Source organism: Bombyx mori, chromosome 21 (genome assembly GCF_030269925.1).
Source record: "Bombyx mori chromosome 21, ASM3026992v2".
NCBI classification, from domain to species: domain Eukaryota; kingdom Metazoa; phylum Arthropoda; class Insecta; order Lepidoptera; family Bombycidae; genus Bombyx; species Bombyx mori.
The window spans coordinates 6,398,397-6,654,887 of record NC_085127.1 but is presented as its reverse complement, the minus strand read 5'-3'; the positions used below and the strand labels follow the sequence as shown (position 1 = coordinate 6,654,887).

At 38.8% G+C, this 256,491-nt stretch overlaps 2 protein-coding genes and 1 non-coding gene across 6 annotated transcripts; 1 reads left to right on the top strand and 2 right to left on the bottom strand.

Annotated features, from left to right (window-relative positions):
* Positions 1 to 27,562: 27,562 nt before the first annotated feature.
* Positions 27,563 to 80,380, bottom strand: LOC101740152 (putative odorant receptor 19b). 3 transcript variants are annotated; one of them, XM_062674698.1, is made up of 9 exons: positions 65,603 to 65,853; positions 46,299 to 46,510; positions 45,279 to 45,394; positions 44,492 to 44,567; positions 42,722 to 42,866; positions 41,567 to 41,666; positions 39,370 to 39,483; positions 35,419 to 35,574; positions 27,563 to 27,708 (listed from the first exon to the last, which is right to left on the bottom strand). In XM_062674698.1, the coding sequence occupies exons 2-9, from the start codon at positions 46,507 to 46,509 to the stop codon at positions 27,655 to 27,657; spliced, it is 972 nt and encodes a 323-aa protein (XP_062530682.1). In that variant the 5' UTR covers position 46,510; positions 65,603 to 65,853; the 3' UTR covers positions 27,563 to 27,654. The 3 variants fall into 3 exon arrangements, with proteins under 3 accessions (XP_062530682.1, XP_062530683.1, XP_012548773.3); XM_062674699.1 differs by lacking the exons at positions 46,299 to 46,510; positions 65,603 to 65,853 and adding an exon at positions 80,308 to 80,380; XM_012693319.4 differs by lacking the exon at positions 65,603 to 65,853 and having other exon boundaries at positions 46,299 to 46,839.
* On the bottom strand, positions 31,270 to 31,343 carry Mir2816-2 (microRNA mir-2816-2). The gene has a single exon (NR_107413.1). It is a non-coding gene; the product is annotated as a microRNA mir-2816-2 (primary transcript).
* LOC101740017 (hemicentin-2) lies at positions 52,572 to 181,082 on the top strand. 2 transcript variants are annotated; one of them, XM_038018495.2, is made up of 7 exons: positions 52,572 to 53,549; positions 74,057 to 74,233; positions 111,435 to 111,631; positions 155,880 to 156,090; positions 157,443 to 157,542; positions 176,507 to 176,664; positions 179,283 to 181,082. In XM_038018495.2, the coding sequence occupies exons 2-7, from the start codon at positions 74,194 to 74,196 to the stop codon at positions 179,513 to 179,515; spliced, it is 939 nt and encodes a 312-aa protein (XP_037874423.1). In that variant the 5' UTR covers positions 52,572 to 53,549; positions 74,057 to 74,193; the 3' UTR covers positions 179,516 to 181,082. The 2 variants fall into 2 exon arrangements, with proteins under 2 accessions (XP_037874423.1, XP_037874424.1); XM_038018496.2 differs by having other exon boundaries at positions 53,227 to 53,549; positions 111,438 to 111,631.
* Positions 181,083 to 256,491: the final 75,409 nt, after the last annotated feature.

Genomic DNA, 256,491 nt, shown 5'->3' with positions numbered 1-256,491 from the left:
CATAAACCAACAAGTCCGGTAGAATCAAATCTCGTAAATAAAGTTTGTATGTTTATTTGATGAACCTATCTTTTACTTGACAATCACTCAGTTTTTACAGTCTGATGTTCGAAATCTATGGTCAGGAGAAAACAATACTATTATAGATTTTTGTAAAGGTTTTATTTTTTTCATCTTTAATGTCTCACTACGCTGCTATTTTAGCTCTTACTAAGTATTCTGAACTTAGTAACCCCTAAATTTGGTGACACGCTAATGTAAGTAGATTATGCACAGAAAATACTTGATATTTACAAAAAGGTCCCAAAACTAGCTATGCTTCATTGAAATGCTTAATGCAACTACTTTTTATAACTTAATTAGCATTTTCTTCTCGTAAATTTTATATACGAAAACACGGCCTCCATTTGTCCGTTTAAACAATGCAATGAAAATAACATTATTGATGTTACCACAAGCAGTGTTATATTCAAATAACTAAATGGATCGTTAAGGTAAGCAAAGTTCATTTTGGAAGTAGGTCATTCACCCCATTGACCTCTATAGCATGCATAATATCATTCATCATTTTGTATAATATATAATAATACAATAAATGATGGCTTGTTCATAGAGGGCCTCGTTGTACAAGGAAGGGTGGATGGTACAAAGCCGCGTGGGTCACCAATGTGGTGGGTGACCAATGCGGTGGATTACAGTGGGAGGTCCCCTAAATCAGTCCGGTAGAATAGAATGAAATCCTTTCCTGGGAAAGATGGCGGGACATCGTGAGACGCATCAAGTCTGCGCCCTCCAACACTACATGACGATCACGACCACTCTGTCACGATTGAGAAGAAAAAAAAACAATTCATTTTTTTACAATGATTTAACACTGAACCACTTTTTTTTATTGCTTAGATAGGTGGACGAGCTCACAGCCCACCTGGTGTTAAGTGGTTACTGGAGCCCATAGACATCCACAACGTAAATGCGCCACCCACTTTGAGATATAAGTTCTAAGGTCTCAGTATAGTTACGACGGCTGCCCCACCCTTCAAGCCCAAACGCATTACTGCTTCACGGCAGAAATAGGCAGGGCGGTGGTACCCACCCGCGCGGACTCACAAGAGGTCCTACCACCAGTAATTACGCAAATTATAATTTTGCGGGTTTCATTTTTATTACACGATGTTATTCCTTCACCGTGAAAGTCAATCGTGAACATTTGTTGAGTACGTATTTCATTAGAAAAACTACCATTAAACTTGGTACAGTAAATTCAGTATATATAATTTTTATTTAATTTTTGTATTCTATGTTAATAAATCTAATATGGATGCAAAATCTGAAGTAATGAAATAAATAAATAGGTTTGGTCCCGAAGTTGAAAATAGGAACAGATGTCCTGACAAAGGTAAGCAACAAATATTTGTCGTACAAACTCATATTTCGCGAATAGCCAATTTCAAAGAAATGCGACTCATAACTATGAATATTGACAGTCAACTTTTATACTCTTCAGTAAAATTTAGAGGCATCTGCTGAAAAGAATGGTATTAAAGAGACATTGTACAACAGTTCTAAATGAGACTATGTATTTATTTATTTGGCCAGTTTCGTACGCCATATACCTAGCTCATAGAAAATCACAAAGCGGTCTAGATTTAGAGACATGTTTCAAATGGAAATGCCATTGCTTTCAATTTTTTTTAAATGAAGTGTTTGATTAAAACATTAATTTATTTATTAGTTTTAACACGCAAACTAGGTATCGAATAGCCCGATGATAAGGTTATAGAGGTTATAGATGTTACAACGTTAATCTTGTCCAACACTTTAAGAGGTAAGGGTTAGGTAAGAAAGTAGGTAAGAAAGATTTGCTAGAAAAAACACATAAAAAATATACTGTTTTAATAATTCTTCATAGACAAAATTTTATATTCCATTAAGGACTTAAGTCACGGGCTTTGTTTGCGTTGCAAATATAGGACCGGACTTGTCGCTTCCGACCGTCGTGGCTACGATGCTCGGCAGCGACGAGTCCTGGCAGGCGATGCTCGACTTCTGCGAGTCCACCATCTCGCAGAAGGAGGCGGCGGAACGGGAGAGGGAGAGCTCTTCTTCCCTCTCGGCGCCGTGCCGCCGCCGTCGGGCCGGGCGTCTTCGGGGTGGCGCCGCGTGTCTGGTTGTAGTGTTGACCGCGGGAACCCCCCTACTCTGAACGGGTTCTGACCCCGGACGGAGATCGGACGTCGGGTGTAAGAGTGCAGGGGAGTCGTTTAGTGGGTGGGCCCTAAAATCCTTGGGCCCGCGATCTGCTCTCAACACCTGCAGATCGTTGAGTCTCACATACCCCGCGCGCCCCCTAGGCGCGGGGACCTCGTAGGAGGTTCGGCCCCCGGCCCGAGAAAAAAAAAAAAAAAAAAAAACGGGCTTTGTTTGCGCACATTTTAGTCATGGCTTTGCCCCTGTATTATTAGGCACGTTAGAAGAAGTCACCAACATTTATAACTCCAACAAGACTCGTTATCGACTGTCTCTAAGTCATTCTCCATCTACTGGTTCTTAGCTCTGCTGATGGCAAGCTGCAGCGCTTTTTGTTCTGAATTTCGTTATTAAGCCTCATCTGCAGACGTTGCCGGATCACTGCGATAGGAACAATACACCAATATCGGTAAGATAGGTATTCGTCGAATAAATTCGATCCTTATTCAGCGTGAATTTGTTGTGTTATTTTCATTTTCGAATTTAATTCAAAATACCTTTCTTTTGTGAGAAACTGAAGTTCAGATATTAAACGAGGGGACAGCGTTATTGGATTACAGGAATTGTTTCAAGATTTTTCAAGTGAAATGGTTCGGATTTTTTGTTGTTTTCTTCTTATATATATAGATTCTTAAGTCCGTCTCGTTACATCTCTATGAAATGTAAAACTTTAATTTTGATAAATTTAAAATTTAACTTTCAAGAAAAGCACTATTTAGAAAATCGAAACAGAAGTACAATAAGAGTGGAATATTTCTAACTGTAGTTTGATTCTTGTTAAAGGACTCAAATTTGTGAAAACTGTTTTTTTAGCATTACTGGTAATGGGGAAAACGAACAAAATCTGCTGGCGTATAGAAGAATGGCTGCATTGCTACATGGCTAAAAATCATATATTATAAGCTCTGATTAACAACATTGAAACTGTCGGTTCTTTATGGTCAGAATTACCTACAATAACTACGACCATCAAAAAATAACATTATCCGACAAAATGATCTTGTGTTTCAAATTAAAGAGTAAATTTATTTTAATAATATTAAATTCTAAACAAAAATAAATTTAAATATTTGGCATTTAATAATTTTTTTAACTAGCTTTCCTTTGAGAATTTCATTGCACTTACAATCATAATTTCGATCCAGTTTGTATTGAATTCACTTCCAAAATAAATATTTTGTTTTTAGCCTTCAATTTGTTTTGGTTGATGAACGCTCTTCGTGACTGAAACACATTTCAGTTATCAGCTTTAAATTTAAATTAGGATTTTCAGTAAAATAAACGAGTGAGATTTTAATCTTCGTTAAAATTAGCCTTTGTAACGAATATCAAATAATTAAAATTAACACGATATAATATCACCAAAACAGGTGATATTATAAGTACAGTTCAGAACATATGTGTTATTAATACTTAATAAATATAAAACTTTTAATTTAATAACAATAAATAATAACGCACCTGAGTCCATCAACAAGCGCCAAGCATCAATTTCGTTATGATAAAAGCTCTCCTGTTTTTGAAAATGGAACACACGATTGTTCCAAAGCAGAATGTGGCATTTTAGTTATGGAATGTTAGCGGTTGACCCACAGTTCTCGCCTCCTAACCGAGACGCGTGGCTGAGCTTGAAAGCTCAGCCGGACTGAGGGACTTATTAATAACTGTCTTCGTTGTCTAACATCTTAAGGGCAGATGCTTTGCGAGCTTATTTACCATAGGATCGAAATCGGGCTCCACTGAAAAGATCTGGCCATAAATAAGCGGATGATATGTGTATTTACGTCGCAGTCTGGGATGAGTATGATATTTTGGCTGCTGCTTCCCAAATACTAGTAGCGATTAACAATACTGAGAGTGGATCAGTAGAAACCGTTAGGGATAGGCTGTCAAAGGTTGGCTACAGCGTGAGTTGGGTAAGCAGTGTAGTTGGAGGCGGCCACAATAAGTTATCGCACCACTTACGTGAAATAGCGCTCTGATGATGTCTTTATATACTTAGAGAGCGGTTTGAAGCCCACCTCATCGTGAAGATGTTTCAGGACTGTTTCAATATGATCACAGTTGAGGATCAAATGTGTCTTGTGACATTTGTATTTCTGCAAAATTCGTTTATTTGAACACATGCGAAATACGTATTTATTTATAAATGATAATTTCTTTAGAATTGGAGTGCAAATAAGCTCACGGCCTACGGATATTTACCAGCTACTTCTTTTTTTAGGTAATCGTACATAAATAATGTAAAAAATTATCATAGCTACAAGATACTCTGTGCATAATTGATAAGGACGTGCCAATGACCAGGTGTAGTTCATACATTCAAGTTTGTTGTTATTCAAAGATCCGTTGCCCCCGGTTTCTGGAAGCTGTGTTTGAATTAATTTCGGAACTGAATTTCAATAAGGTTTGATTCATTTCGAACTTTATTCATTACGCGTAAGGGTCGAGATTGTGTACACAATGCTGTTTGAACAAAACGCTTGTTTCGAAATTTCACTACGCTCCTGATGATGTTTGATCTTTTACAAACAATAGAATTGGGAAGCAACAAGATGTTTCATTCATGAAATTCTAGTGAACGTTATTGTTTAGAATTTTATAGGAAAATGAACATTTACGTTTGGTTCAAAATAAACCCATCGGGCTTGAAAACACCATAATTTGTTTTTCCGAAAGCATCACAGTACTACGGAAGCCAGGCCACGCTTTGCACCACAAAAAAGGACATATCGTTCGGAATGTACATGTGTACTTTTATTCTCTTTATGTTTTCCACTATATACTCTATGTGGAGTGCACTGAGAGATTATTTGAGACGATTCCATTATTTATTTTTAGCATAGCAACATCTACCAGTAACAAAGTTCATAACTACTAGAGCTACTGAGTTTTTTCATAGAAATTTTGTTATGAAATGAATTATTCTTCATCGTTGAGATGATTTCATTATTTATTTTTAGCATAGCAACATCCACCAGTAACAGAGTTCATAACTACTAGAGCTACTGAGTTTTTTCATAGAAATGCGGTTAAGAAATGAATTATTCTTCATCGCGCTTACTTATTTGTCTTCATACGAAATTTAAAAGGAGTGTTGAGGGGCGGATAATGCCTTCTTTATGCTACTGGCGTTACTGGTAGTAACATCAAGACAGCTGAATACTCGATTGCATTCGAATATAGTTAGTCCTTAATTACGATGTTTTGTTTTAGACTGGCGAACGCTGTAAACACTTTTCCCAATGCCCTACAGCTGTTTGTGTTCATAACACATGATCGCACTTCCCTGGTGGTAGGACGTCTTGTGAGTCCGCAGGGGTAGGTATCACCGCCCTGCCTATTTCTGCCGTGAAGCAGTAATGCGTTTCGGTTTGAAGGGTAGGGTAGCCGTTGTAACTATACTGATATCTTAGAACTTATATCTCGAGGTGTGTGGCGCATTTACGTTGTAGATGTCTATGAATAATAAAAAATAAAAAAAAGCGTAAATAAATGTGAAATTCTTTTTGGTTGGAACTTTTCGCGCATTAACCGAGAATCTTAAATTTTAAATTTAGTAACAAACGACTGGCTGGCGACACGACTTTAATGAAACATAATGCTGTCGCACTCTGCAAGGGCTGCCGCTCCATAATTGCATAGCGAACTAAATTGCTACGTAATTACGTAAATGTGACTGTAATCTGGGTATTTGTTTAAAAATAATAGTTTAAAAAAAAACAAAAAAAAACACGCTTTATATAAAATTGATTGTGGGGTGCTTTTTAAGATATTATTGAAATAATAATTCTTCTACTCATATCTGTCAGAAAAATATTTATAACTAATAACACCATGCACCCCACGCTTTTTTTACAATAAAATGTATTTTACACTATTTTCAATTTAAATTGATTAAAATTTATTTTCTCTATTTTTGAATTGAATTTTATATAAAGCGTGTTTTTTAGTTTTTTAAACTATTAGTTATTTTTAATTTTTTAGTTAAATTTTCTATAACTTGATAAACTTGAGCGGCTACAAAACTTCTGCATAAGATTCATATTTGGGTTACGGAAATATGATCATATATCTGAATTTCGCACTAAGCTCAAGTGGTTACCAATTCGCCTTCGCCGCAATACTCATGTCCTTTCATTACTATACTGTACTCTCTTTAACCCCCATACCCCTACATATCTCAAAGAACGTTTCGAGTTCCTAGGTGATACGCATAATTTTTCTCTGAGATCATCAGATAACCTGAGACTGAAAATGCCGGTGCATTCATCATCATTCTTTGACAATTCATTCACCGTCCAGGCGGTTCGATTGTGGAATGCTCTGCCGGATGCAGTGAGAAGTGCTCCAACTTTAAACTGTTTTAAAAGAATGGTGAAGGAACACTACTTATCTGCTTAGTGCTGTTTGTTGCATCATTATCATTTATAATTTCCATACTGTTGATTTATTATGTGTGTGTAAGTATATTAGTATGTATTGTATGTAAGTATGTATATTGGTATATATTATATTATGTAAACGGTATATATCTGTTTATTATATGTATATATTTTCTATAATAATGTATTGTATATGGTACACCGCACCTGCTATATTTTTTATATTTTACAGAATTTCTGTAAATTAAATGGTTGTCTGGAAGAGATCGCTTTTAGCGATAAGACCGCCTATTGTACATATTTGCTTTTTGACTGTTTGTTTTTTTTTAAATGTAAATTGTGTTGGTGTGCAATAAAGTGTATTCTCTCTCTCTCTCTCTCTCTATAAAAGCGTATTTTTAAAACTATTAAGTACTTTTTTTTTTTTTTTATGTGCCTATCTGCGATCAGTCCTGGACTATGAGCAGATCCGTTGCGTGTGCCATCGCGTCGAAGAGGCTCCTCACCAGGAGACTCCTCATTAATCACTATCTGTCACCAACTCCCTGTATATCATGACGTTTCAGTCGTTTAATGTAACTGACTTTTGTCAACTCATTAGCTAGGGTATTTGGGTGGTTTTCCAGCCGAGTTCTGTACTTAGTCCCTGTCAACCTTATCTCTTCCTTAACAGTTCTCATGTTCATGGCTTCATGGATCTCAGTGTTTGTCACAAACCATGGTACGTTTGCTATGGTTCTTAAGATGCCATTCTGCATTCTTTGCATGATATTTAAACTGGAGTCGCATGCACTTCCCCACAGTTGCAATCCATACGTCCATATTGGCTTCAGGATCATTTTGTAGATTAGGAGCTTATTGTCAGTGGAAAGCTTCGAGTTACGTGCCATCAGCCAGTAAATGTTTTTGAACCGCATGTTTAGCTCATCTCGTTTTGATTGGATGTGTTTTTTCCATGTCAGTCTTTTGTCCAGGTGCATACCGAGGTATCTGACTGTATCACATTGTGGCAGGGTGATATCGCACATTTTTACCGATGCGCAGCTTCCTTTCCTAAGCGTAAATGTTATGTGGACGGATTTTGTAGTATTAGCCTTTATTCGCCATTTCTGGAGCCATTCAGTCACTTTGTCAAGGTTGTTCTGCAAGGTAGCAGAGGCAACAGCTGGGTCCGTGCTGCTTGCAAGTAGTGCTGTGTCGTCCGCAAATGTAGCTGTGGTAACGCCTTGTGTTTCAGGAAGGTCAGCAGTATATATGGTGTACAAGACGGGTCCCAGAACAGTACCCTGTGGGACTCCCGCCATTATATCGTGAATATTTGATAGCTCTCCGTCTTCTCTCACCTGGAAAATTCTATCTATCAGGTATGATTTCATCAGTGGATAGTAACTATGGGGTAAGAATGCCTTTATTTTGTATAGTAGGCCTTTATGCCACACCTTATCGAACGCAGCCTGGATGTCCAGAAACACGGCAGAGCAGTATTCTTTGTTTTCAAGGGATGATCGAATTTTTTCACAGACCCTATGCACTTGTTCTATGGTAGAGTGCTGTTGTCGAAAACCGAATTGATGTCTGGGTACAATTTTGTTTTCATTGAGTATGGGTAATATTCTACTCAAGAGAATCCTCTCAAACATCTTGGACAGCACAGGCAACAGGCTTATGGGTCTGTATGATGTGGGTTCTTCCGGGGGCTTTCCAGGCTTGTGAACCATTGTCACTATGGATACTTTCCATAATCTGGGAAAATGTTGCACTCTAAGCACACTATTGAAGAGAGTAACCAGGAAGACCAATGCCTTTTTGGGAAGCTCTGTGACAATTTCTTTGGTGATGAGGTCGAATCCAGGGGCTTTTTTATTTTCTAATTTAATTATGGTCCTTTTCAGCTCCTGTATCGTAACTGGCCTTGGTGGGGTGGAGAGTTGCAGGTCTTGCTGCAGTGTACTTTCAACTGCATTTTCAAACTCCACATTATTGCTATCATTCGGCTTGAAGATGTTGGCTAGATGTTCTCCAAACATGTTCGCTTTCTCTGTACTTGTCCTAGTCCATCCAGAAACAGTTTTAATGGGACATTTGTATTGTTGTGGTCTGACCAGTGCCTTTGTAAATTTCCAGAGTGAATGGTCCGTTGATTTTGTGGCCGTTAGGTTTTCCAGATTATTTTGTAGCGTGGCATTATTCACATTGTCTATTAGGTTTTTCAGTTCTCTAATAGCTCTGTTAAGTGCAGTCTTATCGCTTTTGTTTCTAGTTTGATGCCATATTCTACGCAGCTTTCTTTTTTCTAAAATTTTGTGTTTTACTTCGAGAGGTACATTTCCAACCACTTGAGAATTTTTCCTTGGAATGGGTGTATTAGTCCAGCAAGCCTTTTGGATGAGGTTAGTAATATATTGAGTTGCTTCATCTATTTCATCAGGTGTCTTCAACGATACTTTCAATTCGATATTGTTTTCAATATAATCTTTGAAGCCTTCCCAATCAGTGTGGTTGTTGTAGAGGGTATCAGGCTTGTCATAATGAATAATCGTCGTACTAATAGTTAAGAGAACAGGTGTGTGGTCAGAATTACTGTCTAGACAAGTCTCTGCCTTGAGATAATTTCTCGAGAGTCCCTTTACTATGAAGAAGTCTAATAAATCTGGTTTTTTATTTGTATCCGTAGGCCAGTAAGTTGGTTCTCCAGACGAGACAGTGCTGAGGCCGTTTTCTTCGAGACTTAGCTTTAGTTGTCTGCCTCTAGTTGTTGTTAGCCTTGAGCCCCAATATGTATTTTTGGCGTTCCAGTCTCCACCAGCCACAAATTTCCTCCCCAGTGTAGCGAAGTAATCTGTAAACTTTGTTGCGCTAATTGTATGTCTCGGTGGGCAGTATACCGCTGACAAATTCAATTGTCCACAGCGGGTTTCGACTGCAACCGTGGTAGCTTGGATATGGTTTGTCCTAAATTCTGGCAGCAGTTGATGTTTAATTGATTTTCTTATCACAACGGCTGTTCCCGCGTGGCCAGTTCCATCAGGATGATTAGTCACATAGATGTGGCATCCTTTGATGCTAATTTTGCTTTTACTTGTACAGTGAGCTTCAGAGACAAGTACAACATCAAGCTGGTTATTGTTCATCAACAGTTCCAACTCAGTCTTGCTCGAAGGAAGACCATTAATATTCCAGGTACCCACCCTCAGTGCGGTCATTTTGATATTCTTTCGACTAGAGTAGCTATGAGACTCATGAGAGTGCTCATCTGTTGTAGGATTAATTCGAATTTCTCCGATTGTTTGATGAGTAATTCTTCTAATTTGTTATTCACGCTAATTGTAGTAGTTGGCTGGGTTTCTTCCTTTTTAAGTACATCCGAGTAGAGAAGTTTTTCTTGTGTTTTTTCGAGAGGTTGTGGTCGAAAGTCTATTGGGACAGTCCTGCTTGTCACTTGTGTTTTAGTTCTGAAGGTTAGATTCCTAGCCATACGTCTGTTTAGAATTTCTTTGTAAACTTCACAACCTTTATAATTAGCCGGATGTGCGCCTTGGCAAAGGGCGCATTTTGCTGGTGTATTGCGGTCCTTCTTTGGGCAATCCGCGGTTTTATGCCCTTGGCCACACTTCACGCATCGGTATGGTCTCATGCAATAATTTTTAGAGTGACCATATTGCTGGCACCTTTGACATTGTGGCAACGTGGTTCTTTTTTTTGGATCTTCGATTATAACTGACTGATGGTATATATATTTAATGTCTTTCACTGCGGCGTTGTTCGCTCCTGGTTCGATATTAATAAAGAATGTGGAAGTTGGTTTTTTGTCTGGTCCAAACTTAGAGTTTATAATTTCACCTTGGACTTTGTTTCCCGTCTTTTCGATTTCTTCTTTGATTGCACTGTGTGGAGTTGTATGGTGCAGGTGTTTGATGACTATTCTATAGCAGCGTTGGTCTTTTAAGTTGAAAGTATGCCCTATAAGGCCTTTTTTTCGAACTAAGGTGATGACGTTTTTGTATATTTCTGTGTCCACGCAGACTACTCTCAGTTGATTTCTATTGACAATCTTTATTGTAAAACAGTCTTTGTCTACTGTAGACTCCAGCAGCTCCACGAGTTTGTTGACATCTTCAACTCCATATAATATTATAGGAAGTGGCTTACTAGGTCGTTTTTCCATTGGCTCCTTCGTGGGTTCTTTAGAATCAAGTGATAATTTGCTAAATCTATTGCTAGTTGTGATTTTTTCTGGTGAGGGTGACTGTAGTTTTTGTCTTTTTCTCTTTTGGTTTCTAATTCCAGGGATCCTTTGCCAGTCTGGTGGTTTTGGTACAAAAGTATCAGAACTACTGTCTTCTAATGCTGTGGTAGTTTCTAGCGGGGGAGTATTTCCCAGTGACGAGCATCTAGTTCTTGTGAACAGACTAGGATGAAAGGTCTGTTGAATATATCGTTTTCCAGTAGCATTCACTGGTACGGGAGCCTGGTTACCCACTCCTGCACAGTTTTCGGTAGCAGATTTCACACCATAAGGCCCGGGTACCTCATGGCGCCGGGGGTTAGCCGGATCGCATGACAAATCACATATTTCTTTTTCCATTATTCCATTAAAAAAGGGTGGGAGAATAGTAGCAGGTGTTCCCCATGTATCTGCCCTCGGTTTTTTTGAGGGTATTTAGTCACTCATGGCCTCCGATGGCCACATTGATGGGTTAATTGACCGCCGCCCATTACTCGGCGTTGATAAGTTTTATGGCCGACCTATTTAGATGTCCTGCATGTTTCGTCGTTTACGGCCAACCCTCCTCTTTTCTCATCCGGGCTTGGGACCGGCAATGGCAGAGTTATTAAGTACTTTAACATCAATTCCTGCCTTATCGACTATAAATAAAAATTATATAAATTGGCAAAAATTTTATTTTGCAAATTGAGTAATGGAATAATCTTATCAAATTAGTATATTGTCATCGGTCCTCGATAAATCTACAAAGTTTGAATGGAATCTGGTCGTTTAAATTGGGTCAAAATCGCGTCTAAAGGAGTCAGTTACAAACATACATACAAGTGAAGCTAATATAAAGCATGTAAAAACTAGCAGTGCAGTTGTGATTTTTAGTGCGAATATGTGTTATGCATTTATTTGTTGTGAATTGTATAAATAAACTTATAAGTAAGCAAGAAACAGGTGATTGTTTATCATAAAATATCAGAGTGAAAAACCGGTGTTTTCATTACTTGTAATGCATTCAGGAGTCACAATATAATTTTATCTAACACACTACTTAAGCATCTTACAACTTCATGTTTTGTTGCTGTAAACATTCCCATAACAGTAAAATAAAATATAAGGGGTAACCACACGTAATCGAGGTGACGAGACCAAATGACGTCATGAACAGTGTTTTTACTGCAAATTGGATGCATTCGCACGTTGCATAAAGAGAATGCGTAGCTGTGGCCATCGGGAAAATACAGTTAAACGTTAATGATGTATAAATAATGCACCAGACTATGTATATTATGTACAAATTGAAAACCAACAGATATCTAAATGTTTTCAACGTATCTGTAATAAAAATGTTACTACCGTGAGGACTTATACAGTATAGTTTAGTGTAGTGTAGTGTAGTGTAGTGTAGTAGTGTAGTGTAGTGTTGTAGTGTAGTGTAGTGTAGTGTAGTGCAGTGCAGTGCAGTGCACTACACTACACTATATATAGTATAATTTTTAAAGCAAAATGCAAGGTAGTTTAATAACCTAAAAATACATATTATTATCTTCAATTCCTCAGATTATAGAAACAGAATTATCAGCAACATTCTTCGTCAAAATTTTTTTTCAAAGTTTTAAAGCTGTTTCTTCATTTAGCTTCTATCTATTCTAAATTACTTATTAAATTTAGTTTTCCTATTTTCCCATTTCGTACAAAATCACGCAAAGAACTATTTTGCTGAAACTATCAGTATGTACCCAGTGACTATGCTTTTTGCTCGTGTGTATGCAAAACGAGAAACTGTATGGTTGACTGAAATTGAAAAGGGTCAGGTTGACAAGGGATTTGATGGTGAGCAATAAAGATAACTTCAAAGGTAATTTTGTTGGATGACATGAACATGATACTAATATAATAAATTATACTGAAAGGGAAATATAAGATCGACCCGCCATAATCAATTATTTGAAATTTTGGACGATATTATAAGCTCCTTTTTAAGCTTTAATCTATTGTACAAGAAAAACAACTTGTAATGCGATTAGCGGATTATCTCTTATTCTGTATTCCCTGAAAAATAAAGTAAGCCATTATTTTATTTGCACACCCACGACGATAAAAAAGTTGACGTATATTTACAATACTTGATTGTTAATTATTACTCATAGAGTAATCATCAGTATTCATAGAGTCTATATAATCCAGCATAGATTTTATTATTTGTTACATAGAACTATCTCCACTCAAATTTACAACAAGGTTATCCCAAACGGTAAACTCCGTTGATGTGTGAGAATATAACTATTTAACTACTGTTCGAGATTGTACTAGAGTTTCGGTCAAACATTTGAGTAGTCGTATTATTTATATGTATATACATAATTCTGTCGCAACGAAGTGGGAAAATGTTTGTCATTGTGAACGACGAATAATTTACGTGAACAGTCTAGCATATCTAACGTGCGTATTATTTATTGCATGGTAAATTTACATTTTGCGTGCAACACAAATAAGGCCCTGAGGATCGAGCCAGATGTGAACTTGAGGGTTTATACGTAGAACGAAAGTTTGAAGTGAAATTAAAACTGTTTGGTAACTTTTTTTTAATTGCTTCTGGTATTAAGGGATTATCGAAGACCATAGATAGCTATGAACAACGTAAATGCCACCACCCACTTTGGGTTTTAAGTTTCAGCTTTTTTAATGATTGTCTGTGATGATTGATTTTTATGATTGTTTTTTATGATTTTGTTTTTTTATGGCTGTCCACCTTCAAACCGAAATGCATTATTGCTTCACAGCAGCATTATATACGACATACAATATATATTTTTTATTTATTAAAAAAACTAAGTTGAGTGTATTTTCATTCGAGAACTCTCTCGATTGACTGTGATACTGCTTGCATACTTTAAGGTAAACAAAAGCCAAACAAGTTTCTACCATCAACACAACACTTGAGTAGATACTGAATAAAAATAACGGAAATTAATCCCTATGTATCTATGGTTTTTTTTTTTTTTATTGCCCTTGTAGGCAGACGAGCGTACGGCCCACCTGATGGTGAGTGGTTACCGTCGCCCATGGACTTCAGCAATGCCAGGGGCAGAGCCAAGCCGCTGTCTACCGCTTAATACTCTCCACAAGCCTCGTTTGAAGAAGGACATGTCATAGCGCTCGGGAAACACCGTGGAGGGGAGCTCATTCCATAGCCGGATGGTACGTGGCAAAAAAGATCTCTGGAAACGCACTGTGGATGACCGCAGAGGCTCCAGGTAGTATGTATGAACTCTACTCCGGTGGCGGGCGGTGCGATGGTAAAAACGAGATGCCGGTATCATTCCTCTGAGCACTCCCCATGGAACATACGGTGCAAAATACAGAGGGAACCGAAGTCCCTCCGCAGACCCAGAGGTTCCAAAATGTATCGTAGAGCTAAATATTACGTATTATATTTAATATTATCGAAGTCCTGGGGCTTCCTTGTTATTGCAAAGTTATACTGTGCTCGATTAAATATGTTCACGTAACGATTAAACTAGTGACCTCGTAACAATAATAATTATCGAACAATGCTACGGCTAACAACGAAGCGCTACGGACCGTAGCTAATTGCATCTACGGTTGCTACGAAACTAAGCAGCTACAATAATATGGATTTCATTTTACCGAATAATTTTACAGTGTTACTGGTGTTACTTTGTTTTCGTGGAAATTTACTGGAAACTTATTGATTAAGAATAGTGAAAAAAAAAAGTGTGTGTGTCCGCTCCGACGCACGACTGGAGTTTACTGGATATAAAAAATTAAACGAAACAATACGAGAAATAGTTCTATATTACGACAACACGATACACTACAGATTATTAACAAATTAACGAGACACAAAACAAACGACTAACAAATATATGAAAATACAATAATGAGAGAAACGCGCGATCAGTACGCGGCTTTGTGGCGGACTGCCGGCGCAGCAGCCCGGCGTCACCTGCGATAACGCATTTCGTGTGACATGCGCAATCAGGCGCATAACGCATTTCGTGTGACATGCTAGTACGATTTTGGTCCCCATAATTTTCATACCCCGGGCCTATATATGTAAATCGATTCTAAAGGAGTAAACTCCAAAAAAGTAGTATTTACTTACAGTTTAGATGAAAAACATTAAATATAGAAAAACTACGGGAAAACACGCTAGTACTGTAATAATACAGTATTAGCGTGTTTTCCCGAAGTTTTTCTCGTGTGAAGTGTGTTAATAACAAATAATAAAAGACGTTTTATTTCCCGAAATAAAAAGCTTAGAAAGTAATTCACGTTTTCGGTTACGTGGTGTTAGGACTAGAATAATAATATTTGGGTGGGTGTCACAAAACGCGATTAATGATAACTACTCGAACTAATTGATAAATCGTATGCTTCGAATAAGCATCTACCATTTACGCAATAAATAAATAAAAATATTATAATTTTCTTTATGCAATAAAAATCCCTTATATAAACCAAAGGCCCTTTATACACTGGACAAGCCATTTATAATGTTAGAATCATAATATTTTAGAACTATAATTACATTAAGAAATATGATAAAGAACTCGATTTACTTGAAATATATTTCTTGAGCGTGTCCAAATGCGACTCTGCCCTACGAATAGGGTCTTATCAGATTTGCTTCGGTTAATAGCAGGTTACGGATACAATGCGACGAAAGTTACTTTTATTACTATAATTTATCGTGAACGAGTGAGTACAAACTGACGTTTTAGTGAAAATCGACTCTCGTATTAATTGAACACAACATTTTTTAAATCGTTTTTTTTTTTGCTACGATATGTGGGCGAATTCGCAGCCTACCTGGTGTTAAGTGGTTACTGGAGCCCATAGACTTCCACAACGTAAATGCACCACCCACCCTGAGATATAAGTTCTAAGGTTTCAGTATAGTTACAACGGCTGCCCCGACCTTCAAACCGAAACGCATTACTGCTTCACGGCAGAAATAGGCAGGGTGGTGGTACCTACCCGTGCAGACTCACAAGAGATCCTACCAACAGTAAATAAAGTAACCACTAGTAAAAATCAGTAAAGTAAATGTACCACAGTAATAGTATTGTCACTAACTACACCAGGTAAGTAAAATTTAGTTTTTTTGACACTAAAACGACCGTGGCGCTTATAAGGAGCTCTTCACTGCTATGAAAATATTATTGCAGGTAAATGGATTTTAGTCGAGACTCAAGAGACCTCAGCAGAAGGCAGCGGCTTATTTATGCTCCTGCCACTGCTGAGATTCCTGAGTTACTGTCACTATTAATAGGTGGGTCGTATGCTCATCAGTTAGCAACAGCAAATTTTGTTTAAAGACCCAACAGAAATCCATTCTCTACTAAAACACTGTGTACGCAGTTATCACTCATTCAAAATGTATAGACGGTATTCACATATTTAGATCCACCTAATCCACTCTCAGTGTTATTAGACGCTACTAATTATAAGGTTAGTCGCAACCAAAACACGCCGGATTTTATTGGTTAGATGTGTGGACGAGCTCACAGCCCATCTGGTGTTAAGTGGTTACTGGAACCCACAGACATCTACAACGTAAATGCGCCACCCAGCTTGAAATATGTTCTAAGGTCCCAAGTACAGCTACAGTATAGTTATAGCCTATAAAATCAGCCCATTTTGTTTCTTGTTGAACCTTCTCAGCCGGTGGCAATTCGGGTCCCATAGATGCCCTTATGAAGAAATAGTTGCCCTTGGGCTCTTAGGCCCTTTTAGCTTCGAAAATTTCTTAACAATAAACGAAGTACCATTTATAAAATCTCCAAACGTCTAGAAAATTCCAAATAAACCTTGAAATCGTAATAGTAGTCACGAGGCCCGCTACCCATCGAAACAAACGAAGGACAGTAAATCCAAATTCCAGAACGTTCAACCGAATACTTTAATTCAGCGAGCCGAAACAATCCCCGTAGCGTCCCTTTGCAATTCCACTGAACAAGCGTCGCACTCCGATACTTTTTTCGGGAGCCTCTCATGTGGAACTGCGAAAGATATTTACTAACAAAACGCAGGGAGACCGACACTAGATTGCTATACTGAATTTGCACCTATCGATTTTTTACTTAATTTAAGCGTAAGATTCTTATTTGAATCCGGTCACTGTCCTCGTCGAACCCGTCGTTTGCGACGAAGGGCTCAACGAATAAATTAACCCATAGACACAGCCCACTGAGTTTCTCGCCGGATCTTCTCAGTGGGTCGCGTTTCCGATTCGATTGTAGATTCTGCGAAGCACTGCTCTTGCTAGGGCCAGTGTAAGCAACTCTCCCGGTTTGAGCCCCGTGAGCTCACCTACATGTTAGGGTGAAGCTGAAATAGCCTCTCAAGGCTATCAGCATAGGTAAAAATAATAATATTTAAATTAGTTGAATCGCTTCACTATAATTAGTTAACGTACGAGCTTAAATGAGAGCAGACATGAGATCCTATGGAAGTGCAATCTCTAATAGCATAGACGCAAGGAATTGGTTTAATCCTTTAATTACTTTAGTATTGGGTAGTAAACTTTTATTAGTTATGATATCTTTGGGTAATCAATTAACACGAATTGGACTGTGGGGTGATTTACCCGTCTAATAATGAAAATGCAGTGATGGGTCTGGTATATATTAAACCATATCTATTATTGGCACCATAAGTAACTTGGCCAATCATACCGTAAGTCCCATCCTATTTATAAATGGTCCATGGTGCACAGTAGTTGACTTTCTCTTGTATGCAATTATTGTTAGTTTCTGACTAATCAGCAAAAGTCTGCTGACTTAAGGGAAGGCAGTAATTAAATTCTTAGGCTCATAATTATCTTTCAAATAAGCGTTGTAATATAAAAGAAAAATTACCTTTCGCAAGTATTATTACCTGAACCTCATCGTTCAAAGGAGAAACCCCATTTTGGGCCTAAGCGTTACACGAATGGGATATGTACCAAAAAATTCGTCTATTTTGCTTGATTAACCTATTGAAATCTTAGCTTCATTGACAATGGCCAAGTGTAGAAAATAAGTTGAATTCAATTTTTTGTTTTAAACAATCTTTGTAAACATCTGCAACACTTATTTCAATATACATACGTAACTAGCTCCACAAACGTGCGGATTAGAATTAGAGCATCCATAAAATAGGATCGATTTAGTGGAAATCGAGTGTAAAAAATAATTAATACTCTTTTGCTTTAGGATAAATGACTGTTTTTATAGGTATTTTAATCAATGTAAATAGAGTATGGCCATCGAATCGTGACACAACTACTTACAATGGCGGCAATTCAAAATATCTACAACTGACAACATTAAATATAGCATGAAAGGATAGTTTTGCATTTTTATATTAATGTGACTATGCCCTAGAAAAATACAAATGTATCAAATCGTGTTAAGTTATCTGTAATGTTGCCAACTGAAGATATTTTGGATTGCCGCTATTTAGTTGTGCCATGATTCGCCGGCCTGACTATAAACTTAATCTCATTGAATAACGTAACGTAAAGCACCAAAATCTACTAACAAAAATCATTAAAAGAAATAAATAACTGTGCCATTTAGTTATGACACGAAATCATGTCGATTCAAAATATTTTCAACTGGCAATCTTAAATATAACATGAAAAAGTCGATTTGGTACTTTGAGTTTTTCTATGGTGTAGTTACATTAATAACTTTACTGGTGGTAGAATCTCTTGTGCGTCCGCGCCTCCCGCCCGCCTATTTTTGCCGTAAAGCAGTAATGCGTTTCGGTTTGAAGGGCGGGGCAGCCGTTGTAACTATACTGAGACCTTAGAACTTATATCTCAAGGTGGGTGGCGCATTTACGTCGTAGATGATTATGGGCTCCAGTAACCACTTAACATCAGGTGGGCTGTGAGCTCGTCGATGGGTATCTAAGCAATAAAAAATAAAAATAAAAAAGGCATGAAATAAAATGAAATGAAATGTGATGAGATAATATGGGAGCACGTAATGATTTATATTTTATATAAAAAAGTTATCATATAAATATAGTTTTTCATATAAAAAAGTTTTCATAAAAATTAAAATAAGACTGACCTAAAGGTCTTAGTTACCAGGTCATAAAACCCCTTAAAAAAATCATTTCGTGCGCAGCGCGTTTCGCATTACGTTGTTTTTAATTTTTGGCTTTCGTTCGTTTTCGTAAACAACCTAACACGCGATTTCTCGTAACAGGTTCCATTTTTATTTTAAAGCAACCTGTTGTTGCAACAGCTTTCGTAAAAAATTACTCATCTTTAGTAGGAAACAGCCTCAAAAATATCGTTTTTATTAAAATATCTCGAACAATAAACATAACCTAAAATGTAAACATTGTCTGATTTTACCAATTTGGCCATTGCTGGGAGACCTGAAAATTGGGCTCATGAAGCCTTCTTAGGTATTGTAACTTATGCCCAAATTCTAGCACTGTAACGCCAGGCCCAAGTTTGTATGGATTTCGGGTTTGTCCTTTCACGTGTGGTCGCCACTGTGGACCTTGGCTACGTAATTACAGTGCTAGAAGTTAGTGGTGAACAAAAACTCAAATATATACCGATGTTTAGTTTTCTTTCAAATATTGGAGTTCAGGGCTGTAAATAATGAAGTCGCATACAAAAGTCATGTTTGTATGTTTAAAAATGTACGCATTCCCGTGCGCCATTTGTTTTCCAAAAACTAAGAAACATAACATTAGAGTGACAAATGGAAGATGAAGCATATTAAAATTCGTAGCCCGTTTCGTACCGAGTTTGATCACTGTGGAGACAGACATTAGAATATAATGTGAAAATCTAGAATGCTTACTAAAAAAAATTGTCATCATAAGTATATTTTGTACGTTCACATATTTTTTATTAAAAATACATCCGACTCTTAAAAAAATGCTTGATCAACAATTTCCTTTGATTGCTACTTACCCTTTGATTTTGATTCATTTTAGTTCTATTTTTTCTTGTAAATTTATACTACTAAATATGCAATAGTCACGAAACAACAACAAATAAATAACAAAAAATAACAAAAATAATCATCTAAAAGATAGGTACATTATAAAAAATTAAACAATTTTTTTTCTTGTCTATTTTAATATTACCGATTCATCGCATACTTAAAGTAAAAATCGGTTAGAATATATTATTCTAGCCTCGTTAAAGTTTTGACATCACCTCCGTCTTCCCACATTGTCCAAATATTTCATTCGGTAGAGTGTGTGGATGCAAGAACATTGATAAATCTCCTCGACTCAAAACTTGGCACGTTTAAAGCTAGTAAAATTTTCCGCAAGTTCAGCCTTAAATCAAGCCTGAAAAATTAGCTTTTCATCATTATATCTATCTTTTAATCATTGTACATCCTATCAACTTTACAATAAAGATAGTTACATACTTTAAAAACTAGTTTTGTTGTTTTGACAAGTACTCGAATCAAAAGAGAAACGAAACTGCCAAAAATGTTTATTTTTATATTCTTATCAATAGATTTGTTTAAGTATTAACCTATTGTATTTGATTTTGAAAGACGCAAGTTTCTCTACACGAAGATAAATGTGTCTGTAATATTAAAGTATCATAATATGAAAATGTGGGTATAGTTTTGTTCTGTAACTTGGTCTTCACCCGCGGTAGTGTAATACATGCAACTTACACGTGTTTATTTCTGTTCAAAAATAAGCAGGAAGTTAGTGAAGGGAATGTTGTGAATCCACCTGAGTAAGTACTATCATCTTGCTTTTTTCTAGTACGAAGCTAGCGTGCCTTCAGTTTCCAAGAATGGGACAATAGATATGACACTTTTAATTTTATCCTTGTTCACTAATAGTTTAAAGGGTTATTTCAGGTAAGCCCGGACGGATAGGTGAGCTCAGGCTCAAATTGAGATAATTTGTCAACACTAGCTCTAGCAAGAGTTGTGCTTCGTAGAATCTACATCGGATCGGAATCGCGACGCACTGAGAAAATTCATTAAGAAACTCAGTGGCATGAGATGGTAGCCACATTCTTAGCCGACAGGTCAGATTATGATATCATATCTCATATCATAATCTGGCTTGTCGGCACACTGTTGTGCAAAAATGGGGCTAAGCTGGCTTGTTGTCAATGCGTAGCCCAATACCCAGAGCAATGGTGAAAACTGTTAAAGCTCACTGCCCCACCCGAGGGCCTTTGGACCTTAAACAACAACAGCCTCATGTCTCAGGTGGGTCACGAAATTATAGTTGTGATCCTTTGTTTCTCTTTTGTCCCAGGGAACAACAAGTAGGAGGATAGGTTCGTTCACTAGTACAACAAAAATCGCGGCCAATAGTCCGATATTACAAAAAACAATATCTGTTTCTTCTATATATTATCAATTTAACCCTATCAATTATCTACTCCTTTTTTTTCTCTCTGGCTTGCGGCCGAACTTCCAGAGGCGCGCGCGGTATGTGGGACTTGACGATCTGCAGATGTTGGGAGCAGATCGCGGGACAAGGATGTTTTTGGAGCCTTATCACACTAAGCGACTCCCCTGCACTCTTATTATACCCGACGTCTGATCTCCGTCCAGGTTCAAAACCCGATCGTCTATTTACTCCTGCTGTTAGGCCGTAAGCGAAGAGTGGGGAAACCATCATCTAATACAAATAAGAATTTGGTCTCAAAATCGATAGTCGCATCAGGCTTTTATTGATGGACCAAATACTAGATAGGCCATTATTTCATCTGTCAACGTAGACCGTATCTGATTCCTTAATAATCGAAAGACATCTATCGGGCCAATTATTTTATGGTCGGCGAATTCGAAGTATCGAACATTTGCAATAGTTTGCGTGAGATGTAAATATTAGATCCAATATTGCGTGCGTTAAACTTTACCTTATCTCTGACATGTTCAAGGAAATGCTGGGCAAATAGATAATTCATTTTGTTTACGACAATGTGTATATAATGCGTATAGGGGATTTTTTTTATTTTAATACTAAGTTGTGTAAGAATAAAATTGACATATTCCTTAGCTTTTATGTTTATGGGAGCTCTATGGATTGATAGTATTGTCTTAGTATATTTCTGCCGAGAAGCAGAACTGAACTCTGGTCGTATAGTGGCTTTACCAAATTAATGAAGACTTAGATCTTATTTCTTAAAGAGATTATAGCATTTACTACACGGTATCTATTAGGACTTCCTTTTTGTAGCGCCTTCCTCAATCCACAATCGACACTACTTGTTTAAGCACCATGCATAAAAAGTGGTGGTTTCAAGAGTTTGAAAAAATAATAATCATCTAGCTTCGGAATGAGTCACAGCTTATACATTATCTAGTCTGAACAATAAATAAATACACATCAATAACAAGATAAAAACAATAAGAGTATGTATATGACGGCGTTAACGATATCTATGTTATATAGCACGTGCAATAGGAGTGACTCACACAAGCCAGGCGCGCCGGCCGTGTCGTTCCACTCGTAAACAACAGCTGCAACAGAAGTGACTCATAAGCCAGCTGCGCCGGCTAGTATAAAAAGGCGGAACGTGCCTTGAAATGAACATTCGTTGTACTGCGCTTGCCTGGTGCACTTACTATATCCTTGTTACGTTGTGTGATTCAGTGACTGTTGGACGTACTGGTTAAAGTTGGACAAGTGTTAAAGTGAATTGTTAAGATAACATATTATTGATTAAATCAGGAATCAAAAAGTGACATCGTTTTACTTGGTGTTCAACAAGATAATGTCTACCCTCAAGCTTACATATATATTGATTAACAATAGCGGAAATTTTACGTTTACGCATCTTCTAAAAATTATGACATGGTTCTTACATTACATACGTGCAGATGATACAATAAGTAATATTAGTGATAAAGTTGTCATCGATTAAAAATATAGGTTAATTTTTAAGAGAATTTTTATTGCGTTCGCTTGTTTGAATTATTTACCAAATCAACATTATCGAGAATAATTTAAAAATAAAAATTGCTTCAAATCTTGATAAATAATCTTCAGAAATAAGTAAATAATGTGCTAAATCGTCGCGCAACTTCGTCACTGGCTAAAAATACACTATTATATTTTTCACCTCAAGAAGTAAACACGTACACATTCACATCTTATGTAACGTAAAGAAGTAAGCCTTATACAATTCACTTATTTATTTTTGTATGAAAGCCACCCACAGTGTGACTAGAACTATAAATAAATTGCTGGATTCAAAATAACACTTGTAGAAACGGAATATAAGCTATTAATACATAATAATATATCTCGCAATTAACACATGATACGTGACGCAAGCGCCGTCTGTCGGCGTTCGATGGAGCCAACAACTCACTTATCGTTTGGCAGTCGGCTATAGCGGTTGATATTGACCACCGCGTGTTCCTACATACGTACCTACCTAAAAGTTGTATAACATGCCTTGTGGAATCATTAGACATTATAATCTGACTGAGTAAGCTGTGTATTTTGTTTCGTTTCTCCGACATTACAAAACGACGCCCACTGAAAGAAAACTAAGCATCATGGACCCCTTTTTTTTTTTCGTGCTGGGTGCCAAACCTCCTACGAGGTCCCCACGCCTAGGGTGTGCGCGGGGTATGTGGGACTGGTCTGCGACTGCGAAACCGTGGGCCCAGGGAATTTTAGGGCCCTAGACATCATGGAGCCTGCCCTGCTAACGTTCTCTCTCTCTTCCCAGCTATTTATCCCACATGGTGGTGGGGTCAGCTTTCCTGACTTTACTCCTCCACTTCGCTCTGTCTTCGACATCCTCGTCAGCAACATTGCATTCTCTCTTGTCCTTCAGCACTACGTCTCTCCACCTTGTCTTGGGTCTGCCTCTAGGTCTCCGACCGGGAAGGTCGAGCAGTAGCGCCAAATTTCCGACGTAGTCAGGTGGCTTCCTTTTCACGTGACCATACCATCTCAGCCTACTCTTCTGCATCTTGTCGGCGATGTCCCGTACACCTAGACTTCCACGCACGTACTCGTTGCGGATTTTATCGAGCCTAGTCACGCCGCACATCCACCTCAGCATTTTCATTTCAGCAACTTGAATGGTATGTACGTTCCTTTTGGTGGCCGCCCATGTTTCGCTGCCATACATAAGAACAGGCCTTATTATAGTCTTATAGATCATACCCTTGAGCTTAACGGGCATCCTCCTATCGCAGGTGACACCACTTACTTCTCGCCATTTTAGCCACGCTGCGGCTATTCGGTGTTGAATGTTGCATTTTAAATTTCCAGATCTGTGCATCATAGTACCCAGATACTTGTATTGATCGCACATGTTTACAAGTTGACCGTCAATGGAAATCGGACTGTTGTCACCTGGATCTGGGTCATTAAAAGACATGTAATGTGTCTTCGCAACACTCAATATTAGGCCACCGGCTTGTAACTGCTGTTTCCACAACAGGAGTGCCTCTCGTAGCTCTGTGCGGCTCTCGGTGCAGATAGCAACGTCGTCTGCATAGATGAAAGTCCACGAGGCTGAGGACTGCGCCACCTCAGTGAGTGAGTCTATAACCATGCCGAACAGAAAGGGACTCAGTACTGAACCTTGGTGCAGACCTTCTGCAACTGCTAACGTTATACACATATATTATAAACACATGCTCAAAATCTTGTGAGCACGTTATGGTTTGAAGGGTTGAGTAGCCGCTCTACTACATATAAGACCAAGACTAAGAAATAATGTCGCAAGGTGGCTGGTGGCATTTGCGTTGTTGATGTCTATGGGATCTGGTAACTACTTAGTTCCAGGAGGACCGGGGTTCGCCAGTTAAAACAATTTTGAAATAAGGTTAAAATACAATGTAAATAGACGTATGAAAATATATATGGACCACCAAATGTTTAGTCATTACCGGACCTTACAGAAATCACAAAATGAATATCCCTATCCACATGAATATTCATAGCGGCAGTCCTAACCATTAAGCCAAAATACATGATTGCTTCACAGCAGAAGTGAACAGGATTGTTATACCTCTTCGTGGAGACAATACCCTACCACCTACGATAAATATAGGTTGGTAATTGCAGTATGATGGTTATCACCATATATACTTAGAAAATGCTACGGTTCTTTCTCAACTGCCTCCCTTAGTTGCCTTTTACGACACCCTAGTGAAGATTTTGCTTAGAATCTTCACAAATATCCCACCAGTGACGATCATGTGTTTTATAACTACTACGGTGATAAAATTAATTGACCATTCGAACACGAACTGGTCAATGATTCTGTTTAATAGATTTCTCGGCTCTGTCAAAGCAATAGCCAGTTTGTTCTGGGCGTGTAGCCAGTATTTGTGTTTGGCGGAGCACCGCAAATTGAATTGTAGGAAGCTTTGCACGGTGTGAAGCGACCAGCGCGCTGGCTTTTCTATTCCTTTTGATTAGTATTGAACTAATGTAATCGATCCGGTTCCAAGCGATATACTAGGTATTTCACGACGAAATCTTGCGGCAAAATACTTAACGTATCTGTTTAAAAAGTCCTTTCCAATATCAAAGCTAATCGGTAGTAAGCGAGCTTAAAAAGAAATTTCAAAAAAGGAATGAAATAAATTAGGTAAAAACAAAGTTTACTTGACACCTAGATGCATATTAAAATTCCACAAATTACACGCTATAAAAAAAAAAGTTTAATCAAAACGCTTTCTTTTATCAAACCTTAATCAAAGCGCTCACTTTGAGTCTGACTTAAATTTTTCAATAAATTGAACGAGGTGGTATATTGATTGAATCCTTTCTGCTTAACCACGTTTATATATTGGCAGTAATAGTACAAGACTAAAATTCTGAACATAGATTCTCGCAACCAAAGAGGCGACACAGAAACTATAAACAGCCTCAATGGCAAAATTACGGTGCCATTCAAATGTATTTCCTCGTTGTATTGTTGCCAATAGTGCAGACAGTGTAAGTGGTTTTTTATTGGTGATAGGACCTCTTGTGAGTCCGCGCGGGTAGGTACCACAACCCTGCTTATTTCTGCCGTGAAGCAGTAATGCGTTTCGGTTTGAAAGGTGGGGCAGCCGTTGTAACTATACTTGAGACCTTCGAACTTATATCTCAAGATGGGTGGCGTATTTACGTTGTAGATGTCTATGGGCTCCAGTAACCACTTAACACCAGGTGGGCTGTGAGCTCGTCTACCCAACTAAGCAATAAAAAAAAATTCTGGCAACCAAAGAGGCGACACAGAAACTATAAACAGCCTCAATGGCAAAATTACGTAGCCATTCAAATGTATTTCCTCGTTGTATTGTTGCCAATAGTGCAGACAGTGTAAGTGGGTATACGTGTTGATTAATTGCAGTTTCCGACCGCGTTGCCGGTCTGATTGCAGCAAACATTTGTCACTAATGGATGAATCGCTTATGCCTCATAATTCGACGATAGTATCGATCATTAAGCAGTTCCGGCCATACGTTATCTCATTAGCTCAGCTTAATATTGTTTACTCTATTTAATGATATACGGGACGAACAAAATCGAGTCGTGACATAGATCAAGATATTTTATTTACTTTGTCAGTTAATAAACGATTCATTGTTTTGCGTCCAAGCTTTATTATTTACTAGCTGACCCGGCGAACTTTGTTCCGCCTTAGAGGCAATAAATGAGCAGACTTTTGATTTTATCAAGGCCAATTTTTTATTTGGATAATTAATATAAATTAAAAAGCAAGTATTTTAATGATACTTTATTAGCTATGTATTTTAGTTGTTATTATTATATTTTCTTGTTATTCTTCAGTCCTTCACTCGCAATGTTTCGAACCCTAGTTGCATTACGGCTTCGGGAAAGATTTGATCGTGTTGATCACGGCATGGCTTTCTTAATGTTTACCTATCTCGGCACAATAATCTAATAGAAACTCGAAACTAACACATCAACCGGTCAACTTCAAAACTCTACTTTAATTAACCATACACTACATTAGGTTTATCTGTCAGTTGCGTTTTGTTATTCCATATCAGTTGCGTTTTGTTATACCACATTTTATATCACGTCCCCCGGGGACCTGATAAAAAGTATTGTATGTCCTTCTCCTGGTTCTAAGCTACCTCCTCACCAATTTTCAGCCAAATCAGTTCAGCCGTTCTAGAGTTATAAATAGTGTAACTAACACGACTTTCTTTTATATATATAGATAATATCAGATATTATTATTAATATCAGAAAAGGAAGTTCCTTTACTTATATTGTTTATGTTATCAGATGTTTTATTATTTTGTTTTGTTTGTTATCAATTTTTTTTAATCAGTCGATAAAAAATTGAGTTTATTTTAGGTCTGGATTAACTATAGTGATTAACCACGTTTGATGGCTCGAGTTTAAGGGCATCCTCTAAAATCACAACACATTACACGAGAACGGATTTCCGAAACACCTCAGTTCAATATTGAAAGGTCTTCACCCTGGAAAACTGTCGTAAAAAGCTGAGACGGACATAAAAACGCGAACAATGTCACACAACGGTGAGTTGTGAATAAATAGGCGGTTTCCCTTTTCTCCCTGCCTATTTAATATTCCACCCATATCACCAGAGGCGCGGAATACTTTCCTTTATTGAGAGAGGCTTTAGATCTTTTGCCGGGATTAATTTGTTCTTTTATTTTCTTTGAGATGTATCGTTTGCACCTCGGTTCTTTGTAAGTACCTCCGGAAAAGAAAGAACAAAGCTGTGCAACGTATTTTATTAACTAAAGTCGAATGCTTCTATAAGTTAAATCTGTGATCTTCTAAGTAATTTGGATGTGATCAAATAAATTTTCATTTTTTCATCTGATTCATTAGAGCGAAGCCTTTGTAAGTCCAGTTCATTACCTGTAAAAGAAAAGGGAAAAAGATGTTAATGAAACCATGTTACATTTCCTAATGAGAAGAAGGCGACTAAGTACATTTTATGTGATATTTAATTACATGGTAAGTTTTTTGTGTCTTAAGTCACGATTGTATTTGGTAATAATATCGATGTTAATACAAATTTCTCGATTAAAATGATGTTATCGTATTCACATCGTATCTAAAAACAAATTCTGTGAAAAATAAAATTTCAAAAACCCCCAGGTATGAATTAAAATTATATATTTTCCAATAACTTTTATAAACTTCAAAAAAATCAAAATCTCAATACTGGATAATATAGTGTTGAATTTTATTGATTTATTAACATTACAGGCAAAGAAAAAAGTTATTTAGAAAAAAATTTAAGTGGCAGAATATATTTAAATTGCAATTATAAAATCATGTATCCGTAATCCATATCATAAAGTCATGTACCAAATAATCATTAGGTTTGCTTTTAAAAAAATCGATAGAAAGGTAATAATCATTTCAAAACAGCTAATGAAGCTTCTTAGAACCAATTTTTATACATCTCTACGACGAGGCCCAACCCGAAACATTTTCTTATCTCATTAGGAAAGAGTTATGCAATACCAAACTTGTTCATTGAATAAAGAAATAAATTGAAGCTTTCAGCTAAGTGCCAAAAGTTTTAAGACGTCAGATTGACCCTGGCCTACTTCCACGCGAATTCATCTGATCACAATAGAATTTGATGTTGAATTTTCCGCAAGAGAAAAATCCAACGTTAGCCTACTGTACATTTTGTTATTCAGTGAAATGAGATTTATTAGACGAAAAAGAAATCGATTTTACTCATCTCTAAATCTTGGGGCAACGCTTAAGCTGAACAAAATTACAAAGCTTAACTTTTACTTAAAAGCGCTAATTACGAAAGATAAACGGTATTGTATTGTATTATATTAATTCCGTATGACTAGTTTTTAATTATGCAATGAGCCCGCGTTTGTCTCCGACCGACCTGTTTCTGGTATGAATCATTCATACCTTCGGATAATCGAGCATCGCCTTTCTGGTAGTCGGCTGCTACCCAGTATTAGATGGTAATTCATTAGCCGTATGCTCCATATGCAATAACAGTTTAAAAAAAGATGTGTGGTGTCGTGGGACACCGGATAGGAACGAAGTTCCTTATTATAAAAATAGGTATTAATTTTAAGTTCTATTCGAGTTATGAAGAAAATAAAACTGGAGGTTTCGCAACAACCTACTGTCATTCAGTAACGTGCGAACTTATTGTGGTACACTTCATTCACGGTTGTTTGCATAAGAGTTAGTGTATTGCGCAAACGAACGCTCTGAGATCGTGGTCAATGAAAGATAAAAAAATATGTTATTTTTTGTACGTTATTACCAAGTTAAGTCGTACACTGTGTTCATTACTAATTTGTACGTAATTCAAAGTTAAGTCGTACACTGTGTGCATTACTAATAAAAATCTTACGTTACGGACGTTTTTTCCCGGTTAGGGTACCCCTCCGAATCGTCCCATAAGGAACTTCGTTCCAAAAAAATTGATCTTAATTGTGTCGCGCAGTCATGGTAGTCCTACTTTACGAAATAAAAGGCACTGCATTGCATTTTTAACCTAAAAGAAGAGTTAAATGTCATATTTGTATGGATTTACTTGTAACAACAGGAAACGTGTTGATAATGCTGTTTATGGTAGCCGTTGGCGTTGTAAGTTAATTGACAAAGATTAAACAGTAGACGGCGCGTCCCAGCGGAGGCCGCCAGTCCAGAGCCACGGGCTCTGATGAATAATTCATCAACCTTCGCATTTTAATACCTGACTAAAGCTTTGTAAGCAACCATCAATGATTTTGCTTAAAGGTAAATTCCCTTTTGAACTATCGTAGTGCCAAATATCTTTTGGACTCAGTCGATGCAAGTGTTTAATTTAAAAAAAATAACTTGTCTTGTTTTTAAATTGTTTTGTTATTTTTATTCCGTTTTCTTCTACACTTTTCGATAATTGATTAACTTACGTTATTAATAGACATGAGTCTGTTGGAATTAAAACCCATAAATAAAGCTCCTCTTTAAGATATGCCCTTTTCTTTAAATGCATGTTTCCAACGAAAAATAAACGACAAACCTAAATAAATAATAAAATATGTGTATTTCATTTTTTTTCACAATGATTCTTACATTCTGATTAGATTCTTTATCTAATTTTGAGTTAAAGTTTTTTTCAACAAATGTTGTAAATGTTGCTATCGCGGTAATTACTAAAATAAATATTTAAATTCAACAGGTACACTATCGCACATTAATTTGCATTGGTTACACTTAAAATTTGTTACACATCTACGAATTTAATTACAATGGAAAATTTCCACAAAATGAAGCACCCTGAATCCTACTTAGCTAGCATAATATGTCTAAAAGTCCCGCGAATTTCAACTGGAACGATGCAGTGAATCCGCAACAAATTTAATCCTATTCCGACCTTTTGTGCTCGAGCACTCACTATTAATCTGTCGACTTAGTTTCACAGTGAGGCAGGTAGTACTTTATTTACGACATGAAATAGACAAATGGTAATGGAATCAGGTTTTTTCGGTTTAAATAAACATTTCTGTGGATTATTTTTTCGAACACTTCACTGTGTCAAATGTCAAAATTGACAAATTTAAGTGAATTTTTTTCTTGCTTAGTGAGTGGACGAGCTCATAGCCCACCTGGTGTTAAGTGGTTACAGGAGCCCGTAGACATCAACAACGTAAATACCTCCACTAGCCTTGAGACGAGACATGAGATCTAACCCCCGTATCTTTAGTCGTTCACACGACCTTAACTCGACTCGACTCAGCCTGCAACGCGCCTTTTGGTATGCTTAGTCGTAAAAATAAACTCCACTCAAACGTCCTTGGAAAATTTTTCTAACCGGAGTGGAGTAAACGAACTGTCAAGTCAAGGTACGTCGCGACGTACGTAACGTTCCTCAAGGCTGGTTTTCTATCAATGCCCAATTAGTATGTGGACCGCAAATGGAAATATATGATATTGTTGTGCAATGGCCTGGATCTGTGCATGATTCGTGCATATTTTGATAATTTAATTTTGATAATTTTTATTAATAAAGTAAATAGTTCGAGGTTAGACTCTTGCTTAGACTCGTTGTCAGACATTTGAAACTTCTTATTTTATTTACCTACATAAGAGTCATATTTTGCTTACTACTTATAAATAAAGTCAAAGCGATTATAAGTTTTATTTATATAATAATAAACTGGTGGTTGTAGAAAAGCACTTCAACAACACGATGCACTCAAAATCACACAAAAGCGGCGAATAAAAATACAAAACCGGGTTCGAAATCTAAAATAATAATGGGTTAGAAAATAAATAATACACTTTCAAATTTACCGCACGCACACATATTTACGAATAACTCAGCAACTAAAACATCAAACAAGTTCAATGCTTCTAGTGTCAAACAGACAGCGACAGCTTGACTTTGACATTAAGCAATGACCATAGACTGCAGAACTCTATGGGTTTGATACTAGCTTGATCAAATTTTCCTCAAACTGATGTTGTCGTGGTGACGCAATAACACGACTCTACCTCACTCGAGGACAGTTGAGGAATATTGTAATGGTCGACTAAAAATACCAAACTCGAGTAAGTTTGGGAGGAATGCTCGAGCATCATCGGATAAGTTAAGAGTGGAGGACTATTTGACGAAATGTCTAAAGATACGGGCATTAGTCTTAGTGTGACAGGACAAAGGCTGTCCCATCCTTTAAGCCGAAATACATTACTACTTCAAGGCAGATAGTATAAGCGGTGGTGGTACCTACCCGTGCGGACTCACAAGACGCCCTACCATTGATTTAAAAGATTTCATGAAAATAATACCACTTAATAATAACATTATTTATTATATATTGTTTAATTAAATTATATATTAATATAACTAACTACATAAGCGTATACAGCTAAAAATTTCATTACTTTATTTTAATTGCGAATTACATAAAATTTTCGTCTCAATTTTGATAATTAATGACGTCAAAAAATTTGAACCCAACCACGGATTACACGATTTCACCTTGTTTCCTTAAATTTAATTAAATGTAAACTCTTCTCAAACAATTCTATTTAGCTCGGCAAAATGGAAATCTCAGTTATCGCAGTATTGTAAAAAGAACCTAAAGGGTATCGTTGGAAACGTGTGAATTGTTTACATATGGACGACTATGAGATTTCTTTGCAAATATAATCAATATTAGGAGTGGAAGGCACAGGAGTGCAAGATCGAAAAAGATATAGAGGGTCCATTCTCTGCTTATTTCATTTCAAAGCACAGGTAAAAAGGAATGCGTTATATGAATTACATTTAACATCCATTTTTCGCTTACTGCTTTCCCGAATGTGTAAAGTTCTTATGACACTAAGAATATCGTCCTTGTCCATCGCTGTTAGACCTTGTCATCTAGCTCAATATCAATGTTGAGTTCTAATTATTTCTCTCTTCGTCCCCGTCCAATTTTGGTCAATAATACTCGTGATAGCAAGATTGGTAATTTCTGCAGCGAATGAATCATGCGTTTCAACTTAAAGGATGAAATGTTCGCTTTATATTTTGCAACTAAGATTCGAATTCATAGCTAAAAATTGCCGGCGACATCCAACGTTATGTCTGTGGAACACATAGGTGAACAGACTTAATCCAAGATGGACCGAAGGATTTATAACATATATCCTCCTCCTTCTTGCGGCGTATCCTTCAATGCTGAGGGTAGTGACCACCTTTCTGTATTACTTTCTCATGCACGATCTTCCTTCATTTGTTTCTGTCACTGGCGGTGTGGAGGGCGTTGTGAAATGTGAAATCACGAGCGGTGCGGATCCGGTTGCCCCAACGTATATAAGCAATATATAAGTATATATAAACAATTAAAAAAATGAAGTTGTTGCGGTGCGTCATTTTCTAAGTAGGGCTTTAAATCTAATAAGCCTTATTAACATTGTGTCCTGATAGCAACCAGTAACCGGTCAGAGTACAATCGTATTAAATTGACGTATAAATGATATTTTGACAAAATCAAAGTTATATCTTTTCGTTATAACAAAACGTCGATCGACTATTTTAATAATCATGACACGGCCAAGATGTCAAAGTTTTGACACAATCATTACAAAGTTCGGTATTTCTATTTGCGGTAAATCCACAACTTGCCACACAAATACAATACCTGACAGAATCCGAAGATAATTTCTGTTTGTACAGATATTTGTTGTGGACAAATTTGGAAGTTTCTAGAGTTTAGCACGATAAAATCTTTCACGAACGTTTCGGGTAATGGTGATAAATTATGCGTTCGTCGTTTTAATCTATTTTATAGATACAAAAGGGACTATCTGTATTAAAACATTTATTCGGGTCATTGAAAGAGATTGGCATTGAAGCAACAGTGAGATAAGATTAGATGAGAATAAAAACAAAATTCAAAGGTTGCTTGTCATTACTTTTAATAAACTTAATCTTTTGACTCGAGATTTATTTTATCTCTATTATTCAACGTTTTTCACACTTTTCCTTTTCTTTACAGTTCATATTGTAGCATTATTTATGGATATCTGATAACAAATTATAAAGCATGCAGAGTAAAACCGAAGAAATTTCTACTCATGTATAACCTTTTGTATAGTTATTAAGTGGTAAATGAACTGCCGAAGTATCCTAAATTTAATATATATAATGTATTATTTTATTCACATAAAAATAAAGTTTAGCGTAGTAAAACTATAGCACAAACTGAGTTGTTCTATAAAGAGAAACAACATTTAAAGCTATTGCTTCACCAGTTTTTATGTTTTTTATATTTTACAATTCAAAAATGTTTTTTTATTCAAATTAACATTTATGTCACCTCTATAACATATTAACCTCTTTATGTCATCATAAATCATATTATGGAGGTTACATATATTTCATTTCTATTAATGTGTGTGTTATATAGCTAGCATGTATTTATTCTCTTATGTTACTGTTACGGCTAAAATTTCGCGTTTTTTATTTTCAGTACCGAATTAATAATAAAATGAAAATAATAAACTATTTATCAAACCATGAATCCATTTTATTATTTCTGAACAAATTGTAATTCAATGATGTCCACGTTTTTTCATTAGAGAAAAAAAACTGTACAGTGTTTATAAATTACACTACTGCATTCTATTGTAGGCACTACTAACCCCTCGCAAGATTGAGAAACACCCGCCCTGACTGTTTCTATTAGCCATGCATTCCGGCTCGAAAGATGAACCGTTCGTATTATCATTTTCGCTGTTATATATATATATAAATGAATTGCTGTTCATTAGTCTCGATAAAACTCGAGAACGGCTGGGCCGATCTGGCTAATTTTGATCTTGAATTATTCGTGGAAGTCCAGAGAAGGTTTAAAAGGTAGATAAATATGAAAATGCTCGGAATTATATAAAAACAAACAATTTCGTTTTTCCTTTGACGTGTCCTCCGTCGGACGGATTCCTTTTGTTTTTTTAAATTTATTTTATACAAAAGCTTAGATCTTTTATTTATCAATTGAGGCACTAACAGTCTGCCGGGTCAGCTAGTTATAAATAAATTCATTTCATGATACGACTATTTAAATACGCTCTCTCTCTCTACAACATTAAATGGGCTGTTCTAAGCTTTCGCAGCTACTTACATTATAAAGACAATTTTTGGACGTTTTTTTTTATTAATTTTTTTGTTAGATGGGTGGACGAGCTCACGGCCCACCTGGTGTTGAGTGGTTACCTGAGCCCATAAACATCTACAAATAAATGTCGCCACGCACCTTGAGACATGAGTTGTAATGTCTCACGTTTAACAGTACAGTACAACAGCTGCCCCGCCCTTCAAACCGAAACGCATTACTGCTTCACGGCAGAAATGGGCAGGGTGGTGGTACCTACCCGTGCGGATTCACAAGACGTCTTACTACCAGTAAATTTTCTTACCACGATTTTCGCATATAATGAATAATAGTGTTAAATATTAATGTTTATAATTAGATGGGCTTAGATCAGTCTTTCGCAAGGTGGGCGATAACGCCCCCTTGTAGGCACTTCAAGTCTAAAGGGGGGCAGTAAGAGACCTAGAAAAAAAAAAATGTGTGCGTGTACTAGTGTACACACGTAAGAAGTGAAACTTGTTTATGGCCTTATTTTTCGAAAAATGATCTACATGCAACTTTCTAGAAATTGGTTAAATAAAGTTAAATTAGATAAAGTTTAAACAAAAGGATTTTATTATCATAGACATGAATACAAAAAAGTTAAATTAGATAAAGTTTAAACAAAAGGATTTTATTATCATAGACATGAATACAAAACAGATGGCGCGTAACGGAAAAAAGTGACGCGTAACCGAAAAGTGTGACGGTAAATTTTTTTCCAACGCCGATAAGGAAGTTTCACTTCAATATGGAGGCGTTGTGTAGAAACTTGGGAGGCGACTTGTAATTTCATCTAGGGGGACTCTTAGACACCGACTGAGCTCTCGCCATAGTGGTTTTTAGGTAGGTGAAAAACAGGGGGCGCTACAAAAGAATTTATTCTCAAAGGGGGCAGTAAACTAAATAACTTTGGGAGCCCCTGGTTTAGATAGTTTATTTGCTAATCAAAGCATTTCGAAACACTTACCTGAGTGAATGTAGTGAGTGAAACAGGAACTAGCTTCGCCGCTATCAGCTGGACGGGTTGTTGGGTTTTCGCCATGAAGAGTAGAGTGCTTACTTGAATATTCTTTGGCTGATCCAACCACGGAATTGAGAATACTGCCGTCGGTAAATACGCACACTGGAAGTAGTATTATCCAAATTTGTTACTCAAGCTTTTACGAGTTCTTAGTAGTATTACCCAAACTTGTTACTTTAGCTGTTAGTTCTTTATGCGTGCATAAGAAGATAAACTTCATAAATAGAATTTCATAATGAAAGATAATGGTTAGGGTATTGATAACTTTCAAGGACAAAAGTGCACAGTATTCGTAGTATATAAACTTTACATAGCTTTTAATAATGTAACCCGAAATAAAGAAAAATAAACTCGAATAGAGTCCTGATGGTTAGTGTGATGATAATTTTTCAAAGCAAAAGTTGAGCTCAGAACTATAAAATATTCGTAATATCGAAAATTACAAAGATTTTAATAATGTAACCCGAAATAATGAACAATAAACTTGCGTAGAGTCTTCATCGGTAGGTAGCGAATTGGCTGTGCCCCATTACTGACGTCCATTAGCAATGGTAACCACTAACCGTATGCTCGGTGGGCCATATCCTCGTGTACCTACTGTTACGCCGGTAAGAATAACGCCATCTATCGCCGAATAGTCGAACGAATATCGAAGGATCTAGTAGCACCTAGAACGTTCGAGGAGTACAATGCCATCTATTGTCAGACAGCAGAAACACAATACTCGAAATGTGTGGAGCATTCTCGATAATTCTAGATATATGGTATCGGCTATAAAAGCGTTGCAGAAATGGCACGCAGTCAGTCAGTAATCTGAATTACTCGAAGCGAAACAGCGAACGGATCACCTGAAGCGAAGCGGTAGAAGCGAATTGAGAGTTTTAAAGTGTTTGTTGAGTGTTTACGTGTTCTAAGTGCTAATACAGTGTTAACTTGTAATTAGGTAGAATTTATCCCGCACCCCAACGCGTAACACTACAAAGGAAATAAAATAAAAAAATAACAAAAATCAAATCTAAATAAAAGGAAAATTTGTCACTAGTTGTAAACCAGCGCGAGTTATATAACCTCCTTTGAGTCTAATTTATATCAAAACAGATTTGCGTTCCACTTTGAAAGTTGATATAGCCGTAATGCTTAATAAATCATTTTTACCGCCTATATTAAGTCTAATTGGATCACTTAGTGTTACGTGGATATCATAGCCCAAAGATGTGATTTTTTCCTCCTATCTATGCTGATAGTCTTGAGAGGCTATTTTAGCTTCTCTTTGGCGTGTAGGTGAGCTCACGAGGCCGGGAGTGTTGCTAACACTGGCCCTAGCAAGAGCAATTCTTCGCAGAATCTACCACCGGATCGGAAACGCGACCCACTGAGAAGATCCGGCGAGAAACTCAGTGGGCTGTGTCTATGGGTTAATTTACTCGTCGAGCCCTTCGTCGCAAGCGAATATCAAGCAAGATGTGATATCTTTAACGTGAATACAATTGAGTCTTAAGGCAGGTCACGCGGTCCTATGTATGGACTCCAATAATAATTTAACAACAGGTAGGCCCCGAGCTGGTTCATCCCTCTATGCAATAAAAGAATCAGCCCGCACGGGCAGGTGCCAACACCCTGCCTATATAATATGTCGGGAAGCAGTAATGCGATTAGGCTTGAAGCGCGGGACAGCTGCTTTGCTGTAACATTGAGACTTAGTGGGTGGCGGCGCTTACGTCTTGATGTCTATGGGATCCGGTAATCATTTAACATTGGGTGGGTCGTGAGCTCGTCCACTTATCTAAACAATTAAAAAATAAATTTCAACAGTATCGCTCAATATTGGGAATAAAGTTTATATATAATATAATTTTTTGATAATATTTTGTATCTCTTTATATCGTTAAATACAAAATGGTTTGCTTATCTACCGGTATTTTCTTCGATTTTCGCGAGCCGCAGACATAATGAAAACTACGGTTTACGATTAAATCCCACATTTTAATTGCAAAAAAAACGCAAAATTAAACTATAATAAAATAATTTTTAATTGTATTAATAGAAAAAACGCTTTTTGTTATAAAAAAAAATCGATGGTCAATCCCGAAAGTTTAATTACAGCGTGAACCATATGTGAACAGTAATTACAATGTGAATTTAAAATGTTCATTCTGTATAAAATACATTTTCGCGTTGCAATCACTAGCAATAATGAATTGACTGCATGCTTGTTATTGTGGCTTTATTAATAATTTCAAACTCATCATTGTCGCTCCGTTTACACGCGTCGGGAACAATGTAGAATAACTTAATTATTACCTCGGAAATTATGTTCAGAGTACGCCAACTGCGATGAGTACAATGTTTACTTCCGAAAGCCTATACGCGGGAGATTAATTGGTGTCACCTTAATTTACCATTAAGGCGAAGAATTCAACAAAGTTTAAACTTCGGTAAAGTTGTGTTTATGTAGAAATAATGTTTACAACTTGTTTCTTTGATTGTATCTATCTATGCGTACCGGAATTATTTATATGACTGACTAGCTGAGTCCCGCGATGCTACCCGCGGCTATGTTAAGGCGGGTGACGCCGTGGGGCGAAGGTAGTCTATAAAAAGTAGCCTAAGTTACTCCTTATATTATCATCAGCTACGTATCAGTGAAAGTCCCGTCGAAATCACTCCAGTCGTTCTAGAGATTAACCGGAAGAAACAGACAGACACAGACACAGACACAGACAGACAGGCAGACACAGATACAGTCACAGACACAAACAGGCAGACACAACAGACAGACAAAAAAAATTGTATATACATACTTACGCATTTAGTAAAAAGTGGTTATTTTATTCTTACAAACGACTCTCCAATTTTATTTATTTGTATAGATGAGAGACGTTGTACAGTTATTATTGGCATTTTAGGGAGGATTGTAGATGTTTGGGTGTCTTTCGTATTAACTTGATTCAAACCTAAATATGGCCGGGTCAAGCGTCAACTTTTTCTATTTTAAAAACCAAACCCGCAAAATTATAATTTGCGTAATTACTGGTGGTAGGACCTCTTGGGAGTCCGCACGGGTAGGTACCACCACCCCGCCTATTTCCGCCGTGAAGCAGTAATGCGTTTCGGTTCGAAGGGTGGGATAGCCGTTGTAACAATACTGAGACCGTAGAACTTATATCTCGAGGTGGGTGGCGCATTTATGTTGTAGATCTCTATGGGCTCCAGTAACAACTTAACACCAGATGGGCTGTGAGCTCGTCCATCCATCTAAGCAATAAATAAAAAAAACCTAATTAGACAAACGAGCCCTACTTAATGGTAAGACGTATTATAGCGGTCGGTAAACACTGTTAAAGGGATATCATTTCAGGGCTTCATACTACACAATTGAGGCTAGACCTCATGAGTCAATATGGTGGGGGCATTCACTTTTTGATTTCTTTGGGTAATCACTTAACACCAGGTGGGTCGAGAGTTCGTTCACTGTCTGTGCGATAAATTCTAAAATTGCGAAAAAATCCGGATGGTGCGCACCAAATCCATAACAATATCTGGAAACGAACTGTTGTATAGTTATCTAAAGTTAGGACACATAATATCTCATTCTAATTTTATTTAAATACTGTTAACTTCTAAAATGAATTTAAAATTAAATGTAAATTTATTTATTCAAATAAATCTATTTAGAGAACTGAGCTTTTATTTCGATTATGTTGGATTGGAACAGCATCATTACTTATACGTTGGAAATATTTGAAGAACAAACTACGTAACTATTATATCATTTGTGTTTTAGTAAAAAAAATCGATTGGATACCGAAATAAAATTAATCGAAAAAGTACTTTTTTAAATTTGATTTTAGTTATCAAGGCTTTCTTGTAATATTGTTTATAAATTGACATACATACCTTAACCGTTATGGTATTTCCAAAATAGCAATCCACGAACAGTATAAGAATACAAAGAGACAGATATACCAATATCCAGCCGACGGTTGTCAAATTATCTAAAGGAGACTCGATCTGCAAATAAAACTATGACTTATCACATTACTCATTTAGAAATACCTAGTCAGGTCATAAATTCTGTCACATGTTAAATGTAAAATAATTGAAACAAGTTTATTCATTATGTAACCATTCATATACCAAAATGAACTTAACAAAACATAGATTCTTATGACACTAAAGTTTATTCAAAATGACCTCCGTGATTTTGAATACAGGCCTTCAATCTGCGCGGCCAGTCGTCTATCGCAGCACGAACGAGGTCCATGTCAATATCGGCGGCTGCCTTAATCAAGGATGTCTTGAGTGACTCCAAATTGGGATGAGGCTTTGAGCACGCCTTTTCCTCCAAGTGTTGCCATATCTTGTAATCTAACGGATTCAAGTCTGGACTGGAGGAGGGCCAGTCTTCGTGCCGGATGAAGTAGATTTCACGCGCCGCCAGCCAGTCTTGTGTGCTCTTCGCTCTATGAGCTGGCGCCGAATCTTGTTGGAATACCCAGTGACTGTTATTGAACATGGTATGAGAAACCGGTTCCACAAGGTTCGTCAGGACTGTATTTTGATACACAACTGCATTCGTTTTTACACCTTTCTCACAAAAATGTACCTCTGTTAAGCCCCAATAAGAAACTCCCAAACATACCATGAGCGAGGATGGAAAATGACCTCGTTGGACACGCGGAATACGGTTGCTCGCTTCTTCACTACTGTGTGCGTACACCTTATCATTTTGTTTGATGTAGCTCTCTTCTACGGTAAAAATTTTTTCATCCGAAAAAAGAATTTCCCGATATTTTTTTCCCGCGTACCGCTTCAACAAAGCGCGGCATCTCTTCAGTCTCAGGTCCATTAGACGAGCATTCAAACGATGTCCTGTTTTTCTTCGATATGTCCGAAGCCCTAAGTCTTCATTTAACACCCTTTTCACCGTGGTTCTGCTTAACCCCATCTGAAGGGCCAACAGTTTCTGCTTACGTTTGGGATTTCTTTGAATTCGCGCCTTCACAGCTTTTATCACTGCTGGAGTCCTAACAGACCGAGGGCGACCACTTCTTGACCTGTCATCTACACTAGAGTCTTCATTGTATCGTTTGATGGTACGATAAACGAATCTTTTGGTTATATTCAAATTTTTCAGTATGTTAAAAATTTGAATTGGCGCGTAACCGCAACGATGCAACGCAATAACTGCAACACGGTCTTCTTTAAGCGTCCACTCCATATTTAAAAATGAGTAAAATTCTAAAAGTATACATTTTTATTTTCATGAACAATTTGAAATTCGAATTCAATAAACTTTTTTGTGGCCAGCATTCTAAAAGAAAAGTTTTTACTGTGTGACAATACTTATGACCTGACTAGGTACAATTGCCAAACTTTAAAAATTCACTGAGCATGAAACTTCAATTCAAAGTGTTAAATACAAACGTATATCCGTATGTAAGTATTTATATGCGCATATACGGTAGATAATGCCTTAGGCATTAAGTCCGCCAATGTAAATTTTTCATGAAGTGTAATAAATAAATATGTATAATCGCATGTCACTAAGCCCGTAACTCACTGAAATGGCGGATGAAAGGCGATTACATGCAGCAGAGATGCTAATGTTGCGATGGATGTGTGAAGTAACGAGAATGGATTGAGGAATGAATATGTTAGAGGAAGTCTGAAAGTGGCACCTGTGACAGAGAAGTTGAGAAGTGCGCGTTTGGGATGGTATGGGCATGTGTTGAGACGAAATGAAAATGAAGTTGGTAAGAGAGTGTTAACTATGAATGTGAAAGGATATAGAAGAAGAAGAACCAAGAAGAAATGGATGGATTGCGTGAAAGACAATATGTGTAAGAAGGGAGTGAGCGAAGAAATAGTATATGATAGAGGAGTATGGAAGGAGAAAATAATAATATGTTGCATCGACCTCAGATGACCGGAACAAGGGCAGGAAAATGATGATGACATGTTAAATCGCATGCAAATAGAACCTACATAATACAACTGAGACTTCAACTCTCCCCCCTCTGACTAATGAAATTTTTAAGGTACATGCAATGACTTGAAATGTTTGATGTTTATTTTTAAAAAATACACTTACAGCTAAGATCTGGACAGCAGTTGAACAAATAATACAAGCGCTAATAAACAGCATCGATGACAGTTGCCCCCCAAAAGTGACCTGTATTGTTTCAATGAACCTGAAGTATAAAGTAAGTGAAGCATAAACATATTATTGTTACCGTTGTAGACGACCACATGGTACATGGTCTGCAAGGCTTAGGGCCAAGACACTGTTTACCTTTGAGTTCTCACCATAAGGGACGTCAAAGAACGAAATGTCAAAGCACCCAGGGAGCACCATGTAAGGAAGTTCATCGCAAGTTCTATATATGCATATATTTTAAGTAAAATATTCATTACTGTTCTAAAACAGTATTCAATATTAACATTAATCATACCAACACTGACTAGTACCTATTTCTACCATAGCGGGTCGATGACGGTATACGACAAGTATTACTAAAAATAAAGAAAACTATACAAAAAAAAAGTATTATAATAACTGTAGATTATATTGGTAAGAAAAGTCATGAAGTCAAATGTACAAAATCAGTAAGATGATAACGTGCATTTTCAATGGAAAAGATCAAAATGGGTCATTTGACGCCTTATGGTATATTTAGTGTTAAAAAATAGATACTAAGCATTCTGCGGTGGATCGATCAAATTAAAACTACAGTGGAGGTCCCCTAAATTAGTGCAGTAGGATAGTCTCGAGGAGGGAGAGACGGCGGGACATCGTGAGATGCGTCAAGTTTGCCGTCTCCAACCCTATGATCACGACAACTCACCACTGACCACTTTGGAGGTTTTTTTAATTGCTTAGATGGGTGGACGAGCTCATAGCCCACCTGGTGTTATGTGGTTACTAGAGCCCATAGACATCTTCGACGTAAATGCGTCACCCACCTTGAGATATAAGTTCTAAGGTCTCAAGTATAGTTACAACGGCTGCCCCACCCTTCAAACCGAAACGCATTACTGCTTTACGGCAGAAATAGGCAGAGTGGTGGTACCTACCCGTGCGGACTCACAAGAGGTCTTACCACCAGTAAAAAGAGCAAAACGATTGAGAAAAAGAAGAAGAGACACAAAACACCTTTTTTCACCTTCAATTAATTTACTTGCATTAAAAGGCACTACCGGTATTTGAAATGTATCTAGAAAATAATTTAAATTAAATCAAACTTACCTCATAATACAGCTATGATGAAAGACGTATTCTCTGAATAGCTCCTTAAATGCTTCATTTCCATCGCAGCCCCTTTCAGTAGCAGTCGCTTTAACAAACTCTTTCATATTTTCCATGTTATAAATTAAAACGTTCAATTGACTGACTGGAAAGTAAATGAAAAAAAAAACAGATTGACTTTGGTTCTAAGTTAGCTATTTGTGACTATTTTTGATTCAATTAAAGCTTTTGACTTGATTGCCCAATGAGATTTCGATGCGATAAATAGGTGGACGAAGTGACGACCCTGCTGGCGAAATATAATCAGGTTGGGCAGTCTGACGATTATTGTTCATTCGATTATTGTTAAATCTCTTCTCGTATCTTATTTCATTTAATAAGTTTTTTTCACGACTATCGGCTCTAACATAATTACATTAACATTTATTAATAGACAAACTCATGGCTCTCTTTGTCCTTGTATTGTGACCTGTCTTAGATGGTATCCAAAAATTGTTTGTGTGTTTTTTCAATGATCTAATTTCGATAGCTCATTTGTCTAGTGGCTAGTCATTGTGGCTATTATAATGATGCTACAGCACGGAATCTCCATCAGCATCAGATTCTTTGTTGAGGACATTGGTATGTGTTTGACATCGTAATCTGAGACAAAATACTCGTTTAGGAGTATCAGACGATCCAATTTAATTTGAAAACCATCGAAAAACCCCAAAGACGTTTATCGTATAGATCACAAAACGCACCTTCTTCAGACAAATAACAAAAGGATCGTGCATCATTAACAAGCGTACGGGAACAAAGAAAAATCGTCACAAAATAAATTCGCGACGCAGATTTTTCGCGGAATCAACGTCCTTTGAAAGTTGTTCGGTTGGCGGAGACGGGAAGTAGATTTCGTTGTCTTTGCGTCGTCACTGCATTTTCTTTATGCCCCGAGGCACAGAGGTTTCGTTCTACGAGAATTTTCTCAGCTCATTTCGCAATAACACTTTCGTTTGGATGAAAATTCTTATTTATTGCGTCAAAATGGAGGACCGTTTTGATGTGAAATACTGACTTTTGTAATAAAATTTTCTTTGTGAAAATCTTATGATTCTAAACGTCCTAAACAAATCGAGTGCATTATGAATTTCAGAAAATATACTGCCTTGTTTAAGATAAAAAGATAAAAGTGACTATGAGTACTATAAAATCGTGTACGTACTGAATATATTTTATGTGGAATCCGCATTTGGATTGGCCGTTCTAATTTCAATGATGGTTCAAACGTTAAACAAATGGGTAATGAATTTACAAATCCACTTAACATTGGACGGGACTTGCTCTTTTTGCATGCTATTTTTAAGTCCAAACTTATACTCTGAACGGTCTTATAAACATTCGTCGAACAACAACAACATAAACTGAAGTCGTCGTGGCCTAAAGGATAAGACGTCCGACAACGACTTCCTCTCAGGTTGAGCCCGTGAGCACACCTAACTGCACGTGTGAAGCTGTAATAGCCAGTGAATAGATAGGGGAAAAAATATATACAGTAAAAAAGTGTAGAGATTTTCCGACTTTGCTAAATAAGAAAAAAAACTAAAATGATCAACAAAAAAAAAGAAAATGTACTACATAAAATGAATCTTGAAATATCTATGATTACGGTCGGAGTTCGAGTAAAGTCAAAATTTATCGATATTCAAGATCGATCCCACTTAGCGTAAAACTAAAAGTGCCATTTTTATTTAATAATGGTAAATGACAGTTTTTGTTAAAACCACTTACTAGTAAAGGACATGGCAGACCACGGCAACGTCTGCATCACCGAGAAGGTAACCAACATTAACGGCTTGTAAATAATCTAAAATCGAGAAATCAATCTTAATCTTTAAGAAATTAGGTTTTTTTTTTAATGAATGGTTTTAGATTGTAATGTGTTAAAAATTAAACTGGCTTTCAAAGTTTGTTTGCTTTAAAAATAAATGCGAAACTAACCAAAACACTATAAACGATTGCAAGGATAACCAATTCTATAAAGAGAAAAGCTACATAATCATTTTTATTTATTCATATAATTTTCATATTTGAAAATAGAATATCACTATTGTAACACAATACCTTCGTTAATTTGATTATTTTAATTGTAATTATACTTTTTACAACTTTGTTTAAATAGCGCTGACTTGCTCTTGACTAAGGAATTTGCTCAGTAATATTTCAGATTTAAATTACGAATTCGTAATTTGAATTACAATTATTATAAGCGATTTTTTACATACAATATTCACACAATTTATTACCTTAGAACCCAATAGCCGAAATCATTGCTCGCCATGAGTAAATTAGTTAGTGGATGTCTCAATTGTATTAAGACATTCACTGTCATACAGGTTGAACCAAACACATGACTGCCCCACGATTGAAACACATTATTACTATTCGGACTCACCAAACGCCTATCTAATGCAAATTTATTATTTCTATAGAATTGGTTGTTACCACACAGAATTATTTCGATGTTGGAATTTTTTTTTGGAAAAAAACTAGACAGTCACAGATTTGTTGTACTCACTTGAAATATATATATGTACGTGAAATAGCTCCTGTCGTTCGTATCAAAGAATATGAAGTCCATCTTCAAAGGAAGCGTATCAAACTTACGTAGACCCGGTACCAATATCACGTGTACTATAAAAAAAAAACATATTTACTCATGTTTATATGAAATAAGAAATTATTTTGAGTGGTTTATCTATTGTAACTACTAAATTTGTGGTCTGAATTGAAACTATTGAATTCAGCCAACATTACATGGTACGTAACGCGACAGTAGACAATAATCTAAGGAGATGGCATCTTAAAAATATTTGGATGGACTGAAGAGTGTGAGTGCAGCGATGACATAGTATGTATGATAGGGGTGAATTGAAAAATAGTACATATAGCGCCAACCCTACCATCCCAATAGTGGGATAAGGGCGAGAAAAAGAAGATTCCAGGAAACACATTCTTGTAATTTTCGTTGTGTATGAAATACACTAAATTCACTTATGGAGAGTATATGTGAGCCTGCATGGGTAGGTACCGCTTTTCTGCCTTTTTTCCTTACCTATTCGCTATTCCCGCTACGCCCGGATGGGTAGGTAAGCTCACAGGCTCAACCTGAGAGAATTTGCTAACATTAGCCCCAACAAGAGCAGTGCGTCGCAGAATCTACCATCGGATCGGTATCGCGACTCACTGAGAAGATCTGGCGAGAAATTCAGTGGGCTGTGTCTATGGGTTACTTCGCTCATCAAACTCTTCATCATAATCGACGCGTTCAACGACTACAGTGACTAGGGTTATGGCTATTTTTACCTCGAAGCAAGAATGCATTCCAAATGGAAGGAGACAGCCATTTTATAACACAATTGAGGGTTTATTCATACGACATTCAAGTTGCGTTATCTCTGTTTGATAACGGTCCGATAATCACTTTAAACTAGGTACAATCACACAAAAGTTACATTAAAAAATAACTAAGAAGTGACTATGGTAGAAAATAAATTAAACAAGTATCATCTAACATTCAAATTGAGAATGTTCTCACCGATAACATCGCAGGAAATGCTCAGTAGTAGACCACAGTACAGACACCTCGAAAGTTTAACCGCTTTTGCCAGAATCGCACTGTGAGTCTTCTTATAGCGCACGAACTCAGTGCTAAGAAGCTGATCTAGGAGCTTATGAAATGAGTCACGACGTACATACAAATCAAGCAGTTTACACGAACCCAATAATTCCGTTAACATTAAGTTCATTCTGAAAGGAAAAGATGCAATTTTTTACGAATAAAAAAACCCTGCTGAATAAGTCAATAAATAAAAATGTTTTCTAATTTTTTGTAATGTAATACATAATAAAAACTACTTTCATACGTACGACTGAAATCACAAACACTGTCAAACATTCGAAATATCGAAAGCAATACATTAAGAATAAAAAATTGCAAAATTAAACCGAAAAAAAGTTTCAATAGTGTCTTTGTCTTGCGAAAACCGAAAATAGCATTTATAATTTACTTACTACGGAATAACGCATCTCGTTTGCAAATTTACTCTCAAAGTTCATTGGCATTTAACATGTCGCAGACCGCGTCCTGATTTCGGGACACAAACAAAATAAGAACAGACATGATCACCGAAAAGCTGTCGTATCCTAAGGTTCATGATCTCATTAATGTACAAACGATTTTCATAAATAATTGAGCTTAACCCAGAAAAGTAATTGAGTCGTTTCTCTTTCTCAAAAAGTAAACGATACAATGATCAAATTCGATGTTACTGGGTTCAAATGGATCATATTATTAACTTGTAATTTGAGATCGGATCAGGGGCTGATAAACGGATAATATCCACTGTACTTAAATTTCTAGATCGGATCACTTTAAGAAGTATTTTGATTACGATTTCTATTATTTTCTATTGTGTTAATGAGTGAATAAACTTGCGGATCATCTGGTGTTAAGTTATATCATGAATACCGCTGATCTTGAAACATGAGGCCAAAATCCAAGTTTTGCTCACTTACAAATATAGTCACACCATCACAAATCAAACCGAAATATCTGCTTCGCGATAAAATAATGGCACCCACTATTATGAGTTCACAATACGTCCTATGACCAACAAGTATTCTCTAAAAAAGACTATCCTACTCATAAAGTGTATAGTAAAATAATAGTACTAATGGACTGACTAATAACACATTGTTACCTTTGTGACTATTGTTCAAAATATCATCTAGCGAAAGAGTTCTTCAGGGATTTAACCCTACGCTTATATTTACCTACCCTTGTGAATTACATAACTAACGTTTGTCTTCGATTTAAGGAGCACTAGGCTTCAATAATAAAAAAAAAACTGATGTATAATTTAGAATATTGTTTTTTTTTTCAAATTTTAATTATCGTTCAAAGAGTCGCCTCGGAAAAGTCGGAATTAAATGTGGAACAACAACGGATGTGACGATAAATACGCAATAGTAAATACCAATCAAATTGAAGACTAATCTGTTCGTATTGTTACATTGAATGCGGAAAACATTTCAAGTGCCACGAATATATCAATAGCGACAGCGATAAGCGTCGTTAAGTACAAAATAAAATCGCGTACAACGTGTAAAACCCATTCCGTTGTATCCGTAAACGAGATTCGCTGAGCGATAAAAGAAATCATTTTTCGCGAACGTCACTTACATTCCGGCAATTTCCTGAATCTCCGCTCCCCCAGAAATTACCAGTCGGATCAGATATATGATTTGTGCGCATGTTGGTATACAGAAGACTGAAATGCCGAGTAACGTCTTCGTCAGGACGGCGCACCAAAAATGGTACGGTCGCGCGGAATGAGGTGTGAAAAGCCACATTCTAAAGAACTTTAACGAAGCCACTTGCAAGGAGAAGTGTTTCGAGAAATCCACGTCCGATGATCCCATTGTAAGACGACAAAATGACATATTCAGATAATTACGAACCTAGGTTGTTTGAAAGCAGGTGTGTATTTTCTTAACAGGACGAAGAATTCCGTATATTATTAACTAGCGACCCGCCTTCGCTTCGCTTTGGAAACTCTAATCTATTATTGATTTCTCCACTATTTAATGGATGTTATTATACATATAAACCTTCCTCTTTAATCACTCTATCTATTAAAATAAACCGCATCAAAATCAGTTGCGTACATTTAAAGATTTAAGCATACATAGGGACAGACAGATATAGGGACAGAGAAAGCGACTTTGTTTTATACTATGTAGTGAAGAAGCGTAGTTTTTATTTATTTATTTATTCCAATAACGTGAGTGAGGTGTGACCCGTTTCCACTAACGCATTGCAGTTCTTTATATTTTGTATAGGTACTCTGTTTGTGGACCACCCGAAGTATATATTATGTTTTTCTCGACCGCCATTTATCGTGTTTCTATGCATATTATTTACGAAGCAACTTGAACCGGATATTTTTTATTATAAGTTCAAAGTTATGTTGCGATTGTAAAATATAAGTTATTATTTTTATTGCTAAGTTCGATCGACGAAGCTCACGGCCCATCTGCTGTTAAGGGGTTACTGGAGCCCACAGACATCTACAACATAAATACCGTTACTCACCTCGAGACATGAGTTCTAAGGTCTCAGTTTTTACAGCACATGGCTGCCTCATGCATCAACCGAAATGCATTACTTCTTCACGGCACAAATAGGCAGGGCGGTGGTACCTACCAGTGCGGATTCACAAGACGTCCTACCGATAGTAAATGTTAAAGTTATGTTTGTGTTAAGTTAATTAAGCAAATAAAACGTTCTTCGACCTCATGTCAAAGGTGAACAGCTGTATTTACGTTGTAATGAAACTCTGGCTTCAAGTTAATTGGATATGACGGAGTTCATGTAAAAAAATATATGTATATATCTTTTTGTTACTGCGTAGACGGGTGAATGAGCTCCTCTCGACTGGTATTAAGTGGTTACTGGAGCATATAGACATCATAACATAACCCCTCCCACCCATCTTGAGTTTTGAGAATCGTGTATTATTTGTATAGGATAAGAAATAGCCAAAAAAATTTTTGTTTTTTTTATTGGATTTTATTTATTCCTTCGCGGTCGACGTCATAATACCTGCCTGCGGGATTTAAACTTTGAGTGAACCAGGTGTCCTTATTCCTTAAATCACAAAGGCTTTTCTTAAAAACAAAACACTCAAAATAAAATAATAATATGTAAAGGATTTTACTGTTTTTTTACTGGTGGTAGGACCTCTTGTGAGTCCGCACGGGTGGGTACCACCACCCTGCCTATTTCTGCCGTGAAGCAGTAATGCGTTTCGGTTTGAAGGGTGAGGCAGCCGTTGTAACTATACTTGAGACCTTAGAACTTGTATCTCAAGGTGGGTGGCGCATTTACGTTGTGAATGTCTATGGGCTTCAGTAACCACTTAACACCAGGTGGGCTGTGAGCTCGTCCACTCACCTAAGTTATAAAAAAAAAGAAAAAAAGAAAAAGGTTTCACACTGCTTAAAATCGATCTCTGTAATCTATTTAATTATGTTATTATCAATCTTATTAAGTACAATTGAATACGTATTTAGAGCGATTTCATTAAACGCTGACAATTACAGAAATTAATTTAACTGTCAAGCATTTTCTTTGTTTTAGCACTAGCTTCACCCGCGGCTTCGCCTGCAACCAAATGCATTTTCATAAGTAACTAGGTAAGGTGAACACACATACATTATCCTTTATACAAATAGATAATAAGAGATAGTAAGAGTATAGATAAATTAAGAGATGATAATTTACGTTGTAGATGTCTATGGGCACCAGTAACCACTTAACACCACGTGGGCTGTGAGCTCGTCCACCCATCTAAGCAATAAATAAATAAATAAACATGAATATCTCCTCATCTCGTAGCATGTCCATAACACAACGACCTTCCACTTTTAATTTTGTAATTTTGTCTGAGCGTCCGTCACTGGCTTGACTTTCAGACTTATTTATGGTTTATAAGTTTACAGTCAAACCGCCCCTTAATGTCAATATACAGTAGAATCCGGTGTGTCTGTACGTTGAAGATAAACAATAAAAGAAAATGGAGGTAATTAAGAAGAGTAGTAAGTAGGACATAAAACATGGATTTTCTGAATTGCTTTATGTCTTCCTGTCGGTTTGTTTGCGCACGTCTCCGGAACTATGGAACGATTTTTTATGTAGTTTTTTTTCTGACAGACAGATTAAGTTCGAGTAGAGTATTAAATTTATTTTATTAAATAAATCTATACTAATATTATAAAGCTGAAGAGTTTGTTTGCTTGAACACGCTAATCTCAGGAACTACTGGTCCGATTTGAAGAATTCTTTCAGTGTTAGATAGCCCATTTATCGAGGAAGGCTATCGGCTATATAACATCACGCTAAGATTAGTGCAAGCGGAGCACCAATAAATAATGTTTCAAAATCGGAGTTTTTTCCCGTTTTGAGAGCTTCCGCTGCGTGCGCTGCAGAAAAGGTTAAAGTTTCGCTAAAATAATGTACAGAATTGTTCCCATTTAAAAGATCTAAAAAAAGTCCGTAGCAGCGCCTAGTCCTGTGTATGTATAAGCCCTAATAGTACATATGGATTCTGAAACAGTTTAGCGACTTCGATGAAATTTTCAGGGAATCTTCAGATTGGCCTAGCCGGCGATTTTCTATTCTTTGGTAGCAATCGAATTAAAGTCTAATCAAGAATCGGCCAGCAAAGCGGACTGGTTACGGCTAGTTATTAATACAAAAGAAATCCTATCTGCTTAAGCCACTGTCACTGTCACTGTTTATGACGAAATTCGCTTTATGAATAGTTCGAACTTTTAATCTACCTTTAGCCCAGCTCTCCCCCAAGCGATACAAAATATTTTCCACGCAGACGAACGAAGCTGTGGACGGAAAACTAGTCGACAGTAAATAAATAATCCTCACTTTATTTTCTTATGAATCTTTTAAGATCAATGTATAGATAAATAAGAAAAATAGCTGTCGCATCCAGATCAGGAGAAAAAATTGTTCAACGAGACACAAATGTTGTAATCGTATGTGAGGTATCATAAAATAAAAATGGCAAACATGTAGGATATTTGACATGACTGTATTTGGTTCTATTCATGTATAGATCTTACTTAGCATACGAACTGTGTTGTCTGTCATGATGGAATTGTAAACTCAAATCATCGGAATACGGGGTTTAAATCTCTTCCACTGCAACGTCTGAAACTTTTTGCATTGATGGGTGGAAAAGCTTACCGCCCACCTGGTGTTAAGTGGTTACCGGAGCCCATAGACATCTACAACGTAAATGCTGCCACCCAAATTGAAATATGTGTTCTAAGGTCTCAGAATAGTTTCAACTGTTGCCCCATTCCTCAAACCGAAACACATTACTGCTTCACGGTAGAAATATAATTTTATCTACCCGTGCGCACTCACAAGACATCCTACCACCAGCTAACTATCCTTCCCAAAAAAGTATCAAAATTCTGGAAATTTCCACCATTAAGATATTATGCTCATGACTCGGTTTGAAGGGGAACAGCGTATTTAATGACAATGTTGACTCTTAGACCGTACATTCCATGATTGGCACTGACGTTCAGGATGATGGTATCTACGGGCTCCTAAAACATAGGATAGGTGGGGTATAATTATCTTTTTACATATTCATAACTAATAAAAAGAGAATTAAAACAGTTTTATGGCTTAATTTCGCTATTAGTTATTTATTTTACAATAACCGAGGCCACGGATTTTACAGTTTTCTTGATCACGAAATCTGAGGATAATAAACCTTGAAAACTATGAAATAAAATAAGTACGAGATTATAAAAAGAAACTGTGTTTATACAGTTTGACGTACCATAAAATATGTTTTGACTTACTCTTCAGGAACCGATAAAAGAATAACATTCTGTTGTCAAGTTCAGACATCTTAGTCATTAAATATATATTGACGTTTTCGTGGATTCAATATCTTGAAGACCCGATTCGGTGATTGTTGTTCTACTACTCCATTTAAGTTAAAATTTTCTGTTACTTTCTTCTATGTACTGCCTGTTTTAATTGTACGTATGGATTATATAATAACCAATATCATTGGGTACATTAATGTAAAAAATAAAAACAGTAGAAGCTGCTTAAATTTAAATAGAAAATTTTAAGTTAAATCCAAAGACATTAGGAGAACCGGAAAAGTCGTGATTTATCGACATCTAATGTTTAAATTCAATGCCATTTCGTTTGGCACGACAAAAGATTTAACTTCAATAAAAATCGTTGCACGACCTCTGAGGTGCTTATTCTCAGTATGTCTGCTATCTATGGAGGTTCGTTGGCAAATTCCAAAAGATCCCTAACTTACGTCTCATGCAATATCAGCTGGAGGTCATTACAAAGATGGTGTGAAATTTGAGGTTTATTTCGGTAGTACCAAAGCAAATGATCCCCGACAAAAATGTATGTTGGTTTTGGTTTTTATGGCGTGCCGGGTTATATCGGCTGAATCGGACTGGAATGAAGCTAGGATCTCGGGAACATTGCCAAAAACGATTGCACCGTTCCACCGTTTTATTTGTAGTCGGCTTACTGAGCGACTATCTCACTGCGCTCGCACTTACTTCAATACATTTGGATAATAGCTTTTGAATGAAATTGAAAACGCAGCTTAGCGGAACATACTTGTTTAATCAAATGCTTATCAACATCTAAAAACATGAATCTTCGAAGATGTGCGTATTAATTTAAGGACACAAACTCAGGAAAACAATTCACGTACACACTACAATGATCCTAATAGAAACGGCGAGACTAATTCGAGTTTCGGTTGGCCACAAAAAAAAAATCTACGACCCGTGTTGTAATATCCCACAGAAGCGCACGAATAAGTAAATAAAATTGAATAATTTACGAGTAGGTTTTACCACGGAATGTCACAAGGGCGGTGATGTGAGATATCAAATTATAAGTGGTTCTGTGCACATGCGCGTTTTAGTCCGCCGGCCGCCGGTTTCAGTCTGTTCGAAGCTTGCCTAGCCTACGAACGAATTCTCGATTGTATTTCGAATTCTCTAACTCGTTCGATCGAATTGAAATAAAAATTCCCAGTTAAGTGCCCGATTTTAATTTGGTTGTTAATGCATACGTTAAAATACGTGTTTCTGTGACTGTGTGTAAAAATACAAGTTTCAGTTTTGATTTCTTTCGCTTAGTTTTTATTAAGTTGCAGTGTTTGTGGTGACGTGTTTACGGATTGTTTCGTGCTTAAAGTTTTTGGTAAGTTCATAACATAACTTTGTAGTACTAATTAACGAAATGTTTTATAAATTTAACTTAAACATAAATTAAAAGTCAAGATTTTTAATATTCGTTTTGAGGCTTACAAAACTTTGAACCTGTCCTCTGTGTATTGTTCTTAAGTACAGGTACAAAACAACTTATACGAGGGCAGGTTTATGAATTTTTTAAGCGTGCAGTACTTATGTTGTGTTGAATGATTTTAATAATGATATTGTATTTAATGACGTTTTATTTAAGGTCATTATTGAAATTATTCAAGACAATAATTACGATAGGGCGTCTTGTGAACTTCCATGGATAAGTACCATTATCCGGGTTCTGGCTTTAAAGGTATGATAGCTAATATACCACACATTATTTTCTTGCCTTTGTATGCAGACGAGCATATGGATCACCTGATGGATGATGGTAAGTAGATGGTAAGTGGTTACCGTCACTCATGGACGTCAGCAATGCCAGGGGCACAGCCAAGTCGCTGCCTACCAACTGAGATTTAGGATTGACTTACACTGTCAAAGTAAATGGAGCTATTCACGATGTCAATCATATCTATGAGCTCTGGTTACCACTTTACATTTAGTAGACAGTGAATTCGTACACATGTTTGTGCAATAAATAAATAATGTACATCAATTTCTAATTTCGTTTGTTTTTTTATTATTATTGAATCAATCAGTTGTTGTTACATCGTCAACCGGCCTTTGTGTTCAATAAACCCCAATTCGTTTGATTAGAAATCGCATTTTTATCTTCCGTTCCGGGAAAATTATGAGGGCCGGATAATCCTTTGAGACCACAAAAAACCTACTCCCGTTAGGATGACATATATTAATGTACTTTTAACATAATGGGATATTTTTTTTAGACAATGTGAGATAGGCAATTCTTTGCATAGTCTGGTGAGTGTAGTTTTTTTGCTTAGGTGGGTGGGAGAGCTCACGGCCCCCCAGTTGTTAGGTGGTTACCGGAGCTTATCAGATATCACTAATGTGAATGACGCCACCCAACTTGAGAAATGAGTTCTGTATCTCACTTTTATGGTACAAGGGCTACCTCACCCTTCAAACCGAAATGCATTACTTCTTGAGAGCAGAATTAGGCAGGGTGGTGGTACCTACCCATGCAGACTCACAGGGCAACCTACCATCAGTGTATTTCAAAATTAATGATTTTTTAAAATAAAAAAATATGCTTAGTTTTTGATCAGAAGGGAATATGATACTTTTTTCTTCTCATCTGTAATAGTGGTACTCAAATGGTCTGCTGGGGAATTGGCGTCAAATTTTAGAAATGATTATAGTACAAATTTTTTTTTTTTTCCGAGTAGTTTTAAAAGTACTTCTACTTTTTCGTGAATATGTTAACATATTAAATAATATAATTTAAAAGAATATGTACTTATTATTTTCTCCGGAATCGTTATTTAAATCCAACTATTTTTTCTTTGTGAGCTGACAAATTTGGACATCGTTAAAACTGTATCGTGACCAAAAAGTTTGAGAAACACTGATCTAGAGTATAGGCTTAGTTTATTAATAGGTGTTGTAGGTGAAACAGGATGGCTGGTACATGCGTTTGTTATCTGACGCTGCGCTTTCGGGGTAAATTTTGCTTTTGATGTACTTGTATTCAATATATTCACGACTATTATACTGTAAGAAATCGATGTAGAACACAACTGTGACTTTATATAAGCCTTTCGTAATAGTGAATAAATGTAAAAAATAAAACAATAACACCACCACATCTCTTTCTCCCGTTGGTTTGGTAAAAGGCGACTAAGGGTCTTACCGGATTATGGGGCAGCTCTGAGTATTATACCAGCTTAAGGTGATTGCCAATCGACACTTACTTGTAGTGACACTTACTAGTTAAAGACAGTGCTAATATACACAGACCAGAGTGTAACTATACCGGTGGTTGATTCAGGGGTATAAGATATAATAAATCTAATAGTTTTATAATATTAGGGGTTAAAGTATGAACTTGCCGATTTGTACTGAAAATTTGAAATTCGGTTTTTTTTTCCATTTAATTATATTTATTTAATCAAAATATCTACCATTATTATCCATACTTTGCTGCCATCTAACATGAAGGTCATTTATTTCTTGCGATAGAACTCTGGTGATCTAGATACTGCAAACTGTGTGAAAGCCCCTTGTAATTGTGTACTGCCCCCTGGTAAGTAAACTTTTTATCACGTAGAAAATTGTCCAAATTACGAAAAATATGGTAGTCCGTTGGAGCAAGATCTGGCGAATACGGAGGTTGACGAATGGTTTTTAATTGCAGTTCCTGTAGAGTTAAAACGGTTTCTCATGCTGTATGAGGTCTCGCGTTATTATGGAGCAATAATAGTGAAGATCGATTCATGAGTCGGGGCTGTTTCACTGCAAGTTTTGCTATCATTGATCGGAGTTCGGTACAGTAGATATCTGCCGTTATTACTTGACCAGATCGGAGAAAGCTATAGTGAATAACACCATGCTGAGACCACCAAACAGTTACCATTACCCTTTTATTGGTAATCTTTGCTTTAGGACACTGTTGCGGCGCTTGACCTGGGGTCAGCCATTGCATTTTTCGCTTACGTTCACAACTCGGTTCAATATTCCTTCATTTCTGTATCGATTAAACAAGGCAACTCAAGTTTCAACTCAAGTTTTTGCGCTAACAGGGTTCCGTCTTCATGGAAGACTGCCCACGTCCACCCTATCCCCAAGAAGGGTGACCGGTCAGACCCATCGAGCTCTATAGCTCGCGTTAGGCCGCAGTATAACTTCCTTGCTTTCCAAGGTGATGGAGCGAATAATAAATATACAACTCCTGAAGTATCTTGAAGATCGCCAGCTGATCAGTGACCGACAGTACGGTTTCCGTCACGGTCGCTCAGCTGGCGATCTTCTTGTATAGCTTACTCACATTGCCTTGGAAAGCAAGGGCGAGGCTCTTGCTGTGAGCCTTGATATCGCGAAGGCCTTCGACAGGGTCTGGCATAGGGCACTTCTGTCGAAGCTACCATCTTACGGAATCCCCGAGGGTCTCTGCAAGTGGATCGCTAGCTTTTTGGATAGGAGGAACATCACGGTCGTTGTAGACGGTGACTGTTCTGATACCATGACCATTAACGCTGGCGTTCCACAAGGTTCGGTGCTCTCCCCCACGCTTTTCATTCTGTATATCAATGACATGCTGTCTATTGATGGCATGCATTGCTATACAGATGACAGCACGGGGGATGTGCGATATATCGGCCATCAGAGTCTCTCTCGGAGCGTGGTGCAAGAGAGACGATCAAAACTTGTGTCTGAAGTGGAGAACTCTCTGGGGCGAGTCTCCCCAGAGAGTTAAAGACACAAGTTTGCGCGTTCACTGCGAAGAAGGACCCCTTTGTCATGGCGCCGCAATTCCAAGGAGTATCCCTGCAACCTTCCGAGAGTATTGGGATACTTTGGGTCGACATTTCGAGCGATGTCCAGTTTCGGAGTCATCTGGAAGGCAAAGCCAAGTTGGCGTCCAAAATGCTGGGAGTCCTCAACAGAGCGAAGCGGTACTTCACGCCTGGACAAAGGCTTTTGTTTTATAAAGCACAAGTCCGGCCTCGCGTGGAGTACTGCTCCCATCTCTGGGCCGGGGCTCCCAAATACCAGCTTCTTCCATTTGACTCCATACAGAGGAGGGCCGTTCGGATTGTCGATAGTCCCATTCTCATGGATCGTTTGGAGCCTCTGGGTCTGCGGAGGGACTTCGGTATTTTGTACCGTATGTTCCATGGGGAGTGCTCTGAGGAATTGTTCGAGATGATACCGGCATCTCGTTTTTACCATTGCACCGCCCGCCACCGGAGTAGAGTTCATCCATACTACCTGGAGCCACTGCGGTCAAACTTGCGTCAACAGTGCGTTTTCAGAGGTCTTTTTTGCCACGTAGCATCCGGCTATGGAATGAGCTCCCCTCCACGGTGTTTCCCGAGCGCTATGACATGTCCTTCTTCAAGCGAGGCTTGTGGAGAGTATTAAACGGTAGGCAGCGGCTTGGCTCTACCCCTGGCATTGGTGAAGTCCATGGGCGACGGTAACCACTCACCATCAGGTGGGCCGTATGCTCGTCTGCCTACAAGGGCAATAAAAAAAAAGTTTCAACGCGCGTTTCTTTCTGCAGTTCACTCAAATCATGAGGCACCCATTTTGCCTCTTTTTTTATTTTATTGATTTGACGCAAATGAGTCAATATTGTAGGTAAGGTAACGTTAAACCATGCCGCTAATGCCTGGGTGGTTTGGCTCGGACCACCTTCCGCCATCTCTTTCAATTCAATGTTATTCACATGTGTGAGCGGTCTTCCACGTGGTTCGTTCTTCAAAGCACAATTTCCATCACGAAAGCGTTTAAACCAAAATCGCACGGTGCGTTCATTAGTAGTCCCCTCTCCAAACGCAACATTGATATCGCGAGCTGTTTCTGCACCGTTCGCTCCGCGTCGGAACTCGTATTCAAAAATCACTCGAATTTTCGAAATATCCATCTTTCTTGTCTAAGCTGAATAAAAAAACCAACTGAAAGTTAATAGGTAATCGAATGTTGCACATTTTTTAAAAGAAGAACCTCATAGGTACCATTTGAAAAAAGTTTCACTCAAAAATCTCAAACTATGTTTCTATGTCAGTTCGAAGTACCTATTACAATAGAACGGCAATTTCATACTTTAACCCCTATTATTTATTCGTCCTACTTAAATTATTTAATTAAAAAAACACTATAAGATGACTGAATTTAAAGCTTTCGAAAAATTTCGCCCTTTATTTGTACATCGTATAAAATTTATAAAAAAAAACCAGACGAAATACGATTTAGATTTTACTTTCAAATATATGCGTAGTCTTTTAAAGTTTCGTTTTAATTTCGTGGTCAACTTGTTTTTGATTCTCCAATTAATTGTCGACGTTAGGCTAGATGACCTTCAAATATCTCTGAGTGAATGCGCGTTAAACAAGTTTAACAAGATATTTAATGTTGGTACCAAAAAATCATAAAACATTTAGCCTGTGCAGTTGACAACATGTTATATATTTTAATATTAATATTAATATTTTCTTAATTATAAAAAAAAGAAAACGTGATAAATATTGTATGAAGAATAATAATAAGGTTTTAGTTACGATAACTATTTATTGCTTTAGATGGGTACAGCTACATGACTCAAGAGTTTTCAATAGCAGTCGAAAATCAGCACTAATTTTGAGATACGAAAAAAATAAGATTGAAGTACATTGCATTTTAAATAATTTTTCGCTAAATAACACTATAATTTCAGCTTGCACTAAGCTTCACTTTACTACATTGTGGCATTGCTCACGAAATAATGGGCGCTAAGGAAACTCTACTCATTTAATTCATATCTACCTACACTTTTATTTTAGTACACGACTATAACGTACTTATATCCAATCCAACCAATACCCTTGTATTGATTCTATAATAATAACTTAAAACATCTGGTCGGCTATTTGGTATCTAATTATTTTAATTATGTTTCGGTGTCCGTAACAGAAATTTCAGAATTAAAATTTCAGAAATTTATCTATTCTTTTGCAAAGTTAATTTAATGTCAATATTTATTACACAAATCATGTATCACGATAGAGAAATTGAACTTAAAATCTATTCATTTTCTATGTCTCTTTGTTTCATTGTTGTTTCTCTAAAATAGCTGGATTTTAGTTTTTTAACTAGCAACAAATCTGAGCACGCTGTTTTTCATATCTACAACGTTCAATATCATAATCGCGCACTTAGATTTTCGAATACAAACCTAATCGCGCTAATCTAAGACTTCAATTCCACTTGACTTGATTTTTTTTTTCGATACTACATCGCGTTTCCATAAAGTTGAAACTCGAGTTTCTTGAAGAACTCTCTACTTAATATTATATAAGATCAAAGGGTGACCCTTTCGAAGACACGATAGACAAACTTCGGTCGTTAGTCTTCAAGTCTATTCCACTTAATGCAGCTTATAAGTTGGTGATCGTTTATCAATAGTTTTAGATATTTTTACACTTCAACTATATTGGGTATTAAAATGAACGCAAAAAGTTGAAATTGTTCAATTGCGATAAATGGATGCACAATCGCACAGTTTATCTGGCGGTGCATAGTTACCGAATCCTATTGACATCAGAATGTGAAGATACGTTTTGAGATATTAGGTCAACATCTTAATCGTATAGGTTGCGATACTCACGCAGTCTGGTTCCGGGTCTTCACTGCGAAGAAGGATCCTTTTGTCATGGCGCCGAAATTTCAAGGAGTATCCCTGCAGCTTTCTGCGAGTATAGGGATTTTGGGGGTCGATATTTCGAGCAATGTCCAAATTTCGGAGTCATTTGGAAGGTAAAACCATATTGGCCTCTAAAATGCTGGAAGTCCACAACAGAGCGAAGCGGTACTTCACGCTTGGGCAGAGACTTACGCTTTATAAAGCGCAGGTTCGGCCTCGCATGGAGTACTGCTCTCACCTCTAGGCCGGGGCTCCCAAATACCAGCTACTTCTATTTGACTCCATACAGAAACGGGCTGTTCGGATGGTCGATAGTCCCGCTCTCACGGATCGCTTGGAACCTCTGGGTCTACGGAGGGACTTCGGTTCTCTCTGTGTTTTATACCGTATGTTCCATGGGGAATGCTCTGAGGAATTATTCGAGATGATACCGCCATCTCGTTTTTACCATCGCATCGCCCGCCACCAGAGTAGGATTCATCCATACTACCTGGAGCCACAGCGGTCATCCACAGTGCATTTCCAGAGGTATTTTTTGCCACGTACCACCCGGCTTTGGAATGAACTCCCCTCCACGGTATTTTCCGAGCGCTATGACATGTCCTTCTTCAAACGAGGCTTGCGGAGAGTACTTAATGGTAGGCAGCGGCTTGGCTCTGTCCCAGCGACTACTTACCATCAGGTGGACCATATGCTCGTCTGCCTACAAAGACAATAAAAAAAAAGATATGCCCTACAATTAATGTATAGTACCGTTCTACCATTTTACTTTCTATTTGTTTATGGGCATCCATAAACTGAAAGAGCCTACGGCACTCCTGGTTTATAAAAGTTATCTAAGCCCGTTAACGCCTAAGAGTGAGGCTTATCTTAAGGCATAGAATTCACCTGATAGCTACAAGTATACTTTGAAACATATATCTACTATTTTCGGCCCAATTTTTACCGTATTTCGCTATCGAGAGCCGCATACGCGCTCGTTCCTCTAGGCATGGGAGCCTCGTAGGAGATTGGAGGTCTCCCAGTCCAAAGAAAGGGATATGATTTCTTAGAAAAAAATCACAAAGTTTTTGGATCAGCTAATAATCATAAGTCGCAACACTGGATCCGACATAACAGGAATGATCTGATATTGGCATTAGTAATTTTTATAAAAGTTGTTTAATTAATTGAATCCATGTGTAATCATACTTATATTTTATTTATTTTACAGTTTGTTACATTACAAATACGTTATTTTTGTGGTCATAAACAAGTAAGGTTTTATTTGTTAAACTTTAATAATTGAACCCAGTATAACACTCGTATATAGTGGTATAACATATAATGGAATCGAGAAACCTATGGTCCCGTCTACTTTTCGCAAATTTCCGTATGTATTGTGTAGTTGAATTGTTCTGTTCTTGGCTAAATAATCATTTAGATATCTAAAATTAAATATAATATGAAACCAACCAAGGAGCCAATGAAATTTTGATGCTTTATTATCCACAGCACAGTGATGACATAACATTCTTTACCTAAGCAAAATTTTGTTGAAGGACCATTGACATGATAAATGAAAAATTTCTGCTTTTGATGTGTTCGCTCAGTTGTTGTCACCTTAATTGTAATTATATATTAAAGTTGTGTTAAAATTAAACAAATACGCTCAGCAACATAAGTACCTAAGCGAAGATAATTATACTTTTGAAATAAAATCTTTTTTATTTCGTTAGCGTGGTATGGACATGTGATGCGTAGAGAGAAGATGCATGTGACTAGGACATGTGTGAAAATGGTAGTGCAAGGTAGAGGGGGAAGAGGTCGACCAAAGAAGACATGGATGGAGTGTGTGAATGACGATATGAGCGAGAAAGAGAGTGTTGAGATGACGGCTGATAGAAGAGAATGGAAGAGAAAAATTCCACCTAGTGTGGGATAAGGTGGATAAAAAGAGAATAAAGATTTCGTTTGATATACAGATTTATCAATATGAAAAGGAAGTCTTGTTTGTGAGGAGACCATTAAATTCCACGAACTTAATAGCGTGCAATTATTCCAGTGTAGCGAGTTTCATATTAGGAAATGACGAAAAGCCCGCTTAGTTGGTTGAATCGAATCCAAAAAGCTATTGCTGCGGAAGGGATCGACCCTATATTTATAGTGCTGATGCCGATCTGAAACTAATAGTCTCTGTTATACTAGTAACTTTCTGCGAGTATTAACGATTAACAGTCTTGTGAACGATATTCAATATCGATAGATTAAATTAAATAGTGAGGAATAAATGAATAGCAAAAAAGTCTTGAATTAAAAGAAAAATTGATGAAAAAGTAAATGACAGTACCGTTTTAATTAAAACCTTTATTCAGAAATTCAATTCAATTATTTTCAAGTTTCTTATTTTATTTAGACGAATATTCCACAGTCCAATATAAACGTCTTTATTTTGATAGAATTATTTGGATTAGGTACTTTATTCTATTGAAGTCATAAACGTTAATCTCAGAGCGGTATAAATAAAAAAAAGAGGTGTGGTGGCGTATTATAAAAATATTAATTTTAAGTTCTATTCGAGGTATAAAGAAAATAAAACTGGAGGTTTCGCAACAACCCACGGTCATTCGGTAACGTGCGAACTTATTGTGGTACACTTCATTCACGGTTGTTTGCATAAGAGTTAGGGTATTGCGCAAACGAACGCTTTGAGATCATGGTCAATGCATGATAAAAATATGTTATTTTTTGCACGTCATTACAAAGTTAAGTCGTACACTGTGTGCATTATTAATAAAAATCTTACGTTACGGACGCTTTTTCCCGGTCAGGGTATCCCTCCGCATCGTCCCATAAGGAACTTCGTTCCAAAACTATGTCAGGTGAAACTTTATATTTGTTTGATAAACACATTGAAAAACCACAACCTACAAAGCGTTGCATTGAATTGGAACGTGTAGTAGGAGAGCGGGACTCATTGTATCAAAAAGTTATGTTTGTTTTTGAAAGAGCTTTATGTTTTTCACCACCGGGCTTCCTTCTGCTGTTAATACTCGACGAATACTTTGTGGCAAATAACAAACTAGTAACACAGAAGTACATTAATATAATCTATACTAATATTATAAAGCTGAAGAGTTTGTTTGTTTGAACGCGCTAATCTCACGAACTACTGGTCTGATTTGAAAAATTCTCTCAGTGTTAGATAGCCCATTTATTGAGGAAGACTATAGGCTAATAACTCGGTGACTTATTGCAAAATATTTGAATTAAGCCTACGATGTTTTTATATTTAATCATATTTATTTTAATAAGTATTAGAAAAACTTCAATTACTTGAAAGTACTTGTATCATACCCATCGTACATTGATTGTAGGATAGGTGATCCTATTATATAATATTTTAATGTATAAGCTATTTATTATATTGCGAAAATTCATCAAACTCCTTTCAGTAAATGTAAAGAGTATCAAATATCTATGCATTCTCTTAAACTTCCTCATTTTGAATACCAGTATGCTCTATGTATTAATAATTCTGTGTATAATAAAGGACAAAAAAGATCTCTATCTTCATTTTAATCCTACACAAATATTAATATTATTTTCAGTTCTTAACAGATGTTGTCTATATTTAGCACGTAAACATGGATACATTGTAAAGGTCTTTCAACTATTTCAATAGAGGCCAACGGAGCTGTATCTTTGCGTTCACGCGTGGTTTCCTCCTGTATGCGTGGAATTTTCATAGAACCTTCGAGAATTTATTATAAGATCTTGCGAACGAAATGGGTTTTTGATCAGAACGAGGGTCGCGCAAGTGTGTCAAAGTGCAAAACAATGTTCCACTGAAATAAATGACTAGTGTATTTATTGCTTGTTAAAATCCCTTACAATCCCTGTAAGCGTGTTTGAAAGTAAACAAATTTAACTTCATTTTCTTATTTTCATTACAATGTTTTCATAATTTGCAGTTTTCGTTGTCACGGACTACTAAAGTGCCATTTGTCGATATTTGAATGTTGTTCTATTGTATACGGCACAATGATAATGAAACTAAAAAAGAAACCTAGAATAAATCACGCTTTAGCTTCAGCTTTAGTTTTTGTATAAAATTTCGAAACCAAATTTAGGTCAGCGAAAACAATGATAAATTATTTTTATCAGTGTCAGTATTTGTCGAAAAAAGCGTTACTCAAATCATGTATCTAGACTCCCTGGTGTAATTCTGACAGGTCGAAATGTTTTTTTATTTTTCCGCTGTCTAGAGCGAGCATTTAACGCGACGAGGCTCAGATCCTAGCACAATCCTCACTGATTGCAGAGAAGCGGTTTTATCCGGAGTGTAAAATTTTACTGCCGAGCGCCACGATTATCTTGACCGGGCGCTATTTTTTTTTTCACACGAAACCCTCCGAGTTTGCTCTCGATTTTATCCGTTCCCGTCTTCGATCCCAGACGCGCCATCAGAAGCAATTAAGCGTGTTTTATGTCTTTTTATATTTCGACTCTGCGTCGTAAAATAATAACGCCTTCGCGAGATAATATTTCATGAAAATGTTACGCAGTTAAAAGACAATTACTTGTGCTACGTACCAAACGTACGTACCAAACGTTTCTGATGTTTTTACTAATAAATTAATTAGGTCTCGTGTCCTATGACGACATAAAATTTATGATTCCTTGACTTCATAAATTATTTGTTGATCTTTTATTTATTAATAAAATAGCTGACCCGGCAGATTTCGTAGTGCCTCAATCGATAAATAAAAGACACATCAAGGGGACACATCTAAGGAAAAACAATATTGTTTTTTTTATATAATACCGAGCTTTTTTATATTTTCTCACCTTTTAAACCTTCCCTGGACTTCCACGAATAATTCAAGACCAAAATTAGCCAAATCGGTCCAGCCGTTCTCGAGTTTTAGCGAGACTAACGAACAGCAATTCATTTTTATATATACTTATATAGATATATCCAAACATTATGTACGTAGAAAATATTTTAATGTTAGTTTCTTTTCGTTGAAACCTTAGGCTATTGAGTGTCGACATTTCCCTCGGGACGATGATTGCACAAACGCGTATGGAATAGCTTTAGTCTGGTATTCTGATCAAAGGCCGTAAGCCTGCGTGAATATTTTAATGCCTTCTTTGAGGCCGGAATCATAATTCGAGGCTTTACTGCTGTTTCCGTAAGCTCTGTCACGAACTGAATAAAATCGTATTTTTTTTACCCGTAAAATAGGGTTGCCAGGGCTCATTATAATTCCCATAAATAAGATTCATTACCGAAAAATATTACTTAAGTTTCTTAAATGCTTTGCATTTTGTTTAATGGTCCACTCGCGTAATTTTGAATGTAAATAATCTTGGAAGAATATTATACTTAAGAAGCTTCAATTTAGATACTAATTAATTGTGTAAAAAGTAAGGAACTTTAGTATTTTCTTCGGTTTTTATGAGTTAAAGACATAATTAAAACTAATTTTACGGTTTTATCTCGCGTTTTTTAATTATCATTATATTATTTAAAATGTTTCGAATACTTTAGAGTTTTCGTGGTCACAGACGATATTACAGATACCTCGGTTGTAGGTAAAAACTTGGTATTACTGATCTCAATGTGTAACCAATAAAAACTATACTTTCAGTGAACTGTGAACGCAAACAAACAAACTTTCCACAGTCAACTGTTGTGTCCTTAGAATACTTTACTATCTTGTGGTTGCCAAACAACCAAATATCTTTCACCAAGTTCATACATATGTTGTCACACGTCAGGGATGGCTGAGCGGTAGTTTCCGTCATCACTCGTATTCGATTGAACTCAGTTTATAAAAAGTCAATAAAACCTTTTGAATAATATTATTGAAACTCAACACACACAACTTTCACAATGACAGGATAAACCGACAGTTTCGTTGTCCATACCGACAGACCGACTGACTGATTGACTGACTGTCAGAGACTCACTGACTGAGACGGACGGAATGACTGTCTGACACGGAATGCCACGACTCTGTCCACGTACTGCCATTTTATACTGTGGCGTTACGGAGTCTACCCTTCATTTTGTGATATTTATCAAAACAACATTTCATCATTTAAAATTATAATCAAAACCACCGTCTTAATATTACTAAAAGTCGTTATCCACGACATATATAATATTATTTATAACCAATCTTCAGATTGCTTTGTTATTCGAGTCTAGTTGCTTATTGAGACTTCAACTCGACGCCTCAAGGTGGGTTGCGGACCAGACAGTAGCAGAGACATTTCAGTTACCCGGCTACTTGCAATGTGTCTGCATTCTGAATTGAATATTTAATGTGAGTTAAACCGCAAGGGAACTCCAATCTAATAAAACATTACCACTGAACTCTTACGTAACGCATTTAAATCTTAAATTATTTCACTGTCACATAAACGTTGAAGCATCGTGAATTGAAATCATCGTGGCCTAAAAGATAAGACGCCTAGTGTATTCCTATCGAGCGATCTGACTATGCCAGTGTTCGAATCCTGCAGGCAGGTAATACTTTTGTTTGTCACTGCAGACCCTTACTCATATTATGATATCCATAGGCTCCACTTATCACTTATTGACTTAAAAGTGGCGAAATTGTCTGCCCGTCAATCATAAAAGCACACATATATTTCTGTTACGATAGTTAATTCTTATATTAATATACATAATAGAGTCAAAATCTGTTATAACGACATCGAAAGGACTGCTCATATTCAGTCGTAAAAACCGATAGTCGTAACAACCGGTGATGTTTAATGTGTATCGTGCAAGTACAATCGATAGAGAATTATTGGAAAAATATATTTAATCAACTATGTACATTTTGTTTATTACACATAAGTACAATGCAAATTATTTTTCTGTGAGCATAAAATCTGTGATTTTGGTCTGTTTGGAACACTTCTGTTGTGCATAGATATTTTGTAATTCACGTTGGATTTTAATTAACGTATCGTCATCGCTCTTTCCAAATGGTTGAAATTGTCGAATGTGATACACCATATTCCTTTGGTAAGTCTTTGTTTGAAATTCCCCTCTCTAGCTTGGATATAATACGCGAGTTTTCTTCAATATTAATTTGTTTTCTTTTTCTTTGCGACATTTTGAAAGTTTCACGAATAACTCCACAAAGTTTTGGTGCGTTTTGTGTATAGATAAGTAACAAACTAATTGAAGAGATATGAAGAAGCGGGCTTTGAATTAGAAAATACCCTACACTAAACTAAATCCTATTGTTTTCTTTCCTGATTTTAATAGCCATTGACGACAAATGTACAAACAAATCGATAGGGAAATATTGGAAAAATATATTTACATAATACGCGATTTTTCTTCAATATTAATTTGTTTTCTTTTTCTTTGCGACATTTTGAAGGTTTAACGAATAACTCCACAAAACTTTGGTACGTCTTGTGTATAGATAAGTAATAAATAAACTAAAGAAATATGAAGAAGCGGGCTTTGACACTACCGCATGCACGTGTTTTGTTTCTAAGAATTAGAAAAGACCCTAGACTAAACTAAATCCTATTGTTTTCTTTCCTGATTTTAATAGCCATTGAAGACAAATGTGGATACCTATTCAAATTTTTTACAATACAACTTAGCCGGTCGTTCTAACAGATCTAATTCTCCGAAATATTAGTTAAATGTGGTCGTTTTATGAGGTATGTCGTTATTAGCAATGTTGTATTGAGCAATGTTTTTAATAAGGCGGTCATATAGCATTCAGCCGGGACCTTTGTTCTAGGTTATTATAACCGGCATGTTGTTCTAAACGATGTCGCAGTAAACGCTTTTGACCGTATATGTATTATTGGTATATTTATTTGCGTGAAAGACGATATGCGTAAGAGGGGAGTGAGCGAAGAAATGGTATATGATAGAGGAATATGGAAGGAGAAAATATGCTACGCCGACCCCATATGACTGGAAGAAGGGCAGGAGAATGATGATATATTACTGGTTTATTTACATGTTTCATATACGAGCTTGATTGGACAAACAATTCTCTCTGATTTAAACTTTGATGTCTAAATTCTAAAACATTAATTAGTGTGCGGGTAATTGGGTTTAGGTAGGATGATTGATGTTATTTGAGACAATAATTAATTATTGCGTTGGTACGTATAGGTATTCTCAAACTGTCGCGGTTTCCGGTTCGAGATAATATTATTTGTTACTAGCAATTATGAATAACGTAAAATATATTGAGGGATGAAAGACTATTTGGTTTAAGCGACATTTCGCTTAGTACGCGACATTTATCTTTGTGAAGGTCCGTTTTATTTGATACTAGCCGTACTCGCCCGCTTCGCTGGGCATTTAAAATTAACATTAATTATTTATTGTCATTACTATTAGGGAGTTCAACACTCATATAAATATTAGCCTATCCATTAACTACATGTATTTTCTACATGGATACCAAGTTTCAAGTCAATCGGATGCATGGTTCAGTAGTTATAACGGAACATCCGTAAAAACCACTGTAGATTTATATATTAGTATAGATTAGAATTAAGAATTCGATGTTTTTGATCGAGCTTCAATTATGTTTACACCTTTTTTTTGTCAGGAGGAAATCGCCGGACTTCCGCCCTCCACTGGGGATGGAGGGCGGGGCATGTCAGAGTCGAACTGACTAAAACCTCCTGTCGCTCAACAACCAACGTCCAAACCTCGCATGAGACAGAACTCATGAAGAGGCAGAGGGGGGAAAGTGAAGCGTTTAGTGCGGAGCACATCTCTAACATCACCCTCCCCCTCGGGACGCCGGACCGGCGGTCGTCGGCGCCACGACCACCAGCCCTCTCGGTCGGCAGGCTATCCGAAGCCCGCCTAGATGGCGCCGGTTAGAGTGAGCTATCCTACGGAATACCCCGCTGGACCAGAACCAGCGTGAGTCGAGGATAGCCGGCCTTCCATCACCCGGATGCTCTTGCGTAAAACGCGTGCAGAGCAGCTTGCACGTCGTCTTCTTAGGCCCCCCTCGCCGGTCCCCAGACCGACATGTGAGGGGGACCCGAAACACTTAGAGGGCCAGGGTTTGGGCGAGATCCGCCTCCCTGGCCCCCGCTCGACGGCGGCGGGATTGTGCGTCTCTCACGCGCCCCGCCGCCTCCTTCTGCGAGATGGTGCACTCGCAGAAGTCGAGCATCGCCTTCCACGACTCGTCGTCGCCGAGCATCGATGCCACGACACTCGGCAACGACAAGTCGTTTCCTGTTTTTGCGACGAGGACACGGCGCCACCCCTCCCATGCGGGGCAGGCAACGAGCGTGTGCTCCGCCGTGTCCAAGTCGCAACCACAATGGTGGCACTCTGCCGTCGGCTCGGTTCCGATCCGGTGCAGGAACTCACCGAAGCAACCATGCCCAGTGAGCACCTGCGTGAGCCGGAAAGTGAGGCGTCCTCTGTCACGATTCACCCAATCCACAAGGACCGGGCGAATCGCCTCGACGGTCCTACGACCGGCCGAAGGATCAGCCAGCCGTCTGGACCATGACTCCAGCACGGACCGCCGAGATTGGGCCCTCCGCGCTCTGACCACACAGGGGCTGGGACGCGCCACGCCCCGGGCACGAAGGTCAGCCCGCCACTGATAGTCAGCAGCGAGCGCCTCCGCTTCCAGAATCCAAGGCGGCGTCCCAGCCAGTACACACGCCGCCTCAAAGGAGATGGTGCGATAACCACGGATGACCCTGACCGCGATGGTGCGTTGCGGCCGTTGCAGCAGCTTCGCCACCCCCGCGGCCAGGGACTGGCCCCACACAGGTGCCCCGTATAGGGCCATTGATCGCACCACCCCCGTATAGAGACGGCGCGTCACCTGGTCAGGCCCCCCGACGTTGGGCAGAAGCCGGCTTAACGCGCCGGCCACCCCCAACAAACGAGGGACCAGGTGCTGAAAGTGAGCACGGAAGGTCCAACGACTGTCCAGGATGAGGCCGAGGTACTTCAACTGCACCCCGACCCCAATACGGACGCCTCCAACCACGATATGGGCATCGACAGGTGGCACTCTCCGGGGCCTGTGGAACCACATGGCCTCGGATTTACTGGGCGCCACGTCGAGGCCCAATCTCCTGATTTTGCCGACGACATGCGCCACCCCAGCGGTAGCAAGACGGGCAGACTCAGCAAAACTCCCCCCCCGGGCCACGACTAACGTGTCGTCCGCGTAACAGATTACGCTCAGGCCCGGGAGGAGGGCACCCCTTAGCACCCAGTCATACCCGATATTCCACAAAAGAGGGCCGAGCACCGACCCCTGTGGAACACCGCGCACGACCGGGAACCGGTGCAGGATCCCACCGTGTCCGGTACACGTGACCGATCTGTCCTCCAAGTAGGAACCCACCAGCCGGCGGAGGTAGGGAGGCACTCCATGTCGTTCCAGCGCCCTCCCTATCACGGACCAGGGCAGGATGTTAAACGCATTGGCGATGTCGAGCGACACCGCCAAAGCCACCCCACCCCTGGAGACGGCCTCCTCCGAGAGGGCCCGCACACGAAGGATCGCGTCTACTGTTGAGCGGCCCTCTCGGAAGCCATACTGCTCCGCCATGTTTACACCATACAAATAGCTGAAAAAGCTTTCCTTTCATGATTTTTTTACAAACTTTAACCTTTAAATGGGTCTCCTAAAAAGTTTAAAAAATTTGGCTTAAATTAAATAGCCTTTTAACCGTCGATATGGTTGTGCTTTTCCTGGTTGATTTGTTCACTTAAAAGCTCAGATAGGCTCAGATCGTATATGCTATACTTTAAGCGGTTATTGGACCCCACAGATATCAAAACGTGAATATCTTCTCCTTATGAGACTTGAGGGCTAAGTTTCAATTCGATTTTATTAGTGAGCAAGCGACAGAAATAAACTTAAGTTTGACAAAATGAGTAGTGCGGTTTCCTTAACCACACATAACACAAGCTTGTTCATTGCGATTTTTCCTCTCTAGATTGATAGGCAATTACGTTTAATGCTACGAGCTTATCAGAGTCCGTGGACATCACTGGGGTAATTGTTGAGTAATGCCGCTACCTCTCAAGTTTTAAAGTAGGCGAACTTCGTATTGTGCTGTTCATGGGATTGAGCAAAAACGTGCCATGAAACTAGTTAAGAATAAATTTGCGCGGCCTAGATCAACGTAAAATATTTTATGAAGTCAAATGATGAATTTTACGAAGCTTCACTTCAATGATTTTGTTATGAGTGTATTCATCTTTTTTACTTTTTTGTTTTTACATTCAAACGGATTTTGGTACAACTTATCGCTTTAATACATAAAAAATAAAGGTACCTTTTTAACACATTTCGTAATAATAAAGCCTTGGCATTTACTTAAACTATTTAGAATTTATTTCGGGTTTCGTGACTTTTAAAAATAATTTAAACTATACTTATACGGTTATATACTTTTACGGTTTAATCTAACGTTTGTTATTTATATTTTTTTAAATAATTTCCGATATTTAGTATACTTCACGTGGTTAGGCCTCCCAGAAGATGGACCGACGAGCTATTTTTTTACTGGTGGCTGGACGTCTTGTGAGTCCGCACGGGTAGGTACCACCACCCTGCCTATTTCTGGCGTGAAGCGGTAATGCGTTTCGGTTTGAAGCGTGGGGCAGCCGTTGTAACTATACTGGTACCTTAGAACTTATGTATCAAGGTGGGCGTCATTTACGTTGTAGATGTCTATGGGCCCCAGTAACCACTTAACACCAGGTGGGCTGTGAGCTCATCCACCCATCTAAGCAATAAAAAAAAGGCACGAGTAATGTGACCACAAAATGTGAACTCACTCAACCGTGTCGCCGGTAACTAATGCTTAGGTGTACGACTGTGACTTCAGGTAATTAGTGGTTACCTAGCTAGGTCGTGTTATTTTTATGTTTTATTTTTCGACATACAAATAAATTGTTAGCTACCGCCGAACATAAAACTAAATATTATATCTTAGCATTAAGGTTTCTTTTCACACAGAAACAGATCCTTATAATCGCAGCATTTTTGCTAGTTTCTGGTCGCTTTCTTTAAATTATCAAGAATAAAAATTTCCATGGCGATGTACGTATATTGTCGTATATTCGACCGTTAATTAAAAATTGAGAAATATCTTTTTTAATAAACCTGTTTGACGTTAAACTGGTACAAAGGTTTATTGCCATTGTAGACAGACGAGCGTATGATCCATCTTATGCTAAGTGGATACCGTAGCTCGTCGAAGTCAGTAAAGCCAGGGGTACAGCCAAACGTAAATGGATTCCCCAGCGTTAAAAAAATAGGGGCACCGCCAAGCCTAATTAGAATATTAAGGTAATTTAAACATTTTAAGCATTATTAACGACTTTTATAATTTTTATTATCATTATGTTATTATCTCCGAAATTTCGACTATTTAACAGTTTTCGTGATCATTGGTTGACTGTTGTTGTCAGTAGTGATAGTAGTCAAAAATAGTCTTAATTATGACTAGCGAAAACTAAAAACAAAATCTATTGTAGTCATTAAAATACCAGCCGAATAATTAAAAGCTATATTGTAAATTAATTTATAAAAATACACAAAGATTTTCAAAGTGCTGGCAAATCATTTTGTGGGGCTTGAGAATATTCGCAGTAAAATTAATGTAGACACAAACTGCGTTACACCTCAAGATTACTGACGACTGTCGTCAGTAATGATAGTAGACAAAAATAGTCTTAATTATGACTAGCGAAAACTAAAAACAAAATCTATTGTAGTCATTAAAATACCAGCCGAATAATTAAAAGCTATAACTATTGTAAATTAATTTATAAAAATACACAAAGATTTTCAAAGTGCTGGCAAATCATTTTGTGGGGCTTGAGAATATTCGCAGTAAAATTAATGTAGACACAAACTGCGTTACACCTCAAGATTACTGACGACTGTCGTCAGTAATGATAGTAGACAAAAATAGTCTTAATTATGACTAGCGAAAACTAAAAACAAAATCTATTGTAGTCATTAAAATACCAGCCGAATAATTAAAAGCTATAACTATTGTAAATTAATTTATAAAAATACACAAAGATTTTCAAAGTGCTGGCAAACCATTTTGTGGGGCTTGAGAATATTCGCAGTAAAATTAATGTAGACACAAACTGCGTTACACCTCAAGATATTTTCAGAGAATTTGCGCTATTTCGTCGTGTATATTTTACAAGACAGCTTTAGAAGTTACAATGCTAATAAGAAATTCATTAAGGCATTACTTTGATTCGCAAATTTCGTTTACTGAAAATGTTTCAGTGTTTCATTTTAATTGTTGTTTTTTTTTTGTTTCTACAAGCTTAGGCAAAGACATCACCTGCCTAAGTTTTTAAGAGAGCCGAAAAGCAATATCCTAGTTTGGTATCCTTATTTACATTTCTGATGACAATATGACAATGGTATCGCCGAACAGGTCTGGTGATAAATTTTCAACATGAACCCTGAACATTAAGTGTCCGTGGTCTATTGGATTAGATACTCGATACTTTGATACTGGTTAGTGACCGCCACGATTCCATTAGAAATCAGTGACTAGAGGGATTAATTTTTGTCGAATCACTATATAGTATGAAACAAAGTCGCTTTCTCTATCCCTATATCCCTATGTATGCTTAAATCTTTAAAACTACGCAACGGATTTTAATGCGATTTTTTTTAAGTAGATAGAGTGATTGAAGAGGAAGGCTAATATGTATAATAACATCCATTAAATAGTGGAGAAATCCATAATAAATTACAGTTTCCGAAGCGAAGCGAGGGCGGGTCGCTAGCCGATAACAATTCTTGGAGATGTTTGTACCGTATCTGCGGATACATTGCTAAATTTTATGCATACGCTACTATATGTAATTGAATATACAATTTCGAAAAGGGTACATCTCTGAAAATGTAAAATGTTCAGGAAATGAAAAAAATAACTGATTATTTTCTAAGCAGGGTAAAATTTAAAATGTTAACTTTTGAGGATATATTTTAGTGTTAATTACCAATTGAAAATTACTGGAATTATTATAAAATGGATGTAGGTAAGCCTGAAAACTACATATATATGAAAAAACGTATTTGACAAAACATGCGACATGTGCCCTTTTCGAAATTGCATATTCAATTATAACAAACTTATTTTCATTCGAAAACTAATACAAACTTTTTCTTCGACAGGAACGCCCATTAGAATCATTAAATTCATTCGTTAAATGAAGCGAGACTGAAAAAGGTTTACCGAAGTCTAACTCTCTAGTGAATGTGGCGCTAAAAGGCCGTGCTCTCACTAATGATGTGAAAAAGACAATACAGTGATGTGGCTTGCGGCGTTGGTGTGTCTACTCTGTCAGTCTGGTAAGTGATTCCATTTCATAAAAAAAAAACATATTGAATTGAAAATTAATTAAGAAACTTCTCTTTCTATATCAAAATTAAATGAATTCGAATATCGTAAAAGCTTCGACGGCGATGCCAAGAAATTCTAAGCCCGTAAAAAAGGGAGCGGTTTTAAGAAATAACTAAAAATACTATAATAACTATTAAAATACTAATTAATAATAGCTATATACTAACTATTCCTTAAAATCGCATATAAAACATTTTTTTTAATTACTACACTTTATATACGTGTGTATATACTACGTATTAAAGTTTATGAATTTAGAATTCTTTCAAGAAGACTTCGTAGACTCTTGTTTCACAATTATCGATTTGTTTTCTAATTAGTTATCGATAAATCCAATTTATCGGGAAAAAAAGTGTGCAATTCACATAAAAAGCATTCAAACACATATTTTGTCGTTTGTTAAAGTACCTATAATTCGCCTTGGGCTGTTGAATTTTTTAGATGAGAAATTGTTCTTTCTTCCGAGGGGACTGTGTTGTGTTACACGGAGTATAAATTGCTTTCTTTTGCTTGCTTTTGCGTTATATTCGTAAATTCCTAGTTTAATGAGCGCATTAGTGGCTACACTGTTGTATTTTCATACATTTTTTATTTATTTAAATGTTTAAAAATATTTTAACTTTTTTTATTTGTATTCCTTAAGTTTGTCGAGTCTTAAAAAAATATTAAAACAACTTTTACATTTCGTATACTTGACAGTTTTCGTGATAACTGGCGACCGATCACCTGATGTTAAGTGGTTACTGGAGTCCATATACATCTTCAACATAAATGCTGCCACCCACGTTGTGACATGAGTTATAAGGTCTCACTTTTAACTACGGCTACCCCGCCCTTCAAACCGAAACGCATTACTGCTTCACGGCAGAAGTAGGCGGGGTGGTGGTACCTACCTGTGCAAACGCAATCGCAAGACGTCCTACCACCAGAAAAAAGAGAAAGAGAGAGAGAGAGACAGAAGAACTTTCGAATCATTATTATTTCTAACAAAATTTTCAACTTGATTACGTCAATAAGATACTGAAAATTTAGTACACTTTACATGACAAACGTAAATTAAGGTGATATGAAGTTAGAAATTAAGCGAAATTCATTGTCGCCAACAAAACCGTATCAGTCAAAATGCCCGTATATCTCCTGGGTGATACAAATTTATTGTGTAATTTATTAGTCAGTCGGTCTAATTTGGATTACCTTAGTCCATTTGTTTGGCTGTCGCCGCGATGAACCCGCAAAAAGACCGGAATTAATGTTCAGATCAATGTCTATGTTCTAATTAAATTATTCACAGTGGACTTAGTGATATCTTTTTATTTTCTATTGGTTGGAATATTATGTGTCCTTATCTATAAAAATTATGAAACCGTTAGGTACTTTGAGCTCACATGACAAATCAGAAATAAATGTAGACTGCTATTTATTCTTATATTAATAATTGAAGGTTTGGGCCTTTTTGAATCTAATTAAGGAAGTGGAAGGGAAGAGGCCAACGAGGCGTAGTCCCATACGCTGGACTTATCAAATTAAAACGACATTGGACTCCATTATCAATGTCGTTATCCACTGCGCAGAGGACCGGAAAGAATGGAGGAACACAGTCCGAACAAAAGTGTTCCGTAAAGGTTACGACCTTCGGGTCGGTCACTGAGGCACACTATGCAAGGAGGAGGAGGAATCTAATTAAATTCAGCACAAACCGGACAAATCTCTGACGCTAATGCAATAGCGGCATTGACCTAACAATATTGGCTGTATGAGCTAAATTCCTTTTGCTTAATTAATGAGACAAAAATATCAAAACATTGTGCTGATTATTTTTACTTCTAGCACCGAGACACACCGCTTATCGAATCACGACCTTTTTGCTGTTTGTCCACAAGCTAACGTTTTCTACGAATAACCTTCCAGATTTCACTCGCTCAGCTTAGAGCACTGCCTTTCTAATCTCAGCCGCAACGCGGCTATTTTGCATCACGCAGCGAGAACCATCTTGTTTCCGTTCTTGTTTGAAGCATAGATCAGCTTCTATCAATGTGATAGATTTTTTTTGAAGGATTTTATGACCTGGTAACTAAGACGTTTAGATCAAGTCTTATTTTAATTTTAATTATAACTTTTTTTATATGAAAAATTATATTATGAAACGTAATGAAGTTGATTATTATGAAACATGGCATGAAATGTAATGAAAACGAAATGAAATGAAATGAGATGAGATGATGTGGGATGAAGTATAATCTCAGCAAAATCGTGGTCTTTACTGAGACTTCTTCAGTGGAATTTTTGGAAGATCCCGAGAAGTTACGTTCAGCGGCTTTGTTTCATTTTCCCACATTTGTGCACTTTCACAGATACTAAACAGTTAATAAACCACCGTTATTACACATTTAAACCTGAAGAAACACTAAATAGAGAAAATAAAACAAATCACATCACTTCACTCCTCGCGTTCCCGCCAAAAAGACCCAATGTGATAGAGATTTAATGTTAAGTGAAGATCGGTGACCAGAAAGACAGTGCGCTCTTTAATGTTGGTTACAATGCTTCTTTGATGGAAATCATAGTGTGATTTTTTTCTAAGAAAGATACTCAAAGTCCGAAGTATTACTTAGTTCATGTTAGATGAATTAATTAGGTACCTATGTACCTAATTAATTTTATTCGTTAGAAATATTATTTCTCAATATAAAAAACAAATTATTTCTCATTTAATATCGGATTAGCTAGATAAAATCATAATTTAATACAAAAACATGTACGTCATACTTATTATCATAGCTAAGAATTAACTATTCAAACCCTATTTCGTAACACCTATTTAGGCTACATATTCAATACGATATTCCATTAATTAGACATGTATTGTGACAAATAGGGTTTCTCATTGTTTGATAACAATAACTAAATCTATTGTTTATTCTATTATATAATTATATTATTGTTAAACAAATACATACGTGAGAAATACATGCTAGATGCAAACAACTGATTGTATTATTAGTAAATATGTCGAATTATTAATGACTATTAGCAAAAACGTAACCATAATAAAAGCTGTGAGGCATAATAAGGATATGCATAGAAATATCGATGTTTTTTAGATTTTAATGTGACCATTGAACTTCATTTGACACAGCCTCAATGTGACGTTAAGTTCAAGGACTCGATCGCCGTGGCGATCAGGTTACTATTTCACACCGTAAAGGACAGTGGTTTACTAGAAGACCACAAATCATATGCTACGTCAGATTACCGGTTGAGAACCAGCGTAAGTCGAGAAGTGTGGCCTTTCATCTCAAACACTTGCCTTTACATAATGCTCAAAAAGCTGGAGCGTCATTTTCTTGGACACCATTATCGGTTCTTAAGCCATCTTTACCTTTCAAGATCGATTTCTTTTTACAAAAACCTTTACTGAATAACTAAAATTATTTTACTTTAATTGCAGCTTCATTATTGCAAGAAAGAGATAGAGAATGTTCGCCGTTTTATACTAAAATATTCATAAATATTGAACTCATCATTGTTACTAAAAATATATTTGATTAATATCAAAATACTTCAATCGTAATAATTATCAAGACTAAAACGTGGCTTCAATCGCTTTCAATAACATATTAACAAATACTAGTGAATTAGTAAACTAATAGTCTGGAAACGTTCAATATTAATGTCAACACCAGGTAGGTAATTACTAGTTGACAGGCAATAACTTTGTAGAGGTTTGTAATAATGATTTAACCGGTGCTAACTACGAATACGCGTTGTGAACTATGTAATAAACCATTGCAGCAGGTCGTTTCGCCAACACGTGTAATTCAGTAAAATAAAGCTTCTTTTACAGTTTAATCTCATCAATTGTCGTCATATTATTTTCGACGTTTCTAATTCTTTACAATTTTCATGGTCACGGACGACTATTATTCGTCGATAGTTTTTTTAAGGGATTTTAAGACCTGATAACTAAGGCCTTGAGGTCGTGACTTATTTTAATTTCTATTCTTATTTTTTTGAAAAATGATAATATTATAGAGTGAAATGAAATGAAGATGACTAATTTGAGACATTAATCAACTGGGATGAAATTTAATGAAATGATATGGGATGAAATAATAATATAATCACAGCAAAATTGTGGTCATTTATTGAGATTTTTTCAGTGTACTTTTTGGAGGATCCCGAGAAGTTACGTTCAGCGGGTTTGTTTCATTTTCCCATATTTGTGCACTTTTACAGATATTAAACAGTAGATAAACCACCGTTATTACATATTTAAACCTGAACAAACACCAAATATACAAAATAAAACAAATCACACAACTTCACTCCTCGCGTTCCCGCCAAAAAGTCCTCGTCGATAATTAAATATTTTATCTAACTACCCTCAATTCTTTTTTTAATATTTTTAGATTTTTACGTTTCATTCGGCAGAGGAGATGAAGACTATGTGTTTAAATCTAGAGGCAAAGCTATCGCGATGGTGAAATAATGCCGAAGTCTGCCTCACTTAGGCACTTTAAACAACATTTCATTTAACTAAATAATACAATAACAATATAAAAATGCGGTATTAACACGTCAAACTATTTTTAATTTATGTCTACGACTCGCGACAATCTAAGAAAATACTTTATTGAGTAAACTTCTGCAGTAAAGCATTTGATATTAATTAATGTTTTTTTATTGCTTTGGAACAAAATGGCACATACACGTTTATTGTGACGTGATTTTCCATGCACATAATACATTTGGTAGGACGCGGACGTATTTCGTGTAGCAGCCGTTAAACAATACAATTCAGAATTCAACCTCATGTCAGGTGGCGTTGTTCACGTTGTAATGTCTGTGAACTCGACTTTTGGCGGGAATGCGAGCTGTTAAATTGTGTTAATTGTTTTATTTTCATAATTTAGGGCTTATTCGGGTTTCAAAATGTAGTAGTGGTGACATATTTAACGTTTACCATCCGTGAAGGTGTACAAGTGTGAAAAAATGAAACGAAATCGTGATTAGACATGCTTCTCGGTTTCATCCACAGAATCTATTGAATCCTCAGTAAATTCTTACGCTTTTTCTGAGAGTTGATTTGATTTCCTCTTATTAAACGAACACCTACCCTATTATTACCCTAAATTACTGTAGTTTCATATAATTTTTACTTGAATTTGGTCTTTATTAAAAACACATTTGGCTGTTTGGGCTAACGTTCTTTTGCCTGCAACATGAATAAAATGACTAAAAATAATAAATGGACCGTGAATATGTTAATGTGTCAACCAAATTAAAGTAATAAAAATGGCAATAGATAGTAACTGGATACCGGAACTTATATACACATATAAAATGAATCCTACTTTGAATAATAATACGGAATTCTCTATAGTTTTGAAAAATAGATTAAAATACATTCAATTTTGAAAAAAAAAATTATTGACTGAATCCCAATTTTATTTTCATTTTCCTTCGAAGGAACATCCGTAATCTAGTCAAGCCGGTGCTTACCTACGTAATAAATGAAATTTTGAAGGAAATGAATTTCAAGTGAAATACAGTTTATATAATATAACACTACAAAACCGCCATTTTTAATTATACTAACATAATATTGAAACTGCAAAGCGGAACCAACCCGAATTCGAATAATTTAACACGGTAAATATTGTACTGTTTGAACATTCTCCGACACTTACATTTCTCGTTGTTATTATACATAATTCAAAAACGGTATTGACCTTCTGTGTTAACTAATTTAAAAATAAATACTAACCATCTTCGAATGATGCTACTGCAAGATGTAACGTAATAAGTTTTAGAAGGTTCGAGAGAGCATTAATATTATGAATTTTCTAATAAGTTTTAGAATTCCTAATTTAAAATTCAAAATATCCTTACACCGTAAATTCAGATCTTTTGTTATGCCAGTGCGAGTAGCGCCATCTATTATCAAATAGAAAAAAAGCGGATGTCGAAACAACTTGAATATCTCTTGCTTATTCTGCAACTTAACCCAAACACAACTCACCGAGTTTCTCGGATCTTCTCAATGGGTTGCGATTCCTATCCGGACCTAGAGCTAGAGTGAAGCACTGATCTTGTTAAAGCAAATGTTAGCAACTACTCCCACGCTCACCACCCACGGCAAAGTCAAAATTGTCCCTCAAGGCTACTGACGATTAGCTAAGCATAAAAAAAATGTAACTATACTGAGACCTTAGAACTTATATATCGAGGTGGGTGGCGCATTTACGTTGTAGATGTCTATGGGCTCCAGTAACCACTTAACACCAGGTGGGCTGTGAGCTCGTCCATCTATCTAAGCAATAAAAAAAAAAACCGGACCATTGTTGACATAGTCGAAGCGACTGTAATAACGTAGGCATTGGCGACAGTTCTATTCAGAGCGAAGCGATTTAAGAAAGCAAATTATGATGACGAAGATGAGTTTTAATTAGTATTTCATTGGGAGTTTTATTTATGCTGAGCCATAGCTCGTATCATTATTTTGTAAGTCTATTTTTAAAAAACAATGCGATAAGTTTCGTTCTACTAGATGGGTTACATGGAATTAATTTATAACAAAACGCCATACGACTAATAACATGTAATAAAATGATACTAGGAATTTGTTTGTTTTACTTAAGTCAACATTCACCTATCATAGTAAACAAAAGTGGGACGTGAGGAATTCCAAGAATTGAGCGTAATGGGTGCTAAATACAAATATTTATTTATTTATTTAATAAGTTGCACCAACAAAGTGATCATCAATACAAAACATTGACAAATTGACAAAAGTTCATGGCAGATGTCACCTCAATTATAGGTGCAATCGACATTGCATTAACATCAAAAGTCAAAATAAAATATACAGCTAAGATTTGGATACATTTCATTCATTGCTTAAGATTAATTTAATTGGGAGATGATCCGCGACAGATTTTTCCTGTAAGTAGTGAGACAATTTGAAAAAACATCTATTTCACTTAAAATAAGTTCAGCGCAATCGGACAACTCCGAAGGAACATTGACGGAGACCGCGCTACCGTGGACATTATTGTAGTCCCAAAGGATTCTGTTTATATTAAATATGAGTAGATAGTCAAAACGAAGCTAGACCGTGATTCAATTACAATATTTTCTATTTTAATATGGAACAAGGACATGAAATCCCGAATAAATAACTCAAAGTCGAATAAAAATAAGATGTATTTTTGTAACAGAGTGCACCTTTTTCGTCGTTGGTCGCAATCCAAAGCTATTTTATTTTAAGCAGAGGTCAAGTGGGTGTTGGGGTGAGAGTTCGCGCATGAAAACGGGTTGCGTTAGTAGGCAATAAGTAATTTCCTACCTATCCACTTTACTCTCAACTTAAACCCTTCGCGAAGAGTTTTGATTAATATTTTATAGGTCCACTTGAGATACTAAGTTTTACCCAAGAAATTTTCAATTTGGTTTCAGGAAATTTGATTGGAGCTCCATCAAATTGTTAATATAAATCAAATTAAACGATTTCCGATTGATGATAATTGGGTTTTAAGAAATACAAAAGTACAGAGTCACTGTAAACAAAAAAGGGAAGAAAAAACTATTTTGTCTTGCTGTAGACACAGACTTGCTGAAGACACTTGGTTTAAAATGATTAGCGAAGTTGATAAGTATCTCGATAACAATATAAATACCCGATAGTATTTATTGTTAAAGTAAAATAACTGTGAGAATACTCATTACAACAATACTCAGAGTTGTGTTAAACAACCTACATAGCACACGGGCAATAATATTTTCCACGAAAGAACTGTAATATAGGAGGCATCCTTTACGAATCTATATGGATCTATCATTTAAGTAGCTTTTTGATTTATTAATTTATAAGCAGCTCGCCCCGGCTTCGCTCGGGTAGCAGCGCACGCGATGTAAAGAATATAAGCTCAGTAGGCTATGTCTTCTATGGGTTAATTTACTCGTCGAGCCCTTCGTCGCAAGTTCGGTGAGGACGGTGACCGGTGCTTGAAGTACCTAAAAGCACCGTTAATTGATCGGAAGGATCCGTAATGACGTGTTTAGGGCGACGTCGACTGTTTACAATTCGGTCCACAGGATCGGGGATGGTGAGTTTGCGAGTTGACGTGCGTTTATTTAGCGAGTTCGAATTTAGTTTGGCGCTAAAATAAACTAAAATTAAAATAATTATGCTATACTAAAATAAATAGTAAGCTGGTGTCAGAATGGTATCAGAATGAATCACTGGATTTCCACCAATCACCGTGTAACATGAAGTTAGTCATAATTTGTATTTCTCAATTGATGGACATCCCTTCATACTGGAGTGCATGACCTAACGCCACTTAGCGGCAGTAATAGACAGTATTGTAGTACTCACTCGTGCAGGCTTATAAGACGCCTTTTCTGTTCCTTTTTTGGTAGCAATCTTTACCTACCTTTAAATATCTAATATTTCGGCATTACTGTACGAATCATAGAATTTAATTTGAGACAGAAATAAAGTCGAAAGCTTATGTTCTAATAAAAAATATATATTAAAGAAGTAATCTACGAAATGAAAAAGCAACAAGAAATATATTATTCAGCGTAGGCGTTTCTACGTGACATTGAATTTGAATGGTTGAGATTACTCTGTTATTTTATTTTCTCACTTATACAGGCTTGGAGAAAATCCGCGAAGTTTCCGAGTAGCTAACAATGTTTCAGAGATTTAACGGCTTAGCGTTAACGTTGAGAAACTATAGAAAAACAATGTGTTTTAAAATCCGTCGTTCTGCACAATGGAAAGTTTCTCAAGAACGAGATAGACTTATTTTAACTGATTGTGGCTGTGTGGTTTCGGAGCACAGACTCTAAAAAAGCCACTAAGAGATTGACCCCAGAATTGGCAATAGCTTTCTGTGAGATTTTTAGCACTGAGAAAAAATGATCGGGCGATTACTGGGGGTATGGTTTATTTTAAGTCTGTATGGGTAGGTATTACCATACGGCCTTCTCCGCCTTGAAGCAGTTATGCGTTCCGGCTTGAGGGATAGAAGTGCCGTTTTTATGTACAATATAAACTTCGATCATAGTGTCATTGACCTGGATCATCATATATTTTAATGTATGAGCCCTGTTGCCACTAAACGCCGAATGGGCCGTGAATTCGTAGGTTACCCACCTTCGCTAGTACACAAAATATTGTTTGCGTATCTACTCCGCGCTACCAGCGTATTGACAGAGAAGTTACAATCTTTCGCATAGCATAGCATAGCATAAGCATAAATATGAACAGGAGCGCCTCGCCTATTTTAAATATCGATAGCTTTCTTTGAATAAATAATTGGTTATAAAAATTCCATTCAGCAATTGTGCGGTAATATCACTATATCGTATGAGGTCATATTGACCTATGCAAAGCTTCTACGCTTCGCATTTAGTGCTAAATCATCAGATGCGTAAAAATAGATTTTCTAATTATCTCTTAAAATTAAACATACTTCAACAAGGGCTACACATGTTTACCGTTAAGAAGTACTTTGAGTTCCCCTGTCCTGGTGAAACTGGAAAGGCCTCCGGGCCACCAGTAATCCTTCAATCATAAAAAAAAACTTTGAGTTCAGAGAGTACTGTGGCTAATTTGATCGGATAACGTATTGGATGATAGTACCATGACAAAGCTCCCGTTGCAATGTTTAACACAAACAATCAACTTTATTACCATCCATAAAACCATTCATGCATGTTAAAGCATATTTTAAAGGAACTATAACAACATGAGCTAAGACCCTTAAGTAAGACCCTTCGTTTTTAGCGCCTGACAAAATACAGGGGTGAGTGTGGATACATATTTGATGAGAATCACCATAATATGATTGGATCTACCGCGTGTAACATCGCATTATAAAAAAAAACCTTCTTATTTTAAAGGCATTCGTCACCGAATCTCTGAGGGATCGTAATGGGGCATGGTGACAGTAATAGCAATAAGAGCAAATGGATGTAGGGTGGTGCAAAGTACGAGTGTGAGCGGTAAAGATGACGGTCTTTGTTAGGGAAACGTCGCACTAAAGACTGCAGGCTTGTGGGAAAATATTTGATGACTCAAATGGTACGGGGAATTACGTTTTGCAGACGTCGCAGGATTATAGCATTTAATGTTAGGAGGAGAATTTCTTTGGGATTTAAAGGGCTTTCAAGGAATTTACATTGATTTATTTTAAGTTGGCGAAATAGGTAGGCGTTTGATTTATTATGCCTCATTTTCTTATCGCACTGATGGTTGAACGAACCCAAGACTTGTTTGGTGTTAATTTGTCACAGGAACCCAGAGATTTCACAATGTGAATTTCGCCAGCCATATTGATACATGAGTTTGAAGACGGAATTGTATTGTACTAAGGCTATCCTAGCCATCAAATTGGAACGAAAGATCTTACTAAGTCCTTATCACATTTTCTTATTGAAACGAAGTTCCTTATGGCAGGCTTGGAGGAGATAGGGATTTTGCTGCGCGACCGAACTGAAAATGTGATAGTAAAACCGTACGAAAAAGTCCGTGGAATAAAACCGTTAAATGAGACGTGCGCAGGCGCGACAGTCGTATACACAAGTGAGTAGTGTATAATACCTTTCTCTTTCTACTTTTTTCTTTTCGTTCTCTCATCCCTTCTCTCTATATTTTGTAATTATTTCTATTTCTTTGTAATTTTATGTTGTCACACAAAAATAAAGAGACATATTTTGTTATTTTAATTGATAATTTGAATTACGTTTTTTTTTTATTTTACGTAATTTATTATTTCCTAAAATACTGAATTTCCTAAATACTTTCCTGTACTTAAATAAAAAACTAATCAGCAAAATTTAAGAGAAAAATCAAGAAAACCTACATAAAATTGAGCACGATTTTTTTTTTGCAAATTGTGTCAATTCTACATTAGCCGAAGGAACTTCGTTCCTACCTGGTGTCCCACGACACAACATCTTTCATTTTTTTACGAATATAATCTTCATAAATTCACGTTTACAAGTGGGACAGGATGCTAAGCTTGTTCTTCTTAAGGGACAGCAACGCACCCTCCTTATGAGGCAATGGTGATTTGTTTTCGGTGTGATCCCCCTATTGATGGGACTGGTCCCTTGTGATACCGAACTCCCGTCATAAAACGAGACTTAAGTCGAGGAAGCTATTCATAATTGCATTTCATTTGCGTTGTTGGGTCACTTAGGTAATGTCACAGCAGCGTTTTGAAGATGGAGATTTACATTAGCCTCTATTACGTTATTATGTACTTTTTTGTTGTTGCGCATAACACAATTTACCTCGTGAAGCATTTTTGGAGTAGAAGCGGCTTGGTTATGCCCCTGGTATTGCTGATGTTTATGAACGACAGTGATTACTTGCCATAAGGTGGACTGTCTTCTCGTCTATCTACAAGAGCAATAAATATTGTCTACAAGAGCAATAGTTACTAGTAGTAGGACCTCTTGAGAGTCCGCGCGGGTAGGTACCACCACCCTGCTTATTTCTGCCGTGAAGCAGTAATGCGTTTCGATTTGAAGGGTGGGGCAGCCGTTGTAACTATACCTGAGACCTTAGAACTTATGTCTCAAGGTGGGTGGCGCATTTACGTTGGTGATGTCTATGGGCTCCACTAACTACTTAACACCAGGTGGGCTGTGAGCTCGTCCACCCATCTAAGCAATAAAAAAATTAATAAAAAAGTAATAATATGTGTTCCAACTTGCATTGTGGGCAATCGTAATTATATTATCGACGCTATGACTGTCATTAATGTTTAATTTTCTATCACTACTACACCGAGGTGGTTAGTCAATCTGTCAACCTGCAGCACTAAAACAGCCTTTTTTACAAGAGCTGTACTGCGCCAACATCTTCCTTCTGATGGCTGACACGGATCGGATGTAGAGTCCGTGGTGTATCAGCAGATGCTTGGGCTAACGTTTAGTTCGTATATAATTAGTATGACTAAAAACAATCACTAATGAAGCTGACCGCAATTATTCAAGTTTTGTTCTTTACTGATTTTATATAATTTAATGTATTAATTAAACTCCAAAAAAAAGACAAAACTTTTATGTATCGTTTTGTCCTTATTTTGTCAACGGTCTTTCTTTTTTGTTTGCCTGACATATATCGACTATCAATATAAAAGAAAACAAAAGACAAATTCTGAAACGTATTCGAAACTAAACCTTAATGTGTCTGTGATTATGGTCGTTTTTCGATTGTTTATTTATTACTAGGAGTGGTCGCCCAGTAGGCCGAATACAAATTAGATTTCTTATTATAGTTTTGACGGTAAACAAACTTTAATTATAACGCTTTTTATTAATATACAAGCTGACCCGGCAGACTTCGTAGTGCCTCAATCGATAAATAAAAGACCTAAACTTTTTTATAAAATAAACTTAAAACAAACAAAAGTAATCCGTCCGACGGGTGTTCCCCGTCAAAGGAAAAACAAAATTGTTATTTTTATTTAAATCCGAGCATATTCATATTTATCTACCTTTTAAACCTTCTATGGACTTCCACAAATAATTCAAGACCAAAATTTGCCAAATCGGTCCAGCCGTTCTCGAGTTTTAGCGAGACTAACGAATAGCAATTAATTTTTATATAAATAGATTTTTAATACGAATATGTTAATTAATATTTTAATTTTTGTGTACCGTTTGAAATTTAACTAAATCAAAACTCACATACTCTGCGCGCAATATACTCCAAAAAAAAAACCACATATTTTTAATTAACGTTGTAATATATAGATTCAATACGTAATTTGGAACTAACCGAAGATATAAAAAAAAATCGATATTTTTTTTCTCTCTAAAAACTCATAGGTATTTTGTCATACAGTTGATTGAAAAGCAAACCGTTACGGTGTCAAAGGAAATTTCATTCAATTTAATACAATTTTTTTTTTTTCGTTTCGAGCATCCTTCATTAAAGTCACAACACAAGTAAATGAGCAGCCTTTCCTGGAAGAAATATGAAAGAGAAACGTTGTTTATTCAAATAATATCTTCAAAATGTATCATTTTATTTATTTACTAGCTGTGCCCGCGACTCCGTCTGCGTGGAATAGCGACGCAGGGCAGCAGTTTTAGGACATCTATAATAATTTAAAGTAATGCTTCTCTATACACGACATTACACGTATAGCCATCGGGGATCAAAGCATACAGGTTGCTAAGATTGCTAACATGTGACATAGCCGTGTGACCGAGTTGGCTGTGTGAAAAGCAGTTAACACTAAGATCTACATCTTTACTACTCTACTTTTAGCATCTGACCTTGGGCTTTATTTATTATCATCACGAAACATAGGCTCACTGGAAACGCGATCGGCAGTGAGTCGTGTTTCCCAATCTTCTAGTGTCTCCTGAGACCGAGCATTTGCTGTCCGAACCCTCTGAGAGCTCAGATGGATTTCCTTATCAGTAAAGGTCTCAGACTCAAACGATAGTGCATGAGCCTCGCGATCGGCAGTGAGACGTGCTTCTCGTACTTCAAGTGTCTCTTGAGCCCGCGCATTTGCTGTCCGAACCCTCCGAGAGCTCAGACGGATTTTCCTATCAGTAAAGGTCTCAGACTAAAGTGCATGAGATTCCCGATCGATGGACAAACCTGAGTCTTGCCTCATGATTTCCTTCAGATTCCTGTGATTGAACTAATCTCATCCTTTTAGCATTTCTGCTGCACTGGGAGAGGTTGGATCTTTTTCGAGGCATTCTTACAATAAGTAGTACCTACTAACACAACCTTGTTTGCTAAACACGTACTTATTATAAAACATAACTTATCATAAAGCTTACGACAATAAATTAATGAAAACCACATTTAAATCGGCAGAGCTGTTTCAGAGATTAGCGTGCACAAACGCACAGACAAACAGACAAAAATTCAAAAAAATTATAATTTTTGGGTTCTATTGCGTTCATAAAGCCCCCTATAACATTTTCCCTGAGTTATCTTCCATGTACAGACAGCGATCAGTTACGATTTTATTATAGATATTGATTAATGAGCATTGTTGTTGCGAAAAATTGTTTACAGTTGTCGATCACAATATGCTATTACCCATTGTCTAAAGAGCCCTTTAATTGTCTTTTACGACACTGAAAAATATCGAATTGTTCTATTCCAGGCCGAAACCATAGAATCAATTTCTTTGAGTCTATAAACTCATGTTTCAAGGTAGGTGGCGGCCATTCCCGTTTTGATGTACAAGTATTCGAGTTACAACATAACACGGAATGGTTTTTAAGCTCGTTTACTGATTTTAGAAACCAAAAATAGTTGTATATTATTTTGTTTGATCACATTTATTTTACTTAAAATACAATCTTCTTCATCGTTCCCTCACTTTTGAGGATCGCGACCACATCTGACTTTTCTCCACAATGTTCGATTATGGGTGGCATGGATCTCATGTTATAGATTAGCCTAAATATAGTAGATCTACTTTATTCACTGTCGTATAAGTATGAAATTAAAACGTAAGCTATTTATACAAAACTGATAAGCTGATATTAAAGTAGATTAGGAATCTCAATCTTTTTAACCATGCAAAACGTGTGACGTCATATGTAGGTAATCGTTGTGGCTTAGTACATGTACCTATATCCCATGTTCAGTTATGCATCAGTAAATATCACTAAAAAAAACAAAGATTTTGCTATTGCAGAAAGCTGTATTTGATTCCCCACCATCAGAATTCTATGGCCTCAAGATGTTCGTAATTCTTTGTCCCGAATAACTTCAGTCGTAATGAAGTTTCATTTGACCGTGTTTAGTCAAGTTCGTACGTCAATTTTATATAGATAAATAAAACTTCAACAACAATTTTCATAATATTCAATAATTTTGATAATAAATGGGAAACTCCCGGTTCCCCGTTTTAAAACTAATATTGACGTAAAATAGTCACGGATGCCATTTCATATCCGAATCGTAAAAAGGACCATTAATCGAAATTTCATGTAATTATTTTTATCAGAAATTTTGCTCTGCTATAAAATTTAATCGTAATAATAAAAGTCTCCGTCCGTCAGAGTCCGTCATACAAAGATAAGAAGCATAACCAAAACAATGGACGCTCTCAAATATGCTCAAAGATTGAAGTTTAAGTGGGCTAGCCACGTAGCCCGACTTAGGGATGGGAGATGGACATCTAAAGTAACTGCATGAGACGGTCCACAGGGCAAGCGGCGCATCGGTAGACCGTACACGCGTTGGGAGGATGATATTAAAAAATTTGCTGGACCACACTGGATTTATTGCGTAATTACTGGTGGAAGGACCTCTTGTGAGTCCGCGCGGGTAGGTGCCACCGCCCCGCCTATTTCTGCCGTGAAGCATTGATGCGTTTCGGTGTGAAGGGTAGGGCAGCCGTTGTAACTATGCTGAGACCTTGGAACTTGTATCTCGGGATGGGTGGCGCATTTACGTTGTAGATGTCTGTGGACTCCAGTAACGACTTAATATCAGGTGGGCTATGAGCTCGTCCACCCATCTAAGCAATAAAAAAAAGAGACAAAACAAAATGGAAATCTTTGGAGGAGGCCTTTACCTGAGAGGGGCCCATACATACAATATACCTAGTCAGGTCATAAATTCTGTCACATGTTTAATGTAAAATAATTGAAACAAGTTTATTCATTATGTAACCATTCATATACCAAAATGAACTTAGCAAAACATAGATTTTTATGACACTAAAGTTTATTCAAAATGACCTCCGTGATTTTGAATACAGGCCTTCAATCTGCGCGGCCAGTCGTCTATCGCAGCACGAACAAGGTCCATGTCAATATCGGCGGCTGCCTTAATCAAGGATGTCTTGAGTGACTCCAAATTGGGATGAGGTTTTGAGCACGCCTTTTCCTCCAAGTGTTGCTATATCTTGTAATCTAACGGATTCAAATCTGGACTGGAGGAGGGCCAGTCTTCGTGCCGGATGAAGTCGATTTCACGCGCCGCCAGCCAGTCTTGTATGCTCTTCGCTCTATGAGCTGGCGCCGGATCTTGTTGGAATACCCAGTGCCTGTTATTGAACATGGTATGAGAAACAGGTTCCACAAGGTTCGTCAGGACTGTATTTTGTACACAACTGCATTCGTTTTTACACCTTTCTCACAAAAATATACCTCTGTTAAGCCCCAATAAGAAACTCCCAACCATACCATGAGCGAGGATGGAAAATGACCTCATTGGACACGCGGAATACGGTTGCTCGCTTCTTCACTACTGTGTGCGTACACCTTATCATTTTGTTTGTTGTAGCTCTCTTCTACGGTAAAAATTTTTTCATCCGAAAAAAGAATTTCCCGATATTTTTTTCCCGCGTACCGCTTCAACAAAGCGCGGCATCTCTTCAGTCTCAGGTCCATTAGACGAGCATTCAAACGATGTCCTGTTTTTCTTCGATATGCCCGAAGCCCTAAGTCTACATTTAACACCCTTTTCACCGTGGTTCTGCTTAACTCCATCCGAAGGGCCTGCTTACGTTTGGGATTTCTTTGAATTCGCGCCTTCACAGCTTTTATCACTGCTGGAGTCCTAACAGACCGAGGGCGACCACTTCTTGACCTGTCATCTACACTAGAGTCTTCATTGTATCGTTTGATGGTACGATAAACGAATCTTTTGGTTATATGTATTCAAATTTTTCAGTATGTTAAAAATTTGACGCGTGATTGGCGCGTAACCGCAACGATGCAACGCAATAACTGCAACACGGTCTTCTTTAAGCGTCCACTCCATATTTAAAAATGAGTAAAATTCTAAAAGTATATATTTTTATTTTTCATGAACAATTCGAAATTCGAATTCAATAAACTTTTTTGTGGCCAGCATTCTAAAAGAAAAGTTTTTACTGTGTGACAATATACTTATGATACTTATGACCTGACTAGTTATATACAAAAAATAAAAAATAAAATGTAATTGCATGGAATAAAGGGCTTTTTTATTTTTATTTTATTTTATTATAATAAAAGTCTGTACGAGCTCCATGTACTATATTTTTCATTGGTAAATCATTTTTGTGACTTTGCTTTTATCCGTTAATTTGTTATTGCAGTTTAGGTATTGTAGGATTATTCTGTGCATTGGAATACTTTTAATGAAGTTTCATAGCTACATATTTCAACGGCGGCTTGTTTTTGTGGTGGGTTAGACATGAGCAACTCTAATCACCCACTGTCGGGTCGGCCGTAGGCTTATCTGTGTTTAGTGCCAAGAAAAACAAAAGTATTTTTTGTAAGGTTTGTCTATCCGTAGACATAATTACAATTATTTTTACGATGTCATCTCCTTTTTTTATCAAAATAATTATTTTGTTTTTGATGTTTCGAACGTGTTACAGTTTTCGTGATTGCCGACGACCACGGGCTGCGACACGACTGGCGGTTAGTGACAATAAAAAACGCGAGATTAAACTGTAAAAGTGAATTTAATGAAATTCGTCAAAGCTTGAGAGCATCTATAGTTTTTTGAACCTATCTATATCAAAACAAAGTTTTATTTGCTCGATTTCGTTTTGTTGTAGTTTTTTCAGTCTGTTCCGAATCCAATAATGGACCCCTTTTGATAAAGTAAACAAGGACGTATTTTGAAACACAACTGCATGTTTGTTCAGGCCTCTTCACAAATCACAAGGGAATCCCTGTGCGAACATTTTGTTTTTCAACAAGTTTCTATTTTTGTTTTCGTAAAATAACTTGTGTGTACTATAAGGTATATTTGCGGACAATGTAGATAATGGTAAACGAGTATGTAGTATAGATTTTAGATGTCCAAAATTAAATTATACTTTCACTTTAATAGTCTGATGCATTTTTCTATATAGTTCTAAATAAGCCAAGCAATACACGAACAAAATTTAAGAAAAGCTCGTAGCTCAAGAATAAGTCTCTCGGTGTATTCGTATCGATGGAGCGACTTTGCCGGTGTGAAATTTTCTCTAAGGAAATACAGACGACTTCTTCGTCGAAGGAATAAACATCAACAGTCACCATCGTTGCGAAGCGAGCGTACGAGGGGCAAAATAGCTGCTATGCAACACAATTGAGACTGAGATCTTATGGTAGGTGCAGACACATCAGGGATGTCTATGAGCCAGCAACTACTTGATACCAAGTGAGCAGAAGCTGTTTAACTAACTAGAATAAAAAAATATAACTAAGCACTTAGGGTTGATACGTTTTTGTTTTGGTAGTGGACATTACTATTTTTTAAGAAAATGATAAAAATTGACAGAATCACTTGAATGTGAATTTAGTACATTGTTTGTCCAACGGGTGATATACTAAAACTTTAAGCACACTTCTTTTTTGAATTGACTTATAAATTTATATCTTCACACAAACGTTACACAGAATCTCATCCGATATGTCTCTCACGGTTATTTTCGTTTTGATAAATTGAAGTGATTAGATAAGTAAATCAATTAAGCCGGAGCTACAAATTATATTCATATGGAGGGTAGGCTGAAATTGCTCGTATCAGGAGGTGTGCAGCTAATCCAATTTCCGTTTGTAGATGTGATCGATCACACGTTACAGAGTTCCTAGTTTACGTGTGATGTCATAATATGTGATTTATGGCGATCTTATTTATACCGACCGTGCTTTGAAATATATTGTTTTGATTGAAGAAGATGGACCTTTAATGTGTATTATCTGAAATATTTTCTTTTAATAAATATATGATCATCTGGTTCTAAACTAGGATACCCTGTATTAAGGGAAAAAATATTAAAACGTATACTTTTAAGCATTTAGATTAGCTATTTAATACTCAGACGGAGAACGAATTACACGAATTTTTGCTTGATATGAAGAATTGACCCACAACTTTGGTCCAGTAGTCAGAGACGCTAACTATAGTACCACCGAGTCAGTCAGAATCATTGAGCAAAACATTTTTTCTTACAACTCTATCTCAGAGTTTATATTATGAGGTTTTCCACATTTAAACCTGTAAACTTGAAAACCTGTAAAATAGACAAGAAGTACATAATAATATAGTGTACAACGGGCAAACTTAGAACGCATAAAATAACTTATCAACCTAGATTAATCGCTTAGCTGCGAATATGAAGTCGTGGCCTAAAGGATAAGACGTCCGGTATATTCGTGTTGAGCGATGCACCGGTGCTTAAATAAATCTCAGGCGGGTACCAATTTTTCTAATAAAATACGTACTCAACAAATGTTCACGATTGACTTCCACGGTGAAGGAATAACATCGTATAATAAAAATCAAACCCGCAAAATTATAATTTGCGTAATTACTGGTGGTAGGACCTCTTGTGAGACCGCACGGGTAGGTACCACCGCCCTGCCTATTTCTGCCGTGAAGCAGTAATGCGTTTCGGTTTGAAGGGTGGGGCAGCCGTTGTAACTATACTGAGACCTTAGAACTCATATCTCAAGGTGGGTGGCGCATTTACGTTGTAGATGTCTATGGGCTCCAGTAACCACTTAACACCAAGTGGGCTGTGAGCTCGTCCAACCATCTAAACAATAAAAAAAAAATATTTTTTTTTTAATCGTAGTCAATGTCTCCGAAAGTTAAATTCATCAGTTTCTTTTAAAATTGTACAAATTAATAAATACGTTTTTTTTTTTTATTTTTTATTGCTGAGATGTGTGGACTAGCTCACAGCCCACCTGGTGTTAAGTGGTTACTGGAGCCCATAGACATCTATAACGTAAATGCGCCACACACCTTGAAATATAGTTCTAAGGTCTCAGTATAGTCACAACGGCTGCCCCACCCTTCAAACCGAAACGCATTACTGCTTCACGGCAGAAATAGGCGGGGCGGTGGTACCTACCCGTGCGGACTCACAAGAGGTCCTATCACCAGTAAAGCATTTAAAAACCAATTCAAGCAGACAAAATCAATTAAATTACCAAATAAAATAATAAAGATCAATCCTGTACAGTTACAAAACAAACACGTCGGGAATAGTTGATTAAATACGATATCCAAACCGATTCAGTTTTTCGGTTTTATTTATTCAAATCACTGTCCTGTTTTTGGACAGCGCTTTCAATATGCGTAATATTTGATGAGTCTCTGGTGGAAAACATTCAACTACGTTGCAACATTTGAATAGAAAATCCCCTTATGGTGGAAATGTTCATGGAAATTTCCAATGCTGCTTTTTTTTCTTTGTATATTTTTGCACAATGAATATGACACTCGTGGACAATTTTTATGGCGACGGAAGCCAGTTTTATTAATTCCTAGAAATATAATTTACGTCCGTACTTTTAGAAATCGAAAATCGGAATAGTTTAGCATATTGTTCAAGAGATATTCTAGAAGTAGACCTTCCAATTTAATCAAGGACACCTCTATAATTAATTAAGTCTTAGTTGCGTTTTATTATTAAAATTCCAAAAATATATTTCTAGTTCTTTATTATTTAACAACAACTAGATTATGGCCGAGCTTTGCTCGTTTTTTTTTATAACGCCGTCTTGTTGTGTCTTTAAAGCCCTTAGTTGCCCTCAATTAAGAAAAATAGTATTATTATTCGACAATAGATATCGGGAAGAGTTGATGATTGAAAACACGAATAAAACAACATTTTCTGAAAATAAATCGTAGCTAGATCGATTTATCGCCCCCGAAATCCCCTGTATACTAAATTTTATGAAAATCGTTGGAGCCGTTTCCGAGATTCAAATTATATATATATATATATCAACATATATTATACAAGAATTACTCGTTTAAAGGTATAAGATTAAGACGGAATTAGACTTTTTTTATTTTTTTTATTGCTTAGATGGATGGACGAGCTCACAGCCCACCTGGTGTTAAGTGGTTACTGGAGCCCATAGACATCTACAACGTAAATGCGCCACCCACCTCGAGATATAAGTTCTAAAGTCTCAGTATAGTTACAACGGCTGCCCCACCCTTCGAACCGAAACGCATTACTGCTTCACGGCGGAAATAGGTGGGGGGGTGGTACCTACCCGTGCGGACTCACAAGAGATCCTACCACCAGTGATTACGCAAATTACAATTTTGCGGGTTTGGTTTTTATTACACGATGTTATTCCTTCACCGCGGAAGTCAATCGTGAACATTTGTTGAGTACGTATTTCATTAGAAAAATTGGTACCCGCCTGCGGGATTCGAACACCGGTGCATCACTACATACGAATGCACCGGACGTCTTATCCTTTAGGCCACGACGACTTTTCTTGAATTGTCTTTTGTCTTCTAAGACATGTGGGTGTTTATTGTAATGGTCTTTCGTTTATTTAAGTTAACCTATTTACCAAAATAACGAACTTAGATGTTAATTTTAGAGCTTCTTCTTACCTAAAGCTTAATATAGTTTATTGATCTAGAAGTGACGGGAAAATAAAAATTAATTAACACAAGTGAAATGTGTTTTTTTTTTAAATAATAATTAACAAACATTCTTAGTATTAAGATACTAGTTTTATTGTGCAAGAAAATGAAAAGAAGATATGCAACAATATGCAACGATATACTATCATTTAATTTTATTAGTGCTCGCGAATTTTGAGCTATATCTCATTGAGATAGAGATCAAGATCAAGATATCCTGATATAAATTAATAGTCTCCCGTATTCATACTGTTGATTAGAAAGCTGTATCAAATGCTGACGTCTCATATGAATATAATATGCCATCCCACAACTAATGATTCTAATCACTCACGTATGCCTTATACAGCTTTACGCTATTTCCGTAACACCAACGTGATTTTGATTTCAGATATATCGAAATTAATAGTTTCTTTGATTTTTGCCAGCCGTAAATTAAATATACCATTAAATTTCGCGTTTATTAAATTAATTATACTATTCTAACATAGTGAATAGGTAGTTGAAGTTTTGTTGTAGTATTTAAGAAAATTATTAAAATATTGTAATTTGAAAAATCGCGCTGAGATTTTTTTATGATGGCAAGTACAGAATAAATTTGCTAGTTTTACTTTTTTTTTTTAAGTTTTTTTTTTATATTCAGTAATATAATTATAACTTAAACTAATATCTTCGCATCGCGCATCTTCAAATTTGTGATTTTGCCTGTAAGATGTGCCTATAATCAATCTGAAATCCTGATATTATTATTGGTTGATTGATAATTTTATTATTTTGAATCCCTGAATCATTGAAAAACTATATTCGGAATTCAAACGTAACCTATTTATAGCAGTAATAAATCTTCAATACAATGAACGTTTAGTTAGGCTTCTAATTGCTATTGTCTTTTGCGACCCTTGGCTTTTAGTTCGCAATTAGAATTCCAACCACGATTGTGAGTGTGAGCTACAATGAAGATCCCGGTTTCGAATACAATAACAAAATTATCGGCACAATTTAAACGTAATATACGGGCTAGATGAAATAATACCAATGCCATTTTTTTATGGTTTAGATACTTATATACCACTATGTACTGGAGAATATTTTTTCCAAGCCTATTTCTTCGGATTCTTTGAACTACAGTAATTATTCTTCGTGTTGATATTCTTTTCAAACTCTGAAGATATTGTTAGGATATCGATTGCGCCTCTAAGCACAGATTGAGTACATTTAAAGACGACGAATTGGGCTTGTAATCATAATATTGTCTCAAAATTATACCTTCTTTTCTACACATATTTAGTTTAGAATAGGTTACATTTTATGGTTTAGGGATAGGATAGAGAATTTGTTACACAATTTTTTCTCTGCTTAGGACGACGGACACCTTGGATGCAGACACACCACTAAAATATGTGGTCGAAGTATCTATTGTATAAATTTTAAACTGTCCTGTTCTATAAAATGGAATGCATTACGCGAGATGACACCAATCCACGTGGGCTTCCAGTACACCCTACGAGTAACATTCAGTCCACATTGTACGAAGCATAATAATAAGTGTGAGGTATAGCCGGTTTTCCCAAATTTATTTTCGTATATTTGCTATTGAAAATAATCTTAAGTGACCTGATCGCATGTTTGAGTACTACCCATCTGTGGAGGTAGTGGTTCTTTGAGGCTTCTTGGCCACAATAAGAAGCTAATTCTTATCTATACAAAGACTATACAAAAATCATGCAAATACTTTTAATTGGACATAGTTCGTCAATCGCGATAAATTGGTTTTATCGTGGTCATTATTTGTGGAAAAACATATTTTTATTATGGTCGGTTTTATGGCATTGTAAATAACGATGCGTTTATGGAATGTTTTTGTGTTTAATTTGACTTCAAAAAATTAATGGGAATAATCGCCTTAATTTAGAAATAATTAAGTTAGAATTTTGATGGTAAGATATAGGAGTTGAGTGACGTCGTGTAACCATTCAAAATCATTTTATTAAATAAAATTTTGGCAACATTTTGAATGTTTCGATTTTTAAATCTGTCCTATTAGATCTCCAAATTAAGACGGAATGAATATTAGAAATTATCGCGATGTTAATAAAATTTGTTGTGCAAAATTCCACTATGGACCAACTAAGCTCTCTAAACCCTATATTAGAATTAGAAACAGTGACAGAATCTGTAGTTGAAGCTTAATTTAAAATAAAACGTGATCAAACAAAAAACTGTTTCATTACGTGTGTTGACGTTGAAGTAAATTGAAATTTCTTTGATCAAATATCTAGGCTTTAATTTATTCTGTAAAGTAATCTATATTACTTTATTATTGTTAAAGTTGAAAGTAAAAATTGAAAACTACGAATAATATTAGACTGTATTCCTAAATAAAATGAATTTATTATTCAAAATATAAAATGCCGGCTCTTATGTCGTCAGCAATAAAAACAATAGTAATTAAATGGGTAAAACAAGCACAAATTAAATTCAAACATTCTAAGCATCTTGTACAATATCATTTATCTACAAGATATTCTCTTTGTTTATTAAAATTAATCTGTGTTAGTTCATGATTCACACACAGTCATCTACATCCTTCGCGTATCGGCGAAAGGATAGGGGTCTAACCGCAAAACCCTTTCATAGACCTTGTACAAGTAGTTCAAATAGAAAATCCTTCCCACATGTTCTACATATTTTCCTTCGCACATAATATAAGCTCCAGACGCCTCTGCCCTTAATTACTTGCAACGAATTAAAGCTGTATTATAACTACACATAAAATTCTTTCAATTTCTTGTTAACACAAGCTATTTTGTTTTTTTTGAAAATAGTAATTGTTAATTAAAATGTACTATTGTTGTTTGTCACTGAACGAAATTCACTGACAAGAACCAAAATTCAAGAAACATTTGTTTGTTGTATACTTATTATAATTTCTATTTTGTTTTGTTGGGTTCACTCACTATTCTTGTAAGATGGTGATAGCTGTTTTTAACTAAAACGCCCTAGTTCAGTATTTTTGTTTAAACAAACCCAAAGGAAGAAATAGTAATAAAATTATAAATAAACGAATAACCAAATCATAAATCAAAAAAGAAAAAGCTGAAGAAGCATATATATATCAATATTAGATTTTGATATGATATCTTTGCATTTTCGTAAAACCATTTTGGATTTATTTACACGTCCTCACAATATACTTTTACGGCTTCTAAATGACCAGATAGCTGTGTGGAGAGAATAGTGTCTGATTTATGAAGATCGGATTAACCGTACGCCGCAAGGCTGTAATGGCAAAATGAGTAGCTACTTATCACAATCTATGAAAGAATGCACGATAACGATGGCTTTTACGGTCTTTTTATGACGATATTCACCGAAATTATCATCATTTGTAGGGTTGTGATTCTATTAGACGCCAACATGAAGTACTGAGTTCTCGAGATAATATTTATTGGGATATTAACATTAGTAAAATCTGCGGATTAATTTCGCACAGCGAAACAAAAAAACAAAACATTAGATTTTTATTAGCCAAGATGATTTTTGCATAGTTCATACCCGAAATTCCCGTAGTGCTAATTTGAAACGAATATCTAGCCAAAAAATAACTAGAAAACAAATGTAACTAAACAATTACCTTAGAACTTAAAATTAATATTTTTATAATAAGGAACTTCGTTCCTATCCGGTGTTCCACGACAATTATTATTACAAAGGTTATTACAAAGTTAAGTCGTACACTGTGTGCATTACTAATAAAAAATCTTACGTTACGGACGTATTTTCCCGGTTAGGGTACCCCTCCGCATCGTCCCATAAGGAACTTCGTTCAAAAAACTTTATAAATTAATTGAAATAATCAGAGGTATAGCATGTGAAATATTCGAATAACTTCTCTTTGAATATAACTTTTCTTTGAATATAATTTTAAAGATAGACATAGTATATATACATTGAAACATATCGTGTATTTACATGGCGTATAGATTTAATATTTGAATCTCTTGTGTAGCGGATATCATTAGGATGAGGTCTCGACAGAAATATTTTGAATTGTATTTAAAAAAATTCAAAAGAGCCTGCACGCGGCTGAATGTATTAATAAAACTCTAAGAAAATATAAATGGATTGCGTGAGAGTTGATAACGATTCTTTCGACGTTTGATAAAGATGAATGGAAATATAAAAGAAAGCTTTCATGCTTTTTATTAGTTGCGATGTAAAAGCAAAACTTACAGTAACGTATAGAAGATGGTGCAGAAGCAAAACCAACAAATGCTGTCTTAAGCTTGGTCAATTTCATTTTAATTACAAGAATTATAAACTTTTCAATTTTAAACATTTACAAAGATACCCAAACTAGGAAAAGCCTATGTCGGTTCTTTTATTGTATTCATACCGTACACGTTATTAATGTTGTGAGCCATTTGTATGGCATTGCTACTACCACGGAACATTTATTCCCTAATTATTTATATTTTTATCGTTTTATAAAAAAGTACGGTGATCGTTCATTTCATATAGTACCCACGTATCTATTTTTTAAATGACCAGTTTGAGGCAAATGGTCCAATATTGTTTTGATGCTAACGTTAAAAGCTACTGCTAAATCAGCAGGAGATTGAGTATCGTCAGCTTTCTCTATCGCCTTTAATTCGTCGTTCTTGACTTAAAATTTCGGGCGACCCCGAGGTCCATTTTTAAACTAATATACCATGCCGGAAGCGTTCAAATCAATATCCAGTCGTGTGTTCTTATGTAGTGTTTATTCCGTACACTTTATTAATGTTGTGAGCCGTTTAGACGGTTTGCTACTGCGACGGAACTTGTAGGTATTCCATAATTATCCGTATTCTTATCGTGTCCATTTTGATGAAAAAGATTAAAACCAAACAAATTTAGTGAAAGCAAAACACTAATCAATAAACAAATAACTGAAATTTAAAATATAATTCCTAATATATTTTTTTTAATAAAATTTATTTGTACTTATGATACACTGCCAGCTATAAGTTACATTTCAACTGACCAGTATTGCAAAACGGTAAATTCATACGTAAATGCCTATTATATAAACTGGACGTATAAAATAATGAACGTCAAGTAATATTTTATAATAGATACAAAGAAATTTATTTGTTTGTCAACTGTTAGAAGCCTGATTTTCAAAGAAGTCTCTAATTAATCAACCAACTGTGGGTACTTTGTGAAACTTGCTTCTGAAACAATGAAGCTGGATATTTAATTAATTGCTCGCGTCTGATTTTTTTGTTTTGATTTGAAAATTTACAGAAATGTTACTGACACTTCAGGCAAAATTTATCGTCCAGTACTAGAGTGTATCTGTGCCTGCCTAACGTGTGTGTTCCAATTCAGCAAATCTTGAACATGTCCTCACGTCGAATCAATACTGAAGGTCACGCGGCGTCCATCGTCTCCATACCTATATATTATATTGAAAATTGTAAAATAAATTACAATAATATCTATTTGCGTTGGACAGTGAGAATCTTGCACCGGCTGCATCAAGTCTTTATCTATTCCCGCAATCAACAGTATCATTGACGTACAACAAAGCGAAAAATTGCCCAAATATTGTCTACGGTGGAACCGAAATGTTATTTATAAAAATATCAGTAAACTGCATCACTGAGTTCCTAGAATATAGCTACGCTAAAAGTGATCGTTTGAAGTTATAATAGCTTCAATCATTTTGATAAACTATTTAGGTAGGTACTTTAACTCTTTGGAATATTCATCTGCACTTAAGTATTTCCAGGAATATCAATGTAACAATTTGATGATTAATGTTACGGCTTAAACGAGCTATACATTTTAAAATGTCTAGATTCTAGGTGTTATTTTCATTTGCACAAACCCGTGTTATGCTCTATGCTTAAAAATTTTCTATCATTTCACTAATACTAGTGGTCACGCAGTAGTCGAAGTTCAACTATAATTATTTGAAATTATACGTTTGAACATTATTATCGTTCTATTGTCAAAGACAATTATTCTTCTATTAAACTTCTATTATTATTATTATTTATTATTACTCGTATAATCAAAGATTTCGCCAAGACTACATTCTCAATCTGACCATAGACTGAGAGCAAGAACAAAAGTTTGACAATATACAAAGAGTATATAATAATATATGTGTGTGTGTGTGTGTCAAATACATGGTAGAGTGTGTAATCTTTTTTATTGATTTAATGTATTTTAATGGATAATTTGAAAAAAAATGCATTCTGCACTCCTTCACTATATTCTCTATAAGTGTTGGAAATTTCATATTCCTCCGTACGCCCAATTTTCGTAAAAAGGGTACAAAGTTTTTGCTTCACGTATTAATTTATATGTACTTAGATTAAATTTTCTTTTAGTCTTCCTTTAGTTTGATTGTTACACATGACACAAATATACAATACACAATATACAAATATGCTGCACATAGAGAACACCCCATTTCTCTATATTTGAAGTCGGTTAAAATTCTTAACAAAAATAGAAAATTAAATGAAGCTATTTGATTTTTAAGTCAGACTGCCAAGGAATAGCCGAAGTGCCTACTACAGTATAGATTTTAACTATTTAAAGTTGTAGAAATCGTATTTTAGATAAAAATAATACGTATAAGCGAAAAGTTAATATTTATAGCAGTTCCTGAGCTTTATTCAAATATCTTAATACTAAAATAATTCACAGTGATCGTTCAATCAATTCTCCCTGTCTACAGTCCCCGACATTGACCGTGTCTATTGAAAGCCCTGGAGGCAACCAAGGAACGTTTCAAAGCTAACATAGACATCGTCAATCATCTTGACAGCTGCCAATAACAGTAACCTTTCCTTTTTTCTGACGTTCGAAATTACAATACGATGACTCGAAGATCAATCGTTGTTTGAGAAGGTGTTTTTACAAAGTTGTGTTATAATCTTTCTTTGTATAATTTGACGATTCAAATCATGAGAATGTTTCGTATTTACTAGATCAAGTTTTGTTTGAATTTGGTGTTCACTGCGGGCGTTTTCATTTTATTTATATTACTTTGCTGTATAAAATTTGTTTAAGTTTTTGTCTTTTGGGGATTTAAATGAGCATACAAGAATATTCAAAGTCGATCCCGCTTGGTTTCTTTTAGATAGAGTATCTTATTAGGACCTTAATTTGCCCGTAGTAGTGAAAATGATTAAGCAGAAGGTACACTTTCTCCCTCTCAAATCCTTCCTGCCCGCAATTCCCACCCTAAATTTATTAGTAAGGGGAATGTTTCTTTTTATTTATTTACTTACTGACCCGGCTGACTTCGTAGTGCCTCAATAGATAATGTATAAAATAAACTTAAAACAAACAAAAGAAATCCATCCGACGGGGGAGATATCAAAGGAAAAACAAAATTATTATTTGTATTTAATTCCGAGCATTTTCATATTTATCTACTTTTTAAACCTTCCCTGGTCTTGCACAAATAATTCAAGACGAAAATTAGCCAAATCGGTCCAGCCGTTCTCGAGTTTTAGCGAGACTAACGAACAGCAATTCATTTCTTTATATATAGATAGAAGATTACTGAAACGGGTGTACGAGGTCACGACAGACCTGATGTTAGGTGGTTACTGGAGCCCATAGACGTCTACAACGTAAATACCGCCACTCACCTTGAGACATGACTTCCAACTCTCAGTTCTAAATTACAACGACGCCTCGTCCTTCAAACTAATAGGCATTGCTGTTTTACGATAGAAACAAACTGAGTAGGTCCAGCAATTTTTTTTTTTTTTTTTTCGCGAAGGATTCCTTCCATTTGAACAGCACAACAACCGATGTTATTAGTTATTACTCAATAATTGGATATTCGTTTTTGTGTCCAAGGTGAGTGAATTAATATTATGATGCTTACGATCTCCACATACATTTAATATTAATAAACAATGTTCCTAATACTGGTGTATTAGGCTCGACTGTATTATTAGGCATTCTCTACTCCATTATTGGACATTAATTGAAGCACTTAGTTCTTGGACCGCTTGGCGATACAGTGAATTTGGTCAAATAGATATATGTAGAGTTAACTAGAATTGAATATTATTTGAATTTTATAATGGAATAAAATTGATGTTCAAAACAGACTGTTCAAAAGCTTTTTATGATCACTCATATAAATATGATCACACATTCACGTGAGTGAGCGAACTCACAGCGCACAAAGCGAATGCCGTCATCCAGATTAAGACATAAATCTGGTAACGACTGAACACAAGGTGACACGTGAGTTAGTTTATTCACCGAAGAAGTGAAATGAATTAAAAATATATTAGATGGATTTCTTTCGAGCAAAATTCGCACGAAGTCAATATTTACGAGAAAAAAAGAAGCTTTGATTCTGTTTTTTTTTCCCTCCCTTCTTATTATTAATTTACCCACACCACTTCCGAGTACTTGAAGATGAGATTTTATTTAAGAAACAAATTTAACCTTTCGACGACTGTTAGGTGGTTTTCTTTTTACATAAAATGTTTTACATAAAATTGTTACATAAAATTAGTTATTGCTTATCACGAATGACAAGTGAAAAGATTTCACGCTCTCCGCCTAACGCTATATAACATACACCGAATTATTGAAAACACGTAACCACCTTCGGCTGGTCCGGTTGATAGTACCATTTAGTTAACAGAAACCTCTCCTAGAATAGCAATCATAAGATGGTTCAGTAATCTATATATATAAAAGAAAGTCGTGTTAGTTACACTATTTATAACTCAAGAACGGCTGAACTGATTTGGCTGAAAATTGGTGGGGAGGTAGCTTAGAACCAGGAGAAGGACATAGGATACTCTTTATCATGCTCCCGTGGGACGCGACATAAAACGTGGTATAAAAAAACGCAACTGATATGGAATTACAAAATGCAACTGACAGCTAAACGTAATGTAGTCTATGGCAAATTATAGTAGAATTTTGAAGTTGACCGGTTGATGTGTTTGTTTCGAATTTCTATTTATTGTGTCGAGATAGGTAATCATTAAGAAAGCCTTGCCGCGACCAGCAGTATCAAATCTTTCCCGACGAAACCGTAATGTAACTAGGATTCGAAACATTGCGAGTGAAAGGACTGAAGAAGAACAAGAAAATACAATAATAATAATACCAGCTAAAATACATGGCCAATAAAGTATCATTAAAATACTTGCTATTTTAATTTATATTAATTATCCAAATAATAAATTGACCATGATAAAATCAAAAGTCTGCTCATCTATTGCCTCTAAGGCGGAACAAAGTTTGCCGGGTCACCTAGTTGCTTATAGAATAAATACACAAACATTATTTTTTCTTTCATAATATACATGTAAGATGACTTTCCGTTTATTATAATATCTATAGACTTGTAGCTCATTCTAAACTATTTAAATATCTTGAGGTCATCTTATTTAATTAGTCATGGAACTCTGCATAAATGCAGTAAATAGCCTGGAAAAAATGGCTCAATGAAAAACTTTGATATTGCTGACATCCCCGAGCGACGCTAATCACTCAGTATCAAGTGAGCTGTATACTAGAACGGCAATAAAAAAGTAGAGTTTTTTCTAAGTTAATACCAACCTGTTCTTTTAATCTGCCTAAGTCACTCGTTTGTCATACATTTGGGATCGAAGAATCAGACGGTCGTCTCTAAAGACTCAAGATTGTTGTTGTTTATAAATACGTTTTTTTTTTCTACCTAGCTGAGAGCTTTGAGAGGCTATTTCAGTGCAACCTTAACTAGTAGGTGAGCTCACGGGGCTCAAACCTGACGACGTTGCTAACACGAACCCTAGCAAGAGCCGTGCTTCGCAGAATCTACCACCGGACATACATACCCACATACATTACATAACCAGGCTTTATTTTTCACTTGTAATTCGTGTTTTCTGTATCTCTTAGTCACATGAATTGTCGAAGAGAATAAGATATGGGTTGCAGTTTAAGGGTAGGTTACATTGATATTTTATATTATTATTTTTTTTTTTTTTTTTTTATTGCTTGTATGTGTGGACGAGCTCACAGCCCACCTGGTGTTAAGTGGTTACTGGAGCCCATAGACATCTACAACGTAAATGCGCCACACACCTTGAGATATAGTTCTAAGGTCTCAGTATAGTCACAACGGCTGCCCCACCCTTCAAACCGAAACGCATTACTGCTTCACGGCAGAAATAGGCGGGGCGGTGGTACCCACCCGTGCGGACTCACAAGAGGTCCTACCACCAGTAATTACGCAAATTATAATTTTGCGGGTTTGATTTTTATTGCACGATGTTATTCCTTCACCGTTGAAGTCAATCGTGAACATTTATTGAGTACGTATTTCATTAGAAAAATTGGTACCCGCCAGCGAGATTCGAACACCAGTGCATCGCTCGATACGAATGCACCGGACGTCTTATCCTTTAGGCCACGACGACTTCGATTTATAATTTATAATAGGCAAGCAATTTTCCCATTCTAGCTAATAAACTGAGTAACATTCTTTCCTTAAGAGTAAAAATTTAAGGACAAAGAATTCACATAAACAATTACTAGATGATGACCGATCTTTGCTCGGCTTTTTTTATTATAACGCCATCTTGTTTTGTCTTTAAAGCAGTAAAAATAGTGTTATTATTCGCCAATAGATGTCGGGAAGAGTCATAAAGTTGAATATCGATAAAGTTGATTATTGAAAACACGAATAAAACAACATTTTCTGAAAATAAATCGTAGCTAAATCGATTTGTCGCCCCCGAAATCCCCTATATACTAAAATCTATGAAAATCGTTGGAGCCGTTTCCGAGATTCAGATTATAATAATATATATACAAGAATTGCTCGTTTAAAGGTATAAGATATCACCTTGATAACTGTTTCGTGAAGACCCGAAAGCTATGACCAGAACAATGCTTGTTTTACAAATGAAAGCAGATGCTGATGAGTGGTGCTGAAACGTGGACGTTTCTAAGAATATTTAATTTTGTAGTGAGCTTGGCAGGGTGGGGCGTGAAGTATTCGGTCTGAAAATTCTCGTTGAGCAATCTAATAAAACGAATTGCTTTCTTTACCGAGAAGTTTCGAGAAGTGTAGCGAAATTTTCAATATCTTTTTTCCGTCTGAACAGCCTATTCCGCCACTTTAGGCTTTTGTAGGATTGCCAAGTTTTAAATATATACACTGTCCTAAGAAATCTTAAAAAAGTATATAATATTTTAAGCAGCATTAAGGCTTATTGTTTGTTGTGAAGGCCAGATAAACGAAGCGGTCGCTGGTTTTCATTTTCAATAGTAAAGTACCGATTTTAGATTTCAAAATTGGTAGTCGTTGTGGCCTAAAAGATAAAACATACGGCGCATTCGTATCTAGCGATGCAACGGTGTTCGGATCCCGTAGGCTAGTACAAATTTTTCTAATGAAATACGTACTTAACAAATGTTCACGATCGACTTCCACGGTGAAGGAATAACATCGTGTAATAAAAATCAAACCCGCAAAATTATAATTTGTGACCGCATACAACACAACAGATGGTCTCCAAGCTACAAGAGTTTAGGTTGGAAGTTTACGTTCACGATGCTCAGCAAATTTTGCGCTGACAGACTTCTACTTTTTCTAAAGTTTGGATAACTTCTTGCCAGGGAAAAATTCGATATCCGATAGGCAGTTCAAAATCCCTTTGAAGAGATTTTTGACACCTGACTTCTTCAACAAGGCCAATAAAAAAAAAGCCGCCACTGCCACTGCGCTGTCAGAGATACATCGATACCATGAAAACATATTTTTAATGATAGAAATAAAAAAGTATTCATAGACTTTCATTTTCTGTATATTAAATAGCAGATTTCGTGTGTTAAGATCTAATATTTTAAAATATCTGGAATATTTAGTAAAGTGAAGATTTCGAATCGAAATATCGTTTTGTTTAAGATTGATTTATTAAAAATACCAGTCACGGTTTTGAAACTTTATTTCTAAAGCATCATCTGAATCTTTGTTTATTTAGCTGTTTCTTTGAATTTAGAACTTTCCTTATACAAAGATTTTCGTAATCAATGTAAAATTCAGATTTTGAACATTAAATTGTTAAGCCGTAACAAATGTACGCCGTACCAATTACTTTTAAGGTTTTTGTCTTGCTAATTAGAGTGTTTTAATATAGCCTCTCGTATCGCACATTATATTTAAGCTATAAAATGTATGTTTAGGCTTATTATGAACCTATATATCAAGCATTCTGTAACGGCTTCGTTAGACGTTTTCTTAGACGCTGATCATTCATATACAAAGACAAGCAATACCTTTTGTCAACTGATTTCTTTGTGTTGTAACGATTGACGTGGTCTATCAATAGGAAATAGAAGAAACAGTTTTTTTAGCTATTATTCGAAACAGTTTCTATAGCAAAACAAACGATAAAGTAATCATATTAAATAACCATATCGGTATTCCGTGATCACAAAAAATGTAGAGTATTCGATTCGATAATAAACGCGAGATTAGACCGTGAAAATAGTTTTACCTAAATATATTATTATTTAAATCTTGAGATGCCAGTGATTATAATCGTACTTCGACCATTAGATAATATGTTGTATATCACCAGCCTAAATATTGGGTGTCAACATTTTAATGAAAACACTCAACTATCCAATTTTGTATTCGATATTGTGGCTCTTTCACCATTCTTTCGGTACAACGGAAATGCTCCCGTATTGTATCGTCATGGCCGCTTTCAGTTTTATTTCCCTGCCTATTCGTTGGTAGTCTAAGGGGCTATTTCAGCTACGCAGTGGCGGGTGGGTTAGCCCATGGGGCTCAACTTGACAAAGTAACACTGACCCTGGCAAGAGCAATGCTTCGCTAAATATACCATATTTTTACTACTGGTAGGACCTCTTGTGAGTCCGCACGGGTAGGTACTACCACCTCGCTTATTTTCTGCCGTGAAGCAGTAATACGTTTCGGTTTGAAGAGCGGGGCAGTCGTTGTGACAATACTGAGACCTTAGAACTTATATCTCAAGGTGGGTGGCGCATTTATGTTGTAGATGTCTATGGGCCCCAGTAACCACTTAACACAAGGTGGGCTGTGAGCACGTCCACACATGTAAGCAGTAAAAAAAATATATCGGGATCGTGACTCACTTAGAAGATCCGACGAGAAACTCTGTGACTAAGTTTATAGTAGTATTAATAACTGCCTTAAGCTGTTATGCCTCCTTCGGTCAGTGCCCAATAACACAGCTCTGTTTCTTTAATTTCAACTCACCTTTATGATAAGTAGTGAGGCTTTCAATCGGAAACTTTTTGATGTTGATTTCTATGTCGGAGACGGTCGGGCAGGCGTTAGCACTACTTCTACTCCTAGCTTATAATTCTAGAATTTCACAAAACGATCTTCACACCCATGTAAAAAAATCTTCTAAAACATTTTACGGTGGATCAAACAATTCTGGTGAACTTCAAGCAGATACTTTCCATGACAACCCATATCAATTTCAATGTGTCGAAATATTTTCGTTGAAAGGGAAAGAAACATTCGGAGGCCTCTCGAGATGGACATCTGGAATGACAGAGGTTCGTCCCACTATCTTTTTGTTGGCTTCTCTCGAATGTAATAGTGTTTCTCTGTAATACGCGGAACTGGTCAAATGTAGAGATAAATAACATATTTTGTTGCTCCAAAATTGCGCTCTAGTATGAGTGCTGATTACAACGAGGCCCAAGAAAAGTTAGCGATGAGTGTTGCCATGTGGTGCTGTGACGATTCTCCCCCTAATGAATCCCATAATCGTCCACCTAATGAGGATACTGTAAAAACGGGTTGTCCGGATCGAAATTAAATATTCAAAGTGTTTATTCATTTACGAATAATATTATGAACGATCTTATTTCTTAAATATACTTCTTGCGCACAAGTAAATACAATCAGATGCAGAATAAATTGGCTATCGCAAAAATCTAGTTAAAGTTTATACTAAAACTATCCTCACAATGACTGCGCGCATCCATTGTCAGCATAATGTTTTTATTTTCATTCCCTTCCATAGGCAGAGTTTATGACCAGCTTACTGTTAAGCAGCAGTGATAAGTTTTTATGGAAAAGCAGTTGTTTGTTCTACTGTCGAATACTTACACGCAAATGAAGTCAAAAAGTATACAAGAAGTCTTTGTATTAAAGACTAACTAGTTAATGACCGAGCTTTGGTCGGTATTTTTTTTGATAAATTGTGTTTTTTAGAAATTATATTTAAATACGAATTACATAATAACATAGATAAAATTATGAAATTAATGAATGAATGAATGAATAATATTTTTCGATATTACCGACAGACTAATAAAAAAATATGATCTGGTTATTTAAAGAAAAAATCAAATTACTTATAAAGTTGATTATTGAAAATACGAATAAAACATTTTCTGAAAATAAATCGTAGCTATATCGATTTATCGCCCCCGAAATCCCCTGTATATTAAATTTTATGAAAATCGTTGGAGTCATTTCCGAGATATAAGATATATGAGTCGACTATTATCAAAGCCGGCAATCTGACTTTTGGACAATGATTGGTAAATCAGAAAAACGAATTATTGACTTTGTATTCCATTGGCAGTCACAAAACTCTTCGGAACGACATCTTAGATAAATAACAGGCTAACTATTAACCTTTATTTAATGCAGGTTTTGAACCGTATTCTTTGAAGGAGACGATTATATTCAAATCAATCTGTATTGACATATCAATAAAAGAAAATTGTCCAAATGCACAGATTACCACCTTTGATAATAGACGACTCATATATTTTAATTCACATGTATTTATATTGAAGGATCATAATATGAATGGTTCGATTCCAAAAACGGTGGTTAATGAAATTGTAGAGTGACAATTATTTGAACAAACGATATAATCAATACCATCTATAAATAATTTATATTAGGAAATATGCCATTACTAAAGCCATCGATAACGCAACGTAAATGTCATCATTCACTCTGGAACATCTTATCAGTCCCCTTTAGATTTGTAATAAGACTCGTCCTACCAAGCAAAACACAATGCCCTATTGATTCACGTCATCAATAAATAGAACTCCGGCATCTACTAATGCACGCTTGTAATAATATGCGATCCCGTCTTTTCGTTTAATTATAGCAATAGTGCATCAATTGCGGAATATTAAATTTATCTAACTGACTTCACTATAAAGAATTATTCCATACTAGCGGTCCGCTCCGGCTGCGCTCGGGTTTTTAACAAAAACTTCAACAATATTTGACGTTGTTTTATTTTTTTAAATAAAAGGACACTTATTGCGGCATATCTATAATAGTTAGACATATGCTGTCGCGACACTTTTTGTAAATAATAATGTGTTCTACAAAGTTGTAGTCAATATTTTATTCTATCATCAATAGTTTTCGCAGGGCACGCGATGTAAATAATATTTTAGGTAATTTTTTTACACCTTGGGTTATATTATTGGAGTTTTAGTAAGGTTCCCTCAATTTAAAAAAAAGAAAGTATAGCCTATGTCACTTGGGAATAAAGTAGCTTCTAAACAGTAAAAGAATTTTTCAAATCGGTTCGGTAATTTTGGAGCCTATTCAATACAAACAAACAAACAAATCTTTCCTCTTTATAATATTATTCTAGTATAGATAGATTAAATTGACCTCAACGATTCCAGAAATTTCTAGACGTAATAATCTAAAGATAATTTGCATTTAGCAGGCATATCGGCCGGCGAGGGCGGTGACGGCGAAGATTTGTCCGTGACTACGACAGTCGACTACAGCAATGTCACTGGCACTACAGAGTCTGTTGGGCAACCTTACTTCGACAACTCAACAAAGCGAGATTACACAGCAGCTGTAGGTCAGCCGGCTTATCTACACTGTCGGGTCAAGAACTTAGCTGACAGAGCGGTGAGTCATCTTCAAAAGATGTTTTCATGTTTTTGTCTACAAAAACGTTGACCCGGATTCAAGGTTTTTTTTATAGTGAACTGAACCTATCACTTCTAAATGGAAAGAGTTCATTTAACACAAACATAGTATGCTATCGTAATCTATCTATATATATATATATAAATATTAATCGCTGTTCGTTAGTCGCGCTAAAACTCGAAAACGGCTGGACCGATTTGGCTAATTTTGGTCTTCAATTATTTGTGGTAGTCCAGAGAAGGTTTAAAAGGTAGATAAATATGAAAGTTCTCGGAATTAAGTAAAAATAACAATTTTGTTTTCCCTTTGATGTCCCCCCGTCGGACGGATTCCTTTTATTTGTGTCTTTTATTTATCGATTGAGGCACTACGAAGTCTGCCGGGTCAACTAGTTTATTATAGATTTTCCGATCTAAGAAACACTGAAGAGAAATGTAGGAAACGAATACAAATTTTAGTTCATCAATAGTATCAATAATCCAACGTTAGATCATTTCGTTTTTAGTTTTTTTTAAATCGACAATGTAAATTTTAAATTTAACGTAGGTTCAATTTTTCTATATGACGAGAGAAGTTTTGATAGCTCGATAGATACATATTTAAATATTCATTGAACGTAAATGGTGTTGTTTATTGCAATAATGTTGTTTATATATTTTTGACTAAAGATTCTACTTTAAATAAATGTAATATATAAATGAAATCTGCTTTTTTAAATCATGCAGGCGCAAGGGTTCCCTTAAATAGCCTGCACGATTTCATCTTTAGTAAATAACATTTCACACAATGTTTATATTTAAAAAATATATATATACACCATTTATAAGAAATACCAATTTTATTTTCGTATTAATCATACTGATAACGAAAATCTTTTGAGAAAATCGCGACATCGTCCGAACCTTTTATGACAATGAATCATCTTTATAAAAATTATGATATTAAATAACGGGTTCTTACCACGATCATGTTTATCCGTAATCATGGCGCTTGCAACAGCGTCAAAATATCGAGAACTTAGTAAACGTAACGATCATGGTAAAATGTAGATTGCCGGTAATATTTAAGCTTGTAGTCGTCGTGGCCTAACGGATAAGACGTCCGGTGCATTCGTGTCGAGCGATGCACCGGTGTTCGAATCCCGCAGGCGGGTACCAATTTTTCAAATGAAATACGTACTCAACAAATGTTCACGAATGACTTCCACAGTGAAGGAATAACATCGTGTAATAAAAATGAAACCCGCAAAATTATAATTTGCGTAATTACTGGTGGTAGGACCTCTTGTGAGTCCGCGCGGGTGGGTACCACCACCCTGCCTATTTCTGCCGTGATGCAGTAATGCGTTTCGGTTTGAAGGGTGGGGCAGCCGTCGTTACTATACTTGAGACCTTAGAACTTGTATCTCAAGGTGGGTGGCGCATTTACGTAGTGGATGTCTATGGGCTCCAGTAACCACTTAACATCAGGTGGGCTGTGAGCTCGTCCACCCATCTAAGCAATAAAAAAAAATAAAAAAGCTTATTGCTAATGAATCGCCATGCTTATTAACAACTGATTAAATTCGATAAAAACTTGGGGTAGCCCATTTCAACTATCAAATTATGCGGCAGCAATGGTGGATTCAATGCACCATACCAGAAACCTTCCCAAAACACCAAACTTCAACTCGACTAACAACGACAAAATTTCTATAGGTACCTACTTAAAATTTTACTATAGCATTTTAAAAAGTAATGAACACATATATTCACAAAGATTCATTTTTGTGCTTATACATACTTCACTATACGTACAGTAATTAAGTCTAAAGACAAAATAATCTAAATCAATTAATAATTTCAGTCACACGAATTATGTAGGGCAAACAGTAACGCTTAAAATCAAATTATCATCAAGCAAAATTATGCTTTAATCTGATAAAGTAAAGGACTATCATTCTATAAAATAACACTCGCATGGAAAACACGTAGCGCCCGTGAAGATTAAAGAAAGTGTCATTGTGTAAGTAAGTAATTACCTACTTTATCGAAATGAGCGACTACGTTTTGTGTGAAGTGAAAGTTTGCAAGAAACGGCGAGATAAGGGAAAGTCATTTATTTTAATGAAAAATGTAAGACGGCATTACGACGTAACCCGGGGACTTTTTTTTACCACGCATTAGATTGAGTTTTTCAAGGAATTAAGGTGGCTTACAAACATTTTATTTAAAAGTAGAATGAAATCACGTTTTTGTCATATTCATCGTCAAACTAAAAGACAAGAAGGCGTTTGGAATTTGCTACAAGAACACATAATGTGGTCGTCGTGGCGTAACGGATAAGACGTCCGGTGCATTCGTGTTGAAGCGATGCACCGGTGTTCGAATCCCGCAGGCGGGTACCAATTTTTCTAATGAAATACGTACTCAACTAATGTTCACGATTGACTTCCACGGTGAAGGAATAACATCGTGTAATAAAAATGAAACCCGCAAAAAAATTATAATTTGCGTAATTACTGGTGGTAGGACCTCTTGTGAGTCCGCACGGGTAGGTACCACCGCTCCGCCTATTTCTGCCGTGAAGCAGTAATGCGTTTCAGTTTGAAGGGTGGGGCAGCCGTTGTGACTATACTGAGACCTTAGAACTATATCTCAAGGTGTGTGGCGCATTTACGTTGTAGATGTCTATGGGCTCTAGTAACCACTTAACATCAGGTGGGCTGTGAGCTCGTCCACACATCTAAGCAATAAAAAAAAAAAATACATAAGATAAGGGTGATTGTTACTTGAAAAAAAAAAACAGAACGAGGATTGTTAGGCTTTATTTATTGAAATACTCTTAATTTTGTTGTGCTTTGCATTTGTGGATTACAAGAAAGCCTTCGCTTTGATTGAGACTTGGGCTGTACTGTAGACTCTTTAATGGAACCAAGGAGACTTCTGATACACCGGTATAGCCAAGTTTTTGTGCGGAAATGCTACTGTCAGTCCGATTATAGTACAACTGCTTAGTAACTTTAATAATATAATACAATTCGCGCAAATACTATAAATACTATAATAGAAATAAGTGGGATACGATAATTAATTAAGTGAAAAAATTTATAAAAGCCTCATGAAGAAGTAATGTAATCACAAAGTATTTAAAACTGATATTTCCATTCCAAGGGGAGCTCATGCCGATTATGCAGGAGCGAAATTTGTTTCCTTATAAAAAAATTCAATTTGAATTCAAAGTGTCTCATAAATAGCACTCTGAAAAGAAAGAATACATTTTCCGTAGGTACCTAATTGCTTATTTAGGTACTTGATTCGTTTATTATTTTTATTCAATACGTTAGAATACTCGAATTTAAACAGTAATATTACCTACTCATTGAGCTTGGATCGTCTTTATAAATGCTTTTTAATCTATAGTTATATATAAATGAATTGCTGTTCGTAAGTCTCGCTAAAACTCGAGAACGGCTGGACCGATTTGGCTAATTTTGGTCTTCAATTATTTATGGAAGTCCAGAGAAGGTTTAAAAGGTGAAAAAATATGAAAATGATATGAAAACAAACAATTTTGTTTTTCCTTAGCTGTGTCCCCTTGATGTTTTATTTATCGATTGAGGCACTACGAAGTCTGCCGGGTCAACTAGTTTAATAATATATTTTTACGTGCGTATTCTCAGTGTACAATAAGAATTTTCTAAAATTTAACTATACAAGCATGGTTTTCTCTTGTGTTATTAATATTGAAAAGCAAAGGTACATCCGAACCTCGATTTGAGCACACTTCGGTCAACATTGGAACCGAAAATCTAGATACAGGAATCACGAATCACTAGATCAACAAGACTGTCAATTAAATTAGAAAATGACGCAGTTTATTTTAATATTATAAATGCAAAAGATTGCATGTTACGATTTAAGTTACTCGACCACACAAAAATAACGGCAGACTTGTATGAAATGTTGCTAAAGTTATGGTTTACTACCTGGATTAACACATATTGTCTTATGCGACCTGACTCGGGCAATGTAGACTAAATTTTCTACAGTAAATACGGACGTATACTCATTAGTTCGTCTGTTGGTACAACTCGACTGGTAGTTTGTGGACAAGTGAATGACACAAGCAACATTAGACCTCAGTAAAAAGCAATAAGGTTTAATGGCACGATTAGTTTAATATATATAGTACTACGAATAAATTTTTTTTAATATAATTTTCCAGGTTGAAAAAATGCTTAAATTGTGACACAAAATAAATCTTTATTATTCTTGGATGTACTTTATAGTACAGGCGTTATTATAAATATGTGTTGTTTGTTTTAATAAATAATTAATAATAATGTACTAATTGTTAGAGATCGATTTAAATTTATTTGAACAGGCTGTCGTGGGTCACGTTGACTCACGTGATGTGAATATCTTTTTAGGCTTTTGCAGAGCAAAATGCTCCCAAATGAAACCTTTCACTGTACGCATATTTGCCGGTGACGTGACAGATCGCTTATTGTCTTGTAATTATTGTATTAAAGATATATTACTTTGAACGAATCTTCTTCTGACATGGAGTAATTCGCACTAGCTCAATAATTAATATATATCATAAACGATTTATTTTAAACTAAAAAAAGTTATTTATAAATTTATACTTACTAAGAAATTTAATTTTATTTAATCAATCATTTTAAAAATAAAAATAAAATAATATGAATATCGATGTAAACCATGTCGATTAGTCAGCTAAAGTACAAAATAATATGAATATCGATGTCAGCCATGTCGATAAGTCGGCTAAAGTACAAAAAAATAAACAATAAAAATGTTGCCCGGAAAAAAAACTGTAAGAGTAAATCTGTTGTTATTTTGTTAAAAACATGGCTTAATCTGGGCAAAAAATTTATGTCCAACATTACAGAGCAGGCATTAAACATAATACTCCTGTCGTTGACCCAACTCAGCCGAAACGGTAAACAACGCTTTTATTCAATTTACTTCAAGTAGTACTATATTATTTAACTGGCGAGTCACAGGGCTTATATTATTATATTCTGTTGCATAGACAGGCGATAGAGCTCACGGCGCATCCGATGTTAAAAACGTCATAGATGTCACAATGCGAATGCTGCTATTGAACATGAGTTCTAAATTTCAATTCTATTCCGATGGTGGATGATTACCGTGTATCATGGAAGTAAGCAATGCCAAGGACATAGCCCAGCCGTTGCCTGCTCATAAGTACTTTCCACACAATCTTAGTATGTAGAAGCATGTCTTAGCGCTCGGGAAACAACGCACAGGGAAACTCATTCCAAAGACAGATGATTCTTCTTCCTATTCGTACACTCTTGACAGAGTAGTCATGGTCATGCATCAGTCGGATCCTGCGATACCGCTGCTCTCGCGATGCGGCGTCATGTGGCAAGCCAGATGGTACATGGCAGGAAAGATCTCTAGTAGCGCACTGTAGATGAACGCAGTGGTTCTAGGTAATTTGGATGAACTCTATATGATGGGATCATCTCAAACAATTCTTCAGAGCACTCCTCACGGAACATACGGTACAAAATACAGAGGGAACCGAAGTCACTCCGCAGAACCAAAGGCTCCAAACGATCTGTGAGAATGGGATTACTGACATTCCGAATAGCCCTCTTCTGTATGGAATCAAATGGAAGTAGCTGGTATTTGGGAGCTCCGGCTCAGATGTGAGAGCAATGCTGGAGTAATCCACCCGAGGCCGGACTTATGCTTTGTAAAGAACAACTTTTGTACAAACTTGTAGTACCTACCGATTTTGTTACTAATTTGCAAAATTATATTTTTTGCGTTTGAATGCAACTTTATTACGTTACTTGTAATGAAGTTGCATTCAAACGCCTTTCATAAAATTTACGTGGCAATTTCGAAAAATAGGGCTTACCCCGTTTCAAGATGACCAGCAGTAATATAGTCCGAAAACCAAATCCAATGGCATCTGCTATGTTAACTAGTGAATTGCTACGCATATTATTACGGGGAACGCTCCTTTATTTATTAGACAGTGGTCTTTGTTTTCTATAGCATCTTCTGAGTCGGTCTCTTCATTACTAAAGGTCGTGTCTAATTTGAAATCGATGCGCAATGCTTCCCCACGTCTTCCTGTCCTCGGTGGTCTTTATAGCCTCGGTTATTGGCAGGCCTGTAAGCGTTTTTACCAGATCAGACTAGCGGGTAGGTGAGCATCCGCGTGATCTTCTCCCGCTAACCTAACCAACTACCATCAGCTTATCTAAATTATCGGGGCCTCAGCGAGCGATGTGACCGAAGTACGTGACAATACGTTGGAAGCAGATAGCGGCTTAATCTATAGCATAAGGCTTACTAATATCTCAGTCTTAGATAATAAGTAAGTAACTCTAATAGAATCTAGTGTGGTAAATAGTAGCTACTCACCGTGTCGCTTATGGCGGACACGCAACTTGAACACGAACGTGAAATTATTCATAACGTCAGGGATTGTAAAAAATATATGTACCTACGTGAGATTAAAAACGTAACTTTTGTTTTAATTATAAGCTGCGGTTCGTTTTTTGCGAGGTTCGTACAAATAAGAACATTGTTGCTACTCAAACGTTTTGCTAAGGCTTGTTTGGTTTCGGCATTCAAATGAATAATAAATGGGATCTCGACTTCGTTGAACATTATAATTGATTGCTACCAAGAGATTATCAGAGATAGAAACGTTCACGTTTTTTTGTTTTTTTATTATTGCTGAGATGGACGAGCTCACAGCCCACCTGGTGTTAAGTGGTCACTGGAGCCCATAGACATCTACAACGTAAATGCGCCACCTACCTTGAGATATAAGTTCTAAGGCATCTAAGGTCTCAGTATTGTTACATAAATTACACTGCCATGGTTTGTAATAAGTTCTGATATTTTTAAATAGTACTGCTCATTGATTAACCAAGTATGCTTCATGGTAATCAAAAACCACAAAAAAATACATTAGTTAATTACAAATTCTTTGTCTGTATTAGAGTCATGTATTAGAGCTGCAAGCATTTAATAACTGTTGTAGAGGATCGGGCTTAACGAATGCTAGTTAAAACCCAAAAAATAAACATCTATACCTGAATTCTCAAAATAATAGATTACATTTTACCAAGCACGTGGGAAATTCACCAATAGGGGAAAAACCAGAAATTGAAATACAAATTACCGTACAATAAATCGACCAAACTATCTGATCTTAATGTACTCTAATATATCATCGATCTTTTGTAAGAAAGGTCAAAAGGCAAAAGATGGCCATGTTTCAATCAACTCAATGGAACGAAATGTTCACGGCTACTAAGATAAATAGCGTCTGGCCACTACACTAAATTGAATTACGCAGAAAAAGACGTTGATTTCTTCATGAGTCCTTTACGTCGGATACGCCTTTTATGAAACTAATATCCGTTGATTACGGGTTTAATTACGGCGAATTTTAATTATGTTTACTTTGAGAGCAGCTTTTCAAGAGCATTTCATAAAATGTAATTAATATAAATATTCTTTAATGACTTAATGGCCGTGTAGATTTATTCACACTTTGATCAGTGTAAATTACTATTGCGAAAGTTTGTATGGTAGGTTTTGAATTGAATTTCGCAAAAGAATATTTTTTTACTTATAAATTAACACATGGGGTTCTTTTTCTCTGCTTTTTTTTTCTTATCTATGTCTATGTCTATGTATTGTCTATGTCGAGGCTTCGGGAGGCCAGACTGCAAACGATTGATGATCTGTGAACTTGTCAGCACTGGTATCCATTGCGGTCGATGAACTTCAGGCAAATCGATGGGTTCGTAAATGACCACCACGTGCGACTGCTATCAACAAGAGAATAAATGGCTTGACGATCGCCCGCCGTGACAAACGCAACTCCATTCGTTGCTACCCACTCTTAATTAAAATTATCATTTAGTCCGATACAAAATGATTAATCGTTATCAAAATAACACAATAATTTACCAACGATTAAAAAACATAAATTTTGCGTATCGAAATTAACTTACCTTCAATATTTGAAAATGTCGCGCACCGTCATGTATTCAAAGGGCTGAATTTATTTATAATAATGAACATTTCTGGGAATCTTCAGATTGGCAAAGCGGTGTGATCCTTTGAAGTTTTAGTAGCGTTCGGAGCAAAGTCAAGTCAAGGATCGGCCAGCAAATCGAGTCGGATTTGTACTAGTAAAAAAGAAATATTGCCATTGTTTTTTGTTTCTTTTCACTCTAATTTGAAAGTCGTTGTGGCCTAAAGGATAAGACGTCCGGTGCATTTGTATATAGCGATGCACCGGTGTTCGAATACCGCCGGCGGGTACCAATTTTTCTAAAGAAATACGTACTTAACAAATGTTCTCGATTGACTTCCACGGTGAAGGAATAACGTTGTGTAATAAAAACTAAACCCGCAAAATTATAATTTGCGTAATTACCGGTGGTACGACCTGTTGTGAGTCCGCATGTGTAGGTACCACCACCCTGCCTATTTATACCGTGAAGCAGTAATAATGCGTTTCGGTTTGCAGGGTGGGCCAGCCGATAAAACTATACTGAGACCTTAGAACTCTTATCTCAAGGTGGGTGGCGGCATTTACGTTGTAGATGTCTATGGGCTCCGGTAACCAACTAACACCAGGTGGGCCGTGAGCTTATCCACCCATCTGAGCAATAAAAAACCTGATCCGGTGTAGTGCTTACTCATTAGCGCTACGGTCGTCTTAGACCATATTTTCTTCCAATCAGATTAAAATTAATTGACGTTAGAGCATAGCATTACATTCGTAGCACGTATTATGTATTTATTCTCTTCAAATCATAATTTCAGTAGGGCGCTTCGAAGAAAATCTCTTAGAAACACAATATAAAGGCAATCATGCGGATGTACAAATGTAATAATCTAGTTATGTATTTATTCTCTTCAAATCATAATTTCAGTAGGGCGCTTCGAAGAAAATCTCTTCGAAACCCAATATAAAGGCAAGCATGCGGATGTACAAATGTAATAATCTACATAATAACCTCATAAAATTACTCTAGATGACATACCGGATGTGTTTAGGCAACGGTCTTTGTGCTGAAGCATATTAAATACTACGCATTAATAATGTATGTGATGATGACATCATGATGATTAAAACAGAATGACAGCGTCATGCTTATTCAGTCTCAAATCAAATCAAATCTAATGATCGTATCAAAGGGACATTTATTTATTTATTTTTATTTATTTACTTCTAACTTTCTATACTTGACAGTATAAAGGCGGACTTCATGCCATAGGCATTCTCTGACAGTCTACCTTAGAGGAGTGCAGAGATGAACCTTGGTAGGTGTAGTGTGATAGTGATATTACTTAAACGTACGTATATATATAACATACATAACATTTATACATGCAAATACTCGTACTTAAATAAAGACATATACATAAATATATAAATATATAAATAAAATTAAATATCAATTAGATGACTTTTTTTTATTGGTTAGATGGGTGGACGAGCTCACAGCCCACCTGGGGTTAAGTGGTTACCGGAGCCCATAGACATCTACAACGTAAATGCGCCATCCACCTTGAGATATAGGTTCTAAGATCTCAGTATAGTTACAACGGCTGCCCCACCCTTCAAACCGAAACGCATTACTGCTTCACGGCAGAAACAGGCAGGGTAGTGGTACCCACTCGCGCGGACTCACAAGAGGTCCCACCACCAAGATATATGTAAATAAATATCAATTAGATGACTCTGCTTACTCTCTGGGGAACAGTTCTCGAACCCTCGTTTTAAATGCTTCACGTGTATAAATAAGAATTATGGTAGGCAGCGGCTTGGCTCTGCCCCTGGCATTGCTGACGCCCATGAGCGACGGTGACCACTTACCATCAGATGGGCCGTATGCTCGTCTGCGTACAAAGGCAATAAAAAAAAATAAAAACTTACACGTTTGCGCCAGTTTGTAGCATCTTTCCATTTTGGTGTGCAATATGTTTCCTTTTAGTCGCATTTATAAAACAAGATGATTTGAAATAGGTGAAATAAGCCGGCAGGGGGGTGGATGAGAGAAGCCGAAGATTGTGCTCAAGGGTGAGCAATTGGAGAGATCTGTGTCCAGCAGTAGACTACTATAGGCTGATGATGATGATGATGATGAGTTCTAGTAAATACTTAAAACTAAGTGGGCCATAATCTCATCCACCTGTCTATCCAAAAAAATAGACATTCAAACCCGCATTACTATTTCATGGCAGAAATTGACAGACAAGAAAAAACAAAACAAAATTACGTAAATTTTTAATGAGGCTGGTGTAAGCAAGCCAACGAATGTACGTAGGTGCCTCGCCGTGTCTACATGAGAATTAAAAAAAAGTATATATTACAACAAGTTGGCATTTTATAATACATATAATGAGTCGTCGTGGCCTAAAGGATAAGACGTCCGGTGCATTCGTGTTGAACGATGCACCGGTGTTCGAATCCCAGGCGGGTACCAATTTTTCTAATGAAATACGTACTCAACAAATGTTCACGATTGACCTCCACGGTGAAGGAATGACATCGTGTAATAAAAAATAAGCCCGCAAATTAAAATTTGCGTAATTACTGGTGGTAGGACCTCTTGTGAGTCCGCACGGGTAGGTACTACCACCCTGCCTATTTCTGCCGTAAAGCAGTAAAGCAGTAAAGGGTGGGGCAGCCGTTGTAACTACACTTGAGATCTTAGAACTTATATCTCAAGGTGGGTGGCGCATTTACGTTGTAGATGTCTATGGGCTCCAGGAATCACTTAACACCAGGGGGGCTGTGAGCTCGCCCACCCAACTAAGCAAAAAAAAAACATAATAAATGTTATTACTTTTATAATAGGGACGAAATTCGCGTTGAATATTTTTCATAACCGGAACGTTTTAGTATCGAAACGCGAACTCGTAACATCTTTATAATCCCGCAGGCTTGTTATTTAATATCTCGAATATTTCCACTCTTTCACGTTCTCGCACAAACGCGTTCTTCGTAGTTGAGTGTGCCGAAAAAGGTCAACCGAACTGTAGCCGAATCTCTGTGTGCCGGTAATTTATGATCGAAATGAAGAGAAAACGTGTACCATTATAATGTTGAATTCTCGACTATATTTTCAGGAAACTGGCCTTTCTACACTTGGCAATTTCGTTCTGCTTTGTCATAAATTCCTTTAATGGGTAGCTTTGGAACTTTTTTTTATTGCCTTTGTAGCCAGACGAGCGTATGGCCCACCTGATGGTAAGTGGTTACCGTCGCCCATGGGCTTCAGCAATGCCAGGAGCAGAGCCAAGCCGCTGCCTACTGCTTAATACTATCCACAAGCCTCGTTTGAAGAAGGACATGTCATAGCGCTCGGGAAACACCGTGGACGGGAGCTCATTCCATAGCCGGATGGTACGTGGCAAAAAATACCTCTGGAAACGCACTGTGGATGACCGCAGTGGCTCCAGGTAGTATGGATGAACTCTACTCCGGTGGCGGGCGGAATAATCGTTTAATACAAGGGCAAGAGGAATGTTCGGGATATTTGCTATCGATTGGTGTGAGTTACGAGACTTTTTTAAATCATTGATTCGAATTAAGTATGCAATGTCTTTTATGTATGCTCTTGTTTTGTTTTAAAACGAAAAAATCGTGGTTTGTTTGAAATTAAAACATTACATGTTTTAAAGTGTACTACAACCATCTTTAAACCATTTTGATTAATCCGTTAGTTGTTGTTAAAAAATATATATCTAAGCTAATACAAAATGACAGATAATACAGACATGATTGACTTGTAAATAATTTTTCCAAATATTTTTTCCGGTCAAAGTAGCGCTTAAGAAGTAGTTTTGCAATGCCTTTGAACAAATCTTGAAGGGCTACATCCCAACGTATTTTACATAGATACAAATTTAAAAAAATACAAACGTGACTCTGCACACACGTTTGACATGTGTAGTTTGAGACTACTCATTCCCGATCCTGCGGAAAGAATGGAAAGCAGTCGACGTCGCCTGAAACACGTCATTTCGGATCTTCCCGATCCACTAACGGTGCTTTTAGGTACTTCAAGCACCGGTCACCGTTCTCGTCGAACCGTCGCTCGCGACGAAGGGCTCGACGACTAAATGAACCCTCAGAGACAGCCCACAGAGTTTCTCGCTAGATCTTCTCAGTGGGTCGCGTTTCCGATCCGGTGGTAGATTCTGCGAAGCACGGCTCTTGCTAGGGTTCGTGTTAGCAACGTTGTCAGGTTTGAGCCCCGTGAGCTCACCTACTAGTTAAGGTTACGCTGGAATAGCCTCTCAAGGCTACCAGCTTAGGAAGGAAAAAAAAAAAGAGAGACTACTTAACTTATATCATTTGACTACGGAAGAATTCAGGTACCTCTCAAATAAGGGTGCTATGAAATAAACACTGTAAAAAGTAATTGCTGGTGTTAGGACGTTTTGTGAGTTCGCACGGGTAGGTACCACCGCCCTGCCTCTTTCTGCCGTGAAGCATTAATGCGTTCCGGCTTGAAGGACGGGGCAGTCGTTGTAACTATACTGAGACCTTAGAACTCATATCTCAAGGTGGATGGTGGCATTTAGGTTGTAGATGTCTATGGGCTCCAGTAACCACTTAACACCAGGTGGGCTGTGAACTGGTCCACAAATGTATGCAATAAAAAATAATATTAAAAACACACACACACACACACACAAACAAAGTTACAATATTATGTGGCAATTTAAAATCTGAAATTCAGTAAAGATTAATTATAAGAAATTGTTCTATTCATTGTTAATTAATGCCCAAGGCCGATAAAAGAATGAAATTAAATTTAATATCAGTTTTTACCGATTTTATTTATATATTTTTTTAACAATTCGATGTTCTTAAAAATAAACTTCTTGAACATTATTAAATTTTCATTAAAAAATTAAAACTGTTCGCCGCCATGATACCACGACCGCCATGACGATTTCATAAATATGCAAGCAATAGTCTGATTGTGTTAATTAAAGATTTATAGAATAACACTTATAGAATAACTTTTAATAATTGTCCGTGTTAAATTAAATATCTCTAAAACCTACATCTAGTTGTTGTAAATTACTTTATTAATTAGCCTCCTCGAGTACACAACATTACGGCTGGACCCGTTATTAAAAGCCATAAAGATTGATTTATAGGATGTATGCGCGTTAATAAATTATAAAAACAATTACTTGGTCTATTAACGTTGTATGTTAAGTGATTTTTTTTCCCATAAAATGATTGTTTTCAATTCCTTTCGAATGCACAATTAGCTTTGTTAAAATATTCAGTATTCGAATTTTAGAATACAATTGTATTTTGTGTGTATCCGTTAGTTTTTTTTTGTTTATTGCCCTTGTAGGCAGACAAGCATACGGCCCACCTGATGGTGAATGGTTACCGTCGCCCATGGACTTCAGCAATGTCAGGGTCAAAGCCAAGCCGCTACCTACAAGGGCAGTTAGTTTGAAAATAGAATTTTATTATTAAGTATCAAGTATAATGAAGGGATAGAACCGTGGCCACTCAAGACTTCTTCATCATATCCCTAGTTCAAGCTGTGATGTCTATCAGATCCGGAAATTACTTAATATCAGGTCGAACGTGAATCGACCCTAAGTCTACAAAATAAAAACAAATAAATACATTAAAAAAATTAAAAAGCAATTCAAAAATTGAATACATAATTTTCTGCCCTAGTGATCTATCTAGTTTAAAGTAATAAAAACATAAAATTCTCATGGATACACGAAACGGAGGCAAATTCTCAAATTAACATTGGCATATATGTATATGTAATGTTTACTGTATGCACTATGTTTGTGTTCCTAATTCTTCTTTCCTTCTACGGGCCTACTGGAAGAGATTTCAACATGAAATAAGTAGTGCCCTTGTACTCTGTATCCTTATTGTCGTGTTTCTTCTAACAGCTGTGTGCACAAAATATATTAAATAAAATAAATAAATTAAATTAAAAATATTAGAGCTATAATATATAGATATAGATACAGGTCATGCTAAGCTTTTTTCAAAGTGTGCGTGTCCCGATTTACGCAGTTATGAGATTAATTAATATCATAAACTTTTCGGCTTCATAACAGATACCAAAAGAACATAATGATTAAATAACAATATTAATAATGAACACGAATCAAGATCAAAACACCAGAATCGACAGTAACTAACATTCAATGTTTTGAATGTCAATAAAACCCTTTTTAATGAACCGTATTTGGGAGCGAAACTAACCCTTCGTAATCCAGACCCCAAGTATCGGTGTAAACATTGAAATAATTCAGTTCGGACAGATTGTCAAATTCAATGTTTTCAAAAGATTATGAATGTACTTTATAATATTAAAACATAGTAGAACATATGACTTCTTTTTATACATGTAAATCGCATGTCATAAAAAAGTTTGAAGTATAACTTGGTTCTGATATGTCGTCCATGCTCCAAATATGAACATCGGGCTTATATAGGTACTAGCTGACCCGGCAGACTTCGTAGTGCCTCAATCGATAAATAAAAGACCTAAACTTTTGTATAAAATAAACATAAAACAAACAAAAGGAATCCGTCCGACGGGGGACACATCAAAGGAAAAACAAAATTATTTGTTTTTATATATTTCGTATTTATTCACATTTTAAACCTTCTCTGGACTTTCACGAATAATTCAAGACCAAAATTAGCCAAATCGGTCCAGCCGTTCTCGAGTTTTAGCGAGACTAACGAACAGCAATTCATTTTTATATATAGAGATTTAGTGATGCAACGGTAAAACGCTCAAATCCATACTAATATATCTAAATACATATTTACTCGTAGAATACTTCTAGATACTCGTAACATGTAGTATGTTTAAGTAGCTACTATAGTTACTTATATTAATCGTGTAACTTAGGAGTATGATTTCTTGCCTACATTAAACACAATTAGGGTTGTGCTTTCTATCTTCTCGTAACCCGTAAATTTTCTGTGAGTCCTGGATACGTTCTGTTCTATAAAGATAGTATTAAAAGCTAATGATTTGGTTAATGTATGTACATTACAAGACATTCGTCCCATATAAAATCCAGTAGTGAAGAATGCAGTAATGCGTTTCGGTTTGAAGAGTGGGGCAGCCGCTGTAACTATACTTGAGACCTTAGAACTTGTGTCTCAAGGTGGGTGGCGTATTTACGTTGTAGATGTCTATGGGCTCCAGTAACCACTTAACACCAGGTGGGCTGTGAGCTCGTCCACCCAACTAAGCAATAAAAAAAAGTATAGCGTATAATCAGTAGCTGAAACTAAATTAGATTGACTGCGTAATTAATTTACCGATCAAAAACGAGATACCAAATCTAAAATCAAGTTTAAATTCAATTCTTTAGGATATACTAGCCACTAAAGCAACAGAGAGCTGTAAAGTGAAATTTCTGCAAATTAAATTAAAATCTCATACATATAACTTAATTTCAGTCTCTTCGCAATTAATGTGTGAAAATGACCAAGTTTCTCTTGTTTACCGTAAAACATTACACCATTACAACGACAATTAGCGGGCAGGTGCGAATCTTTTATCCCCAATTCAAACGTTAAGCTAATGACAGAACACAATATCCGCTTGGGGAATGAATTATTAAGGAATGTAAGAAAACCTTTAAGTATATTTGGTGATATGCCAATAGAATAGCAATTTGACGTCGGCTTAAAATAAAAGCATACCAGACATGGCGAACTAGTTTTTTTCATTGATGGATTACGAAGCCCACTTGCCTGTGATGTTTTGTCTACAAACAATAATATATACTTATATAATTAGTGAATAAAATTACCGAAAGTCATTTTTACACGTCGAACAAAGCAAACGAAAGTCAAGTCAATACTATTAAAGTAGATTTGTAATATTTAGGATATATATATATATATATATATATATATATATATATATATATATATATAATATATTTATTGCTTAGATCGGTGGACGAGCTCACAGCCCACCTGGTGTTAAGTGGTTACTGGAGCCCATAGACTTCTACAATGTAAATGCGCCACCCACCTTGAGATATAAGTTCTAAGGTCTCAAGTATAGTTACAACGGCTGCTCCATCCTTCAAACCGAAACGCATTACTGCTTTACTGCAGAAATAGGCAGGGTGGTGGTGCCTACCCGCGCGGACTCACATTAGGTCCTACCACCAGTAAAAATATCGATGGTGTATGGTTCTAAACATTATATTGTATGGGCTTCCTATATATTGATCATTCAATTCAATGTTTTTGATACACTTCTATCCCAGACTCATAATTATAGTAAAATTAAAGGCAGGTAAAAATTTATGCAAATTTGTTGATAATATACCATACCATATTGTATCAATAAGTAAATTGATTAGATTGTATTCTTCTACCCACTCATGTAAAGCTTTCCTTCTTTAAGAACGATTAGCTGGTAGATAACTCAATTGTTGAGTTAAGCTCGCCATTTTTATATCTTATCGTGTATTACTGTAATATATTAACTGTGTGTACAATAAAGAATGCCCAAAAAAAAAGAGCAATCATCGATCGGTGACTGCTGAACCAACATTCGCTCAGTCGTCCATGACCACGAAAACTGTAAAGTATTGAAAACATCGGAATAATAATGATATTTATAATGCTAGATTTTTCCATAAAAGTAATTTTAATTATATCATTCGCTTGTCCGTTAAACCTCTAGAGAATGACCTAAAGTACTTCCGAAAGATAAACAAAGGGGACAGTGAAAAGCTTTGAACAACAACTTAAGAAGCTTTCACCAGCTTTCGCCTTGGGTTAAAAGGTCTGTTGTATTAGGTGGTCATTCTTGACACGGCCTAGTGGCATTGGTACTTTGGGCTGTAAATATCTCCATCAGCAATCTACTTTTTGCGTATCGTTTTTAAAGAATGGTATCGCTAGTCCTTTTTCTGTGAAAAATATTATTTTCATGATCATATTTGATAAATGTACTGTAGAAATATTATAAAATACATCAGATATTACTCATATACAGATATTCACATCACGAAAAACTTCTACTACCAAGGAATTTATTCAACTAATATTATAAACGCACAGATTCTGGGATTGGATGAATGTTTATTAACTCACTGGACGGATTTTAAGGGAATGTCACAACATAATCTATACTAATATATAAATCTACAGTGGTTTTTACGGATTTTCCGTTATAACTACTGAACCATGCATCCGATTGACTTGAAACTTGGTATCCATGTAGAAAATACATGTACTTAATGGATAGGCCGATATTTATATGAGTGTTAGAATCCCTACACCAGTTGCGGGGGCGTTAATGATGAGAATCTTTGTGGGGTTGAGAAATAATAACGTTAATTTTAAATGCCCAGCGAAGCGGACGGATACAGCTACTAGCTTATATTTTATGTCTAAATTTTGTTAAGTTACTTTTGATTCAATTATAATGTATCACGTGACAGTTGATGGGAGAAGTGTATTTGGAAAATCGTTTTCACATCTTTTAAATTGAACCACGAAACTTCTTCCACCGAGGAACTTACACGATCAATCGTAAAACAAAATCTTTGGCTGGGGATATCACTAAGCAACATCCAACTAAATGTAAGCGCAATAAAATGTTATCACCGCTTACAAATGTACACCAACTGTCATGAAAAAGTACATGGATATAAAAAGGTGAATTAGTCTTTATATTTATGTGACATTTTCACCAACTCCCTGATTTGGCTCACTAGTACCAGCATCTAATAGGTATATTATTGTACTAATATGACTTAATAGATATAATATCTCTATGAGTATATTTTGCTCAGAATGGCAGTCCAACATAATAGCTTTAGCATTCATCATCATCATCAGCCTGTATCTCTTCAGTGATCGAAGTAGGCCCACTGTCTGCAACAATGAACGGTCCGCCGCATTCCGCATCAAATCTCTTCTCGTTCATACTGTCACATGTCATCGATATACTGGGAAGGAGGACGCCCAGCGCTGGGCTTAGCTAGGCTTTGGCATGTTACTATTAAATTTTATTGTCGTGAAATGCTTACATGTCCTGTCCTGTTTTATTGGAGTTGAAACTCCTGTCACAGTTTCATAATTAGAAATTCATATTGAAAATGATCATCGACAATCATCATTAAAAACAAACAAACATAAACATCTCTAGGATTTAGTAAACGAGAAAAATATGAATGTACTCTAAATATAAAAGTCGATGTGTATGTATGTTCGCTATATTTTCCAAAACGGCCAGACCGAATTCGAAGAATTTTTCAAGATTTTTTTTATTTATTATTTATTTATTTATTTATGTACACACAGAAAAGAAGACATAGTACAGAGTAATAGGAAAATTATGTACAAAGGCGCTGCTTATTTCTTTAAGAAATCTCTTCCAGCAGACCTGCGAGAGGATTATGAGAATAATAATTAAAAGTGATGAGTGTGTGTAGAACAAATAACACATAACTAAAATAACAAATACAACATGAGATATTTGCTAGTATATAAATTGATAGTCGCTCAAATGCAACTTCCAAATACTAAAACTCTGCAAATCCCATAAGTAATCGCATCATAAATTATTGAGCAGATAAATCTCACATTTTATGGAGTACATGGTTTATGATATCACTCTAATAGATATCTAAAATGTTACGTCCATGATTCACAATTACTTCAACGTTTCACGGTAAATTTGACTGTGCGTTACTAAGGATATAACGTTATCCTCAAATGACACTTTTTAGGTATATTTATTTGAGAAATGAGTGTATATCTATATTCTTCCTTAAACGTATGTATAATAATAATATGATCTATGAATTATATGCCAAAATCAATATATATAAAAATGAATTGCTGTTCGTTAGTCTCGCTAAAACTCGAGAAGGGCTAGATCGATTTGGTTAATTTTGGTCTTGAATTATTTTTGGAAGTCCAGAGAAGGTTTAAAAGGTAGATAAATATAAAAATGCTCGGAATTACATAAAAATAACAATATTGTTTTTCCTTTGATGTGTCCCCCGTCCTTCTTTTTGTTTGTTTTAGTTTTAAGTATATTTTATACAAAAGTTTAGGTCTTTTATTTATCAATTGAGGCACTACGAAGTCTGCCGTGTCAGCTAGTAATATTATAAAATATAATTTGCGGAACTACTGAAAATAAGGTATTTGTAAGCCCGCACGGGTGTTGTGCCGCGGTCTTGCTCATATTTTCTGCGAAGCAGTCATGCGTTCCGATTTGGTGAAACGGAATCCGTCTTTGATATTATCGTCGTGTCTAACAATACAGACGTTACATTTCAGTAACTCAATGAACGAATCACTTCACAAGCGACCCACTTTCCCTTGCTACTGTGGGAGACAGGTTGCGAACAACAGCCGTTTTAGGCGAGAATTTTTTTTCGTCCTCGCCTTTAAGATAATCCAGTCTAAGAGACCGTAAAGACGCTTTTAAAGCAACCGCAAACGGTTCTTTAATGGATATTCAATATCTATAAGTGTGTTTATTTGCGGAAAGTTCGGTTCAAGAGAATGACCCTATTTGGAAAGTTTATTGTCTTTAAGAAACCTAACCAATGCTTCAGTGAGTTTCTCGCCGGATCTTCTCAGTGGGTCGCGTTTCCGATCCGGTGGTAGATTCTGCGAAGCACTGCTCCTGCTAGGGTCAGTGTTAGCATCACTCCGGTTTGAGCCCCGTGAGCTCACCTACTAGTTAAGGTTACGCTGAAATATCCTCTCAGGGCTAACAGATTAGGTACGAAAACAAAAAAAAAAGTGCGTGGGATTGCATAGATATCTGTTTCTATCTCTGTCTTCAAAATTTGGATGCTTCAATCTATTATATCTTGTGATCTTATGGCCGCTTATATAACGCACAAGAGTATTATATTTATTATATTATATATAATATAGTATGAGTATTAGATTCGTCGAGCTTGCGAGCGCGTTATTGACTTCATCAACAGTAGTGTTTGTTGAAATCTATCGTATTGGGGAAAGTATTTGTTTCTATATAAACTAAGTAAAGGTCAAGTTAATGTTAACTAAAATTCATTTTCTTTTCGTTCTTAGAATCGATTCTGATCCATTTCATATCGATTATTGAAAAAATATTAATTGGGAAATGTATTCCTAAAAACTCCTCTAGTAAATCTTTAAAGACACATTATTTTTTCAAGTATCAAAAATCGATTTCTTCTTATAGCTGTTAATAGGCAAACAAGCTCACGACTCACTTGCAATTGAGTGGCTATCGAAAGCCAGAATCGCCTCGAAGTTTCGTCGAATTCTCAATAATTGTAATGTTTATCTTATGTACCACATACAGAGCGGGCAAACTGGAAAGCATGAAGGCTTGCGCTAAAAATAAATATAATGATACACCTTACCCATGAAGGCGTTTAATACGCCATACAATATATTTGGAGACAGGAAGGACTGGAGGAACATAGTCCAAACAAAAGTGCTCCGTAAAGGTCACGACCCTCAGAACGAGGAACACGACACAAGGAGGACCATACATTTTATGTATAAGATAATTAAATTACATTCGAATGCTTTTTTTTTATTGCCATTGAAGGCAGACGAGGATACGGCCCACCTGATGGTAAGTGGTCACCGTCGCTCATGGACGTCAGCAATGCCAGGGGCAGAGCCAAGCCGTTGCCTACATATTTTTTATTGATTTTAAGTAATTGTTGACACATCACTTAACTCTCTTATGATTTACGTTTAAAAGTAGGTAATGCTTTTTATGCGGGAGCAGTTCCTTCTTGGTCGTTTATTTTCATGACGTCATTAGGACGAGGAAAGCGGTAAAGCTTAGAAAAGGAAAAACACCCGGAAATTGATGGAGCCCTCCTTATTAAAACTATATTATTACGGTTGGACGCGTCTCTGTTTCCCTAAATATTACGTGTAGATCTTATAACTTAAAACTTTTGTTCTTGACGTCTGTGGTCAATTTGAGAATAGATTAAATATTGTTTATCTTTATTAATATTTTTTTATAGAGTAGCCTTGGCGAAATTTGTGATTATAGAAGTATAAAATACAATCATAATAGTGTAGAAACTTACAATTCCAATTAATTATAGTCGAATTTCGACTACTGCGAGACCTCTAGTATAAATAACTGGTTTAACTGGTGGTAGGACCTCTTGTGAGTCCGCGCGGGTAGGTACCACCACCCTGCCTATTTTTGCCGTGAAGCAGTAATGCGTTTCGGTTTGAAGGGTGGGGCAGCCGTTGTAACTACACTTGAGACCTTGGAACTTATATCTCAAGATGGGAGGCGCATTTACGTTGTATATGTCTGTGGGCTCCAGTAACCACTTCACACCAGGTCGGCTGTGAGCTCGTCCACCCATATAAGCAATAAAAAAAATAAAAAATATTATTTAGGAAATAATTTAATTCAATAATAATGTGAAGCGCACCACTACCCGATCTGATGACCTCGAGCACTCTGCCAAGAGCGCAAACAACTAAGGAATCACACAATATTTCCAAAGAATTTAATCCAAAACAAATGAAGGCTATACGAGTATATTCATCATACCGTGAGCGAGTGTGGCCATTCAACATCAAGTGGTGGTTGGTGAACAATTAAAATAAAAAAACTTAGTGTTAATGTTGTATGAAAGAGGTTCAAATACGTTTTTGTTTTAAGAAATATGTAATTTGTTTATTATATTTAGTGATTCCGCTATTTGTTATTACATGATTTGAATCAATTCAATCAATTCAATATATTGATGGACTTTTGAGAATTCATTGAAATACATAATTTTTAGAAATTTCAATTGGCACGCCTCATTATAGAAAATCAATACGATTTTAATTTTACAAGCTTTTTTACTTTTTTTTAGATTTTTTTATTTTTTTTATTTGTAAAGCTACACTAAATACTATATTAATATAGACTAGGTGTGTGTTCGATCATTTGAAATAAATTCTATTTGATTTGACAGCTATTCGATAACAACAACAAGCAGAAACCATGATTTGTACCCAGTAGACATGAATAGGACGATATAGGCCGACCAGTATTACGACGTAAAGGAGATTTGCTATCCATAATCGACTTTTCTTCGAATTATTGACATATTAGTAGCGCTTTCTCGTAAACACCGCCAAGTTTACGAGCGATCTCAGTGTCAGCTTCACAATTTTTGTAACAGCTTATCACAATTATAATACGTCGTTATTTCGTGTAGCCCTTCATTTTTAATAATCGGAACGGAAACCTAAACAAGGATATTTTAATAGTGCACTATTATTGAGACTCCCAATTCAAGGATATAGAACATAAATAAATAGTAAGATTGTACGGCGGATGGACTATGATGTAGTTATTTTAAACAAAACAAAAAATAGCTTTACATTGAATATACTATATACAACGAACCCATATTTTAGTATTCGTGGAAACCGGCCAACGCATTCGAGGCTACGACATCAAAATGTGAAAACATAAATTGTTTTCCTGGTGGTTTTTACCAAATAATAAAATACTTTATAGTTTGGAATTAAAAAAAAAAAGGAAAACTGACATCGGTTAATGCTAATGATTTCGCGCTAAATTAAGCGACATAAATGCGTTACTTTGTGGTTGGGCGTATTGTGACCACACAGGGGTTCCACAATCCTGTTTAATTAGAACCAGCCATGGGCCCCAATTTGATCCGTTTTAATATACAATTAAGAATTAAACATGTCGCAAGTGGACCTTTAGGTAGTTTAACCGTGATACAATTTGAAAATAAGCAACATTCAAAGGAATATTAAACAAAGACGAACAAAAGAAGAAGAAAAAACCCTGAAAGGAGTATTCTTGAAAATATATAAGTAAAAATCCAAAGAGATTTAGCGGCAGCGGAACTTGATACGATCGGTTAGTGGCTTAGCAGCTCGTAAGTAGGATTTGATTTAGCTACGGGCCCATTGTAAGTGCAATAGGAAATGTCGCGTGCCGTCGGGGTCGTCAAATAAAGCAAAGGGAATTGGGTCGATGTCCCCAAAGTCCGAAATTTGGAACGAAGCCAACCGATCCTAGTACTCGTTTATTTGAAACACACCAGGACGATCGAAGACGTGACTTTACGCAACTCGGTCAGTTTAAAGCCGAAAGAAGAACGTGAAAAATCAATTTGGCCGTGTTAAAATTCCTACTATGTTTTACTGCATCGGTGAACGACCCACCTATTGTTACAAGAGTCCGTAGGAATCACAATGCAAATGACGCTATCCACCTTAGACATGCGCTATGTAAAGAACATATTTACCTAACTGTTGTGGGTCACTTGAAAAACCATCAAATCCAATCCATAGTCATAACGCAATACATTCAAATTCATTTTAACCGTACCCAAACATAATGGCTTAGTATTTTTGAAACGTTTTTATCGTTCCGAATTACCATGCAAGCCGATTTTCCGCTTTTATGAACGGACACTTTATGACATATACGTTACGGGGGTTATTGTCCTTCGGTTTCGCAGTGACCATCCGATTTTTAGGGTTAGTAAACAATGAGCGCGTAACCCGCAGTAGGAATTTGCTTTGTGATTATTAAGAGAAAATGCGTGCTTCATTTAGTCGATACAGACGTATGCCCAACCTTTTTTTTTTTTTTTTTTTTTTTTCGGGTAGAGGGCCGAACCTCCTACGAGGTCCCCGCGCAAAAGGGGCGCGCGGGGTATGTGAGACTCAACGATCTGCATGGTGTTGTGAGCAGACCGCGGGCCCAAGGATTTTAGAGCCCACCCACTAAACGACTCCTCTGCACTCTTACACCCGACGTCCGATCCCCTCCGAGGTCAGAACCCGGATGAGGTAGGGGGGCTACCGCGGTCAACACTACAACCAGACGGCGCGGCTCACCCCAAGGACGCCCAGCCGACGGAGCCTTCGAGGCGAATCGAAGGCTCTGAAACGTCGGCCGTCTCGGTACGGCAGCCCGTCGGGCCGCCCAGACGGTGCCGCTGGTGTCCCGGAATACCCCGCTGGACCAGAACCAGCCTGCCGGGTCGGGACGCGATACACCGTCGACCGGTCGCTCTATTCACTCCACGGCAGCGCGCTAGAGTGCTGGTAGCGCGCCGCGCGGCCTCACCCCCTCAGGTCGCCCCTTGACCTTCACCGGGGGGAGGCCGCCACCTACAGGGGCCGGGACGTACGGGCGTATTCCCGCCTCCGGCCCCCGGCTCGACGGCGACGGATCGGTGCGGAAAGGGAAGAGCTCTCCCTCTCTCGCTCCGCCGCCTCCTTCTGCGATATGGTGGACTCGCAGAAGTCGAGCATCGCCTTCCAGGACGCGTCGCTGCCGAGCATCGTAGCCACGACGCGCGGCAGCGAGAGGTCCTCTCCAATGACCGCGACGAGGGCGGCGCGTTGCTCGTCGAATCCAGAGCAACGCGCCAGCGTGTGTTCCGCTGTGTCTTCCTCGTCGCGGTCCGCGCAGTGGTGGCACTGCGCCGTCGGTTCCCTTCCGGCTATCTTGTGCAAGTACCGGCCGAAACAACCATGGCCGGTAAGCATCTGCGTTAGCCGGAAGGTGAGGCATCCGCGGTCGCGGCCCACCCAGTCCGCGAGAACCGGGCGGACCGCCTCGACGGTTCGGAGGCCGGCCGACGGGTCCGCCAAGCGGCGAGACCACGCCTCCAGCACGGACCGCCGAGAGTGGAGCCTCCGCGCTCGAACTACACCTTCGCCGGGGCGCCCTTCCCCCCTAGAGCGGAGGTCGCTACGCCACCTGTAATCGGCAGCGAGCGCCTCCGCCTCCAGGTCCCAGGGTGGCGCCCCGGCGAGCAAGCACGCCGCCTCGAAGGAGACGGTGCGGTATCCTCGGATCGCCCTGACCGCGATCGCACGCTGCGGACGTCGCAGAGCCGCGACGTTCTTGCGGGTCAGGGCGCGGCACCATACGGGAGCCCCGTATAGTGCCATCGACCGCACCACCCCCATGTAGAGGCGGCGCGCCACCTGATCGGGACCCCCGACGTTTGGAAGCAGCCGGCTCAGAGAGCCGGCCGTCGCCATCAGTCGAGGGCCCAACTTCTCAAAGTGAGCGCGGAAGTTCCACCGACTATCCAGTTCGAGGCCGAGGTACCGAAGACCGGTCACCCCAACCCCGACGCGGACGCCTCCGATCACGAGGTGGGCACCCACAGGCGGCGCTCGTCCCGGCCCGTGAAAAAGCAGGGCCTGGGTTTTATCGAGCGCCACCTCGAGCCCCAACCGTCGGATCCTAGTGACGACGTGTGCCACGCCTGCGCACGCCAGACGGGCAGACTCCCGGTAGTCCCTCCCCGGAGCCACGACCAACGTGTCGTCGGCGTAACATATTACGCTCAGCCCGGGGAGGGGACCCCGAATGACGCCCCGCAGGACCCAGTCGTAGCCGATGTTCCACAGCAGGGGGCCCAGGACAGACCCCTGCGGAACACCGCGCTCGACGGGGAAGCGGTACATCGTCCCACCGTGTCCGATGCACTGGATCGACCTGCCCTCGAGGTAGGAGCCAATCAGTCGGCGGAGGTATGCGGGGACGCCGTGATACTCCAGCGCCCCCGCAATCACCGACCAGGGCAGGGTGTTGAAGGCGTTCCTTACATCTAAGGATAGCGCCATCGCCACCCCGCCCCGGGATACGGCTTCGTCGGAGAGGGCCCGCACGCGCAGAATTGCGTCGATAGTCGAGCGGCCCTCTCTGAAGCCGTATTGCTCCGCCGAAAGATCGGGACCCGTCTCGGTCAGGTGCCGGACGATGCGGGCCGCGACGATCCTCTCGAGCATCTTGCCCGCTTCGTCCAGCAACACGATGGGGCGATAGCCCGCGGGTGAGTCCGCGGGGCGCCCGTCCTTCCGCAGAAGGACCAGTCTGCCCGTCTTCCATTTCGACGGGAACCGTCCCGACTCGAGGCACGCTTCGAAAAGCCCCCCGAGCCGGTCCCCTAGGGCCTCGAAGGCCAAGCTCCAGACCCGGCCGTGAACGCCGTCAGGGCCGGGGGCCGTGTCCTTCGCTCTCATTTTGGACACGGCCGCATGGATCTCCGCCCCCGTGATAGGGGGAGGGGGCTCCTCGGCAGCGGGAACGCTGGGGCGACGCGGAGGCGTGCCCCACGTGGCGTCCATCTGGGGGGGCTCAAAGTCTCCCCCCGCTGCTGGCGGGAAAAGCGCGGAAACTATTTCCCGCAGCTGCCGAGGCTGGAGCCGCTCGGTCACCGGGAGCGCCCACGGCTGCAGTTTCCTGCGAACCATCTTGTATGGGCGCCCCCAGGGATCTTCGTCGAGCGACTCCAGGAGAGTCTTCATGCTCTGCTTCTTGGCCTCGCCGATGGCCAGCTGCAACGCCGTCTGCTTTTGACGACAGTCAGCGTGCAGCCGGGCCGCCGTCTCCGCGAACGTTGCGTCGCGACTACGGCGGCGGCGGTGGCGTGCGCTCCGGCGGCGCGCCCTCACGCACTCCTCTCGGAGTCTTGCGATCTCGGGCGACCACCAGAATGCACCCCCACGTGGTGCTCGGGGGCCGACCCGGGGCATGGCGGCATCACAAATGTTTGCCATGGTGCCCCGGAACCAGTCGACCTCCGCATCCACGTCCGCGAGCCGCGCGGGTTTTGGCGCCCACGCAGCAACAGCGGCCGCCTCCATCAGCAACTCCTTGTTCATTCGTTTCAAGGCCCACCTGGGGAACGAACGGGGCGCACCTTGCGGGAGCTCTTCCTCACCGCGGGCGCCCGCGGCTGACGACGACGACAAGGAGGAGGCGGAGAGCTCGAATCGGACGTACCTGTGGTCCGAGAGCGTCTCCGCCCCCTCGAGTACGCGCCAGCCGCGGGTGCGGCGCACGGCGGACGGGGACGCGAACGTAACGTCCACGTGAGATTGCCCGTTCCACCGCACGCAAGTCGCGACCGTGCCTCTGTTTAGGAGACAGAGGCCGATCGCGATCGCCCACTCCGAAAGGGCCTCGCCTCGCGCATCCGTGCGGGGGGAACCCCAAGCCGTGCACTTGGCATTGAAGTCCCCCGCGACGATGACAGGGCGGGACCCGAGGCGGTGTAAAAGCGCCTCGAGCCCGCCCAGAAACCGTTCGAATTCGGCGAGGCTCCTGTTCGGAGAAAAGTACGCCCCGATCACGACGGTCCCGTCGATCCTAGCCGCGACGTACCCGGGTCCCCTGGCCACCATATCCAAGGGGGGTAACGCCGCGGACTGTCTCAACACAATGGCCACGGAGCCGTCGACGTCCCCCATCCAGCAGTCCTGGTCGGTGGGGACGAAATACGGCTCCGCAGCGACAGCAACATCGATTGACCACTCCGCCATGGTGTGGACGAGGAGATCCTGTGCCCTGGCGGAGTGGTTCAAATTACATTGGAGGAAGCGATGGACGCAACCCATTACGGGGCTACGTCCATCGCTCCCTCGTCTGTCCCGCCCTGCGGCTGCTCTGGTGCCGCGGCGGGAGCTGACTCACCGGCTGCCCTTTTTGCAGCCGGCTTCTTTTTCTTTCCGCCCCTCCTCGTTTTTGTAGAGGAGGGGGCGGATTTACACGCCGGGCCCCCGGCCCGGTGGTCGGCCTTCCTTTTGGCCGCGTCGCACAAGACGCAGTGCGGCGCGGCTGTGGTACAGGAGGCTGCCTTGTGCCCCGGTTGGCCGCAGCGGAAACACAAGCCGCTGCGGTCCACGGTCGAGGGGCACTTGGCGAGGCCGTGGCCGGTGCCGAAGCACCGAAGACAACGCCACGGCCTGGCATCCTGCAGCTGCACGTGGGCCACTACCCAGCCCACGCGCAGCCTTCCTGGGCTGTCGGAAGGCCGCCCCTGTGGAGGGGTGGCCAGGAGGGTCGCCGTTGCAATCGGGCAACGCGCCCACGCCGTCCGGGTTCCGGAATATGTCACCCGGAGCTCTCCGACTTTGACGTCGGCGAGGGCGCAGTTGCCCTGCGACGCAATGGCTGCGGCGACCTCCTCCTTTGTGGCGCACTCGTCGAGGCCCGTGATTTTAACTTCTCCCATCTTCACGGGCCGCGCGATGCGCACCATCTCGGGGTCCGGCAGAATTTCTCGAAGCCGGGCCGCCAGTTTTTCGGCCGCGGCGTTCGTGTTTTCGCCGGGGCACTCCAAAAGACGAGCCCCGTTGGCCGTCTGCCGGACCTTGACGCCACCCTCCACGCCGAGGGCGTCCACATTTACGCCGCCGCGCGCCTGGGTCATCACGTCGTGGTACGTGATGCCCTTTTCTTTGGCGGCCGGCAGCAGCTCCAATACCACTGCAGCCGACCGCGGGGCGCGCGGCTTTCTGCGTGCTCCTCTTCTTCCTTTTTGGCCCCTCGGCTCCGCTCGACCCTCTTGGCGGGGAGCGGTGGCCGTAGGGGCGGGCTTGGGACGCGGCGCAGCAGGCGCCGCCACTTTCCTAGGCCCACGCCGCACTACCGTCGTCCAGGCCTCTTCCATATTGGCCGGGGCAGGGGGCAGTGGGCGGGGCTGGGGGGTCGGGGCCGGTTTTGCGGCGTTGACGCTCCTATTTTTCTTAGTCCGGCTCCTGCCAGGCCCCGCCTTCACAGGCTGGGTAGGGGCAGGAGCAGACGCCGGTGTCTTCGGAGGGGCGGACGTTGTTGCCCTCGCAGCAGCAATCGCGGCGGGACGTGCCGCAGGAGTTACGCCCATTTTGGTTTTGGGGCCGCCATATGTTTTGGTGGCCCTTGATACCGCGTTAGAGCTGGCGGTCGTCTTCATGATCCTGCGGGGTGCCGGTGTTGGTGCTTCTCCCTTTCTCTCGTGAGCGAGGGGCGGTCTCGCACGCTCCACGTTCGAGCTGCGTGCCTCCTGTATTAGGAGCCGCCGCCTCAACTCCTCGGCCTCGTTGGCCTCTTCTGTCTCGAGCGGAGTAGATGCAGGGGCCGAGTTGCACTGCTTCTCGACTAAGTCGTTCACGAGCGTGCGCATCTCAGCCATGTCGACCTTCATCTGCCCGTTCTCCTGCCGAAGGCGATCGTTTTCGGCACTGATTTGGGCCAGTCGGGCGTGCAGCAGGTCCACTGTTTTTCGTAGACCCACCGTTTCATCATTCGTGGTGCGGCTTACTGCAATTGCCATTTGCTCCTCCAGGGAGGAGGTAGCCGATTTTAGGGCCCGCACGCAGTCGCCCTTTAGGCCCTTGGCCGACTTCTTCACTACCGCAGCCACTAATTTCTGGGCGATATCACATGTTCTGAGGGGGTCGGAGGGACCCACCTCGGTAAGGGAGCGCTCCAGATGCTCAACCTCTCCGTTTTTTATAGGTTCGTTGGCCTCACGGCGGGCGGCCCTGGTTTGCGCCGAGGAGGCAGCAGCCAGTCCGCGAGACGAACGAGTCTCTAAATCAGTGGCGGGCGACGCCGCAGCAGTCGCCGGCCCTTCCGCCAACGCCATATATTTGGCGCTGGCAGGCTCACCCTCGGACGAGTCAGACGGAGCGGAGGACGCCGGCCGTCGAGCCGACTTCCGCTTCCGCCGAGTCCGCTTTTGCGCGCTGTCTGCGAACAGCACTGGCGTCTCCCTCCCACTGGACGCGTCGCCCCTCGCGGAGCTTCGCGCCGAGTGAAGCGAGAACAGGCTGTCGCATCGTTCGAGGAGCACGGTGGGAACTCGATCCCTTACGCGACCCGTGCTGTCGCCCCCTTCATCGTGGCATTGTTTGCCCCCCCCAGAAACGGTGGGGCAGCGTGCGGCCGATTCCTCGACCGCACGGAGGGATTCTCCTCCCGCGGAGCGGGAGGTACCCTCCTGGGGTAATAATTTTTTAACAAGTGCCATATTTCATTGTTTTCCTTTTTTATTAACCAGGGGTCGGTCCCCTGGGGTCTGGTTGGTACCCTCGGGACTGGACTCCCTCCAGCCATTCATCCCATCGCCGGGCACCAGAGCTTAGGATTGGGGCATTTTTTAAAGAGGTTTACGTCCTCGCGGCCCCGTGCCTCGCGGCAGCGGCCCCCGTCCCCCACGCGGTGAGGTTTACGGGTTGGCCGGCGGCCCGCCGAGTGCAACGAGCAACACGACAGACCACCGCCCGACGCTCAAAAGAGCAACAACGACGAAGCCACGCCGGTATACCGGTGCCCCCCTCTGGAGGGCGTGCCCCTGTAGCCGAAGCCGGGGACATGGCGACCAGCGGCCGGAAGATGCATAAGCAACGCCGGCTCACTACTCCATCAAAAGGCAGACCAAAAGTGGCCCACCGTCACCCATGGGCTACGTCCGAAACGGGTCGGACGTGACCCGAAAAACAAAAAGGGGGAAGAAAGGGGACAAGAGAGGGAGCCCGAGCGTCTCCAGGAGGAACACCCTTCAGCGAGTGAAGGGCGTGGAGAGCCCGCAACTCCCCCTGCTGGTTTTGGTCCGCGTCATCCGATCTCTTTCGTTGCAAAGCCTAACTAGGCTACCCTACACCTACACCTAACCTACCTCCCTAACACCTAAGAATCCTTGCAACGAAAAAGATCGGACGATACCCCTGGGAGTGGGACTGTTCCCAGAGGATCCCGTTATCCGCCACCTACGGACGCGCCCGGTGGAAGTCCAGCAAAACTCCCCCACAGACGGAGCCCCCGGCCACGCAGAGTGCGCGCCGGGGGGCCCGCCCAGGTCCCTCGGGCGTATGCCCAACCTGCCCTTATGTAACTGTAACTCTTAAGAATATTACGTTGTTTTCTCATTTTCACGCCAATCTCTGTTAAATAATTTGGTAGTATTAAAATGGAACAGGGTTATGAAAAGCTACTGTTGAACTACTGTTGTTCGTCGTCGTAGTTGGCGATATATCGACCGTGTATCCGGCCATTGATAGATATACTGAAATATCCCTTGTTTGTGAAAGATCCGCCTTTCCATGTAGTAGGTATTTGGTAGACCTAAGCCCTCCTACACATACACCTATAACTTTTCGGGTCAATTGTCCTGCTACAGTACTACACATATTAGGGTTGATGCTACGGTCATTTTGTGGTCACCGTCATCGAAAACCAATATGTAGGTACTAAAATATCAAAACCGCGAAATAATTGGAACACTGGGGAGACCGGAAGGACTCAGCTTCTCTCTGTACTTTGTACCGTATGTTCCATGGGAAGTGCTCTGAGGAATTATTTAAGTTGATTCCATCATCCATAGTTTTTACCATCGCACCGCCCGCCACCGGAGCAGAGTTTATGCACAGTGCGTTTCTAGAGATATTTTTTGCCATGTACCACTCGACTTTGGAATGAGCTCCTCTCAGGTGTTTCCCGAGTTCTATGACTTGTCCTTCTTCAAACGAGGCTTCTGGAGATTACTTAACTTTAGGCAGCGGCTAGGCTTAGCATTTCTGAAGTCCATGGGCGACGTTAACCACTCACCTTCAGAGCAAAAAAATTTATCCGGAGGTAACAAAAGATTTTATCGAACTATTTCAAAATATTTGCTTATCGAACTTCGTCAACGTTAATTCAGTTTGCATGATTCAGTTGAGCATGAGAAGCTAGGTAACAGATTTTAACAGAATTTGGTATTATTTTCTATCTAACTTCTGACATCTGACAGTATATAAAAATAATTTCAAAAACTTTTATATGAAATGAAAATCGTTTCTATAGTTTTGTTATTTTATTCAATATACAGATACGCCTCCTTCTAGTGTTTTATCATATGTATATTGACGATTTTGTGTATAATAAAAATCTTACATTTATTTCCGTTATCTGGTACCTGTAACACAAGTTCTTTACGAACTTATCATGGGACCAGTTAACGTGGCGTGATTGTTAGTAAATATTTATTTATTTATCTTGGTTTGCACATTCTGTAAGACATAGCGCATTAAATCGGTGGAGTTAGTCTGGTATACTAACTTTTGGTGTTTCAGAGATGTTTCTTACACGATACCACAAGCGTAAATGTGTAATTTAACATATTTAGCCGTAAAAAAAAGTAGGCGACTGATACTTTTATCAAACTATAACACGTTACGTATTATAATTTTTTCCTTAAAAACAAACCATAATTTAAGAAAAGATTTCGAAAGCAAATTCCTCCGATGTTGATCCAATTCGAAATAAGAAGACGACTCCCGATTTCCCACGAGTGTAATTATGTGTATGAGCTCCGTGCCATATTTTCGTATTGAAGAAACTGAACACGTGATTAAGTATAGATTACAAGACAGGAAATTACTAGAGAAACGATTGCTTTATTGGATTTTCCCTTAAACTGACTTTGATCAGAACTCAATGTGATTTGATATTAAGAAAGAATCATCAGTTTCTGCGTATCTTTGTCTTGCTTCTCAGGTTTAAAGCATGCTAGGGCTCATCATTCTGCAAAGTCGGTTGGGAAGTAATCAGACTCCCCTTTTGAGGCCAGTTGTTCTCTTAATAATTGAACTGAGATGGACCTCACGTTAAAGGTGAGCTGGGATATTTACATTGCGGCGTATCTTTGTCTTGCTTTTCAGGTTTAAAGCATGCTAGGGCTCACCATTCTGTAAAGACGGTTGGGAAGTAATCAGACTCCCCTTTTGAGGCCAGTTGTTCTCTCAATTGAACTGAGATGGACCTCAGGTTAAAAGGTGAGCTGGGGTATTTACATTGCGGCATTATAACCGCCGCCAATAACAGTTACAAATCATCCTGATAAATTAAGGATTTGCTAACTCAAGTATACCCTTCCGAATTTGAATGTGTTCTAGAACATACATGAATGCTTCTTTAATCGTAGACAGATATTTTATAGACAGACATTGATTATCACGAAAAATATATCTCAACTCATATAACAATCGCCTATATCTTTACGTGAGCTTTAATCGTAGACAGATATTTTATAGACAGACATTGATTATCACGAAAAATATATCTCAACTCATATAACAATCGCCTATATCTTTACGTGAGCTTTAATCGTAGACAGATATTTTATAGACAGACATTGATTATCACGAAAAATATATCTCAACTCATATAACAATCGCCTATATCTTTACGTGAGCTTTAATCGTAGACAGATATTTTATAGACAGACATTGATTATCACGAAAAATATATCTCAACTCATATAACAATCGCCTATATCTAACTATTTTGTGCGATTTCATGTAGTTTTTCAAGGGAAAATTAAGAAAATCGTATATGGTTAATAAATGAGCCAAAACAAGCTAAGTACCACTTTTCTTCTCTCTTTTGGTCAACTAATTTTACTTACTTAATTCTGATTACTTAAGTTAGAGAGTAGCAAATAGGTGTCTCTGGTCTCCGTTAGATCGAGTATTATTAAGTATAGTTTAAGTTTTATCTATGGATAAGGTGATCTGTGGGATCTTTCAAACTTTACCAATATTAGTCCACAGACACAATAAAGACAAGTGCTATAGAGATGTCACTCAGCTGGGAATTTATTTTGTACTTACGTAATACAACTTTTTTGTCTGTCAGTTACGAAGCCACCAGAAACTTTGTTTTTGCCGCTTGTTATTTATCTTCTGATCAAATTAGTGTGGGATTCGAAACGACTTTTGCTAACTCTCTCGGGAATTCTAGAAATTCGGTTTTGTGATCATTGTGATTAGGAAAAGAACTTTTAATTATATAAATATAATCTAATTTAATAAATAGTCCCCGTGGTAATGGAATGCAAAATAGTTTGAGGAATACGAAGCGGAATAGTTTGTTTGATGATCCAGCTTTCGCGTCGAAACGAAGCGACAAATTGACGTGAATTTAAAAAAAAAAAACTACCCGATTGACGTGATATTTTAAAAGGCTAACTTTTCCCCCAAAAACATCTCATTCTCACGAAAAACTACATACACTGCCTTTTTTTTACTAAGCGGGCGAAGCTGCGGGTGCCAGTTAGTAATTTAATAAATCTGAAAATTTGTCATAAATGTCAATAACGCAAAAATGTCTGAAATTATTGTAATTTTAGGCAAATATATGTAGTTTATAAACAAAATTCTCCTTTACTTCTTTATCCCACTGGTGGGATAAGGTGGAGAAGAGAGAAGAGAAGAGAACTAAGTGGGTCGGCACAGCTAATTTTTCTCTTCCATTCTCTTCTATCAGCCGTCATCTCAATACTCACTTCTTTCTCTGTCATATCGTCATTCACACACTCCACCCATGCCTTCTTCGGTCTACCTCTTCCCCTTCTACCTTGCACTACCATTTCCATACATCTCCTATGCCACATGCATCTTCTCTCTACGCATCACATGTTCATACCACGCTAACCACAACACAGCTTATAAACAGAATGAACACATATTATACTTTTTATCATAACGGCTTATGCCCGGCTTATGGCAACGCCGGGTATATCTACTAGTATAAAATGACCATGAGCTGTTTACAAATACGAACCACAGAGAGTGACACAAGGAACTTTTTATCGCGGGAAAATGCAATTTGCAAAAAGCGAGTTCACTTCTGGTATAATTTAATGTTATAACGATATTTAAATATTATGTTAGATGAAATAATTATGAAGTATTATTATAGAGATGTAGGTATATTTTTGTAAAGCCGATCTATTTTTATTCTGATGTCATTTTAGATAAATGTAACCTAACTTTGTGATATTTGATCTCGTTCTGGGGACTTCCACGTCAACGGAATCCATTTAAACGAACAATAAATAAGGTTTCAAAAGAAATAACGTAATGCGAACAAAAACGAACCCCAAGAAAGCCTCACGTGAACGATAAAAACGAAAAGATACGTGATGCTTTCAGGATGTATACGAAAAAACGAAATTTTATTAACTCGAGTCTTAAAACTACAGGAACAAAGTCCAAAATAGTTTATGCAATTATTCGGAGACAAACTTAGAACCAGCCAAATATTTTATAAAACGACACGATTCTTTGTATCATTTTCTGTTCATTTCGCGTAGACTTGTGAAAATAAATTGCTAGAAAATCACAAGACGTGCTCTAGGCTTCTTTGTAATAAAATGTCCTTTGAAGGGCAAGGCTTCGAACGTGTCCGGATATAACCGGATAAGCCCCTCAATAATAAACTAAATCGATAGGATCGAACTAATTCACCACGAACTGTTTTATATTATAACAAATGAGAATTCGATTATGATTCAGACCATGAAAAAATAGGCCTTTAATTTTTTGTTTTATGTTTTTATTTTCTTAATTTGAGTTATTCGGTAGTTATTTATACACATGCCCTGCCTGTATCATCCAATACAACGAGAACGATTCCGTCTACGATACAATAATGATGACGTTGAAGTTCCATTCAATTAATGGATATAGTCTTCTTTGTGACAGACAATTAGGTGGTGAGCTCACGGTATTCAAACCTGACCAAACCTAACACGAAACCTAGCAAGAGCCGTGCTTCGCAGAATCTACCACCGGATCGGAAACGCGGTAGATTCTGCGAAGCACGGCTCTTGCTGGGGTTCGTGTTAGCAACATCGTCAGGCTTAAGCCCCGTGAGCTCACCTACTAGCCTGGCGACGCTGACATGGTCTCTCTAGACCATCAACTTAGGTAGGAAAAGAAAAGACGATTCTATCTATCTATTCAGGCTTACTGTATATTATTTTTTGTGTTCAGAGGAAATTGCATGTTAATCGCAGTAAAACCAAGGTAACGTTAACAATAAAGTAGCCTAATCTGGATGACCTCGAGCAAGGACGGTGTTGCAAGACATATCCTACAATGTGTCTTGTATCTGCTCCCTCCACAACAGATGATCACGACCACTCTGTCAAGAGTGAAACGATTGTGAAGATCTTTACGCATCGTAGCGCATGATAGCTTTGCTGCAGAAATAGACAGTGTGATGTTATCAATCCGTGTTGGTTTAAAATATGTCCTACCAACATCATTTACGCAAAATATAATGTTTGCTGCTTAGATTTATATTACATAACGTGACTCCTTCATTTTAGAAGCCATACAACGGGACTCCTTCATTTTCAAAGCCATTTGCGAACAAGTAGAGAATACGCGTTAAATCAGAAAAAAAAATGCACCACCATACTGGGATGGGTGATGGGAGAGATGTGCTCCGCACTAAACGCTTCACTTTCCCTCCTTTTTGCCTTGTCATGAGTTCTGTCTCATGCGAGGTTTGGACGTTGGTTGTTGAGCGACAGGAGGTTTTAGTCAGTTCGACTCTGACATACCCCGCCCAGTATCCCCAGAAAAGGGCGGAAGTCCGGCGATTTCCTCCTGACCAAAAAAAAAACACATACTGGGATGGTATCTATTCTTTAGGTCACGACTACTTCAAGTAATTTTTCACTTTTAAATTAATTCCTTGTAGTCTGATATATCCATACTATTTTCTTCTTGTTTTTGAAAATAAATAGATGTGATGGTGCAAGTAACCCTGTATATTAAAATAGCTAATTACACGCTTTACAGCAAATCTGTTAGTCACGCAAAATCCCGTTTTGAGTCCAGGAAAACCAAGGTGAAACCTAATCCAACAATACGCCACAAAATACCGTTCCATAAACCGTGATAATTAAAATAAACATAATTAAGTATTGTTCGAAACACATAAAAAAAAGTGTGTGTGTCCGCTCCGACGCACGACTGGAGTTTACTGGATATAAAAAATTAAACGAAACAATACGAGAAATAGTTCTATATTACGACAACACGATACACTACAGATTATTAACAAATTAACGAGACACAAAACAAACGACTAACAAATATATGAAAATACAATAATGAGAGAAACGCGCGATCAGTACGAGGCTTTGTGGCGGACTGCCGGCGCAGGCGCATAACGCATTTCGTGTGACATGCTAGTACGATTTTGGTCCCCATAATTTTCATACCCCGGGCCTATATATGTAAATCGATTCTAAAGGAGTAAACTCCAATAATACAAATGAATAAATAAAATATAAATAGCTTATGAAACAAAATCTAACGTATAGTGGACATAAATCAAACAAGGAGACTTGACCCGAAACTATTTTTCTAAATAAAACGAGCCGAATCGCTGAAAGGTCAGACGTGGGCTCGTAAATGGCCCAATTTACACCTGGAAAGATTTCTGCAGACTAAAAGGACTTCTGGAACTAAATTGCTGTTTACGGTATGAGTTATTGGTACCGTGCTATAAATTTCGACTTTATATACCTAGTCTTATTCGAACACCTGAACTTTGAAAAACGAATATAACAGCCTAACATAAAATCTATGTCTTATATATAAAATTCTCATGTCACAATGTTAGTTACCATACTCCTCTGAAACGGTTTGACCGATTTTTATGAAATTTTATATGCATTTTCAGTAGGTCTGAGAATCGGCTACTATCTATTTTTCATACCCCTAAGTGATAAGGGTTGTCCACCCCTAACATTTATTTTTTATTTTTTGGACATTTTTTTTGTTGTTGTAATGAGGCATTATATGGTTGAATGAGGTTTTGTTATTTTTATATTCCCTCATCGTTCACAGCGCTACATGCCTCTTTCACTCATTTACCACATCCTTACACACTTACAATAAGTTAGTTTTCTTTTTCTACACTAGAAATCTTATATATGGCAAAACAACGTTTGCCGGGTCAGCTAGTATATATATAAAAATGAATTGCTGTTCGTTAGTCTCGCTAAAACTCAAGAGCGGCTGCACCGATTTGGCTAATTTTGGTCTTGAATTATTTGTGGAAGTCCAGAGAAAGTTTAAAAGGTAATAAATATGAAAATGCTCGGAATTAAATAAAAATAACTATTTTGTTTTTCAAATCAAAACCAAATCAAAAAATTTTTTATTCAACATAAATGAAAGTACATACTTGTTGAACGTCAAAAAGAACTACCGCCAATTCACAAAAACTAGCCTACATAAATATGAAAATTCTCGGGATTAAATAAAAATAACAATTTTGTTTTTCCTTTGATGTGTCCCCCGTCGGACGGATTCCTTTTGTTTGTTTTAAGTTTATTTTAAACAAAAGTTTAGGTCTTTTATTTATAGATTGAGGCACTACGAAGTCTGCCGGGTCAGCCAGTGTTATATAAATTTTGCTTGAAAAAAATATAATTACGTAGATATATTTTGTACTTCTCAATAGTAGGATTTTGTTCTCCTTAAATTTCACTTGGAATAAAACAAATATGAGAACGGTGCGCATATTTGAATTCTGAGTATACTTTTTTGTTTGGATGGATATTTTGTTTTTCTTCATATTTAAAAGGCCTTGATTATTAGGATATCAAAGTTCAATGTTGGAAGATTTTAACTCAATTACTTTTGAACAAAACTTTATCTTTTTTTTAAACTATATAGCTAGTTTTTCAAATCAAAAGCATTTCAATAATCATATTGTGGTACTTATCCGTGCGTACATCTTTAAGACTACAAAATAACCGGATAAGACGTCCGGTGCATTTGTATCACGCGGTGCACCGGTGTTCGAAGCCCGCTGGCAAATACCAATTTTTGTAATGAAATACGTATTTAACAAATGTTCACGAATGACTTCCACGGTAGAGTAATAAAATCGTACAATAAAAATCAAACCCGCTAAATTAAAATTTGCGTAATTATTGGTGATAGAACGTATTGTGAGTCCGCACAGGTAGGTACGACCACCCTGCCTATTTCTACCGTGAAGCAGTAATGTGTTTCGGTTTGAAGGGTGGGGTAGCCATTGTACTATACTGAGACTTCAGAACTCATATCTCAAAGTGGGTGGCGGCATTTAGGTTGTAGATGTTTAGGGCTCCAGTAACCACTTAACGTCACGTAGGCCGTGAGCTCGTACACCAACAAATGCAATAAAAAAATGCAACTAAAAAGTTATTACAAAACGCTTTATAATTTTAAAACCTGAATATATTCCTTACCTGAAAGTGGTATATTATGTCACATACATAATGTTTTGCACTAAGAACACTTCAAGACGACTAAATATCCAAAATAAAATCATATTCTATAGTAAAAATGTCGAAAGATTCCCAATATATCCCCTACCCATATCCAGAAGCCCAAATTTCGTATCCGTAACATCCCAGCTTTCAACCGGGCGCGCAGTGAATGTCATTTTTTGATAAGAATCTCGTCGGATACAGCGTAGTTATTTGCAATACGTATATATACTTACAGATCTCTGTTCATGTTCTTATAAAGAAAAACCTTTGCTCACACGCCAATTCGATATTCAACTGTTGTTTACTACTTCTATTTTTTATTTCTCGAGGTAAACAAATGAGTCCACTAAACACTTGGTATTAAATTGTTACGGGAAGTCTTAGTCTTCACATGAGACATGAGGTCAAAGTCACAATTTTATTATTAACAGCTGTCCTACCTTTCAAACCGGACAAAGGCATAACTGGTTTGCAACAGGTAGAATGGTGATACATTTTTTTTCGGGTTGGGACCACACCATCAGGATAAAGAGACGCGTGGAATCTATGGGACGCTATGGCCAAGGACGGTAAAAACTAGGGCCGAAGATGGTAGAAATGAAATAATGGAATAGAAGTGTTCACGAGTGACCTCGACGATGGCGGAATAACGAGTGCTTTAATAACTCGAAAAAAAAAAAAGAATTTCACTGTAAAATTATACAGTATGAAAATACCTACCTGTGTTGCTCACCGACTCCTAAAAAAGAGAGAGGTAACTTATAAACGTCTGGTTGAAAAATAATTCCTTTTGCTATACCATTTTTTTACTCCATTTTAGAAAAATATATCACTATTTTATTTGAAAATATATAAAATGTTTTTGCATCTTAAAATTGACGGAAAGCTGAACCGATAAATAAAAGCTTGTGTTTTATTGGTGATCATGAAGTACCTCAAAAACCATTGTAAAAAGATGTCGGTTTTTGGATGCGTGTATCTTTTTTACACTTTTTTCGGTCTAGCTCCTCAGCTCGTAAACAAAATTAGCGATAAAGAAACGAAATTCCGATTAGGCGGTCGCAAAATATAAAACAAAGACTTTTAAAAGGATACTATGCTTTTGGCATGACGACCACTGGTCCAGCGTCCCGAGGGGGAGGGTGATGGGAGAGATGTGCTCCGCACTAAACGCTTCACTTTCCCCCCTTTGCCTTTTCATGGGTTCTGTCTCATGCGAGGTTCGGACGCTCGTTGTTGAGCGACAGGAGGTTTTAGTCAGTTCGACTCCGACATGCCCCGCCTTCCATCCCCAGGGGAGGGCGGAAGTCCGGCGATTTCCTCCTGACCAAAAAAAAAAAAAAATGCTTTTGGCATTAGCACAAAATTCGGAACAAGGCAGACTATTATTAGTCAAGGTAGTAAGCATTAAGAGCCACATTTCAGAATTATGGCCTAAAGACATGTTCAACGTCCATTATCCCACGACACGTACTTTAGTATATGGATAAAATAACGTGTTACAGGACAGTTCGTTCGAATTCAAATATTTTTAATATACATTATATACTTACTTCATATCTCAGCTTTTGAATACTCTTGAATACTTTTGAGACGATTTGTTGATTTCTTTCAATTAATCACGTTTTAATAACCTTTAATTATAAAAACAGATTTCGTTCAATAAATGTTTCGAGGAGATTATCTTTAGTGGTTAAATCTTCAAATTTGGTTCTAAATGCTTTTAAAATGATTATCTTCGTATACACATGTAAGTCTGTTAGTATTTAACAAACAAAATACGCAATAGGTACTCGTCTCGTCGCGTCTATTTCCCGAGAAAAACCTTTGTGGTAAAATTTAATTAACACGTAAAGGGTTTCATAAGGAACCGAGGCAATAGACTTACAGTTCTTTAAAAGTACAACTGAAAATGTTTAATTGAAGGAAATTAATTTGTTCTCAAAATGCTTGGGGGCGACAATCGAACTTTTTGAACGTTTGTTTTACAAATAGCTCATATTGTTCATGTGACTTTAAATTGGCAAATTCTGAAGGAAGAAAGGATCAATAATGAACCCTAAAAAAATTCCATCCTTATATTTAGTCGTCTTTGATAATTTATTTGGAAACAAACATCCAAATAATACATTAAATATAAAAGTGTAATATAACCAAATAAGTTATGGCTTGTCCTTCTTCAAACTAGACTTGTGGAGAGTATTGAATGGTAGGCAGGGGCTTGGCTTTGCCCCTGGTATAGCTGACATCCACGAGCGACGGTAAACACTTACCATCAGGCGGACCGTATGTTCATCTGTCTTAAAGGGCAATAAAAAAGTTTCCGCCATTAACAATACGTAAACAGATAGTGGATACATATTATTATTAAGTGAAATAACTAACATTCATGATATAATTTACAAATTAGAGCTATAGGGAAATAAAAATTCACCCAACAAAAATAAATCTACAAATTGGACCAAAATCATCTTACAAAATTAGCTTTCTATGTTCGGTAGATATTTAAAAAGATGTTAACAACGAATCTTGAAGGTCAAATGCAAAATTATTATTTTTAAAGTTTCGCAGCTATATTAATTAATACACATACTATTATTTAGGGCCATAATCTTGGGTAGATTACCCGACCGTATTCCCGTTATCATGGCACATGGAACACGAAATCTCCGGGAACTCATTAAATGTAAAAATCGTGATCAGAACTCGTTAAATAATTATGTGTAATATTTTAAAAAGTTTATTTTCCTACTATGCTCGTCACGTCATCTAAAAACTACTTGTAATACTTGAATAAGCCGTCTCGAAATAACCAGAATTTACGAATTGTGAAAACTAAGGAGAATCTTAAAGGTTCATTAATACTGCTACAAAATTTCTCGCGATGGGCTAAAATGGATAGAATTCCAATTATATCTCTAAACGCTTGAGCTATCATAACCCAACCAAACCATTCATCGGCCTTATGATTAATTGTCACAGTTGAACACCCCTGAGTCTTCGTGGCTTTAATAGCAAAAGCCATTATTCTATTTTCACTCTTGTTGCTGACAAAGTGTTTGGTGGAAGGTGATTATCGCTGGCCATGTACATTAGAAATGCCAGAAGCACAACTAGGTCACCTCTGTTCTTTAATAACTTATTATGTGAGTGAGTGAGTGAGTATGTGAGTAATAATCTCTCCGTAGTTCATTGAAAATAGCAAAAATGTATTGTAATATTATAATAAAAATTAAATTATCTAGAATTTCAATTCTAGAAATTATTAAAAACGTTATTTAATTGCGATCGGAACGATAAATGTTACAACAGCTCATAGACTCTAACGCAAAGTCAAGAATAGCTTTTCATAATTGAATATGTGACAATTATGTGAATAGATGAGAATAAAGAGGGCTATTATTAAATTACTTTTGTTCAATATATATTTCAATATAATATACAATAGCATACGATACAATTCAATATATATACTTATTATTCAAAAATCTGGTTCAAATCTTCAAAGTGTATTCCGGAATTTTAAAATATTTACTTTCACTACTATTTATACATAGTCTAGCTGACTGATTGCAAGATAAAGAAAAAAAAAAAAAAAACTTTCACTACTATTTGGTCCTATTTCTGTCCGTCGAATCTTCCTTGTTGAGAATTTGGTTCTTCGTTTACCTATTTTTTTTAACTAGCGTTACGTGATTTCTTCCTTTAAGCCTGGGAAATTAAAAACATGTTCATTTTGAAGGCTGTCAAAGCAAATACTCCTGAAGCAAACAATATAGGTTTGGTGAGATAACAATACGAAAAAAATGGCATACCTACCAAGAGTCTACAGACTTCACTACGCCACTGCCCTAATTGAAGCCAACCAACAAAATTCAAAACAGAACGCGGCCTCTCAATCCTTTATTAAAAAAACGGCAACTTGCCAAATTCCGTAACTAAATAAAATATTGAAAAAAGTCCAAACACTCAACCTCTTTTGGCGAAAACGTAGCCAAATATTCAGATCTCCAATTGTAACTATTTAGTTTGAAACTTCGGTTTTCCAAAGGGATAATTAAATTCGGTTTCTGACAGAGCCACTGAAGACAACAAGGTCAGAGTTTTATTGAGATTAAGACTGTTTGTAATAAACGTTGTAATTAATTTCTGAACTAATCTTGCTCTAAACGAAGCGAGACCCGTTAGATTTAAGATAATTCTGCGCAGATCTAATAAAGGTCTGAAAACCGTTTCAGAGCTTTTAGATTGTAATTAAGTACTCATTTGTAATTCGAATATGCAGCTATTGCCTTAAACGATAATCAACACAGAAGGTCATCCATAAATAGTGCGCACATCTAGTACATAATTTCTAATCATATTTAAGATACCTTTTTATCTATATTTAAGATACCTTCTTATCTAAGGTAACGTCTTACTAGCTATTGTTATTTTTCTTGCATTAAACTAGTGAACAGGCTTACAGGTTATGGTGGTTATTGGTTAATCGGAGTCTATAGACACTGTAGTGAAGGTTGCTTCATTCACCTTGAGACACGAAGCGCGCTGAAAATTTTATTGTAGGTATCTACAACAGCTGTCCCACCTTAAACTAGAACCTTTCAAGGGTAGTGCAGCCGTTGTTCTGTTAAACTGAGACCTAATCATATCTCAGGGTAGGTGGCAACATTTGTTGTTGTAGATGCCTATGGCCGAGAGCTCGTCCACCCACCTAAGCAATCTATATATATAAAAATGAATTGCTGTTCGTTAGTCTCGCTAAAACTCGAGAACAGCTGGACCGATTTGGCTAATTTTTGTCTTGAATTATTTGTGGAAGTCCAGAAAAGGTTTAGAAGGTAGATAAATATGAAAATGCTCGGAATTAAACAAAAATAACAATTTTGTTTTTCCTTTGATGTGTCCCCCGTCTGACGGATTCATTTTGTTTGGTTTAGTTTACTTTATATACAAAAGTTTAGTCCTTTCATTTATCGATTGAGGCACTATGAAGTCTGCCGGGTCAGCTAGTAAATATATATAATGCTTATAAAAGAGTGTTAATTGTTTAAGGCTGCTCGTTTTCCGACAGTTATTCGTTCAACAAATAAAACACCCGATAAACCTTACTTCTATCAATTCGGACATCGCAATAAATCTCGAAACAGAATTTCACGAGACCCAATCAATGACGGTCCAATGAAAACGTGATCGATCAATTTAACCTTTCAAAACCCGTTCAGTTTTACCCCGACGTTGTGTAATTAATTCAATTTGAATTTCGTGGGCAGGTGTCGTGGATTCGGAAACGGGATTTGCACATACTAACCGTCGGCGTGCACACGTATAGCAGCGACGCGAGATTCGCGGCCCTACACACGGACGGGTCAGACGAATGGACTTTACGCGTCGCCCCAGCGCAGCCGAGAGACTCCGGCTCGTATGAATGTCAAGTGTCCACTGAACCGAAAATAAGCCTTTCTTTTAGGCTCACAGTTGTCGGTAGGTATATTTCATATAGTTTACTAGTGGTAGTACCTCTTGTGAGTCCGCACGGGTAGGTACCGCCGCCCCGCCTATTTCTGCCGTGAAGCAGTAATGCGTTTCGGTTTGAAGAGTGGGGCAGCCGTTGTGACTATACTGAGACCTTAGAACTATATCTCAAGGTGTGTGGCGCATTTACGTTGTAGATATCTATGGGCTCCGGTAACCACTTACCACCAAGTTGGCCGTGAGCTCGTCCACCCGTCTAAGCAATAAAAAAAACCTCAAAATATCTAAATAAATCGGATGAGAGGATCCTACAGTGGTAATTAGATCTGTTATTACCTAATCCGTAGATGTAGAATCTTTTCTTCCATTATCTCGTCCATAACTTCAATATTTTGTTTCAAAGTCAAGGTAAACACGTGAATTAACAAGTAATTAATTTTTTTGAGATGTTTGATCCTGAATTCGTCCAATATGTCAATTAAAAAAAATTGGATATGAATAGTCATCTAAAGTGACTAAGCACATCGGTTTTTTGATTGCTTTGATGAATGAAGCAGCTAATAGCCCACCTGGTACTGAATATTTATCAGTGTCCATAATTACGACAATGTGAGTTCTGTCACCCATTCAAAGACTTGAACTTTATGTTGACAATAGACATCTGCACAAGCGTTCCTTATTACGGCATAAGGGTATGAATTTCATTCATAAAAATTCGACACGAATGAAGACGTGGATCACGTCTTTTATCATGATAATGACGTGCTTTCTGAAAACAAAAAAAAAACAAGAACACTTATAAATTAGGCGATTAGAAGCCTCTGATATCTGATGTTATACAAAAATAACTGCCAACTCTTCACAACATTAATACATTCTTCAGAAACCAACGATTACCGATAAAGAAATTATCTTAACAACAATCTATCAAACAATTCTATCTCTAATCAACCGAATGATCATTGTTCTATACTCTTCGTATATACTGTGTTACTTATAATATTTTGTTTTCAGGTTTAACAATATTTGCCATGTGTATGAGCATTACTATAATTTTCATGTTGTATTTGTTATTTTAGCTGTTCTACACATTCTCATCACTTTTAATTATTATTCTCATAATCCTCTCGCAGGTCTGCTGGAAGAGATTTCTTAAAGAAATAAGCAGTGCCTTTGTACATAATTTTCCTATTACTCTGTACTACGTCTTCTTCTTTGTGTGTACATAAATAAATAAATAAATGAATAATAATTAACTTCAAAGGTCTCAAACTCACACTTTCAATTTAAAATACGTCCGCTCTTCAAAAAAAGCATTTAAATGTATATTAAATGTGCATTATATAAAGTTTTTGTTACAGTATCAAAGGCAGAAATACTGTCGGGACCAGAACTCTTTGTGCGAGCCGGGTCCGACATCAATCTGACATGTATCGCTAGACATGCCCCAGATCCGCCAAGGTAAGCTCTTAACTCAAACGCGAGCACTTTTTAGCTAGCTAGGTAGATAAAAAACTGTTTCTTGAAGATTATTTCATAGTTTTTTTTTTACGTTTAGAATACAAAAAGACAGACTCTTTGTTTGAAAGACACGCGCTCACATATTTTGATAGGACCTCAAAACATTAGAAGATCATGTCATTTTACTGGTGGTAGGACCACTTGTGAGTCCGCGCGGATAGATACCACCGCCCTGCCTATTTCTGCCGTGAAGCACTAATGCGTTTCGGTTTGAAGTGTGGGGCAGCCGTCGTAACTATACTGAGACTTTACAACTTGTATCTCAAGGTGGGTGGCACGTCTACGTTGTAGATGTCTATGGGCTCCAGTAACCACTTAACACCAGGTGGGCTGTGAGCTCGACCACCCATCTAAGCAATAAAAAAAAGTATTTAACTTTATTTGTAATCTTGTAAATAGACACCAAGCAATCTTCACAGTTTGTCAATAGCACATTATATTTTGGATTAGAAATTACTTATAGAGCGAAAAATATTGTTATTTTTTTCTTTTTATTGTTTGGATAGCTGGTGGAGAAACTCACGGACCTTCTGATATTAAGCGGTTACCGGAGCCCATTGATGTCAACGACGTTAATGCCACTACCCATCTTGAGACATGTTAGTTGTAAGTCTCAGTTCTATAATACAACGGCTGCCCCACCTTTCAAGCCGAAGCGCATTACTGATTCACGGTAAAAATAAGCGGGGTGGTGGTACCTACCCATGCGGGCTCACAACACGACTTACCACCATCGGTAATTATGCAAATAGTAATTTTTGCAGGTTTTATTCTTTATTATACGATGTCAATCCTTCCTGTAATCCTTCACCGTGGAAGTCATTCGTGTTTATTTGTTAAATACGTATTTCAATAGGAAAAAATAGTACCTGCATGCGTGATTCAAACACCGGCAGAGTTGCATCGCTCGATACGAATGCCCTAGGCGTCTGTTAGGCCACAATGAAGAAATGTCAGCAAAACATATGAGATACAGACTAAAAATAAGAGACAAATAAGATTAAAAAAAAGATTTATGGACAGTTTTAATTTAAAATTACACTTCTAATTTGATTTGATTCTCAATACACATATTTTATTGACGAGCAAAAATTTAATTTAGAGGCCGACCCAGTAAACCTTGGCTAGTATTGATACGTCTGCATCATCTTGCAAGTTCTATTGAGTCTCATATTCGTTAAGATAAGCAAAGATACCACGCCTTGTGTCGGTAGTTTATTCTTGTAGAAAGTATACGAATAAAAGTTTACCAACTATCACATACATATCGACGCTTGAAAGGCAAACATGACTAAGCGACAACAACTGCTTTATACATAAATGATAGGCAATAACCATATTATCCGATGCGCAAAAAATATATATTCTAGGTCTATTAAAATAATTTCAATCCCACAGCTAGATTCGTTAAAATATAATTTTTTTCAGGTATTTCAACTTTAAATTAGTCTAGTAAAGTTCACGCATTGTTGCTTAAGCGTCGATATGTACATCTACTTGTATGACAAACGGGCAAATGAGTTTGCTTCATATCACTTCATTCGTGATTTTTAAGTGAACTACTTCATTTAAGAATCATGAAGATTACCTCGTGAATAATTCAGTGCTACCATCAGTTAAGTACAAGATTTATTTCGGGGTATTTTCTCAGGTATATTTCATACGAAAACTCATATTATATGCGTAAGCATTGAAATATAAAATAAATAAAAAACAAACCGTGATTAAATTTATCACTAACTAAAACACTTAATATATTAAGATTTATCTATATATTAATACGTGAAGCAAAAACTTCCGTATCCCTTTTTACGAAAATTGCGCGGACGGAGGAGTATGAAATTTTCCACACTTATAGAGAATATAGAGAAGAAGTGCACAATGGTAATTTTTTTTTTTAAATAATGCATAAAATATACATTAAATCAATAAAGAAAACATTATACACACTACATACCATGTATCTGACGCACACACGCATGCATACTATTTATTGTCAAACTTTTGTTCTTGACGTCTGTGGTCAAATTGAGAATAGATTAAATATTGTTTGTCTTTGTTAATATTTTTTATAGAGTAGTCTTGGCGAAATTTGTGATTATAGAAGTATAAAATACAATCATAATAGTTTACAAACTTACAATTCCAATTAATTATAGTCGAATTTCGACTACTGCGGGACCTCTAGTATAAATAAATATACATTTTGTTAATTCGTTCGCTCAGGACTCTCAACGATAATATTCAAATTTGAGTTCTCTTGAACACGTATTAAGTATTTAGAGAAGACCTATTAAGCAAACAGTGCGGTTACCGTGAAATCTGTAATCACAGTTATTGAACTTTAGAAAGTGTCCCCTTTGCACACCGTAGGCTCAGAATAAATTTAAGCTAGAGCGACATGCCAACATAGTTTATTATTCAAATATATTCGTTCTGTGAGAGCTTGTGTACTTGAATATAGTCTCTAAATCGTCTATTTCATTCCAAGCAAAGTTTAATATCAAGCGTATAATGGCCTTAGTAATTAACGTGGTGGAACCTGGGAATGTTTGCAATGCTTCACGTATTCTGTAGCTTCGAATATGATTGAAAAAGATATAACACGCTCACTATGAGTAGTTGATAAAATCCATTAAGCATACAATAATAAACTTCGTTAGCTGTTACTGATTTCATAACTCTAAAAAGTCAGTATGACTTAAATGTTACAATAACTTACAATCTATAATAATTCTAAGTTATGCTATTTTTGCCTCGAAAAATTCAGACATATTTTTTTATTACCGATCGCACGACCCAAACGGTTTAAAGTGCTTAATAGAGAGCTATTCGGCAACATAACGTGAATATTCTTGCCTTGAGACATGAGGCCGAGCTTGATTGTACCTACCTACCTACCTCTCCGAGCTTACTTCCTACCAGTAATTACGAAATTTTAGTGATTTTGAGGTTTCATTACAAGATGCTATTTCTTTACCGTAGAATTTCTTCTTAAACTCATGTTAGGTACAGTACCTAGTCTTGCCATAAATACTGAGACAAAGGAAAAAAAAAATCTATTGCAAATAACATTCATTACTTTTACAGTGTGTTAGTTTAATACATAAATATAAAACAATTTAAAGTATAAAAAGCTTATTCGAAGTGGTCTTCATTGGCTGCAATACAGTCCTTTAAACGTTCAGACCAGTTATCAATACTTATATACGTAATATATGGCAAATAATGCTACGAACCTACATAGTTTGAGCCTTGATATAGTCGCATCACTTAGGCCACATATTATCCTTCTTCACATTTTGGCAATAATAAAAGCAATCGATAGCATTTATTACCTATGATGTTGTTTGTTCTTTCGGAAACTACCAAAGTTGTATCACATGGAGTAATTGTTTTCGTAATACCTTTTATAGCCAAACCGTTCGCTGCTGGTGCAAAGTTCATTCACACCAGCTACGACTGCATTCATCTATAGCGTGGTTCTAGAGATGTTAATTGACATGTACAACCCGGTGTTAATGTCCTACACGCTATGACACATCAGTCATTGAACGAGGTTTTCAAAACACTTTTTAAAGCACAGCGGCTTGTCTATGCCTTGCCTTGGCTATGCTTGGCTTTTTACTGGTGGTAGGACCTCTTGTGAGTCCGGACGGGTAGGTACCACCACCCCGCTTATTTCTGGCGTGAAACCCGTAATGCGTTTTGGTTTGAAGAGTGGGCAGCCGTTGTAATACTGAGACCTTAGAATTTATATCTCAAGGTGGGTGGCGCATTTACGTTGTAGATGTCCATGGGCTCCGGTAACCACTTAACACCCGGTGGGCTGTGAGCTCGTCCACCCATCTAAACAATAAAAAAAAATCCATAATTTCTGTGAATGTCAGTAAGTCACTTCCATCAGCCATATTGGTGTTTGACTTCCATAGAAATAAAAATTACTTAATTTACATTTAGTTTGGAACAATAATATTTGTGGAATTATTTGTAAAGAAAGTTTGTTTGTGGTCGCCGTTTTTCTAAAAGTCGTAGGACCGGAGTTCGAACTATAGCCATCGACTGAATAGTGTTTAGTATTGTAGCTCAATTGAGTAAATTCTATGCCATTTGAACTATTCAACTAAAGTCGTTTACGTGCCGTGTTTTATATACCGTATTAACTTGTTACAGAGTAGACAATTTTACATAGATCGCTTTGTTTGTTTGTAAATCTGAATCGAATTGAATTTAGTTATATAATAGCTTAATCAAAGTTGTTCATTCGTTAATTAATATTGTAAAAGAAAACCAGCACATACTAATTTTTTTTTATTGCCCTTGTAGGCAGACGACCACGCGGCCCACCTGATGGTGAGTGGTTACCGTCGCCCATGGACTTCAGCAATGCCAGGGGCAGAGCCAAGCCGCTGCCTACCGATTAATACTCTCCACAAGCCTCGTTTGAAGAAGGACATGTCATAGCGCTCGGGAAACACCGTGGAGGGGAGCTCATTCCATAAATTGTGTTTAATATTATAAAAGCAGTTTAAATAAATAAATATATAGCAGAAAAATATAATATAATAGAAGCTTGGGCCTCCTCCAGATAGCGATCAGCACTTCCTTTCATCCACTCATCTACTTCTATCCTTTTTCACAGCGTAACCCCGGGTCATGTTGTCCACTAGGTGAAGCCTATTAAGATGGATTATAAGGTAGCCTTTCTAGGCTAGAAGTCTAGCCAAATTCCACTGGAGTATATAATGAACAGTGTTTGTTTGCTTCGTTTTCCATCTACGGCACTTAATTAGGCTCATTTTTAGTTTACATATTTTCATCTTCTTACATAATATTTTTTATTTATTATAGTAAGTGCCCAATTCTGACACCTATAGATAAGTGTAAACATTAATTAATTTAGACTGGAAGGACTATCGAATCGTTATCGCAAGGTGATTCGGACTTTAAGTTCGATACCTTAAGGTCGATGACGGTTTTTTAAAAGGAATATCAGGGTGCATGTTTTAACTCTTACTTTAGTTGGACCTTTTTGTAAAGAAGTCGTAGTATTTTACAATAAGATACATATGTATAAAGCTAAACAATAAAAGATAATTTTTGGTCTTCATATTCTCTATAATAATCTCAAGGAAGGTTAGGTGCTAGTTCTTTTTAATTAAAAAAAAATTAAAAATTACATTAAAAAAACATATTAATAGACTCTATTTTACGCCTAACATTCTAGTGTATTTGTTTGATTGCTATTGTTTAAATTTAATGTTGGCTTTAACTTTATAACTGCACCTTTACGTAGACGACGAAGAGCGAGAATTATTATATCCTTACCGCAAGTGTCTTTTCAATGTACATATTCGAAAATGTTTACCGCTCAAATAATAAATAAATAAATAAATATTTACTAACAGTCACGCCACGTTAACTGGTCCCGTGATAAGTTCGTAAAGAACTTGTGTTACAGGTACCAGATAACGAAAATAAATATAAGATTTTTATTATACACATACACATATTTAATATACATCCATAACCCTGGAAAAGACATTTATATTTATTTATCATACAAATATCTTCCCTTGGCGGGATTCGAACCCGCGACCCCCTTGTGTAGTGACCATGTCACTTACCACTACATCAGACGGCCATTATATAATAATATAAATAATAATAATAATAAAGGTTTATTTAATTCCATGCATAGTATACATTAATTACATTTATTACACTTAGACGAGTTTGGTTTCTAGTTAGAAATGCTATTTTGTAATCAGTTTAATTGTTATTTCCTTTAATTGTCCATTATATAATCTTTAATGTATGGACCCCGTTCGGGTAAATAAAAACCCTCACGGCTTAGCTGCTACTAAATGAACGCAATTTGAATACAGCCACGTACGCTTTGAGATGAAGTCCAAATCTTAGTGGTATTGTACACCAGCTGACCTTGAATCCGGCACCAATGAACCTATCTTATACCTATAATGTAAATTATATTATCCAATAATAAGATAATTATTTTATTTTAATAAAATTATTCAAAAAGAAATCCCTTGCGTTTTTATACTTACGTGTATAAGACGTTGCAGTGCATGATCTTATACGTTCTTAAATGTGTCTCTTGGCGACTGCAAAAGTTAAATAGAGTCACTTATCCACTAAAGCCTGCACGTGGATATTATGTCGTAACTTAAAATTATCTCTGCGATGTCTCATTTTCAAGATTTAGGGCTTTTGAACCAGAATTTCTGTTGTACGCTGAATATTTTTTAGGTAGTTTAAAGACTCTTTTGTTTTTAATATCACAACAATTTAGCCGGACCGAACATGGACCGAACTTCGCACCAATATCTCCATTCTTCGAGAACTCGGCATTAAGCAGCGTCTTTCGGCGCTCGTGCACGGACGCATACTATAATTTTTGGGACATGTCTCCCGGCGAGGAAATGACTCCATAGAGCGCCTTGTCGTTCAAGGCAAAGTAGAAGGCACCAGACCGCGTGGAAGGGTGGCCATGCGATGGACCGACCAGATCAAGTCTTCAGTTAGCGGCTGTTTGCATGAGTGCACCAGGCTCACCACAAACCGGGAGGAGTGGCGATTGCACGTGAGGCGCATAACATCTGCCCACAACAATGATGCTGGATGACGACCACGACCGCTCTGACAAGAGTGATACGACATACGAAAACAATTTAGCAAAAGATACGGATAAAATTGCTTCCCATTATCAGCACGGAGTAATAGCCTTTTTTTTTTTTTTTTTTTTTTTTTTTTTTTTTTTTTTTTTTTTTTTTTTTTTTTTTTTTTTTTTTTTTTTTGTCAGGAGGAAATCGCCGGACTCCCACCCTCCACTGGGGATGGAGGGTGGGGCATGTCGGAGTCGAACCGACTAAAACCTCCTGTCGCTCAACAACCAACGTCCAACCCTCGCATGAGACAGAACTCATGAAAGGCAAGGGGAGGAGAGTGAAGCGTTTAGTGCGGAGCACATCTCTCCCATCACCCTCCCCCTCGGGACGCCGGACTGGCGGTCGTCGGCGCCACGACCACCAGCCCTCTCGGTCGGCAGGCTATCCGAAGCCCGCCTAGATGGCGCCGGTTAGAATGGTCTATCCTACGGAATACCCCGCTGGGTCAGAACCAGCGTGGGTTGAGGATAGCCGGCCTTCCATCACCCGGATGCTCTTGCGTAAAACGCGTGCAGAGCAGCTTGCACGTCGTCTTCTTAGGCCCCCTTCGCCGGGCCCCAGACCGACATATGAGGGGGACCCGAAACACTTAGAGGGCCAGGGCTAGGGCGAGATCCGCCTCCCTGGCCCCCGCTCGACGGCGGCGGGCTTGTGCGTCTCTCACGCGCCCCGCCGCCTCCTTCTGCGAGATGGTGCACTCGCAGAAGTCGAGCATCGCCTTCCACGACTCGTCGCTGCCGAGCATCGATGCCACAACACTCGGCAACGACAAGTCGTTTCCTATTTTTGCGACGAGGACACGGCGCCACCCCTCCCATGCGGGGCAGGCAACGAGCGTGTGCTCCGCCGTGTCCAAGTCGCAACCACAATGGTAGCACTCTGCCGTCGGCTCGGCTCCGATCCGGTGCAGGAACTCACCGAAGCAACCATGCCCAGTGAGCACCTGCGTGAGCCGGAAAGTGAGGCGTCCTCTGTCACGATTCACCCAATCCACAAGAATAGGGCGAATCGCCTCGACGGTCCTACGACCAGCCGAAGGATCGGCCAGCCGCCTGGACCATGCCTCCAGCACGGACCGCCGAGATTGGGCCCTCCGCGCTCTGACCACACTGGGGCTGGGACGCGCCACGCCCCGGGCACGAAGGTTAGCTCGCCACTGATAGTCAGCGGCGAGCGCCTCCGCCTCCAGGACCCAAGGCGGCGTCCCAGCCAGCACACACGCCGCCTCAAAAGAGATGGTGCGATAACCACGGATGACCCTGACCGCGATGGTGCGTTGCGGCCGTTGCAGCAACTTCGCTACCCCCACGGCCAGGGACTGGCCCCACACGGGTGCCCCGTATAGGGCCATTGATCGCACCACCCCCGTATAGAGACGGCGCGTCACCCGGTCAGGCCCCCCGACGTTGGGCAGAAGCCGGCTTAACGCGCCGGCCACCCCCAACAAACGAGGGACCAGGTGCTGAAAGTGAGCACGGAAGGTCCAACGACTGTCCAGAATGAGGCCGAGGTACTTTAACTGCACCCCGACCCCGATCCGGACGCCTCCAACCACGATATGGGCACCGACAGGTGGCACTCTCCGGGGCCTGTGGAACCACATGGCCTCGGATTTACTGAGCGCCACGTCGAGGCCCAATCTCCTGATTTTGCCGACGACATGCGCTACCCCAGCGGTGGCAAGACGAGCAGACTCAGCAAAGCTCCCTCCCCGGGCCACGACCAGCGTGTCGTCTGCGTAACATATTACGCTTAGGCCCGGGAGGAGGGCACCCCTCAGCACCCAGTCATACCCGATATTCCACAAAAGAGGGCCGAGTACCGACCCCTGTGGAACACCGCGCACGACCGGGAACCGATGTACGACCCCATCGTGTCCGGTACACGTGACCGATCTGTCCTCCAAGTAGGAGCCGACCAGCCGGCGAAGGTAGAGGGGCACTCCGTGTCTTTCCAGCGCCCCCCCTATCACGGACCAGGGCAGGGTGTTAAACGCATTGGCGATGTCGAGCGACACCGCCAAGGCCACCCCACCCCCACAGACGGCCTCCTCCGAGAGGGCCCGCACGCGAAGGATCGCGTCCACTGTTGAGCGACCCTCTCGGAAGCCATACTGCTCCGCCGACAGATCGGGTCCCACCCCGATCAGATGCTGGATGATGCGGGCTGCCAGAATGCGTTCCAGCAGTTTGCCCACCTCATCCAACAACACGATGGGACGGCACCCGGCGGCAGTATCCGCCGGGCGCCCCTCCTTTCTCAATAGCACAAGTCTGCCCGTCCTCCACGATGAAGGAAACCGTCCCGACTCGAGGCAGGAGTTATAAAGCCTCAAGAGTCGGTCCCCTAGGGCACCAAGAGCCAAGGCCCAAACCCGGCCATGGACGCCGTCCGGGCCAGGTGCAGTGTCCTTTGCGCACATTTTGCGTACTGCCACACGGAGCTCCGCCCCTGTTATATGGGGCACCTCAGCAGGGGCGTCGCCGTCGTATTCCGGCGGCGCGCCCATAGCGGGAGCGACAAATCCCCCCTGCTCCTGCGGGAACAGCGCCGAGACGATGTCCCGCAGCTGCTGAGGCTGGAGACGCTCCGTGATTGGGGGGGCCCATGGGCGCATTTTATTGCGCACCATGTGATAGGGTCGCCCCCACGGATCCTCATCCAGCGTCTCCAGGAGACTCTCCATGTGTTGGTCCTTGGCTCTTCTGATGGCCAGCTGCAACGCCCTCTGTGCGACGCGAAATGCGCCGTACAGCTGGGCCTCTACCACCGCGAACGCCACCGGATCGTTGCGCCGCGGCAAGCGACGGCGGCGATGCCTCGCGCACTGGCGCCTTGCCCGAACGCACTCCACGCGGAGTTGCGCGATTTCGGGCGACCACCAGTACACTTGGCGATTGGGAGGTCGAGGGCTAATCCGGGGCATCGACACGTCACAGATGCGACGCATCGTGTCCCGGAACCACCTCGCTTCGTCCTCGACCTCAACTGGGTGTGGACGCATGGGCGCCCACGCCGCCACCGTAGAGGCTTCCATCAGGAGCTCCTTATTCAGGCGCTTCAGTGCCCACTTGGGGAATGACCGGGACGCACCACGGGGGTGGTCCCCGTGGACGTCCGCGACTGCGGAGCGGGCGGAGAGATCAAACCGAATATATCGGTGATCTGACAGTGTCTCCGCCCCCTCCAAAACTCTCCAGTCGCGGATACGGCGTGCGATGGCCGGGCTTGCGAACGTAACGTCCACAACAGACTCGCCCTGCCACCGCACGCACGTCGCAACCGACCCTCTATTCACCAAATAGAGGCCGGCCACGTTCGCCCACCTCTCCAACAGCCTACCACGAGCGTCCGAGCGGGGGGAGCCCCATGCGACAGACTTCGCGTTGAGGTCCCCCGCGAGAATCACTGGACGAGGAGCGAGGCGGCGAGCAATCGCCCCGATCCCGTCCAGGAAATGCCCGAACTCGACAGTAGGCCTATTCGGAGAGAAGTACGCCCCGATCACGACGGTCCCTTCCAGCTGCACCGCGACGAACCCTTGGCCCCTGGTCACCATCGCCAAGGGGGGGATCGTCGCGTCTCTTCTTATGACTATGGCCGCCAGGCCGCCATCGTCCCCGAACCAGCAATCATTTGCCGGGGGAACGAAGTACGGCTCGGCGACCACAGCCACGTCTATGGACCACTCCGCCATGCTCTGAGACAGCATGTCCTGAGCTCTGGCGGAGTGGTTCAGGTTTCCTTGGAGGAAGCGATAGGTGCGGTCCATTACTGTTGAACCACATCCATCGCCCCCTCCTCTTCACCGCTGCCCCCACCCTCCGGCACCGGCGCCGCAGCGGGGATTGCAACATTGGCCAGTGCTCCTCTGGCCAACCTTCTCTTCTGCCGGCGCCTTGATTTTCGGCGCCGGTTGCGTTCAGTATTAACACCGGACGGGAAGCAAGCCTTGCCTCCCGCTCGGTGGTTTGCCCTACGCCCAGCCGCAGCGCACAGAGCGCAGTGCGGGGCGGCCGTGCAGGACGCCGCTTTATGACCCGGTTGGCCGCAGCGGAAACATAGACCGCTGCGGTCAACTAAGCTGGTGCACCTAGCGAGGCCGTGCCCGGTGCTAAAGCACCGGAGGCATCGCCAGGCACGTGGTTCTTGGAGACGCACGTGGGCCGCTATCCAGCCCACGCGCAGTCTCCCCGGATCCCCCATTGACCTTCCCGGCGGAGGAGTAGCCAAGGAAGTGGCAGCCTCCACAGGTCAGCGCGCCCACGCTGACCTAGCTCCGGAGTATCCTGAGCGAAGTTCGCCCACGGTCACGCTCTCCAAGGCACATCCACCTTGGGCGGCTATCGCAGCTGCCACCTCCTCCTTGGTGGCGCAGTCGTCCAGGCCGGTGATCCTGATCTCGGCCATCCTCACCGGCCTGTGCACGCGCACCTCATTCTCCGGCAGCGCCACGCGGAGCGTCGCCACTAGTCTGTCTGCGACACCAGAACTATCCGCACCGGGACACTCCAGCAGCTTCGCTCCATTGGCGGTATGCCGGAAGCGGAGGCCTTCCTCTGCCCCGATTTCTGCTAAGTTGACGGCCGCGCGCGCCTGGGCCATCACCTCATTATAGGTGAGGCCCTTTTCGGCGGCGGCTGGCAGCAACGTCACTACGACGGCAGCCGACCGCGCTGCGCGCGTCTTCTTCTTCTTGGCGTTCTGCTTCTTGTTGGTGGCCGGTGCTCGACTCTCGCGAGGAGCAGCCACGGCCACCAGCTCTGTGCTTCGGGCTGCAGCGGTCAGCGCTCGACCCCCTCTGGGAGCTGCCAGAGCCTCTGTCTGTTGCCTACCTTTCTTGCCCCGCTTCACCACTTCCGTCCAACCCTCGTCCATGCTTGACGGGGGAGGAGGAAGGGGACGGGGCTGGGATTTCAGGGCAGGATTTTGGGCACCCGTACCCCTGTTATTTTGATTGCGGCCTCCACGTCGTGCCAACCTTGTGGATGAGGTGGGGGTGGAGGTCGGCCGGGCGGCCTGGCCCCGCGGGACGGCGGCGTTTGTTGGTGCCGGGACACAGTCTCCGGAGCCATTGGAGGAGCGGAGTATCTTCTCGAGGCTGGCAAAGTGCTTGCCAACCTCAACAGCCACCGCCCGCGAAATGCAGGCCACCATTTCCTCTCTGCTTGGGAGGGAGTGGTCTACTTCTTCCGTCCCAGCAGCCATGTTGTATGGCCTCTGTGACCCCGCAGCACGCGAGGGCGAAAGAGGCGGCTCTGCAGGCCTGGGCCGCGGTAGCGTTGGCCACTCATCCACCATCCTCGCCAGTGGCGAACGGATGTCCTCAGCCCGCGCTGGCGTAGGGTTTAGCTTTCCTCTACGTGCAGAGGCAGGGGCGGCTGATATCCGCGGAGGTGGCGCAGGCCTTAGCTCAACCCTTCGTGGAGGGCGAGGGATCGCAGGAGTAGGCGCCAGCGAAACAGGGGCCTCGGAGGTGGGCTCTGGCATGGGTGCCACCGCACTCATCGCGGACCGCAAGTGCACAGTAGTATCCATCGCCCCCGCGGGGGGCCCAGGGCATGGCAGCGCGGGCCTCGGCAACAGGGGAGTCCCTCCCCGCAATGCCGGGGTGTCTCCCGGGATGTGACTCTCTCTGGAGTCAAACTGAGAGACGTGACCTTTGCTCTCCACCTCTCGGCTCGCTACCAAGTCATGGAGCTTGGACATGGTGGGGATCAGCCTCGTTTTAACCATGGCGGCTGCCTCCCGGAGTCTTTTCCGGTAACTGCTGCCTGGCTCGGCGCCCTTGGCAGCCACAGTCGACAGCAGCTTACCCAAATTAACAAGCGCAAGGTCGAGGTCCCGGAACGTCTCGTCCCCGCTAGCCAGGGACGCAGCCGACGTCGACATCGACTCCACTGACGTCGCCGGTGACACCGCGCCCCTCCTCCTTACTGGTGCCCACTGGGGAGCAGGCATCGCGTCTTCCGACGCAGCAGCAGACCCCGAAACCACCGGAGTCACCTCCTCGATGGCCATCGTCTTTTCCGGCACCTCAGTGCCGGAGGATGACGCGCTGCCGTCATTTGAAGATGGCAATGGGGTTTTTCTTCGCCCCCTCTTTTTCCCCACCGATGGTCTGGTGGGGTTGACTGCACCCGAGTCGCTGGCGAGCGCAGAGCGCATCGAGCCGGCGATCGGGGAGCGCCTCGGTTCGACGGGAATTCCGCTGCCCGTCGCACAGCCTCCTTCATCCTGACAATTGTTGCCCCCCCCAGAATACGTGGGGCAGCGTGCTTCCACTGAGGTGGAAGCACGGAGGGATTCTCCGCCCGACTCGCGGGCGGTACCCTCCTGGGGTACTAACTTTGCACAATTGTCCATCATGTCTATGAATTCCTTTTTTATTAACCAGGGGTTTGGTCCCCTGGGATCTACGACACCCTCGGGACTGGAAACCCTCCAGCCATACATCCCATCGCCGGGTGTCGAGCTTGGGATTGGGGCATTTTTGAAGAGGTTTGCATCCTCGCGGCTTCGACCAGTAAAGGCAGAAGCCCCCGTTCCCCATGACTGGGGTTTACGGTTTGGCCGACGGTGGCCGGAGCCTATCCATCGCCCACAACGCGGTGCGGAGCCACGCCGGCGAACCGGTACCTCCCATATCTGGAAGGCTTTCCCCTGTAGCCGAAGCCGGGGACATGGCAACCCGCAGCCGGAAGACACAAAAGTGCCACTGGCTCATCAGGCTCCCGAGAGCCAATCCCTCATCCCCAGAATGGCACCCTTTGCCAGTGCAAAGGGCGTGGAGAGGGTCCCTCGCTCTCTCTTAAGGTAGCCCCCGCAGAATGCAGAGGCGTCCGAGGAGAGCTGGGTGCAGTTCTCTTTGTCGCGGCGTCCCACACAGATTCCTCTGCACGCGATTTTAGGGACGCACGCTTAAGCCCCACCGCCACGACAAGGCGGAACTGCATTCGGTGGGGGGAGTAATAGCCTACATATTTCTCCCCCAATTCGTAGCTTGACCTAGGGATCGAGTTTATATGTTCTTATCCAGTATTTGTTTAAAAATGGATAAACGATAACAAGATTATATGTTATCATACTACTATTGAAGTCGTGTTAGTTTTTTATGAAGACTTTATAAGAGAGAGTAGAATAAAATATTTGCGAATCGTCAGAAAGCATTTAGGAAAGTCCTCACGTATCCAATTGATTATAATGAGTTTGAATCCAGCTTATTCTGACAACCGTACTGTTTTGATGAGTTCAAAACCTTGACAGTTCAATGTTTTCGAATTAAGCGCGCAGAAGCGTCAACTTAAAACTACCATTAAGGTTTTATCTCGCACTTATCATTTTGACTATTTGGGGCTTCACGAATAATTCGCAGTTTTCGTGATCACAGACTAATTCTGTCTACGACTCGGAAAAGCCTCGGAAAATGCTAAAAGCATTTATTTTATTTTATTAAAAGCCTTGAAGAAAATGTAAGCTTTGCTAATATTAAGAAGCTATTATAGTCTACAAATATCACAATGGAAATGAACCTGATCCGATCAAAATGTAACAAGCATTGGAATTGTGGAACAGCAATGATGGCACCGATTTCACCGAGTTTTGGGGGTTGATTGCTTCCCGCTTCCGTAGGTTTAACCCGCGATTCCCTACAAGTAACCCCTGGGTGGTGCAAAACGGGAGCCGAATACATAATCGGTGGTAGGACTTGTCCGACTGGCTGGCGACCACCCTCCAACTAGAGTCCGCCGCCAAATAGCCTAGCTGTGTTCCGGCGTGTGGGTTGGAGAGCCAGTGTTATTCCTACCCTTTCCTCTTCCTTGTTGGGGGTGAATCTTGGCGATACCTGGAACATGCGGAGCAGACGTGCGTGTGAGCTCGCGGGACGTGATTGTTTGACGGGGGTATAGGGAGACCCAGTGAAACGGTGTTCGCCGCCGCCCGCCGGTCAGTTGGGGACCTGAACCCGGGTGTCACTACTAAACTCCGCCCCGGGAAGCTGTCCCGCCAACCGGTGTAAAATCCTGTCGTGCGGTCGTCGTGCCGGAGTCGGAGACCGGAGTGGATCCCGGCGATCGCACGCAGGGTGGACTGGGGGCCCTTCCATGCCCTGCGTCAGTCGCTCACGCAACCCGTGGTCGAGCACGTACTGTGCTCCGCGCTTTATTCAGGTATTGTCACGATTTCGCCTCGAACATCCTACCCCGCCCAATCCCACTCTCCAAATAAAAAAAAAAATGAAAGTTCGAAAAAGGAAAAGGGTTTTGTCGGCGACTCCCCATTCCACATTTAATGTGGATTTCAGCAATGTAAGGGGTCTACATAGCAACCTCGACGCCGTACACCACCATCTTGAGACGGCGCAGCCTGCCCTTCTTTTTCTGACGGAGACGCAGATATCTGCTCCGGATGATACTTCGTACCTTGAATACCCCGGCTACGTATTGGAGCACAACTTCCTGCGTAAAGCCGGGGTGTGTGTATTCGTCCGGGCTGATGTCTGTTGTCGCCGTCTACGAAGTCTCGAACAACGGGACCTGTCCCTCTTGTGGCTGCGCGTAGATCACGGGGGCTGTACCCGAGTCTACGCGTGCCTGTACAGGTCCCACAGCAGTGATGCAGGTTCAGCTCTGATAGAGCATGTGCAAGAGGGGACTAACCGCGTGCTTGAGCAGTACCCATCTGCGGAGGTGGTGGTTCTTGGAGACTTTAACGCTCATCACCAAGAGTGGTTGGGGTCCAGAACCACTGACCTCCCGGGTCGGACTGCCTACGATTTCGCCTTGGCCTACGGCCTCTCCCAGCTGGTGACACAGCCCACCCGTGTCCCAGATATTGAGGGGCACGAGCCTTCTCTGTTGGACCTTCTGCTGACCACTGATCCAGCCGGATACAGTGTGGTGGTCGACGCTCCACTTGGATCGTCTGATCACTGCCTTATCCGTGCTGCCACACCACTCTCTCGTCCTAGTCGTCGAACGACGACCAGGTATCGAAGAGTTTGGCAGTATTTGTCAGCAGATTGGGATGGATTGCGTGAGTTTTACGCATCCTACCCATGGGGGCGGGTCTGCTTTTCCTCTGCTGATCCTGACGTCTGTGCGGACCGTCTTAAAGACGTGGTGCTCCAGGGGATGGAATTGTTTATTCCCTCCTCTGAAGTGCCCGTTGGGGGTCGCAGCAGACCCTGGTATAACAATGCCAGCAGGGATGCTGCACACCTCAAGCGGTCCGCATACGTTGCATGGGATGATGCTAGGAGACGTCGGGATCCTAACATCTCAGAGGAAAGGCGGAAATATAACGCCGCTTCCAGGTCCTACAAGAAGGTTATTGCCAGGGCGAAATCGGAGCACGTTGCTAGAATTGGCGAGCGACTGAAGAGCTATCCCTCTGGGAGCCGTGCTTTTTGGTCGCTCGCCAAAGCTGCAGAAGGTAACTTTTGCAGGTCTAGTCTCCCACCACTACGCAAGTCCGATGACAGTCTGGCCCATAGTGCGAAAGAGAAGGCTGACCTTCTGGTCAAACTCTTCGCCTCGAACTCGACTGTGGACGACGGGGGTGCCACACCACCGAACATCCTCCGGTGTGATAGTTCCCTGCCGGAGATCTGCTTTACACAGTGTGCAGTCAGGCGGGAACTCCGACTCCTGGACGTCCATAAGTCGAGCGGGCCAGACGGCATCCCTGCAGTGGTTCTGAAAACGTGCGCCCCTGAGCTGACGCCTGCGCTAACGCGTTTGTATCGCCTCTCTTATTGCGCTAACAGGGTTCCGTCTTCATGGAAGACTGCCCACGTCCACCCTATCCCCAAGAAGGGTGACCGGTCGGACCCATCGAGCTACAGGCCTATCGCGATAACTTCCTTGCTTTCCAAGGTGATGGAGCGAATAATTAATATACAACTCCTGAAGTATCTGGAGGATCGCCAGCTGATCAGTGACCGACAGTATGGTTTCCGTCACGGTCGCTCAGCTGGCGATCTTCTTGTATACCTTACTCACAGGTGGGCTGAAGCCTTGGAGAGCAAGGGCGAGGCTCTTGCTGTGAGCCTTGATATTGCGAAGGCCTTCGACAGGGTCTGGCATAGGGCACTTCTGTCGAAGCTACCATCTTACGGAATCCCCGAGGGTCTCTGCAAGTGGATCGCTAGCTTTTTGGATGGGCGGAGCATCACGGTCGTTGTAGACGGTGACTGTTCTGATACCATGACCATTAACGCTGGCGTTCCACAAGGTTCGGTGCTCTCCCCCACGCTTTTCATCCTGTATATCAATGACATGCTGTCTATTGATGGCATGCATTGCTATGCGGATGACAGCACGGGGGATGCGCGATATATCGGCCATCAGAGTCTCTCTCGGAGCGTGGTGCAAGAGAGACGATCAAAGCTTGTGTCTGAAGTGGAGAACTCTCTGGGGCGAGTCTCCAAATGGGGTGAATTGAACTTGGTTCAATTCAACCCGTTAAAGACACAAGTTTGCGCGTTCACTGCGAAGAAGGACCCCTTTGTCATGGCGCCGCAATTCCAAGGAGTATCCCTGCAACCTTCCGAGAGTATTGGGATACTTGGGGTCGACATTTCGAGCGATGTCCAGTTTCGGAGTCATTTGGAAGGCAAAGCCAAGTTGGCGTCCAAAATGCTGGGAGTCCTCAACAGAGCGAAGCGGTACTTCACGCCTGGACAAAGGCTTTTGCTTTATAAAGCACAAGTCCGGCCTCGCGTGGAGTACTGCTCCCATCTCTGGGCCGGGGCTCCCAAATACCAGCTTCTTCCATTTGACTCCATACAGAGGAGGGCCGTTCGGATTGTCGATAATCCCGGTCTCACGGATCGTTTGGAACCTCTGGGTCTGCGGAGGGACTTCGGTTCCCTCTGTATTTTGTACCGTATGTTCCATGGGGAGTGCTCTGAGGAATTGTTCGAGATGATACCGGCATCTCGTTTTTACCATCGCACCGCCCGCCACCGGAGTAGAGTTCATCCATACTACCTGGAGCCACTGCGGTCATCCACAGTGCGTTTCCAGAGGTCTTTTTTGCCACGTACCATCCGGCTATGGAATGAGCTCCCCTCCACGGTGTTTCCCGAGCGCTATGACATGTCCTTCTTCAAACGAGGCTTGTGGAGAGTATTAAGCGGTAGGCAGCGGCTTGGCTCTGCCCCTGGCATTGCTGAAGTCCATGGGCGACGGTAACCACTCACCATCAGGTGGGCCGTATGCTCGTCTGCCTACAAGGGCAATAAAAAAAAAAAAAAAAAAAAAAAGCATACATGAGTACAATACATTTATACGAACTGAAAATTGTTCGTGAAAAGTGTTCATTAAAACAAATTCGTTTTGCGCAATTGCTGGTGGTAGAGCGTAATTTTAAGGCCGTCATGAAAACCATCACTACCATCACCAGCCGCACCATCCTGTCTATTTCTGCCACTAAGCGGACACGTTCATGATAGACGGGTAGGGCAGCCGTTTAAATACTACAACTGAGATTTGGACCTTATGTCTTTAGTTGGATGATGGTGCCTTATTCACGTTGCAATGTGTATGTGCTCCGGTAACTCTTTAATATTATCATATGGGTCGTAAGCTCGTTCAATCATATAACCAATAATTAAGTAGATATTGCTTAGGTTAGGGATCATATCGACAAGTGAAAGGCTATTATTTAGTTTAAGCGACATTTTTGCAAGTTTACAGGAGAACCATTTAAAATTTAATATTTGGACAAAATATCGAAACAGAAAAAAAAACTTCTAATATTTGAATGGAGTAAACTGAATTGAAGTTCAATTAAAAACATCGAACTGTTGATGCTAACACCAAATAAAATACATCTTTAATTACAAAGATAAATGTCCGTATTAAGCGAAATGCCGCCTAAAACAAATACCCTTTCACATCTCGATATGATCGCTTTTCAGGGACAAGAAAACTTTTTTTTTTCCACCTTATCGCACTAGGTGGGGTCGGCACAGCAATTTTTTTTTCCTTTCTCTTCTATCAGCCGTCATCTCAACACTCACTCCTCTCTCTCTCACTTATATCGTCATTCAAACACTCCATCCCTGTCTTCTTCGGTCGACCTCTTTGCCCTCTACCTTGCACTACCATTTCCATACATCTCCCAGTCACATGCATCTTCTCTCTACGCATCACATATACATACCACGTAACTAAACAAATTATTGATGTAATAATTTATTTGTGCAGTTTCATATACTGGTATCGAGGGTCCAACGTAGTGAATTATGCTCAGCGAGGGGGCATCAGCGTGGAAACCGAACAAAGGACCCGCACGAGCCGGCTTCTCATAGCGAGAGCCTCGCCACGGGATTCAGGAAATTACACGTGCGCTCCGAGCAGCTCTGGTATGTACTTGAAATTAGGTAGCTTAACCTTAATTTCAACTTTAACTCCTTAACTTTAGAATTAAATTTAAAAATTTTGTACAAAACATTGTGACGATTAATACGTAACTATCACATCGTCTTCTCGCATTAAAACTGTATAATTTCAAAACTTACTAATTTTACAGGAAAGTGTTTTAAAGGTTTAGGTACATGTGGTATTTTTAATATTATTCATCTTTGCAACATTATTTTTTTATTTTTTACCAGTTAAATTATCTGTCTTTTAAAGTAAGATAAAATTATGTATTAATTTTGTTAATAGCCGTCAAAACATAGGAAGAGTATCAAAAAAAAAAAAAAACTAAACTAACGCTCTTTTGACAGTATTTATGAGAAAAATACTGGTGATACCACATGATTCCGCATATTAACTCAAATTCGAATATTTTTGGAAATCGTGCACTTTTAATGCGAAAAGACGACATGTCATTTGAGATTGCACAATGATTATCTCAATTCCTAATTTCGTTATCTACATAACTTCAATAGGTTTTGTTTTTCAGTGCATTCTCTGTAATCCCACCGTACCTACTACGGTGTACTCAATATTGTACTCTATTTAAATACATACATATCTTCAAGCATCCTTTACCGTGTTTTAATCAAATCTTATCCGAATGACTTTTAATACAGTACACGTAACACGAACACACATACAACAAAACAGCAAAAAACAAATTTTTAAGCGTCTTTTTTCTAATAACCGAAATGAAATTGAAAAGTCGTCGTGGCCTAACGGATAAGACGTCCGGTGCATTCGTGTTGAAGCGATGCACCGGTGTTCGAATCCCGCAGGCGGGTACCAATTTTTCTAATGAAATACGTACTCAACAAATGTTCACGATTGACTTCCACGGTGAAGGAATAACATCGTGTAATAAAAATGAAACCCGCAAAATTATAATTTGCGTAATTACTGGTGGTAGGACCTCTTGTGAGTCCGCACGGGTAGGTACCACCGCCCCGCCTATTTCTGCCGTGAAGCAGTAATGCGTTTCGGTTTGAAGGGTGGGGCAGCCGTTGTGACTATACTGAGACCTTAGAACTATATCTCAAGGTGTGTGGCGCATTTACGTTGTAGATGTCTATGGGCTCCAGTAACCACTAAACATCAGGTGGGCTGTGAGCTCGTCCACACAGCTAAGCAATAAAAAAAAAAAAAAAAAAATATACTAAGTCCTCTCCTTAATATTGGAAATAAAAAAAAAAGTAAAAAAGATTAACAATCTTTCGGGCAGCGTAACCAAAATCATTCACATTGAAACCGAAAACATTTCCGCAGCATTATCTCCGCAGTTGGAGACGATTTGTCTTGTGTTTTTTTTTTTTTTCCATTCCCCCGAAACCTGAATCAACGTGTTTCGATACACTGTTTACTTTTTATTGGCTATTCGTATTCCTTTCTGCTCATTCACATAACTCAAGTAATTCGAACAAAAAAAAAAGCGTGTCCGTGAAAATTGTCACCCCTAAAGTTGGCAAACGTGCCTCGTTTACAAACAGGAAGGGTTATCGTTGCCTTCTCTGACCCCTTTTATATAGTAATATCGACAAATCAATACAGTAACGTATGAGTTCATTTCCATGCCACTTTACTGGCCCATTTTCAATTTCCTCATAAACAGGTTTGAACAGTTTTTAAACAAATTCTTTTGCACATGAAAATGTTTATAGCAGCTATCATAATTTCAACAAAGCAACTGTTTGTTTTACATTTTACTTATTTATTGCTTAGATGGGTGGACGAGCACACAGCCCACCTGGTGTTAAGTGGTTACTGGAGCCCATAGACATCTACAACGTAAATGCGCCACCCACCTTGAGATATAAGTACTAAGGTCTCAAGTATAGTTACAACGGCTGCCTCACCTTTCAAACCGAAACGCATTACTGCTTCACGGCAGAAATAGGCGGGGCGGTGGTACCTACCCGTGCGGACTCCCAAGAGGTCCTACCACCAGTGATTACGCAAATTATAATTTTGCGGGTTTGATTTTTATTACGCGATGTTATTCCTTCACAGTAGAAGTCAATCGTGAAGATTTGTTAAGTACGTATTTCATTAGAAAAATTAGTACCCGCCTGCGGGATTCGAACACCGGTGCATCGGTGCATCGGTGCAGATACAAATGCACCGGACGACTTTATCCTATAGACTTTCAGTACAGTTTATCTTAGAAGACTGTACGTCCTTAATATGCATATAATGACCGTTTGTTTAAAATTCATCAAGCTGAGATTTAATTTCTGGAAAATTAATTTTATTTAAGTAGCTTTTCTTCGGGCTTTGCGAGTCATAGACATAATAAAAACTGCTTTTATGGTTTAATCTTCCGTCTATTATTTGTACTAGTATTATTTCCAAGAATACTTTACAGTTTTCGTGGTCATGGACAATTAATTTATTATTCATCGATATTTGAATATCGTGTTACATAAAACAAATAATAAATTCGTAATTAAACCGTAAAAGTTGTTTTAATTATATTCCTTCAAACATATTTTGTTTATGTTAGTTAACCATTCAGATCGTAAATGCAACAATGTGCGTCACTTCAATTATATTTACGTAACAGATTCGGCATCGGTGATGGTCCACGTTGTGAGCGGAGAGCGGCCGGCGGCGATGCAAAGCGACGCTGCTAAGACGAACAAACCCTTACGACCTTCAGTGTTGATATCACTCGGAATGATCGCCAGTAAAGCATCGTCCTTAGCAATTTTATTACAGGGCTTTTTCATAAATTTGATTTATGGAAACGGAAATCCGTGGAACAATTACTGCTTAAGGAGATTCGAACCGAGATGACCTCAAGTACGTCACAACTGAATTGTATTTAATGCAATTTATTAACTAATAACAAAAGTATGGTGTTTATGATATGAACGATGGATGGACGTTGAAGAAACGAATTATTGTTATGGACGAATATCAAAATTGGATTTTACTCTGTCGATCAAAGATTAATTTTATAGCCAATGATTTTTTTGATTTACGTCTGTATAAAAATCAGAGCATCGAATGTTTTTGAAACATTGTGTAAGTTTATGAAAGTTCTGAATAATTTGCTTATTAATTAGAATTACAAATGTTTTTAAGCTCCTTAAGACCAAGAGACTTTTAGAGACTTTCAATGCAGCTAAAATTGCTTCTAAATATCTCATGATGTATAAAAACCAGAATGTCCACAAAAAAACATTTTTTAACGTATCTATTTTGGTAACTTGTACCACACTGAAATTTAAACAAATTTGTCGAAAGAATAACCTCGAGCCTTGCTTGCAGACACATGATTAATAGTCTATTGTGAGTTTTTTTTTTAAATCATGTCATGAATTTTAATGCTAAATAATAAATAAAAGTATTTTGTTATTCAGATACTATAAAACGTGGTATCACTAAAATACAAATAAAATAAATAAATTTATTGCGTTTATAAGGTATAGGTTGATTTTTTTATGAAACTATTAGGTATTAAATTGAAAAAGAATCTTGAATACTTATGTACGTACTAAATTATTATTTTTATAAAATGTAATTTTCGAGTCAATCACAGCCATCAAAATGTTGTACGTCAAGAAATCAAGTGTAGATACTACATACTTGGCAGAAACGTTCTTATAACGCTCTTATATACTGTTGGGACAATTAGTTTAATTTTCAAAAGAAATATTCTTAAGGAATTATTCTGAATAAGAACGAAGCTCTCAATAAAATGTTTTATACACCGCTATATTTTGTATACCAATTCAAAATTAACAGTAATTTAAAAAGGAATTTTAAGTATACGGTGTTAGTTAGAAGTCTGTGATTATACTTCACGATGATAAAGTTACTGGAATAACCTTTTACGGTAACCCTGCGTAAAATGGGAGATAAAGGAGGTTGCCCGATTGAAAATAAGAAAATAACTTTATTATCTCTAAAGCAAAAGGTTTACATATTTTAAAAATAACTGATTGAAGAATAAAAAACTGAAATTAAAAGTATTGTCGTTCTTCAACATAAGTACATATGTAATTATACAGTGTGCGTAAAGCTCACGTTGAAAATAATGAAAACGATAATGTTAGAAAGTTAGCATTTGACCAATTATCAGCTTATTAGTGAGTTTTATTGGGTTATTCGATATCTGTCACAAATTACTTTAATTGGTACTTCCAAATTAGTGGTGTATTAAACGCGGCGATAATATTGGGTAATGGACTATTGGATGTCGATATTCTTCATTTGAAAAAAATGTAGAATATAGTGGGCAGCCAACTAAATATATCGTATGTATTAAATAATTGAAATAAGACTTAGTTCGTATTTTGTGTATTAGTTACGCATCAATGTAAATAAAAATTTGTAAATAAATACGTTTTACGTGTTATCGTGATTGTTTTATTCAAATCGTTGAAGTTTTCGTATAAAAAAAAAAAACAAAAACAAAAAAAATTGAAAATGAAACTTTTCGGAAATTGAATTTCTTCTTACAATCTATGTAGGTATTAATAAAGTTGGAATCTTCACGCGAACGTTAAGTCCTTCGGGTATTTGAAATGTTAAGGGTTGCTTTTGTATAACAACTTTCCACAAAATTCCGTATCGCTTTGTTTCCTTTTGGAGGGTTAGAAATACGGTGTGATGATTTTTTTACCGTTGTCACCTGTGTCGATAGACATTGGAACGTGGATACCGTCATAAGTTTTAATAAAATTATGAAGATGATCCATACTTTGCGGTAAGAATAGATAACCGGTGATACTAAGCGACGGATCAAGATAGAGATGCAGAGAAGAATAGTAACTCGACTTCCCACATTTTTTTTAAACTGATCTAGATGAATGAATCAGCTTAAGCCCTATTTAAGTATTTTCACCTTAAGCTAAGCTAGAGAGGATTGTAGCTGAATGTTTTTTTTATTGCTTTGATGGGTGGACGAGCTCACAGCCCAACCGATGTTAGATGGCTACCGGAGCCAATAGACATCTACAACGTAAATGCCGCCGCCCACCTTGAGATATGAGTTCTAAGGTCTCAGTATAGTTACAACAGCTGCCCCACCCTTCAAACCGAAACGCATTTCACGGCAGACATAGGCGGGGTGGTGGTACCTACACGTGCGGACTCACAAGAGATCCTACCATTGCTATACCTATGCTAATCTAAGAGCCTTTAATCGGTCCGGACTGTAAGCTTTACGTCTGCTTAATTAAAAAAAAAATGTATATTACAGCTACAATAATTTGAATTGTTTATGTTGAAACATATTCAAAGGATTCGCCCTCAGTCACCAGCTTATTCAGGTTGCACAGGGCTTAAATGAAATCGTTTTATCACTTTAAAAACAGAAAAAGAAAAAGAAAAAAACTGGATGAACAATTTTAATATTGTGAGTCTGTCAACTAATACAATCTCTATTAGAATTAGGTAATTAGACAACTTATTATAATCTAAAATCTTTTTACAGTTTCGACTAATTCTAATCGGGCTCTTGATGGTAAAGAGGTATTCCAAGTATCTAATTATTTTTATTGCCTTTTTTTGTAGACGAGCATACAGCCCACTTGACAATAAGTGATCACCGTCGCTCACGGGCGTCAGGAGAGCCACACAAAAATAATGGAACCCAAAAAAATACCAAGACGTTGTCTACTTCAGTTCTGTACATATTATTTCAGATAAAATTAAATCTTAATAGAAAATAATTGAAACGGGCTCAAATCTCATGTTGGCAGAATTCACGTCAAAATATCGTGGTTAATAAATAACGAGACACCAGAAGCTCGTCAATCAATAAATATACTAATAATAATTTCAATATTAATTAACAAAATTACCAATAAAAGCAATCTACTGAACATGTGATCTGTTAATTCTATTACACATTTTATTAATACTATCAAGTGAATATTGAATGTAATTATTGATAGAGCGGTGTTAGCCTACATTGGTAGATTCGTTCCTATTTGATTGAACGATATATATATATTTTTTATTTTTTTATTGCCCTTGTAGGCAGACGAGCATACGGCCCACCTGATGGTGAGTGGTTACCGTCGCCCATGGACTTCAGCAATGCCAGGGGCAGAGCCAAGCCGCTGCCTACCGTTTAATACTCTCCACAAGCCTCGTTTGAAGAAGGACATGTCATAGCGCTCGGGAAACACCGTGGAGGGGAGCTCATTCCATAGCCGGATGGTACGTGGCAAAAAAGACCTCTGGAAACGCACTGTGGATGACCGCAGTGGCTCCAGGTAGTATGGATGAACTCTACTCCGGTGGCGGGCGGTGCGATGGTAAAAACGAGATGCCGGTATCATCTCGAACAATTCCTCAGAGCACTCCCCATGGAACATACGGTACAAAATGCAGAGGGAACCGAAGTCCCGATATATCTAAAGATAGGCATATCCATTTAACATATCCATAATAACCGCTTAACATTGCAGTAAAATATATCATAAAAAAATTGTTTATTAGCTAATTTCCAAAAACTATCTATACTTATATTATGTATAAAAATAAATTGCTGTTCGTTAGTCTCGCTGAAACTCGAGAATGGCTGAACCGATTTGGCTAATTTTGGTCTTGAATTCGACAACACCTCGAAGTTGTTGACGAGTATATTTACCTGGGACACACTGTCCAGCTAGGTAAGTTCAACTTCGAAAAAGAGGTCAACCGTCGAATCCAGCTCGGATGGGCAGCGTTCGGAAAGCTACGTAAAATTTTCTCATCACAAATACAACAGTGTCTCAAGACGAAAGTCTTTGAACCGTGTGTGTTGCCAGTGATGACCAATGGCACTGAGACGTGGTCACTCACAATGGGCCTTATGAGAAAAAGTGCAGTGGAGAGCAGTGGAGAGGGCTATGCTCGGAGTTTCCCTGCGAGATCAAATCAGAAATGAGGAGATTCGCAGGAAAACCATGGTAACCGACATAGCCCAAAGGATTGCGACACTGAAGTGGCAGTGGGCAGGACACATTGCTTGCGGAACGGATGGCCGTTGGGGACAGAAGGTTCTTGAGTGGCAACCGCGTACTGGAAGACGTAGTGTGGGTAGGCCTCCCGCAAGGTGGGCCGACGACCTATTGAGGTTCGTGGGGATCCGCTGGATACAGGCAGCGCAGGACCGGTCTTTGTGGCGAGGCTTGGGGGAGGCCTATGTCCAGCAGTGGACGTCCATGGGCTGATAGAATAGAATAGAATAGGTCTTGAATTATTTGTGGAAGTCCAGAGAAGGTTTAAAAGGTAGATTAATATGAAAATGCTCGGAATTAAATAAAAACATTTTGTTTTTCCTTAGATGTGCCCCCCGTCGGACGCATTCCTTTTGTTTATTTTAAGTTTATTTTATACAAAAATTTAGGTCCTTTATTTATCGATTGAGGCACTATGAAGTCTGCTGGGTCAGCTAGTTCGAAATAAAAATTCTGAAGATATTATCTGCGATTTTGTAAATACAAAAGCGAACTTAACAAGCATTAAGATCATTGACACTGACCCAATCTCAAGCAGAGCCGATCTCGATCTTAATGAACAAAGAGTTCGGTACCCACAGGATGTTTCAGACACAAAAGACGTATTGGATTACTTTTGTACGCGCTGACCGTTCAAGTTCAACGAAACCTTTTTATGTCGGCTTTTATTTCAGCCCTTTCGTCTGTACTGAGTGGGCAAACAGACTAACTCAATTGGCTGGACCGCTCGAGACGCGATCCTTACCTTGATTAGACCGATAAAGCGGTTAAAACAAACACACTTAGGTCTATCAAGTGATCTTGCACTGTATTGTTTAAGTGTTCTTGGAACCCCTTCAATAAAACAGGTTAGTAAACGAACATAGAAATCCCGAATTTTGCGTAGAAAATTCTTCGTAATTAGTATACTTTTTAACTTGCTGGTCAAAGTTTTGGGATTATGGATCCGTTTTGGATTTAATATTTTCGATAAAATAAATCATATTACATTTTTTTCAAATTTCTTCTAACTTTCAATGTACGATAATTATTAAATTGTAATCTCATAATTGAAATCGTTAATTTAACAAATAAAATGATAATTTGAAAATCGTTTTTTTTTATTATTATATTGAGCGGACGTCGTAAAAACTGAATTACATCTACGTTAAGCCAATATATTTTTCGAAATACAATCAAAGTTCTCATTATGAACGATGGGTCATAATGAGGGATGTTTTTGTTTGACTTGAAATTTGATCATAGCTGAAAGCTGAGTTGTTTTGTCTCACCGCTTTTCACTTGAACTAAAACAGGTAAACTGAAAACATTATCTAACCAACAAAATGGCAACGAGGCAATTAAGCTTACCTTGGGCACTTTAAGCACGCATGACATTTTAAACGACAACCCTTCATTAGCGTTTCTGCGGTCAGACAAAAATGAAAATCCGTAGCGGTAACGCAAAACAATATCATAATTAAAATTAATTGCGGGAACTAGAGAAAACAATTATCTTTATCAAAACGACCGCTGTTCCTTTCGCCTACGCTTTTGTTCTACGCTCAGGTGATTCGTGTATCTCGTTTTGGGCAAAAATTACCGACAAAGCCCGATTCTCCGGTTCGTGAATGTCGCAAATTAGTCTTTAATTAAAATTGCGCCAAAAATTTAACGTCATTATTCCCGGGCCCTTTGTGATTGCGACCTTTTGGGACTCAACCTCTTATCTCTCAAAACGAAAAAGGTACCGAGAAAGAAACATAATGAATATCCAACAATATTTTTATTCGGTAGCGAACAATTTTATTAAAGTTTATTTTCATGGGAAATGCAATACCTGCCTTTTTGTTGAGCTCTGTTAAGCTGATTTAAGAGATCAACAAAATATTTACTGTATTTAAAACCAATCCTGTATTTGCTGATATATGCGTGGGGCTGCATCAGACGAAATTCGGGTATTACTTTTAACGATTTTTTTTTACTTCATAACGAGCATTAATTATTGCTTTTGATTTTGTTGACACAGCATGTGCTTCATGTTTCGTTGCTTGCAAATGAGAGAATAAAATTAAATCATCTACATATATCGGAACACATCAATATTACAACATATGTATATGTAAATTAGTAGTAGCCAGCATTGGTTACTACTTAACAAAATTTGTAAAATAAAAGTTTTTATTTATATTGAAACTGTACATACGTTATTTTTTTGTACTCAAGCTTAAATACGTTTGAAATTTGGCAGGATATAATGACTTATCGATATTAGGGTTTTCACTATAATCTCAAACATATGCAACATTAAAATTAAACATACGCTAATGTCAAGTTTTCCGTTGTTTTCAACTTTTCGAAAAGGACATTCGAACGTTGACAAATCCCAAATTACAACTCCCACTTCTTGTAGATACGACATAATGAGTATTCAGTAAGCTAAACAACAAGAAATATTGTAATAGGTAAAACTACCGTTACAAAGTTTATTACGGTATCCATAAAAGGAAATCGTTCCTTTTATGTACACAAAACGATAGCAATAAACATTATGTCCCAGCGAACCTTTCATTTTGAGCTACTATTATGAAATACCTACGCAACTCAGTTACCATGTTTGTAGAGATTCATGTGAACAGTAATAATTCACAATGCGATAAAGGCTCTCTTTCTGCTAATATTATTTCGTAGACTACTTTTCAGATAATAATAATAAAAAAACGATTGTTGTGCGTTTTAGTGATGCTCGATTCTTAATTGCCCAATTACATACTCGCAATTAAAATATGTTAAGAAATAATCTATTTTTGTGTAATTATCATAAACTAGGGGTCCCGCAGTAGTCGAAATTCGACTATAATTAATTGGAATTGTAAATTTGTACACTATTATGATTGTGTTTTATACTTCTATAATCACAAATTTCGCCAAGACTACACAATAAACAATATTAACAAAGACAAACAATATTTAATCTATTCTCAATTTGACAACCGACGCCAAGAACAAAAGTTTGACAATAAATAGTATGCATGCGTGTGTGCGTCAAATACATGGTATGTAGTGTGTGTGTGATTTATTGTATCTTTTATGCATTATTTTAAAAAAATATTAGCATTGTGCACTTCTTCTCTATATTCTCTATGAGTGTGGAAAATTTCATACTCCTCCGTCCGCGCAATTTTCGTAAAAAGGGATACAAAGTTTTTGCTTCACGTATCAATATATAGATGTCACGTAGATACGTATATGATATTTGGGAATCAGAAACATCTAGAAAGCTTTGGTTTATTATATAACATTTGAGATTAATCGAAGATTTTCATGTGGTTTTAGCAAGAAACAATAGAAATGATTACGTATTGGGAACATTTAGATATCTCTCAGAAGTCTTCGTGTTTACACGAGGGTTTGAAGAGCAAACATCGAACCGTATGTGAAGCGTCGTAATTTTCACTAAGATAGAGATTTTCTTTTAGAACATGCTCTCAACACACATGGCTCGGATCATAAGCGCGAGAAGTAGATTTAAGTTTGTGTCGTAAAGATAGAAATAACTGGAATAACGACATCGCAATTATATACATATATATATTACTAGCTGTACCCGTCCGCTTCGCTAAGCATTTAAATTTAACATTATTATTTCTCACCCCCACAAAGATTCTCATCATTAACGCCCCCGCCACTGATGTAGGGAGTCCAATACTCATATAAATATTAGCCTATCCATTAAGTACATGTATTTTCTACATGGGTACCAAAGTTTAAAGACAATCGGATGCACGGTTCAGTAGTTATAACGGAACATCCGTAAAGCCACTGTAGATTTATATATTAGAATAGATTTTTTTTTATTTTTATAATGGCTCCTGAGTACTCTTCATTGACATGGTGGATGTTTCCGAGTTAAATGAAACTGAAATATTAATTAGAAAAAAAAATTAAAATTAGAAAATCTAATTTTAATTTAACCATGTTAGTAAATCTAGCCTATTATTGTAGTTGGGATTGTAAAATATTGCGAGCCCGGCGGCTTTTTTTTATTGCTTAGGTGAGTGGACGAGCTCACAGCCCACCTGGTATTAAGTGGTTACTGGAGCCCATACACATTTACAACGTAAATGCGCCACCCACGTTAAGATCTAAGTTCTGAGGTCTCAGTATAGCTACAACAGCTACCCCACCCTTCAAGCCGAAACGAATTACTGCTTCACGGCAGAAATAGGCGGGGCGGTGGTACCTACCCGTGCGGACCCATAAGAGGTCCTACCACCAGTTAGTGTTCGCTGCTCAAATAAATTACCACCCAATGCTTATAAAATGGAACGTTTATTTTTTGCGATAATGTCTTTTGTCGGAGTTCACAGGTATTCTGTGCCATATTAACGTAGGCCATTTCCTCGTGATGGCGTAGAAGTCGTCTACAAGAACCTCCTCAAACATATGTGATGCGCTACATTAGCACGGGAGCCTCATCATCATCCTGAAGGTGTGATTGTTCTGTATACTTAGATTGTCGTAGGTCATCGACTCATACATGAAAGGATTTCACCTTTGATAAAATTAACAGAGATAAACTTAATGAAAAAGTATTTTTTTACAAACACTGAAAACGCCTTTTTTTCCTACCTAAGCTGATAGACTTGAGAGGCTATTTCAGCGTAACCTTAACTAGTAGGGCTCACGGGGCTCAAACCGGAGTGATTCTAACACAGATCCTAGCAAGAGCCGTGCTTTGAAGAATCTACCACCGGATCGGAAACGCGACCCACTGAGAAGATCCGACGAGAAACTCAAAAAAAAAAGGTAAAGAAACACATATCACCAAATGTGAGTATGCAATTAACATTAAACACCCAGCGAACGATCAAGCATAAATTATGTAGTGCGCGAATAGAAATCACTTAAATCGTATTTGCAGAATTGTTATAGCCGAATCTGGCAAGACGTAAAATCCTCCAGTTTTATTACAAGATCGGGTCTTCTACGAGAAGTTCTGTGTTAAATAGCCTTGAATTATTTTAGGACAAAAACCCAATTTTATGATTTTTTCTCCCAACGAAAAGGCACTTTCATGTTCTTAACCTAAATTATCAATGAAAATGTACGCTTCAAACAGAGAACCGTTTCCTTCTTTAGGTTTTGAAGTCAATTACCAAGAGAATTCTGTGATATTGAAAATTGATTCTATATTTCGAAAATGAACAGTAGCCGATAAATAAAATAAAACAAACAAATACCTATTGCTACATAGTAGAGCGCAGTCTATATAAGAATAGGTAGATACTTATCCGTCCGGATGATGTATCTCCGAGGCGCGTGACGTCCACCATACTAATGGAATAATAATAAAACAAATATTTACTACCCTTAATGATACCAGCGCTCTTCCCTGGATTCAACACAATTCTAAGCTAAGGCAGCGGCTTTGCGCGACCGGCTAGCGGACAATAATAAAATTTTGGAAATGTATCTGTTTTCGTTTACTACTGGCTTATTTTACTGCCTATTTCTGTGGCAAAGCAGTAATGTATTCCAACTTGAAGGGTAAGAGTACCGCTATTGGAATATAATTGAGATTATAGCTTCATGGCTCAAGAAGGTTGGCGATATTCACATTATGATATCTAGGGACAGATATCATAATGTGAATATCGCCAACCTTCTCCAACCATTCGTCCATTGATATGCATTGGAAAAAACTACAGTATTTCAACGAAAACTATTTTGTAATAATTCAGGTTTCAGCAGTTTTGAAAAACTTGTACCTGTCAGTATAGCCCCACGTTTGAGAGACGCGGATAATCCTCACAAGAAGGTCCGCAAGCATAACGTCACTTCCAGAACTACTTTTGTTTACTACCACATCATGAGGAAGAAGATCGTTTAATAATATGAACAATTTTAACTGGTAGTTAACCTCACCTGGTGGTGGTGGTGATGGTGGACCTCTTGAGAGTCCGCACGGGTACGTACAGCCACCCTGCCTATTTCTCCTGTGAAGCAGTAATGCGTTTCGGTTTGAAGGGTGGGGTAGCCGTTGTAACTATACTGAGACCTTAGAACTTATATCTCAAGGTGGGTGGCGCATTTACATTGTACATGTCTATGGGCTCCGGTAACCACTCACCATCAGGTAGGCTGTGAGCTCGTTCATCCGTCTAAGCAATAAAAAAAAATTAAAGCTTGCAACAACTTACCTAACTCTAAATCAATATCCTCAATAAAGGTATCGAATGAGCCAGTACACAACTGCACCAAATGAATTGAATGCGCTAATGAATTCGCTCACGCTTCGCCACGCTGCACGGAGCCCCCGACCTAAGAAATTAGAGCCGGAATACTTGCGTGGATGACGATGATAAATGACTGGTAGCAGATTCAGTCAACAAAAGCTAAAGTAGAATCGAGTGGAACAAAATTACTAAACGTCTTTATAAACGATTTTTCATTGAAAAAAATTTCTTTCTGTATGTACCTACTTTGTACCGAAACGTTAATAGCATTTCGCCGACCCATTAATGTTATGAAGTGTAATAAATAAACGAAATGGGTTTCGTTATTATTTAAGCTAGTGATTCAGCAGGCAATTGCAATCAGGATTGGTTTGTCATTGTTCAATTTGTTTTGTGCTTACGTTGTATGCTGTATATCATTCAGCGTCCGCTCTTTTACTGATAAGTATATATTTTTGTTAAAGGTTAAAAAAAAGGTAGTAGGACCTCTTGTGAGTCGGCGCGGGTAGGTAACAGCACCCAGCCTATTTCTGCCGTGAAGCGGTAATGCGTTTCGGTTTGAAGGGTGGGGCAGCTGTTGTAACTCTACTTGAGACCTTAGAACTTATATCTCAAGGTGGGTGGCGCATTTATGTTATAGATGTCCATGGGCTCTAGTAACCACTTAACACCAGGTGGGCTGTGAGCTCGTCCACCTATGTAAGCAATAAAAAAAAGTGTAGATTAAAATGAGTTTTTCAGTGTATATGACTCTTTTGTTGGCCTTGAAACATTACATTTACATCCTATATTAAGTACAAGTTAATGTGATACTATCAGCCCACTGAGTTTCTCGCCGGATCTTCTCAGTGGGTCGCGTTTCCGATCCGGTGGTAGATTCTGCGAAGCACTGCTCTTGCTAGGGTCAGTGTTAGCAACTCTCCGGTTGAGCCCCGTAAGCTCACCTACAAACATTAGGGTGAAGCTGAAATAGCCTAATATGAAATAGCCTAAATAGAATAGAAAAAAAAAAGTGATACAATTTTTAGCACTATGCATGTGCCCCTTTCGGAAAAACTTTCGCGCCGCGGGCAGTCAAATACGAATTTGCTCTGCTCAAACAGTTTGACGTTTGACGTATCTGAGTTTAATCAAATAGTATCAATTTCACACAACACTTTCACACAACAATGTCCCCTCGACAAATTTGTTTGTTGAATTCGTGGTTCAAACTCGCTCAAAAATCTTGTTGATCTAGAATAAGGAAATAAGTTTTTTTTAAATCGGATTTACGAATACGTAATTTGAATCTTATTTAAGAAATGCGTATACATTGGTAACGTCATTCGGATCGATAATGTCAGGAATATATTCCCCTTAAATCAGTTAAGATATCGTATCATATACCAATTAATGCGATTAAGAACTGTGACAAGTTTAGTTACCTTTAAAAACTTTATAACGAGAACATTAGTTTACGTTTGTATAAAATACAAGCGGCCCGCTCCGGCTCCGCTCGGGTCTTCAACAAAAACTTCAACGATATTTGACGTTATTTTATTTTTTAGAATAAAAGAACACTTATTGCAGCATAACTATAATAGTTAGACATATGCTGTCGCTACACTTTTTGTAAATAATAATGTGTTCTACAAAGTCGTAGTACACTATTTTATTCTATCATCAATAGTTTTCGCAAGGCACGCGATATAAATAATACTTTAGGTATTTTTTTACATTATTGGAGTTTTAGTAAGAAGCCCTAATTTATTCCAAAAAATTTTTTTTATCCTATGTCACTCGGGAATAGTGTAGCTTCCAAACAGTGAAAGAATTTTTCAAATCGGTTCAGTAGTTTCAGAGCCTATTCAACAATACAAACAAACAAACAAATCTTTCCTCTTTATAATATTAGTATAGACTAAGTACAAGTTCGTTGAAAATTACCTAGCTTGCAGAGAGCTTAAGTCAAAAGTAATATAAGTTTGAAGTCGACTTTCGAAATGTGTTAGTTCATGATATTTTACTGTCAGATAAAAATTACTAGTTCTCGGTACGTGATAAAAATATAATAAGAATCTAATTTTAGTTATTTACCTTCATCGTTAATTAAATTATCTGGGGTACAGATATGGAGACCTTATCTGTTTCACTTATGTGCTTGTCTTGGAAATAGCCGCTTGGCTGTGCACTACTGTTGTCCATGAACAACGTTGTCCATTTACTAACTTGTGGGTCGTATGGCCGACTATCAAAAAAATTGGAAATTAACTAAGAAACTTACGAACGAAGCGATTATAAGTTTCTATGTGGTAGGCAAGAAACTGGTAAACGAATACAATTCAGACTAATCTTACAAGATGAGACGGCCTTGTGCTGCTTTTCAGCTATAGCAACTATCAAGTTTCAAGCAAGTCGTTTTTTGTTTTTTTTTTGGAACGAAGTTCCATAAAGGACTGTGCGGAGGGGTACCCTAACCTGGAAAAAACGTCCGTAACGTAAGATTTTTATTAGTAATGCACACAGTGTACGACTTAACTTTGTAATAACGTACAAAAAATTACATTTTTTTTTATCATTCATTGACCACGATCTCAGAGCGTTCGTTTGTGCAATACACTAACTCTTATGCCAACAACCGTGAATAAAGTGTACCACAATAAGTTCGCACGTTACCGAATGACCGTGGGTTATTGCGAAACTTCCAGTTTTATTTTCTTTATACTTCGAATAGAACTTAAAATTAATATTTTTATAATAAGGAACTTCGTTCCTATCCGGTGTCCCACGACACCGCACTTTTTTTTCCTACCTGTTCTAGTAACCTCGAGGGTTTATTCTAGATTCACCGAGCTACTAGATGAGCTCACGGGGCTCAAACCGGGGGTGTTGCTAGCAGAGCAGTGATTCGCAGAATCTACTATCGGAAACGCGATCCACTGAGATTATCCGGCGAGAAACTCAACGGGCTGTGTCTATCTCTGGGTTAATTTACTCGTCGTTCATGTTGTTGCAGTTACAGTGCAATAACGAAACATCAATTTCAATATTTGAGGTGGTGAGATTAATCACGCTTTCCGAGATCTCCAATAACTAATAATCAGATATCCTAATCTGGATCAAAACCAAACTGGTACGGACTCTAGTTTTCTCGACTTTTTCGTATGGCGCTGAGACCTGGTCACTGAAATCTGCAGACCGCAGACGCATTGACGCCTTTGAGATGTGGTGCTGGAGAAAGATGCTGCGTATTCCGTGGACAGCATTTCGGACCAACGTGTCAATCTTGCAAAAACTCAAAATCTCCTCGCGGCTGTCATCCGAGTGTCTTCGCAGAGTCCTTGGATACTTTGGTCACATCGCACGGAAGGATGGTAGCAATCTCGAGAGGCTCATCGTGACTGGTAAGGTCGATGGGAAAAGACCTCGGGGGCGCAGCCCAATACGTTGGTCCGACCAGATCCGCACCGCTCTTGATTCCACGTTTCACAACGCCCTCCACACCGCCAGAGACAAGAATGGATGGAGAAAAATCGTGCGTGCGAAGGTGATACAAAAGGGTGGTCACGACCCTCAGCAATGAGGAACACGACGCAAGGAGGAGATCCTGATCTGCCTATACAATGCATATCATCATCACCAGCCCACAGTCGCCCACTCCTAGATCCAACAACATCCAGGCCTTCCCAATCCATGCCACTGAGCCCGGTCTTCGGCTTCCTGCATCCAGCCGGCGATCCTCGGTGGTACGCCGTATATCTCCAGCCCATACCTATAGGCAACGACAAGGAACTTCGACTGAATATGTCCAATAAGTTTAACATTTATTAGTTTTATTGTGTATATTGTTTGCTATTTCAATATATCAAGTGGAATTGGTAAACAGAAACGTTGGGCTTTTGATTACTTACGTTTCAACAAAAACTATGTACTTATGAACATGTTTGTTAGTATAATTTTAAGATAATGTAAACATAGCCAGTTTTAATATAATTTGCTACAGAGCATTTAAGTAAAACAACTTCAACGGTTTTATCTCGCGTCTTTTATTGTCATTATATTGATATAATCTTATATAATATATAGAAGGACGTCGAAGGGCTAGTCGTTCGCATACGGTTGTTGATTCGTGAACTTATTAGTACAGGAAGCCCTGGTGGTCGTTGAGCTTTAGGAAACATTGAAATATTTAGACTGTTGTGTTGGCTTTTCATTATGCTAGTCAAACAGACTGTTTAATTACTTAACCAGTAAGGGATTACAATAATAATAGTGTGTGTAATATAGTGCGTAATCATAATAGTGATTTAGAGCCAATGGGTTTGTGTGTGTGTGGCCAGCATTAGCGAGCAACGTCAACAAGAGAATAGAGTGACTTGACATTTGGCCACCGAACCATGACAGCTATGACAAACACTCCATCCAGTGTTACCCGCTCTTAATGAAAATTACCATTAAACCAAATATGTAGAAGACGATTAATCCATACTAATATAAATAACTAATAAAAATAACTAATAATCCTTTGATGTGTCCTTTTGTTTGTTTTAAGTTTATTTTATAAAAAAATTTAGGTCTTGTATTTATCGATTGAGGCACTACGAAGTCTGCCGGGTCAGCAGTCAATGACAATAAATAATAATGCTAATTTTAAATGCCCAGCGAAGCGGGCGAGTACGGCTGGCCAGTCGTTATATAATAACAGAATAATTTACCAACGATTATAAAAATTACAAAACAAATTATATCGATCAGAAATAAATAATTTTCATTTTCTAAAAAAGTGACGCGTCGCTAAACGTATATAAATGTTTAGATGTTTTAATTACTTTTTTACACTATTCGTTCGTAACTAACAGACGACTAACGTCTAAAATAAGTCCAAAAATATTTTACCCAGCATTTGTTCGTAAGAAAACTGTGTGTATTTACGACTTTGAATTTTCTAATTTCTGAAGTTTATTTTATAGCATCTGCTCACAGCTGGCATTGCCTGATAAATGGCTTTAAAATGTACACCCACTTCGGTACCAAACTAATGCTTCACGCAATCGTAAAACCAGCGTTAACCGCTACCCACAATGGCCGGAACATTTCAGTGCTGTAGTGTTAACAAACTGTGAATGTTGGTTGAATGTTCACGACACGTTAATTGCTCGCAACCTCCACTCATGTAACTGGAGGACTTTATAAACGAAGGCTATATAATTTTTCCCTAATTGAGTGTTCAATTTCAAGTGTTATTTGGTAATAAAGGCTTAATTCATGCGAATCGTTTATGTGGCTTGCTTATTTACTCGTCATGTACAGCGTTACAAATTAAGTGTACGATCAGCACATAAGGAAAAAAAAAACTATTTTTTTTTTTTTTACAATTCACATTCGAAACACGCCAGTTAAGCAAGTGGCACTCACCTCGATCTGCTCTGACGGTCTGGTGTAATTTAGGTACTTCGCAGGATACGTTTATTTAGCACGTCACCACGCCTCTCTTGCTTAAAATAGAACACAAATATTGTCTTGTTCTAGAAGATTAATTGTTCTTCTTTTTATAACGACTTCGTCACCATTGCAACGCTGCCGAAGATTTTTAATTTTGTTGTAAAAGGTCCGATAGGATTTGAGGGTGTCACTTGACAGACTTCAAGTCGTCTGGATCTGGAGCGAATTTGTAGTAATGTGCAAACAAAAAGATTGTCGGGACGATACATTAAGTCTTGGCCCAAATTTTACCTTAAAAAAAATACTATGCTAATACTACTACTATTGGTCCGCATCTTTTAGTTGACAAACGTTTCAATGATCTATCACGCATCATGAAACTCTGGACTCAACAATGGTATTTCCGTAGCGATACGACGTCGTTTAAATGAAGCTTGTAGAGAATTATATTTATAGAGATAGAAATAGAAGCTTATTTTAGAGTAGCTATACCTCTGACTTTGCCGATGTCCTTGGGCTATGGTAACTAGTTTCCATCTGATCAGCCGTATACTCACGTAGAGACAATATTATTTCTAAAAGCATACTATGTATTTTCATAAGTTAATCGTAGTAGTTTCATAAATAAGTGGTTTTTAAAAAATTCAACTATTCGAAGGAAAAGAAAATTTAGACGAATAGATAATTAAATGAATAAATATTATAATCAATTAAGCTTTTAAGTTAAACAATAGCTTTCCAGCTCCATTAAGATTTCTCATGGACTTGCATAGTTATAAGAAGTAGCCACCAAGAAATTTAAAAGTGTAAATTATATTGATATTAATCAAATCATGAAATCATAGTTTTTTTATTCTTAAAGTGTAATTTTATTATTACGGACGTTCGATAACACTATTAAATTTAATAATGAAATTAAATTAATAAACGCTAAATTAAGTCTTAAAAGTAGTTTTATTTGTCAAAAAACCATATCTGAATTCATTTCTGAGATGTAACACTTAAACATCGTGCTATAGAGCCGTTACCTAACACTTAACAGGGATAAACGACGACTATTGAAGCTCACACGGAAAACAATATTCATTAACTAAGCTAAGCGTAAATCCTTGCAAATTTTGTCATGTTCATATTTTGTAAGCCCGCAATGAAACGTAAATAAATCTAGCAGACGCGATCCGTGTTTGCTGGACGTTATGGATTACAGGTATCAGTTAGTTTTGTAATGTCTTACATTGCTGGTAACGCTAAATATAGATAATTTCAAATTTACTGGTACTTTTACTTCGTGCTGTTATGATACCCTCTGGTTCCTAGCTTTGCTTTCATCATCACCTTTCCCGAATAGTAATCAGCACTTATGATCCTTTATTAGAGAACAATACCCTTCCTAGTCAGTCAGTCCTACTCCTAATTCCACACGGCACGGTTGCCGTCATTTTGTCGTCGTGAAATCTTTATATGTCTATTTCATCAATAAAATCTTTTTTAAAAAGATATTTTCTCAATTCCGTATAACAGTGCGAATCACAAATCTACCTACTTTAAATTTCAGAATCCATTCCAAGATCACTGTTATAATATTGTGTATGTAATGTGTGTCGACAACACCGTGTAATAATATATGTAAATTTTAATGGACTAACAAAGATTAGGTTTGAAATACTGGACTCATTACATAGTGGTAGAGCGTCTTGTGAGTCCGCAAGGATATATACGACCACCCTGCCTGTTTCTGCCGTGAAGCCGTCATGCGTTTCGGTTTGAATGGTGGGACAGCCGTGAGACGTAGATATAATGTCTCAAGGTGAGTGGTGGCATTTACATTATTGATGTCTATGGGCTCCGGTGACCCCTTAACGCCAGATGGGCCTAAATTCGTCCACCAAATCTCAAATAAAAAAACCTCTGTTTTTTTTTGCAAGATAAACAACTCACGTTCGACCAGTTTTTAAGGGGATACCAGAGTTCATAGATACCACAACACAGCTCTAGCTTTCTTGTTCTTAAACAAACATCTTTACACATAGTTTAATGAAAACCAGAAAACACGTCCCGCAGCCGACCCTCTTGGGGCTTAATTTATAAAAGTTGATTTTTAATTAGGACACAAACCCATGGAACTTTTAATTAATTGTGTAAACCAAGTTTGCCTTCTGTGAGCTTCTTTGTTGAAACTACTTATACTTTGCTTTGAGAAGGTCAGCCAATTATCACAGAAATAATAGGCTGATGCCATCTAGCAAAACTCTCTGGAAAAATAAATGGCTATATCGGTGCAAAGGCAGTTAGCGTGTCTTTTGTTAGATAAATATTGCCATTGGCACTAAAACTTACAGTGAGGTCCTACGTTTCTCTCTATTTATATAGCAAAACCAAAGGTTTTTTTTTATTGAATGATCACAGTCACTGGGGGCCCTGAGGCTTTTTCAGTTTGACCAGGGCAGGTGGGCGTGCATTGGCTCAACCAGAAGGGGTGGGATTAGCTAACAGCTGTCCGAGCGCCTTCGAAAGGGCCTAACAAATCGAGAGCAGCTGCTTCGCGGATGAATCTACTACCGGATCGGAATCACGACTCGCTGAGAAGATCCGGTGAGAAACTCAGCTAGCTGATGCATACGTCAGGTTGCACGACGAACTCCTTGCCGATTTCGACGAGTATGGTTTCCGGGGTTCCTAATGTTAGAGCTGAAGGCGTCTATTGGATCTGATGGATCCAAATAGCCAAAGAGTTCCAGTTGGTAATGTATGACAAGAGTTGTACAAGACTAATGAAAGTTTGACATCAAATCCGATTACTGAATAGTGTCACTCGCGTTGATGGCCCCGATACCGATAACGTTAGATAGGCCGAGCGCTTTTCTGTATTAATCTACGCAGATAAAAAGCGTATTTGGATTAACCGAAACCTATTTTTTCCATACGAGAATCATTAATATGTTTTTTTTAAATTTCCTACTCGAATTTGGAAATGTTGCAATAGCACAAGAAAACTCACACAAACCTTCGACAAATGAGTTACAAAAGTAATATTTTGCGTTTAATAACAAAGTTCACAAACTTTCGGAAGAGCAATATTCGTTAAAAGCCAAAATCAGAGTTACAGCAAGTATGCAATTAGTATCTTGCCGAGTTTCGGAAGCTCGTAACTTTTTCAAATTTCCTTATAGAATAACAAACATTTCAAATTGTTATCAATAATATTTTCGCATTTCAATTCAACATGATTTGGCCTTTAATACACTTTTTTTTCAATTGACTTGTTTCTGCATTTGTTTCTATCGCTACTGAGAGCTGATTTAATAAGCATCCTTTTTATCTTTAACACAGTTTTGAGTGCACCCACCAGTGCACAGCCTCTTTTTGGAATCCAATAAATCCTCCTTGAAGGCGTAGGAATTTAAAAAATGTATCACAAAAGAACCTAATTCTGCATTCTCACTTCTTTACGCGCAACACACAGAATATTAATACCTATCTAAATGAAACCCGATTTTTTCCACCGGTGTTGCATCATAACAGAACCTTCATTAATATTGTGAAGTGCTCGTCTCCCGTTCGCCGCTGAGAAACCATTAAGGAACCCTATTACTGGAGAGGACGAGGATTTGAGGAACATCAGGTGAGTCATGAGTTTTGTATTCTCAGATTCAGACTGTGCTCTCCTATCTTCACCGCGCCGCCAAAATATCCCCACCACCATCGCAAATCTTGAACTATTTTCCAACCGAATACATGGTTACTATTATACAGCTATTTACACTCCACACCAAGCTACTTAAAAAAATAACTGACATCTATATATTAATACGTGAAGCAAAAACTTTGTACCCCTTTTTACGAAAATTGCGCGGACGGAGGAGTATGAAATTTCCCACACTTATAGAAAATATAGAGAAGGAGTGCACAATGCTAATATTTTTTTTAAAATATCGCATAAAAGATACATTAAATCAATAAAAAAAACATAACACACACCACCGTGTATTTGACACACACACGCATGCATACTATTTGTTTATTGTCAAACTTTTCTTATTGCATAAAGTCTATGTTCAAATTGAGAATAGATTAACTATTATTTGTCTTTGTTAATATTTGTCTAAAGTGCAGTCTTGGTGAAATCTGTGATTATAGAAGTATAATAAATAGTATTTGAAAATAGAACCATATTAATGTTCAAATTTATAATTTCAATTAATTATAGCCGAATTTCGACTACTCCGGGACAACTAGTTTAAAACTGTTTAGTGATTTAGGAGAAATAAAAGTGCTTTCAATTACTCCCCAGGCATATTCTATGAAAAAAACTTCATAAAAATAATTATAACCTCTTTAAACATAGCAATTATAAATGTCAATTAAACCAATATTTGACAGTTTTCAGATGTCGCTCATGGTGTCAGCTACTCGTGAACACAGCCAGTCCACTATATACAGAGATTCATCCTGCCTATTTCTGTCGCGAAGCAATCATTTGTCCCAGATTGAAGACTAGGATATACCCTATTCAATACAGATGAGGTTTCGACCTCGTATCTCAAGGGGAATCTGTGGGCTCCAGAATCACTTAACACCAGATGGACCTCTAACTGGCTCAGTATTAAAAACCATAACACGTTTTGTGACGTAGCTTTAACTAGAACACGTAATTAGAACGAAACATATTCCCAACTGGTTCGATAGTAAATATTACATACAAGCCGTATATTCAATCAAATTACATAACGAACATTGCTATGCATATGTAAATTTGCATGCATATTGCAAATTCGTGTTGAGTTCCCGTCTTTAGCGTCACCCTAGGGCACAAGCAAATTATCGCACACATTCGTGTATTGTAATTAATGTCTTGCGAAACTAGTCTCATTTGTGTGCATATATATTGTTCTATTAGTATTAATTAAGTAAGTCTAAATTTATTTAAAGTATGTGAGACGAGGATTCGCTGGTTCTAATAAAAACTTCATTAGTGTGAAGCTTCTAAGAATAAGTTAAAATACTAAATTAACATACCTAATTTGCTTTAAGTGATTCTAATGGATTCTGAAACTTTCTCTTTTATTTTTGTTCGTTGATAATTAACTAAAGTGGTACGTACAATCTAGTACTAACTCAAGCAATAAGCGTAGTCCACGGCCAACACAGAAACTTTTAGTGTTGAAGGTAATGTGTAGTCCTTTTAAAGTCTACACGTTAGTATGTACATGTATAAAGCAAATAGTGAACACGAAGATTTAAATGAGAAAGACGCTGGAAAGAGTTTAAATGTAACTAAACCAGATAAAACTACTTTATACGAGGCTCAGAGTAAATAAAAACCTTTAAGTGCTACAAGAGACATCTCTTTCCTCTGTGGCACTGAAGTCTTGTTAAAAATTGTTTGTATTTATTTCAGATAAATACTATATCCGTACTTTTGTATTTGCAGTATTCATAACACGTTTAGTATATTGCTGTCTTCAGTGGTACGATTGTCTATTACTATTTTATTACTGGTGGTAGGACCTCTTGTGAGTCCGCGCAGGTCGGTACCACCCCTTGACTATTTCCGCCGTGAAGCAGTAATGCGTTTCGGTTTGAAGGGTGAGGCAGCCGTTGTAACTATAGGTACTTGAGACCTTAGAACAGATATCTTAAGGTGGGTGGCGCATTTACGTTGTAGATGTCTATGGGCTTCAGTAACCACTTAACACCAGGTGGGCTGTGAGCTCGTCCACCCATCTAAGCAATAAAAAAAATAAAAAATATCTAGTGCAAGATAAAGCCTTGATGATACGGAGGTCTCGTTCCGTATGAAGTTGCCGTTTTGAAATACTGGCCAAATTGAAACGCAATTTATGTATAGCTACGAATAAATTTTAAGTTCAAATGCTTTTTTTTTTTAAATAAGGCATCATGTTTTCAAATTCAGTCATTTGTTTATTGATTAGTGTTTTGTTTTCACTAAAATTGTATCTTTTTCATCAGTATGAACACGTTAAAAATACGAGTAATTAAGTAATGCTAGTCGTGATAGCAATGCCACACAAACGGCTCATACCTTTTTTCCCTACCTATTCTAGAAACCTCGAGAGGTTATTCTAGATTCACCGAACTAGTAGTTGGGGCAATAGAAAAGAGTTTGTTGTATAGTACAGTACAGACTTCGTCAACAATGGCAATGAAAAATTACTACTGCGCGGGCAGAGTTGCATCGATACCATGGTTGCATATTGTCGTTTCATAGAAATAAAACCCCCCATCTAAAGACATGATTTCTAAGTCTTAGATATACAGTAGGCAAGTCGATGGTTTCTACTCGTGCGGATTCACAAGACGTCCTAAATTATAATTTTGTGGGTTCGATTTTTGTTACTCGATGTTATTTCTTCACCGTGGAAGTCAATCGTGAATATTTGTTAAGTATACATATTTCATTGGAAAAATTGGTACGGGTCTGCGGGGTTCGAACACCATTGCATCGTTTGGTACGACTGCACCGGGCGTCTCATACTTTAGGCTGCGACAACTTCTTCAAACTTCTCAAAGTTATTTTAATTCAAATACTAACTACTTGATCTATTCAATATATCTTTCATAATAATCATTGTTTTTCTATACTATCTAGATAAATATACAGACAAAACTTTAAAGAAAGTAAATAATAATTAACGTTTACCAAAATAATGACACACTTTAAATTTCATAAAAAATACGCAGAACTTACATTACCCACTAATATACCATATAAATACTACATACATATTTACATTATAATTTTCGGAACCTAGACGGCTAACGTCCTAATATTGCTCATGAAAAAACATGCCGCAACAACGTAATTTGCGCGCTCATAACTTCAAAAAGATTACGAACACCGACCTCAAACAACATCTGGTGTGCGCTAAAACTCGCTCAGCTAATAACAATATAATGCCGGGATGAATCACGGCGAACACCGCTCAAACACAGCGATATTTACCCGAAAACACACAATCGTGGAACAACACTAAAGTCTGAGGTCGCCCTGCACTACGCTTACACTCTGCTTGCGCATTTCAGCATTCAGAATTCCGTCTAATTTCGTCGTTCAGCTTGGAACTGTTTTCGTATTCGCCTCACTTCAGCCAGGAGCCAGGTCATGGACGATGGAACAAGTCGTCTTCGTGTCTGCATGCATATAATTTAGTTTTAAACGACTTCTCTCTAGAACAACTTTTGTGCGGAATCGGAGATAGCTTTGAATATTTAGTCCGTTTGTCTGTATTTATTGAAGTACAAGCAAACGTGTGGACTGAAGAACTTCATTTAAAACTTGTCATAACAAATCGTCAATTGATTCAGTCATAATCGTATCGAACGTAGCATTATCTGAGATTGTTGTGATCAAATCAGTAGCTGAATCAGTGACTATTTCACTTTTACTAAAGTCAAAATCACCGGTATTTTTCAACTTGTCAACCTTTTCAGATTTGGGAACTAAAGTAGAAATATTAATAATTTATAATAATAATATAATTTATATTTTGAATTTTTATAAACACAAAATAAAATAAAATTTGTTGCATCAATTTTTTTACCTTCTGCTTATAATGCAACTTAAAAATAAAAAGTCTTTAGCAACATCATTACTGCTATGCAATTATTATACTTCTTTTTGTTGGCGTAGAGAAGTAAACTAAATGACAAGTCAACCATGGCCGTTTGCGAAGGTGATCACTAAACAAAAATGGCACTGTCTGCCAAGGGACATGAGGTTAAATACTTAATAGCATTAAATAAGGGTTTTCCTACTCTTCAATCCAAAACAGACAAAGCTTCAAAACAGAAATGGGTAGTATCGTAATAAATAACCAAATCGATTCATAATTTATCCCATTTTTAATGCTATTTTAATCGATATTTAATTAATGTTTTTCGTTAGATTGTAAATCGTTAATCACGGTTTCAAAGTTATGGTTATTCATACATTATGAAGGCGCGTTCGTTAATAAAATTTGTCAATTAGGAAGCATTAGGCACTTTACATTGATTAGAAAACTTTAACGAAATTTAACTAATGAGGGTTTGAGAATGATTTCGTGCGACCATATGCGATTTCAAATTAATTGTACGCAGATTCATCCGATACATTGATAAGGCGATTTGACACGAAAACCACCTTATTGTAGCCACCGCTGATTGCTTTTGGATCAACTTACATAATTATTAAGCCCCTGCTCTACCAATAGGAACTCTACCAATAGGAACAGGCATAGATACTCTGGTAACTGTACTCGTCAAAGAGCTCGCCGTGAAAACTCACCCATTTGTAACTATTACACCCACGCCGTTGTAACTATACTGAGATCTTAGAACTTATATCTCAAGGTGGGTGACGCATTTACGTTGTAGATGTCTATGGGCTCCAGTAAACACTTAACACCAGGTGGGCTGTGAGCTCGTTCAGCCATCTAAGCAATAAAAAAGAAATTAAAAAAAAAATTGCAAGTTGACTTTTTTCTCGGTCTTCTCAGCGGTTCGCAATTCCGAATCGGTAATATAAAATTTCGCGAAGCAGCTGCCCTTCAACTGTTAGTTGGATTTCAGAGGCGCTCAGGCACCTGTTAGTAAATCCCACCCTTTCTGGCTGAGCCCGTGCTCGCCCACCTGTCCTAGTGAACTGGAGAGACTTCGGGGCCACAAGTGATCTATCCTTCCTAAAAAAATCCACTTCTCCACTGCTAGGAGTCGGCAAGACATGCAAAGTGGCAAACGCACACTAAATCCTCGATGTTTCCACAGCCTCTTTTAAAGAAATAGCTACAGGAGCTTGAATGTTAACGGAATATTACACGATCCAACAGAGGACAAAGATTGATTATCCTCCCTGCCCGATGATTTTAAGAATTATTGAGTAGGGATGATGATGATGTAAGAGTGGCCAAAGATTCAAGGCAGAATCTTGCAGACGAGAATCTAAAAAGAGGGAGGCGAATTAGTAACGTTCACTAAGTCATAAAGATGAAAATATTGTAGGCATGGATATAAACCTACTAATAAAATTGTGGTAACTGCCAGCCAAATTTAAGAATGGTTTTTCCATATTCTCTATGTAGCTAAATACTCTAATTTTATGATTAAACGCAAATGAAACAGAGTTATTAAGTTTGTAACCAATTACTAAGTTTCAAAATGTAATAAAGGCATCAAATTTATAGGAATACGATCCTTTTGCTCATTAAAATAATAATCATTTACGGTTAATGGCTACAATACGCTTAATCGTTGAAGTTGAAAAACAAAACTTTCAATATTTTAACCTGCCCATAATCTTATGGTCTTATATTAATTAAATTAATATTCGGTGGTGTTTTATATGTTTTTATTTATTTACAATCTAGATTTATGCTATTCATAATATATTTCAGTGTTGAAATCTAGCCATAGTTCATTTTATAAACCATTTAAATCCAGCGAGTATAAGAAATATTAATATCGATTTTCGAATTATCGATTTTCCTCTGTAAGACAACAGACAAACAGTTCGCAATTTAAATAACTCACACTTTTAGGTACTTGTTACGTGTTTTTGTTCTCTAACTAAGACGACTAATCTCTAATTTTACACTGGTGGTAGGACCTCTTATGAGTCCGCACGGGTAGGTATCACCACCCTGCCTATTTCTGCCGTGAAGCAGTATTGCGTTTCGGTTTGAAGAGTGGGGCAGCCCTTGTAACTATACTGAGATCTTAGAACTTAAATCTCAAGGTGGGTGGCGCATTTACGTTGTAGATGTCTATGGGCTCCAGTAACCACTTAACACCAGGCGGACTGTGAGCTTGTCCACCAATCTAAGCAATAAAAAAAAGACGTCACATTGGAAGTCACTTTCGCATTTACCGCAAGAAGTATCTTAGGATTGATACACGGGTATCGCAATTTGACAATCGAAGCGCGCAGCTCACGTAATGTTGAACAGTTAAGCAGCCGCTATAACACACAACATATATGCCGCTGACCATTTCGAGCCATAACAATGAAATCCCCATTTTATTGGTACAAAGTCAAAACACAGAAAGCAAGGTACCGACCTAAGCGTGTATACCAATTTTTAGGAACCAACGAATTCCTTAACGCTTAAAACATTAGGCTGACGAAAACAGGGAAGAAGTAACAAATGTGACAGGAGTCGCCACATATCCATAATTATCTGCCCATTAAAAGCCGGACGGGCCAGTAAATATCTGACTGATTATCATAAAGTTCCGCTGACCTAATTATCTTGTGCATTGACCCATTTCGTAACATCCTCTGGCAAATAAGAGAAAAACTGACGCTCGCGTAAAATTTCGCCCTTCATTTATTATCTATAACAAATAACACAATTCCGAGGACAGCGGAAAATAAAAATCAGTAGAGCGAACAATACCTAACAATAGACCCTGTTGAGTAATGGACTCATGGTCGAGGGTTTTCAACGCGCCACCGCAAGGGAACCCGCGTGAGAGCGACACCATTATTCTGAATCACTACACTCAATTTAAACTCGAACCATTATCCGTCTTTTTCACAATTACAAATAGAGCGACCTGAGTAAACAAGAGAGAAAAACGGTGCAAAACGACCAATCTGCGGCTTGTTACCAGAATAAGTCTGCTTCTAGAAAATTAATCAATTCGATGTCTCTTTTGTATATTATACGCTAGTTCAAATAAATTATTTTAGAAGCATTCTTCTTACATTAGTGGATAACATTAAAACAATGACAAATTAAGCTTATGAAGGGCAAAATAGTCAAAATCTTGCAAGAAATTCAATTAATTTTTAATCCTTCACTCCCTGTCTTTATCTACCTATTACAGTTTCGTTCCATACGTTTTCCTAAGTACTTACTTAGTTCTCGTTTTGAAACTTTTACCGCTGTAAATCTTATTAATGTGTAGTCTATACGAATTAATGAATTTTCAATATAGGTGAGCTGTGTGAGCATGATCACCCATTTAAGCAAAAAAAAAAAACATTTTAAAACCTGATAATGTCTGCAATGGCTATATGGATTTTAACGGTATTTTCACTTAGTCTTAGCTAACTGGTGTTAAAAGGAATGACTTAGGCTACAGATAGATGAGCTTGTTTTAGAAAAAAAGGTTGTATACCGCGTAAAAAAATTCATAAAATTGTGAAAATTCGAATCAAATCGACAAGTATTATTACCCCACACGAAACTTTTTTTTTTATTGCTTAGATGGGTGGACGAGCTCACAGCCCACCTGGTGTTAAGTGGTTACTGGAGCCCATAGACATCCACAACGTAAATGCGCCACCCACCTTGAGATACAAGTTCTAAGGTCTCAAGTATAGTTACAACGGCTGCCCCACCCTTCAAACCGAAACGCATTACTGCTTCACGGCAGAAATAGGCAGGGTAGTGGTACCCGCCCGCGCGGACTCACAAGAGGTCCTACCACCAGTAAAAAAACAAAGCAAAGAGTGACCAAGTTTAGCTATAATTCTTAATAAAATAAAAAAATTAAAAATTATTATTCAAATTTGTGCGCAATAAATACAATTTGATAATAATACCCGTTTCAAAGCAAACTTAAATTCACACTTGATACAGAGCCAATTACGTCCGCAGATTTCATGATGGGAAAACTTTTAGGTCTTCGGCTTATAGTTATGCGAGTATTCAAATTTATTTTAAGATGGTATTTATAAGGCATTGCTATTTAATAAGTGAATTACTCAAATTTACAAGAATAAGCTATTAGTTATTTAGAAAAATCTGTATTTATTTTGGGTTTATAAAGAACTCTCTAATCTCACAACCGAACTAAACGAATAACAGTAAATCGGAATTCTACTGATGATATCCCACCAATCCGTATATTTCTGCCGTGAAGAAGACGGGACAAAGTCCAAAAACTCTATTGCTGTTGTTGACTCCGCTGCACCTTGGAGTGTTTCCCATCCAAGGCCATTTCTGATGGACACTGTCTTACGCGATGGGAATATGGATATAGTCACATTTAGATACTATTATAGTAGTATAAAAACACTATTAAAGAAATAAATTATTGCCGCTAATAGCCAATGGGGCCATAGGAATTAAGAAATAACAAAAAAAAATGACGTTTCGTACTTATTAAATACACTTCGTATCACGAAACCATAAGGCAAACAAATTGACCAATTTCAAGATAATGTTCAAAAAAACCAAATTATCTCCAATATCTCCAAATATTGATAAATAAGACCTTTTTAATTTCATATTTTAATTACCAATTTCCGTGATCACGAAAAAAACATTCGGAATTTGTAGGATAATAATAGCTAACGCAAGACAAAACCGCAAAAGTGGGTTTAATTCGATGGGATAAACTCAAAAAGGACGACGAGTGTAATCAGAGAATTTTAAAAATAGAAATAACATTATTTATCTAAAGACTGAACACTAACGTAGCCGCGCAATAGCAAGTCATTTTATTTTAATCACTCTTCAATTTTAGCTTGCCAAACGTTCAGTCCAGATCTCTTGCAAAGTACTTTAGTTGGAGTAGAAAGTCAAACATATTGAGCTTCTCAACCTGAAAATTCGGGATGGAAGTCAAAAGCCAACTGAAACTTGATAAAAGCAAGTTCACGTTAGGTAAGCAACTCGTAAGACGAAGTCTGTAGAGTGTACTTTGAGTTTACAAAATTATATACCCTACTCTTTCCTATGGCAATGAATGCATGAGGGAAAAGGATGAAACGCTATGCAAATACGGTGTGTAGTTTCGGGACGTAGTCTCGTTTAAAGAAATCGGTTTATTCAGGAACAGTCAAAGTTTCGTCGGTTTTCATGAAAGATAAAGTAGCTCCTAGTAAGATAAGACGGGCACAATCTACGCTAGATCGTCTCGAATTTTCGATCGGTTTCGCATTCGCTAAATCGATTTTCATTTCAATAGAATCGTGAAAACAGAACCAGGGCATTATTGGTTTATCTAATTTCAATTTTATTCAACCAAAATTTAATTTAGTGTAAGAATACAACAGCTTTTTCAAAATAGTTAGTAGAGTTTTTAATAAAGCAATATTGTTTTGATGCTAACGTTAAAATTGCTGGTAGCTTAGCGATAGATTGAGTAACATCAGCTATCGCCTTTAATTCGACGTTAGTGACGTTGATGACCAGTAATTTTCGGGCGACCAAGAGGCTAATTTTTTAGATAAAAATTTCCATGCTGAAAGCGTTCAAACCAATAAAGAGGCGTGTGTTCATTACTTGTATTGACTCCTTACACGTCATTAACGTCGAGATCAGATCGGTCACGTGTACCGGACACGGTGGGATCGTGCATCGGTTCCCGGTCGTGCGCGGTGTTCCACAGGGGTCGGTGCTCGGCCCTCTTTTGTGGAATATCGGGTATGACTGGGTGCTGAGGGGTGCCCTCCTCCCGGGCCTGAGCGTAATCTGTTACGCAGACGACACGTTGGTCGTGGCCCGGGGGGGGAGTTTTGCTGAGTCTGCCCGTCTTGCTACGGCTGGGGTAGCGCATGTCGTCGGCAAAATCAGGAGATTGGGCCTCGACGTGGCGCTCAGTAAATCCGAGGCCATGTGGTTCCACAGGCCCCGGAGAGTGCCACCTGTCGATGCCCATATCGTGGTTGGAGGCGTCCGTATCGGGGTCGGGGTGCAGTTGAAGTACCTCGGCCTCATTCTAGACAGTCGTTGGACCTTCCGTGCTCACTTTCAGAATCTGGTCCCTCGTTTGTTGGGGGTGGCCGGCGCGTTAAGCCGGCTCCTTCCCAATGTTGGGGGGCCTGACCAGGTGACGCGCCGTCTCTATACAGGGGTGGTGCGATCAATGGCCCTATACGGGGCGCCCGTGTGGGGCCAGTCCCTGGCCGTGGGGGTAGCGAAGCTGCTGCAACGGCCGCAACGCACCATCGCGGTCAGGGTCATCCGTGGTTATCGCACCATCTCTTTCGAGGCGGCGTGTGTACTGGCTGGGACGCCGCCTTGGGTCCTGGAGGCGGAGGCGCTCGCTGCTGACTATCAGTGGCGGGCTGACCTTCGTGTACGGGGCGTGGCGCGTCCCAGCCCCAGTGTGGTCAGAGCGCGGAGGGCCCAATCTCGGCGGTCCGTACTGGAGTCATGGTCTAGACGGCTGGCCGATCCTTCGGCTGGTCGTAGGACCGTCGAGGCGATTCGCCCGGTTCTTGTGAACTGGGTGAATCGTGACAGAGGACGCCTCACTTTCCGGCTCACGCAGGTGCTCACTGGGCATGGTTGCTTCGGTGAGTTCCTGCACCGGATCGGAGCCGAGCCGACGGCAGAGTGCCACCATTGTGGTTGCGACTTGGACACGGCGGAGCACACGCTCGTCGCCTGCCCCGCATGGGAGGGGTGGCGCCGTGTCCTCGTCGCAAAAATAGGAAACGACTTATCGTTGCCGAGTGTTGTGGCATCGATGCTCGGTGACGACAAGTCGTGGAAGGCGATGCTCGACTTCTGCGAGTGCACCATCTCGCAGAAGGAGGCGGCGGGGCGCGTGAGAGACGCACAGGCCCGCCGCCGTCGAGCGGGGGCCAGGGAGGCGGATATTCCCCCGGTGAAGGTCAAGGGGCGACCTGAGGGGGTGAGGCCGCGCGGCGCGCTACCAGCACTCTAGCGCGCTGCCGTGGAGTGAATAGAGCGACCGGTCGACGGTGTATCGCGTCCCGACCCGGCAGGCTGGTTCTGGTCCAGCGGGGTATTCCGGGACACCAGCGGCACCGTCTGGGCGGCCCGACGGGCTGCCGTACCGAGACGGCCGACGTTTCAGAGCCTTCGATTCGCCTCGAAGGCTCCGTCGGCTGGGCGTCCTTGGGGTGAGCCGCGCCGTCTGGTTGTAGTGTTGACCGCGGTAGCCCCCCTACCTCATCCGGGTTCTGACCTCGGAGGGGATCGGACGTCGGGTGTAAGAGTGCAGGGGAGTCGTTTAGTGGGTGGGCTCTAAAATCCTTGGGCCCGCGGTCTGCTCACAACACCATGCAGATCGTTGAGTCTCACATACCCCGCGCGCCCCTTTTGCGCGGGGACCTCGTAGGAGGTTCGGCCCTCTACCCGAAAAAAAAAAAAAAAAAAAAAAAAAAAAAGGGAGGCGGATATCGCCCAAGCCCTGGCCCTCTAAGTGTTTCGGGTCCCCTCACATGTCGGCCTGGGGACCGGCGAAGGGGGCCTAAGAAGACGACGTGCAAGCTGCTCTGCACGCGTTTTATGCATAAGCATCCGGGTGATGGAAGGCCGGCTATCCTCAACCCACGCTGGTTCTGACCCAGCGGGGTATTCCGTAGGATAGACCATTCTAACCGGCGCCATCTAGGCGGGCTTCGGATAGCCTGCCGACCGAGAGGGCTGGTGGTCGTGGCGCCGACGACCGCCAGTCCGGCGTCCCGAGGGGGAGGGTGATGGGAGAGATGTGCTCCGCACTAAACGCTTCACTTTCCCCCCTTTGCCTTTTCATGAGTTTTGTCTCATGCGAGGTTTGGACGTTGGTTGTTGAGAGACAGGAGGTTTTAGTCGGTTCGACTCCGACATGCCCCGCCCTTCATCCCCAGTGAAGGGCGGAAGTCCGGCGATTTCCTCCTGAAAAAAAAAAAAAAAAAAAAAAAAAAAAAAAAAGTCGAGATGGATACCGCGACGGAGCTCGTATTCCATCGATGAAAAATATACTATGTAATGTATAGGTACTGATCAATACACAAATTACTGAATTTGAAAATAGATTCCTAATATTTTTAAAATAGAATACATTTGAATTTAGAATTTATTGCCAGTCATACTTTTTTTTTTTTTAACGCTGGTGAATCCATTTACGGATACCCGGTCGAGAGTATCGAGATTGCCAGTCATACTTACATAAATTACGTTTCAAATGGCCAGTATTGTAAAGAGACAACTTCGTAGGTGAAGATCTATTATTTATTTTCATACCGCAAACAGGTCTATATAACTGGTCTGGCCATAAATACTGTTACATAATAACTTTGGGCGTGTCTTATCAAGGACAAACTACATTTTTGTGAAAAAGGAGTGAAAACTTCAGCCAAAGTGTATCAAGATACAGTGTTGGATCATGTTGTGAAACTTTTCAGCAATATACGTTTTAAAAATAAACCGTGGACTTTTCAGCAGGCCTCTGCATCTGGTCACAAGGCACGAACTATCCAAGCCTGGATTGATACCAACGTTTCGGACTTTTTAAGAGCTGAAGACTGGCCCTGACCTAGCCCAGATCTCAAATCTACAGACTACAAATTATGGTCAGTTTCAGAGGATATGGCCTGCTCTAAACGACACGGCGACATTGAGTCTCTTAAAAAATCTTTGGAGCAAGCAGTGGCGAAATTTCCCTTGGAAACAATGAGTTAATCCATAGATTCGTGGCCAAACATATTAAAGGCCTGTATAAAAGCCAAAGGTGGCCATTTTGAATAGAATTTTTTTTTTATTTTTGCTGAGACTTTAATAAATATGTATTTTTATAATATTACAATAATATTAAATTATTCCATTTTTTTTATTTAATGAAAATTATTCGTTTTCAGACCTCAAGCAAATTTGTTGAATGAAATGAAAATAAAAGAAAAATCTAATCATTTTGGCAAAAAAAATTATAATTGTTTCATCCAATCCAGATTGGATAAGATAACACGGGTTTACCATATGTCGACTTGAGCTTCGTAAACATATTTTCCTTTTTCAATTCCTCGAAACTAGTCTTTCCTCTTAAGACGTCATTTTACGTTGTTGATCTGTAACACGAGAAGGTGGTATCCACTTTCTTCTCGCCCTGAACATTAAATACATTTATCATTAGAACACGAAATGCAGTAAAGTAAATCTTGTATTTCCTTTGTCTAAATAACAATAGGACATGAATTACTTAGCAGAAATGAAAACACAAAAATTCACCAATCTGAGCTAAATCCGCCATTGATTAATTGATCGGCTCGCCCTTGTCGAAACTTTTCCACGGGATTAATTCGATTTCCTCCGGTCTAAAATAGCACTGGCATTACTTTTATTTTTCTTTCCGCTTGGAAACTCAACGTGTTGATATCTCTAAGGACTCGATAACGGAATTCATCTTTTAATTAATTAAACTAATTATAACTTTTTTTATGAATGTTTTAATGTTTTGTTGATTGAGGATACTATATACCCTGGTTCCATGTAATATGCCGATATGCAATAGGAATTTCACCACACATATACATTGGCGTACGTGATTGTCGTGAACGTTGAGATAGCATTGCAACACCCTAGAAACTATGCAATGACGTAAATGGCACTTTGACACACATGACTGCGGGGACGCCGATTCAGCACCTTTACCGCTTGGAGCCTCAAAGCCAGCCACGAGGCCCGCACTTCTAAACTTACACCGTCGGAAGACAGACCAGTAGCATTAATTAAGTTTAAGTATAATTGGAACCATTTTAATTTTTAATAAACTCTAAATTCATTACCGTTTTTTTTTAAGACTCTATGCTGCGACCTCCGCAATTAAGATCTAATGATCGAATATTTTTACGGCGTAAATAAATAATATATCCGTAAGGCATAGTTATATTTTGATGGACAAACGAAAACAATGTCAACATGGTGTGAAACTGTTATCTGAGCCGACATCACGGTTATTACGGTACGAATGACGATGAATTCTCATACTTTTACTTTAAATATACTTATTCTTAATGTTAATAAAATATACAAAAATACCGATTTCATAGTAATTATTATCACAGCAAAACAAAAGGGCATAAGTGACTAATTTTAAATATCACCTTTATGTACATCACACTGTTTTATGAATAAGCAAGAAGTGATCTAATTATTCTCATAAAGAAATTAAGTTAATTTGGCAAGCTCCCCTACAACTGCGTCCACAGAATTATACCGCCTTATATTATTGGGAATGTGAAAATCGTCTTCATAAGGAACGAAGAAAATTTAATAAAAAGAACGGACTGCTGATATCTGGAATGATTTAAACTTCGTACCGGTGTAGGTCCATGAAATACGTAAGTCAGAAAAAGAACTTTGTTAACCTCCTTTAATAATAATATACTAAGATTTCTGTTAGGTACTTATTAGTTGTGAATAAAAGGCAAAACGTACGCAACGCTACGTGTTAAAAAATTAAAATTCGAAAACTTACAAAAATCAATGAAAGGAGTTTTATTCGATTCAGCTAAGATATGTGTTTTTTTTTTTTGCCGGACATCGCCGGACTCCCACCCTCCCAGAACTCATGAGAGGCAAAGGGAGGAAAGTGAAGCGTTTACTGCGGAGCACATCTCTCCCATCGCCCGGAACTACGCGTGGACTGCTCACGGAGCTCAAGCTGGGAGGACTTACTAGCACGGGCTAGTAGCTTTAGTTAGCTTTAGTAGGGCAGACTACGTGAACTTTTAGTTCAGGCAAATCAACTATGTTGTAACTAAGTGGCTACAGAGGCCAGCCAGACGAGTCCTTCCGGAGGAATGAAGGTCCTATGTACTACTGGACAGATACATATTGATAAATGTACTCTTTATTTATGCCTTCTTTTACATCGTTATTCAATAGTCCAAAGGCTATATTGAAATCGTTCACGAAAAATAGCACTCCATCACCATTTGTACTGTTTATTACAAACGATGTTAAATATATGCATACAAATCTTCTCAGTCGTACACTCCTCGTGGAGTGGTCGTGGTTATGTATGTGTTATTTAGACATTTCCAATAACTCTCATGGGAAAATAGTAGCGGTGGTTTCCCGTTGCTTTTTTTTTATTGCTTAGATGTGTGGACGAGCTCACACCCCACCTGGTGTTAAGTGGATACTGGAGCCTATGGACATCTACAACGTAAATGCGCCACACACCTTGAGATATAAGTTCTAAGATCTCAGTATAGTTACAACGGCTGCCCCACCCTTCAAACCAAAACGCATTACTGCTTCACGGCAGAAATAGCCAGGGCGGTGGTACCTACCCGCGCGGACTCACAAGAGGTCCTACCACCAGTGCCTTTCTGCTCAAGCAGATGCAGTAGCAACCTTTTAGAGATTATTTGGACCTCAATGTTGATGTAGCCTTTACTCTAGGTAGGTGTGTAGTTATACCGGTACTTGCTCGGTCGCCAGAGCCTCGTTAGTTATATAGCAGGAAGTACCACGGAAGCCGATTGTCTTTCGCCGCCATCCAGCGCGTGCAGGTGAAGTTGGCATTTGGGATGCCAGAGATTTTGATAACCTTACCCTTACTCCCCTGGATGGCGATGGCCGATTGTGGGCGCTTTCCGGGCACTCACAGAAATAAAATCAGAGTACGGAAGGTGCATCTCACCGGAATCCCGGTCCTCTAAGTGCTTCGGGTCCTCTCTGTATGAAAGTTTGCTGATCACCAATGAAGACGCAAGGAGACGAAAAAGTGCTTTACAAATGTATTATGAAAGAGCGGCGAGGTAGTGGACGAGAGTACTCCTCCGTTTTTCTGAACCAATAGAATATCTGAAGTAAGAAGTTCTAGGTGATTTTCGGGGAGAAGCCCGCTGCTCTCGCGTCGACAAGCGTTGGTTCGGCATCCCATGTGGTAAGATGGCGGGAAGGAATTCGCTACTGCAAGGATTACATCTCCTTCCTCCAGCCTGCCGCGGTTAAACTCCGTGCTATCAATGTTTATGACCATTTTTTATTTCAAAATGAACTTTAAATGATGTTGACATAACGGCTATATTTTTAGATTAATTTTGAGGGCAGGTCTGTTTTTGTTTCGGGTCCCCTTCATATGTCGGTCTGGGGACCGGCGAAGGGGACCTAAGAAGACGACGTGCAAGCTGCTCTGCACGCGTTTTACGCAAGAGCATCCGGGTGATGGAAGGCCGGCTATCCTCGACCCACGCTGGTTCTGACCCAGCGGGGTATTCCGTAGGATAGACCATTGTAACCGGCGCCATCTAGGCGGGCTCCGGATAGCCTGCCGACCGAGAGGGCTGGTGGTCGTGGCGCCGACGACCACTGGTCCAGCGTCCCGAGGGGGAGGGTGATGGGAGAGATGTGCTCCGCACTAAACGCTTCACTTTCCCCCCTTTGCCTTTTCATGGGTTCTGTCTCATGTGAGGTTCGGACGCGGGTTGTTGAGCGACAGGAGGTTTTAGTCAGTTCGACTCCGACATGCCCCGCCTTCCATCCCCAGGGGAGGGCGGAAGTCCGGCGATTTCCTCTTGACCAAAAAAAAAAAAAAAAGGTCTGTTTTTGAACAATAAAAATACACTCAAAACATTGACATAAATAATCACAATAGAAATGACTCCAGATTAAATACTGGTCAAATGCAATGAACAATCAGAAAAATTACTTTTAAAAAAATTCGGTTAGTTGACAATAACTTAACAAAATAAATTATTTTTATACTCGTGTTTTTTCCGAAAGGAACCCTTAAGGCTGAGATTCCGTAACCTTTTATTTTATTACGACGCACTTCCTTGCATTCCCTCTTTTTTCTTCAAAATAATTTAATTAAAAAGATTGGTTACATTTCCGCGGCGGAGCGCTTGGATGTTCGGTTATTGTAAGAAAATACCTTGTAATTCTTTCGTAACAACTCAGTCCGAGAGCTGGGGACTTTATTTTTAGATTCTCTTGTTAGTAACATCAAACACGTAGTACATATGTTAGTAGCGTGCTCGTATTCATGCCGCTTGCGATAACGCTAACATATCATAACTTAATAAATTTCAACAGCGTTCTAGGAAACATGTAACACAAGTAATATTCTCAAGGCTTTTGTTTTATTCTCGAGTTTGTTTGATGGTATGATACATTAAGATATAGACAAACATTGAGGAAACGATGCACAGAGGAGTGATTGCAGAATAGGTGTGATTTTACCCGGACAATCTACTAACAAAAAGACGAAACACATGCTTGGAACGTATACTTTTAGATGTAATGAAATAAAAGTTAGAAATGATGAAAAAATAAATAATCTTGTCACTTTGCCTTTGCCATATCTGTACACAAAGAGATCTCAATACTTTTATTTGCCAGCTCTTAGGCTTTCCGGAAAGAGCCCTGTAAAATCTCGTTCGGTGCTATAATTCGTCGGAACAACGAGAACATTCCTCACTCACGACCAATCCTGACGGTCTTTATGAACGTATATAAGCCTTTGTTATTCCCTTATAACATATTTTCATCACGCAATTCACGAAAATTGACAATCAAACATTTCAAACAATAAAATGTTAATTATGACGGTTTGAGTGGCCATTGTTTTTCGCGACAAAGACACCGTGGACGTCGAACGAAGTCATGGTTAAGAGCCTCCGGCGATGGACAGATTGGAGTTCCAGAATATCGGTTTCACTTGGCCCAAAATAACATAAGGATTTTCCAATTAACAAACAGCCTTTGCACTACATGAATAAGAGTAGTTCGAAGACTATTGTTGCTTATTGTTACCACATTCGAGACGCCTTTTTTTTTTATTGCCCTGGTAGGCAGACGTTTTTTTTTTTTTTTATTGCTTAGATGTGTGGACGAGCTCACAGCCCACCTGGTGTTAAGTGGTTACTGGAGCCCATAGACATCCACAACGTAAATGCGCCACCCACCTTGAGATACAAGTTCTAAGGTCTCAAGTATAGTTACAACGGCTGCCCCACCCTTCAAACCGAAACGCATTACTGCTTCACGGCAGAAATAGGCAGGGTGGTGGTACCCACCCGCGCGGACTCACAAGAGGTCCTACCATGCGCATGGTCCACCTGATGGTGAGTGGTTACCGTCGCCCATGGACTTCAGCAATGCCAGGGGCAGAACCAAGCCGCTGCCTACCGCTTAATACTCTCCACAAGCCTCGTTTGAAGAAGAACATGTCATTAAAACTTCCTTCAACTATTGTCTCGACACGAGCGTGATATGGGTGCTTAGCGGAAAGTTTAGGTGAGTGAATAAAGAATGATGGTGCACTATTTAAATCGGCTCCATGATCGATCATGTTAACTATGGTATGTAGTTAGTTGCACTGCAACAAAAGGTTAATTAACGAAAGGTTGATTATCAGTGTGATGGCGATGGTAACAGCACGGCGAAATATATTCTTGTGCACTCATTAATAGAGTAGTTGTTTTAGTAATAGTAGTACTAGAAACTTCAGCTAGTTTTTCTATCTAGCACTATCCCCGATTATTATAAGATTTTGCGATTTCACGCAGTTTGTTATCAATTTCTAATTACATATTCTGCGGCAAAGTAATCATTCGTCCTCTTTAGTAAAGTACGGAATTAGCCTCTGGTTTTGATGATGAGATAGTGATGGTGGAAGCTGTCATTCACGTGAGATTCGACGGCAAGACCTGGCAATACCAAAATGGTAGACTCGTTTTTTTAAAAAAAAAAGGTACCAAACTATCTATGTTCTTCAAAATAAAATCCGCAGCATTTTATACTCGTAAGGCGAACATATTGACACTATCTAAAATTTTCCAGAAATCTATTCAAAGTATTTAGTTTAGACGCTCAACGTTCCGCCAGATAATACAGTCCCTTGTCTCGAATAGAATTGAATTTACGAAATAGAAATTCTCTAAGACGGAATGTCTTAGATATCATAAATAATATCCATGACAAAGCTCTAGATTTCTCGGTACTGTCTCTTCCAGTGTGTTTACAAATCTTCAAATCAGATTTGTATCTTGTGCTTTTCACGACAAGTTATTATGTGAGAATGAAAGAAGGCAATTTTAATGTTATTTTGAATTTAATTTTTTTTACATAAATACCGAACTAAATACTATTTTATTCTACATATTTCATTCTTAATTGAAATATGATATCGTTGTGAATGAAAGATTATGCACCCCGTGTACTTGAGCCTACAACTACACAAGGACTGGAAGCTCATAAGCAGCTTTTCTTTGTCTTTGAAGATCAGCGTATGGATCTCCTTAAGGTGACTGGTCGATGTTGCCAATGAATATTAGCATCTCTGGTACACCTGTCTACCGCCAAAGCTTATTAAAGGCGTGTATGTCTAATATGTGTTGACTAACGACTTCTACGGCGAAGGAAAACTTCAGAAATTGCGTATTTAATCGTAATAGAGGTCACTTAATAGGTGGGCCATACACTACTCGTGCAGATCAAAAGTAAATAAATTTAATTTATGTATTAACAATAACTGGCAATATATATAAATAACTAACAATCGATAATTTAATACTTTATGTATTATATTATTTGTACTCAAAAGCATCATTTTGCATTATCCATGTTTATAGCCTCTCTTGTTCTCTGTTGTTCTGTTCAGACGATATTAAAAGAGAATAAATCATTATAATAATAATAATAATAATGTTTTTATTTCAAGTATCCATGACTCATATAAATTGTTAATAAGACTTAGACCTATGTTAGTAGTTATATTTACATCACAATGAATTACTGTGGTAACATCCCATGGGAGATGGCACCACAGCGACCCATGTATATACAGTCCAGCCTGCTTGCGATCATGCTCAGGATACTGTTGGAGCTGGCCCTCACTCTGTTTACCAGAGATGCACACCTCTTACGCATGGTAGCGTAAAAACAATCTATGTGCGCGTCTGCAAACATCCCTGATGCGCTACAAAAGCGGGGCAGCACCACCAGCACCCTAAACGCGTTATTGTATTGAACACGGAGAGCATTGTACGATCTTTGAGTATATCCAGCCCACAAGCTGCACGTGTAAAAGTTAGTACAGTAGGCCCTAAAGAGGGTGACCTTGACTTTAAGTGAACACCGTGCAAACCTGCGAGCTATCATGTTTGCTCTAACCGACAACGCTCTCCGCTCTCGTTCAATATCTTCATCATCTTTGAGATCAGGGGTCAACACATGGCCGAGATATTTAAATTTATAAACTCTTGTCAATGGCGTTCCGTTGAGTACTACGGGAGGTATTTTATCATGCGTCCCACCCCTGGTCTCAAAGACCATGATCTCCGACTTTTTACAGTTGTACACCAAACCGTGTGATTTGGCGTATCCCTCACACAAAGAAACAAGTTGCCTTAGGCCACAGATAGACGCGCTCAGCAGCACCATATCGTCTGCGTAGCTGATGTTGTTTACGCACACCCCGTCTATGAAACAACCAATCCTGGTCCTACTGAGCTCGCCGATCAGCTCGTTCATATACAGGTTGAAGAGCATAGGCGAACTCAACCCGCCTTGTCTCACCCCGCACTCCAACCTATACGGAAGAGACAAAGCCCCAGCCCATCGCACATTGTTGATCTGGTTCCCATACCAAAACTTTAGAATGTTATTTATTTCCGTGGGTAGTTTAATATTTTCCAACTTTTTCCACAAGAGGTCATAGGAAGAGGAAACCAAATCAAACGCCTTGGACAGATCAAGAAAGCAGGCATAAACAGGTGTTCCTCGCCGCGTGTAGTATTTGACAGCATGCTTAAGACTTAAGATTGCACTCTCTGTCGACAAACCTGAACGGAATCCGAATTGGTTATCATGAAGATTTACATATTTATTTAGTTTAAAGTTAAGCATGTTGTCCAACACTTTGGATATAACAGTAGCTAGTGAGATAGGCCTATAGTTACTGCTATCTGCAAGGTCTCCAGTCTTATTTTTAGCTATTGGTACAACTACTGTTCGTATCATTTCCCTTGGCAAATAACTATGACCCACACAAATGTTATACAGCATTGAGAGAACCCTAGAGATGTGCACGCCCGCATAACGCAGGTGCTCAATGCTGAGCCCGTCATGTCCCGGAGACTTACCACGTGACATTGACCTAATTGTCTTTTTAACATCCTTAGACGTAAATGCCACTCCAATTTCCCTGCCGTGCTCAATATCAAGCACCGACCCAGCGAGTCCTAAAGTAGATTTTACAAAGAAGCGTTCCTTGAACATGTTGGCAATTTGTTCTGGTTCACTCACGCCACCGACGCTCACAGGTATTGTCGGCCTATTCTTTAATTTATTTGTGTGTTTCCAAAAGCCACGAAAATCACTTTTAGAATGGTGTGAGGCTAGAATATCCATTTTTATTTGGTCCTCATGATCTTGGCACCACTTTAGTCTAGACTTGAAAACTTTTCTAGATTGACACATATCATTATACGCATACCCAGAAGTAGGTTTACCGTACCCTACCCACAACAAAAACTTTTGCCTAGCTTCCCTGTGAGCCTCGGCAACATGCTTATTCCAGCCCACTACCACTCTTCTAGCACGTTTTACAGCGCCCTCCCGACCGTCCAATGCAGCTGCACTTAGGGCATTTACAATATCTGTATACAATTTATCTATAACTGCTATGTGATTTACTTCAGTACACACACCATCACAGCATTTACTGAGTTCATGAGGAAAGTCAATTAATCTTAATCTTTTATTACATTCTTTCTGATAAGATTCTATTTGATCAGGACTTCTCTCACCCCAAATAACGTTATTGGATTTACTTAAACAAACATCAAGTCTTTTTGCAGTTATTTTATCTAACCTACATTCAACTATCAAAGGATAGTGATCGGACCATAACACGTCATACAACACGTATACATTCTCAACCAAACTCACAGCAGCTCGGTAACCACGCAATGATCAAGCCACCTCTTTGACATATGAGCCTCGCTTAAGAAAGTATACGTGTTAGATCGTATTCCTAATAATTTAGTATCTATACATATCCATTTTTGTTCATCACAATATACAGATAACTCATCATAAAATTGTTCGGAAGGATGTGCATTAAAATCACCCAACATAAAAACATGGTCAATATGACAGCTCTCAATAATGGCACTCGCCACACTCAGGATATCCGTAAAATCCGTAAGGTTTGCCGCAATGTCCGTCGGCATGTACACACTAAACATTAAAAAGGATTTATCCTTTAACATAACTTTTATAGCACAAATACGTGGGTTATCACACTGAACAATCACTACATCCTGGAACAGACTGCGTCTCCACAGTAGGGCGACCCCACCGTGTGGCCTACCTCGCAGAATACCCGATGACGTATCCACGGCTGATACTCCAGTGCAGCTAAACTCTTGACTAATAGTATCAAGAAATGAGGTTTCATCGGGCAGTAACCAAGTTTCTTGAAGCGCTATGATATCCGATTGTTTACACAAGTCACGGATATTTTGAACAGAGCGCTTAACATTCTTGCAATTAAAAGAAACCATTTTATAAATATCATTCATTATTATTAATATTGTGAGTGCCGGGTACTGACGTCTCGTTATTACGTTTCGGTCTGTAATGTACAAATCGTCGGAAAATAATTCCCTCAGGCCATAACTTATCATCCATAAACATATGCAGCTTTCTTTGGGACACAATAAACTTGTACGCATTGTGTTCACATTGCTGTTTGATGTTGATACCTTCTAAGGTCACATTCTCTCCTGTTTTCTTGTAGATGTAGTCAGTTATATCTGATTCTAATGTTGCCTTGTTTACGTTTGTTATGAACATAGGCGTTTTTCGATCAGCGGACCTAAACTTCTCGTTTGATTCTACTACTACACTACCTACACTGCCTTTAAACTTATTGTTACGTTTTTTCTTCGATTGTACCGAAGTGAATCCATCGTTATTTTGTACTGCTACAACGTTAGCATATGATTGACTCGGTGCGATCAGTGACGGCACTATAATCCTTTCACTCAGCTGATCGACGGACGATAGCAATGACTCGTCGTTCCCGTTACCTTTACTCGCTACGTTGTGGTGCGATAAGTTGTTGTCACTACCGTTCAATTCATACCGTCGAAGTTTTATGCCACTACCTTCTATTAGATTTTCGGTATTTATAGAATTTGAGCTTAAGTTTTTTATTAATACTTGCTCCTCGCAACCAGAATTACTTTCTTGACTCGTAAACTCCATGTCAATTTTATTACAAAAAGCACCTCTCTTTGTATTTATGTTTGTCGAAGACATTGAGATCATGTCGCACTTTGTCCTCAAGTCTTGCATTTCATCCTGAGTCACGTACGACGATTTAATGGCCTTAATTTCAGCTTGGACCAGCACGAGATCTTTTAGTAATTTGGAAACATCCAAGTGATCGAAGGTGATTGGTGGTAACTTGTTGAGATCTCGGGCCACAAAAACTGGCAACGCATCAGGTTCTGTTTTAAAGATGGCAATAATGTCGTTTAACACTCGATTTTCTTTACCCTTTCCTTGACGAGCTGTACCTGGCACCTCAGCTGACAAAGATTCTAGCAATAACGTCTTTGATTTTTGAATTTGCTCACTAGTAAAAGCCGACGCACAAATTTTCACTAAACTGGCCTCATCTGCAATCAAGATTTTATTTTGTATATAAGCTAAAAGCTCATCGATAACGATATTACACGATACACATTTTATTGTATTCGACATTTTTTTTTGACATATGTCGGCCATTGCAGTTAAAATATATACCCCCTTTTTTTGCTTAGATGGGTTGACAAGCTCACGGCCCACCTGATGTTAAATGGTATATAAGTGTATTAAGGAAGCATCGCAACTTACCAATGCTTTATTGTAACACCATACTAGTATCTAAATTAATGAATTCACCAAATTTAATCTAAAATACGATATGTGTAAGAGGGGAGCGAGTGATATGATAGAGGAATATGGAAGGAGAAAACATGTTGCGCTGACCCTTGGTGACTGGAAAGGGCAGGAGACTTACCAAATTTAATGTAAGGTTGAAAAAGTTTTATGTGTTCCCGAAAATGCGGTAAAAGCAAGAAGAACGCTTCCTGATAGGTGATTATTTAACATGTGAAGTTAAGCTCCAGTCTCTTCTCTTCTCTTCTTTTAATCGGTGTCCACCCAATGCTGAGGATAGGTCTCTTCGAATGCACCCCATTCTCTTCGGACCCTTGCCTTTCGCATCGACTCCGATGCGTTAATTATAACAAGTGGTTACCAGACCCCATAGACATTTACAACCTAAATGCCACCACTCGCCTTGAGACGTGAGTTCTAGATCTCATTTTTTAAAGAACATCAACAACCCCACCCCTCAAACCCAAACACATTACTGGTTCACGGCAGAAATAGACAGTCTGGTGGTACCTCCCGTGCGGACTCACAAATCTTCCTACCACCGGTAAGAAATTTTATTTCTTTACGAAAGCTGACTAAAAGCTTGCAGCTTGGAAAAAAAGCATCACCTCTATACAGGACAAAACATAACCTTCCAATAGTAGATATCCACCTATTTGGAGGAATGAGGAAAATATATGATGAAAAAGTATGACATGAGAATTAATATAACGCGTAGGTAACGTTTACAAACTGTAGACTTATAGTGATATTAAATGCCATTTTTACATTATTATTTATTACATGTAATAAAAGTAATATGTTACAACTAAAATACGCAAATGTTCACACAGCAATGAACCCTTTTTTGGAAAGAGACTAAATATAGTTATATAACATGAACTAAACGGAATTTAAGATATCAAATTCGAAAATCCTCCCAAATCCGATGCTCCGAAAACCGACAAAGCTCTAGTTTCTTAACCTCTTGAAGATAGCTGCTCGCTTAAATATTAACGAAACAAAGGGACTATGAAACGTTCCGTCCAAACCATAAATAGCCATCACACTTAATCCTTTCAACAGAGCGCTCTGTTTGATTCGATGAATACCTACTTACATTGTATTGTATAGCTAAACCCATTATCCCAATCAGTGTGTGTATGGTTTAAAATTTAATACCATTGGAAAATGTACCTGAAATAATGGTTGTAGAGGTTGTATAGGCAACATTTGTCGTTAATGTTCATTATCTTACAGCTGTAAAGATAAACACAATTTTAGCCTTCATGTTTGAAACTTGACAAATATTTGCATTGTGATGTGGTTTGATTGGAGATGCTTAAACGTTTTATTTTTATTTTTGTTTATTGCTTAGATGGGTGGACAAGCTCACAGCCCACCTGGCGTTAAATGGTTACTGGAGCCTGTAGACATCTACGACGTAAATGCGCCACCCACATTGAGATATAAGTTCTAAGGTCTCAAGTATAGTTACAACGGCTGCCCCACCCTTCAAACCGAAACGCAATTTCTGCTTCACGGCAGAAATAGGCAGGGCGGTGGTACCTACCCGCGCGGACTCACAAGTGGTCCTAACACCAGTAATTAAGCAAATTATAATTTTGCGGGTTTGATTTTTATTACACGATGTTATTCCTTCACCGTGGAAGTCAATCGTGAACATTTATTGAGTACGTATTTCATTAGAAAATCGTATAACAAGCACGAGTAAGGATTTTCTGCTGTGTTATGGCTGTCCATCTACAATTCTCTCAGCGTAGCCGAAGACAGGACGGGATGGCACAATATTATGAGGAACCTCAGACATGAGGAGTACGACTAAAGGAAGAGCATGGATACCTGAGAAACAACACGAACCTAGTATCAAGCCTAAAATTCCGAAAGTATTTCTACAAAGTACATAGGCTGTCTCGCTCTTCAAACCTGCCCTGATGGTAGGGCGTATTGTGTCTCAGACGAGTAGGTTAAATCAACCTGCCTATTCCTACCGCATTTGAAGAGTAAGACAGCTGTTACTCAATCAAGACTTCGCTGAAGTGATATTTTTGGACTGCGGTTGCCTACTAACTGACTATTGGACCGTGAGCCTGTTCACTAAACTAAGTGATACAATTAGTTATTTAATACGCAAGAAGCAAAACAATCTAGCGTAATTAACTTTCTGCTCAACCACTCTGATGAGAATACCCGAGTAAGAACTACATACAATCTAAAATGCTTAATACTTAGCTTAATTGCAGTCTACACTTAGGTGTATTGGCTAATTTGCAATTATTGCATTTGCTAATCTCTGCACCATTTTCCAATTTACAAGTGCACGCCAGTGGAGTTCTCGTTATATAGTTAGATAAACCTTTTTCTGTTCATATTCTATATTCTTTTATCATTATCGTAGAAGTTTAAAGACTTTGATTCTTGAACTTTAAAAGGTTGTTTTTATTACAATCCATACCGCATTTTTTTACGTAAACACAAAAAAAACCCATACAACAAAAAAGCGTTATTTTTATTGAAGCTGTAGACAAATGAGTATACATATATCCTGCCTGATGATGATTGGTCGCCATTGCTCATGGATGGGTGGGTGGTGACATTTAAGTTGCAGATGTCCTTGGGCTCCGGTAACCATTTAACATCAAGTGAGCTGTGAGCTCGTCAACTCATCTAAGGAACTATGAGTGAAATGAAACTTCGACTTCATGTGTCAAAGCGCTTGATGGCTTTCACATGCGACATCTATGACCTTTGGCAGCTATGTACATAATATTATGGCAGTCTTAACTCGTTTATACAACAAAAAACAACAACAGTCCCAAATAAACGCATTCATAGTTCTAAAGACGTCATGATTATAGTAATAAAACTTTCTAAGAAGAACATTTAGACGCACCGATTGCCACAATTCCCCTCAAAGCTACATTTAAAATGTTCGAATGAGTTACCTCAGCTCCTCAGTGCTCGACAGTACTTTTGGGAACAGTTACAAATAAGCTCCCGTTACAGTGAGTTTAGTTTCAGTAATAACATAAGTGCATGCACGAAGTTGGGAGCTTTTAGAAGTGGCATCTGAAACTTGGCCGGTATCGTTGTGTCGATTTAGATTGTTTCATGCTTTACCGTTTTAAAGCAGTGAGCAGTCCATTTAAAAGTCCCTTTCGTGTTTATATATGAAGAAATATTCATAAGTTTGATCGTGGGAAAATATATAAAAATTTAGTTTGACATGTTGAAATATGTAAAATAATTAGTTGTAATTAGTAAAAATGAATAGTTGAAATATTTTTCTGGGCATGGGAGACCTTAAGCAGCTTCAAACTAATTAGACAGCTTAAAGGTAAATAAATATACCTATGCGCTCTCACAATATGCTTTAAAAAAAGTTAGGGTTGTAACAAAATAAAAAACTTTCTTGTTTTTTTTTTAAACGGGTCTAAGCTAGAATTTAATCTAATGCTCTCTTCATCGGAATACCAAACATTATAATATAGTCTCTGACCTCAAACCAAACTAAATACTTCATGCTACAATCAAGTCACAATCACGAGATGTTTCAACGAGATACATAAATACGGAAATATCTAGTTCTCACTAAGGAAGCATTCTTAGAAACGCTGTAATGTCTTCAAGTGTCTTCTACAACTCACTTCTATTATTTGCTACGAAGCTTACCGAATCTACACGAGATTTGTGAATACAAAGATGTAAAAACTATCGATACACTATTATTTGTATTGATGAATAATGTAACACAAATGTTACATCAATACTAATATTATAAAGCTGAAGAGTTTGCTTGTTTGAACGCGCTAATCTCAGGAACTGCTGGTCCGATTTAAAAAATTCTTTCAGTTTTAGATAGCCCATTTATCGAGGAAGGCTATAGATAACATCACACTAAGACCAATACAAACGGAGCACCAAAATCTTTTTTTTCCCTTTTGAGAGCTTCTGCTGCGTGCGCTGCAGAAACGGTTAAAGTTTCGCTAAAATAATCTACGACAGAATTGTTCCCCTTTAAAAGATCTAAAAAAAGTCCGGGACAGCATAAGTCTATATGTTAAGGTTGGCTCACTATAACGTTTTTTATGCTAACCAAATATGTTCTAAAATAAAGCTTTATTTGTGAACTAATCCACGTCGAAGACGAAGTCGCGGGCAAAAGCTAGTTATATAATATTCGGATTAATTAAACGTCTCAAATCATTGAATTTTTACACGAAAATTTCATACCGATCGCTCGGAAACCGAAATAAAAATTGCGAACAAAATGTAAATGGAACTAATATTTGAGAGAATAACCGTTCAGCGGTTCCAATATTTTAAGTCTAACGTTTGCATTCAACTAGATATCTGACTTCGATTGGCACAAAGCCAAGGTGCCAGGGCCTCCGCTTAATAAATTCTTCACACAGAACAATCAGAACGGAATTCGAACACAATTAAACTGTTAAAATGTGAACAATTCACCGGATCGATAACACAATGGTTTTCATGCGTAATGAAATCGTTCGCGTATACATACATATCCCTACTAATATACAAATGTGAATGTAAGTTTGTTTGTCACGCTTTCACGCGAAAACTACTCAACCGATCATCATGAAACTTTGTACACATATTCTTGGAAGTATTAGAAGTAACATAGGATACTTTTTATTAAGAAAAAAAAAATTTTTTTTTTACCTAAAATAAAAAAATTGTTTATAAAAAAATCTCAAAATCCAGCTTCTTCAACGCCATCTACCGGTTCAGTAATGAAGTTCCAATCCTGAGTACTGTAAATGAAGTCGCGGGTAAAATTTAGCGTTATGCCAAAGTAACTATTTCACGCGTACGAAGTCGCGGGCAAAAGCTAGTACTTATATTATATATGACTAGCGAGACGCGCTCATTAGTGCGTACATCACCCGTTTGTATATTCAGTAAATGAATACCGTTAATGAAGTTTGTCCGTAATTAAAACAATATTTACGGATTATTCTCTCGGTTGATTGTACAATATTGAAATGTCGAAGAATAGCGCATTCGTATGTAAAACTGTAAAGTTTAATTTAATGTCAAAATGTTATATTTTTTTTTTTATTGTTTAGATGTGTGGACGAGCTTACAGCCTCCCTGGTGTTAAGTGGTTATTGGAGCCCATAAACATCTACAACCTAAAAGCGCCACCCACCTTGAGATATAAGTTCTAAGATCTCAGTATACTTACAGCGGTTGCCCCGCCCTTTAAACCGAAACGCATAACTGCTTCACGGCAGAAATAGGCGGGGTGGTGGTACCTACCCGCGCGGACTCACAAGAGGTCCTACCACCAGTAAAATTATATACGTATTAAGCACGCTGAAAAATCACTGGTTGTAATCTAATTCATCGACGAACGCATTCAGGAACACACAATGACCAATTTCGTTACAAAGAAAAGCAATTTACAAAGAAACCAGTGTGTCAGCAGATTTTTTTAACCTCGTCATCAGTCTGATGAATACGTTACTAAAACAAATGAAAGAAAATCCGTTCGGCTGAAAAACGGCCGCGGAATCTGTACCAGTCGTTTAGTTGAAGTGAAAAGATCAAACCGCACGCGGCAAGAGCCTGCTTCGAAGCGAAACCACAACTGGAATTAATTATTCATTCAGGATGTGTGGCACGACGCGCCACAATCAATAATTCAGTCGACAGCTGATGATACGTACCCACATGAATTGTGCGTGTTTATATCAAAAGAAATGGGCGCAACAAGATCTGAAGCTCACTATGCCGCTTAAAGAAACATCATACGCTCGTTGTCCGCTCAGGGATTTTGCATATTTTACGGAAACACGTAATCCTGGATATATTACCTCCGCCGCAACGGAGAATAAAATAAAGGAACTCTTGTGAGCACTTCGGCAATAAAGATTATGTTCCTAAACCTGTGTGCAAGAGTATGTTCAGGTGTAGTTAAAGAAACGGCGTCGGCCTGGACCCGAATATTACGTACAATAAATTAGACGAGCCGCGCTGGTAACATTCTCCCAGTCTCGTTCCCTCACATGGCAATTGTCCCGATATTACATGGCTATAAATTGACGCTATATGTAAGCTCTTGCGCGAACATAACGTATGCTAATACATTATGTAGCTTTCAAGGTGGAACAAATTTTTACTAAGATTATTACGCAGTGGAAAAGTTTCCGATGCCTGTACAAAGAATTTTTTCGGAACATATGTTACGTTTTGTACTCAATTTTTACCCGTATTGGAAATTCATTGATAAACGATAATATGATTATTTGACATAGTATAAATAAATTTTAATATTCTTGGTCTGAGCGTCGAATTTTAGTAAGTCCTTGAATTTACATTTTCAACGTAATTATTATACAAAATCAACTATACGCTTCTGAGTAATTACGAAATAATATTTATTTACCGTTAGAGCCTTTGCTCCAAGTATAATTAAATTCAAGGAACCAATCAAACTGAAAAATAGAACCGATTTCCAAATCACACCGAGTCAAACCGACAGAGCTATCGTACGCGATCGCGTCACAGAACGTAATGGCCCTACGAATCTTTTTCGTACTGGGGTTAATGGGCCACGGAAAACTACCCGCATATAAAATATAATATATCTATATATTAATACGTGAAGCAAAAACTTTGTACCCCTTTCTACAAAAATTGCGCGGACGGAGGAGTATGAAATTTCCCACACTTATAGAGAATATAGAGAAGGAGTGCACAATGATATTTTTTTTTTAAATAATGCATAAAAGATACATTAAATCAATAAAGAAAACGTTACACACACTACCATGTATTTGACACACACACATGCATACTATTTTGTTGTCAAACTTTTGTTCTTGACGTCTGTTGTCAAATCTACACGTCACAGCCGGAGTCCCGCAAGGCTCCGCCCTCTCCCCGTTACTATTCAGTTTGTATATCAATGATATACCCCGGTCTCCGGAGACCCATCTGGCGCTCTTCGCCGATGACACCGCCATCTACTACTCGTGTAGGAAGAAGGCGTTGCTTCATCGACGACTTCAGACCGCAGCTACCACCATGGGACAGTGGTTCCGGAAGTGGCGCATCGACATTAACCCCACGAAAAGCACAGCGGTGCTCTTCAAAAGGGGTCGCCCTCCGAACACCACGCTGAGCATCCCTCTCCCGACTAGGCGCGTCAACACCCCCGCCCCCGCCGTTCGCCCAATCACGATGTACGACCAGCCCATACCGTGGGCCCCGAAGGTCAAATATTTAGGCGTCACCCTCGACAGTAGGATGACATTCCGCCCCCACATCAAGACGGTACGCGATCGTGCCGCCTTCATCCTAGGACGTCTCTACCCGATGATATGTAGGCGAAGTAAAATGTCCCTTAGAAATAAGGTGACACTCTACAAAACTTGCATACGCCCCGTCATGACCTATGCAAGTGTAGTGTTCGCTCACGCGGCCCGCATACACTTAAAATCCTTTCAAATTATTCAATCCCGTTTTTGCAGGATAGCCGTCGGAGCCCCGTGGTTCGTCAGGAACGTCGACCTCCATGACGACCTGGACTTAGAGTCCATCAGTAAGTATCTGCAGTCGGCGTCCATGCGCCACTTCGATAAAGCGGCACGACACGAGAACCCTCTCATCGTGGCCGCCGGTAACTACATTCCCGATCCTGCGGACAGAATGGAAAGCAGTCGACGTCGCCCTAAACACGTCATCTCGGATCCTCCTGATCCACTAACGGTGCTTTTAGGTACTTCAAGCACCGGTCACCGTTCTCGTCGAACCCGTCGCTTGCGACGAAGGGCTCGACGAGTAAATTAACTCTCAGACACAGCCCACTGAGTTTCTCGCCGGATCTTCTCAGTGGGTCGCGTTTCCGATCCGGTGGTAGATTCTGCGAAGCACGACTCTTGCTAGGGTTCGTGTTAGCAACATCGTCAGGTTTGAGCCCCGTGAGCTCACCTACTAAAGTTAAGGCTACGCTGAAATAGCCGCTAGGGCTATCAGCTTAGGTAGGAAAAAAAAAAAAAAAAAAAAAAAAAAAAAAAAAAAAAAAAAAAAAAAAAAAAAAAAAAAAAAAAAAAAAAAAAAATGTCAAATCTATATATATAAAAGAAAGTCGTGTTAGTTACACTATTTATAACTCAAGAACGGCTGAACTGATTTGGCTGAAAATTGGTGGGGAGGTAGCTTAGAACCAGGAGAAGGACATAGGATACTTTTTATAACGTCCCGTGGGACGCGACATAAAACGTGGTATAAAAAAACGCAACTGATATGGAATAACAAAATGCAACTGACAGCTAAACGTAATGTAGTCTATGGCTAATTATAGTAGAATTTTGAAGTTGACCGATTGATGTGTTTGTTTCGAATTTATATTGATTGTGCCGAGATAAGTAATCAATAAGAAAGCTATGCCGCGACCAGCACGATCAAATCTTTCCCGACGAAGCCGTAACGCAACTACGATTCGAAACAGTGCGAGTGAAAGGACTGAAGAAGAACAAGAAAATACAATAATAATAATAATACCAGCTAAAATACATGGCCAATAAAGTATCATTAAAATACTTGCTATTTTAATTTATATTAATTATCCAAATAAGAAATTGACCATGATAAAATCAAAAGTCTGCTCATTTATTGCCTCTAAGGCGGAACAAAGTTCGCCGGGTCACCTAGTTGAGAATAGATTAAATATTGTTTGTCTTTATAAATATTTTTTATAGTGTAGTATTGGCGAAGTTTGTGACTATAGAAGTATAAAATACAAGCATAATAGTGTACAAACTTACAATTCCAATTATTTATAGTCGAATGTCGACTACTGCGGGACCTCTAGTAATATATAACAGTGTCTAATAATATTATTCCCTACGTTTCGGACTCTGCACAGTTTTCGTGATCACGGACAACTAAGATAATATAGGTAGTAATAATAATCTAATGATGACATAAACCCCGAGATTAAGCTGTATAAGTAGTTGTAATTACGTCTACGATTGGCGAAAACTGAAGTAACACATTCTTAAATACCTGTTTAGCTTCAAGGTAAACTGTAAAAATTATAATTGAGCGCAGTTAAGAAAGAGAAAGACACATTAATAAGCATATCAAGGCCTGAAAAAAAGGATCGGAGGCTGACTTAATAAGACCACTATAAAAATGATCTCGACTAGAATATTGCAAAACGCTCCTTTTTACGGTTTTTTCTTAATAAAGTCGGCAGCGCTGAACCTTCTTTACATAACGTTTGTAATAATGTTATTCTATTACCCGACGAAAAATTGAGTTATCATATCTAATGTAGCTTCTTATGAATGTTCCTTATGTTGCGTGATGGTTAAAATGTTTTTCAGCACGAGGAAACAAATAACGCAATTGAGATCTTAAAATATCATTCGAATTATTTACGTCCATATTGTCAAGTTTAGAAGATATAGAACAATATGTTCTATATATTCGTAATATATCAACAAAATATTAATATTTATTTTCAAAGAATTTCGTAAGCCTGAATCCCGGTCAGTTACAGTTAAGTGGTCATCGGATTCATTGACATCATAACGTCAATACCAGCATACACTTTGAGACATGAGGTAAAAGTCTCAATGAATCCGCCTTTCAAACTACAATACAATAGTATACAGTATACAACAGCTTCGCGATAGAATTAGACAGAATTGTGACCTTACCAATAGTTAATGATCATTGTTAACAAAAATATGTTCGAGTAGCAGTATCGTTCTCAGGAAGGAAAAATAAATACTTTGGAATAATATTCTCTAAATAAATAAAGGATAGTCTGAGTGACTTCGGAGAAAGGGCGTCTTAAAGAATATAAATGAATCGCGGCCACTTTCGTAGCCCAATAATAAAAGGCGGTAACAGTTAGATTCGTTCTGAAATAATTAAATCCGGTACGTGAGTGCTTCGTTTGCTGATATCGTTCATGATCTCCTAATTAGCATCTTAATTATACATTCGCGTCGTAGCCTGATATTTCGTAATTTAATAGACAATGTAACAATCTCGTAATTCCGTTGTGTATAACTTCAAAACAAAAATTAAGTATCAAATCACACTCGTTGCTCGGCGTTGATTCTATAAAGGTATTTTGTCCCGAAATCTTTCAATTATGGACTTTACCTATGAAGTTACCGTTTACTCTACATAAACGATGTAATTATTTAATTTTTTTTAATATTTCTATCATTCAATTTATGTACTAATGGTATCGAAGCGTATCTGGCAGCGCAGTGGTAATTTTTCAAAGCCCTTCCTGATAAAATTGGGTGAACGGCATTCAACAAACTCTTCATTTTGTACTGCCTCCCGGCTATCATACTTTTTCCAGGCCAATAAGTTGCCCAAACTTTGAATAAGTAGTAGTATGTCGGCGCATCGTCTGGTCAATAAGGTGGATGATGCAAAACTTCCAACCCTTTCAGCTCTTGCAGCTTAGAAGCCACCTGGAGTACCATATGAGGTCGAGCGTTGTCGTGTAGGTGCAGTGGGGACGAGCGAATAACCAAGACTGGCCGGAGATTCGCAATTTTCTTTATTATTGTGTCCAGTTCCTCACAGTACACATCCACAGTAATTCCGGTGTCATTTGGTGTAAGAAGCAGTGATCATGATGATCATTTTAGGGCTAAGTTTTCGTTGGCGACATTTCCTTTTTTTTATTGCTTAGATGGGTGGACGAGCTCACGTCTGGTGTTAAGTGGTTACTGGAGCCCATAGACATCTACAACATAAATGCGCCACCCACCTTGACATATGAGTTCTAAGGTCTCAAGTATAGTTACAACGGCTGCCCCACCCTTCAAACCGAAACGCATTACTGCTTCACGACAGAAAGAGGCAGAGTGGTGGTACCTACCCGCGCGGACTCACAACAGGTCCTACCACCAGTACCTAGGTGCTGAACCAGGGTATCATGATAACCGTTTAATGACATTCAGTAAATTTCTTTTTTATTCAATAATGTTCGAAGTTCCAAAATAATAGTTGCAACTGGTATTATTTAACGGTCAAAATCTATCTAAAATTTTATGTTTTTGTATCAATAGGTTGTGATTTACGACCGACCGATTGACCTTCCATTCATACGTATATTGTTCAATACTAAAAAATGGATATAAAACCGGAATACGATACACAGCTGCGTGTCGTGTCATGGTACTTGTAATAACATTTTTAAGTAAACCAAAATCCTTGAGTTTGATCCACGTTACCTAAATAATTGAATTGTGTAACAAAACAAAGCTTGTGGACTATAAGACGGAGACACGATTAGATAGAAAATGAATAGAAAATTTAAACTGAATTCTTACTGTACACTCAAGTACTGTCGTCAACACATTTTCTTAATTTTTTTTAAACATTAGATGTTATTTAAGTACCTAAGTGGAAAAAAATTACGAAGGCTATAAATTTCAAAGTGTGAATGCTACCAATAATAATACCATGAAATAGAAATGTAGAATATATTCCATTAATTTCCTTCAAGCCTGGTAATGATACCTACTTGCAAGTGTTCATGATAAGTCCTTTTAAGCCAATAAATTAAAACTGTTTTCCAAACGAAAAAAAAAAAGATAATTTAGACAATCAAATTGAATCAACACTAGAATAAAACGAGTGAATTCGTAACCCGATATTTTAATTTCAGCGGAGTTATCCATTGTACTTCTGAGTTTCTAAGTAATTGGATATTTTTAGATCCACTGGGTGAGCTGCTGAGTTTCTAATTACTAGTGAACGAAATATCGGATCAGACGTTATTATTATGATTTGTCCCGACAAACGTCTAAATTTGGCCTCCTCAAACGTAACGTTAGAAATATATAGTATTTTATGATACATAAAAATATGGCCATAAAACACGGTAGTACAGAATAAAGAGCTATATTGTTTCATAGTGAAGGTTTACGCAGTGTATCAGCATGACGCAATAATATCATCATAAAAGCCCGCAACTGTACACCATGGGAAAAGCGTTCAAATCCTTTTGTGGCATTTAATGTTGATTGCATCTTAACTCGCTATTTTGGCAAGAATCGGACCGATGAATGTTTTTAAAATCACAGCTCCCACTTAAAAATTTATATTGATTCCAAACAGCAGAATCAATCTCCCGTATTTTATCAACTTTTTTTTTCCTAGTATCCTCGAGGGTCTAGGTATTCTAGATTCACCGAATCAGTAGATGAGCTCACGGGGCTCAAACCTGACGACGTTGCTAATACGAGCCCTAGCAAGAGCTGTGCTTCGCAGAATCTACCACCGGATCTAGGAGAAGCTCAGTGGGCTGTGTCTGTGGGTTAATTTACCACTTGCGACGAAGGGCTCGACGAGAACGATGACCGGTTATCAACAATAAACTTTAACAAACCTTAAATGGTGGTCATTATTTAATTTCATTACCATAACATACGTTAAGTAGTAGTAGAGTTCATTCATTCAACTTGGAGTCATTGCATTCAACCACAGTGCGTTTCCAGAGATCTTTTTTGCCACGTACCATCCGGCTTTGGAATGAGCTCCCCTCCATGGTGTTTCCCGAGCACTATGACATGTCCTTCTTCAAACGAGGCTTGTGGAGCGTTGCGTTAAGCAGTTGATGGCGGCTTGGCTCTGCCCCTGACAATGCTGACTTCCATGAGCGACGGTAACCAGTCACCACCAGGTGGGCCTTACACTCATCTGCCTACGCAGGCAAAAAAAAAACATACGTTCTTAGAATGGGGGAATACGGTATCGTTGTTATGTTTTAGAAAATTAAACCTGTTGTTAAAAACTTAAAAAAATATTCATAGTTCCAATGTTTGCGGATTTTCTCACATGAACCTGCTTAAAAATGGATTAATTATAAGAATATTTCATTTATGAACGACGAAGGTTTTAAGTGTTGCTTCTGACTAATATTGTGTATTATATTATTTATAATGAGATTTATAAAATCGAATTTCTCAAACTTTTTGAAATTGAACTAAAGATAAGGTACTTCCTTTTCGAACGTGACAGAAAGTCTTTCGCCAAAACTTTGTGTTGTAAAATCCGTACTAAATTTCGGCACCAATGCAAAGCGATCGGTAGATTGCCTCATACTGTTTCCTTTGTATTCGTTTAGGTAATCAGGTGTATATGGAAACGAAACGAACATAGAACAGGCGGACTTGATTTACATTCCAATTTAGTTTTGCATTCACGACGCAGTTTTGTGTGTTTTCCAGTAGAACACTTCGTGATTTTGTTTTGAAATCGAAAAGTTATTTGCTTTGGATTTCGTTAACAAATTTTCCAATACATATTTCAGATAATCCATGATTTGGATGAAAGAGATGATTCAATATTTTTGGCATACAATGCACGATAAATGTAACTTATCGTGCATGGAAAAATAGGGTAAGAAGAAACTCAGTATATGTGGAACATTCTGGCTCGATAATTTACACTCCCGGTCCAAAAAGAGCATCCAGTCTCTATTCCATGCTGCAGTCCATACCCACAGTGGAAATGAATGATAGGGGACACATCGACTTCGCCCAAAACACGTCATTTTGGATCCTCCCGATCCATTAACGGTGACTTTAGGTACCTCAATCACCGGTCATCGTTTTCGTCGAACTCGTCGCTTACGACGAAGGCCTCGATGAGTAAATTAACCCACAGATACAGCCCACTGAGTTTCTCGCCGGATCTTCTCAGTAAATCGCGTTTTCGATCCGGTGGTAGATTCTGCGAAGCACGGCTCTTGCTAGAGTTCGTGTTTTTTTAGTTTTTTTTATTGCATAGATGGGTAGACGAGCTCACAGCCCACCTAGTGTTAAGTGGTTACTGGAGCCCATAGACATCTACAACGTAAATGCGCCAACCACCTTGAGATATAAGTTCTAAGGGTCTCAGTATAGTTACAACGGCTGCCCCACCCTTCAAACCGAAACGCATTACTGCTTCACGGCAGAAATAGGCAGGGTGGTGGTACCTATCCGCGCGGTACTGGAATATTTTGTATGCGGAACGAAATTGGGAAATGGAAATCTGTACGTTGCTGTTAACCTAGCAAGTTTGAATAGTGAATTTATCAATTCCAGTCTCAAGTTGTTATTTGATTCTGTCGTTAACTGTACTTCTTAAGTTCTATGAGAATAAAACTATCTCAAAATAAAAAATTGTTCCATTAATACATTTCAATAAGTAAATTTAAAAAATAAAAAAAAGAATTAATTAAATAGCAAGCCGAACTAAAAATTAAAACGATTTTTTTTGCCTGGTAGTTTTGATCAGGATATTAGAACAAAATAATGAGATTCCTGTAGCCTCATATGTCCTTGATACGTGTGCAAAATTTTAACTCAATCGGAAATCTTAAAGCCGGTAAAAATTCCGTTGAAACATTTCGTACCATAGAGATTTTTTTTGGTACAATTTTTCCTTGTTAGGAAAGGCAAGGGGATCTTTTTTTTTTTTTATTTTTTTATTGCTTAGATGGGTGGACGAGCTCACAGCCCACCTGATGTTAAGTGGTTACTGGAGCCCATAGACATCTACAACGTAGACGCGCCACCCACCTTGAGATACAAGTTCTAAAGTCTCAGTATAGTTACAACGGCTACCCCACCCTTCAAACCGAAACGCATTACTGCTTCACGGCAGAAATAAGCAGGGCGGTGGTACCTATCCGCGCGGACTCAGAAGAGGTCCTACCACCAGTAATTACGCAAATTATAATTTTGCGGGTTTGATTTTTATTACACGATGTTATTCCTTCACCGTGGAAGTCAATCGTGAACATTTGTTGAGTACATATTTCATTAGAAAAATTGGTACCCGCCTGCGGGATTCGAACACCGGTGCATCGCTTCAACACGAATGCACCGGACGTCTTATCCTTTAGGCCACGACGACGATCTATCTAAGCCCATACAGCCTTGTCTGTTCTATATATTTTTAGAAATAATTTTTCAAAAAAGCCGAAGCCAGGTCTTCTATGATATATATTATTATATCCCGAAAATCAAATAAATGCATATTTAAAAAAAAAAGACAATAAATTATAAAATTCATATTGAAATGCAAGTATTTGATTGGTTCGGTAGTTGATAGTTAAGAGGTGTTTAAAGATGTGAAAGTAAAATCAAAAGCAGCACGTTTTCATTTCAATCATACAGGAAAATTATGATGGGCATATGAGCTTATATATCCAACCAAAATGACTTTCTTGAACACAGACAATCTTAAGAAATATTTGAAAATTAAAATTGTTTTGTGTGTTCGTCTTCCGTGCGTTCGCGTATCGTTATGTTGACTGAGTTGATACACTGGTGTTTGAATCCCAGGCGGGTACCAATTCTTATAATTTTACTCAACAAATGTTCACGATTGACTTCCACGCTGAAGGAATAACATCGTGTAATAAAAATAACCCGCAAAATTATAATTTGCATAATTACTGGTGGTAGGAGCTCTTGTGAGTCCGCGCGGGTAGGTACCACCACCCTACCTATTCTGCCGTGAAGCAGTAATGCGTTTCGGTTTGAAGGGTTGGGCAGCCGTTGTAACTATACTTGAGACCTTAGAACTTATATCTCAAGGTGGGTTTTTTTTTTTTTTTTTTTTTTTTTTTTTTTCGGTCCGGGGGCCGAACCTCCTACGAGGTCCCCGCGCCTAGGGGGCGCGCGGGGTATGTGAGACTCAACGATCTGCAGGTGTTGAGAGCAGATCGCGGGCTCAAGGATTTTAGGGCCCACCCACTAAACGACTCCCCTGCACTCTTACACCCGACGTCCGATCTCCGTCCGGGGTCAGAACCCGTTCAGAGTAGGGGGGTTCCCGCGGTCAACACTACAACCAGACACGCGGCGCCACCCCGAGGACGCCCGACCGACGACGTCGGTCTCCGCGGTACGGCGGCCCTACCAGGCCGCCCGGGCGGTGCCGCTGGTGTTCCGGGATACCCCGCTGGGCCAGAACCAGCCTGCCGGGTCGGAACGCGATACACCGCCGACCGGGTTGCTCTTCAACAGTATGTTCGGCGACGACAGCGACGACGAAAATGCGGACCGCATCGCAGTCCGCAGCCGCCGACGCGCCGTCCCGTCCTCCTGGTGCCAGCGCGCTAGAGTGACGGTAGCGTGCGGCGCAGCCTCAACCCCCTTAGGTCGCCCCGTGACCATCACCGGGAGGAGACTGCCTCCTCATAGGGGCTGGAGCTGGACAAACGCCCTCCTCCGAACCCCGGCTCGACGGCGGCGGCACGGCGCCGAGAGGGAAGAAGAGCTCTCCCTCTCCCGTTCCGTCGCCTCCTTCTGCGAGATGGTGGACTCGCAGAAGTCGAGCATCGCCTGCCAGGACTCGTCGCTGCCGAGCATCGTAGCCACGACGGTCGGAAGCGACAAGTCCGGTCCTATTTTTGCAACGAGGACGCGGCGCTGCTCCGCGAAAACGGTGCAGTACGCGAGCGTGTGCTCCACCGTGTCCTCGTTGCAGCCACTGCAGTGGTGGCACTTCGGCGTCGGCTCCCTCCGGGCGACGAGGTGCAGGTACATTGTAGATGTCTATGGGCTCTAGTAACCACTTAACACCAGGTGGGCTGTGAAATCGTCCACCTACATAAGCAATAATAATAAAAAAGTTAAATAATTTAATAGTTTCATCAAAAGTACTTCAAGGAAGGCTTCCGGTGTAGTAGCTATAGGCGGCATATTGAATTTATCAAGTCATAAATTGCTTTTAATCATTTAACTTTCTTTAAAGTAGTATTCGTTTTATTTGACAGCAAAAACTAAGACGTAATAATGTAGAAGATTGCTACTCAAACTCGAGTAGAGAATCCGATAAATACATTAGAACATAAAAACTGAGATATCAAGTCAAAGAACACCAATTATAACTTGTAGCGGGCGATAGTTTTTATGAAGGTTCTTTTAAAGAAGGCTTCTTGTTATAAAGTTTTCTGTAACAAAACTGGAGCGCTCTTAACAAATCATCGTAACGACTCGATAAATTGAGAGCATCTAAACATACATAGCCTGTTCAATATATCTTTTTTTTATGTTTGAGAGATTACTGGTGGCCCGGAGGCCTTTTCAATTTTACCAGGGCAGGTGGGCGAGCAAAGGCTCAGCCAAGAGGATGAGATTTGCTAACAGCTACCCGAGCGCCTCCAAAGGAGACCTAAAAACTCAAGAGTAGCTGCTTCGCAAATGAATCTACTACCGGATAGGAGTCGCGACCCGCTGAGAAGATCTGGCGAGAAACTCAGCGGGCTGATGCTTAGGATAGGTTGTACGTCGAACTCTTTGCCGAGTTTGATGAGTATGGTTACCGGGGTCCCTACTCCTAGTGTTAGAACTAAAGGTGTCTAATGCAAGGGTTATTGGAACTAATGGATTCGTAGGGACGTGTTATTTAATTTATATTAAGGCTTTTCGGCCTTGTTGGTAAACTTGAAATAATCTACTAATGTGTTCCTTTTTTTTTTTATTGCCCTTGTAGGCAGACGAGCATACGGCCCACCTGATGGTGAGTGGTTACCGTCGCTCATGGACTTCAGTAATGCCAGGGGCAGAGCCAAGCCGCTGCCTACCAATGTATGTTGAGTTTTTCGGTACATACCATTTATGTACACAGATAACAACTATTTATTTTCTTATTGATAAACAACCTAAAACATAATTCAATTAAATCACATTATATCTATATACATATATAATTTACTAAAATCGATAGAATTAAATACGGTGTAATCACTAATCTGTTTACACTGTGCATATTAACAACAAACTCGAGTTCCGGAATTAATCTACATAATAACACATTATCGCAATAAACCTACCGTTTCTGAGATGTGAGTCCATGTTTATTTTCGCATGAATTATAGAAATAAATGAATTTTAAAATCTTCGCTATTACATTACTTACTACATTATATTACTCTAGTCAGACCACTTGAGCAAAAAAGTCGGATGGTGATTAAAACTGAGTGCACTACCATCAGTAATTACAGAAATAAAAATTTTATTGCTTGGCTTTTATTACTGCGCTGTGAAAATCATAGTTTGCGTGTATACCACAATTTGAAACGCTGTCCAAGCATTTGTAGAACGATATAATACAACGATCAAGATCCAGATTAATCCAAAACTGCATCTAAATTCATGAATTCGTCAAAATAAAAAATAAATATTCAGACCGAAAGAACTCGCTTACTTAGATATAGGACTTAGTCACTAGGTTCAATAACGCGACGGTTGGCTGTATTACGATTTAAAATATTATCACGAATTACGTAATCTAGACGACAAGAATAAAAAAAAACTTATTTACTTCTAGCAGCGTTACAATGTGGAATTTAATATACATAGCTAGTGGTGATCATATACATACATTAACGTATTTTGTAATTCATCATCATCATCAGCCTTTATCTGCCCACTGCTGAACATAGGCCTACCCCAATACCTTCCACAGAATGCGGTCCTCCGCCTTCCGCATCCAACAACTTCCCGCCGTGCGCACTAAGCCGTTGGTCCACCTGGTTGGAGGTCGCCCTACGCTCCTGATACCCATCCGTGCCTTCCATTCGAGGAAGGCACGGATGCCTACCCCACCTGGCGTCGCTGGCTCGACAGATGTGACCGGCCCATTGCCACTTTAGCCTGCTAACTTTGAGAGCTATGTCGTCGACTTTCTTCGTTTTGGATTTTGTCCTTTAGTGAAATACCGAGCATAGCTCTCTCCATCGCCCGCTGTGCGACTCTTAACTTATGTGTCAGCCCCGCCGTCAGTGTTCAGGTTTCCGCGCCGTAGATCATCGCGGGGAGAACGCACTGATTAAAGACTTTTGTCTTCAGGCATTGAGGAATTTGCGAGGTGAGGATTTCACGGAATTTTCCAAATGCCGAGCAACCCAGTCGTATGCGTCTCTCAATCTCTGTATTGAAATTACCTTATTAGAATTATTTTGTAATTAATTAATGCTAAATTGGGAATTTACTTAACCTCTTGTTTTGGGGGAGGGAGTTTTTGCTGAGAAAGCAGATCGCTTCAATTGTGTCATTCTTAGCTTAGTTCCTGACCAGGTGATAATAACGAGGACTGAAGACCAACGAAGTTCGTGGAACACGAAACATATGTCCTCAAAATAAATTCTTGTCGATAAACACCGAAAACCTGGCCAAATATTAAAGCGTTGTAAATAATTTCTGTGCCACATAGGCCGCAATACCCACTCATGTTTGCTGTCACTGGCACAGCGTGGAACTGTGTTGATACAGGGTAATGAAACCAAATACGACCCAAGCCATGTACACGTAACATGTTATGCTTAGCCCTTTATAATAATAAGCATTTTAAGGCCCTCCTTAACAGATGGTAACGCGAGAATGCGGATGGCTTATGTAAAGTATCCACGGTTACAAATTAAAAGGGATGGACTCAATTTAAGATTACAATTGATTGAAGCACATTCTTGTGGTGCGATTAATAGATGTTTGAGATGTGTTTTTTAAGCTATTGCATAACTTCTATCGCGGGCCTTGAGCCGCGGTGACTGAATCAAGAAATTCCGTAACGAAAATAACCTGACACCCCCACTACGCCTACTATGTAGCTCGCATTCAACACATTCACACGTTGCGCTGGTGTAGTGTTTGTGAATAAGCGCGCAGCGTGACGTCGCACTGCATGAGCATCATGAAAAGTCTGCCCATCTCTCTCTCACGCGGTCTAGCTTATGAGTGTGAAGGGGACAGTTAATGTTTTGCTTTTGTTAATGTTTATAAATATAGCGTGGTCTTATTTTTATTATTGTTTTAATATTAAATTATTATTGTCTAATTGTAATTGCCTAAGTTGATAAAAAATGCTTTGCAATAGCTTTACCGCGGCAGTCCCCGAGTGCCACACATATTTTTTTTTTTAAATAAATAACTGTACTTTCGTTTTGATGAAGGTTAGCAGGACATACCACTAAATGACCGAACTACCCACATGTAAACGTGGCGTGTCACATGTTCGGGCCCTTATTTCACGTATGCCTTCATACTCGCAAATTTCAGTATATCTATCTCTGATCTTGCTTCTGCTGCGCTTAAAGTCTCCTCCTAATTAGTAGCATCCTCCTGGTTATTTCTGTTACAAAACCATTACGCGTTCCGTACTTAATAGTGAAATATGTATTTTAATTGAAACTTCAATCTTATGTCTTAGGGAAGAACCATTTATGTTCTAACATTTTAAGACTCCAGTCATAAGATCAAGTTGGTGATACACTTTACGTATAATGAAACTTTTTTAACATATCGTTAAAAATATTGCTTTTTGTGTCACAATCATAAAATAGACTCGAATTTGTCGTCGAACAATTTAAAATTTCCAAAATAAATGCTATTAGATGTAAGTTTTATTACGATTGTAATCCCACGCATTTAATTTGGATCTTTAAAATTAGTATTACAATTTAATCCTAATGTTCAAATTAGTTTCGCATAACGCAAGTGACTTATCTTAGTAATTTAGAAATAATCTTAATAATAATCTTAGAAAACTATAATATTAAACAAACAACATTTAAAATTTTAAAGTATAAATATTATTCCTTATTACATAAAACGTAAATTAAAACTATACTATACTATAATTATTATTATCCAAAAGCGAAATCAGTCACCGATTTAAAGTTTTCAGTATCCGATTTAAATTTATCAGTTCATCAAAGAAAGGCAAAACTATTTTGTGTAAGCATTCTAAACACCTACTACAGTCCGTACTACAATTCTATTTAAACTAATTCTTGTTAATTTCACTGGCGATTATGCAAATATTCTGTTACTTTTGGCACTGAACTGAAATTTTCGAGAGATAGTTCGAAACTTATTTAAAAGTACTAGAGGTCCCGCAGTAGTCGAAATTCGACTATAATTAATTGGAATTGTAAGCTTGTACACTATTATGATTGTATTTTATACTTCTATAATCACCAAATTTCGCCAAGACTACACTATAAAAAATATTAACAAAGGCAAACAATATTTAATCTATTCTCAGTTTGACAACAGACGCCAGGAACAAAAGTTTGACAATAAATAGTATGCACGCGTGTGTGCGTCAAATAAATGGTATGTAGTGTGTGTAATGTTTTCTTTATTGATTTAATGTATCTTTTATGCATTATTTTTAAAAAATATTAGCATTGTGCACTTCTTCTCTGTGTTCTCTATAAGTGTGGAAAATTTCATACTCTTCCGTCCGCGCAATTTTCGTAAAAAGGGATACAAAGTTTTTGCTTCACGTATTAATATATAGATAATTCGTATTTGAATTTAAAGTAAGAGATTAGATGTCTATGGGCTCCAGTAACCACTTAACAACATCAGGTGGGCTGTGAGCTCGTCCAACCATCTAAGAAACTGTTAAAAAAAACTTCGACGCTTATCTACGTATTCCTCTAATTTGCGTAATATTAAATCATGTAACTGCTTAAAAATTGAGATAAAATTTGGTAATAAAGTAACAGAGACTTTAAATGTACTCCTTCGATAAGGCGATGGTGGTATGATAATCATCTCACCGTGGTAAGTGTGGAATTTATTATTAATAAGATCAAACTGCAAAACTAAGCTATATATAATAATATAATCATGTTGTGATTAATGATCAAATTGTTATTAGTAAGTATGAAAGTCGAGTTAAATAAAACAAAACATGTAAGCTATTAAAAACGCAGTAAAAGTAAAACCTTTAGTATTCTATAGCTAAATGAATGTTACAGGTGTATGGAAAGGTCCTGCATCTACTTAAATCAAATCAAATAATGATACCGAATATATTTAAAGCTTACGGTTTAATCTTTCGTTTTTATTATCACGAAGGGAACAATCACCCTTCCGTGATCACGTAAATTTTTTTTTTTTTTCTCTTTTGTTTTAGTGTCTCGTAGCGATCTGTTTCAGTTAACAATGAGCTGTTCCTTTGGCTGATTTTAATCTTAGTAGTGATATAAACAGAATCAGTTGTCCAGTGACATCTTCATCTTTTGTTGTACGATTTAATTTCTGTTCTGTAAACGTAAACTGTTTCACGTAAAACTGTAAAGTATACGTCGGAAAACATTTTACTAGAATGAAAAAAAAAAAACCCCGAGATTAAACCGCAAAAGTCGTTGATATAGCTTTGAAACGACTAGACGTGTTATTGTAGTTCTAACCGATTTTATTTCTTATATGGTGTCAAGATTGTCTATACCAAGCCTTAAGTTACACTACCTTAATCAGTGAATCATAAGCTGTGAAACTGTGTAAAAATTTTGTTTAATATTGTGTTAAAACAGTGAATAAACCAAAAAATAATTTCAAAATTATATATTGATATAATAAAAAGAGGGTATGGAGAAGGTTTGAAGAACAAAAGATTGGACATTGAACTAACACAAAGTTTAAACTTGAGTATATTCCATAAATTAGCACACTAATTTAAAGTTGCTGCGGTCAAGCGGTTAGTCAAACGAGTTTTATGCACCCGTCAGCTGCTCAGGCCTCAAGATCGAATCCTGCAAAGCACATATTTTTTTCCTTTTTTTCTTTTTGGCAAATACATTTATAATTTTTATACATAGAACTAGTAATTAGTTTCGACAGTAAGAATATAATTTGGGAAGATAAAGGAAGGGAAGAATGTCATCAGTCCCAAAGATTTGTTCTGGATGTAAAAATAAACTTTCTAGGAAGGAATACATGATATGCTCCGCATGTGGCTTAGGTTATGATTTGTTATGTGCTAATATAACATCTAAATCTTACTTTCTTATGGATCAAGACCGTAAGAATAACTGGAGTTGTCAGGAATGTCGTAGTAAGATACCGAAATCTGACAACACAAATACTCCTGCTAGAGCAGTGAGTCGATCCGCCACTTCTGATGAAGATAACGGTCTTGGAGAAGAAAGAAATATTACTTTGCGAACAAAAAAACAGAGCTCGAAATGTGACAGCGATGGATCCTACGTTACTGAAGGACATTTACGTATCATTATTAAACAGGAGATAACAAAAACTATCAAACAACTAGTTTCTGAACACTTATCGAATATTTCCCAACAAATAGCTGACTTCCACGAATCCTTAACATTTTTTAATAAACAATACGAGGAACTCAAGCAAATGGTAAGCGAGAGGGACGATACAATTTCTGATTTAGTTTCTAAAAACAATAATTTAACAATACAAGTGAAGAATTTGACAAATAGACTGGGGCAAGTAGAACAAAGCATGCGTTCCCCAAATATTGAGATCAATGGTATCCCTGAAAATAAATCAGAAAATTTAATAACGACTATTGAGCAGCTGGGTAGAATTGTCGGAAATCCTTTTGGCGACAGCGACATTCTCCACGTAACACGTATTGCCAAACTTAATAAGGAGAATGACCGTCCTCGCTCCGTGATTATTAAACTACGTAGTCAGCGCCGTCGCGATGAGTTGCTGGCTGCAGTTACTAAGTTCAATAAGAAGAATTTAGACAACAAATTGAATTCAGAGCATCTAGGAATCGGGGGACGTCGTGTGCCAGTATTTGTATCTGAACATCTAACGCCGATAAATAAACACTTACATGCGGCCGCTCGTAAGAAGACAAAAGATACTGGTTTTAAGTTTATATGGGTGAGGGATGGTAAAGTTTTCGTAAGGAAAAATGAGCAGAGTCACGTTATATGTATTAAAGACGAAGAAAGCTTAAAATTAATTGCCTAGTGTGATAAGATAAATTTGATCAACTGATTTATAATAGATTTTTTTAAAGATGTCTGTAAATATATATTACCAAAACGTGCGCGGCTTGAGAACTAAGACAGAAGATATACTTAGGAATATAGCTGTTAATAAATTTGATCTAATAGTATTCACTGAAACTTGGTTAAATTGTAATGTTTTAAGTAGTGAATTTATGGACAAACGTTATGTTGTATATAGGAAGGATCGATCGTGTTCGACGAGCTCCAAGGCAGATGGAGGGGGTGTTATGATCGCAATATCTAAACATATCCCATCTTATAGGCACTTAGGTTGGGAAAGTACTGCTGAAGATCTATGGGTGTCAATCGATATCAAAACTAACAACTTGATCAAGAAAGTTTCTATTTGCGCTGTTTACCTTCCCCCTCCAGTTTCCTTCGAGCACTTGTCTAGTTTTCTGGAAAACTCTACAAATGTTATCGAGCAATCTGATCAAGTGATAATTTTGGGTGATTTTAATTTGAGTCATATTGGTTGGTCTCAAAAGTCGGAAAGCTCTCCATGTAGTGCAATGAATTATGGATCTAAATTGGGACTTTCTTTTATTGATTTCATGTCAGTTAATAATTTATCACAATTTAATAACGTGAATAATGTGGATGGTAAAATATTGGATCTTGTTCTTACTGATTTCAACGGATTGGAAGTTACTGAATCCAATAATGTATTGAGCAAAATCGACCAAAAGCATCCTCCTCTGTTAGTTTCCTTGCCACAACATAGTCCCCATTTCCTCAAACCTATATTGAGACCCCGATACAACTATTTTCGAGCAGATTATAGTCAAATCGTATCCTATTTAATAAATGTTAATTGGAGTGAAAAGTTAGAGGGGTGTCAAAATGTAAATGAAATGACTGACATATTTTATGATTTCATTTATACGGCTATTGATTTATTTACTCCACGAACGAAGCCTGTGTCTACTAAATTTCCCCCATGGTTTACTAACTCTCTAATAAAGACTATTTCCGAGAAAAATAAAGTGAGGTATCGATTTAAGAAATATAAAAATCCGCGCGACCAATTAGAATTTGAGCTCCTTCGAGAGCGTGTTCACAAATTGAGCGAGCAATGTCTTCATGTATATAAGAAGAGAATTGAAGTTGATATTTGTAGGAATCCTAAAAGCTTTTGGCGCTTCATCAAAGATAGACGAAATGGTGAGACCACTGTACCAGCAATTATGTATCAGGGAAACCAGATCGCATCTACCGGACCGCAAATCGCACAGATGTTCGCAAGTTGCTTTTCGTCAGTATTTAACAGAGATTCCCTAGCTGATTATGTAGACTTTTCTTTTAATACAACTCCTGTAAGTCGTATTAACATATCAGAACGTGACATTCAACGCGCAATTAAAAAGCTAGACATGTATAAAGGTGCTGGACCAGATGATATTCCCCCGGTTTTTGTTAGACGTTGCGGCTCTGCTTTGGCTTTACCTTTGTCAATTATCTTCAACAGATCCTTGAATGATGGTGTATTTCCAGACATTTGGAAGAGCTCTAAAGTAGTCCCAGTATTTAAGAAAGGCGCCACAAGCAATGTTAGTAACTACAGACCAATTTCCATACTTTCATGCATTCCAAAGCTCTTCGAGTCACTTGTCTGTCCTTTTATTACACAGCATCTAAATAACTTTATTTCTGAACATCAACACGGGTTTAGAAAAGGCCATTCTGTTGAAACTAATTTAGTCTCATTTACGTCTTACCTCTGCCGAGAAATTGATAGAGGTCTGGAAGTAGATACAATTTATATGGACTTTTCCAGTGCCTTCGATAAGGTCTGTCATTCTCGTTTAATAAATAAATTACGAGGCTTTGGGATTGGTGGGTCGTTGTTGGAATGGTTTCGTTCGTATCTTGCAAAAAGACTCCAGTTTGTAGTGGTGAATGGTCATAAATCACAGGACTACATAGCCATTTCAGGCGTACCACAAGGCTCCCATCTCGGTCCTGTATTGTTTTCGGCTTTTATTAATGATATAACTTCAGAAATACGCGACAGTCAATTTTGTCTTTTTGCTGACGATTTAAAAATATACAGAACAGTTACTTTACCAACAGACTCAGAACTTATACAATGTGATCTAGATAGAATAAATGTATGGTGTAATTTAAATGGAATGACATTAAATACAAAAAAGTCCTATTACATAAAATTCTCTAAAAAACTAATCCCTATGACATCCTGTTATGTACTGAATGGTGACATTCTGCAGCAAGTCAATGAAATTCGAGATTTGGGCGTGATTATGGATAACAAATTAACATTCAAAGCACATATTGATACAATTGTTATTAAAGCTGCCAGAATGCTGGGATTCCTAAAAAGAAATACTAAGGGATTTATGTCCTCAAACACTAAAATAATATTATATAACTCGCTGGTTCGCAGTCAACTTGAGTTCGCATCAGTAGTTTGGGGTCCCCATTACGCTACTTACTCGCAGCGTATTGAAAGCGTACAGCGTGCATTCACTAGGCACTTGGCATTCCATTCTTCTAGCATATCTTACCGTACCACATATGATCTACGTCTTAAACATTTTAAAATGATATCGCTCGGCAACCGTCGTAGAATAATTAATATCATGTTCCTAAAAAAACTAATTTCCGGAAGCATAGATTGTAGCCACTTACTTCAGAAAATCAACTTTAGCGTTCCATACCACTGCCCACGGCATCCTATTACTGAAATTTTCCATATTCCCGCAAGTAGAACAAACCTCCTTAGATATTCCCCTTTATCAAAGATTTGTGGTGAATATAACCAAATATGTGCATTAATTGACGGCATTGACATTTTTAACGACACGTGTACTGGTCTCAAAAACAAACTAGTATCCAAGTTCCTTTGCTTATAATTGATGAGAGAATGTCATTCTGATTACATTGCGCAGTCTGTTCTATGTATTTATGTTTTTTGCATTGCCGCGCTCGACTTTTTTAATTTTTTTATAGTTTTATAATTTTTATTTATAATTTTTTACTATATAAATATGTGCATTATTTCTTATTTAGTAATCTGTGAAGTTAGTAGTGTGTGTAGTTAGCTCTTGTTTTGATGTTGTTTTCAAATAAATATATTGCTGTAACATGTCATAGTGTGTTATAAGAGATTGCTGTACATGCCTGTAACTGGCTTACATACCAGTACTTAATTTTATACATGTTAATTTTAAGCTTGAATGTTTTGTGTGTATTGCTGTTGGTGTGTCTAAATAAATAAATAAATAAATTACGCCTACGACTTTAAAAAATCGAAGAAAAAGGTATTTATGAAGTTTTCACTTCTAAATACCTTTCATAATCAGAATCTTCTTCTTGACTATGGTCCTGCATCCGTCACCCGCCTATCTCTTAGAAATGAGATTGGCGCACAAAACATTAAATTTATCTATCCGTGCCTCAGTTTGATTTTTTCCCTACCTATTCGCTGGTAGCCTAAGGGGCTATTCCGGCTACGCCCAGTTTGATTAGACTGAACATGAATATGTTTAATGATAATAGAGGCTATTAATGACTTGTAAAGTATTAACCATTCTGACCATAAACAACAATTAGTCACTTTGATCACGAGATTTCATTCCGGATAAATCAGGGTCTTTATTTTGTGTATCTGTTTAGCGGGCTCTACAATATAACTAAGTGAAAATGCCAGTTTGGAGCCCGTTACTTCAAACGGTGACAAAAAAACCGATATAATCGCGATTTCTCGGTACAATTAGAATAAAACCACTGTTATCAAACGTACAGAAAAAACGAGAAGCAGTTCTTTGAATTCTTAATTTATATCAAAACTAAGTAATCCAAGCACCAGACAACACTTCAATTTTCAATTATATTCACTCAAATCACTCAAAATATTTTTAGCAAACAAAGAGCTTAAATAAACGAAACAAAAAAATTATACGTTGAAACGTAACAGAAAGCCTCGGCTCAAAAGCTGTGGCTTAGAGCGAACCTAGCAAAATTAAAAAGACAAAAAACTCCCGCAGAATTTATTAAATTATCAAGTCATGTTCCCCGCCAGATTTTTTGCGAACTTTACTCGGCGTCGGAAACAGAGAGGGGAGGTAATGTGACTCGCGCTTATCTCAAAACTACTTTAAAGTCATCCAGTGTAAGCCTTATTGCTATCCGATGCATTTTCGATACGAAGCGTCAGTAAGTTTAGTGACAGCGCATTAATGTCTGTATAGCCCCATTGTCACCGTTTCAAAATCAAACAGAACATGGAATTTTAAGTCTTTAACCCAGGTGGGGTTAAGGGCTACCGTGGTTAACACTGCAACCAGTCGCATGGATTCCCCAAGGACGGCCAGGCGTCGATAGTCAGGACGCTCAGGCGGTGACAGAGCCTTCCAGGCGAATAAGGCGGCCCCCGGCTCGACTGCGACGGATCGATGCGGAGAAGGAAGAGCTCTCTATTTTCGCTATCTCCTTCTGCGAGAAGGTGGACTCGCAGAAGTCGAACATCGCCGCTACCGAGCAGCGTAGCCAGGATGGTCGGCAGCGACGGTCCACTCCTATCACCGCGATGAGGGCGGTGCGCTCCTCCTGGAATCCAGAACAGAATGTCAATGCACAGGGTTATGACTAGCTGCGGTCACGGTAACAGGATTATTTTATTATAATATTTCACTAATATTCTATAACCACTATTTATGATATCTAGATCATTAACTTACTACACCTATGTTCTAAATGAACATATCCTAGTAAGAAAAAGCGCTAGAGGACAATATTATCGTTTCTGTATCATTTCGATTTGGTAAATCAACTTCCTTGAAGGACTTCGATGCAGGAACAATCGTATATTGAATATCATACCCGAAAATTATAATTATAACGTAATTATTGTAGCATGAGGGCCCCCACGGGTATTTGTTATGAATATGCAATATAATTGTGCACGTGTCTTAAGGTGGGTAGAAACAATATGGTATCTATGAGCTTCGTTAATCACTTTACACTAGATGAATTGTGGGCACGTCAACTCGTATAATAATGCAATAAGAATTTTTTTTAAGACAAAGGCAGACATTTCGATGTCGTGAAATTAGCAGTAGATTTAAATGAATCTATTATATAACGGTTTAAATCCTTCTCGTATACTCAGCTCAGCTTGCACTCGAAGACATAAGTAGATCTAATAAGCCGCCGCGCGCTATTATGAATTAATTCATTGACTTTAATCACGTTATTAGAAATCATGCTTGTATTTTTGTTAATGTAATAATTGAAATCTTAAATACAGGTATCTCTCATTGTTCTTCTCAATGTTTATACAAGAACGTTAGAATGAAAATACATATATTCGAAAATAATTAACCGATTTTTATTATAGTTCATGAGGACTACGTTACCGCATCGGTACTGTTAAGTCGATAATATTATGATACCAAGAAAACCAGATAATGAAAAAAAACTGTTTGACATGAGACATGTGGGGCTGAATTTAAATTACTGAGAAATTTAAATAAACTTGCTTCGAACAATGAAATATCGTTTCAAATTTAGTAGTATTTTAGACTTTTGAAAATGTTAGGGGCGAGTTTATAAGGCAAAACAAAAACACGCTTTTATTGTCTGAGTACGTATGTCTCTATTTTTGTTTGTATATAACGAAACCTTTAAACGTCTTTGTTGCTTATTTCAAGATGTCTAATTAACTTGAAAATTTTCACATGACAATACAATACAATTCTTTCAATTTTCGTGTTTTCAACTTTTCAATACAATAATTTCATGACTTTCTCTTTACTATCCTGAGCAGTACCAACAGGATGAAAATAACGAAATTAAATGTTAGTTCTGTTACTTATCTTTATATATTTTTGTATGTTTTTTAAGTACATATATTATTTAGATTTAAAAATATCTGTCATAGTATAAAAATAGAGATAAGTCATGAGAGTTAAATGGTTGGCGTGGTCTCGCCGCCTGGCGGACCCCGCCTACGGGCGACGGACCGTCGAGGCGATCCGCCCGGTCCTCTCGGACTGGGTGAATCGCGACCGAGGACGTCTCACCTTCCGGGCGACGCAGGTGCTCACGGGACACGGCTGTTTCGGTCGCTACCTGCACCTCGTCGCCCGGAGGGAGCCGACGCCGAAGTGCCACCACTGCAGTGGCTGCAACGAGGACACGGCGGAGCACACGCTCGCGTACTGCCCCGCTTTCGCGGAGCAGCGCCGCGTCCTCGTTGCAAAAATAGGACCGGACTTGTCGCTTCCGACCGTCGTGCCTACGATGCTCGGCAGCGACGAGTCCTGGCAGGCGATGCTCGACTTCTGCGAGTCCACCATCTCGCAGAAGGAGGTGGCGGAACGGGAGAGGGAGAGCTCTTCTTCCCTCTCGGCGCCGTGCCGCCGCCGTCGAGCCGGGGTTCGGAGGAGGGCGTTTGTCCAGCTCCAGCCCCTATGAGGAGGCAGTCTCCTCCCGGTGATGGTCACGAGGCGACCTAAGGGGGTTGAGGCTGCGCCGCACGCTACCGTCACTCTAGCGCGCTGGCACCAGGAGGACGGGACGGCGCGTCGGCGGCTGCGGACTGCGATGCGGTCCGCATTTTCGTCGTCGCTGTCGTCGCCGAACATACTGTTGAAGAGCAACCCGGTCGGCGGTGTATCGCGTTCCGACCCGGCAGGCTGGTTCTGGCCCAGCGGGGTATCCCGGAACACCAGCGGCACCGCCCGGGCGGCCTGGTAGGGCCGCGGTACCGCGGAGACTGACGTCGTTGGTCGTCGACTATCGCCTCGACGACCCGTCGGTCGGGCGTCCTCGGGGTGGCGCCGCGTGTCTGGTTGTAGTGTTGACCGCGGGAACCCCCCTACTCTGACCGGGTTTTGACCCCGGACGCAGATCGGACGCCGGGTGTAAGAGTGCAGGGGAGTCGTTTAGTGGGTGGGCCCTAAATTCCTTGGGCCCGCAGTCTGCTCTCAACACCTGCAGATCGTTGAGTCTCACATACCCCGCGCGCCCCCTAGGCGCGGGGACCTCGTAGGAGGTTCGGCACCCGGACCGAGAAAAAAAAAAATAAAAAAAAAATTAGAGTTAAATGGTTGATACAAAAGTCAATGACGATACTTATAAGCCATTAATTACAGGATGTGTTTTAAGTAGCAGTCAATCTTCATTTCTAGTTCGCAATAATTTACAAATTCCCTAAAGACATCGTGGAGAGTAAACTTCGTCGAGGAGCCGGAACTTCTTAATTAAAATCCATATTGTCTTTATGTTTTCTAGCAATTTTGTCTTCTGTCAAACTTGTACCGTGAAAATTTTACAATTCTCCGAATGCGGAAAACTTGATTAACTTATAATTTGTGTCGTCTCGTATAGATCGCTTCCTATTTATTCTCTGAGCTGATTCAAGGGCTAAAATGGAATTCAAAAATACAATAATAAAACTGGTTTGAGGCTAACAGCTATTCAGTATAATTAACAGTAGGTATTTATTCAAAAGACATTTTCATTGTGACTTTTTTACTAACCAATAATAGCTGAGTCTTTTCTTTTTAAATCTCTTAAATTTGTTATATCAATATTTTCTCTTCTATATGTTTTCCACGTTCATAACACAGGATTAAAACCTAGCTTAGGTCCGTTAAATGCGTTTTTTTTTTTAATAATGTATAATACAGTTTTTCCAAAATTGTTATTTACTTTCATTATAATAGTGAACACTTTTTACGGATACGCTTCTTCAACAAAGTTCTACAGGTATTTAAGATTTCATAAAGTTCACCGCGATGCGAAGTAAGTTTATTTCTATCATTTCATATTACTTAACTAAATATCGTCTATATTATATTTCAATGGAAGTTACGAAAAATATAAACAAAATTCCACATTGAAACCACCTAACCAACTAGAAACCCATTTTAGATAAGATTTCCACTCATTAGTTGGAAACATTATTTTATATAGAAATTATTTATTAAATTAATTAAAGTAAAATTTAATTTACAGCCATGCTCATTCTCGCACACTTTTATGATAAGATTGTTACTCCGAATGCGAATACATAATTATAATTAACTAGCGGACCCGACAGACGTTGCCCTATGACACAAAAATTCATTCAAGTCGGTCCAGCCGTTTAGGAGGAGTTCAGTGATATACACACGTACAGTATAAATTATTTATGTACATATATAAAGATAATAATAATAAACTGAAAAAATCTAAAAATAAAGTATCACGTAAATATCTGACATTTCAACACATGTAAATGTATATAAGTACAAAGGTACCTTTAAATAAATTACTGCATAATAATTAAAATTTTATTTTTATTTTCTTTTTTGACAACCCTTGCACATTTGCGGCTCATAGCGTAAGTACTTATACGGGCGACGGTGTCGTCCGACATCAAAGGCGTTTCTCGACTGTGTGGATTGTAAAACTGTGATATCGCTATACTGCAGTATTAGATAGAACAAGCTTCCGCTCAATAGCCCGCTAAGGTACTGGAGCAAGTTGTCTTCCTTAACGATATGTAATCTATTAACCAGGCAGCTACGGCACAAATGAGGCCGTCAGTGCAAAAGTGGCCTAAGCATACCATAGTATGGAGATAATAAGGTTTGAATTTACTTTTATGCTGCTTCGTAGGCAAACACAATACGCGTAAAAATAATCTTTACAAAGCCATCTGTCATCTATCGGTGAAACTCGGGATAGGCTTTGTTTTAATAGGTTTTAAATAAATTGCAATACATAGAAGGACGAATATGAGAAAATTGTGGGTTAAGTCACTTTAGCGCTGACTTTTGATTAATTCTGTATTGTGTACAAAGTATAGGTCTATGGTTTCGATTCAACCCAAGCGATGACACTTTTTTTTTTTTTTTATGATTGAGAGATTACTGGTGGCCCGAAGGCCTTTCCAGTTTCACCAGGACAGGTGGGCGAGCAAAGGCTCAGCCAGGAGGGGTGGGATTTGCTAACAGCTGCCCGAGCGCCTCCGAAGGAGACCTAACAACTCAAGAGCAATTGCTTCGCGAATGAATCTACTACCGGATCGGAATCGCGACCCGCTGAGAAGATCCGGCGAGAAACTCAGCGGGCTGATGCATGGGCTAGGTTGCACGTCGACCTCTTTGTCGAGTTCGACGAGTACGGTTACTGGGGTCCCTAAGCCTGCTCCTAGTATTAGAGCTGAAGGCATCTAATGCAAAGGTTATTGGATCTGATGGATCCGTAAGGACGTGTCTAGGGCGTCGACGGTGACTGGCTCCTGCATGATCAGGATTCGGTGAGTAGTCAGCGGCGGCAACGATAAGGCGATTATCATGACGCATAGCCTTATCGAAGTACCGTTCCGACGCTGACTTCATGTACTTCTGGATTGATTCAAGGCCCAGGTCGTCGTGTAGGTCAACGTTCCTCACGAACCACGGAGCCCCGACGGCTAACCTGCAAAAGCGTGATTGTAGGGATTGGAGGGTGTCTATGTGTGTGCGGGCCGCGTGAGCGAACACCACACTCGCGTAAGTCATGATGGGCCTTATGCAAGTTTTGTAAAGTGTCACCTTGTTCCGAAGGGACATTTTACTCCGCTTACAGATCATGGGATAGAGTCTGCCGAGAATGAATGCGGCACGGTCGCGGACTGTTTTTATGTGTGGGCGGAATGTCATAGATGCATCCAGGGTGACTCCCAGGTACTTAACCTTCCTGACCCAGGGTATAGGTTGGCCGAAGAGGGTGATCGGGGGAGTGATATTTCTCCTCCTAATGCGGGAGGAAATAAGCGGTGAGTTTC

Coding starts and splice junctions, on each gene's coding strand:
- LOC101740152 (XM_062674698.1), bottom strand. CDS start 46,509: ATGAACTTAATGTTAACGGAATTATTGGGTTCGTGTAAACTGCTTGAT. Junction 45,395..46,298: donor CATTTCCTGCGATGTTATCG/GTGAGAACATTC, acceptor TTTTTTTTATAG/TACACGTGATATTGGTACCG. Junction 42,867..44,491: donor GTCTGCCATGTCCTTTACTA/GTAAGTGGTTTT, acceptor TTTACTTTCCAG/TCAGTCAATTGAACGTTTTA.
- LOC101740017 (XM_038018495.2), top strand. CDS start 74,194: ATGTGGCTTGCGGCGTTGGTGTGTCTACTCTGTCAGTCTG. Junction 156,091..157,442: donor TTTTAGGCTCACAGTTGTCG/GTAGGTATATTT, acceptor TTTTTGTTACAG/TATCAAAGGCAGAAATACTG. Junction 157,543..176,506: donor CATGCCCCAGATCCGCCAAG/GTAAGCTCTTAA, acceptor TTATTTGTGCAG/TTTCATATACTGGTATCGAG.